The 283,231-nt window shown below is 40.6% G+C and overlaps 4 protein-coding genes, 1 long non-coding RNA gene and 1 pseudogene across 24 annotated transcripts; 4 read left to right on the forward strand and 2 right to left on the reverse strand.

Moving 5' to 3' along the window:
- Positions 1-665: 665 nt before the first annotated feature.
- On the reverse strand, positions 666-31,446 carry ILDR1 (immunoglobulin like domain containing receptor 1). 3 transcript variants are annotated; one of them, XM_025475659.3, is made up of 8 exons: positions 31,263-31,444; positions 18,885-19,055; positions 17,225-17,374; positions 13,792-13,911; positions 13,377-13,523; positions 6,481-6,612; positions 5,524-6,260; positions 666-1,496 (listed from the first exon to the last, which is right to left on the reverse strand). In XM_025475659.3, exons 1-8 carry the CDS (start codon positions 31,315-31,317, stop codon positions 1,455-1,457), a joined length of 1,554 nt encoding a protein of 517 aa, XP_025331444.1. In that variant the 5' UTR covers positions 31,318-31,444; the 3' UTR covers positions 666-1,454. The 3 variants fall into 3 exon arrangements, with proteins under 3 accessions (XP_025331444.1, XP_035565748.1, XP_025331450.1); XM_035709855.2 differs by lacking the exon at positions 13,792-13,911 and having other exon boundaries at positions 31,263-31,446; XM_025475665.3 differs by lacking the exon at positions 6,481-6,612 and having other exon boundaries at positions 31,263-31,445.
- CD86 (CD86 molecule) lies at positions 21,635-112,085 on the forward strand. Of its 7 annotated transcripts, XM_049105332.1 has the most exons (10): positions 21,643-21,911; positions 32,164-32,260; positions 37,055-37,168; positions 82,018-82,067; positions 94,124-94,459; positions 96,769-97,071; positions 99,767-99,913; positions 107,813-107,858; positions 110,360-110,460; positions 111,760-112,085. In XM_049105332.1, exons 3-9 carry the CDS (start codon positions 37,098-37,100, stop codon positions 110,451-110,453), a joined length of 1,047 nt encoding a protein of 348 aa, XP_048961289.1. In that variant the 5' UTR covers positions 21,643-21,911; positions 32,164-32,260; positions 37,055-37,097; the 3' UTR covers positions 110,454-110,460; positions 111,760-112,085. The 7 variants fall into 7 exon arrangements, with proteins under 7 accessions (XP_048961292.1, XP_048961289.1, XP_048961291.1 ...); XM_049105335.1 differs by lacking the exon at positions 99,767-99,913 and having other exon boundaries at positions 21,635-21,911; positions 110,360-112,085; XM_049105334.1 differs by lacking the exons at positions 21,643-21,911; positions 32,164-32,260; positions 37,055-37,168 and adding an exon at positions 49,597-49,754.
- Positions 78,073-134,258, reverse strand: LOC112677376 (uncharacterized). 4 transcript variants are annotated; one of them, XR_004811528.2, is made up of 9 exons: positions 133,684-134,258; positions 131,818-131,916; positions 122,879-122,945; positions 110,031-110,135; positions 108,136-108,327; positions 106,143-106,480; positions 84,174-84,435; positions 81,574-81,705; positions 78,073-79,183 (listed from the first exon to the last, which is right to left on the reverse strand). It is a non-coding gene; the product is annotated as an uncharacterized LOC112677376 (long non-coding RNA). The 4 variants fall into 4 exon arrangements; XR_003147009.2 differs by lacking the exons at positions 106,143-106,480; positions 108,136-108,327; positions 110,031-110,135; ... (1 more) ...; positions 131,818-131,916; positions 133,684-134,258 and adding an exon at positions 96,291-96,427 and having other exon boundaries at positions 78,073-78,784; positions 79,036-79,183; XR_003147010.2 differs by lacking the exons at positions 106,143-106,480; positions 108,136-108,327; positions 110,031-110,135; ... (1 more) ...; positions 131,818-131,916; positions 133,684-134,258 and adding exons at positions 86,686-86,866; positions 96,291-96,424.
- CASR (calcium sensing receptor) lies at positions 133,685-225,732 on the forward strand. Of its 9 annotated transcripts, XM_025475536.3 has the most exons (10): positions 133,685-134,284; positions 134,613-134,699; positions 149,840-150,036; positions 177,202-177,348; positions 198,721-199,148; positions 201,547-201,853; positions 205,277-206,161; positions 219,182-219,412; positions 222,559-222,682; positions 223,989-225,732. In XM_025475536.3, exons 5-10 carry the CDS (start codon positions 198,964-198,966, stop codon positions 225,482-225,484), a joined length of 3,228 nt encoding a protein of 1,075 aa, XP_025331321.1. In that variant the 5' UTR covers positions 133,685-134,284; positions 134,613-134,699; positions 149,840-150,036; positions 177,202-177,348; positions 198,721-198,963; the 3' UTR covers positions 225,485-225,732. The 9 variants fall into 9 exon arrangements, with proteins under 9 accessions (XP_025331321.1, XP_025331293.1, XP_025331332.1 ...); XM_025475508.3 differs by lacking the exon at positions 177,202-177,348; XM_025475547.3 differs by lacking the exon at positions 149,840-150,036.
- Positions 225,733-248,764: 23,032 nt separating this feature from the next.
- On the forward strand, positions 248,765-249,958 carry LOC112641460 (60S ribosomal protein L8-like; annotated as a pseudogene).
- A 20,368-nt stretch (positions 249,959-270,326) lies between these two features.
- Positions 270,327-281,532, forward strand: CSTA (cystatin A). Its single transcript, XM_025475495.3, has 3 exons — positions 270,327-270,599; positions 278,085-278,186; positions 281,287-281,532. The coding sequence occupies exons 1-3, from the start codon at positions 270,534-270,536 to the stop codon at positions 281,413-281,415; spliced, it is 297 nt and encodes a 98-aa protein (XP_025331280.1). The 5' UTR covers positions 270,327-270,533; the 3' UTR covers positions 281,416-281,532.
- The last annotated feature ends 1,699 nt before the right edge of the window (positions 281,533-283,231 follow it).

Below are 283,231 nucleotides of genomic sequence, written 5' to 3' on the forward strand. Positions count from 1 at the left end.
AGACACAGGCAGAGGGAGAAGCAGGCTCCATGCACCGGGAGCCCGACGTGGGATTCGATCCTGCGTCTCCAGGATCGCGCCCTGGGCCAAAGGCAGGTGCTAAACCGCTGTGCCACCCAGAGATCCCTTATGTCTTCTTTATCTGTTAAAATTTTTATTTTTGTTTCTGTTTTGTTATTTTACACCCATTTACATTATAAACATCAAGAATCCAAATGGAACCTTTGCCCAAGGCAGGCATTTAACTTATTTTCTCCAGATGTAATTAATGAGGCCAGGGGGGAAAATGTGTTAACACAACAGGATCTACACTGAGCTTAAGGCCATATACATAAAGATACTGTTGAGGAATACACATATGCCCCCCTCTTTTTAGACCATCTCCTTCCAGTCTGCTCAAACAGCATCTCTACATCAAGCACAAATGTTTTCATGAAACTGCCAAAGGGGCTGGGGGAAATGGGAGGCAGTGGTAAAGCTCACTATAGAGAGGGCATAGCGCTCTCCTCCCAGGGCTCTCTGAGTGGCAAAACCTATCTGGATGCTTCTGCTTGGGAAATCTCAACTCTGCAAGGCTGAGTGGTGCCAGGAGAAAAGTGACTCCAAACTATCCAAGTTGGCCTGCCTCTTCTCTGAGCTTTAGTAGGAAAGAAAACTCAGTTCAGTCAAGTGCACCAAAGTAAATTTTTATTTGGGGCAGAACCCTTAGGCCAGTACATTTTCTTTCTAATTTATTTACATACTGAATTGTTCCCAAGAAGCATTTAAAATGATTTGAATGGATACATAATATATATGAATATATAAATTAGATGTAGACCAAAAAAAAAAAAAAAAAAGCGAGAAGAAAACAAGGGATAGGGATAAGTTTGGTGCAAAAGTGCTTCTTAATGATTTTCTACACTTGCATAAATAACCCATGAGGGAGCACATTGCTGGAGTATTTCCTATGCCATCTCTGACTTGATCCTTAGGAGCACTCAGAACTGGGCATGAATGCAGCAAGGTGTACTCCTAACATGGAGGTATGCTATAGAGATAGAGACAAGTTCCCATGGAAATTTCCATGGAGTATCCAATAAATTTCGGGCACCTGAAACATGTTTGGTTTCTCCTTAAAGATTCCTGAGTTCTCACTTTGAAAATGGACATGGTTGACCTGTGTAACCTACTTGAAGACTTGGGCTCCTGAGTTCCTGAGGGATCACATGCCAGTTAGGGTCCATTAGAAGTCAGATACTCTAAATGTGCAGAGTGTGAACCAAGGCTAACACTATAGTCATTCATTCCTCAAACTCTTGTTTTTTTAATATTCTTCTATTTTGTTCTCTGAATCTAAGCCAAAGCTGTTCAATAAGAAGTTGCAGTGTCCCTCCCAAGTCAGCTGGAAATCTAGGTGATGCTGATGATATGCGGGAGCTGAGAAGTAGCCAAAGTAGTGCTGTGCCCGGTGACTAAATGACCACACTCCTTCCACTATGGGAGCTGTCTCTCTCCTGGGGAATAGAACACAAGAGAATCCAGTCAGCTGGGATCTTACTGTCCATGCATACAATATACAAAGTACAGTTGATTCTGGTGCAAATCCTAGGTGAGTGGTAGACGCTGGGACAGCATAACTGAATCTAAAAAAATACTTAATTCCTCATGAAGCCAGTCTCTTCCTGAGGCTTAGGTTTTCTGTTCTTTCACACCTTCCTGGAGCCTCCCTCAAACATCTTTAATTTTTGAGTTTCTTACAGTCTCATTCACTTTGCCTCCTGCTGATTTAACACCTTCAAACTTCCTTTACACTAAAAAAAAGTACCCTGTCCATTCATCAGCTCATCTCCCTACCATTTGTTAATGAAGACATAGCCCAGGTCCTCTTTTCCTATTCATAGTCTCCTGAACCATTCCTTCTCAGCCCTTTTCTAAAAGTTGAGCTTCATACCTTAGTATTTTTCTCAAGTTATTTTTCAAAGATCATTATTTATCTCTTCCTGGCCAAACTCAGTGGCTCTTCTTCAGAAGTTAATCCACTTGATCTTTTAGCTTTTTCAACTTGTTCTATCGGGACAAGGACTATGTCTACATTTCTCATATTTTCTCTAACTATGTATTTTGGAGGATCATTTCTACATAAGTTTTGAATATCTATAACTGCAGTCCACGAATGTGACTTTTTATCCTATTTGAAATGGCAAAATAAGATATATGTCCCAAAACATACTGTTCAAAATGCATCGTATATGCATCGTATATGCATATACATTCATGTTATTATTACACTTAACATGAATGTAGGTAAATATACAAAAGTGTTTCTGTTTTATCAGGAAAGTGAGTTTTAGGGGGCATGGCTTCTAATCAAAATGCTATGGGATGAATATTCTCTGATAAAATGAAAGCAATGAAAGGGCAAAAAGGGAACTTGGAGAGGGCCTGCTGAGGAAAAACCTAGACATGATCAAGGAATAGGCATTGTATTAAAATAGAATAAGTATTCTGAGTAAGAAAAATGCTTTTATTAACTCAAATCAAGAAAAATGGAAAAAAATATCTTGGGTTCTCTACATAAAGTCTGAGTTTAACTTGGAGAGGAAGGAATGCAGTAGTTTTCTCTTGTATTAGAACAGGTGTATATAGACCAAGTTCGCAACAAACCAGAAATGCCTTGGGAAGCCCTTTCTCATAGGGCAGGACTGGAAAGAAAGATAATCTGAAGGAGGCCAGGAACACAGGAGCAGCACAGTCTGAAACCACAGGAGTTTAAAACTTGACATTACAGTTTCTTGTATTGCTGAGGTTGTAGCCTTTGATAGAGTGAAAAAATACCCAGGCCTACGGTCGGAGCTGCTGGAATCCTGATTCTGTAGTCAGATGGGAGATTCCTCAACATAACTCTCATTGTCTCAGAATAGTTCTTAACCTATATTGGATGGAAGCCCTTGTTCCTTGGTATCTACTTGTTAAACATTATTCTTCAGAGAGAAGGTTCCATGTTAGCCAAAAGATTTTTTGATTAATGCATACTACTCTGAGTATTTAATGAAGTATTTTAAATAAGTATTTTGTAAAAAATTATGATAAAGCTGTAACTGCTGAAAGCTTGATTGAAGAAAATAGTGATACATGTATTAGCTCCAGGAGCAAACAGGAACTTGGTTATACATAATCAAAGATTGCCATCTAGTGGCCTGATTGTATTAAAAGTTCTGAAGTTAGCTGCAATCTCCGAAGACTTCAGAGGTTAGGAAAGTGTGTGGGAAGCATCCAGCCCAGCCCCACTGGAAAAAGCAGCAAAGAGTGAGCGAGACTTTGGCCCTGGAGACTTTTGCTTCAATGAAGGCATTCAAAATTCAAACTATAAACAAAACACTCTGCCCTTCCAACCAACCAATCTTCTTAAGCCAGCTATGGCCTGGGCTGTAGTCACTCAGAATATGAGTAGACTCATATTAGAATAGTAGAATTAGAATAGTAGAATGTGATAAAGTGATAACTCTTTAGGAGATAAGCTCAGAGAAAGTCAAAACAATGAAGGCTTTCAAAAGATCTTAAGTGAAATCTTTGTATCTCATGAGAAACTTTACAATAGAAAATTTGGTTTGCTTGTGTACATCTTGATGATAAAGGAGGCCGTGATGCTTTCAGAAAATGAGGAAGAAATAAAGTTACCAGGAAGAAATATAGAAGGAAAACGTCACTGCCCCAAACGATTCTTGTTTCTTTCAAGTGAGGCAGCATGAAGGGTACTGAAAGGGTAAGGCTTAAGACTCAGAGACCTATCTATGCTCAAATTCTGGCTTCACTGCCTATTGGCCCTGTGACTTAGGGCATGATACCCATCTCACTTAGCCTCACATGTTGTTGCAAAGATTAAATGAAATAAGGTTTGGAAAAGGCTTACCCCAGTGCATGGAACATAACTGGTGCTCCTTTTACCCCTCTCTCACTTATAAGAAACCACATAACAAATAGAAGAAAATGAAGAAAAACTTCAAAGAAAACAGGGTGTGGATTTCAGGCCAAAAACTGCCTTTCAAATTACATTTTTTTTCTGTTAAAATGAAGATAAGAGACAGTTTAGTCACTATATGACTAAATTAGCAGCAGTTGTCCAGGCTTTAACTGGTTCCGAGTTTTCTTTCAGGAGGAAATTTTCCCACTGGTAACATGGAAGAAAGAGTTGTATCTATTGTAAACTGAAGATAACAGTACAAACCTCACTGGGTGTTCTAAGGGTTAAATGGGATATGGCATAAATGTCCATAGCTAGGTACCACTTAGTAAGGATGTGACTAAGTTTCATTGTTACTGGTCTTTGCCTCTCTCCTGGGACATCTGTGAGACTATCATATAATTGCCATTATTTTAGAGCTGCCTGCAGGCCTTTGCTACCTTCCTCATGAATTACTGTCTCACCAAGACTCTTTTCTAGAAAGACTAGTACTATAACTCTCACAAGGTGCCTGTTTCTTTGCACACTCCATGCATGTGATTGGTTTTTAGACAAATCACTGGAACTTGAATTTCCAAATGAGAGGCGTATCCTTGAAAATGTATGAGACACTAAAATTCTTCCTGTAACATCCTCTACTCTGGGAACTTCCCTCAGAGCCTCCTACATATCCCTTTATGTCAACAGAAGCAAAACAGAAAAGGGTTTTGGTCAAATAGAGAAACAGATTTTCATTTACGTTGGCTCTGAAGGCAGTTCATGAATATTTTTGAGCAACGGCAGCATCACTTTGCAAAGTGATACTGAGGGAATACCATCATTTGGGTGTAGCAATTATAGAATGGTTTTTAAAGTCACATCTTAAAAAAAAATTAAAGCCTAAAAGGCCTATGATCCCTCTTTGTGCCTCTTTAAGGCACAAAGCTATGACAAAGCTATGACTGGCACCCATTGGAGCCTTACCTGTTTCAGAACCCTAAAGTTTTGACCCATATTTGGGATATGAGATGTTTGGCTGTTTGGTTGCTGTGTGTGTGTGTGTGTGTGTGTGTGTGTGTGTGTGTGTGTGTTTAAATCACTTTAAGGATTCTTTCCAGGGGGTCTCATAGGACCTCATCCTCGAATACAAGGCCTCGCACACTGACCTGTAGGCGGAGGAGGCACAAACATCCTCTGTCAGGCTGCATGTTCTACTTTGGGGTATGGAAATGGGGCTGCTAAGTCAAGTCAGGCAGCTATGACAGGAAGTAAAGCCTTAGCCACAAAGCCTGCGTTTTAAGTCTTAGCTCCACTACTCACAGATGCTGCATTATTCTGAGCCTCGCTTCTTCATCTGTGAAGTGGGGGAACCCTGCCTCACGAGACTGTGTGAGCAGGGCTGATTTGAGCAGGACCAGGGCTGTTTCAAGCCTCAAGCACTGAGCCCTCCACGGCCCCCTGCAGCGCCTGGGCCCCTCCTAGCTCCCCAGGCAGCCTCCCCAAGCCCAGAAGGCAGGCTCGAGGAGGAGGGGCCCTCAGGGCGGGGGTGGGGGGTGACCCGGGGCAGCTCCCTGCCCCCCCGCAGGCTGCCCCAGGCTCACCGAGCGCCTCTCCACGCTCCCTCCTCTCCTGCCCTTCCTGCCCGGCAGGACATCCAGGGAGCGATAGCTGGGCGGCTTCTCCTCGGCCCAGGTGGCCCAGGTGGTGGCCTGTGAGCTGTAGGGGGTCCCCCGGCCCCGGGGCCGCCTGTCCCCCTCCTCCCCCTCCTCCTCCGAGCTCCAGGAACTGAGGCCCGAAGGCGAGGGCGGGGAGTAGCTGCGGTGCCTGCGCCTCCGGGGCCGCTGGGCATCCCCCCGGGGGCCGCGGCCCAGGCCCAGGGCCTCCCAGGACGAGGGGCCGTCGCCGAGGCTGTCCCTGTCCGACCAGGGCGCGTGTGACCCGTGCGGCCTGGAGCAGGGGTGCCTTCCCCTCCGAAGCCGCTTGGGCTCCGGGCCCTGGAGCTCGCGGTGGACATCAGAGCTCACACCCCAGGGTCCAGGGGCGCCGGGGGCGGGCCACTGCTGGCGGGAGGAGCTGCTGGTCCTCCAGGACGGTGGCAGGTCTCTAATCAGGGGGGGCAGGTGGATGATTCTGCGCTCCACGACCTCAGAGCCCAGGGAGGACAGCATGCTGCAGGCTTGGCCAGAAATGGTTTTGAGGTCAGGGGGCAGAGGCTGCGCTGGGTTGAGGTTCCGCAGCTCTTTCTCCAAATACTCTAAGACACCATTGGTGACCGGAGGGTGAGCGGCGGCGGTCTGGGTCATTGGCATCTGTGGGAGGCTGGATCGCAGGGACAAATCTAAACAGAAACAAGGATAAGAACATTGCAGAACTGCTGGCCCCAAAACATGCTCCTCAGAACCAGGGCACCAAAATGCCACACTACTCTGCTTGCATCTATCCCGTCCCCATCCTCAGTCACAGATTGCCACTGTATTGGTCAAGAAGACCCCGAGGTAGCCCATGCGCCTACCCCTGCCCTCTGCCCTCTTCCGCCCCAAATCTCTGGCAAGGTTTACCTCGCTGCAGCAGCGGGTTCATTGGATAAGATGAAACCTGGGAGCTCCTGTCCGCCCCCCAGTATAGAGGTTTTTCCATCATCTGAGGGCCTAGGGCCTGAGCCTGCTTCATGTAGCGGTGACGGGCCAGGGCTGCAGGGAAAAACGAGAAATGCAGACCCTCAGCCAGGACGAGCCCCACACCTCCCACTTCACTTCTCTCTCCCCAGCAGCCTTGCTAAGAGGCCAGTTTCTAATCTATCTCACGTAGGAGTAAGAGTTTAGGGAGTAGTAGCCAATCGGCCATCTGGCAAGGAGCTGGGAAGGTGCCCCAGGAGAGTATACCTAGACCACCCGACTTCCCAGTCTTGAAAACATCGCATCATGCTGCCTTTCCTGGGTTCCCCTAAGTTGTAGGTGGATACATGGAGATTGGCGGGCACGGAATCTCGGGTCCCAGGCGAACAAGGCCTTTAGCCACAGGCCAAACGTAGAAGATGCAGACACAAATGACTCCCAGGGGGCTGTGGGTCAGGGGCTGCCAGGGAAGCTCAGGGCTTCCTGCTCACAGTGGAAAAAGGAAAAAAAAAAAAAAAAAGCAAAAGAAAGTAGATGCTGAGGTCAATGGGCAGAATTACTGGTAAAGGAAAGCAGACTGACAAACGGTCTAGGTAGTACAGCAGCCCTGGGAGGGAGAAACTCATGGGAGGGAGGCAAGAGATGCAAAAAGGTGAAGTAGAGGGGCAGCCCGGGTGGCTCAGCAGTTTAGCTCCACTTTCAGCCCAGGGCCTGATCCTGGAGACCCGGGATCAAGTCCCAGGTCGGGCTCCCTGCATGGAGCCTGCTTCTCCCTCTGCCTGGGTCTCTGCCTCTCTCTCTGTGTGTCTCCCATGAATAAATAAATAAAATCTTTAAAAAAAAAAAAGGAAAAAAAGGTGAAGTGGCTCCCAGTGAATCTTTTGTAATCTCTTTATCTCAGTAAGTGTTGGGATTTTCCCTAAGTAGGGGGAGTCTCTAAGGGGTGCACTGAAGGCAGGGAAGGGAGAAAGGAGATGCCATTTCCTTTCAGGGCAAAGAAAATCATATAAAAAAGCAGTACAAGGAGCCCAGAGACACGTTACTCCAGTACCCCAGGCACGGCCTCTAGTCCAAAGCACACAATCCTCTCCCCTCCCCGGCCCTCCCCTCCGCCCCTGTGAGTGCAAACTAAAAACAAAAGCATTTAGTTGGTTTTGTTCATGAATTTCTATTTTAGGATAACTGTCTCCCAAGGCCTCTGTCTATCCATGCGTGTAGGAGATGCACGTATGTGTTTCAGCACAGGAAGTGCCTGCCTCAGGCCCCCAGCTTGGCACTTTCACCTCCTCCTGGGTTCCTCAAGCCCCGCGAGGCCCACCCCCCCACCTCTCAAGCAGCGGAGCTCTGCCTGGGGCTTCCTCCTGGCACAGTAAGAAGGGCAGAAGGACAGGCGTCCCGAACCCTGCTGCAAAGGGCAGGGGGTTTGCTGAGGCCAACAGCTGGGGGCCATCTGGACCCAGGGGCTCCCGTGTGCAACAGACGTCCAGCACAACAAGAAGTGGTTGCTGCTGAGCCCTCAGAAATGTCCAGAGCTCCAGCCCTGACTGCGTACCACAGCCGAGCCTGGAGGGAATCAGATGCAAGCTTAGAGCAGCTCACCCAGCTGCCCCACCTTCCGGCCACTGGACCGCACTCCAGAGCCTCTGCAGAGGCCCCCTCCTCTCCCTCTTGCTAACGATGCCTCCCCCAGCTCCCTCCGTGTGCCACCATCAGCACACACGATGCCCAGCTTAATGTGCGTGTGCCAGTCACTTTACATAAGCTGACTACACCTCGGGGCAATCTTTTCATGTGGGACTTCATTGAAGAAGCTGGGTGCAGAGAGGCTGACGTCCCAGTTCCAGGTCCCATAGCTGGTGATGGACAGAGGTGCCTCTCTGAAGCCCACACCTGTGCTCTTTCTGCCAAATCGCTGAGTCCCCAGACCCCCCCTTCATTTTTTTGATGAAACAAGCAAAATAAAACAAACAAAAAATCAAAACAAAAAACACCTTCCATAGTGGTACCTCCTTGCTTTATTTCTTTCCGACTCAGCCCCATACTTCAAAGCCCACTCCAGACTAGTCTCTGCCTCTGAGGCCTGGGGCGTCTGATTCTACTGGGAACAACCCTACTTACCCCTCACCCCTCTAACTGAATCCTGGCCACTTCCTCCTCCTACTCCTCCCAATTCCATGGTAGATGAAGGGAAAGTTGGGCTTACACCTTGTTCCCCAAATGACTTTTTTTAACTAATGGGACCCTCAGCACACGTAACTCTCTGGAGACCCTTCTACATTCTCCATGAGCTTTCTTGTCAAATTTTCCATACTCCAGAGATTAACCCACCTGCTCTCTTCTTAGCTGCCACACCCTTTTCCCCAGGGCCCCGCCTTTCCCTGATGTAATGGAACTGCTGAGATGGGAGTGGAAAACATAGCCTCTGAGCTTCTCCCTGGCCCTCTTGTCCCATGGGGATGTCATGGTTTTCTGCTGTTCACCTAGTGGGGAATCAGACAGGCAATAAAATGAGCGACATGGAGCAAGTAGCTAAGCCTCAAAAGACTCCTAGCACGTTATCTCTGAATCTCAGTGGAGTCAAGTCTGCCTCGATCACATTAAGGAGCTATAGTTAAAAATACAGATTCCTGGATTCCACGCCCAGAAACTCTCCTTCAGTCTACTGCAAAGCAAGCCAAAGTCGTGTTTTTAACAAGCTCCTTAACACTCGTGCAGGAAGCCCAACTGGAGTTAACTATTGAGAATTCTCAACAACCTTTTGGGAACTATGGTCCTCAGGGTCAAGTCTCCCTAAATAAGACCTCTGCGGGTCAGATGGACTTCAGCTTGAATCCCAGCCTGTACCAGCTGTGTGATTTTGAGTGGATTTCCAGAGTCTGTGGCCCCAGGCTCCTCCTCTGTGAGCTAAGGTAATACCTATTTCATTAAGTCGGTGAGGTTAAATGAAGCAATACACACGAAATGCCTCATAGAGGACCATCAAGAGACAGTGGCTCTCACTGTCATAATAAATTTTTATAATAAGTCACTTCTTTGCCTTAGATCCCAAAGGAAACAAAAGTACATATTTGGAGACCAAACCATATTTGGCGTATTTATCTTCATTTCTGAGGAAAACCCAGGGCATATTCCTTAAGATGTCTCTTTCGTGACAGAAATGGCACAGCACTTCCCCCTCCTCCGGAGACCCTCACCTCTCCTTCCCTGCAGCCAGCATCATCTGTGGTGCCCAAAACTTTCCAACTGCATTTGCCTGTAACTGCTTCCTATGCCTTACCAGCCTCTTTCTACTTTTAGAGAACTCATTCTTTACCCTCTTTTGGTTGACCCATGGTCACACAGCCCTTTCACTTTTTCTCATACTACCAGTCCCCTCTAACTTGTCTGGCTAGTCATTTCAGCGATATCCTTAGGAGCTTCTTAGAATCCCACACACTTGAACTCTTAACCATTGCAGCTTTAGCTTCTGGCCCCATGCTGTCAGAGCTGACTGTACAGCCAGGCAACCAACCTCACTCAGCACACACATAGCTTCCCTTGACTGATCTACTGAGCCCACTTCCCTCCTCTAGAGCAGTTTAAACATTCCCTGCTTCTCAGGTCTTCCTCTCCCCATGAACTCTCAGCTGATGACATCATCTTAGTCAAGGAAAAGGAACCAGCCCTGGGCATGGAATGGAGGGGCCTGTGTCTAGTCCAGGGTCTGCCACTAACAGGCTGCGTGCGATTGTGCTAAAGCCTCGAGGCCTTACTTCCCTCAGCTGTGAGGGGAATGGGGAGGCAGGTAGCATAGGTCAGAGATTCCCAGTGTGGCCTGTAGTCCACCACAGGGTATACCTAGAGGTTCTGTAGGAGGATGGCCAGTAACCAATCTAGGGTTCAGTTTCAATAACTTTCATCTTTATGTTCTACTGTGGGTCATTTCCCAGGATGAAGTGAATTATCAAGGCTTGCTAAAATTTGGTGTCATTCTCCTTTTTCTCCTCACTGGTCCCCTATTAACTCATTGGAAAGTGGGACCAAGTTAGTGAGGTGGGCTGTGGTCAGAGAAGGCCAAGAAGCCCTGGATGTCATTGTTCAGCTCCCTTAGAGCTCTCTAAATTGCTCTAGAATTTTGATTTGCTGAAATCAAGACATGAGGGTATGAGATCCCTCAGCTTCCTCTCTTATACTTTGACCATCCCCCACATTTTAATGACTTCCTCTCTCTCTCTCCAGAGGTCAGGGCAGGGCGCCTTTCCTTTCTAAAGGTAGTCAGTACGCCTGATGTCCCTCCCACCTGTTCTACCTGCTTAGTGTTCATGCCACTTCATAAGGCTTTGCTTTACTCATTTCCTACTGGCTTTGGTTCTTTGCCTACAAATATGCTTGGGGTTATCCTATTCTAACCAACAGTCACGCACACCCATTTCCTCATCCAGGAGCTCTCCGTAACAACTTCTGCTCCCTCCATGCAATCTCCTCCTGTCATCAAAATTCTCAGGACAGTCTGCCGTAGTGATTCACTCTGAAAGTGACCTCATTCACTCAAGTCCAGAGATGTTTACTTGTAGCCTGCATTTCTTTATATTACTCGTTCTTCTAAAGGAACTCTAACGCTCAGGAGAAACCACTCTCCCTCAGAACCTGTTTAGCAGCATACTGAAACAGTGGACACATTCATCATTTGTGTTGGCTTTGTCCTCGGTCCTGCTTGTTTTTAGTGCTCCACTGACCTTGGGAGTGATTTTCTCATCTCTTTCTGCATATTACTACTCCAGGGATAGTGACTCCTCCATGGCCTCTCTCCCAGAGGCTCTTGAAAGGTGATGAGTTCCACAGCCCAATATCCAGTTCTCTGCTATTTTTCCTCTCTCTCTCTCTCTCTTTTTTTTTAAATATTTTATTTATTTATTCATGAGAGACAGAGAGAGGCAGAGACATAGGCAGAGGGAGAAGCAGGCTCCATGCAGGAAGCCCAACGAAGGACTTGATCCCAGGTCTCCAGGATCAGGCCCTGGGCTGAAGGTGGCGCTACACCGCTGAGCCACCAGGGCTGCCCTATTTTTCTTCTCTTTAAGGAGGTCCTTGGTATCTCTGCCAAGCCTACTGTGATCTACACACAGTTTGTAGTAGCCTCTACCAAGTGAAATTCAGGCACTCATAAGTCAGATGAAAACGGATTCAACACCATGCTGCCACTGCTACTTACTAGCTGTGTGACTTCTCTGACCTTTAGTCCCCTCATCTGTTAAGTAGTGATGAAACAGCCTTCTAGGGTTGTGAGGATTCATACAGGGAAATCCATGCAAAGGGCCTATGCATAGCAGACATCCAATAAAAGTTAGTTCTCTTTTCCTGTAAAACGACAACCCCAGAATACAGGCCTGAAACCAGACACAGGCCATTGACCTTCTTAACATTGTAGATTAAGTTTTGTTTCTATCTTATAAGGCAATCCCTTCTCTTCCCTTTTAAAAAATTTCTGTTCAAATGGACCAAACTGCTAAAGAGTGATTATCTCTGAATGCTCAGATTAGTCTTTATATTTTTCTGAATTTCTCAAACTTTCTACAATGTAATACTTTATGTATATCACTGGGGGAAAAATATTATTTTCGGAATATGAAACTCCTTCTGTTTAAAGCAGTTGGTCCCACACCATCTACTTATTAAGAAAAGATTTTTAGGCACCTGGGTGGCTCAGTCCATTAAGCATCTGCCTTCAGCCCAGGCCATGATCCCAGGGTCCTGACGTGGAGCCCCATGTCAGGCTCCCTGCCCGGTGGGGAGCCTGTTTCTCCCTCTCCCCTCCTGGCTGTTCATTCTCTCACTCTCTCTCTAATAAATAAAATCTTAAAAAAAAAAAAGAAATAAAGAAAAGGATTTTTATAGAATAATTTTCGACAAAAAAGTTTAGCATTCCACAGCCAAATTTTTTAGAGCATGTCATAATTCTGTTTTAAAAGGTCAAATTTTAGTCAAAAGAAAGATTACATTAAGAGCTAGATCTTGGGGATCCCTGGATGGCTCAGTGGCTTAGCGCCTGCCTTCGGCCCAGGGCATGGTCCTGGAGTCCTGGGATCGAGTCCCACATCGGGCTCCCTGCATGGAGCCTGCCTCTCTCTCTGTCTGTGTCTCTGCCTCTCTCTCTCTCCCTGTATCTTTCATGAATAAATAAATAAAATCTTAAAAAAAAAAAAAGAGCAAGATCTTCTGCTCGCTCGCTCTCCTTCATCTAAACCTCTTTCCTTCATCTAAAAAGAGGTTCTCAAAGTGTGACCCACAGATCATCAGCATCACATCACTTGAAAACTTTTCTGGAATACAAATCCTCAGGCCTACCCAAACCAATTGAATCAGAAACTCTGGAGGCGGAGCCAGCAGCCAGCTTTTAACAAACCATAGGTAATTCGTAAGTTTAAGAACCGCTGCTTTAACACCTTTCTCCTCTATCTGTTCTTTTCAAATCACCTCTAAGGGGTGACCTCTCTCACTGCTACGTTTAAACCACTCACTCTAGCCACTCCATGTCCAAGCAAGGTGAGTGCTAGGAGCAAATACTGAAGCACAGGCATATCAGAGCCATTGAAGAAATGCCAGCAGTAGGCAGAACTATTGGAAGGTGGCCTTAGGCAGGCTATGATGTAGATGGGCAGAAATCTTCCCCCTTGGGCCTACAACTTCCTGGAACATCATATTCTGGGCTGAGGTCGAAGACCTCTGAGCCTGTGATGGGAGAAGGGCATGGAGGAGAAACTGGAAGGACCTAAGGTTTTGACCTGGTATGTGAAGTTGATCTATTTGGGACAGCAGTCTCCAGCAGCACCCAGTCGCACTGCTCATCTGTCCCCTCTTACCTTCCTCGGGGCAGCAGCAGCGGGCAGGACAGCAGGGGCAGCGGATGTAGCAGCAGCAATACTGAGGACAGCACTGGCACCAGCACACTCCAATCAGCAGAAGCAGGAGGAGGGCCCCCAGAATGATGAAGATCACTGTCAGCCAGTCTGCAGGGGAGATGCCAAGAGCAGGCTAACTAAATATGCAGGTGAATGCTTCCACGTCTCACATTCTAGAGGCCTAATAAATATAGCTCTTGACCTATAAATTAAGTTCAATTAATATACTGGGGGGAAAAAAGTTTAGCCTTGGGAAGGGATCTTCAGACGTTGGCGATCCAATGATAACCTGGGCTTGCTTGCTTCTTTTTTTTTTCCATATATAAAAATGTCACAGTGATGGGGTGGCTAAATAAAAAGCTCCAGCAGCACTTACGCAGGACAATAAGCTTCACCTCCTTATCTGGGTCTCCTGATGTGTCCCCTGGAGCCTCAATGGTGCAATAATACACTCCATGGTCCCACCACATCACTTCATTAATTACCAGATCTGCTCCTGCAGGAAGGGAGGGAGAAAGTGCCGAAGATTAAAGGAGGGGGCCCTGGGTTCTATGGCTTAAAGACCCAGCATTGTCCTTCCACATCCTAAGAGGGCCCCTCGTGGTTCAGAGGAAGGCCTCAATTCCCTTTTTTTGAGACTCTCCTCTTTCTCTGAACAGTATAATGATGGTAGAACTGACCATTCATTGAGCCCTCCCAGGTACCTTGAAAGGATTTTAGATATCACCTCATTTAATTCCCACCACAGCTTTCTAAGTAGGTGAGGTACACATTACGTTGCCTCCCAGGGTCTCTTCTCCCTTTCTCTCACAGTCATAGAATTTTTTGCTCATGTATGTGGCCATGCAGAATAAAGTCACTATTTCCTATCCTCTTTGAACCGTGGACATGGATGTGCAACTTCGTTCTGGTGGACAGGATGCAAGCAGAAGCGATACACGATGGCTCCCAGGAACTTTCCTACAACACTTTGGGAACATCTTGGTCCTTTTCTTCTTCATCTCTCCTTTTACTCTGTTATCTGGAAAGCAAATGTGGTGGCTGCCGTTTTCAACCATGAAGAAGGAAAAGACTTTCTTGGTGAGCTGGAGCTTGGGCCTGGTCCCCGAGGACTTAATGGAACAGAGCCCACGCACTAGTTTTGGACTATCTACCTCCAAATTCATACATGAGAAGAAATAAATTTCTTCATTGTTAAGTCACTAATATTTTGGGCTTTTGCTTCCTCACAGTCAAACTCAATACCATCCTGATACGGTAAGTATGCTTATTAGTTGCATTTCAGATGAGGAAACCAAGACTCCAAGAGGCTAAGAAACTGGCCTAAGAACAGAGAAATAATGCATAGCAGATGTAGATTCAAATCCATGGTTCTCCACTGCAATACAGGTGCTCTTAACTGCTAAGTTCTAATGTACTTTCCAAAGTGGGTCAAAAACCCCACAGCCTGGATCCCTCACCAGCTGTGAATGGATCCCTCTGGCCCTTGAAGAGACAAGTTATGAGATGAAGTTGAATAAGCAGGGATGAAATGCCAATGTTTCAAGGATAAATGCTACTCAATGTTCAAGAAAGGAATTTCAGTTTTTCATGAGCACCAAGCACTGTGCTACCTCATTAAGATAGAAAAATGGTATGTTCAGGTTTAGTAAATGCAACAAATCTTCACTGAAGACCTCGTGTGGGTCCAACACTGAGGAAGATCTGCAGAGGCACAAGATCCATCTCTGTCCTAAAAGGGCTTCAGTCAGAGGCATCAGGGCACCTCCACATCCCTGCTATTATAGCCACAGTAAGTGCCAGGGGACATCGTCAAATTCTTTAAAAACAAAAACACACACAAAAAACCAAAACCTTAGCATTACAGACTTGTTCCTGCTTAGTTGGCAGTGCTACGTATAATTCTTCATTATCTGTTTGTCAAAAAATATTTATTGAGGAAATGAAACAAAAATGCACGGTCATGCATGACTGGAGCTAATTTCAACTTCTGTTTCCTTCTCTTTCTACGTCAATCTCTACGATTTTTTCCTACCCATGATTTTCCAAACACACTACCTTTCCCAGAAACAAGCTTACCCCAGACTTGGAAAAGTGGTAAAAGCGCTTTGGAGGAAATTCTCCCTCAATGTTAATGTGCATTAAAAATATGCCTCAATTTTTATTAGACATAAAGATTATTTTAGGGATGTCACAGCAATGAGGACATTCAGACATGTTAATATTTTAAATGATCCAAGAACTGACCTGACATGGTCATCTCAAATGATGCAAACACAGGCAGAGAAGTATCAGAAAACAAGGGCTCCAGGGAGTCATGACAAGCATGGGGGGGAAATAAAACACAAGGGGAAAATACCGCTTTCCCATGGGAGTACGGGAGAAGCAGAGTTTGATCCAAAGGTGACTGGGAGTGGAGACAGTGGATAGTATTGCTCAAAATTAAAAAAAAAAAAGAAAAGTGGGGATTGTCACCTGTGGGACTTTCATTCTTCAAAAACTGTAAAGGAGACTTGCCAATTAAAAAGGCTTTAATTGGCAGACTCTGGGAAAAAACAGAACCACCCTGAATCTTTGAGAATGTACCTAGAGACCAGAAAAGGACAGATGTTCCCCAAGGCCCAGAGACTAAGGGCTGGCTTGGGGAAATCAGAGATCACATGTAAAAGAGTCAGACTTAAATATTACAGCCAAGGTATTATATACAAATTTGGAAGCAAATGTTAAATTGGCTCCCTATAAATGATCTACCTTTAGTCGGTCATAGAGTATCCACTGATCTCCTCACATTATTGCTGCAGGTACCCTGATGGCCAGCCTGCTTAGTGTATTCGCCCCTCTTTTCATCCTTTTAACCAGTTAATATTTATTTAACACTACACGTGAAGCTCACCGAAACAGGCTCTGAATTCTGCGCCAATAACTTATCAGAGCAATCCTGGATGATGAGATAGGAACGTGGGGCGCTAGCCCATCCACCGGAAAGCACGCTTAGTGATGACTAAAGTTCACTGCACACTTAATATTTGCTAGGTGCTTTATGCATATCATCTCACTTGATCCTGACCACCCTCCAGGAGATGGGTAGTACTACGGCAAGTCCCACTTTGTAGAAATTGAGGCTAAAAAAAAATTGAAGGGACTTGCCCAAGTTCATATACCCTATTAGTGCAGAACGAGGACCCACACCCAAGAGTGACTGCAGCCTGGGAGCTCTAACCACCAGTCCCTGTACCAGGCACAAAGAATAAATATGCTTTACACGTAGCTCTTAGAGATCACGTTTGATATTTACTTCAGTGTACAGAGACAGAGGCCTTATGTCCATCTTTCAGATGAGGTAACAGAGGCCAGAGAAAGCGTCTGCTGCTGGTCCATGAGCTAGCAGCCGGAAGTCTTTGATTCTAACCCTAATGCTCTCTCCTCTATCAACGGGTGATGATGATCTCAAGGGGGCCATTTACCTGGAAGCCCCTTCGACATGTACAACGGGAGGGAAACTCAGGGGCCCTGAGAGCAATTTATGGCAGGGAGCAAACAAGCCTGAGCCTCACTTCAGCCAGGAAAAAGCAAAAGAAACCAACCACTCCCAGACCTTTAGCCAAAGCTGCAGGACATCTCATCCTGAGACAAACTTCCAGGGGAGTGACTTCAGACGGTGGTACAGCAATCTATGTATCTGGCACTTTCCTCAAACAAACAAATTAAATAAAAAAAAAAAAGGGAAATCCCCACAATGACTCAGGCCACCAAGCCCAGTGTCTGTACCTCTTGCCACCCCCGTCCCCCGCTGCCTTCCCTGCACTCACGGTTCTGGATGGTGATCTTGCGCTGCCGGTAATCCACCCCCAGCACAGGCTCATTCTGCCCCCGCCTCTGAGCCACGATGCGAACCTCCCGCTGGCTGTCGTTGCAGTCATTGGATGGGTCCTGGCCCAGGGATAAGGCTGCCTGGTATGCTGCGGGAAAAGGACACAGCCAAGTCACACAGCATCGGGGAATCCCCACGAAGAAAGGTGCCCTTGCTGTTCCCTGGAGCAGCGAAGCTTCTCATTTTTTCCTGGGCTCATGTGTCTACTGGGAATCTTGCTAAACATGAAGATTCTGATTCTGGGGGTCTGGAGTGAGAATCTGACAGTCTGCATTTCTAACAAACCTTTGAGCCTCAAGATCCAGACCCCTCTATAAGGCCCTCATGTCCAAATCCTGGCTGCATACTCCTGTCTCCGATTACCCATGCCTCATTTTTGGTGACTCCAGGTTCTGCTCCCATGGGGTTCACCCACCTGCCCTTATTTGCAGGTGGCAAATGCCTACTACCCTGGTCCCTCCTCTCTTCCCACTTTATCTGAAGAGTAACCTCCTGGAAATCATGCCTTGATTCAGAGATGTGTCTTTTGGGGACAACACCAGGTTCTGTGGGTGACTCGGACATTTAGGTATCGGGGTTCATACTGTAAGACATCAGTCAGGGCTAAAGTAGGTAAAGCTGACACCTCCCCCCTTTTTCCTCATGTCAGGAAGTTCACTTTCTTCCTGTGCAGATGGTGTCTACTCGTACTCTCAAAATTTCTACAAGGTTAACTGTCAGGGCTGACAGTGAGGATCTGGGTTCCTTTGTTCCTTGAGAGAAGCAGAGGTTGACAGCTAGAAAGAGCTTTGGTTCCAGGGAGGAGAACTGACTGAGATGTAGGGCCTGAGGGCCAGGCCTGAGCCTGGGTAGGGGAGGTTGTGCCACACTGAGAACATGTTCCCTGGGCCAAGCAAGCTCTCACTGTGATTCAGTCAGCCGCTAGGAAGGGAGTGTGGCCATCAAAGGGAGGGTGGCAGTGGGTGGTGACAAACGGCCACCCCTTGGGTCCTGGGGGCTGTCGGAGGCTTCTTGTCCACATTCTAAGGTGGTGAGGGGAAGGGAAGCAGCCTGCACCCTCCACCTCCGTGTGCGGCCCTGCAACCAGGAACACACTGGGAGGCAGGCCTTGCCCTGTGCTTTGGAGAAACTTAATGCCTGAGCTGCCCAAATCGTTTTAGAACAAGGCAGGGCACAGTTTTTTTTGATATTTTATTTATTTATTCATGAAAGACACAGAGAGAGAGAGAGGCAGAGACACAGGCAGAGGGAGAAGCAGGCTCCATGCAGGGAGCCTGACGCGGGACTCGATCCTGGGACCCCAGGATCAGCCCTGGGCCAAAGGCAGGCGCTAAACCGCTGAGCCACCTGGCCATCCCATCCCACCTGGCCATCCCATCCCATCCCTGGGTGGCCAGGGATCCCCAGGGCACAAATTTTAAAATACTATGTGACTTCAAATAAGTTACTTCGCCTGCAGTGGGCTGTTTATCTAGAAGATGAGAGGACTGCATTAAGTGATCTTTGTGGCTCCCCCTCCTAAAGATGTGTGATCCTCAATAATCCCTGTGCCCCAAGGCTTCACAGAGGGACGTGGGCAGAAGCGGGAGGGCACTCACATGCGGAGTAGTAGTCAAAGATGGGGTCCTTGCAGAAGGACTTGAAGCGCCAGGTCACCACGACATCCTGGAGCTGGGCAGAGGTGGTGTAGTCACATTTGAGGACGATGGAGGCAAACAGGGTGACGTAGCGCTCCGTGTGCTGGACTGTCACCAGCAAGGACAGGCACCCTGCAGCCGAGAGCAAGAGGCAATGCTGAAGGCCGACCACGTCTCTGGGAAGTGACCTACTTCTGTTCAGGGGGTAATAAAAGCAATACATGCAAATAAGCCAGCACACTGCCCGAGCTGTTTGGGGAGCTGGCAGGCCGACTGGGGGAGATGGGGCAGAGACAGAGCAAGGATGACTTGCAAGGACCTCATGATCCCCTGGCAGCATTAACACATCCAACAAAAATGAAGAAGCTATATTAAAAGAAGGCCATATATGAACTAGAGTGAGCTTGTCAATACCCACATTTTTTTTATGTCACTTTCTCCTTAAAATATTTCCCCACTTCCCCAAGGAAGTTCAACAGGTCTGCCTTCAGCCTTTCTCTGCTGCCTCATGTCCCTTCATGGCCCACCTCACACTCAGGGTGTCAGCCACCCTGAACTTACTCCCTTCTTTCCCATGCCGGGATCACCATCTTCTCCAGGTCTTCCCACGTGTGGACCTCTTGGCTGGAGCACTCTCCCAGAGCACCAGCCACCACTCCATTCCCATTTCCACTCCATTCCCATTCCCTTCTCCAGGTTAGTTACTATAGGTATGTCTTGATGCTTCAGCTGTACCTTCACCTCCTCCAGAAGCCTTCCTTGACTGCAAATCTGGGAGAGGGGCCTCCTGTAATTTCTCAAAGTACCTCTTCCTCCCCAGGCAGCACTTTTCACATGCCTCGGTGATGGCCAGTTAACTGCAGGCCCTGAGAAGGCTGACTGAATCTGTCTCTGACTCACTGTTACAGCACAACCTCACACCGTACCTGTCACCTCCTTGGCACCCAACGCATGTTTGTTGAGTAAATAATTGAATGAGTGACCAAGAATACATTAACAGTAGAAACTGGCAGTACAGGTGGCCAACATAAGCATGAAATAAATAAAAATGATCAGATGGTGACAAATTTTACTAAGAAAGACTTGGAGAAATTGAGAATTTTTCTTTTCTCTTTTTTACAACTCCCTCTCCCTCAGCCTCCAAAGCTACAAACACATAGCTGCGGGTCTGCCTTGAAGAGGATCCAGGTGGCACAAAGTCAGGTGGGACTTTGGCATGGTCAGAGGTTCACACATAACCAACATCTTAGAATGTTCCTGTGCCAATATGGTCTCTAGGCTGTTATAGGGGATCTTCTCATGGTGCAGAAAAATAGTGCTCAAACATATACCACCAGGAGGACTTGTAACAGCCCAGATCACTTTCAGTATACGTTTCTGATTCACTAGGACTTGGGTGAGGCCCCAAAACTCACATTTCTAACAAGTTTGCAGTTTGATCCTACTGCTCTGGGTACCATGCTTTGAGAACCACTGGTGTAGACTAAATTAAAAACAAAACAAACAGGCTTTGGACTCAGATACAACTGGGTTCAAAAAAAAACTTCACTATTTATTTGGACATCGTACAAGTTACTTACTCTGAGTTTATTTTTTCCCAGCTATGACTGGGGATTGAAATAGTACTAACCTCATCAGATCTTTGAAAGCATGCAATGAGATAATTCACTTGTGGCAGTTGGCATGGTGCCTGGCACACATGCTGCTGTGTCAGCGTCTGAGTCTATTTCCCTCTTTTCCTTTATTATGAAGACCAAAAAGAAAGGGATTTGAGGTGGGGTTCTCTCCAAGGGAGTTCTCAGGCGGAACAGCCTCATTTTGACCGAGTTACTCCCACAATCACAAAAATTTAGCACCCACCCTCACCCTTTACAAAGCAGCTGGGTGGGCCTGGCTTGAGGGCCACATGATTCTGGATCCTGCCTCACCTCTGGACACAGAGGTATGATAGTAAACTGTGGCCTATGATGGGCACATGCACCTACTTTCCTCACATTCCTCCGAGAAAGACAGAGTGCTGCTCAGGATAGGACCTTGCCCCCAGAAATGACCCAAACCGTCTCCAGGGCTGGGCTGAAATAATGATGTGCCTGTGACAGACCTGCTGGAGAGAGGGTCTGCAGAAATGCGGGGGAGACCTAGGGGTGGAGGAGAAAGAACTATAAACTGGACCCTAAAACTCAGGTGGGATTAAGATTACATATGAGGGGCAGCCCGGGTGGCTCAGCGGTTTAGCACCACCTTCAGTCCAGGGCGTGATCCTGGAGACCCGGGATCGAGTCCCACGTCGGGCTCCCTGCATGGAGCCTGCTTCTCCCTCTGCCTGTGTCTCTGACTCTCTCTCTCTCTCTCTGTCTCTCATGAATAAATAAATAAAATCTTTAAAAAAAAAGATTACATATGAAAAAATAGGGCGAAGGCAGAGAAACTCATAGTTTTGAGACATACAAAAAGGGAGAGCAGAAGCCCTTATCAGGAAGGGGCTTGGAGAACTCGGAAGGAACCAATTCCTGGCTTTATGGGAAACAGAAGGATAAATAAGGTGGGGCTGGTGGTAGTAACTGGAGGTGGGGAGACTGGGTGGAGTCTATAAATCTCACTGAAGCATCTACTTCTGGTTAATGGGTAATCACTGAAGACTTTTCTGTAGAATAATAGGGCAAAGTGGTTTTTTTTTTTTTTTTTTAGAAAGACTGATGACTTCCTCATCCAGCTATAAAGATCATCATTTTGAAAATGAGCCTTGAATAGTTTGGGGGGAAAATAGCTGTTGTCTCTACCAGCTATAAGATTCCTGGAATAAGGCCAATCAGAATGGAATTGCCGGCGACAAGCACTCTCAAACCCAACATGGATTCTTCTGTAGTCTGCTTTATCATTTTTGCTCCTCCACTCTCACCACCCCCTTTGATTTTTTCCAGAACTGACCTGAAATAGACCTTGGAGCTTTCACCGAACACTGTTTTAACTGAAGAGAAGTCACTACAGGTAAGCTTTTGACAATGATTAGGATGGCACTGTCACCACTAGCTTATTTTGCTTAGGAAATCTATGGATTAGAATAGAGATAAAAACAATTTATGATCTAAACAAAATCCTATGTTCACACAGTACTTTCAAATATTTTCTTTTACACACTAAATAGGACAAGCAGTGCCATTTTGCACACCACAGATCTGAGACTGGAAAAGATGAGAGGCTTGTCTGTGGTCATTCATTCTCTAAGGAGGTCAGAGTCAAGATTCTATCCCCGAGCAAGGCTCTTTCCACTCTATCTGGTTATTCTCTTTCTTTTTTTTTAAAGACTGATTGATTGATTGATTGATCTGAGAGAGAGAGAGAGAACGAATGAACATGAGAGCTGGGAGAGGCAGAGGGAGAAGCAGACTCGCCGCTGAATGAGGAGCCCAATGCGGGGCTCAACCCCGGGACTCCTGGATCCTGACCCTGAGCTGAAGGCAGACCCTCAACCGACTGAGCCACCCAGGCACCTCGACCTGGTTATTCTTTAAATAAGGGAATATGTTTGGTACTCATGAGCCTGCAAATAATTAGTGTAGAGCCAGGCTACAATTGGCAGCAGTCACTCTGATCCTGTGATTAATAACCTACATGTTCTTTATTTTGCTGAATGATAATTTGACATAAATAGCAACTTATTCAAAGGGCTCGAGTTGACATTATTTGCATAGAGGTGGAACATTTGGAGGGAGGGCAAGTTTGCTGGGAGTCAGAGAAAGGAATTTGCCTGGAGCTAGAAGTTGCTCTGCGGCAGCTTGAAAGATTGCTGAACCTGACACTGACGGAGGACAATGGAGCCAAGGGTGATCACCTTCTTCACTAAATCCTCACTCAGCTCCCCTTCCATGAATGCCTTTATTATGGCCAATACACACCTGAAGTGGCAGGACTCACCTTTACTGACGTCAGCACTGGCTTTGCTGCCAGGGACTATTCTTTCATCCTCTCTTTGATTTCACCCCTTCTGTGAATTTCAAGGCTTGAAATATGTCGGGTTCCCATGATTTTGACCATACTGAACTTACTCACACCTTCTCCAGGGGTCTGCTAGCTCCACGGCATCCCGCTCAGCTCTCAGACCTTCACCCCTTGCCCTCCCCAAGAAGACTGGAGAAGAGTCTTCTCCAGGACCCAGGACAAAAGGTACTGAGCAACCAGCAAAGCTTTCTCCCTTTTGCTCAGCTGTTGCTCTGGGTCTCGGCATCTACTGTGCCAGGTGATGTACACACATTGTCTCTAATCCTCACAAAACCCCCGGGGTGGGAACAGTCCTACTCATACACATGGGCAAAGGTTCAGAGACTATAATAAGCCAGGCCCTCTCAGCTTCAGGATTTGGCTTTGCTGGCACCCAAACGTGACCTCTCCCAAGCAGGCAGCCTTGACTTTCAAAGTGGAAGTTTGGTGCTAGACTCAAAAAGCAGGACCTCCTCCTCCAAACTGGGAGGAGGACAGCCCATCTCAAAGTCAAAAACCTCCCATCTTTCTTGTCCTTTAGCCTTGGACTTCTCAGAAAAAACTAACTGCATTGGACATGCGTACTACTAGGAAGGTACAGTTTTCAAGAAGAGACTAAGAATAGCAGAATCTGAGCTGAAAAGAGGAACAGATTCAAAAAAGTAGATGTCCTTTTTGGATCTGTGCTTTTTAAAATGTTTTCAAATTCCTATATATATATATTTTTTCTATTCTGTTTTGAGGTGGGAGGAGGGGCAGAGGGAGAGAGAGAATCTTAAACACCCTGCATGTCCAGTGTGGAGCCCGACACAGGGCTCCGTCTCACAACCCTGACACCATGACCTGACCTGAAATCAAGAGTCAGACACTTAACCGGCTGAGCCACCCAGGAGCCCCTTTCTATTCTTAAATTTCCTTCATCCTGTGGCATCTCCTTCCTCTCAGTTACCTTCTATCTGATTTCCTAAATATCTCTATCATTTTCTTTTCAAAACTTTAATTCTGGAGATCAACTTCCTAAATTCAGATTCTGTTTCTCCTTCCCCATCAACTAAAAGACCCGACAAGTTATTTCCAAACTACGATTGCCTCTTTATATGCAAAACCAAAACGATAATAATAGTTCCCTGATAGGGGCGCCTGGGGGGCTCAGTCAGTTAAGCATCTGACTCATGATTTTAACTCAGGTCTTGATCTCAGGGTCCTGGGATCCAGCCCTGCATCAGGCTTCCTGCCTGGCTGCTTGTCTCCCTCGCCCTCTGCCCCTCCTCCCACTCACACGCACTTTCTCTTTCCCTCTCTCTTTCTCAAATAAATAAATCTTTCAATGTTTGTAGCAGCAATGCCCTCAATAGCCAAAATATGGTAAGCATCTAGATGTCCGTCTGTCATTGACTGATGAATGGATAAAGAAGATGTGGGGTATATATATATATACACAATGGAGTATTACTCAGCCATCAAAATGAATGAGATCTTGCTATTTGCAATGATGTGGATAGAACTACAGGGTATTATGCTAAGCGAAATAAGTCAGAGAGATAGATACCATGGTTTCACTCATCTGTGGAATTTAAGAAACAAACAGATTGAACATAGGGGAAGGAAAAATAATATAAGATGAAAGTAGAAAGGGGGGCAAACCATAAGAGACTCTTACTTTAGGAAACAAGCTGAGGGTTGCTGGAGGGGAGTGGGGTGAGGGGAAGGGGTAACTGAGTGATGGGCATTAAGGAGGGTACTTGATGTAATGAGCACTGGGTGTTTTATGCAACTGATGAATCACTAAATTTTACCCCTGAAACTAATGATACAGCAAATGTTAACTAACTTGAATTTTAAAATCAATCAGGAGGAGAAAGAGAAAAATAAATAAATAAAAAATCTTAAAAACAAACAAACAAAAACTTCCCTGATAGTGTTGTAGTGAGGATTAAATGAGATAATAAATGTTCAGGATTTAGCAGAGTCTGGGATATAATAGCCACAGAATAAACATTAGCTATTATTTGTATCATTTGCACTTCTAATCTTGACTACCTTGGAGATTTAAGTCAATTGAGAACATGTAAAAGCATTCTGAAAGAATTAAAATGATACACATGTAAAGTGGCATTAAAAGCCTTTAAAGTTGTGTTGCTTTGTCCCCTGGCAAACCCATTCAGTTGGTCTCCTCTGAAAGAGGGAGGGAAACCTATCCTTTAAGAGTGTAAAGGTAACTTCAGAGGAAATAGGGGAGCTCATGGGAAGAAGGGAAAGGGAAAGGGAATCTCTGTGTCCTACCATGAAGTAGTTTCCAAGATACTGCTGCTGTGCAGAGTGGGGACTACATCTTAGAGTAAAGTCAAATGAAAACATACCAAAGATTATCTTTACTATTAAATGCTATGTGTTCCAAACATATGCATCTTATATTTCTTTATTCAGTCTGTCTTTCCTGTGTAATATCAGGTCGGGCAAGATGTTTTACAGTTTCTGGAATATTTTATCCATACAACGGAGGGATATAAGTATAAAACTTTTTTTTTCTTTCTTTTTTGTTTTTGTTTTTGTTTTTTTTTTTTAACAAAGAACTGTTTTCAGGGGACTGAACAGCACTTCCCCTTCTTTACACATGAAGGGCCCTGCCTGGAGCAGAGTGGCAGGCATAGGGGGAACATGGTCTTTCCAGGAAAGGGGCAGTGGCTAGTGTGAACTCCTGTTAGAACAGCTCAATTCCTGAGTGTTTTTCAAGTACCCAGGCACCTATGCTCCAGGAAGCAGGTTAACAAAAAGTACACAGGTTTAATCCTATCAGAGTTTATGTCTGAGCAAGCTATCTCCCCAAGCATATTTGCCATCAGTACTTGTTACATTTCCTTAGATAACAGTTCAAATATGAAAGAAATCAAGGGAAAGAGGGAGTGACCATGAGTGTGAACAAGAAATTAGGGATCAAGAGAATTAGGAGAAAGAGAAGTGGGCTGGGTGGGGGAGGAATTATGTCTATGTATTACATGTTTAACAAAGGTCTGATGCATGCTACTCAACAGTGGGAGGCTCAGGGTGGTGCTAAGCATGTGATTACCCTGGGAAAGAAAATGATATATAGTGAGCACTTGCTATGTTGTCAGCCATGGCATTGGGTGCTTTATTATATAGTATCTCATGCAATCTTTTATCTCAATTTTATATATGAGAAAAATCCTCAGGGAGATTAAGTTAACTGGTTTAAGGCCACACAGCTAGTGTTTGCCAGCATGCCTTGTACATGGTATGCGTTAAACATTTGCTGACTAAAAGAACAGATGAATTCATACAAGACAGGCTAAACTGTTTGGAACAAATTTTAAGTGCTTTAAAAATACAGAAAATAAATAGTTAACCATTTGTAGGATGGCGAGACACACACACACACACAGGAGTACGAGAGCACGCCCATATAACTGGGGAGAAGGCTACCCAAAGTAGTGAGGCCAGACTTAGTGAGCCTTGAAATCCAAACAAAGAGCTTTAACTCACTCTTATAAGCTACAGAAAACTAGTACAAGTTCTTGGAGAATTAAAGTGAAAGTGAGAAGGATGAACCCAAGTAGGTTAACCAATCATCTGGGTAGAGACTGGTTGGAATGAGACAGAGAGATAGCAGGCCTCGAGGCAAGCAGATGGTTAAGATGGTTAAAATAGGCTAGTGTGAGATTTATTATCTGGAATAGAAAAGAAGGGGCAGATCCTGGGATTAAGAAACAGAATTTGGGGGCAGCCCAGGTGGCTCAGCGGTTTAGCGCCGCCTCCAGTCCAGGGTGTGATCCCGGAGACCCGGGATCGAGTTCCATGTCGGGCTCCCTGCATGGAGCCTGCTTCTCCCTCTGCCTGTGCCTCTGTCGCTCTCTCTCTCTCTCTGTGTCTCTCATAAGTAAATAAATAAAATCTTAAAAAAAAAAAAAAAAAAGAAACAGAACTTGGTAATTAACAGGGTTTGGGAAATGAAGAAAGTATCAAAACTGCTTTCCTCTGACCCATCTCAGCCTAAGATTTACAGATTGAAAAATAGAGAAATAAAGATGAGAGAAAGATGACACATGATCTCAGTCTTCTCAATTCTTTTTTTTTAATATTTTATTTATTTATTTATTTATTTATTTATTTATTTATTTATTTATTTATTTATTCATAGAGACAGAGAGAGAGAGAGAGAGAGAGAGAGAGAGAGGCAGAGACACAGGCAGAGGGAGAAGCAGGCTCCATGCAGGGAGCCCGATGTGGGACTCGATCCCAGGTCTCCAGGATCACACCCTGGGCCAAAGGCAGGCGCTAAACCACCAAGCCACCCAGGGATCCCCTGCTTGTGACTTTCCTGGATGCACATTTCCTTATCTGCAAAACTGATCCAGAGGGGAAGACAGACAGGAATTGGAAGTGATTTCTACTTGAGTTCAGTGGAGCCCTGGGATCCTGGGGAGCTACTTCATGGGCCCCAAGGAGGTAAAGAAAGAGCCAAGTGGGCAGCTCCCATCTGTCCCCCTCAGCCTGAGAAGCTCCACTTTCCTATCCACATTAGGGATCGAGATGCATTCAGTCTTCAGTGTGATCCCACCCTTTACCCCCACCACCGAGCGAAAATTACTGGTCTATATGCTAAGAACCATGCCCCTTAGGAATCAGCTGGCTGATTTCCCAAAGAATGATAATGCAAGCTGACAGCTGTGTGAATCTGTAAGTTAATACCAGTCTATAATCTTAAAAAAATTCACAGACGTCCAGGTGAGATGCATCCTTTTAGAATGTGGGTAGAAAACTAAAATTTCATTCCAGGGAAAAAATTTTAAGGCTGGATGGTGGTAATCAGAACTATTAACCAATAATGCAAATGGCTGCATGCAGGTACTTACTTTAGATTATCTTAATGTTTTAAGGAGCACATATCACTTGTGTGCTAAAAATTTCTTTTTAAACTTTGAAGAAGTACATAAACAAGGAAACAAAAACTCTGACAACTGATCTCCCCACAGCTCAGAGCACAGGGATTGTGGTAACTTTCCAGGACGCCCTGCCCTGAGAGGCTTCATCGGGGCCTCAGGCTACACTGACTAGCTAGCCAGTACCCAAATCTGAAGGAATTTCACTAATGGCCCACACTTTACAACTGCAGGAACTTGGATGTGAACCAGAAGCTTGGATTAGCTCTTTTTCAGAAACAGAAGAGAACAGGGTAATGAACTGAACATACTCTAGGGTTTTCCAGAGTTCATAATGCAATTTGCAGCAGATCTTGAGAAAATCAACTCACAGGATTTTTCTATTTAATATTAATTTGGAGAGTATTTTCTACTAATTTAAATGTTATCAAAATAATATATGATGTCAATTTGTTATTCTTTCATCTGACATAGTAATGGCGTTGTGTGTGTCTCTGTGTGTGTATTTTTGTTTCTGTCTTATAAATCTTTTATACGTGTACACATCACAACATAAACTGTATTCCTTTGCAAAAGCTGTAGAAAAAAAGTTTGAGAAACGCTGCTTTGGTAGATACTGGAAGTGAGAGAAGCAACTTGAGTTTCAGCTTAGCCTTAGAGAATTTTAAGAAGTTTGGTCTAAAAATAAAGAGGTGGGGACAGTAGGAGGAACCCAATATTTCCTGAGTGATGACCATTTTGTAGACACAGTGCTTAATCTTAACCCACCCAATATGAGCTGGCCTTCTGGGAGTGGGAGGGTGTGAAGGGCTCATCAGGAATTTTTCACCTGTCTTCTAGATGAAGAAAACTGAAGTAATTCCTCCAAAGTCACAGTAAGAGGCAGACTCGGAATTCCAACCTGATAGTCCATCTGACTATTAATTGCAGTTTCTTAGGGGAAGGAGGAGGGGAAATTTGTTTCTTGAAAGTTAGCTCTAAAAAATTCCTACTTGAGTCTAAATCATGACTACCATTATCACCACGGCTACCATTCATTAAGCCCTCAGTTTGTTTCAGCCACTATCTTAAGTGCCTTGAAATCTTCATTTCACTTAATCCTCACAAAAACCTTCTGAGATATGTACTTTAATTATTCCTATTTCCTGCAGGCTTTCAGCAGTTCAGTAACTTGACCAAAGTCACACAAATGTGGACACAAAGCCCAGATGCACATTCAATAGCTGAATGCAGTTTTTTTTTTAATGTTCCCTACACATATTCTGGGGAAAATATCTAAAATAATTACTTCCTCTCAAAGCGTTGGGAGTCTGAACAGTTGAAATCTCAATTTCACACCTATGTAATAAAAGTGAGACTAGATGTTCACTTTGCACTTTTCTTGAATTCAGCATTCTCTGGTTCTAAAATGGGTCATGCGGGTAGGTTTCCAGTTAGAGAAGGCCAGGAAACACGCCAGCCTGTATCATTTTACCGCTTCAGCATCCTGGTACTAACACTGCATGGCTGGTTCCTGAACAGTTGGGACTCTACTTTCCAAAGCCCCTTGTCCGTTTAGGAATCTGCTTACTATAAGAATATACCCTTTGGTCATCATCACTGTATTTGGAAAAAATGTTCAGTGTACAATATTCGTCATACAAATTGAATAGCCTTGAAAACACTATGCTGATGATTTAAGGATTGGCCTTTATACTCTCATAAGATTTTTGTTTGTAAGGCTTCTATTCTTAGTCTATTGACCTGGATGACTGCTGGCTACAAAGTCCTATTCTGGGGATGCGGTGCTAAGGGGCGGAGGTGGTTATAGACCTCTATTTTCTTGAAAAGGCAGCTCCAGCAGCTCCAGCAAGCGCTAGCTACTGTGGAATTTGAGCTAAACACATAAGGTAAAGGAGAGAAGACTCTGAGAAGCTGGGATTTTTTCTGATTTTGCTGTTACCGCCTAAGCTGGTAACTGCTCTGGTGAAATTTCGGGCACTTCAATTTAGATGAGCTTTAGTCCATTTCCTTATGTGCCACGTGTCCACCATCTACCCTTGTCAGCTCCAGACAACCGACAGGACACGTATCCCGCAGAAATGGTGCGAGCCAGAGGACCTTAGGAATATGATTTTCCAGTTTTCTCACCCTTTTGCAATTCTCCCTCCTTTTTATTCTAAGCGTTAAGCTTAAGCTCTTGTAGCATCTTTGTCAGAATGAGATTTAGTTACGTCTGAGTGATTTTCATGTCCTATCAAGCTGGTAAAAATGAAATTCCGTGGGGCAGCCCAGGTGGCTCAGCGGTTTAGCGCCACCTTCAGCCCAGGGCCTGATCCTGGAGACCTGGGATCGAGTCCCGCATCGGGCTCCCTGCATGGAGCCTGCTTCTCCCTCTGCCTGTGTCTCTGCCTCTCTCTCTCTCTCTCTCTCTCTCTCTCTCTCTGTGTGTCTCTCATGAATAAATAAATAAAATCTTTAAAAAAAAAATGAAATTCCGCCCATATCTTCCTATTACATCTTTTCCCTCAGAAAAAATACAAGACTCGCGTTGCTTTGTCACCCAACTGAGCAGACTTCCCACTAACAACTTAGAGATCAGAGGGCAGTTACTCCCAAGAGAAGGGATGGGGAATGGTAAAATGAAATAAAACAGGGCGGAACTTCCAGGGGAGCTCATACCTGTCCTGTTGGCAAGGTCACACCTACATCCTAATGGAAAAGGGCTGCCAGTCCTGCAAATTCAGTCACTCAGCTATCCTTTCCCGATTTTACTCATGCAGATGCACATGCCCGTCATATTTCCAAGAGATACAATGAGACACAAAAACCATGCTTTCCAACGCAGGCAGGTGGGAAGGCTAAGAGAAGGGAGGCGCGGCTGGGTGGCCGGGCACCTGGTAGGGGATAACCGAGAGAGGGATAAAGTCAGGGGCGTGAGCGGATACAAAGCAAGGCGAAGAGCGACACCGAACAGGACGAGCAAAGAGCCACACGGTTTGGTCCTGGAAACCAGGTGCGGAATCATTCTGCACAGGCCGTTGTGCCCAGGACGCGTCATAACCTCCCAGGAGCGAACAAACGCGTTGCTGGCACCGTATTTAAAACCTAAAAGCAAGCCTCTGATGCAAGAGCCAGGTAACTGGGAGGCCAGGTAGTGCCTCCACCTGCAGCCGGTCAGTGTCGGAGACCGAGAAGCGCCTCAAGACGGCCGGGGGGGGGGGGGGGGAGCCCCGAGGCTCGAGTTCCTGCCCTCGCTGCACCTGCTGCACCTGCTGCACCTGCTGCACCTGCTGTCCGAAGGGCCCGGGCTGACGGGAGAGGAGAACAACAGGTTCCCGCGGGCAGCAGCTCGAGACCCCCCCTCCGGCCCCCCCTCCGCCCCCGGCTGTGCCAAGAGCGCCCGGGGCGCGGCCCAGGCCTCGGCGGCCCGTCTGCGGCCTTGCAGGTCCGGGCCGACCGCGGCGTCCGTGCCCAGGCTCACCTGCTGGGAGCCCGGCGACGAGCAGCAGCCAAGGTGCAGGCAGCTCCGGGCCCATGCCTGCGGCTCCTGGCCCGTCGGCTCCGGGCCCCGGGGCTCGCCCCAGCGCTGCAGCCCCCGGACTCACCACGTCCCCGGGAAGCCGCGCAGGGCGGGGGCAGGTGCGCCGCGGGCCGGCAGGTGCGCCCGGCTCAGCCCCACCCCGCGCTCCCCGCGGCCCCGCCTCCCCGCCCCGCCCCGCCCCCACCGGGGCCCGGGGCCGCCCACCTGGCCCACCTGGCCCACCTGGCCCACCTGCCGCCTCCCCGTCCTCCGCCTGCCGGGCCCTCGCCTCCCTGGAAGCCCGTCGCAGGCCGCACCCCTCCCGCCTCTTGCCAAACCATTTCTTTCCCCAGAAGTTCTTGGGGAAAGCTTGAGTTTCCCTAGCAAACGCCTCCCCCTCTTTGTAGAATTAGGGGGATACAACTTTCGGGGGTATACGTCTTATGCTATATTTCCATTCCCTCAAACATGCCTGGAAAACTTCTCCCCTCCCCCCCCCCCCCCCCCCCACTGAAAACACACCAATTTGAAGTTTGCACATAAGGTCTGCTCAGGTTTTCTAGAAACTAAAGATGTGCAGTATAAACTAGAGAAAGAGACTTAATTTTCTGCAAATATGAAAGTCATAGATGCTTATTACAGAAAAGTTAGAGAAATATAAAGTGATAAGAACAAATCCTGCTCCCACCACCTGCAGTTAGGCTCCCACCACCTGTTGATACATTTCTTTTTCTTAGTTTCCATCCTGTGGGAAGTGCAGCTTAGCAGCCCCTCACTGAGTCAGCCCTCCCAGGGTCAAAGATTCTGGCTCTCTTTGCACCAGGCCAACTAGGATATAATCCAATCTGTCCTTTCTTGGCAGGATCCCACAGGGAAGAGTAAAACCCAGGAAGAAGACACACCTGCCTTCAGGAACCAACCAACCAACAACATTAAGTTGGAAGATCACCTCTACACTGGTCAGTGTAAATAGCCAGTGTAATATTTTATACACCTCTCCCCGATTAGGGATTGTTCATTGTGCTCTCTCTCCTAGCCACCATCTTTTTCCTCAAGAAAAGAATTAAAAAGATGTATTAAACATCATTTCCGTTCCTGAGGAAGCTCCCGTTCTCATCACTGACCTTGGAAGTCAATATTATTCCTCTTAAGTATATCTCCTGTCCTGTTCTGCTGTGAAGGGTTCTCTTCGTTAGAGCTACTGATGTCCTCCACCTCCCTTCCTCCCAGAGGAACATTCTTGTCCTGAAACTGATTGGAGGTCAACCCAGTCCCTTCTCCCAACTTCCCCTTCTTCCCCCGAGTGTGGCCTCTGGTTCCCCAATTGGGCCACTCTACTTTAAATGTTTTTCCTGTGGCCTCTTCTCTTCAAGAATGTAGGAAGCAAATTGAGCCAGTACATGGCCAAAGGCAGGTGGTACAATATGTTCAGGGACCTTTAGACCTTCCACAGTGGGATCTCAGCACAGCAGCAGAAGCAAGATCTAATGTGAAGAAACCCTCAACCCCCTGCAGAGACTGTGCTCCTGGGAACATTCTATGTATTTGAGTGTTTGTGACCCTGAGGGATTTGTGTGACTCCTGGATTTGTAAATTGCTCTAGACAATTTTCAGTCCCAGTCCAAAAAAGTATAAGCCCTCTCTTTCCCAAACCTACCTCCCACGCCCCTCAGCCCTTGTTTTGATACAAAGGTCATTTTTAATACTCATTGAAGCCAGCATTTTTCCATGTTTATTCCATGGCATGTTAATAAACAGTATATAGAAAAAAGAATCTGTGATCAAATTCAAGAAATTCTGGATTAAACTAAATGAAACGTTTTTGTAGCATTTCTCAAGCCCTTAGAGTGTACTATACATTTGAAATCCCTAAGGAAATAAGTCATATAGCATTTTTCAGCATTATTCAACCCCAAAGCCCTTTTTCTCACACCTATCTTAGGGCAGATGTTTCATGGAACAGATTTTGGGAAGTCCTGGAGGTCTAAACCCAACATAACTGAGGGCATACCTTGGAGGCTTCCATAGGAACAAAATATGACTTTTACAAAGGTTATCCCAAGTGCAATGGAATTTTTTTCTTGGGATTACTCATTTAGTTCAACATCTACCTCCATTGCTTTTCTTGGAGTGAACACAATGATTACATATTTCTCTGCCTACTACATGGATCTGTTTTCTTTACGACTTATATTCTATACCACGCAACGTTCTAAGTGCCTTATATGCATGATCTCATTGTATTTGTACAATAACTATATAGAATAGAGACTGCTTTTCTGTTATTATCAATTCCATTTTACAGGTGTGGCAGCTGAGATACAAAGAAGTAACTTGCCCAAGGTCACAAGGCTAGTAGGTGGTAGAGCCAGCTGGCTCCACACTCTCTGGGGTCAGCTATTACACCACACGCTCTCACCTCGCTAAGTCCTAATCTGAATTCACAGCTCGTTGACTCTTCCAGCTAATGCAGTTTGTTTCCACATATATCATTTAGCTCTACGTAAAGTAAAACTACATTCCACTACTGTGAGCTTTCCTGGACCAGTTCTTCTGCCAACATGTGCCATTGGTTCAAAAGAGATGTGATAAGAGTATAGACTTGGCTCAGAACAACAAACAGTTCTTTTATGCTAAACAAAGAAGTAAAAACAAAATCACTTGACCTGCGGATAGTGCCTGGGACAAAAGGGTCTTCATGTACAAAGCAACAATAGGTACCATTTATTGAACACTTATGTTGTGCTGAGCACCATTCTCAGCACTTTTGTATTAACTTCAGTAATCTCTCACCAACACTCTGAGGCAGAGATTACTACTGTCCCCATTTTACAGCTGAGGAACTTGAGGCACAAAGGTCCAGCTACTTACCCAGGCTTACCCAGCTTGTAAGCAGCAAACCTGAGATGCAAACTCAGACAATCTGCCTTCAGAGAACAGACCCTTTACTACCCTGGCCATACTGTGTTTCTTTGTGTTCATTCATCCAGAGTCTAACCACAAAATACAGAGCTTATGATTTCATCACTTATAATCACACTTCTAGTTAAACCTGTACATAAGTGTCTCTGAATACTGTGTCTGTATATGCATGTGCATCTCTTCTTGAGAATAGTGTGATATTTGTATGTCTGACTGTGTATTTATCAAAAGTGGAAGAAAGAAAATAAACGTGTAAGTAAAAAAACTGCTCCAAGCAGTTAAACCTACAGGGAGGCAAAAAATGGAAGTAGCTAAACTGTGCTGCAGCATCTGGAGCACACCTTACTCATTTTATATGTCTGGCATCTAGCATAGCACCTGGAATATAGGTAGTGCTCAATAAATATTGTTGAGCTCTTTATCCATAGTTTCTGGAGGAAGTGACATGTGAGCTGTGACATGTGACATGTGACGTGTAACAGAGCAATCCAAACAGAGAGACTGTGTGCAAAATCATAGCACCAGGGAATAGCATAGCTGAACTAGAAGCACCTCAGTTTTGCTAGGGCAAGGTGGGGAGTGGAGGGAAAATATGTTAGAGAGCCAGGGTAAATAAAGGGCCTTGATGACCAGCTGGAGAACTAAGACTTCAGATAGCAGGCAATGGGGAAATAGTGACAGGTTTTAAGCTGGCTGAGGCATGATCAGACTTGCATATTAGGAAAATAAACGTGACAGCAATGAAAAGAATGGTAAGGAAGAACTGAGATAATAGGTAGGGAGATCAGTTAGGAAACTGTTACCATGGTCGAGATGGAAATACTGAGGGCTCAGCTCAGTCATTGGTGTTGCGAATGAAGAGAAGACAGGTGGGCAGATACTTAGACTATAGAACTGACAAGACTGATGGTAAATTAGGTATGGGAATTGAGAGAATATAGGTTTCAAGTTACTAAGTTTGTGTGGATGGTGTTGTCATTAAATAATGCATATACAGAGAAGAGTTTTAAATCATTTCAGACATATTACATACCTGAGAGAACAGTGGAGCATCTAAATGATACTCCTGTGGATGGTTGGACACCTTTATTGAGTACAATTGGTTGAATGACACTGGTAGGAGCTGCAAGCTTGGTAAGGGAGCCCTGAGTCAGTAGGGACTGGGAGACATACTCTTTGGTCACTGGCATCTGTATTTACTAGTACCATCCATTTTGAAGGTATGACTTTAAAATATATATTTGTAATAGCAGTAAATCTATAAAGTAACTAGGAATAAATCTAGCAATATGTGTGAAACAGCTCTATGGAGAAAACTGCAAAAAGTTAATGAAAATAGTTTTTAAAGATGTAAATAAATGCAAAGTTGTACCATATTCATGGCTAAAAACAGTATCACTAAGGACAGTAATTTTTTCTTTTTTTTTTAAAGATTTTTTATTTATTTATTCATGAGAGACACAGAGAGAGGCAGAGACACAGGCAGAGGGAGAAGCAGGCTCCCCACAGGGAGCCCGACGTGGGACTCGATCCCAGGACCCTGGGATCATGACCTGAGCCAAAGATAAACACTCTACCACTGAGCCACCCAGGTGCCCAGGACAATAATGTTTTTCAAATTGATAAATTCTAAATATTTCTAACACAAACCTGAAAAATCTCCCCAGAGCTTCTCAAGATATTCCTAAAATTAAATGAGATACAGTGGTAAATAGCCAAGATAATTTTGAAAAAAGATTAATAAGGACGAGGGGAATTTGTCTCTTTATTATTATTATTATTACTATTATTATTATTATTTAAGATTTTATTTACTTATTCATGAGAGACACAGAGAGAGAGGCAGAGACATAGGCAGAGGGAGAAGCAGGCTCCATACAGGGAGCCCGATGTGGGACTCGATCTCGGGACTCCAGGGTCACCCCCTGAGCCAAAGACAGACACTCAACTGCTAAGTCACCCAGGTGTCCAGGGAATTTGCCTCTTTAAATGTTAAAGCTATAGAACTTAAAACAATGTGGCACTGGCATAGATAGGCAAACAGACAAGTGGAATATAAGAGATTCTGGAAACAGAAACCCATATAGATGAGAACTTGATCCATAACAGGGGTGGCATGATTCAATGGGATAACCATTAACTATTCAGTAAGTGATGCTAGGACAATTAATGTTCGTTATGTTAAAAGGTAAGATATCTTTTCTTCATACTATATAAAAATTCCAAACTGATTAAAATCTAAATGTTAAAAGTAAGAATTTCAGGCTTTTAGAAGAAAATGCGATAGAATACCTACATGACATTTAAAAAAAGATCTCTTAAACAGAAAACAAAAAGAATAAGTCATTGAGGAAAGCTGATACAGAAGACAGTATTAAATTTAAAAATTCTATTAACAAAAGACAATATATACAAAACAAAAAAGCCCCCATAAACTGAGAAAGATATTTCTTGTGCATTTAAAAGGCAAATATATACATATATATCTCCAGCATATTCTTTAGAAACTCCTAAAAATTCAGTAGAGGACAACCCAATGGTAAGGAGATGAATAGTTTATTCATATAAGAGGAAGTTTGATTCACTATTAATTATACTAAAAGATGCTCAACTTTGAGCATCTACTGATGACCAATAATCAGAAATCGTAAATTTAAAACAATGCTATTTCACCTGTGACAAATTGGTTAAAATGTAAAAAGACTGAGCAAACAAGTATTGGTAAAGATGTGAGAAGTGTAAATTGGTTCAACTACCCTGGGGAACAGTTTGACAAAATTACATAGAGTTGAAGGTGCATATATCCCAGGACTTTGTGATTTCCCTTCTAGGTCTCCAATCTATAGAAATTCTCACCCTGGTACACACAGATACATGTGCAAGGATGTTGACTGTGAAACAATTTGCGCAAGACCTGGAAACAACTTTCCATCAGGGGGGAATAAGTAAGTAAAATAGGGCTTATCAGTAGAATAAGATAATATGACACTGTCACTATCAAAATGAATTAACTAAATCTATACCATAGGTGAATACTGAAAATATGATGTTATATGAATAAAGAAGTTACAAGATACTATTTACAGTATTTTGTCAAATGTTAACACAAAAAGCAGTATTATGTAGTATTATGGAAGATTCATATGTATATAGAACGAAGTACAAAACCATTCCAGGGAATAGGATTCACCAATCTCAGAGTGTTGTTACTCGTGAGAGGGAAGGAGAGGTATGGGTTAGGAGGGACTTCAGTTGAATCTGTAATATTTTATTCTTTAAAAAATATCTGAAACTAACATGCTCAAAGTGTAAAATCAGTTAAATTTTATATGGTTTTCTGTATCTTTGACATATTTTGTAATTAAAAATACTTTTAGGACAAAAAAGAATGAGCGCGGGGTATAGAATCAGACCACGTGTGTTTGTGCCATGACGTTTCCACTGACATCCAATGTGACTTCGAGTAAGTCACTTTTGGCCAAAAATGTTTCTATCAAATGGGAAACTGGTAAAATAACCTCTTTGGTCCTTCCCACTACTGGCATTCTGCAAAGGCGAGAAGGACCCAGATTAGGAAGATAGCAGGGTCCCTTGCTTGGCTGGACAGAGGAATGCGGAACTAATGCATCTTTAAGGGTAACCTTTCTCGGAGAATGGGCTCGACCCAGTCTGAGCAGAAGTGTAGACTCCATGTTCTGCCAAAGCCATGCGTGATACCAAGGTACTTTAATTGCACTCTTCACGTAAGGCCTAAGGATCTGGTTTTTCTGATATTTTATTATAAGGGGAAAAACTAGGGACAAATAGGGGGCTGTATTCCTGAGGTTACAGCCACAGAGAAGAGGTCCAAGTGCTCATAGCAACAAAGTCAGGCAGCCTGGAGTTTTGCTACCACCAGAGGGATTTTTTTTTTTCTCTCTCTCTACTGTTTTTTCATCTTGTGGCAAGGCCCAATTTGTTGTTCAGACTCAGAACTTCTCTGAGATGATGAGCTCAGTCCATACACATCTCAGTAGAGCTCAGTAGGAGTCAGAATATCCAGTTCTTTCCAGCCCACTCCAGAGAATCTGATTCAATTCGTCTATGGGGAGACCCAGGAAGCAGTATTTTTTCAAAAGTTCCCAGGTGGTTCTAATGTACAGCTAGAGTTGAGAAGCTAGTTGAAGGGTGAGCTGGATGAGAGAATGCCCCACATCTTTGTTAGTAAATAGGGCATTCCCCAGGGCAGTCCCTAAACAGAACACTTCCCAACACATTGCTTATCTCAGCTTATCTTTGATAATTCTGCTTTGCCACCACCTTGAATGACAGAATTGGAGGGTTTCTACTCCAAAGACCACGGTCCTGAGATAATGTAACTTTTCCCTTTTTCGGTTTCTTCACCAGAGGCAGCACAACATACACATGGTACCTTAACTTGGGAGCGAATCTCAGGACATTACAGGCAAGCAGCTGTTTATTTTATTTTATTTTTTTATTTTTTTATTTTTTAAGCAGCTGTTTAAACAAATAACAGTCTCTATAAGCCTCAGTTTCTTTATTTGTAACACAAGGGTATTAGGCTAGGTCAGTGTTTTTTTTTTTTTTTAAGATTCTATTTATTCATTCATGTGAGAGATACAAAGAGGCAGAGACTTAGGCAGAGGGAGAAGCAGGCTCCCTGTAGGGAGCCCAGTGTGGGACTCCATCTCAGGACCCCGGGATCATACCCTGAGTCGAAGGCAGATGCTCAACCACTGAGCCACCCAGGCGTCCCTAAATCAGTGGTGTTTGTACTATGTTCTGAGAAGCTCTTGCATTCAATGAAGTATCTAAGGGATTGCCACTGCCAGAGAGGTTGGTTTGAAAACTCACTGGATTAACTGATCCAGAAGGGTTTTTCCATAACCAACACTTGACAATCCAAAACTTTACAGAAATAGATTTATGCTACCACAAAAGTCTAACATAACCCATAGGCTTCGAGGCCTACTGAAGATGATATTCCAACCTGATCTAAAGCAGATATTACACACGGGCTCCTTGCAGACCAAATTCAGCACATAGACATATTTTGTTTTTGCCTGAAGAATACTTTTTTTTCTTTCTTTGGCATCTTTTAAAACTTTTCCAAATTTGAAGTATAAGACAATTCTGAAATCTTTTTTTTTTTGACAATTCTGAAATCTACACAAATCAGAGGTATATTGCTCAATGAACTGTAACTGTAATGTAAATATATCTTTGCAACTACCACTCTGGGCAAGTTAGAGATCAGTAATGAAATGGTGATTTCAGAAGCATCTCCTCATAACCCCTCTTAATCACTCCCTCCCTTCTCCTCCCCAAAGGTAACCGCCATTTTGACTTTTTATATTATAGATTGGTTTTGCCTCTGTTAACATTTATATAAAGAAAGTAACGTAGTACACATTTTTGGAGTTTGTCTCTTTCACTCAATATTGTATTAGCAAGATTAATCTATGGTTTTGTATGTATCTGTAAGTTTGTTAATTTCTATTTAAGAATAGTATTATATTGTTAGACCATAGCACAATTTATTTATCTATTGTATTGTTGATAAGCATTTTGTTAATACTATTTGGCTATTGTGAATAATGATGTTATAAACATTGTAAATGTTTAGAGAGCCATACACTCACCCTTTTTTTGCTTCTATGACTCAGGGCAAAATTGGTCATGGGGTATGTGTAGTGATTTTAATATATGTCCCCAAATTCTCTGACCCTCCTCTCTTCATAAGAGGGGAGCTTAAATCCCTGACCCTCAAGTGTAGGCTGGACTTAGTGACTCCCTTCTAATGAATAGAGAAGCAGGAGTGACGGTGTGTTCCCTCCAAGATTGGGTCAGAAAAGGCATTCCACCTTCTTCCTTGTCCAGGTTGGTGGAAGCCAGTTACAATATCATGAGGACACTAAGGCAGTCCTATAGAGAAGCCTCATGGTGAGGAACTAAGGCTTCTGGACGATAGTCATCTGAGTGAACCATCTTGGAAGGAATTTTCTAGCTGCAGTCAAGTCTTCAGAAGTGCTAACATTTTGACTGTAAACTCATGAGAGACCCTGAGCCAAAACCCACATAGCTAAGCTACTGTCAAATTTCTGAGACACAACAAGAGATAAAATATGTTTGTTTTTTTAAACCACTAAAACAATATTGCTGTTATGCAGCAAGAGATTATCAATATAGTAAGCATATGTTCAACCTTAGGTTCTTCCAAATTTACCTACATACCACTAATGAGTGAAAGCTTTGGGGATGCCTGGGTGGCTCAGCAGTTAAGCATCTGCCTTCAGCTCAGAGTGTGATCCTGGAGTCCGGGATCGAGTCCCAGGCCCCAGTCCCATATCAGGCTCCCTCTGCTTATGTCTCTGCTCTCTCGCTCTCTCTCTCTCTCATGAATAAATAAAATCTTTAAAAAAAAAGAGAAAGCTTTAATGTTCCACATCCTTGGCTATATTTGGGATTGACAGTCTTCAATTACGGCTTTACTAGTGGGTGTTAATGGTATTGCATTGTGGTTTAATTTGCATTTCCCTGATGACTAATGAAGTTGAGCACTTTTTTTTGTGTTTATCAGCCTTCAGTACTTTTGGATATCCTTTTTTTGTCTTTGGTAGAATCTTTTGCTTATTTTTTTCTATTCAGTTTTCTATTGCTTTCTTGATTTATAGGAGTTTCTTATTGTATTCTGGATATGATCCTTTCTGTGGTTACAGGGGTTAAAAATATCTTCTCCCAGTTTGTGACTTGCCTTTTTGCTCTCCAAATGATGTTGCTTGATGAACAGATGTTTTTATTATTTATTTTGGAGAAACGTATCAATCTTTTAATATCTTTAAGATTTCAATGAATTATTTAAGAAATAAGGTCATGAAGATATTCTCCTCTGTCATCTCCTAGGAGCATTATATTTTGCTTTTTACATTTAGATCTACAATCCACATATAACTGACATATGAAGTAGAGAGTTCCATTTTTCTCTTTCTTTTTAAGTAGGCTCCTTACTCAACATGGGGCTTGAACTCATGACCCTGAGATCAAGAGTCGCATGCTCTACTGACTAAGCCAGCCAGGAACCCCCTTCTTTTTTTCTCATACAGATATCCAATTGACCAAGCCTAATTATTGAAAGTTAATTCTTGTGTTTGCTTTAGCAGCCCATATACTAAAAAAGAAACTAAGAGAGAAAGGGAGGAAGGAAGAAAGGAAGAAGGAAAGAAAGAAAGAAAGAAAGAAAGAAAGAAAGAAGAAAGAAAGAAAGAAAGAAAGAAAGAAAAAAGAAAGAAAGAAATCCTTTCCCTTCTGCTCAACAATGTCAGTTTTTCTAAAAGCAAAGTGTCTATACATCTGATTCTGGACTCTCTATTTTCTTTCGTTGGTTGGTCTTTCTATTTGTTTGCCTACCGTTGTGCCAATACCACACTTTTTAAATTATTATAGCCTCATAAGAGACCTTCATATCTACTAGAGCAAGTCCTTTCATTTCATTTTCTTCTTCAAGAATGACTTGACTATTCTCAGCCCTTTGCATTTCCACACACATTTTAGAATCAACTTGTTAATTTACACAGAAATCTACTATGATCTTAACTGGGATTGCCTTATGTCAATAGATCAGTTGGGGAGGAATTGCCATTTATATATTTGTGAGCTTTCTAATTTATGAACTTAGTATATATCACTATTTGTTTTCATATTCTGCAATTTCTCTTAATATTTTTAAAAGTTTTTTAGGGTAAAAATATCATATATCTTCATGAGGCTTATTTGGAGATATTGATTTAATTTGATGGTAAATTATATCAATTTGAAAATCATTTTAAAAATTGTATTTTCTATTGTTTATGGCTGGTGTATAGACATTTGGTTGATTTTGTATATTGACCTTGTATTCAGCAAAATGATGTGTCTGGTTATTTTGGTTGAGTCCCAGAAATTGTATGAAATATATGAAGAAATATATATATTCTCTCTATACTGGTTTCACCAAGTATAGAGAGCTGTGAAGAGAGTTGTTCCCACCCTTACAACAAGAAAATGGGGAACAAAGTCCAAAACTAATAAAGATTCTTGAACTCTTAAGAAAATTGCTACCGCAGGGCAAAAATGTAACACAACATTAGGGAAAGACAAGCTCCTTTAATAGAAAAACAGAATCAGAGCATTTCATTATCTGGGTCAGATGCCTCCTGATGCCATATAAGCCAGTAACAAGAACAGCTGGAAAACTAAAATAAATTTCTAAAGGCTGAGTGTGGGCCAGTATGATATGGTGAAGCCCCGGGGGGTTAGTACTTTGTTGAAGGGTTTCCTGTGGGAACCTCACCAGGAGCTAACAAGGAAAATTGGAGAAAACTCTGAGGACATTTTCCTTACAGGGTTGGCTGGATGAGGGGGACTAGAAATTATTGCCAACACTCTGCTCGAACCCACCTATTCTATCTCGTCTATAAAACAAAAGGCTTAATCTGCAGGGATAATGGAAACAAAAAATGTATCATTAGGGCACTGGTGGGAGCCAATTGATACTGGGGGAGGAAAACAGAATAAATGTTCCCCTTGGAGAAAGTCAAGAATAGGTTCTGGCCCGGCACGAGGTCCAGCGGAAGGCAAGAACACTAGTGAAGTTTCACAACGTCTGATGAAAACTGAAGCAATTAGAACATCAGAGAACTAGACCTTGCCCAACCCCTTCAACCCCATAACCACTCTAATAAACACTGAGTAAAAATAAGAATGGAATACACCTAGGAGAGCTGCAAAGACAGATTATTTTGGGGAAGCAGTTCAAAGGGAAGACTCAAAAAAAAAAAAAAAAAGCAGAAAGACAAGTGTAAGTGTAAAGCCAAGTGTAGAGCAGACAATGAGAGAAACACTGACAAACAGACCACACGAGGTATTGCTAGAGAAATTTGAAGCCTGTGAACTTAATCACTGAGTTTAACCATCGCAACACTGAACTTCCAACCCAAGTCAACTCCAGACAAACAACACAAATCTCCATCACGAAGTCCTAGCAAAAGGAAAGGCAGGCTTATCTCTAAGCACAGAACATGTATACCTCAGTATCTATTATCTTGTATAACACATCTGACTTTGAACAAAAAATCATGAGGCTATCTTAGTCTGCTCAAGCTGTCATAACAAAATACTATAGACTGGGTGGTTTAAACAGCAGAAATTTATTTCTCACATTTCTGGAGGCTGAGAAGTCCAAGATCAGGGTGCCAGCCTGGCTGGGTTCTGTTAAGAATTCATTGTGGGGAGTCGCCTGAGTGGCTCAGCGGTTGAGTGTCTACCTTCGGCCCAGGGTGTGATCTTGGGGTCCCAGGATTGAGTCCCACATTGGGCTCCATGCATGGAACCTGCATTACTCTTTGCCTGTGTCTCTCATGAATAAATAAATAAAATCTTTAAAAGAAAAAAAGAATTCTTTGTGGGTTTTAGATGATTGCCTTCTCAACGTGTGCTCAGATGGTGGAGACAGAAAGAGAGCAAGCTCCCTGCTATCTCATCTTATATGAGCACTGATCCCATCATGAAATCCCCATCCTCATGACCTCATCTAAACTTAAATACCTGTCAAAGGCCTCATCTCCAAAAACCATCACAATGGGGGTGAAAGCCTCAACATATGAATTTGTGGGAGGATACAATTCAATCTACAGCAGAGGAATTCAAAATGGCAAGAAAAATCAAAATCTGAAGAGACAAAATGATCATTAAAACCAGACACAAATATGATGTATGTTGGAACTATCTTACAGGGAATTTAAAATAATTAATATGTTAAAAGATCTAATGGAAAAGGTAGACAACAGATAGGATCAGACAGATATTTCAGCAGAGAAATGTAAAGTATAAACAAAAGAATCACATGAAAATGCTAGAAATAAAAAAAAAGTAGTAATGGAGATGAAAAATGCCTTAACCAGGCCCAGATACAATAGAAGAAAAAATTATGGAACTTGACAATATAGTCATATAAACTTATCATATAAACTGATAAGCAAGAGGAAAAAACTAGAATGCAGAAAAAATAAACAGAACAGAGCAACCAAGAGCTGAAGGAAAATATCAAATGTTATATACGTGTAACTGGAATCTCAGGAGCTGAGAGAAAGTATGAGATAGAAGAAATATATGAGAATATATGAGAAAATAATGGCCGTGGATTCTCTAAAATTAGTGCCACATCTCAAATCATAGATCTAAGCTCAGAAAACACTATGAAGGGAAAATACTAAAAAAGAAAACAAAATAAAACAAAGCTCACTCCTAGACATATCGTATTTGTATTAGTTTCCTAGGGCTACCATAACAAAATATTATAGACTGGGTGGCTAAAATAACATAAAGTTATTTCTCACAGTTTTGAATGCTGCGAGTTCAAGATCAAGGGCTGGCAGGGTTAGTTTCTTCTGAGGTATCTCCTCTTGCCTTACATATGGCCACCTGTTTGCTGTATGTTCACATGGTCTTCCCTCTGTCCATGGATATCATCCATGGTGTCTTTTTTGTGTGTCCAAACTTCCTCTTTTCATAAGGATGCCAGTGAGATCAGATTAAGGGCCCCCATAATGGCCTCGTTTTAACTGAATCACCCCTTTACCGCCCATATCTCCAAATATAGTCACATTCTGAGGTAATTGGGATTAGGACTTCAGCATTTGAATTTTGGACACAGTTCAGTCTATACCAAAATCAAACTGCTGGAAACCAAAAGCAAAGAAAAAGTCTTGAAAATACTCAGAGAAAAAAAAGATTACCTACTAAAGAAAAGGTACAAGATTATAGTGGACTTTTTCTCCCAGAAGCTATGCAAGAAGCCAGTAATATGCTTTGAAATTGGAAAGTGTGATGTTTCCCTCTTTGTTTTTCTTTCTCAAGATAGCTTTGGCTAAGTTTTTTGGTGGTTCCATACAAATTTTAGGATTTCAGTGAGAATTAGCATCTTTATCTTATTCCTGATCATAGGGAAAAAGGTTTCAGCTTTTTACCATTGGGCACGATGTTAGCTATGGGCTTGTCATATATGGCCTTTATTATGTTGAGGTACATTTCTTCTGCACCAATTTGTCAAGAGTATTTTTTTTTTAATCAAGAAAGGAGGTTAAATTTTGTCAAATGCTTTTTCTGCTTTGCTATTAAGATAATTATATGATATTTACTCTTCACTCTGTTAATGTGGTATATCATGTTTATTGATTTGCATATGTTGTATCATCCTCAAAACCCAGCGATAAATCCTACCCAATCATGGCGTATGGTCTTTTTAATGTACTGCTGAAGTCGGTTTGCTAGTATTTTTAAAGAATTTTTGCATCTGGGCACCTGGGTGTCTCAGTTGGTTAAGCATCTGCCTTCAGCTCATGTCATGATCCCAAGGTCCTGGATCAAGTCCCACGTCAGGCTCCCTGCTCCACAGGGAAGAGTCTGCTTCTCCCTCTACCCCTTTTCTCTATTTGTGCTCTCTCTCTTTCCCTCTCTCATACTCTCTCTCCCTCTCTCAAATAAATAAATAATAAAATTGTTTTTAGAAAATAATTTTTGCATTGATGTTCATCAGGAGTATTTGCTTATAATTTTCTTTTTTATGATAGTGCCCTTATCTAGCTTTGTAATGACAGTAAACCTGGTCTTGTAAAATGAGTTTGGAATTGTTTCCTACTCTTCAGGTTTTTGGAAGAGTTTGAGGAGGATTGGCAATATTTCTTTTTAAATGTTTGATAGAATTCACCTGTGAAACTGTCAGGTGCTGGGCATTTTCTTGGTTGTAGTTTTTGATTACTGCTTCAATCTCCTAATTCATTATCGATCTCAGATTTTCTATTCTTTGTAATTCAGTCTTGTCAGGTTATATGTTTCTAGGATTTTATCCATTTCTTCTAAGTTACCCAATTTGTTGGTGTGTAGTATTTTTGCCAATTCTATCTATTTATTCATTTTTAATTGAAGTGTAGTTGACACACAATGTTGCTTTAGTTTCAGGTGTATGACATAGTGATTTGACAAGTTTATATGTCATTCTATGCTCACCAGAAATGTAGCTCTCATCTATCACCATAGAACATTATTATAATACCATTGACTATATTCCCTAACCTGTACCTTTTATTCCTGTGACTTATTTATTCCATAACTAGAAGGCTGTATCTCCCACTCTCCTTTATCTATTTTACCCATCCTTCCACTACCGTCACCTGAGGCAACCATCAATTTGTTCTCTGTATTTATGGATCTGTTTCTGCTTTTTGTTGGTTTATTCATTTGTCTTGTTTTTTAAGATTCCACATATAAATGAAATCATATGGTATTTGTATTTCTCTGTCTGACTTATTTCACTTAGTATAACATCCTCTAGGTCCATTCATGTTGTTACAAATGCAAAGATCTCATCCCTTTTTATGGCTGAGTAATATTCCAGTGTGCATATATACTGTATTTTTTAAAAGATTTTATTTATTTATTCATGAGAGACAGAGAGAGAGAGAGAGAGAGAGAGAGAGAGAGGCAGAGACACAGGCAGAAGGAGAAGCAGGCTCCATGCAGGGAGCCTGATGTGGGACTCAATCCAGGGACTCCAGGATCATGCCCTGGGCCGAAGGCAGGTGCTAAACCACTGGGCCACCCAGTGGTTTAGCGATCCCCATATACTGTATTTTCTTCATCCATTCACCTATGGATTGACCCTTGGGTTGCTTCCATATCTTAGCTATTATAAATAATACTTCAATAAACATAGGAATGCATAGATCTTTTCAAATTAATGTTTTCCTTTTTTTGTGTAACTACCTGGTAGTGGAATTACTGAATTATATGGTATTTCTATTTTTAATTTTTTGAGGAACCACCATACTATTTTCCACGGTGGCTGCACCAATTTATATTCCTACCAACAGTGCACAAGGATTCATTTTTCTACACATCCCACCAACACTTAATATTTTTTGTTGTTTTGATTCTAACCATTCTAACAGGTGTAAAGTGGTATCTCAGTGTGGTTTAGATTTGCATTTCCCTGATGATTAGTAATGTTGAGGTCCTTTTCATGTGCCTGTCTTATTGGCATGTAATTGTCCATCATATTCTCTTTCTATCTTTTGTATTATTGTGGTATCAATTGTAATGTTTCTTCTTTCATTTATAATTTTATTGATTTGAATCTTTTCTTCTTGTTCTTAATCTAGTTAAAGGCTTGTCAATGTCATTTATCATTTTGAAACCAACTATTAGGGTGCCTGGGTGGTTCAGTCAGTTAAGTAGCTGCCTTCACCTCAGGTCATGATCTCAGGGTCCTGGGACTGAGCCCCACCTTGGGCTCCCAGCTCAGCAGGGAGTCTCCTTCTCCCTCTGCCCCTCCCCCTGCTCATGCTCTCTTTCTCTCTCTCTCTCTGAAATAAATAAATAAATAATAAATAAATCTTTAAAAAAATAAAATCATCTATTAGTTTTTATGGTCTTTTCATTGTCTTTCTAGTGTCTATTTCATTTACTTCTGCTTCAGTCTTTATTTTTTCCTTTCTTCTGTTGACTTTTGGGTTAGTTTGTTTTTTCTAGGTCCTAGTGGTGCAAAGTTAGATTGTTTATTTGAGATCTTACTTTTTTCTTAATGTAGGCATTTATTTCTATGAACTTCCCTTTTAGAACTGCTTTTGCTACATCCCATAAGTTTTTGTAATTTGTGTTTTCATTTTTGCTGCCTCAAGAATCTATTTTGATTTTCCTTTTGATTTCTTTGAACCATTGATCACTTCTAAGTTAGTAATTTGAGGCTTCTCTCTTATTTTCTTAATTTATTTGCTGCTGAAGTTTTGTTAATATGTTTTATTTTTCTGAAGAACCAACTTTGGAATTCATTGATTTTCTCTACTGCTTTTTTATTCTCTATTTCATTTATCTCTGTTTCAATCTTTACAATTTCCTTCCTTCTGGTATCTTTGGGTTTGGCTTGTTCTTTTTTTTTTTTATTTATTTATGACAGTCACACAGAGAGAGAGAGAGAGAGGCAGAGACACAGGCAGAGGGAGAAGCAGGCTCCATGCACCGAGAGCCCGACGTGGGATTCGATCCCGGGTCTCCAGGATCGCGCCCTGGGCCAAAGGCAGGCGCCAAACCGCTGCGCCACCCAGGGATCCCGGGTTTGGCTTGTTCTTTTTCTAGTTCCTTAAGTTGTAAAGTTAAGTTGTTGATTTAAGATTTTTTTTTATGGAGATCTTTCTTAATTTTTAAAGTAAGTGTTTACATCTATAAACTTCCACCTTAGCACTTGCTTTCACTGTGCCCTTCCTCCCCTTTCATTTTTCTCTTTTCTCCTTTTTTTGGAGCCAGGCAATCAAGACAATAGCTTCTGTATCCTTGTGCTTTCGATATTAATTCATTTCTTACTATTCTGGAACACATATTCAAGTAATTTATTTAGGAAGGTTATCTTTGTAGCAGTATTTTTGTTGTTGTTCTGTCTGCTTGATAATACATTTCTATTGATCTTCATACTTAATTGGTATATTCTCTAGGTAAAGAATGCTACCTCAAAACTCTATAGATATTGTTTTGTGGGGTTTTTTTTTTACAGGATTTAGTAAGAGGTTGAGCTGTTTTATCTTTCTCTGTAGACATCCTACTTTTTCATTTTGCTTTTAGCTTTCAATATCTTTGTAACTTTAAATGCTCATCATGATTTATCTGGAGGAAAATCCATTTTCTTAAAGGTTTTTTGACAATCTGAATCCTTTGAAATCGTTCAAAATGTCCTTTCAGTTCACATGTGGACATTTATTTTCTTCTGAAAATAGTTTCCACTTGATGAATTTTATGTTTCTCTCTCAAGTACATCTCTTAATTTCAGGATACTGCTTTTTCCCCCCCAGACCTCTATTTCAGGAAACTTCTCTTTGACCAATTTAATTTTTGTCTATAGTAAGAATGAAATAATAAAAGCAGTAGTTTTTGTTTGACCTCCTCGGTTGTGCAGCTCTCACAGGACTTTCCCTTGCCCCCAAAGTTCAGTGAATCCTCTATTATCTCTGTGGTGGAAATCAGTAGGAGGAGGCTACTCACTCCTAATCCACATCCATAATAAATTATACTTTTTATTGTCTTACCAAAACTGTAGGATATTCTTTATTCTATTTATAAATGCAGAGAGGTTTTTTTTTTTAATTATTTTATTTTCTAGGTTTTTTGAGGGAATTTCAAGAGGGGAAATTTTAGTCAGCCTCATCTTAATGTCAGGTCTGGAACTCAAGCCACCGAATTATTTTTAAAAATATATTTAGATGCAGATCAGTGAATTCAAGTGCAAGGAAAGGGTTAAATTTCTTCCACAAGTGTTGGCAAAATCTGTAGAAAAAAGAGGAACAGCCTTTATTGAAGAAAGTTACAGGATATACAGTCATTGAGAGGAAGGCTTTCACAGGCGTAGAAGGGGTTGCTCCTCCTTCCACTGTAACACAGACTAGTACAGAGACAAGAGTCATTCCCAGACATTAGCACTACAGCAGATGCAGCCAAGATGTATCTCAGATGGTGAGTGATCATTCTTATTTTTCTTTGAAAGGCAATTAAGAGTTAAGTTACCTCAGCAGCAGACTGACGGTGAGGATGGTGCTCTGTTTTCTGTCCTTTCTGTTCAAGAATGCTAATATGTTAAGGGTATAGTTATGCACAATTCAAGAGCAGGAACACCTGGGATAAAAAACAATCTATGCTGTGAAAAATCAGATGAAGTCCTAGAAGCCATTCTCCCCATCTGAGAGCAACCACTCTAGGTTGATCCTATAGCTCCAAGGCTGGGGATCTTTTAAAACATATTTCTACCAAGACACTTGACTGCCACTCAAAGTTAAGAATTATTTGAGATACCAAAAAGTTTACTGGATATTGGGGGTTTTTGAAGTGATTGATTTTGTTTTTTAAACTTTTTTTCAAATACTTTAATGTTGCACTTGTTGATTTTAAGAATCAGAAAAAAATTATACACATCTGTATAAGCATTACAAAGGCTAGAGAGTAAATTTTGTATACACAAAAGATTGGTCAGGTTGGCCTGGGGGCAGAGGAATGAGATAGAGAAGGTAGAAGGAGAGAGGCCAAGGGAAAGGAAAAGGAAGATGAGGTGTAAGAAGAAAATGCAGAATGTAGTAAATGAGTCACAAACAGGCCATGAGAGATTCTGAGGAGAGTTAGGTGGAAGAAAGAAGTAAAGTACTAATTCAATTAGCTTCCCAGGATTGAACAAACATGATGTACATAACGTTATTCATATTATGTCACTGGATTTTAATCTTCACAATGACTCTCGGAGAGATAATCCCATTCTGTTTTATAGATAAGATCACGGTGGTTTAAAGAACCTAAATAACTTGGTAGGGTCACACTGCTCATAAGGAGTGAAGCTACAATCTTTCTTGCTGCTTTACTCTGTACCACAAGGTTTCTCGCTGCGTGGCACACCTCCATAGCTATGACTTAATAGAAGCAGTCACATCCACCCTCCTCTTAGATAGGGGCAGGCAGGATCAGTTATTATTTATTACTCTTCTTTGAAAATCTACATAACCCTCATCTATGCAGTGCTTACTGATTAGGGAAACAGCTTTGCTGATTTTATTTCAGAAGATTAGAATTTAATTTCCAAGTAAAGAGTCATTTTCCTTGCAGTAGAGTTTTGAAATATTACACATGTATGAAAAAATTCAGAATTTATCATTTTTGTGGAACTATAGAAGTGACACCATTTAATTATGTTAACATTGCCTAACATCTTTAGAAACAGGCCACTGTCTATATTGTTCTTAAGATTCACTCTTTCACAGTGCCTGAAATTTGATAATGAGCAGAAAATTTTAAAATATAAATGACCAATAAATAATGTTTAATCTCATCAGAAATAAAAGAAATGCTAATTAAAACAGTGAAATATTATTTTTCTTTATCAAAATGGCAGATTTCTTTTTAAAAAGTAGAATGTTTCTAAGAAGGGAAGAACATCTATACCCTTATTACCTGCTAATGGTAATATAATCTTTCTGGACAAAAATTTGGTGTTACAAATCAAAAGCCTTTAAAAGTGTATATGCTCTTTAACCAAGAAGTTCAACTTTTAGAAATTTCTTGTAAAGACATAATCATATATTTGTAAAATTTTAGAGACACAAATATTTTTCTTTTTTTTTTTTTTTTTTTTTTTTTTTTACAAATATTTTTCTTATTGTTTCTGATAGTGAAAATCTTTGCAACAACTTAAATGTCTTAAAATAGGTAATTGGTTAATTATGGAACATCCATAATGGAATATCATGAAATCATTAAAAATTCTATTGTAGAACAATTTTAATGTCTTTAGCTAAAGAAAAAAAAAGCAGAATATACAGTGCTACTACTTTTATACATGAAACCTGTACACACACAATGTTAATCAGAAATACAGATGATTTTTATTTTCTACGTTATACTTTTGAACTTGGATTACATCTGCAGGCAGAAAAATAAAACTAGATAATTACAAAAAGGAAATCCATATTTGGCTTCTCTCAGAAAAGCAGATAACTGTCTAGTACTATGTGATAACTCATAATTTGTAGAATTCCACTTTTAGAGTTCTGGCCCTTTGTGTTTAATTTTTTCTTCTCTTGACTCCTCTTCAGAATATACTCACTAGATACTAATAGGCCTGTTTTCATAGAATGTTCTATGTGGAAAGATCAGAGCACTCACTTCCATATTTTACAGCTGTGATGCCATGGCTCTAGAGAGAGCTGCATATTGGGAGGAAGAAGAGAGCAGTGGTTAAGTGGCCATGCTCTGGAACCAGAGTGCTGATGCTGGAATCCTAGCTTTTCCTGCTTTTTGTCTGTGTGACCTTGGGCAAGTTGCTTAAAATTGATCCTCAGTTAAGAAACTGTACAATGAGGTCACAAGTCCTAAGGTGGTTGTGAGAGATAACCCATGTAAAGTGCTTAGAATCTTGCTCTGATAAGTAATCAGTAATTATCATTAGTTGTTTTACTATTAGGATTAATAGAGGGGAAGTGATTCATCCGAGATTACACAATTACTTGATGCCAGTGCTAGGACTAGAGTTCAGGAAGTTTTTTTTTTTCCCAACAGAAGTGTGTAATACCCTCTGAATCTGTTAAGACAGGCTGGCCCCCAGTGATGTTGACCAGAAATAGACAGAGTCTGAGGACAAGGCCAACCACTTCCAGGGAGTGACTCTGATCACAATGAGAAGCCAAGTACTGGAAAGGAAGAGAAGCTAAGAAAGCAGAGAGTCAGTTTAGGTGCAGGGGTGAAGCCTGGATAAGAGATGGTGCAGAAGGGATGGCTCAGAGATCTGCTGAGGCTTTTACAGACCACTAGCTATGGATTTCATGAGAGGGTCAACATGGTTTAAAGACCCAAGGTCTGGGTGATTAAATAGACAGATGGGGGAACTGCAAGTATAGCTGTGAGAAGATGCCTGACAGATAGTAATAACAGAAAATGAGGTAGAAACTAGGAGGGGCCAGACCATCCAGAGCCTGGGCATCCAGCTGTGATTATCATAAAGTTGCAGCCTAAGTTTGAAGACTAATAAACAAGCAGAGATCTGATAAAGTTGCTTTAAAAGATTCTTCTGGCAGCAGAGTGCAGGACTGATTCTGGTGACAAGGAATTCGTTTAGGAAATTATTGGAATAATCCAAGGAGAGGTGTTGAGGACATGAAACCAGGGCAGTTATTGGGGATTAAGAAAGGAAAGGATACATTTAGAAGATACTTAAGCACAAGGATTGACAGGATTTGGTTTCTGAAAGATGTGGAGCTTGGAAGGAGAAATCTAAGCACACAGTGCATCCTTCATAAAATGAAGGATATAGGAAGTGGATTGGATTTGAGCCAGGGGACAGAGAGGACTAAAGGTGAGTTCATTTTTGAACATGCAGCATTTGAGATCCTGTGGAGCTGCTGGATGGTGATGCCCAAGTAGTCAAGTGAATGTACAGGTCCAAAGCTCAAAAAAGAGGTATAGACTGGAATAGATATTGGCAGTATTCAGCATCAGTACCGCTAAAAGCTGAAATTCTCATTGTGGGTATGATCACTGGGGAGAGAGGATTATGGAGTGAGAAGAAGCCAAGGATGGAACCTGGAAAACCTTGACGTTTAAGGAAGGAGATGAAGATGAAGAGTCCACAATAGACATCACAGAGGAACTAGAGAGATGGAGCAAAGCAGGAGAAAAGTGATGTCATAGAAACCAAGGGAAGAGATAGGTGCAAGCAAGAAAAGGACTTGGCCAGGGGAAGACAAACTGTTTTACCAAACTTTTACAATGAACACATGAGATACAACAGAAAACAATTAGTCTAAGGACTAAGTGTTAATGGTTGAATTGTGTCCCGCCAAAATCGATATGTTGCAATCTTAACCTCAGTACCTCAGAATGTGGCTGTATTTGGAGATAGAATCTTTACAGTGACTCTCAAGTCAAAATGAGGTCACTAGTGGGCCCTAATCGAAGATGATAGGTGTGCTGGTGAAGAAAACTTAGAGAAACATGCATAGAGAGAGAAGACACTGTGAAGAGCCTTGGAGAAGACCATTCACAAGCCAAGGAGAGAGGCCTGGAACAGAGCCATCCCTCGCAGCCCTCAGAAGGAACAAGAGCTGCTGACACCTTCATTTAGGACTTCTGGCTTCCAGAACTGTGACACAAAAAACTTCTGTTGTTTAAGCCGCAGTTCATGGTACTTTGTTACTATAACCCTAGCAAACTAATACACTCGGTGAGTGTGTATAATATCTTGGTGAGAAAAGTGCATGCAGCCAGAGAAAAAAACTGGGCCTAAGTGTTTAGGGGAGGGAAGAAAAAGCATTATGTCACTGAAGCTAAGAGAAGGAAAATATTTCACAAAGCAGAGGGTGGTCACAGTGTCAAATTCTGCAGAAAGGTAAAGTAGGAAGATGGAAAATATCAGTCCAGAGGCCTTTGGTGACCTCTGCAGAGATCTCCCGGATGAGTAGAGGGAGCAAATCATAGCGAGCTGAGAATACAGAGGCAGTACATGAAGCATTCCTGCAAACATCTGGCGATGACAGATCTCTCTGGACCTAACTCACCTCTGCTGTCCACAACAGCTACACGGAAACAACCTAGAGTCCAGTCAGCCAGACCTGGAGTTTTCCCTCCTCTAATTGCTAAACCCGGTGTGTGTGTGTGTGTGTGTGTGTGTGTGTGTGTGTGTGTATGTGTGTGTGCAGATAGTGTTTTTTTCCTACCAAACTGGTTTGGGGAGGTTTTCAGGGAGAAAAGAATTTCTGAGGCTATCATTTTACAAATTAGATTTTTAGAACTGACACAGGTTCCATTCTGTTTTGTAAAGCTGTAAAGAAGTTGTTATTTGAGACTTCTCAGAGATGAAGACTGTGGTGAATCTGGTGATGTAATAAAGAAGAAAACAAATGCAAGTGGAATTTTGGGGCTCACTCATAATTTAAACAGAAAAATGTAGTAGAATTAGAATAAATAAGTATTGAAGCATTTTCTTAGAAAGTTTTGAAGTCAAAATAAGTCTAAAATTTGCTTTCTGTAGTCTCAGGGATATTATCTGCCAAACAATCCAAATGTCACAGTTTTATATTATAGGAGATCAAATTAATCCACTTTGACTATACTAAAAGATCTAATAAAAATAAAAAGGAATGAATAGTTAGTTAAGTAAACCAATTAGTCAATATCAACCAGAAACTAACCATGGGATAAAACATGAAAAAATAACTACCCAAAAGATAAACCTAGATCATCATCCTCGTCTTACAACTCTTTTCAGCCAAGAGAACAATAAATTTTTATCCAGAACCTGATCATTTTAAGGAACTGTGTAGAATAGCGTAAATAGGAAGAGTGACCAACAATTATAAAATGACAAAAGCAATGCAATGTAGTTAGTAATTAAGCAATGCTTAAAAATAAATGTAAATGACAAAAAAATGGTCCTTTTCACTAGGTATTAAGGAAATGCCAATTCAAGATCCAATGAAATATTTTCATTTATCAAATTAAATAGTAAACAGACAATTCAAAAATGGGCAAAAGATATACAGAGACATTTTCTCAAAGAAGATATATACAGATGACAAGTAAGCACACGAAAGGATGTTCAACATCATTAGCTATTATGAGAATGAAAATTAAACCCACAGTGAGCTATCACTACACACCTGTTAGAATGGCTAGAAAAAATAATGCTAACATCAAATGCTTGCAGAAAGCAGACAAACTGGATCACTCATATTTTGCTGTTGGGTGTGTAAAATGGTATAGCCACTCTGGAAAACAGTTTGACAGTTTCTTACAAAACTAAACATATACTTATCATATGACCCAGCAGTTGCAGTCTTGGACACTTATTTCAGAGAAATGAAAAACCTATGTTCACACGAAAACCAAAACATGAATATTCATACCAGATTTATTCATAATATTCAAAAACAGAGGGAAAAATGTCCTTCATTAAGTGAATGGTTAAACAAACTGTGGTACATATATACTGTGGAATAATATTCAGCAATAAAAGGAAAGAACTATTGATATACACAAGAACTTGGATGAATTTCCAGAGAATTAAGCTAAGTGAAAATGCCAATCCCAAAATGTTACATATCATATGATTCCATTTATATGTCATTCTTGACGTAACATAAAGACAAGAAAGCAGATCGATGGTTTAACCATGGGTCGTGGAGAAAGGAGGAGGTATGTAGCTGCCTAGAGTTAGCACAAGGGAACTTTGTGGTGATGGAATATTTCCTCACCGTTACATGAATTCATGCATGTGATAAAATTGCATAGAACTACACACACACACACACACACACACACACACACACACAGATGAATGCACATAAAACTGGTCAGATCTAAATAAGCTCTGTGAATTATACCAATGTCCATCTCCTGGTTTTAACTGTTGTACCACAATAATACAAGACGTTACTGTTGGGAGAAAGTGGGTGAAGGGTACACAAGACCTCCTTACACATTTTTTCTACTTTTTTTGCCTCTTAAATTATTTCAAAATAAAGCATTTAAAAATTAATTTAAAGATACAACTCAACACCCAAAAAACAAATAATCCAATTAACAAATGGGCAGATCACATGAACAGACATTTCTCCAAGGACATACAAATAACCAATAGATGCATGAAAAGATGCTCAACATCACTCTTTATCAAGGAAAGGCAAATCAAAACTACAATGAGATATCACCTCATATCTATCAGAATTGCTACAATCAAAAACACAAGAAACAAGTTGTTAGCAAAAATGCGGAGAAAAAGGAACCTTTGTGCACTGTGTAGTGGGAATGCAAACTGGTACAGCCACTGTGGGAAACAGTATGGAGGTTCCTCAAAAAGTTAAAAATAGAACCTTTCTATGATCCAGTAATTGCACTCCTTAGGGTATTTACCTCCAAAATACAAAAACACTAATTCAAAAGGATACATGCAACCTTATATTTATTGCAGCATTATTTGTAACGGAAGCAGCTGAACACAAACACACATACACAGACACAATGTAATATTACTCAACCATAAATAAGAATTAAATCTTGCCATTTGCAAGAACATGGATGGAGCTAGAGAGTAGAATGCTAAGCGAAGTAAATCAGAAAAAGACAAATACCATATAATTTCATTTTACATGAAATTGAAGAAAAACACAAATGAGTAGAGGGAAAAAAGAGAGAGAGACAAACCAAGAAACAGATTCTTTTTTTTTTTTAAGATTTTATTTATTTATTCATGAGAGACACAGAGAGAGAGAGAGAGAGAGAGAGAGAGGCAGAGACACAGGCAGAGGGAGAAGCAGGCTCCACGCAGGGAGCCCAATGTGGGACTCAATCCTGGGACTCCAGGATCAGGCCCTGGGCCAAAGACAGGCGCTAAACCGCTGAGCCACCCAGGCATCCCACAAGGAACAGATTCTTAATTACAGAGAATAAGCTGATGGTTACAAGAGAGGAGACAGAAGGGGGGATGGGTGAAACAGGGATGGGAATTAAACAGTACACTTACACTTATCATGATGAGCACTAAGTAATGTATAGAATTGTTGAATCACTATATTGTATACTTGAACTAATAGAGCATGTATGTTAACAATACTTGAATTAAAATTAAAAACAATTTAAAAAGGCAATTTAAAGAAACCCAAAATGTTCATCTTCACTAAATATTAAAGAAATGCCAATGTAAACACCAATGAGGTATTTTTAGTTATCAATGAACAATTTATATTTTGTAGGGGTGGATATAATAATGTTAGTGAGGTGGCTCAGTTGGTTAAGTGTTGACTCTTGATTTTGGCTCAGGGCATGATCTCAGGGTCATGAGATCAAGCCCTGCATCGGGCTCCACACCTAGGATTCTCTCTCTCCCTCTGCCCTTTTCCTGTTCACTCTCTCTTTCTCTCTAAAATAATAATAATAATAATAATAATAATAATAAGTACAAGAAGAATGGTATTTTAGATACTATTGATTGTGGGATTATGAATGCCTATAACTTTTCTGGAAAGCAATTTGTCAACTATAAGAAGCTTAAAAATTCTTAAAAACACTCATTCTGGCCAACTGCCTATTTCTCTGTTCTTAGTAATTTTTTCAGTTCATACAGCATCTGTTCTAGGCCTTTGGCTACACATTAGAAATATGCCAGAATGAGTAACATGATTTCTGAAGGTAAATATATCAAATATGATGATTAAAAAAAATAACAGTGAAGTTTGCAAGGTTCCACAGAAGAACGAGGGTAGCTGCTTTCCATTTCTCTGTAGGCAGTATGTCTTGGATCAATGCCAGAGCTTTGAATAAGTCCAGCAGGTGTCAAATAATAAGTAGTTAATAAGTAGTTCTGTGTTTACCAGCAGCGTTACCTTGCAGAAGCTACTGGGCCCCCTGAAATTCGGTGCCTTCATCTGTAAAATGTGGTTATGAGTACTTACCAATGCCATGAGGCTTATGGGAGTTCATAGTGTATTTGAAGTCTTGTGGAAATAAAATATTTTAGTCTTCACATTCTTTTCTTTAAACCTATTATTTTCTATATTTTAAATTGTGTTAAATTTCCTTAGCTCTGCCTTTTCTGATTCAGTTTTAGTAAATGGATTCTTATTTAAATTCAGAAGTCACGATAGTAAACCTCTAATTATAGATAAGAGAAGAACAGGCTCAATGCAGGTGAATAAGGTGAAAGCCAAGCAACAAAGCCACATAAAACATATTTTATGTAAGGTATGATGCCAAAAACGTTAAAATAAAATCCTGTCCTATAATTGGTAATTATGTATGTCTTCATGAAGCTATGAAAACCCCTGTTTTAGCCTTCTGGACTTCAAATACGTTACGCCTGCTAATGTCTGCTCTTATAAAGACTTGTTTGCTTTATTAGTCATTGTGGGTAACATATTCAAATTTGCACTTCTAAATCTAGAAGATATATAAACTACCACTTTTGTTTATTATAAAAAGGATTATTCCTCTTCTGTAATAATTTCACCTTTAAGAATATATGTAAATAATAAGAAACATGGAAAAGATTTGTGTACAAAAATGTTTATTATAGCATTATTTAATGTAATGAAAAATAAGAATCAACCTAAATTTTTCATAGTAGGTGAATGGTTAAGTAAATTAAGAATGAAGCTGTTGATGACTTGTGTGTATCTGTGTATGTGTTGATGACTTTTTAATGACCGAAGAAGACATAAGCCTATGGAATTATAAGGAAAAGAATGCATAGAAATAACATAGCAAGCAAGTCTGTCAAAATAGTCACAGTGGTTACCTCTAGATTGATGAGATTACAGAAATAGGGCTTTTTCTTTAAAATTGCTAAATCTACAGTGAACTTATATTACTCTGCTAAGCAGGATGAAATCAAGTTAAAAAAAAGCAATTTAATGGTGAGAGACAGTGTCTAAATCAGGAGTGGCAAAGAATACCTACAGAGGCCCTCAGATAAGAGAAGTGCGATAGAGGCCTATAGTTCATTATACCCACATGGCACATGAATGGTGGAGACTTCATTACATAAGCAGATGAGCACCATGTTGAGCAATGCTGCTGGTCACCACTCTGTTGTTTTGTGTGCAGGAGTGTGGTCCAGTACAACCTAATCTAATTTTTTGAGAGAAGTAAGAAAGATAACCTTAAAAAAAAAAAAAAAAAAAAAAAAAAAAAAAAGATAGCCTTAAAGGTGAAATGTCCTGATTTTTATGTAATGCCTCAATGTCTGGAGGGTCTGGCTTGGCTCAGGCCACCAGTTTTGAACTCTGACCTCTGTTAGTACAACAGAAGTTCAGAGGAGAGTGAGATCACTGTAAATGGAGGGGTTTAAGAAGGGGCTATAGTAAAAAAAAATAAAAAAATAAAAAAAAAAGAAGGGGCTATAGTGAATCAGCGCTAGAAAAGAGGGATCTGGGACTATTTGCTTATTCACTTATTCAATAAAATTTTATTTAGTGTTGAGAAAATGAAGATCAATCAGATAAAGATCCTATTTAGCAGCTACTAAGGGAGAAGGTTTCACCATAGCTAACATTTCTTACCACATGCAGGCATTATGGCATACTATATCACATTATATATTATTTCATTTAATCCTTACAACTCCAGGAGGTAGATAATATTATTATCCCCCATTTTCCACAAGTGAAAACTAAATTTTAGAGATGTTAAATAACTTGACCAGGTCACAGAGCTGATACAGAGCCAGGATTCCAGACTGCAACCTAATTCTAGACCAAACCTCTGAACAAACATTATAAGAGCATATATTATGGGAGATCAAGGGAGAATGAGATTACTCTTAGCAGCAAGACTGATTTGTGGGTGGAAAGATTTGTGCTCAGAGACAGCTATGTTGTGTCATGGTCTGAAACAAGCTCTAGCAACCAAATGATAAAGATAAGAACTAGGAAGCAATAGGTCTGGGATAGAGGTTGAAAATTAAAAGTTGGTAGGCCAAAAATGGTACATACATAGACTGTAATCTTTAAAGATTAAAAAAAAACCCTTAAATTATAATTAGTTACCAATACTTTAAAAATCTGGAGAATTCACATAAAACAGAATACCCGGTAACACTGGGCCCACATTCCCAACTGGTGAATCTAGAAAAGGTTGCTCAACTTCCAGTGGGGTTCTCCTTTTCCTAAGTGGCCTATTTTGCTCATTTATTTTCATTACCTGCCAGGACACTGTAGGCACTTGAGTCTAAAACCCCTGGCTACACAGTGAGGCATCAGCAGGTGGGAAAGCATAACCAAATGGAATAAGACAGACAAGAGCTGGGAGCTGCAGAAGCTAGGAATTTTGGAAAGATGGATCCAGCAAGACACTTCCCCCAGGGCGCTGGATCCTAAGGCTGAGAGAGCATTTACCTCTTCCTTTCTTTTTTTTTTCCTTTTTAAAGATTTATTTATTCATTCATGATAGACATAGAGAGAGAGAGAGGCAGAGACACAGGAGGGGGGAGAAGCAGGCTCCATGCCGGGAGCCTGATGTGGGACTCGATCCCGGGACTCCAGGATCACGCCCTGGACCAAAGGCAGGTGCTAAACTGCTGAGGCCACCCAGGGATCCCCTACCTCTTCCTTTCTGATTGGGCTGGAGCTGGTCCCAAGATCTTTGCTTGGGGGCTAGAAGGAAGTGGATTAGTAAAGACAGAGGGAAGCTTGTCTGAGGGCTCAGTGGAGTAGGTGGAAACTTGAAGGACACGAAGAATTTAGACAGCAGGAAGCAGAAAAGTTAATAGACCCATGCAGTGGCTCACCCAAGTTTCTGTTTTCAAGAGAATTCTCTGGCTGGTTAAGTGTTTAGTTGCCAGGAAAAGAAGTCAGAAAAAAAGGAAAACAAACACAAACTCAGTTTCTTTCACACCTCTAGTTGTGTTTTCACACCTACAGGCAGAGTGATCCTTCTTAGGTATCGATCTGAGGGTCTCATTTAGTTCTGAGGGATCTTAGGAAAAACATTTCCTTGGATTAAAGGAACTTTGGGCAAGTTATTTACTTCTCTAAGCCTATTTCTTCATCTGTTAGAAGATTTAATAGTTTCCAATTTTCAGAGGGTAAGGATTAAGTGAGTGAATGGAGGAATATGAAATGCATGGCTGGAAGGAAGAAGTGATTGCTGGGATGAGCAGGGATGGGGCTGGGAACCTTACATAGGTGTTGTCCCTGAATCTTTACAATAACCATATAAATTAGGTATTATTTTCCCCATTGAAAAAAAATGAGGAAATTGAGGTTTAGAGAGGTTTGGTAACTTACTCAAGGTTGCATAATTAGTAAAAGGTAGAGTGGAGAGATTTACTTAAAAAGAGCCAAACCACACCAAAAAAGTACACTGACATCTGTGTGACATTCTAATGATAGTCATATAGCATTATCAGTGAGAAATTAAAACCGATTCAGTTCTATATCCTGCTAAAACCTTGAGATCACCAGCTGTGTGTCCCTAGGCAAGTGGCCTAACTTCCCTGAAACTCAATTTCCTCATCTGTAAAATTTTCTACATTTATTATATTAAACTAAATGTAGTGATGCACTTAAAGTACTACCTACTTATAAGTGATCGATGAACAGGTATTAAGTTTAATAATGTTTACTGGACCTGCACTAAGTATCAGGAATGCAAAAGGAATTAAACATGTTCCCTGCCCTTGTGGAAGTCAGGACAGGACATCCATATGAGCAGTGAAGTTTTAACACAAGGAGGAAACCCTTAAAATGAAAGAATAAATGATGTGACTTGGGAGGGAGAAAGATACAGATATGGTGAAAAAGGAGAGAAGGATGGCAGGCAAGGTTCAACTGTGAACTGTGGAGTGATCTGGATCTCAAAGGAGCAGAGGAGTTTTGCATATAGAAAAGTCAGGAAAGGCATGCCAGGCGGAAGGAATAGGTTGTGCAAAGGCAAAATACACAAAAAGTCCTGAAAGGTCAAGGAGGGTCAAGGGACAGTGAAACAGTTCAAGTGGGACCAGAAGGTAGGTTATATGGGTTGACTGATGAAAGCAGAAGAGAAAAGTTGGATTCAGGCTGTGAAGGGCATTGTGTGTTTTCCTAAGAAGTATGGCCACTAGCGCATGAGGGGAAAGGGAGCAAGTCTTCAAAACAAGGAAGTTTCGTAATCAGATTGCTCTCGGTGAACAGTAATGATAGGGTAAAGGATAGTGAAAGGCAAACAGGCAGGATGCTGTTGCTGTCATCCAGACAAGAGGTGATAGAGACCCCAAAACTGGCCACCAATGAATGGGTGGCGGTGAGGAAGAGGAAGTGAAGGATGATATAAGCACAATGTGTGAAATCCAAGGTATGAAAATGGCTTGCTCCCTTATTTACCACAGTCATCCCAAAGGACCAAAACAAAGACACAGAAAACCTCTTGTAAAAATAATCTCCTTTGTTTGTATGCAAATAGGCCATGCACAGTGAAAATGGAACTCAAGTATGATGACAAATACAATATTTTGTCTCCAATACTTGAATCGCGAAGATCGGTTTACCAGTGCAGTCCCTCTTAAGAATTCCAATGTCTTCACATCAAAATTGCAGACAACCAGTGCGAGGCTTTTTTTTGAGATTTCTTTCCCTCTTAAACCAGATGTGAGGAAAGCTATTTAAGGCGGTTTTCAAAAGAGGCCACCCTTTTCTCACGTGGCTAGAGAGTAGGAAGAGTGACATCTGTTTTATTGGAAAATTTCTTCCAAGTAGCCACATGCCTATGGGGTGGTGGACCTTTAGAATCTTCCAGATAAAAGCATGTGAAGGGAACTGCAAAATTACATCTCAATGGTTCTGCACCATCAACTTCAAAATTGCAAATCCAAGTTGATAAATACATGTTGTAAGGGTTCCCAGAAGTCTCAAGTACATTGCTTTTGGTTACAGAGATGCCACGGGGAAGTGAGCCTTTGAGTGTGCTATGCCCACTCCCTTAACCCTGTTGTGAAATGGAAGCTTTAAAAACTCCAGTGGTGTTTTGTTTTGTTTTAACAAGCTTAGTCATACTGGCTGTATTCTATATGCCCCAATCTATTTTATTTTACTTTGTAGAGTACATTTTATTTATGCTCTTATATAAATATTTTGCATAAAAAGGTGCTTTCGCAGATCATGCTTCCCTAAATTTGAAATATGCTGCCATTTGCTAAAATGTGTTAGTTTTGTTATGTATTATATTCTCTCCTCAGCACAAATAGGAAAAAGCATATGGACTTAACTCTTCAAGCCACTTTTACATTTAGCATATTACCTCATTTTATTTCTTCTAACTAAGATTTAAAGGAAATGGCAAATGTCAGATGCTTTGTGAAAGAAATGACAGTTTCTCAGAATGTGTAAGTGCATACCCTTAAGCAAATGGGCCACTTTAAATTCAGAAATCACAATCTTCTGAATTTAGGTTTAATGTTCCCAGTTAACACTAAAGATTGATAAAGTGCTATGTTTGGAATCATGTATTTACTTTGTTGAATTCTGAAAAGTACCATCACTGATGTTGGTAGTTTATTGGTATTTTTTTTTTTTTTTTTTTTTATGATAGTCACAGAGAGAGAGAGAGGCAGAGACACAGGCAGAGGGAGAAGTAGGCTCCATGCACCGGGAGCCCGATGTGGGATTCGATCCCGGGTCTCCAGGATCGCGCCCTGGGCCAAAGGCAGGCGCCAAACCGCTGCGCCACCCAGGGATCCCTGGTATCAATTTTTTAAGCTTTGTATATGTTTCATTCATCTTGGAAAGATTTTACATAGTTTCGTTATTTGTTAACTAGTAATATCTTTTGGGTAAACTCTCAGAAGTCCCAAGATTCTAAGATTATATTGTAAATATTACTAGATAGCTAGGATATAGAATTATTAAAATAGAAATTAAGTATCACTTTAGTCTACCCTTCTCTTGACCGAGTTTTCTACTGTGCCACCCATGACTAACGGTCATGCAGACACAACAACCATTTAAAATATGAACTGAAGGAGAACCAATATTTCTTAGAAAAGCCTATTCCCTTTTCTTAATTATGACCGATACAGATACAACCTAGTTAGAATCTATCACATGCTATTAGGAAGTTATTGCATCATTAGGACGTCCTACATAACTAAAGTTGTTGATCTTGAAAATCACTTGGTGGCAGGTCCCTCGACATTACTAATTGGTATAGGTCTCCTGCACTCACCTGCAGAATCTTGCAGAGCAGGGACCCTCTGCTTTTGTTCATCTTATATCCTAGGACCAGCCCAAGACCTACTCAATTAAGGCTGGTGAAGCATTTATTGAATGGCTGAAGGCAAATTAAAAAGTAGAAATTCCAAGTGGCGCTAATCAGTGGCTTATTATTGGAAAATGGGAAATATTGTTAAGATACAAAAGATGGGTAGAAACAAAGGTAAAGGATAAAATATGTGTATTTGTTTGTCACTAGAGTCCATAGTTATTACCAGTTCCCATGGACACCCTAGAGCGACCCCTGAAGCTGTGCCTAGTTCCTTTTATGACGTGTTTGTATGCACAGCAGGCAGACACGGGGGCAGGGTTGCTCTGCAGGTGGTCTTGTTGATATACTTGTGATCTCTAGTGTCCTGGGGTTGAGTTGTGAGTCCCTCAATTCCCCAAGCTGTAGTCCTTTCTGGCTTGGCCTTGTTTCCTGATCTGTGGTCCAGTTCCCCATTGCCCCCTCGGGCGTATCTCCCAGTGCTGGGCCTGGTTCCATAGGGAGAAACAGTTGAAGTGCCTCCACCCACCACACTGTAGATACCATAATTCCAGGAACTCCCAATTCTGCGTGTGCCACAGCACACCCCCACCCCACTCAGCCGTGTCTCCACCAGACAACTGACCATTTTCAGACCCTGGGTTTGGGATGGCTGGCTCCTTACCTGCCAGGGTTGCCATCCTTAGCCTGAGCTCTATGCCATGTTTCATCTTCCACCCTTGCCCATACTGCTAAAGTAGCGGTTCATCTAAAGGCCACATCCAGCCCAGGTACAGCAGTACTTCTTTTTCTAAAACCTGTACATCCTGACACTTGCCGTTTGACAATTTTTCCTTACCCTACCTTTTACTAGATGCTAATGTAATCTTCAGTCCAAATACATGTATACTGTTGCTGAAGTTTGGGTATGTTTTATTAAGCCACCATTCGGTTTTGAGAGATTCTTGACAGCCAAGAATCTTTTGCATTCGTTTGATAGAATCTTGTAAATAACTGTTGGTGTCCTTTGCCTCTGTGTCTTCTCCTCAGAAGACGTCTAGGCAAAAGTATGTCACTAGGTCCTAGTTTCTGTGCTCAGAAGTTGATCGAATATAACTTAAGAAACAATACATGTTCCCTCTTTCTTAGCACGCATGAATGATGGGTGTGAATTTGCATCATGAGAAAGTGAATAAAATAAGACACCCCGGGCAGCAGAGACACCACCCCAGGACTAGAGAGGAGCCTGCGCTAGAGGTTGTAAGAATGAGGGTCTCTCCCTACCTTGGTGACCCTCTTATAGGATATAAATACGGAGGCTGCAAAACTTTGGCTCAGACAAAGAAAAAGACTCAACCTTCAATACTTAACCATTTAAGATTGCTTTTAAATGTACGTCAATGCTGTATCTCCCACTCAAAGAAAAAAGAAACTTACTGCGTTTCTAAGAATGTTCCTCCAGAAACATGGAACTGAAAGCTATTTTTTATTGATCTGGGCCTTAGAACACAATGGGACTTTTTAACGTACTTAAGGAACTGACATAAAAACCTATAATTCTGCACAAGAAAGATGCAGAAAATATCAAAATAAAGGGCAGAAATACTAAAGTACAGATGTTTTGCAGCAATATTTTATGCATGGTGTTTGATCACAAGTGGGCAACGTGGAGAAGTGAACCTCTGGACTGTGAAATTGATGCTAATTTTCTTACCCACTAGTGTAGAAGCTCTCTAAAATGTCATGTCATTAACTTAGCTGCTTTACCAGGAATCAGTGCATGTGGTTAGTGTGTGTGTGTGTGTGTTTAATCAATTAGGCTTCTTTTTTTTTTTTTTTTTTTAACAGTTTTAGACTTACAGAAAAATTGGGCAGACGGTACAGAGAATTCCCATATACCCTCTCCCCGGCACACAGTTGCCCCTATTATGATCGTGAGTAAGTGTGGTATATTTGCTACAATCAGAGAACCAACATTGTTCATTAAAGCTCATGCTTAACATTTAATTCCCCTCTTTGGGTTCTGCAGTTCTATGGGCTTTGACAAATTTATAACATGTATCCACCATTACAGGATCATAAGGAAAGTTTCACTGCCATGAAAATCCTGTGCTCCTCTATTCACCCCTCCTCACATTTCCTTGCAATCACTACTGATCTTTTTACTCAGTGGTTTTGCCTTTTCCAGAATGTCATCTAATTGGTAGCATACAGTATGTAGCCTTTTGAGGTTGACTTCTTTCATTAAACCATATGCATTTAAAGTTTGTACCTGTCTTTTCATAGCTTGAGACCTCATCTCTATTTATCATTGAATAATATTCCATTGTATGGGTGCACCACACTTTGTCTATCTATTCACTTACTGAAGGGCACGTTAGTCGCTACCGCTGAGCCACCCAGGCGTCCCACTGAGCACCTTTTAATGTGCTTATCTACCATCTGTGTATCTTCTTTGGTAAGGTGCGTGATCAGATCTTTTGTCCGTTTTTAGACCGAGTCATTCATTTTCTTGGGTTTTTTTTTTAATTTTTTTTATTTTCTTGGGTTTTAAGAGTTCTTTATACATTTTGGATGTCAGTCCTTTATCAGGTATCTGTTTTGCAGATGCTTTTTTCCACTTTGTGGCTGTCTCTTCATTCTCTCAGCGGTCAGGGTGTTTATGCCTTCAGGAGGAAGGGTTTTAGAAATACTTTCTCTAACAGCAGTAAAAGAAAAAATTCATAGCAAATGTTTTACGCTCTCTCAACTGGTGTCAAGGATCCCTCTCTGTGGACCCAGAAGAGTTCAACTAAAAGAGAAGTGTCAGGCCCTGGGAGCGGTGGCTAGCTATCCTGCACTGTGAGAGTTTACGCAGCAGGGCTAGGAACAAGAACAGAACCTCCCTGAGCTGCATGACTTCTAAACTAAACACCGTTTAGGAACTATGCATAGGGTAGGAATTTCTGTCCGGAAATCCAAGTATGTAAAAGATAATCACTTTCCATATTTCCTTTAACTCGACCTAATCTCACCCGTGATACCCATCCTGCCAGTTGGATAGGAGATTCCATCTTGATCATACAGGGGTGCCCTTTCCTTCCTCCAGAATTCAGGAAGCTTACTTAATGCCTAGAAATGGGAGAAAGGGCTTAACGTCCCAAGTCTGTCTTGGTTGCCATTGGCAACCTCACTATCTAAACCACGGGAGTCTGTGAAGCCTGGCAGCTCCCGGCCCCCATGTCAGTGGGGGTTACCAACTGAGGCCCATGAGCCAAGCGCACTGCCTCTGTAGGCAAGAGCCATGACTCCCAAAGCTTTAGCCCCCGGGGAGCACTGAGAAGGGTGCTTGGATCCCACTGCTCCCAGGACCCAAACACCTCTGCCCTTCCTTCCTCTTGCATTTCAAAAGTGCTCTCTTTTCTCTTCTTATCTAGGACACGTGTATCATCTCTTCCATGGGCTTTCACAAAAGCCCAAAGGTGCCTTGACTTTTGTCTCTTCTGCTTTCTCTCTTGCAAACAAAACAAAACTGTGTGTCAAGAAATCTCGAAAACAAACACTAACATTTCAATAAATAATGCTGCTACAATTATTTGTGGAAACGATCTTGTCCTGTATTGGAACTACCACAACTTAAAATATTTAAATTTCCTCTTGACCAGTGACCACAGGAAGTCATTTATATATAGCAAACAAATACGTGGCTGGAATTGGAAAATTTGGCTGTTTGGATCTTTCCAAATGCCCACAAGTTCCTAGCTCTGCCCTTCCCTGCCCCCAGAGGAGAGCCTAACTATGTGGTCCCAGGGGAATATCTCTTGGGCAGTTCAGCAAGAACATCACAAAGGTATCTATTTCCCTGACCCAGCTACCATCTCTGGCCACTCGCTTCCTGCTGCTTTTGCTTGTAGCCTTGGCCTCATCAGATATGAGAACATCTGGGAGTGAGGCATGGAGGAAGCAGCCCCACACAGAAAGCAGCCTTCTGAGGTTACTAGTAACTTCCTCCTTACTAAGCACAAGGAACTGATCTTCATTTTGCTTAACCTCATCTTAGCATTTGATATTGTTGACCACCATCACTGCTGAACCCCATCTATCCTTGGCCCTGATGACCCTTGGGTAAGGCCTTCTTATCAAATTTTTCAGCGGCACATGGCTTGAAAAGATGACCAATACAATGAAAGACATGTATGGGATTTAGAGTAATTTTGATTGGCTGAACACTGACACACAAATAAGATTGGACCAGGAGGTGGTGATCTGACATGACACTTGAAAAAATAAAAATCATGGTCAGCCACTCCAATACAACTGTTTATAAGCTTATTTGATCTCTGACTCATTAACAAAAGTGATCTTATCATCATCCATTCCATTTTGTGAGCCCTCTCTGCAAAGAGGTATGTTAATAAATTCAGGAAGTCAGATGCCAGTAAGAGAATCACCAGGTTGCTTTGGTTCTAGAGACCACATCATATGAGGAACAGTTGAGGACACTGATACTATTTAGCAGAGAGAAGAGATATCTGCTTTCAACTCTTTGGAGGGCTCTATGTAAAGAAGTTAAAAATGCATATACCAGTTAGTTTACTATACAGGACAGAGACAAGTAAATGGTACTTACAGGGCTGAGGAGAGAGAAGTGGGAGATGTGAGATTATTATAAAGAAGACCTTTTTCTCTTATAACTGTCTTATCAGGTAGTGAGTTTTCCAACATAAGTGAGAAAGCAAAGACTGGATGTCCGTCTACTGAAGATAACATCAAAGGGGTCCCAGCTTCACAGTGAGAGGCTGGGATGACTTCTGAGGTCCCTTAGACAACCCAGCAATGCTAATGAAGTCATGGAGTAAGGGAATTCCATGGCACCGTGTTGTCCTTTATTTCTGCTGCCAGCCTCACCCCTTATCTCTCATTTATTCAGTGTTGCAGTGTATAGGATACTGCTCTAAGCAGGAGCTGAAACGAGGAGATGAGAGAAAATATGTGAAAGGGAAAACAATAAAACAGCTTTTTTAAAAAAAACCTGATACATGTCAGGATCTGTGTGAGACACCATATATGTGTCTTCCTATCTAATCCTTACAACAAGCTTATAAGATGTTTAGCATTACTTCTGTGATGAAACTAGGGTTCAGAGAAGTTAGATGACTTCCCCAAGAACACACACGTATCAACTAGTGTTGAGTTTGAACTAGCCAGAGTTTGAACACAGGTGTCTGTGATTCCAAAGCCCTGTGTGATGTGTTATTTTTTACTCACCCTTCACTTATGGCAAGGTATATTGGCTTTTAAAATTTTTTTGTTGATATAAAGACTCCTTTTAAAATAAACTGACTCAAAAGTAAGTCAAGAGAAAAATAAGTGTATAAAAAAATTAATACAGATTTGACATAGATATGAAGTGGGACTAGTAGCTAGAGTGACTGAAATTCAGTAAATACTATTCCAATATTCCAATAGTAAGACTTTCCAATTTAGTCTATCTTAGATTTTGACTGCTGAGTACAAAGAAACAAAGGAAACTTGAAAAACGAGTGGAATGTAAATTGATTCTCCTGTGCCCTGATACAGGGGTAATTTCATGTGTTACAATAAGGAAACTAAATGGACCCTTTGAAATTAAAAAAATATATGATTGTAAAATCCAGAGGAAAACCCCAGGTGGGGCCTATCCGAATAAAGGATGAAGTTTCCAAGGTATACACACAGAATGGCTGAGAGGAAGTGAAGACCCTATGAGTCAGGGCCCGGGACCCATGCAGGAAGGCTATGGGTTCAAGAGGTCCTGGACGGAAGGTGAGGGAGTTGATGTGTTTTTGGGAAGAAAGACCATCATCCTTCCAGTGGTTAAGGATAATCTTTGTGGTCCAATAAAGGTCAAAATGAGAACTGGACGGTCTAAAAGGAAGACAGGAAAGTAATAATGAAGAGTAAGTAGCTGCATAGCACGCTCAGGGCCAGGCGATTTACATGCAAGATCCCATTTGTCTTTCAGAACAAAGCAGCAAGGACGCTGGTCACATTTCCTGAATAAGAAGACTGAGATGGGGAGATAGATGTTCAGAACTTTTTCAGGGCCCAGCAATCAAGCCAGCATTTGACCTTGGGCCACCAGTTTCAAACCCAGGCTGTGCTACTTCCCCTGCACCACAAGTCCTTGCTTGGGTGCTCCTTCTCAACCCAGACAACAAACAGCTTTTCCTTTGTTACTTTAATTTCTCCAGCCCTGCAGGGCACAGTTGGCCTCCAGGGAGTGGAGGAGGCTTGCTCAGAGGGAACTTCTCTCTTGAGTGCAAATACTGCAGGCTCAGAAGCACACAAATCTCTCCCCCTCCCCCCAACATTGAGCAGAGGGCTTTGCAGGGCCAGATTGAGTCAGAAAAGGAAGCCATACATTGGGGGCAGGATTATAGGTGTGAAGCCTGTCCCTGCTGAAGCACTAGGTTTGGAAAAATCCACTTGACATTCACACAGCTGTCACTCCTCTGCTTGTGACTTGTCCCTGGACTTGAGAGTACCACCTAGTTCTATGAACAGGAGCCAAGGTAATAGAAACATTCTAGATTAGGACAGTTAGGATTAGATTGGGAAAATGTGAAAACGGGCTGTGTATGTTAATTGGCTTCTAGCAGGATCCATGGAGGTACACTCAAAGTGAATGGTTGGTGGTGGGGGTGGGTGAGTGAGAAGAGAAATACCCAGTGTCTGGGTTCTCTGATTACAAACTGTCTCCTGCAGCCCTGCCAAGCCAGACACGGTACAGGGTACGTGGCTACCCCATCAAACACTTGTTAAACTGAGCTGAACCTTTACCTATGAGCCTCAGAGCCTGCACTCCCGGATCCCTGTCAGTCTTTGTCATATTTGTGGCTGGGCTGTCTTTGGGGAGTTTCCTCAGGGCTTTACATTCACTCACTCTCCGCCAGTGCATTCGTAGTCATTTTCATCGGTGGAAATGCCCACCTGCCATCAGAAGTTATCTGGAACCAGCCCCTGTCTGTGGTGCTATTTCTTTCTTGTCAGTTCCCCTTTCTACATTTGAGTTCTAGCCTCAGCCCTGACATTATTTCTTTCTCTACGAGGGGTGTTAGGACGTTATGGGGAGCTCACGAAGTCTCCTCTTTGTTTATTCTTAATACCCGGCTTCTGTGTTCCTCGGGAATGCCACTGGGCTTATGCACCTGGTCTCCGGGAGCTGCGGTGGATGGGCATGTGTGACAGGTACGTTCTTCGGGCGCCCGGGTGCCTGGGGGCACGGGGTTAGATGAGGCTGAGTCTGGGGCAGGTGTTCAGAGGTGGGGCTGCTGGCTGGCCAGGGAGCGGGTAAGAAGGGCTGTGGAGGACATGCACCGAACTTCTGGGCAAGCCTGAGCTTGCTTCTGAGACTGGCCGTGTCGGAGGTAGGACAATACAAAGACGTGGCTCTTCCAGCCAGATCCCTTTGTCTGCTTTGGTGACCTAAGGGACGGGACAGGCAGGAAACAGAAGGCGCCACTTACCAAACAACCCGCAGCCACCCCTGGCCTCTGGCTGCCGGAGGCTCCAAGTAGCTCTGCTGCAGGAGAAACCATCCAAGACGCTGGCCCTGCCTGGGCCCCTCGTGCCAGTGGGAAGTTCAGACAACCCAGGCAAAAGCCACAGCCTCTGCAGCGCTCTCTGCTTTCTTATTTGGCATTTCTCTACCTGTCCCTCTTTTTTTCTCTTTTCTCCATTTCTTCCTCCCATCTAAGTGCCCCATCACACTATTGGCTCCTCTTGGCACCAGAGACCAACAGCCCATTTGAAAAGAAAGTCTTAGGTCAAAAAAGAGCCCAGGCAGTGGTTTCTCAGTGTTCTGTATACCATGAACGTATTTGCATTTGCAAATAGGCTTAAAATAGTGTCTCCACTAATAGTTATTTAAGGAGAGACAGGTGAAAATAATTTTTGGCCAAGGGAACTTCCCACTCCCCTCAAATTGTAATAGCTAAGGAGATGGTCTATTCCTCTGACGTGTAACCTCAAACTTGGGACGAAGGCTCTGGACTTACATGAGTCTAATTATGTGCACAAGCTCACAGTTCTGTATTATTTTAGCTGTTTGCTGTTGCAGGTACCATGAATGCTATTTATATGAGCTATACCGTGTATAATAGAAGCTTTTATAAATGTTTGTTCACTGGTGTTTTCTAAATATATTTATTGAGGGCTTAACTATGTCCCATGTAGTGGGGTTTTAACAGGGAGCATAAAAGACATGGTCCTTGTACTCTTGAAGCTTTTAGTCTTATGGGAAAACAGTGCTAATTAAATAGTCACACTAACATGACTGTATGGCGACAGTGCTTTGAAGGCAGGGAAATGGCTCTTTGTGATTTTACTCACTGTTTAATAACTATGTCTTTGAGCTTGATATTTTGGCTACTCTATACCCCTGAATGTCAGGTGTCTCTTCCTGGTGGAGATGAGGATTGGATTTTATGGAGTTGAGGCTAAGGTGAGAGTGGAAAGAGCATAAAAGGTGAAAAGGTAACCCAAGCCAGGTTCTTTAGGAGAGAATTGAGATGTTTGAAATACCATGTTTCAAAAATGGGATAGAGGCCAGGTTTAGGTGTTTCTGGGCTAGGAGCCTAAAGCTGTGAAGAAACAGAACAAGAACAAAACATGTCTGAAGCAAGCAAGGAGGGTGGTCGGAAGGTTCCTGGGCGGTTATCCAGAGTCTAGGCAAGTGTTGACAATTCACCTTTCGTGGTCAGGCAAATAAGAGTATTTAGGGGGCAGGACAGAAGGATAGGGCCTTAGGCTGGGCACATCATTCTTTACTGGACCTTTATCCTCATCTCTAACCTTATGTAGAGCCTTGTTTCTGAACCGTAGATTGGCGTATACTCAGGGTGAGCTTTGGGAAATAGACACCATTTTGAAGAGGTATAGGGGAAAAATATGTCTTCAGCACTTTCCATCTCCCCATCAGAAGAGGAAGGTTCCCATTCACTAGTCTCCCTACTTTTTTTGAGTATGATTCCTTTCTGAGTTCCATTTCCTATTTAGATAAATTAACTTGAACTTAACTCTTAAGGGCTAAAACCAAAAAACATTGCTCCTTTCTAGTTAGCATTTGCATTTTAATAGGGGCTTTCAAAAATGCCTTAACCCAAGGAATGAGTAATTTGGGAATTCCAAGCACCCGGGGTTGAGCTGGTACACGGAATGGGGAGAGGGGACGTCCCTCAAATTGTGCCCTTGAAACACTAGCTTTCTCTCTTTGACCATGATTCTGGTTCTGAGAGAACAGGAAGGGGCCCTCTTACAGGGCCAGGATTGGCATAAATGCCTTTTAGTGAGTTCTGTGGGTCTTATTTGCGGTAGGCGGAGCCTTTGACCAGAGGTGCACAGACTCACCTGTATAACTTGGCATGATGCTTGCTCATAGGCACTTTTTTGGCAAAAAAGGAAAAAAAAAAAACGGCTTCAACAACCATTGATAATTTGGAAAAGGGATGCTCCTTGTCTCAGAAAGATCCAATTCTAGATATGACTAGGAGAACTGGGGATGTGTCTCGTACACAAACTTGCTATAAGTAGACTGGAAAAACTAAATGCTCTCACCATGATGTGCTCCTTCTTTTGGGTGAGTGAGGGGAATGGACTCCTGATTTTAATACTTAGTCACCTACAATATCAGGGAATGAATAAAAGCAGCCTTCTTCTCCTTAAGAGTCTACATAGACATTTCTTCATTGTGCATATGCATCTTTGATGCTGTTACCCTACATCTGTGTGGAAATATTCTGCTCCCAAGTGGGTGAGGGGAAGGACAGCTTATCAACGTAAGGCAGTATTACATAGGAAAAATTCTCCACAAATAGAGACCCAGGAGGATTTGCTCCAAGAAGAGATTGGAAACCAAGTTAGTCAAATGACCCAGCCTGAGCTAGAAAGAGACATAGAGGGCAGGGGAGCTCAGCAAAGCTGAAAATGGGTGACGCACATCCAGAGCCAATCATCTCCTGTGTCCACCAGACACCATGAAGTGCTCACATTTTCATCAAGGCAGCGCTCATGCTCATGTCTTTCTTGTCATACCCACGGTCCTTATCTTGGGTCTATGAGACTTTAATATTGGCTTTCTTGATCCCCCTCACATCAGCCCTCACCTCCTTCCTCAGGCCACTGACAGGCTTATTTTCTTTAAACTTTGATTAAATATTTTTTCTGCTCCTAAACCATTAATCCCAAACTCTCAATTTTCTACCACATCAAGTACAAACTGGTCTGATATTGCAGACTCCATTAAGCTATCCTACTCCTCTTACAGAAATGAATTTCCCATTATTTGGGAAAATAAGTAAGTAAAAAAGTAAAAATGCCCTGTAGCATCCACTGTGTTAATCTCTTAAACAAGAGTGACTTCTAGTACTCAGTTGTTGAATGAATGAATGAATCAATCAATTAATCAATCAATCAATCAATATCTTATTCTCATCGCCACATCCTGTTGATTATAATCCTAAATATTGCTTGAACCTCTCCACTTTCACTTCTACTACTACCACCCCAGACCAAGTGGCCATCTTCTTTCATTTACATGACTACAGTAGCCAACTGATTGGTCTTCTGGCATCTGTTCCAGCTTCCCTACTATCCATTTGCTACACAGTAGCCAAGTCATCTTTTTAAAATATTGCTCCTCTAATTTCTTCAGTGATTCATGTTGCACTCAGAATAAACACCGAAGTCTGTTGCTGACCCCTAAGATAAGCACGATCTGGCCCCTGCTGACCTCGCCAGGCTTGTGTCCCCAGTCTTGTAGTCACTTAAGCCACATCAGCCTTCCCTCATGTACCCTCTTGCCTCACTGCCTTTGCACCTGCTGTTCCTTTTGCCTAAAATCCTCCCAAGCCACTCCCTTTCCCCTTATAGCATGTATTTAATCTGTTCTGTTTACCTATTAGTGTATAACAAACCTCTCCCAAACTTAGCAGCTTAAAACAATGAATATTTTACTCTGTCTTACTGTGTTGTAGGCCAGAAATCTGGGTAGGCTTTTGAGTGATTTTTCTGTTTCTCATGGCATCAACTGAAGTCATATGGTGGTTAGTGTTAATCTAGTGAATGGGCTGGTCTAGAGCTGCACTGTCCAATTCAGTAGGCACTAGCCACGTGTGGCTACCACCGATCACTTGAAATGTAGCTCATATAAGAGCTAGAAGTGCAAAATACCCGCAAGATTTTGTGCAGAAACAAGAATGTAAAATACCCATTAATAATTTTATATTGATTATATGTTGAGATTATAGTATTTTAGATATACTGAATTAATTAAACTATATCATTAAAATTAATTTTTACCTTTAAAATTTTTTTACTGTGGCTACTTGAAATTTTCCAATTACATATGTGGTTGTATTATATTTCTGTTGGACAGTGCTGACCTAGATAGAGCAAGGGTCAGCATTTTTTTCTGTAAAAGACTAAATAGAAAACATCTTCAGCTTTTCAGGCCGTATGGTTCCTACCACAGCTACTCATCTCTATGACTGTAATGGACAAGCAGCCATAGATAATAATTAAACAAACAGGTATAGCTGCATTCCAACAAAACTTTATTTGTAAAAAGTAGGTGGTGGCCAGGTTTGCTCTGCAGGCTGTAGTTTGCTGACCTCTGACTTAGAGGATCCAAGATTTTATTCCTATGTCTGGTGGGTTGGCAATAATGGCTGGAAGGCAGGACTCAGCTGGGACCGTTAGCCCAAACACATGGCCTCTTTGGCATGATAGTGTCAGGGTAGTAGGACATCTTACATGATGGCTCAGAGCCCCAGAAAAAGTATCCCAAGAAAAATAGAAGCCATAAGACTTCTTATGATCTAGCCTCTCAAGTCCAAAACATCCTTTCTGTTGCATTCTATTGGCCAAACAAGTCTCAAAGTCCGCCCAGATTTAAGTAGAGGAGGTTAAACTTTACCTCTTCAGGAGAGGAATAGCAAAGGATATGTGTCCATATTTATCACATCATTCTTCAAATCTCAGTTTAGACTAGTCCTATAATAAGCATTCAAAGTACCATGAATCTCTCCTTTGCAGCGCTTGTCATCATTACAATTTTACACTTATTTGCGTGCTTATTTCACTCCTCCACTAAACCATAAGTAACCATGTGACGAGAAGCTGTTCCTGGCTTTGTTCATCATTATATTCTGAGCACCTAGCACAATGCCTGGCTCAATAAATATTTGTTGAATGAATGAACAATATTAGGGCACAACTTTTTAGCCATTAACTGTACTGATTTCAATCCCACATTTCTCGGTATTGCTCTCAAGCATATCATGACACTCTGTCAGAAGCCTTGTTAAAATCCAGATACATTCCATTCCCAGCAGCCTGATTATTTTGTATTTCAGAAACTTTTTAATAAAGGAAATAATACCCTATTCCTCCCCAGTACGTCAAAGGTAATGACAGCTGCTCTAACAGTATAGCTTTAGGTTCTGGTGCTGCTCTGAGAAAGAATTGACTCAGTGTGTCAAAATAGAGGCAAGCCAAGGCCCCCAGAGGCTGTAGCATCACCTCCTGCTTTGCTTAAAGCAAGGACTCTTGTATGTGTCAGGGAGTGGTATACATTGCCACCCTCCACACTGATCCTAGAACTTAAATTGTAGTTATATTTGTACACTCTGTCTTTCTTTGTAATACTGTGTGAGGGAGCAAAGCCCCTCTATATCCCCCACAACCTCCAGAACAAGCTGTCATTAACTAAATCCAGTAAATGAGCAATTCTCCTTAGACACCAGCAAATTTAGCAAACCTCTTTCTCTCAAATCCATCAATCAACCAACCAATCGATCAATCAATCAAACTTCAGAGAAAAATAAAAGAGTGGGTAGACTCAGAATCCTTTCTCTTTGCTCCCATAGCACAGCTGAACCTGGCTGGAACTTTTAAAGGAACTATACCAATGTGAAAAAGAACACAATGAGGCTGTGTGGGCTTAAACCTCAACTCTATCACTTACTACTTGCGGGCGAGGGTAAGCTCTTAACCTCTATGAGGCTCCATTTCTTCATCTACAACGTGGGGATGGATAATCCCACCTTGTTGTGAGGAACAAGAGTGTAAATAGTCATTCAGCTGACTCTAACTCACGGTCTATGATGGGCCAAGCACATACAGTAAGGAAAAGTGCCATACGGTGCGTGCTCTTCTTTGGTTTCTGTAGTGAACCTCCAGCTACCCAGAGGCTACTTGCTTTAGGTTTTTGACCAGTTTACCCACCTACAGACCTTATTGTGAACACAGCTGACAGAAATCTCTTCTCAGAGAATCCCCCCGTAAATTCTTAGGTTCTTTCCTCTCTCATTCCCCTTTTTGCTCTCTCCCTTCAAAAGCCAGGGTTTCTACTTCGCAGGCCCTCTGGAGAAAGCAATGACTTGAGGTTGTGGTTGGGAGTTCATTCCTGTGGGAGCAATGACATCTCTGCTCTTCTTCAGAGCCAACAACATTGAAGAAACTGGTTTCCTAACCCAAGTCCCCATCCTCACACGTACGCCATGGCTAGAGTTGAGAGAAATTCTTCACATGAGGAGTAAAAGATCATGTCAATCTCTAGTATTTTATCACCATATTTTATTAGGGTCTCTGACAAACAAAGTGTCCAAAGTGTTGTCCAGGACAGTGTCCAATCTTCAAATCACTGTTAGGAAAGTTTACTAGAAAGACTGTCACTGCTGGACCAGAATTTTGGGAAGGAATATAATCTCTGTCCCCAGATTCATAAAGGGTTTTGCCAGAAGTGTGTTAAGGTTTCTCTGCATAACTCCAAAGAATGACACCAGTATTAATGAGAGGAAGTTAAGGAGAGGCAGTTTCTCGCTCAGGGGAAGAGAGAATTTCCAAATAGAGAAGTTAAAATAGTATTGATTTCCTTGTCATACCCAGTGCTTCTCCCCAGTGCATGAATTATAGGGACCATTTGTCCAAGATATCTTGGGCCATACTGATTCATGTTGTAATTTGAACTAAAGGTGATTTGTTAAATTCATAGTGAAATATAATTTGATTTTGTGTCCCTGTTCAACACATCACCCCAAGGAAAACCAAATCTTTGGTTAGGTCAAGCATGCTGATTTTTGGTTTGCAAACAATGGGAGATTCCTATATTAGATGACAGTTCAGACTCAAAGGATTCCCAGTCTTCAGATTCTATGATAAACAGGATGCTGGTGGCGATTTATTATGAGGAAGTGCACAGGAATCAAACAGAAAACTCTCTTTCCAGACTCTACCACTGACTGGTGTCAGCTTTGGCCCAACAGTTAATGTTCAAGCTCCATAACCTATTGAAATCATTGGAGGGGAGAGAGAGAGTAATCAGGAGCAAATGTGAGGTTCATATACTGAACACCTACTGTGTGCTTCAGCAATTGAATATGTTTGCAACTCATTGTCACAAAGCACGACCTCTCTAAGTAGTTACTAATTAAAACTAATTTTTTGAAAATTAAAGAGCCCCTATAAATTAAGAAAAATTTGTAAAAAGCCAAAGGCTCAAAATTTAAAGTAAGTAGAAGAAATGTATGGACAGTACATGAAACAAGAAATGTTATCTCATGGGTCTCCTGGGTGGCTCAGTCAGTTGAGCATCCAGCTTTTGATTTCAGCTCAGGTCATGATCTCAGGGTTGAGAGACTGAACCTGCTTCCGGCTGCCCGCTGGGTGTCTGTCTCTCTCTCCCTCTAAAAAAAAGAAAGAAAGAAAGAAATGTTATCGCTCCTACATTTGAAAAGATGTTCAAACTCATACTAAAAGAAATTCATTTCAAAATTATAGTGAGAACCACCTCACATCCGTTAGAATGGATACCATAAGGGAAAAAGTAAATAAATAACAGGTGTTGACAAAGACGTGGAGGAATTGGAACAGCGCAATTGTGCACTCTTCATGGGAATATAAAATTATGCAGCTGCTGTGGAAAACAGTATGTCGGTTCCTCAAAAATTAAAAATAGAATTACCATATGATCCAGTAATTCCACTTCTGACTATATACCCAAAAGAAATGAAAGCAGGGCCTCAAAGAGATATTCATACTTCCATGTTCATAGCAGCATTGTGCACAACAGCCCAAAGGTGGAAGCAACTCAAATATCCATCAACAGACTAAGGGATAAACAAAATGTGGCACACACAGTGGGGATATTATTCAGCTTTAAAAATGAAGGAAATTCTGACACATACTACAACACAGATGAACCTTGAATAAATTGTGCTAAGTGGAAAAAGCAAATCGCAAAAAAAGACAAACACTGTAGGGTTCCACTCATGTGAGGTAGCTAGAGTAGTTAAATTCATGGAGACAAAAGGTGGCAATGGTGGTTTCCAGGGCCTGGGTGGAGGAGAGAGTAGGGAGTTAGTGTTTAGTAAGTAAGGACTTTCAGTTTTGCAAGATGAAAGCAGTTCTGGAGATGGATGGTGGTGACGGTTGCACAACAATGTACTTAATACCACTGTACACTTAAAAAAATGAGTTAGATGGTAAATTTTATGTTATGTGTATTTTACCACAATGAAAAATAATTTTTTAAAATGACAAAGAGATGTCATTTTAAGTTTCCCTATTGGTAAAGCTCACAAGTTAGAAAACATGCTATGTTGGCAAAAACCTATGTGAAAATAAGCATGTCTGTGTTTATTGCAGGGGACCATAAACATACAATCTTCGGGGAGAACAATTTTTCAATGTCTTTGAAGGTTAGAGTTGCAATTACCCTTTGGTCCTTAGGTCAGGCCATTTCTACTTCTAGGAAGATAGCTTACTCTCACATAAGTATTTTGGCATATGATCAAGGTTTTTCATTGTAGCAGAATACTGGAAACCCTTAAATGTCCATTTATAGAGGCTGGCAAAATAAATTATTGTCATCCAATAGAAGACAATAGAATATGCAACGGTTAGAATGAAGATATCCACTACACGCTGATACAGAACAATTTTTGAGGTAGTGTCAAGGGTGCAAAATTGTGTATAAATTGCTACCATTTAAAAATCTTTTAAATAAAATGAAAAAAGAATATGGGTAGATGTTTCCATTTTGTTTTTGTCTAAAATAACTGCAAGTAGAGGCAAGAAGCTATGAACAGGTAACAGTGGGGGAAACTAGACAGCTAGCACACCGGGTTGGGAGAAAGAACTGCTTTCCACTCTTTATCACCTGTACCTTTTAAATTTAGGTATGTGCAGGTATGATCTATTCAAAACTTTTTGACTGAAGAAAGAGGGTATAGTCTAGAAGGGAAGAAACCTAACAGACACTTTTAGCCCCAAGCTCTGTGCTGAGTGCTTTGGGAGCAGAGGACAGGTGTCTAGCATAGCCCAAAGGGATCAGGAATGGCTTCTAGACAAACCACCCCCAAGGAAGAAATTTCTGCTATTGGATCACAAATAGTTGCGCATCTTCTCCTGAGCATTCGTTTGTTTTATCCTAATGAACAGATCTGTAAACTAATTCACCAATTAGGTTTTCATTTTTACGTTGGCTGTTGAAAGGCTATAGGCCAGACTTGTGACCTGAACCACGCAGGGTGGGCAGATTTCTAAATGCTAAGCGTTTAGCACTGGACTTGTACCAGGCTCCATTTTATATTCTTACATTTGGTTTGCTTCTTAGCTGTTTCTAATTTTGGTCATTTTCCCTTATCCTATGCTTCCCTGTAAGCCACTATAGCCTTTTTGGTCTAAGTTGGGGTAAGTGGGTGAGTCAAGAAAGAGGGAAGGAAAGAAGAGAGCATAGAAGTTAATAAGCGGTGCCTGCTGTTCTCCTTGGCTCCATCATGCTCTCAAAGTGGGGTCCTTACGCCAGCAACAGCAGCATCACCTGTGAGTTAGACACAGGTTTTACCGAGCTTATTACATCAGAATCTCTGTGGACAAGGCCCAGATAACTGCTTTAACATGATCTTCCAGAAGATTTTTACACATGGTGAAGTTTGAGAATCACAGGGAAACCAAAGGCAAGTTGATTTCTAAACGTAAATACTCTTCATTTGTCCCATCATATCCATTGTCTTGGGCAACCTAAGTAATGCCAGCTACTCCAATAACCAATCCCCCAAATTTCATAGCTTACCACAATAGAAGTTTATGTTTTCCTCACTTTAGGGTGGAAAGAACTGTTTTGTTAATTTGTTCACCAATCCAGATTCTTTTCATAGTGAGGCTTTGCCATCCTCTAGGGCCTTGCACTCCTCCTCTGGATTCTCTGCATCCAAGAAAGCAAGAGAGGAAGGAAAGAGAGAGAAGGCTTTAGTGGCAGGTCTGGAAGTAACACCAATCTTTTCTGCCTACAATTCCATTGGCCAGAACCCAAACACATGGGCCACCTAACTGCAGGTGAGGCTGGGATGTAGGGCTTATCTGTGGAGCTAGGAGGAAGAGGAAATGGCCTTGATGAACATAAAGCATGATCTCCGCTACACGCCGGGGCCTAAGTGAATCCCAAACTCTATTTGTCGTATTTTGGTTTTCAGTCATTTTCTAATCAAGTTTTATCTTTTCTTTTTTTTAACTCTAGCACTATGGAACTGAATAACATTCTCTTTGTGATGACCCTCCTGCTCTATGGTAAGAACCTTTTGGCTTTGTAAAGTCCTAGAATCCTTCTATGTTTACCAATGAGTTGGCTACGACAAGCCCAGGCCTGAGACTTGGTAGGTTTTACTTATTTCTATCCAGTGTAGCCTAATACCACATGCCAAAAAAAGACTTTCCTGGAGAAGAAGCAAGCATCATGCTAGAGAGCAGGTATCTCAGCTGATGGCAGGTCTAGCCTAGAGGGGATGCAACCCTCTGTACACCCTTCTCCTCTGCCATCTTACACCCGTGTGGCACTAGATGCACAAAGTAGGGTAGACTGGCCTGTCCAGCAGCACTTAGGGAGCTGGGGGGAAGGTCCCTGCTCTGACACCTCTGAGGCTTAACTTTTTAGCTCCACACACACTTCCTTCTGGTCTTCTCTGTTCCCATTCCTGGCATTCTCAGGCTTTTAGAAAACAGGTGACAGGCTTCTAAAAACCTTTCATTAGGGAACATTGGTTTCCATGTTCCCTACCTTCTCTCTCACCCTCCACAGCCTTCCCTACCAGCCCCTGCCCATAGATCACAGTTGCCCCTGCTTACTGGAGGGATCAAGGAGCCCAGCCTTGCTACTCCCTACTTCAGTGACCTTCAGCTAGTTGCATCAGCTGATTCACCATGAACTGAATGAAGCTGAGGTTCAGGGTTTCTCACTTAGACAAGCTCTTTCCAAAGTCCCCTCCAAGCCCTAGACATGGTCACATGTCTTATTCTTTGATAAAATCTCCGTTAAGTATATTTTAACCACAATATTAAAACCACTATCTCTTTCCACTGTGACTTTTCTCTCCATGACATTCTCCTTCTGTTGGGTGGTACTGTAGTGGCCATGGGCATTTTGTATTTGAATTCTATATTCTCTCTCTTAAAGAGCACCCCCCTCCCCCCAAAAAAGAAGTTTTAGAAGAGTCACTCTCACAAAAACTCAGATCTTCCCTGTTTGCTGCTCCTCTCTGAGTTTCAGTTTCTTCATCTATAGCTGGGGTTGGTTGAGGTTCCTGCACACATCCTGTGACTAGGCGCCTTTGGTTTTTCCTCTCCTGCCCCTTCCTGCTGTTCATCTTCCCTGCCCTCAATACTGAGAGAGAAGACATCCCAATTTTGAGGGGGGGCAGACTGGGAGGATGAGCTAAGCTTGAGCTCGTCCACAGCAGCAGACAGGCTGCCCCTGACTAACTGGCCTGCCCATGGGTTCACCTCCTCCAGGTGGCTACACACTAGGCCCTTGGCCACTGTCCTCATGCCTGCTGTGTGTGTGGAGGGGTCAAGGCTCTAGGGAGAGATGCTCTCTCCAATTCATGCTGCCTGGGACAGGACCTTTTGCGATTTCTGTTTTCTGCTTAGCTCCTTGGAGCTTGTTGTTGATTCCATGAATGTGAGGTCTCTAGATGTGCTAACTGACCAGTTCACTGATACAGGTCAGAACAGAAGCTTCTACTTCCCATGGCCAATGACCTGCTAACTTTAGCTCTTGGGGAAGAAGACTGTATGTGTGAGGAAGGGGATAAGACAAGGCTCTGGAGAACATTGTCCAGCAGGAAGCCCTTCCCATTCCACTCCCTATTCTATTTGCTTGACAAGTACGTAGATGTAGCACTTACTTTGTGCCAGGTACTGTTCTAAGCATTTTATAAATAAATAATAACTCATTTAAACATCACAATAACTTGCTGCTTTAGGTCTTTTTTTTTTTTTATTGGAGTTCAATTTGCCAACATATAGCATAACACCCAGTGCTCATCCCATCAAGTGCCCCCCTCAGTGCCTGTCACCCAGTCACCCCAAACTGCCCACCTCCCCTTCCACCACCCCTAGTTCATTTCCCAGAGTTAGGAGTCTCTCATGTTCTGTCTCCCTCTCTGATATTTCCCACTCTTTCTCTCCTTTCCCCTTTATTCCCTTTCACTATTTTTTATATTCCCCAAATGAATGAGACCATATAATTTTTTGTCCTTCTCTGATTGACTTATTTCACTCGCTGCTTTAGGTCTTATTATGATTCACCATTTTATAGATGTGGAAACTAAGGCCCAGAGAGGTTAAGTAGTTTGTCTAAGATCAACATAGCTAATGAGTAGCAGGGCTTATACTCACCACACAGTATAGAATCAGTGTCTGTTCACTTAACCTTGACATTATGCTGCTTCTCCTAACTCTTGCTCGTGAACTATTCATAAGTGGTGGTAGGATTTGTTGCTTGGAGACCCAAGCAACTTTGGTGGATGTCGCTTATTCCTCAGACAAGTTCACAAGCTCCGCACCAGCACGTCCTTCACCTTCACTGCAGCCAACACCTCATCTGCCCCTAGTGCATGGGGCACCCTTCTCATTGCAGTGACCAACCCAGCTCTTATGACTTGGAGGAAAATGAAGAAAAATGACTTAGAAACAAATTTTTACAAAAGTCTATTACCATTTTCCCCCGAACTTTCTGACTCTGCACACTGAAAGTGAGACTAAAGCTGAGAAGCCTTATCAAAACTGAGTCCAGATGTCACTTTTGCCCTTGCCTTGCCTTTGAAGTTTCAAAGTGCCCTGCCTGGATACTCTTTAGCCTCAGAAAAGAGAATTACCAATATTGAAACCATGAAAATAACCTCCCCAAATGGTAGATACTTAAGTTTTATGACATAGAAGAATAAGTGACTATCTATTTGGCAGTATAAATTTCAATACTGGGATAAGAAATGGTAATATCAGATTAGAATATCACATTGCCAATACTTTACAAGCTATTAAAAACAGCAACAATGAGAAAAACAACAAAAACAGATACCATTCTTTCTTAAAGAAAGAAAGAAAGAAAAGAATCAACTTGAATTTTATCTTTCTTCTCAAGACACATCTCTGCTTACTGGGCTGATGAGCACTGACCTGGCCATAGGCAGGCATCCAAGGGAAGAAAGGAGATGCAATTGGCCCAGTTAATCCATAGCAAAAATGCAGAGTTGAATAATTCATTTGATGGCAGAGATAAAACAGTGCAGCAAAATAATTCTGTTTTTCGTCTCCCCCATATGTTCTGTGTCCTCCCTCAGGGAAATTAGACATTCTAGTTGCTGCCCCTGCCCTTGAGGGGCTTAAGACTGAAAAGGGCAGGTGGGCCTTGCAGAATCGGACCTTACAATTTCTGCTTTGTTTATTTATAAAGCTAAAGCAATTTCTAAGTGCCACGTGCAGAGGTACCTTTACCTGTCAAGTTCTGTTTGCTGCTATCCTAGCACCTCTGGAACTCTTTAAAGACGGAGCCAGAGTAGTATTTGGAAAATCACTAGTTCACACATCACAAGGGAATTTCTTTCTGGTTTGACTTTTGATGGTGGCTCTCTTATTGTCTGGGGGTTGTCTGAGTCATAGTGCTTCCCATTTCTCTTGAACAATACCTCTGGTTCAATGAACATACCTGGGATGTAGCTGAAAATCTTTCTTCACTTTAAAATTCACATAAAATTAGCTCAATTCATTCTACATCTTATGGAAAGGTCCACTGTTTCCCCCCAGATTTTTGCAGGTTTCTAGTGGATGATTACATAGGGATTATGTTTATATGGTTACTTTTACTCCTATTTCCTGCTACTGTCGATAGTGGTCACTAAAATCACCGCCTGGAAGTGAACTTAATTCCAAAATTCCCAAAGAATTGTCATGAAGCCTAATAGTTCTCCTATTGGAGTCACTCCTTCGTGTTAAGCTACTGTTTCAGGGTCTTTTGAAATACATGTATGCTACCCAATAGGGAATATCTTACCCCCAAAATAATTAATCATTTTAGTAAAGTGCTTAGTAAGTTCCAAAGAATATGGGCTGTCAGCCATGATAATTTCATGGAAGATAGTTACTGAATAGGAAAAGTGTAGGGTTGTTTGGAAGCAAGAATGAAACTGGGAACAGAGAATTTTTCTAAGCATGGGTTTATTTTCATTTATCTTGCTTAGTACTTAGAATGCACTTTTGATCTGAGGATTCGACCCCCTTATATTTCCAGGCCCAGACTCAAGTTGCAGGACCTCAAAACTATGAATACATTTTTAACATCCTCTATAGGACTACTCATTCTTGGTTTCATTTTCACCTTCTTTCATTTTTTTCCTCTAACAGATGTCTCTATTAAAAAGTATTCAACTCCTTTCTCCATTTAAAAATCACTTTTCTGGTTCTTACTATAAAACAACAGACAAGAGAGTAAAAATACTTATATATAGTTATGATCACAATATATGTGCAAATCTCTGAATATGTTTTACTCAGTATTGTTTCATACACACTTTCTAAAGTTTCTAAAGGATTTTCATTTTTACGATTTTTGAAATTGCATTAATTCATTGAATTGAACATATCATTTTGCTTTCTTTTGTGTGTATGTGAGTGTGTGTGTTTTATTCAGTTAGAAGTTATGGCCCCAAAAAAAAAAAAAAAAAAAAAGAAGTTATGGCCCCATTGTCTTCTTTGGTTGCCAAGGAGGTTTCAATCTAATTGTCATTCTTTTGTAGGTGCTCTTTTTTTAGTTTTTTTAAAGAATGAGTTTGTAAGTTTGAAAAAATCTTTTATGCTTTATATTTAGCAGCTTTACCACAATATTTCTAGGTATGGATATATTTTCATTTACCTTGCTTGGTACTCAGAATGCACTTTTGATCTGAAGGCTCATGTCCTGCACAATTTGAATATTCACAATCTTTATCTCTTCAGCTATTGTTTATCTACCATTCCCTCCATTCTTTTCTTCAAAGGGGGTCTTATCATTGTTGAGAGAGCCCAGAACAAAAGGTTCTAGCAGTGTTAAGGACCTGGGGTAGGAGTAGGGAAGAAAGATGAGGGGACATAATGAATCATCATGAAGAAAAGCATCTTCCGGGCTCTCTTTCCTCCCTACCATGAGGAGGCCTCAGCAGAGGCACCTGAAGAAGACCTCTACTCAAGTCTTCAAACAAAAAAATCATGGAATGAAGGTGCCTGGGCTATGAATGTAAATATGTGAATAGGCATGACTGGCCACAGATCTTGAGTTTTGATTACGACTCCTGTCAGAGACTACTGTGCATGGGCTGTGCACTATGTCTCATGTGGGGAGAATAGTTTTCCCCCATGAAGCCCAATAGGTAAAACCTTTGTTATTGCTTAGGGTCAGGGCTAAAAAAATTAACATAGGTTTTTTTAACTAGAAGCTAGATTCCTCGGGAGACAATAACCAACCATCATGTCAGGTCATGATAAGTACTCTGATAAAAAATAAGTCAATGTAAGGAATAAGGAATGACAAGGATGCTATCTTGGTCAGAGTAATCTCCCTAGGAGGTAGCCTTTTATGAGAGACTTATATGAAGTGAAGAAATAACTATGAGATTTTATGGAGGAAGAGCCTTCTAGGTAGAGGGCTCAATATGGGAAAAGGCCTTGAGATAGAGTGTGTTTGCCTTTTGAAGGAATGATGAGGAAGCCAATGTGGTTGGAGCTGAGTAAGTGAGAGAAAGAGGTTTGAAAGGTACTGGGGACCAGATTACGTGAGACCTTTGAGACCAGGGAAGGATTTTGGATTTCGTTCTCAGTGCGATGGGAAAGGATTTAGATTTAATTTTCAGTGTAGTGGGAAGTCATCAGAGACTTCTGAATAGGAGAATTATGTCATCTGAGATATATTTTAAAGAATTATTTGGGCTTGAGGAACTAGACCTGGGGGCAAGGATGAAAGTAGGCAATTAAGAGGCAATTGCCATTATCCAATCAAGCTGTAATGGAGGCTTGGCCAAGGTTAGTATCTGCAGACCCAGTGAGAAATATTCCAATTCATGATCTATGTCTGTGGGGCAGAAGAATTGATGGAGTAGTGGTAGGAGAAGAAATGAAAGGAAAAGACAAGAAGTGGGGGTAATAAGGTGAGGCACTTGTTATTGAGAGTTTTTAGGAATGTAGAGTAGCACTTTGGTCTGGGGTCTGGTCCAAGGAGGAGATGGCTGGGGCAGAGTAGGCAACAAGACCATTGGAGGGGGAGAGGACAAGAAAGTGAGAGGCTCAGTATTATGTGTATGAGGCTGAAACCACCTAGACAGGGGCAGTGAAGGAGAAGGCAGATAAGACAGCTGCAGCAAGCCAGATACCCAGACCTTTAGTGAACAATAGTAGCCATGAGGGTTTGTGGATGCTATAGTCTGATGACTTGTACTTTGAAGGGGCTGAGGTGTTTTTTTTTAACATATAATGATGTGTTTTCCATTTTCCATTACATGATGCTTTATAAATCTTAATAGATCATATTTCATAAAACTTAGAGTATATTTTTACAATTTTACTAAGCATATACAGACATTATGCATAATATATAAATATACAGATAATTATCTATTATAGATGATTATCTAGAGTAGCATAGATATATTTATATAGGTAATAAGATAGTAAGCTTGAAATGAAAACAAAGCTAGTCTTAGCAGAAATATCATGTAGGCCATGAAAACTCCTGTAGAACCGTCCTTGCTCTACAACAGAGGATCGCTCTTGAGTTTACTATGAAAGAAAAAAAAGTACTAGATGACACTTGTTAAAGCACAGTAAAGAAGACTTTATCCAAGGGGGTTAGAGTGCTTTTGAGATAGGCATAGGGTGCTGGAAAGGGTTTTTACAATGGGGGAGAGATATTTGGCTCAACTCCAAATATAGCATGGGAGGTGGGAATTTCTAGCCAAGGAAAGAAGTGGGGCAGGGTTGGGGGTGGTCAGCGGATAGAAAATTACTAAAGGGAAACAAAGATAAGGAGGGATTCCACCCAAACCACTTTAACAGCATTCTTGCTAAGGACAGGCCAGGATCATCAGACATTACTTGGGGGATGATGGAGGATGAGGAATCTGATCAGATACTCAAGCATAATCAAATAGCAAAGTTGGGTATTCTGGTTAAACTGGGTTATAAGCAGGGTACTTGCTAAAATTGGGTTTTATAAAGGTAGATGGGCCTAGGAGTGGATCAGGAGTCTGAATTAATTTTGATTAAACAAAGAGTCTTTGTCATACTTAAAAGATAATGTCTCCAAGATCTCTGGATAAATACAAAACCCCTTTTCTCTGGTTGCTCTTTTCTTTGCTTCATACTGTCTCTTTTCCCTTCTCTTGCCCATATCAGAGTTCAGCTCTAGTTATAGTTCTACATCTCCTCAGCCACATCTGTGCAGACCCTCTCTTGGGGGTCTCTTCTACAGATGATTCAAATAAGTACTGACAGCAGCAAAGAGGGGAACCTTTCACTGAGATGAAGGACAGGAAAGCTTAGGGGAGAAAGAGAGTATCTGCTGCTATGTAAACAGCAGTATCCAGCAGACAGTTGAATGTGGATATTTGGAACCCTAGTCAAAATGATTGGCTGGAGATAAGCATCTGTGAATTATTAGCTTATATGTGGCAGTTGAATCCATGGGGATAGAGGAGAAAAATCAGAAAAGTGGAGAGTTGGGGCAGCCTGGGTGGCTTAGCAGTTTAGCACCGCCTTCAGCCCAGGGCGTGATCCTGGCGACCCGGGATTGAGTCCCATGTCAGGCTCCCTACATGGAGCCTGCTTCTCCCTCTGCCTGTGTCTCTGCCTCTCTCTCTCTCTCTCTGTCTTTCATGAGTAAACAAATAAAATCTTTTAAAAAAAAAAAGTGGAGAGTTGGGAGAAGATTGAGAACAGGCAACAGAGATAATCAGCATTTAAGGAATGATCAGAGAAAACTGACAAGGAGGTCAGAAAATGGAAAAGAGAGTTTCCAGAAGGAGATAAGCCCAACACTGTGATATTCAACAGAGTGGTCAAATGACATGAGGTCTGAAAAGAGCTCTGAATTTGGCATTGGTGGAAAGTCACTGACAACCTCTGGGAAGGAAGTTTTGGCAGAGAGACAGAGGACAGAGGCTGGGGATAGAGGCAGCCACTTACTCTTTCAGGGACTTTGACTATAAAAGAAAAAGAAACTAAAAGCAATAGGAAAGAGAACTGCTGAAGTAACTGTGATGAGGAAGGGAGAGGGTAGTAAGCAGGGTAACCAGCCCATAGAACAAACTAAATGGGATGGGTCCAGATTTGTAATATCATCAAGCCTAAACAATTGAGTAATTTCATCCAGTATTGCTCAAACATTTAGTTTTAAGAATAAATATGTAGATCGAAAGTGAAGTGTTCTTAGGATGAATTCTTCACAAAGGAGCAAGTTTATGGGCAACAGAAAGAATGATTGGAAAGGTATACTATTGCTGTGCTATCTAATATGATAGCCACTAGCCACATGTGGCTATTTATATTTTAAATAATTAAAATTTTAAAAGATTAAAAATTCACTTTCTCAGTCACACTAGCTACATATCAAGTGCTCAATGTCTACAGTGGCTGGTGACTATCATGTTGGTCAGCACAAATATAGAACATTTCCATCATTGCAGAGAGGCCTGTTGGAAAGCACTGCACTACAGCGCACTACTAAACTGGATAGAGATGAGGTCTTGATGAAGTCAAAGAACAAATATTGGTGGAGTAATAAAGAGCAAATCTTGGAGGAAGATATCTTGTGGACAGAGATGAGTACGTTGAAGTTTAAGATATTAGATGCAGAGTTCTTGGTGAAAAGGTTCAAGGTTATAGTCATGGGAGAGGAGCTGCTGAAATAGTCTGTGGATGAAGATCTTTGGAATGGAAAAGACCAAAGAACTTTGAAGCAAGGTTGTTGGTGAATTTATCCACATGCTGAAATAGTTCAAATTGATAGTAATGGTTGGCTAGAAAGAAGAACCTTACATCTACTGCCAAAAATCCTCAATGAATAAAGAAGTAATGAAAAATGATTAGTAGCTAACAGCAGTGAGAGAGGTGGGCACATCAAAATGGAAGGGATGTTGTTGCTTAAATCCCTGTGAAGTGTGCTACAACAAGCACTGACTGAGGACGAGTGGTGTCCTTTAGGTAGGGCCAGATTTCAATAAAAGCATAACCTTGGAGGCAACATTTGATGGAGAGGTTGAAGATGTAGAGGAGTTTATTACAATGGAATGAGATTTCCAGAAGGTCTAGCTTTGAAGGAAGTTTAGTAAATGAGGAAAAATTTATGAGTACAGATAACCATAGTAACATAAGAAAAAGATGGTTCTTGAATGTATAAGACATGCATTTGGGGTAGTGGCCAGGGAAGACTGAAGTCCCAGGTATAGTCAGAGATCTCACAAAGTTAGAAGACTACAGGTTTTGTATAACATTCAAACAGTATATTGCTAAGGAACAAACTTTTCTACCTGATTAGGGAGGTGTCTAGATGGATTCTTAAATGCCAAACTCCTGACCTGATCACAGCAACCTGTTATAAATAGATCCAGGCCTTTTTTATTACCCAAGTACTGGAGATAGTAAGTATATCTCCAAGGCCAAGGAGAGAATTTCAATGTGTACCTACCCATGGAGTCCCAGTGGAACCAGTAGCTGGGCGACCTAAGATGTGGAATCATAACAGGGAGGCCTGAAACTGCTTAGGAAAAATAGACTTTGAGCTAAATCTTCCTCATATCATCAGAGAGAGAATTAGCATGTCTACCAAGTATAGCTCTGAGTGATGTCATGGAAGAAAGTGGTTGGTGAGGAACTATAGAGTATAAATTGTGAAATATTTTCAGTTCCACTCAAAATGGACCTCAGAGTGATTTCCACCCCAGAATGAGGGGAGAAGGAGGAGGGATAGATAGGAACAAATTTTTCCTATCATTACCTTCTCTGTTCTACTCTGGAGACTGCCAGCAGAGATCCCCTCTTATAGCTTCTGAAGCTGAGCTATCCTTAAAATGCAAATTCTGACTCAGAGGTGTGGTGGGGGTGGGGGTAGAGATTCCACAGTTCTGACCAGCCCCCTAGTGATGTCCTTGCCTTTAGAACAGAGACCACACTTTTGATTGGTAGGTGAGGAGTGGGGCAGTGAGAATGGGTGTAAGGAAAGCCCTTCTAATCTTTGGGAGGTGGGACCTTAGAGAGTTTAGACTGGTCTGTTCTTGGAAAGAGTGGGTGGGAAGGAGAGAATATATTGTGAGGCTCTACAGAGAAACAGTCATAAATCAAGAAGACAGAAGAAGCCAAAGGTCAAGTCATTTCCAGCCCAGAAGGTGTAATCGTCCACTAAACAATAACATAACATTGACCATTAACTGGCATAATTTTCAACTATGAGTTTGGTTTCTCCCTTAGGTCATCCTCCCTATTTATATGGCAAATTAGTGATAAAGCCAGAATGAGTTTCCCCAGAGATACAGCTACTAGAAGCTTTCACAGCAGGTGGCACTCTTACGTTACCATTCAGAATTTAGCAATGAAGTAGCAGGAGCCCCAGGATTGCCTTGTAAGGCAATTGCTGAACACAGTGAATGTTCCTTAGGTTCCCCTTTCACAGTTCCAGGTAATCAGGTGAATTTTCCCACCACCCTCCGATATGTACAGGGACACATCCTGTACATTTGCCGCATTGTATACCTGCCAAGCGCTTCACAGGCTCTAATGAGCACCAATGCAATAGGCAGTGATTTGAACTTGTGTTGACTGTCACAGGTGCCTGGAGTCCTCTTCCCTTAGATTTCAAGACCACCGCCAACCCCCTTGATTATGTGTTCTCACTGGGCCACATCGTGGACAGTTCAGTTTTGCCAAGTGCATGTCACTGTTACTTGGTCCTACTCCCTCTTAGAAGAGAAACCCATTGACCAAATCAATTTAATTTCTCCCACCTCCCTCAAAGAACACCTCAAAGGAAACTCCTCTCATCTCTGTTACCAACCTACCTCCCCTTTCCCCCTTAATGTCAAAGACTCTCCACTGAAGTCTTGAATGATGAAGCTTTATTCAAAACCCACCCTAATATTCTCCCCAGGGCCGCATTTAACTTTGTATGAACTAAGAAACAGTATTTCCCACTAACCCTGCACTTCTTACTCACTACTACTTAATTTCTTGGCCAACCCTCAAGTAATTTTGTGACCCAGAATACATCCTACAAAAGCCCCGATAACTGATCCCATTTAAGGAGTTAGGTGGTACACATCTCTTCCACAAACTTCAGTATGTCCTCAGGGGTGAAAGTCTTTCTCTGAACTCTCCCAGCATGTCCTCCGGGGTTGTAAAAATTTCCAGCGGCAGTGCATACTGGGAAGAGCAAGTTTCTCATACCTGGGGTTTCCCCAATACTCCAAAAGTACATCCTCACCTTCCCATCTATGATTCATTTCCAGCATCTCATTCATGTACCTTAAATGGTCTCTGACCACCACAATCCCAAAACAACCATCATATTGGCCCAGTTCTCCTTCTGATCCCAGAAAGAGCTTAGCCAGGTCACTGAAAATAGAGGCTTTGGTTGACTGTGTCATCTTCAAACTGTTTTACATCCTTGGGCAAGCTGGCCATAGAAGCAGCATTCAAGAGGAAAGCTCTATAAGGGGAACTCTTTGAATTTCAGAGATCTTACTCAATGTGATACCCAGCATAATGAAAGGGGGATATCAAATTTGTTACCATTATCAGAAATCTTTTCACTAAAAAAAAAAAAAAAAGAAATCTTTTCACTGTAGCAGGCCAAAGAATAAGGGGATAAGGAGGCAAAGGGTGAGGTTTTGGTGATGGTGTAGAAGTAATGGATCTTGTAACAGCTACAGTGAGGAGAATCAGTATTCAAGGTATAGGAAAGTTCACAGATGGCTAATGTGTTGTCTAAGTCTGCTGGCTTTTCCCGTTCTGGGGTTTAAATTCACAGAACCGCGGTATTAGAAAAATTCTTAGAACACTTAGTCTACCCCTTCATTAAACTGATAGGGAAAGTGAGCCTGTAGTGGCTGCAGTTTGCACAAGGCCCACATTTAGCTAGCAGTGGAGTGAAGACAAAAGTCCCATTCTCCAGATGCCAGTATGTATGCACATTCCAGGGTTTAACACCTAGTTCTTCAGCATCATTACTGATAAGATAGCATCTGGGTATTGTATAAAGAGAAATGGAGTTGGTTTTTTTTTCTTCTTCCTTCTTGTTTCTCCCTCCTGTATCTCTACCTTTTCTTTTTTAGGTGCTGCTTCCATGAAGAGTCAAGCATATTTCAACAAGACTGGAGAACTGCCATGCCATTTTACAAATTCTCAAAACATAAGCCTGGATGAGTTGGTAGTGTTTTGGCAGGACCAGGATAAGCTGGTTCTGTACGAGCTATACAGAGGCAAAGAGAACCCTCAAAATGTTCATCGCAAGTATAAGGGCCGCACAAGCTTTGACAAAGACAATTGGACCCTGAGACTCCATAATATTCAGATCAAGGACAAGGGCTTGTATCAATGTTTCGTTCATCATAAAGGGCCCAAAGGACTCGTTCCCATGCACCAGATGAATTCTGACCTATCAGTGCTTGGTATGTAGTCAATGGCACATTCAGATCCTTGACCTTCTCAGATGAGACTGCAAAGAGCAGAGATATCTGGGGGGAGGCGCGGGTCGAGGAGTTGGGGGTTGGGGATGGTGCGGGTAGAGAAGGCAGGAGACAGCCATTTTGGGGAAGTCTGTTTGAAAGGAATGCAGAGTTTGATGATAGGAAACTGAAAATCCTTCGTATTTGTTATGGTTTGCTTTTGAAGGATAAGAATCTGCTTTGGGGAAAAACTAGAGCTAACTGAACAAAGTTAAAGTAGCTAAGGGAAAACCATGGGTAATTGGGCCATTATTAAGTTCACATAACTATTCAGGCTTCAGATCTTTTTTACATTCATTTTTTTCCTTTGGTCCAAGATTTCTCACCCACTAAGTCTTTGCCTAGAGCTCCTACCAAAGGTGACAGCTGATTAATTTGGGTTTTTCCTTCAGCCTCCTGGAGGTCACTTATGAGTGGTTTGCTGCCCAACCAAGAGCCCCGTAGACGGAACGGAAATAACCCAGTGCACATAATCCTCAGACTGACAAATCAGCTCCTCTTTTTTTCCAGGCCTTGAAAAGCCTAAATACCACTACAGACTTTTTTTTATTAGAATGCAGTAAAATTAGTTATTTTTATTTTGATGCACAATTCTGTTAATTTAAAAATATGTATAGATTTATGTAACCACCACTATAAATAGGGCACAAAACATTTCCATCATCCTAAAAAAATTTCCTCACACTGTTGCTTTATAATGATACCTTCTCCGTACCCACAACCCCTGTTTTACATTCTACAGCCTTCATCTTTTTGAGAACACCACATAAATGTATGTAACCTTTAAGACTGGCTTCTTTTATTCAACATAATGCCTTTGGGATTTATCTCAGTTGTCCCATGTATCAAAAGCCTGTTCCTTGTTATTACTGAGGATCATTCTATTTTATCCACTCAACCCATGGAAAGACATTGGGATTTTTTTCAGTTTGGTGCTATTATAAATAGCTGCTGTAAACATGTACAAGTTTTTGGGTGAACATAAATTTTCATTTCCCTAAGGCAGATACCCAGGTGTGGGATTACCAGGTTCAGGTTAACTTTTGATGAAACTGTAAAAGGCAGATCAACAATGATTCTGAAACCATGAAGTAAAGCAAAGGCAAAAGTAGAAATAGAATGAGGAGCCGTCCCTTTAAGCCTTTTGTGACTCAACATAGGCTGCAGGACTTTTGGAACATTTTAGCAAGTGATAAATAAGTGTTTTCAAGGTAGGGCCAGATACCACTGAGGAACATGGTATGTTTAGGTGGGACATGATCATTTTTTTATTTTAACAATTTTATGCTTGTTTTAATGTATTAGGAAAAGCAATAACTAACTTAGCCAACCTGTGATTTCACAGATATTGCTAAGGAGGCCAAAGTAGCACCCTGACAATCCACCTTCTACAGACCACATGAAGTATAAGCAGAGTACTTAGGTAGCATGTTGATACAGCAAAACTTAGAAAGATGACATGCAAATCACTTGTTTTAGAGGCAATAAAGTAAATTATAAATTAGTATGTAGAACCTGAAAACTACCCATCAACTATAGAAGAATAACAGGGGATTTGGCTAGCAGAAGGGGCCAGTGGTCCTTGACAGACATCAAAATCTGAATGCCAGACCAAGGCGAGAGCAGCTCTGGGTTTACCAAGCTCATACATTTTCCCTGAAAATGGCTGGGTTTGGCCTTCATCTTACAGTATATGATGAAGAAAGTTTGACAGTCATTCCCAAAACCAATATTCTGAACTTCTAAACCCCAAATAACCTCACCCTCCACAAACCTGCTTGGGTTTCTAGAAGATATGGCCCAGAGCATGCCAGCACAATGAACTCTGTTGGTATCAGTCCCTTTCTGCTTCCTTAGTCTGGCAAGTTGGAACATACCCCACGAGACAGCTGGGTTCTAAAGTCAGACCGCTTCTCCGTCCCAAGACTCCACTCCTCAGAACAATGGCCTCATTGTGAATCTTTGGTGACTCAACTTCAGCCCTCCTGTCACCCAGAGAGCACCCCCTCCTCCCTGATTTGGGTAAGCAGGAAGTAAGCATGGCCCAAGCTCCATTCTTGAAAAATAAATGTGGGGTCATTATGTGGCTCTCACCATGGGCTGAGGCCCACAGTTTAGACACTGAGAGGCTCCCAAGTGCCCCCAGTAAGTTTCCAGATCAGAGCCAGATATTTACAGTTCTCTTTAGATACATTTAAATTTACACTGATTTCTTTTTTTTTTTTTTTTTTGTATCTTTATTCTGCTTTCAGCTAACTTCAGTCAACCTGAAATAATGGTAACTTCTAATAGAACAGAAAATTCTGGCATCATAAATTTGACCTGCTCATCCATACAAGGTTACCCAGAACCCAAGGAGATGTATTTTTTGGTAAAAACCGAGAATTCAAGTACTAAGTATGATACTGTCATGAAGAAATCTCAAAATAATGTCACAGAACTCTACAACGTTTCTATCAGCTTGTCCTTCTCAGTCCCTGAAGCAAGCAATGTGAGCATCTTCTGTGTCCTGCAACTTGAGTCAATGAAGCTTCCCTCCCTACCTTATAATATAGGTAAAGCCGCTTCCCAAGACTATTTCTTTCGTCAGATATTACCCTAATGGTTGAGGAAGATCATTCAGTGTGCCCTGCTTACTAGGGAGCTTCAAACAGGGCCATTTTTGTGGTACTATTAGGAATGAACTAGATGGAGGGCTCCTCTCTTCATCTGAGTGCTATAGGGTCCTGGAGACTATGAACATAACGCTGCACTTGAGAAAGTATGCTCTTAGCCCTGAAACTGACCCAGTCTTTTGGACTACCTTTGGATAGAAGATTCACACACACACACACACACACACACACACCGTCGTCGTCATCATACATACATACATATATACATACAGTACATGCTCTAAGTACAGAACTTTTCTAGATGTTGTTGGCTTCAGGTGTGAAATCTAAAATGTATAAGACATGCTCTCTGCCCTCAAGGACTTTCCAATAGAATCAGAACTCCATGATGTACACACATGGAAAACTGGATTTTTAAAAAGACTGAATTGCAATCTAAACCACATCCCACGGAAATATGCAACTAAATTTAAAAACAGGAGTGACTGAAAATCAGTTTTATAGATATTTGGAGGTAGATAGGTTCCTTGAGGGCCAGGGAAGTCTTCCTAAAGGAAATGGGACCTTAAAACGCCATAAAAGATAACTGAACTTTAAAAGTATGGTTGAAGAGCTGACAGGTATCAGACTTGTGGTTTCCTGAACAGAAAGAAAAATTCTCAGACGCATCCAGGCTTAGAAGGTGAGAGGACCAAAATCAATTAACAGTATTTGATATGGGCACAGGTGTCAAGCAAAGACTAAGAAGCAGAAATTCTCGGGGCATGTTGACAGTGCGTAGTATAGGGTCCAGTCCAGCTGGAGGAAAGGGACAAAACTAAGCAGTGTCTGCTAATAGAAGCAGGACATTTTGAAGTCCTGGCTTTGCCCTGGAGGAAGGGCATCCATATTTGCAACCTCACTTTTGAAGAGCAATAATTGCAAGATTCTCTCCTGGAATAAAGGCATCCTGTACCCGCACGGCCACTATCACTGCTTCTTCTGATCCTGGCCCCTCTCTTCCCACACATCTGCCTTCTGCTAACCTTGGCCCCTTCTCCAATTCTGGCCGTTTGGTTTCTCTCTCCTAAGGCATCCATCCAACTCCTTGCTTCATCCCCTAACTTTGCTGCTTCCTTTCTCTTGGTGTCTCATTGTTCAAACATAACTTGGCCTATGGATGCATTCTTTTGGACAGCCCCTGGAGCCAATCCCTAGCAGTAAGCTTTACCAGCGTGTCAATCCCTTCTCTTGGTACTGATTTCCTTTTGCTAAGACATCTCTGCCTCTGAGAGCCCAGTAAGTAGGTAGGCCATACAGCCTGTCCTGGTTGCTCCTACTGAGAGGGCTTGGCCTAGTAGAAGCCTCTCTCAAGCTATCCCTGAGGTTCAGCACCTGTCTGGAGCCAGTAACACCAGTGACTTGCCTTGGGGCCTTCTGTCGTGGCTTCCTCTGCCATGGCTCCCACAGTCTATAATCTGGCCTTGCCATCCCTGCAGTTTCATCATGGCTCACCTTTCTGCTGTCTCTTAACTACTGCCCAAACCTTCCCAGCCACCACCATCTTCAGAAACATTTCAGCTCCAACTACCTCAGGAAGCCAGGGCCTTGGCTCTCTGTATCTTTGTTCTATGGCTTTACCAGAGATAGCATAGACCCTGAATCACGGAATATTTTTGGATGTCCAAAGGTAGCAGCAGTCTCCACGTTATCAAATATAATCCTCCTTTTACTAGGAATGCCAAACAGGCTCAGTTGGGACAAAATGGGGACAGATTCAAAAGGTGTTGAATACACCTGCAAATGCAGCAACTCCTTTTCTTAATATCCCAGGAATGGGGACATGTGTCCACAAATTGCAGCTAAACTAATAGGTCAGCTGGTACTCTTTTCCTGTAATTTGAGATTAACTATCAGAATTATTCCCATAAATGTCTATAAAATGGGCCACTCAGTTCTAAGCTTTCCCCCCAAAAAATCTGTTTTTCAACTTCCCGGAAACTTAGAAGTCCCCATGCAAGGAAGAAAGTCTTGACTTCCCAGGAGCTGATCCTAATCGTGATTCCTCCGGGCAAGAAGAGATAACAAAGATTTTCTAGTAGGTGGTACCTTGTGAAAGCCTTGCCTCTTCCACTGTGACCTCAGACAAACAAACAAGCAAAACTGGAATTAGAAGGCTGTGATATTTGTCCAAATGAGGTATGTCTGGAGCCTGATCTAGAGATGATAGTGGATGGAGAAATTATTACAGGGGAAACTTCAGGACCCCAGGCTGAGGTCATGGCCCAGGACATGGGCCGAGGAAACAGGGTGTTGCACAGATGACTACACATTCAAAGCTCCAGCATGGGTACCACACCCATAGGCAGAAAACAAGGGCCAGGTTGACTTTCTTCTTCTAGATCATGATCATTGTCATCCCAACCTCTGGGAAGGGAAGGCAGCTTAGTCCAGGCATTTGGCCAGAAGCACTGGTTTCATTCTAAGCTGTTAAGGCCCTAAGCCTGGGTCTTTCTATGGCCTCATATTGCAGATTTCAGGCTCCTCTGGCAGTAGAGCCCTGGGGAGATGCTGATTTGTAAATGAAGACAATAGTAATTATAAGCCTTTTATAATTAATTTTCCTGGCTGATTGGAAACTTATGGTCATTTCTAGATGCACATACGAAACCCACCCCTGATGGAGACCACATCCTCTGGATTGCGGCTCTGCTTGTAATGTTGGTCATTTTGTGTGGGATGGTGTTCTTTCTAACACTAAGGAAAAGGAAGAAGAAGCAGCCTGGCCCCTCTCATGAATGTGGTGAGTCAGTGCTTGTCCTCTCTGCAGATTGCCATTTCGCAGCTACCTCCTGTCAGCTGCCTTCTGAAGCTCATTGGCTGAACTCAGATTAGCAAAAAGTCAGGGAGTGGTTGGAGGAGAAGGTTTTCCCTCAAGAGTTTGGAGCCCATATAGATGGACTCAACATTGCTCTGGATTTCTAGGAGAGGCAACATTTCTAACCTAAGTTCTATAAACGTACTTCAGGTTTCCAGACAAAGCTGATTATTCCTTGCTTTAACTACCCCACTTCATGAGGTTACTGTGAAAATTCAATGAAGTAAAATTGTGACAAGACTTCTAAATGTTAATGACTGTGGACCTGGCAGTGTTCAAGTAGGGCAAGTAGGGAAGCTTGGTGGTGGGAGAGGAGGATTAGATGACCATAAGATTCACTTTCTCATCTTTAAAAGAAAGTCTAGGTTTCTCAGGAAAAAAAAAAAGTGGGATGAATTGTTCCCTATTGACTTTTTAAAAATAATATTAACTTTTATTGATTACCAAGTATTACATACCCATTACCAAATATGATAAAAAATTATCTATAGTTCTACTAGTAAGAGAGAAATGGTTATACAGACAATATTTTAGAGTATATCCTCCAGATTTTTCTGGAATATATGTTATTTTCCATAAGGAATAATATCATATGGACTGTTTTTCACAGTTTAGATAATATCACATATACTGTTTTCTAATTTATTTGTACTAAACATAGCGAGAAAAATTTCAGGGTCATTAAGTATCATCCTATAGCATTATTTTAAGAGGCTGTGAGATACTCCATTTTGTGGATACATCTTAATTTATTTAACTAACTCCACATTGTAGAACATTTTGCTTGTTACCGTTGTTTTGCTGTTGTAAACCGCACTGCACTGAGCAGCCTCCTCATTGGCTTTTGTAAAAATGGCACTGTGCTTAGTGAGGGACAAAGAGGTTCCTGATTTTATAATAATCTTATGCCTCTTTGTTCTTTGGGCTTGTTTGGGCAAAGTTGCAAGGTGAGTTTGGACTTTATCTCAGTAATGCCTGTAGTAGAAGTCTGGTTGGTGCTAATAATTAAGGTAACCTTCTTACTCACTTTGGTAAAAAACACCAGATGAGTAATGCTTCTGATCAGCATCTTTTTTTAAATGTTAGTGGACTACTTTTAGGATCCACTAGAAAATAGATGGATGACATTAGCAGTTACTCATTTCATCCTACTGTATTTTAAAAACAGGCAACTGGGGAGTGATTATCCAATTTCAATAAATGAATACAAGCCTATGGTAGAGTCATATTCAAACTGCCAAAGCATGGGGTGTGCTGATATAATAATAGATTTCTGTGATATAAAAGTGTAAAATTTAGAGCACAGGGCGAGATGTACAGATATATCATGTTTATCAAAGCTTTGACTTTTCAAGGTGAGAATTTTGAGTCTTTTAATCTCATTGCCATTTAGAATTAGCTAAATGTGCAGAAGCAGCCTTCAGCCTGGAAATAAGCTGTTTTCTAAATTTGCTTTCATACTGGGATGATTAGCTTATAAATGAAACAAAGAACAAGAGATGGAGAAAAAGGGAGTAAGAATGTTTCTTCCCCCAAGAGGCAATCAGAAAAATTCAGGGGACTAGATAAAAGAGTTAAAGAGGATACGTGTATACACATGGAAGAAGCTGAAAGGGAGTTCAAGAAGCTGTGTGTATGCATATGAAATGGTCATATTGAGCTATGAGGGGTAAAAGGGAATATAGTAAGAGAGTATAGCACATATATGACCTCCTCCCCCCAAGAATGTGATAAAGAATATTATTGCTAGGAAAGGTTTGGTAGACAGTCACCTGTGCTAGTGAGTTTGGTCAAAGAGAAGAGTCTTGATATCACTGGAGGAGGAAGATATACCAAGTAACTATGTCATGTAGACATGTTTGTAAATTTGGGTTCTGCAATTCAGCAGTGTCTGTACTTGCTTTGTGGAAACTTTTGGCATTGTCTATGTGATAGACTGAATAGTGCCCTCCGGTAAGATGTCCATCTCCTATTTACGGAACCTATGATAAATGATCTCACATGGCAAAAGGGACTTTGCATATGTACTTAAGGTACTGTCTTCAAAATGATGGGATTATCCTAGATTACCCTGATGGGCCCAATCTAATCACATGAGTCAGAGAACATTTCCCAGGCTGGGTTAGAGAGATAAAATGGAAGGAGAGATCCAAATCTTGAGACAGGGTTAACTCACCATCTCTAGCTTTGAAGATGGAGGAAGGGGCCATGAGACAAGGAATGTGAGGGGTCTCTAGAATCTGCAACTGGCCCTCAGCTGAGAGCCGGCTAGGAAATGGGGATCTCAGTCATACAACCACAAGGAACTAGATTCTGCTGACAAACAGACATGGAAGCAGTCATGACCCATCCACAGAGACACAAGCTTACTGACACCAATTGGAATGCCTCCAAACATGGATCTTCCTCCTAGTCCAATATTAATTAGTTTCTCAGCTTCAAACTAACTACCTTGGCATTGAAAGTCTTTTCCAGTGTGTGTTCGGTAATTATAGTTTTCCTATACCCCAACCATCCACATTTACTCTGTTAAGGCTGTTAAATGAATAAAAGGGAAATGCCACAGTTATTCTAACTGGTTTCTAATCTCTCTTCTCTTTCTTGATTTGTCAAATAGGGCAGATTAGGCATGAGAAATTGTAACCTTGAATTAACAGTCTTTTCCCAATCAGAAGTTACCCTATCAGCTTACCCATCAGGGAGAGAGACTAAAATAGCTCCTCCTGAAGTTGTACTTCCTCATTTAGGTCTTCTGTGACTGAAATCTGTATATAATAGAGCCCTAGCAACTAACAGTTTTTACAGTTTGTCGCCCTCCACCAAACCTGAGTGAGTCTCGGCTCTTTCAGGAATGATTTCTTAAAGGGCAAGTATCTTTTCTGAAATAAATAATTTTAACCACAATTTAGACAGAAATCTTCCCAGGATGTAAAAACTGAAAGTTGATGATATCATCACACCTGGCCTTCAAAATGCTAAATTTGTAATCAAATCCACAAGTTTAGAATCTGCCTTTTTATTGTCTGCTTTCATTTTAAAATAGAAACTTTTTTTTTTTTTAAATGGTGATGATTTTGTCATGGGGATGAAAGGACAACATAAATATTCTATGTTGGTCTACAGACATCTGAAATACTATATTCAGTTATAAATAAACATTTTTAAAAAAACTTTGAAAAAATAGAACCTAATCAGATTTATAAAGTGTCTAGAAGCTTAGTCAAATTAGTTCAAGTAACTGAGAATGCTTAGCCAGAAATGAAGTGCTGGGGAGGAGAAAAGTGTTCCCTTCAAATAGCTGAAGAGCTGCCATACGGTACAAAGATCGCATTTAACTGTGGCTCCAAAGGGCATCTCAATGCATGAAGATTATATGAGAAGATGTAAGGAAATAAGACTGAGTTTTGCAACAGTTAAGGCTCTTTAAAAATTATATAGAAGACATAAATTTCTTCCTCCTATGAAGGATTAACTGCTACAGGAATTTCCTTCCTACTGTAAACAACTAGAAATCAGATAAAAATATGAAACAACTGTTTTCAGACATTGGACAATAAGCTATAGAGAACTAGTCCCTGAAAGAAGGGAAAAGATGAGGTAAGCCCTATGATTGCCCCCAACTTACTGCCTGGAGTCAGTTTCCAAGTTGCTCTAAAAGTAGGGGAGCCCTGATACTAAAACTGGAAAAAGACATTACAAGAAAAGGACACTACACATATATTTTGTGAAAATAGATGGCAAAATCCTTTAAAAAATTACCAACTTGAGATCCCTGGGTGGCTCAGCGGTTTAGCGCCTGCCTTTGGCCCAGGGCGCGATCCTGGAGACCCGGGATCGAATCCCACGTCAGGCTTCCGGTGCATGGAGCCTGCTTCTCCCTCTGCCTATGTCTCTGCCTCTCTCTCTCTCTGTGTGACTATCATAAAAAAAAAAAAAAAAAATTACCAACTACCATTTAGCAATCTATTAAAAGTATGATACATCACGATCAAGTGGGGTTTATTCTGGGAATATGAGATAGGTTCAATATACAGAAATCAAGCAATAAAATTCACATTATTGACCATCCAAAGAGAAAAAACATGTAATCATGTCAGTGGATACAAAAAGGTATTTGGCAAAATTGATACTCATAATTTTAAAAAGAAAGAAAAATTCTCATAAAAATAGGAATATAGAGGAACTTCCTCAATCTGACAAAGGACATATACCAAAATCCTTCAGTAAGCATCATTTTTAATGATAAAAGACAGACCGCTTTCCCCATAAGATCAGGAAAGAGGCAAGGCTATCACTCTCACTATATTTCTTCATCATTGTACTGAAGGTCCTAGCCAGGTTTCCAGTCTAGGAAAAAAAAATAAAATGCCTACATATTGGAAGGCAAGAAGTAAAATGTCTTTTTCTTCACAGATAACGTGACCGTGTTTGTAGAAAAGCCAAAGGCATCCATGAAAAGCTATTAGAACTAATTGCATGTAGCTAAGTCTCCAGATACAAGGTCAATACACAAAGTCAAAATCAGTTATTTTTCTATATACTCACAACAAACAATTTGGACACTGAAAAAAATTTAAATACCATTTATAGCAGCATCAAATAATATTAAAAGCTAGGGAGTAAGTTTTTAAAAACAAATATAAGACCTATATACTAAAAACTAAAAGACATGTCTACTGACAGAAGTTAAAGTAGACCTAAATAAATGGAGAAATAAGCTATGTTCATGGATCAGAAGAGTAGATAATAAGATATCACGTGGCACCTGGGTGGCTCAGTCAGTTAAGCGTCTGCCTTTGGCTCAGGTCATGATCTCGGGGTCCTGGGATGGAGCTCCATGTCAGGCTCCCTGCTAAGTGAGGAGTTCTTCTCCCTCTCCCTTTGCCCCTCCTCCCTGCTCCTGCTCGCACTCTCTCTCTCAAATAAATAAATAAAATCTTTTAAAAAAGAAGACATCAATTCAGCCCAAACTGATCTATGAATTCAATGACATACCAATTAAGAATCCTGTCAGGCTTTTCATTGTACATTAAAAAGCTAATTCTAAAAGTTATGTGGAAATGCAAAAGACATACAATTGCCAAACAATTCTGAAAACAAGATCAAACACAGATGACTTATACTACCTAATTTCAAGATTTACTGTATAGCTATAGTCATCAAGACAGTGTGATATTGGTGAAAGCACAGACATACCAATCAAAGGAACAAGATGGATAACCAAAAAGTAAACTCACATGGTCAACTGATTTGGACAAAGGAGCCAAGGTAATTCCATGCAGAAAAGGGTAGTCTTTTCAACAATGGTTTTGGGACAATTAGATATCCACATGGAAAAATATAAACCTCAACACACAAAAAATAACTTGAAATGGATGATAGACCTAAAAATAAGAGCTAAAATTAAAAGACTTAAAAAAAATTGGAGAAAATCTTTGTGATCTTAGGCTAGGCCGATCTTAGAGAGGACACAGTAAACACAAAGCATATCATAAAAAGTAAAAATTGATAAAGTGTACTTCATCAAAATGAGAAACCTTTGTCCTTCGACTTTGTTTTAAAAAATAAAATTCAAGCCACAGGCTGGGGGGAAATGTTTGCAAAATACATATCTCAAAAGGACACGTATCCATAACATACGATTATATATTACTACCCAGTAAAGAAGATAATCCATTTAACAAAAGGCTGGGAGCAAAAGACTTGAACACATACTTCATAGAAGAAAGTACACAAATGGCCAATAAGCACAGTCACACAGTCACAACATCATTAGTCATTAGGGAAATGCAAGTTAAAGCTATAATAAGATACATACCCACCAACATGACTAAAATTAAAAGGATTGGTAAATATCAAGTACTGGAGAAGTTGTGAACAACTGAAACTCTCATGCAGTGTCACACAACCCAGCAGTCTGAGATATTTGCCCATGAGAAATAAAAACATATGTCCTCACAAAGACACACACACAACTGTCTATAGCAGCTTTCTTCATAGTACTGAAAGCCGGGCATCCTAAATTTTCATCAGTTGGTGAATGGATAAACAAATGGAAATATGTTCATACAACAAAATACTGCTGACCTATAGAAAGGAACGGACTGCTAGTAATAAGCAACAACATGGATTTATTTCAAAAGCAGTATACTACCTCAATACTGTTCTCCAGAGGGCTTGTGTTCCCACCGACAGCGTAGGAGGGCTCCCCTTTCTCTGCATCCTCAACATCTGTCATTTCCTGTGTTGTTAATTTTCACCATTCTGACAGGTATGAGGTGGCATCTCATTGTGGTTTTGATTTGTATTTCCGTGATGTTGAGTGACGTTGAAAATTTCTTCACGTGTCTGTTGGCCATTTGCATATCTTTTTTGGGGAAATGTCTATTCATGTCCTCTACCCATTTCATGACTGGATTGTTTGTTGTTTTGGGTGTTGAGTTTGATAAGTTCTTTATAGATCTTGGCTACTAGTCCTTTGGAGATACCAGCCTAGAAGAGGACAGTCAATCAAAGTGATTTTCTTTGTAAATATCAAATCTAGAATTGCCTTAGGATATCAAATATCAAATATAAAATTAATAACTGTGTTTTCCTTTGAAGAATATAACAGGAAATTGTGCATTTTCTGAGCATTTCGTCTAAATTTGTAGTATAGTTGTATCATGTTTTGTGTTTCCAATAAGTTTTAAACTTATATAAATATAAAAACTTATGTTATATAAATATATAATATTTAGAATTTTCTAAAACAGTTCATTAAAGTATCTCTATGGTGAAAAAAAAAAAAAACAAAACAGTATGCTAGGAGAAAGATACCAGGCCCAAAAAGACCACATGACCACACATTTATGATTATTTAGAATTATAAAATTTTTTAAAAAGCAAAATTATTGTCACATCAACCAGATCAGTAGTTATCAGGGGATGGGATAGGAGAAAGATACTGACTGAAAAGGGGAAAGGGGGCGCTTTTGAGTCTTATATAAATGTTCTATACCTTGGCTATGGTGGTAGTTACATGAGTGTATACATTTGCTAAGCTCACCAAAATCTATACAGAAAATTATTGGATTTTATTGCACATTAAATTATGCTTCCATAAAGCTGATTTTTTTAAAACATACACACATGTGTCCATCCCTGATCCAATGGCAGCAAAAATGGTGGTTCAAAACCACCAAGGGTGTTTTTTTATTCCCTAAAGTCTTCCATGGACACCCAGGTTAACAACTCTGCTACAAGGCTCTGTGTGGGGCAAAAGCACTATCAGAACAGTCAGCCTAAAGGAATTTAAACCCTAAATTGTGCCAGTGGTAAGCCCATACCAGTGACCACTCAGGCTATGGAAGGTCTAACCAGTTAGAGATTTCCCGCTCGGGCCCATCTATGCCACACTGTATCATGTTGGTAGTGCCGCTAACTCACCCATTTAGATTTCAACATCGTCAAGATTTCCTTTTCTTTCTCATTTTAAACCTTACTTTCAGAAAGAGATCGAAAACTTTTCAAATCACTAAATGATTGCTAAGACTGTGTTACCCCTCCCAGCAGTATTTTTATTTCAGTAAAGAATAGAGCTATAAGTGAAAAACCTATTTCCAACATTAGAAATTAAGATGCAGTGAATAAAGGAAGGCATTTGCTTTTTGGATGCAAAAAACTCCTCAGTCCCCCTGAAACTACATCAAGTAACCATCTATTCCACATATAAGGCCACAACGACTACTTTCTGAGTCCTAGGGCTTTGGATTCTCTTCAAACTTTCCCTCTTTTACTATCTATAGGCAATACATTTTCTGAAGTTGTTTTGCTCTCTTTCAGAAACCAACAAAGTGGAGAGAAAAGAAAGTGAGCAGACCAAGGAAAGGTGAGTCCTGACCTTACAACATTGCTGATAGAGGTATCATCTCCAAAGGATCTATAACTTAACCATCAGTTAAGTCTGAGGCATGCTGAGACCTCAGCAGACATGAACTAATGGAGAGGGAGACAAAAGTGAGACCAGTTAGGATCTGGAAGGAAATGTTCTAGTTATAAATGGGTGACAGGAGGTCCAATGCACAATGCTCAAGGGGTGTGGCAAGCTCAGTCAAGGTAAAGCAAAAAATTAATACCAAGGTGTGCATGGGTTGTGTATTACTCACCATGGTAACCTCAGCACCTATCATGGTGCCTGGACTAGTGGGAATCCTACAAGCGTGGAATGAATAGATAAGTGAGGAGTGACAATGTGTTTCTTTAGCTTCAGTGTCTTTGCACCTGCTATGCCCCCTTCTTGGAATCTTCTTCTGCCACTTTTTTGCCTCATTCTTCAGATCTTGGTTCAAGCTGAACTTCTAAAAAAAGAAAACAAAAACCAAAAAACCACCTTTCTTAAACTACATTATGTTAGCCTGTTATCGTGTCACTTGGATCCCTATGCTTTTTCTTCATAACACCAGGTAATACTTACATTTTTGTGTAATTACACTATTAAACTCTATGAACTATACCAAACTTTATAGAGGGTAGGGATCATGTCAGTTAAGCTTAACATTGCTGCCGGCACCTACCACAGTGCCTGGCGCATAGTACATGCTCAATAAATTTTTTCCTACTGTGAAGTTGTAGCAGCAGGTATTTTTTGATCCATAGAAAGTAGCCTTTTTATAACACTAACAATTTTCTGTTGTTATAATTTTCATGGCATCTACTGACTTAGGACTTATTCATAAAATGTACACTGTAGTGGTCTGATAAATATATAACCTGTTAAAAAAGAGTTTCAAGGCAACCCGCTGGCGCACTGGTTTAGGGCCGCCTTCGGCCCAGGGCCTGATCCTGGAGACCCAGGATCGAGTCCCACATTGGGCTCCCTGCATGGAGCCTGCTTCTCCTTCCGCCTGTGTCTCTGCCTCTTTCTCTCTCTCTCTGTGTCTCTCATGAATAAATAAATAAAATCTTTTTTTTTTTTTTAAAGAGTTTCATGGAAACATAAATGCTATTCATTGGGGGCTTAGCTTCTGTTACATTTGCTTTCAGTTGAGCAGTATTATAAGTTGTTTGGTTTTTATTTATTTTTTCATGTATTTGCTTACTTTCTAGATTCTTTACCTAATCAAATCCAATTAAGCAACCCTAAATATGTCAAGGGGAAATGTGTATATCCTCTCCTTTATATTCTCTTTTGTCCACACACTACAGGCTAGAGAAGACAAAATGTGGTGAGGTGTTTGGTTTTTTTTTTTTCAAGATTTTATTTATTTATCCATGAGACACACACACAGAGAGGAACAGACACAGGCAGAGGGAGAAGCAGGCTCCACGCAGGGAGCCTGACATGGGACCCAATCCCAGGTCTCCAGGATCCTACCCTGGGCTGAAGGCGGCGCTAAACCGCTGAGCCACCCAGGCTGCCCTTTTTTCTTTTTTCTTTTTTCAAGAGTTCAGGTTTTCAGTTGTTTTTACAGTTTATTCAAACTAAGAACAAAAACAGTTCATCCATTCTTTCACCCCTCCTACTCCTCCCCTCCTACTTCTGGCAACCACCAATCTCCTCTCTGTGTCTATGAGGTAGGGTTTTTTTTATTATTTATTTTTAGATTCCACATACAGGAGAGATCATATGGCATTTGTCTCTCTCTGACTTATTTCCCTTATAATGCTTTCAAGGTCCACCCATGCTGTTACAAATGGTGAAATCTCACGTATTTTTATGGCTGAATCATATTCCATTATATGTATATACCACAAATTTTTTATCTATTCATCTATCAATGGACACTTAGGTGGTTTCCATATCTTGGCTATTGTAATAAATAGGTGTGGCAAGAATGAATGTGTGCATGAAAGAATACATTAAGATTCCAGGTGATCAATCCTTTCACAACGTGGTAAAATCAGATTATCTGTACCTCCATCCTCCCTGAGGACCAGGGCTCTCAAGAATATCCAGGCTCTGGCCAGAGTCATGGGGTCAGGCAAACCTAAATCTAAAGCCTGGTCACAAAGATACAGTCATAACCCCCGGGTCAACAGCCCCAGAGTTCCCAGCATTTACCTGAATACACAAGCTGCTGTGAATGTAGGAATCCAGGATGTTGAGCCCGGGTGCTGAGACCTTGCCTGCCCTCTTAGACTCAGTTCAGATATGATCCAGAAGAGCCTGCAGAGAGAAGGCAGCAATCAACATATGGCAGGGGCAGGAAGAGACAACGATAAAGGGTAGTTAAGTGAAGGAAACAGCACATCTCCACCTCTCTCTTCAACGGTTTCTCCTTGTTGCCTATTGCAATGGCCCCTATATTCTCCTCTACCTCTGAAATCTAGAAAAAGAAAGTGGCTCGATTGTAAAATCTCACCCAATTACCCTTCTTTTTATTTTTCCAGAGTACGGTACCATGAAACGGAAAGATCTGATGAAGCCCAGTGTGTTAACATTTCGAAGACAGCTTCAGGCGACAACAGTACTACACAGTTTTAATTAAAGAGTAAAGTCCATCCATTGTTTATATGCCTTCCCTTTCAAATTTTGGCTTGCCTTTTTCTCGTCCATTAATATTATTATTGCCACTAATAATAAGAGGCTTTCCAGGGCTCCCTCTAAATGAGAGAGCCTCCCTATAATGCCAGTTCTGCTCCCTACACCAGGAGCAGATTTTAACTGCTTCTTTTCATCTCAGAGCACACTTGTGGGCCATGCTCACCTGACTGGCTCCTGGCTCAGGAATAATGTTTAAGACTAACACCTCCTGTTTCAGATTCAGCCTTCTTTTCTTAATTTTATACATTGTGTTTTATGTAGAACTCCCAATTACTGGACTAATGGCTTTTATCTATGCTTAATTCTAAGATAGTGCCTCATTCCATCTTGTATATTTGTGACTACCTCTGCAGTCTGGGTGGGAGTTTTGTATGTTATGGCTTTATAGTGTTGCTTTAATATTTTGAGACATAAAGAGATGTGTACTATAATAATGTAATTACTATGCCCTGAGAAAATTCTACCCACTGCTGAGGAGCTCTTGCTCCTCTGTGAGGGTCAGTACGAAAATGGTGGCTTGGTGTGCTGACAACAATGAGCAGACCAACTCAAAATTTGGAAGATTAGGAATGATGGAGATAGAACCAGCTCTGAGTCCTGGAGCCACTTCTATCTGGGCTGCTGCTAATCTGAGGAAGATCCACCTGCCTAACAAGCTATGGATAAGCCTTAGCAGGGAGCTCTTTGTGAAGCAGGAAAGCACTATGCACTGTGAACCCTACTTCTCTTCTTGAAAAAAATGGCTGAGATGATGGCTCAGGGCAACTGTTCAAGAGCCAACTGAGAGATCACAATACTTAAAAGAGAAAAAAGAAAAAAGAAAAAAAAAAAAAAAAGGAAAGCTCTTGACAGACCGAGTTGTGCATGGATGTCCTATCTGTCCAGTCCTCCAGCAAGCCCTGGGACAAGAAACGGGTGAACCGTCTGTCCAAAAAGATGTAAGACAGACAGCATCTTCCCTGGTAGTTGGTGAGAAGTTTGGATAATACTTAAGTTACTGTGATGTTTCATCTGGCTGGAGGCAGAGTTGGGGCGGGGAGAGCTATCACCTTGATAATGGGATAAATGGAAGGAGGTTTAGGACTCTTTCAATTTAGGACTGAAAGAGAAAGAGCTAGAGTGCAATTAGGAAGACCCACATGCAAGTCATCCAGTGGTGAGGGTGCTAGGAAGGGATCAGCTGGCTCAGAGCAGGGCTCACAGATTTGTGTCTGAGGACTATCTATATGGTCATTCTCAACCATAGGAAAACTGGGTACATCAGAGGACCATGCTAGCCCAGGAGAAATGAGTTAAGTGACCCTGGCTCTAAGACATCATCACTAATGGATGGAGCAGCCTCAGTCCAAACCAAGAGAGAGAACTTTGGGAGGCCCGATCCACAGAAATATTTCTTCTTATTCTACACAAAGAAACCTAGAAGATTGTAGACTGCTGTGCTAACCGGGCTTGCCTTGTAAGATTTCCATTTATGTGTTCTTCCCTGCCTCTGCGGTCATTGGGCTCTAAGCATCTTGTTGGTTCCTAACATGGTTTATACAGTGAGCTCTTAATAAATTCTTCTTAAATTGATTTAAAGGTCTCCATTTTCTGCTTCTACTTCAACAGTACTGCTCAACCCATGTTACTTCCTCTGTCTTCCTGATATACTTCCTCCCTCTTCATGTCTCCATGGAAGCCTCATTCTCCAGTCACCCTCGCTAGAAGCCTTTGACTTACCCCAAACCCCTGCTCTTCCCTTTTCCTTTAACTATTATATAAGAGAGGAGGGTCTCATATGATTTTAAATGTTTATTTCAGTTATGAGACATATAAAAGTCAAGCCAAGGAAGTTCTTTCTGAGGACAACTGGGAAATTTGGAGTTAGAAAAGGAATATTTGCTTTTCAGTTTGTGACTTTTTAAATTATGTGCTCATGTACACATTAAACAAAAGCCCAATGTTAAATATTCCTTAAAATACCTTGATTACAAAATAAATGCATATAACTGTATTGTATATTTTTAACTTGCTGAGAGTAAATCTTAAAAGTTCTCATCACAAGAAAAGTTTGGACCTAGGTGTGGTGATGGATGTTAGCAAAACTTACTGTGCTGATCGTTTCACAATATACACATGTATCAAATTATTATGTCCTTCACCTAAAACTAGTACAATGTTATATGCCAATTACACCTCAATTAAAAATAAATAAATGCATATATATGCACTAACATATATTGCTTTATGTAGTATATATATATAGATGCCATATATATGTATGTATACTACATATACATATATATACATATATATGTATATATGTGTGTGTGTGTATATATATATATATATATATATATATATATATATGGCATCTGAGGAGACCCAGGGAAATTCTGAAAAAAGAAAACTCTAGGCTCTGTGAGGGCAACAGTGTGTCTAATTTCTTCACCAAGGAAGCCTGGACACCCAAGAGTACCTCAAAGCTATTTGTTCAAAGACTGAATGAAACTTTAACATGCCCTCTGGTGAAAATATTCCCCCTTTATATATTAAATTCTCTAGATTTTCTATGTTCCAAATCTGGGGAAAGAAAAGCCAAGGAGCATCTGGGTGGCTCCGTGGGTTGAGCATCCAACTCTTGGTTTCCACTCAGGTCATGATCTCAGAGTCATGGGATCAAGCCCCATGTTGGGCTCCACACTCCTCGAGGAGTCTGCCTGAGATTCTCTCCCTCTCCCTCTGCCCTTCCCACTCGTGCTCTCTTTCTCTCTCTCAAATAAATAAATATTTTAAAAAATAGAAAAGAAAAGCCAAAAGGCTCTCAAAAGAGGTCATGAAGTATACTAACAATACTAGTTAACAATCCTGGTACTTACCTTGTACCAGGGACTCTTCTAAACTGTTAAACTCATTATTCCATTATTCTCCACAATGACCCTGTGATGTAGGTATTGGGATATCATGACCATTTTGTTGATGAGGAAACCTAGACATGGACAGGTCAAAGCAATTAACCCAAGGTCACTAACTTAGTAAGTGACAGAGCTGGAGAAAATTTTGCAAAGCATCATTCTTTCTACCCCTTTGTTTTCCAGCCATAGAAGGGACAACATTTTAGCCAGTTGCAGGTTGAGTGCCTGTATTACATCCTACACTCCCTCAGCCCTCTGAGGTGGTGCCTGCAGAGAATGCATCACTGAGTTTTCCAGAAGCCATTCTATCATCTCATAAGTCCAGAAGCTGTGGATGATAAGGCACATGATATGACCCACGGAAATGAGTTTTTGGTCAGAGGGAAAGTGAACTACAACTACTGCCTCCAACTCCTCCCCCTCCATCCCTACCACTTATTCTTTTGCAATCAACCTTCCTTCCTCTGCCATTCTGAAGCCAGTTTCATCCACTCAGTGTTCTCAAATTTGGTAACCTGAGCTAGAAAGCAAAGACTCATCTCTGACTGCTGTCCTCCTACCTTCAGTACCCACTGTCATCCCACCTTCCTGCCACATTTAATTATCACAAGACCAAGCAAAAATTCTTCTGACTTCAGCAACCACTCTTTCTCTTCTCATTCAGATCCTTATTTCCTCAATCCAAGAGTGTGACCATCACTACCCAACTGATCCCAGTCTACTGTCTCTTTTAACCTGCATTCTGTCCAAAACATCAAAAGGAACAAAGAGATAAATAGTGAAAAAAGGATTTCCTCACATTCCTTTTCCCTAGCCTCATGGAGGCAACTATGATCTTCAGATTCTTATGTATCTTTCCATAGACATACTACGCCTGTGTGTGTGTACATATACATATGTAAAAATAATGTACATAAATATACACATACACACAAATGTGTGTGTACATATTTTCCCCTTATTCAGGTAGATTTGGTTGTATTCTACACCCGAGCAACTAAACAGCCTAAACATAAGACTGCTAAGATGATTAAGAAAGACATCAGCCTTCCATATAATCCTTCATATTAAAAACAAGTGAGATTCCATTGGCTTTCACCATGCCTGCCTGTTCACTCCATAAGAAAAAATATTGAGAGATATAGAATCCTGCACTATCCTTAAACACAGTTTATTTTTATTTTATTTTTTTAAAAGATTTTATTTATTTATTCATGACACACACACACAGAGAAAGAGAGAGAGAGAAAGGCAGAGACACAGGCAGAGGAAGAAGCAGGCCCCATGCAGGGAGCCCGACGTGGGACTCAATCCCAGGTTTCCAAGATCACATCCCAGGCTGAAGGCAGGAGCTAAACTGCTGAGCCACCCAGGGATCCCCAGTTTGTTTTTTTTTAATAGAGGAGGTTTGCAAACAAGGGATTGGGTATGGGGGAAGGGGCAGAGGAAGAGAGAGAATCTCAAGTAAGCTCCACACTAAGCACAGGAGCCCAAATGGGGCTCAATTTCATGACCCTGAGATCGTGACCTGAGCTGAAACCAAGAGTCAGATGCTTAATCAACTGCAACAACAGTCACCCTGAACTGGATCTCCCATTTCCTGTGTATCGTTTTTGTCTTTCTTGATTTACTCCCTCATTTTGTTGTTACATATATATCAGTAGCTTTCTGAGGAAGGATATATGGGAAATTAATGAGATATTGTGTATCTGAAATGTCTTTATCCTACTCTCTCAATTAATCATTTGGCTTAATATGGAATTTTGGATTAAAAATTATTTCCATTGTCTCTAATTTCAGTATTGTTCCTGAGAAAGCTATAGAAATTCTGACTCCAAATCTTTTTATGTGGAAGCATTTAAGATCTTCTATGTCCAGTGTTCTTAAATTCTGTAATGAAACACAGGTTCATGTACTGTGATTTACACTAAGATGGCCTTTTGTGTCTGAAAATGCATGTCCTTCACTCTAGGGAAATTTTCCTGAACTATTTCATTGATTGTTTTTTCCCCTCAATTTCACTCATCTCTCATTCTAGGATATGGATTCCTGTGTTGGATCTCGTAGACTGATCTTCTCATTTTCTTATCTTTCTCTCCTCTTTCCCATCTTTTTGCCTTTTTTCTATATCTTAAAGATTTCCTGAAGTTTATCTTTCAGACTTTCTGTTGTATTCTGCTATCATATTTTAATTTTTCAAGTGCTCTTTTTTGTTCTCTGAATGTTTCTTTCTGCAAGGAGTCTGTTCTTCATTGTTGCAATATCATCTCTTGACTCTCTGAAGATGTTGATAGATTGTTTAAGTCTTATTTTCCCTCCCTTATCTCTATGTCTTTCAAGATGTTTCTTTCTGTTTGTTTCCTTTGGTCTATATTATCCGTGTTGGAGGATTCCTCAGATGTCTGATGAAACTTGATTGTCTGTTCATGATTAAGAGTAAGAAATTAAAAATTAGTTTTGAGGACCCAAGTCTTTGGATGAGCTTGTTAATCTTAGCATTACAGTAAAGGGATCTAGGTGGGCCTTTGGTAGCAAACCGTATTTAGATCTTTCTTCTTCTGCTGGTAGTTTTCTAGTATCTTGCTTGGAAGGGGAAAGTCTGGCAATCAGCACTTTAGGAGCCAAGTGAGAGAAAAGAGATCTGTGTGTGTGTATGCACGTGTGTGTACGTATGTGCGTGTACATGTGATAGTGGTGGGGTCTCTGCAGGCTTTATTCAGTATGAATAAATGTACTTAATCTATATGTTTTCAATATGGCAACTGCATCTTCGAATGTGTGAGAGGTTTCCCAACTGAAACATTTTCTGCTTTACCCTCTCCAGAGAACAGACCCTAGACTTTTGCCAGGGTGGGAGAGGGAAGTTGCCCAGTAGTGTGGAGTGGGAAAGAAGAGCTCAGCTCTAACTTACTATCAAACAACTTTTACCCAGTCTTCCTTATTTGGGTCCTTATTTTTTCCCCCAACCTTCACCCTCAATTGGTTCTCAGGCCTGCCAGTTCCTGAGGCTTTTGATGATTCTGGAGTATAAACTGGATTGTTTTTTGGGTTTCTGCACCAACAGGTAAGACGTGGCTATCCTGCCTTGAGTTACCACGTATCCATCTACTCTTCAGATCCCAAACTGCAGTCTCCTTTCTTATTCTTGTGCTGTTACATTTTTCCATTTAAACTAAAAAATAATTTTTCTTTAGTTTTAGTGGAATCTCAGAAGGTAATGTAATTAAATATGTGTATTAAATTAAATTAATTAAATTAATTAAATAATTAAATAAGTATATGTATATGTATATGTAGATTAATACCATTGTACTTAGAACTTCACTATTCTAGGACTCTACCACTGAGTGCCTTCAGTCTAACATCCAAAGTCATTAACAATGTGATTTGAAACTAACGCAACTGTTTACCAATCTTATTTTTCCCTCTTCTCATCATATCAGAAAATCATAATACTGCCACATTTAGCTACTAAAATAATTTCTGAAATATAACCTGTATTATCCAGTTTGCTTCCATTTATGCTATTGTATATCTCTGCAATATTTCTCCCCATATTTCTCTGTTTACTGAACCCTTGTTTATCAGTAAAGCGTGGCTCAAATACCACTACCTCTGTTGGGCCACATACCTAACCACTCCCCAGGCTGTGTAGTGACACCATATATTTGGATCACAGAATACCCCTTCCAGCAATAATTCATTCCTAATCTAAAACTTTCCTTCCCAAAAAAATAAAATAAAATAAAATAAAATAAATAAATAAATAAATAAAATAAAAAATAAAATAAAATAAAACTTTCCTTCCCTACCAACCATCATGATTCTGGCCATTGGCCAACATACAGAGGAGCTCCAGGTTTCACAGGGAAACTTCAAGCCACTAAATAAGCCAGTGTTATTTTGTGATACAGCACCTTAGTCCTAAACCACTTGGTCTACGTAGTTTCATTCTCTACATGCCAACTTCTCCCAACTGTCCTAGCTTTGCCAGTTGCCTCCTGTCCTAATCAATTGCCTCCTGTCCTTCCATACCACTCAGACCTGACAATCATCTCCTTCCCCAAGGTTAAAACCTTAGTTTCCCACCTTAAGTATGGCTTGGATCCACTCCCTAAAAAAGCTGCCTCTGGCCACCCAAGATAATCATCCCTTGACCCATCTCAGCCTTCTGAGACCATTATTTCAGAGCAGTCACACCAGACCAGGTCTTCCCAGCCAACAGGAAGCAGGATTACAGTCACATGGTCCTACACAGGAGGTAAAGGTGTGCCCTATATCTACTCCTTAATTTTAGTAGACATCCTCATTAACTTAAGTAAAACCTCTCATTTCATGGAATCATAGGGCTTAAAAGAACTCAAACAGTCCTCAGCCCTCATGGGAGGTAGAAGCTGGATACCACAGGAATTGAGAAGCAGGATCTGGAGAGATGTAGAAACAGAAAATGAAGACTCGTTCAGAGATGGGTAGGCAAAGTTAAAGTAGCATAAAAAAGGAAAACTGTTTAAAGGAACATTTCTGAACCTTGCTATGCTTTAAGTTTGCCAGCACGTAACAAAACATTTCTAATTATGTGAGCAATTATTTTTGTTGGTTCCTTATATATTTGCTAAGAAAATATTTATCTGCAAACAGTGTGTTCACAAGCATTAAGGATAAAAGGCAGAGATAATGAATGAAACAGAAAAAAGATCAGAATCAGTAGTTTTCACATCTTATGAAAAAGCACATAAAATTTCCCACTTCTGCAATTATTTCCTATTAACCTATACTTTTGATTACAGCAATTAATAAATTATCTTTAATGAATGAAGAATGGGGAATACATCTTAGTTTTTTAGGGCTCTACACCTGTAAAGTATAAATCAGAATCACAGAGTTGAGGGAAATATAGATGCTGTGTCTTGGGTCAAGGCTGTCTACTAATGATGTTTTTAGAAAAAAAATAAGTACCCGTGCCTTCTTCATCCTGGCACCATTTGCACTGTTCCCTATTTGCATATACACAAGAACAGTATAGTGTTTTTTATAAACAAGTGCAACATGACAAAGATTAGAGTGCTCATTACTTTTAAATGTTTTATTGTGAAAAGAAGCCCTTAAAAATATATGTGAAGTTATTTCAGAAAGTAGCTCTCCACCTTGGCAGGAGTGCCAGCTTACTCCTATCCATTGCATGAGGCAAAGTGGCTTCTTTTCCCATGATCTGATTTTATAGCACTGTTCCTGAGATGACACACTGTGAACTCATAAGTTTCCAAAATATAGAGAGTATAAAGTAATAAGTCACTAAAGTGTCTTAACAGTCTATTAGGCATAGAAGAAATATAGAAAGCATCCAGTGGAGCCCTTCCCCTCTTGCCAGAGCAGAGAAGTGAGGGAGTAACCAAACAAAGAAAGCCAGCACCAGAACTCCTGATCTTTCAGGAGTTCCTGATCTTCAGGTCAGTGCTTTCCACCTTGTAGTGTCCTCTATGCTTTCTGTTAGCTGGAAACGCTGGAGAATGGGTGTCGACAGATTATAATGCAGCAAGAGCATGGACTTTGGGGTCAGATAGACCTGGCACTGCTATAGTTGGCATGTGACCTTGAGCAACTTACTCTCTCTGATTCTAGGTTTTCTTATATGTAAAATAGAGTTAATAATACCTACCTACTTCATAATATCAAGTGCAATCCAAAAGATGAGGATTATGCATTTGAGAGGAGAGAGAAAGAGAAAGAGGAGGAGGAGGGGACGGGAGGAGATCCAGCAAACAAGCAATTGTGTAGCTTGTGGCAGTAGGATGGGTTGGGGGATGGTAAGTGAGCATTAATAGTCGCAGGATGGGAACAGGAAGCCATCATGGAGTAACAGTGATGCGTGTGGATTCTTTCATATAACACTCAGCCCAGAAGTCCCTCCACACCCTGCTGAAAGCCAGAAATGCTCCTATAATTCCTCCTACAACAGCTTCACTTAAAGAAGTCCCTCTCTCAGCATCTCAACCCAGGGACTGATATGACCCATTCAATCACCTTACATGCATGGGACCTTTCTATACTTACTACTGAAGCCAAAGTCATCTTTTTAAGGCCTTTATCTTTGTCAAGATTTTTTTCAGACTCAAGAATACCTACTTCTCTGTCAAAGTGACAGAAAGTTCTGCCCTTACTAAATATAACATGAAATTCTCTGCAGTCAGGCTGAGAGAGAAAGGGGGTCTCTCAATGGCCAGGGGAGCCCAGTCCAGATGTTGGAAGACCTCTGCCTTAGAGGGCAATCATACAGAAAATGATTTTGGAGGGTAAGAGTGTACAAATTGGAGGCAGGAAAACCACTTAGAAAACTGGCATAATTAGCCCCTACAAGTTTGGCATTACTAAGTTGCTGAATTAGAAAAGCCTCCTTATATTTCCAGGCTGGATCCTGGTGCCTGAGCTCAATTAGATCAGGGGCAGGGCTAAGTAGATTCCACTATAGAGGCAAATCCAAATGATGAGGAAAGAAAGTTAAGGGAGCTGCTTTAGGAGAGATGGACCACAGGAGTTCTCTGCACTCAATTAGAATGGGATGAAAGAAATCCTAAACTATGTTGGAAAGGTGAGATGATTCAGGTATAGCTACCAGACTAAAAATAGCATAAATCCATCTTCTTTGAATAAACCCATGATTATATGATCAATTACTCATATACAAAGGAGGCAAGAATATGCACTGACAAAAAAGATAGTCTCTTTAACAAATGGTTTTGGGAAAACTGGACAGCTACATGCAAAAGATTGAAACTGGACCATTTTCTTATACCACACACAAAAACAAGCTCAAAATGGATTAAGGACCTAAATGTGACACCTAAAACCATAAAAATTCTAGAAAAGAGCACAGGCAATAATTTTTTGGACATCAGCTGTAGCCAACATTTTTCTAGATATGTTTCTTGAGGGAAGGGAAACAAAAGCAAAATTAAACTATTGGGACTACATCAAAATAAAAAGCTTCTGCACAGTGAGGGGAATAATCATCAAAATTAAAAGACTAACTATGGAATGGGAGAAGAAGATATTTGCAAATGACATATGTGATAAAGTGTTAGTATCAAAACTTACAAAATTCAACGCCAAAGAAACAAATAATCCAATTTAAAAATGGGCAGAAGAGTGTTGGCTGGGTGGCTCAGTTAGTTAAGCATCTGACTCTTGATTTCAGCTCAGGCTATGATCTCAAGGTCATGAGATTGAGCCCCACATCAGGCTCTGCACTCAGGGTGGAGCCTGCTTGAGATTTTCTCTCTTTCTCCCTCTGCCCCTCCCTCCACTCTCTGTCTCTCAAATAAATAAAAATAAATAAATCTTTTTTTTTTTGTAAATGGGCAGAAGATATGAACAAATACTTCTCCAAGGAAGACATACAGATGGCCAATAGCCACATGAAAAGATGCTCAACATTACTCATCATCAGGGAAATGCAAATAAAAACCACAGTAAGATATCAACTCACACTGTCAGAATGGCTAAAATCCAAAACACAAAAAACAACAAATTAGTGAGGATGTAGAGAGAAAAGAACACTCATGCACTGTTGGTAGGAATGTAAACTGGTACAGTCACCCTGAGAAATAGTATGGAAGTTCGACAAAAAATTAAAAATAAATCTACCATATGATCCAGTAGTTCCACTACTGAGTACTTACCCAAAGAAAACAAAAACACTAATTCAAAAAGATGCATGCATTACTTATTGCAGCATTATTTACAATAGCCAAATTTTGGAAGCAGCCCAAATGTCCATTAATAGATGAATGGATAAAGAAGAGGTAAGATACATTTATGTATATATTTGTGAGGGAATATTATCCAGCCATAAAAAAGAATGAAATCTCATTCACAACAACATGGATGGAGCTAGAGAGGATAACACTAAGCGAAATAGGCCAGTTAGAGAAAGACAAATACATGATTTCACTCATATGTGAAATTTAAGAAACAAAAGAACAAAGGAAAAAGAGAGCAAGAATCCAAAAAGCAAACCCTTAACTATAGAGAACAGATGGTTACCAGAGCAGAGGGAGAGAAGATGTGAAATAAGTGAAGGAGATTAAGAGTACGCATATCGTGATGAGCACTGAATAATATATTGAAGCGTTGAATCACTATATTGTACACCTGAAACTGATATAACACGTATGTTAACTACACTAGAATTAAAATTTAAAGAAGGGAAAAATAACTAGATTCTTTAATAAAATGAAAACATTAAGTAGTCAATAATAAAACTGTTATCTTTCAACCAGTCAATCACAGTCCTTGATATAGTCAGCAAGATGAAAAGATCCTCTTCTATATCATAAATCCAGTATGGGCGTAGGGCAAAGGTAATTTCAGAAATGAGACGTGAAAGACACAGAGCAGGAAGCAGAGGCTCTTTGCTTCCAGAGCACTGGCTACCAAATCATTAAAACTCTTGGGATCAAAACAACAACAACAACAACAACAACAACAACAACCACAACAAAAAATCTCTTGGGACTCCTGGATGGCTCAGCGGTTTAGTGCCTGCCTTCAGCCCAGGGCGTGGTCCTGGAGTCCAGGATCGAGTCCCACATCAGGCTCCCTATGTGCAACCTGCTTCTCCCTCTATGTGTCTCTGCCTCTCTCTGTCTCTCATGAATAAATAAATAAAATCTTTAAAAAAATAAAATAAAACTCTTTAAGTTCATATTTGCAACCCACAGCATATATCTGAAGGTTCTTATTAGAACGTGCCAGGGTAGTGTTGCCATGCTAACTGGCAACAACTAGTTACATGCTGTTTTCACCAGTCCACCTGCCACTTTTTAACTGCACACATCAAGTATTTGCCCTCAGGCTTCAGGCCTCACAACCTCTGTAGAACAGTTGAGCTGTATCCATTGATGAGAAAACATAATTAAAAAAAAAAAAAAAAGCCATTCCAAACAATCAAAAAATAGTGGGGTTTTTTTGTTTTGTTTTCGTTTTTGTTTTTTTGCTGATTTACTTTTTCCTCTAGTTTTAAATTTATTCGTTGAACGCTCTTAGAGTCATAGTCTCAGGGTTTGAGACTCTCATTATCAATTTAGAAAGGAAAAAAATGTTTTTTTTTTTATGTTAAATTCTATTCCTGTGTCCAAACCAGGTAGGCAGATTAACATATGTGAATGTCCTTAGGGTTTAAAGAGTCTTGATGGAAAAAAAGTATTGTAGCAAGACTTAAAGAAACAAGGTGAATGTAAGCAACTGAGTAATTGCTTATATTCAGAACTTACTACAAGTATGGGTAAGTTACAAAAGAATATGTTGCATCAGGGTCTTAAGCATTGGTTTGATCAAATCTTCCCAAACCTATGTAAGGAAAGGGTGCTGCATCATTGTTGTCATCATCATCGTTGTCATTATCATCATCATCATCGCTATTTATTGAGCATACCACATGTCAGGCACTCTGTTAAATGGCTTATTTTATATTACCTTGGGAAGAAGGAAGAAACGCTGTATCATCTTGCAGAAGTTTAAGATCCTGTTGAGAAGGGAGAACCTAAAGGAAAGCATAATGAAATAGGGTAGTAATCAGAATTTAGAGAAGGGGGGCAAAGCATGAGAGCAGCAATGAACAAGTATTTTCCTGTACTGGGGCAGGATGGGGAGGTGCAGTCCTACATTAAGAGTCAGGTATAAGTGATCATGTAGACAGAACTGGCAAAGAAACTGGTAATACTAGGAAATAATTCGTAAAGAAAGAATTCAGTTATGAATAGTCAGGAATCATGGAACTATCGCCAAAAGGGTAAGTAGATTTTGAGGACACCTGAGTATCTCTCCTGCAACTTCTTGTTTGATTCAATGTTTAACCTGAAGATGGAGCCAGTCCTAAGAGAGCAGATGCAAGAGATCAATAGATCATGGTGATATCATGCAGGCCTATTTCTAGCCATACTTTTGGTTATGTAAGCCAATAGTTTTTCTCTCTCCCTCTTCTTCTCTCCTCCCATTCTTTTTGATTCAAGTTGGTTTCATTCCTTGAGTCAGACTTTCTATTCTTGATTGATACATCACAGAATGAAAAGTCTTGCTCCAGCTGAGTCTAAAGGTAGGATCAATGTCCTCCTCTCTGTTTCATTTTGGCTTGTATTTTCTTTGCATGTTGACCTCCTCTCCTAGTACAGGCAGATTTCTTCAAAACAGCTAGGAAAGATAGTTGCAAGAAGTTCCAGCTTATGTTGTCTGGACAATCTTTTTTGTTAGCTTCAGCAGAAATAATCTTGAGAGGATGCTGATTAGGTTTGTTTGGGTCATAAATTCATCCCTGAACCAATCACCATAACTAGGGATTTCTGACTTTATTAAACAGGTCCAAGTATTGCTCTCACTTCTCCCTCCCAAAAATCCCAGGGGAATGGAGTCAACTCAAACTCAAAAACGACAAGATGTTGTATGGGGAAAAGTGGTATAATGAATGTTGGCGCCCAAACCCAGGTCCCATTTATCTGGCTAATGCACACATCCCCCTGGGTGCTGTGAGTGTTGACGCTAAACAACCCATAGCTGCCTTCTGATTCTGAAAATTGCCCTTGGCCAAATAGGAACTTCCTCCCCTAATTTTATCTTTAAAATCTGATTTTGTTCATTATGATTTTTTATTAATTTTGATTTACTTAAAATATTGCATTAAAATAGTATTCATCTTGACTACTGAATTTTCATCCCCTTCAAATTTTACCCTGCTCCCCTCACCCTAGCCCTGGCCCTGGCTAAGAAGCTAGCCACCAGCCTCCCATCATTCCCTCTGGGGACAGACCTCAGTCAATGATTAACTGATGTAGGGGTACAAAAGGTCAGCCCCATTGCCTCAAGACAGGGCTAACTCCGCCACAGCAGGAGCTTCCCCTGGATTTAGATCCTGCAGTTAGTCTCTAGCTAGGACCGCAGTCTTGCTGGGTTTTATTCCTGCCCAATCCTTCCTTCCTCAGTCTCTTTTTTCTGAGAGCATTCCCAGCAAGTTACATGGATAAGATTCCCTGTCTTCAGAGAACCCTACCTAAAATAGTTGGTACCAGGAAGGGTTCTAGAAAGTAGACACTAAAGGTGAGTTTCTGAAATTCAACGACTCATCAGCTGGATAACAATGAGAACTAGCTTGGATGCTGCGGAAGTAGATTAAAAAAATTTGAGTAGACTCAAAAAATTCCTAATCTCAGACTGCATATGAGATATTTACATGACAATTTGTTAGGGAGAAGGAGACCGAGCACCAATATTTTTAGAAGCTCCTAGGTGATTTCAACACGCTGACGAGTTTAGGAACTACTATCTCAGGCAATTGAGGGGTATGGGAGCAATAGTGACTTTAAGAAAGGACTGTGGAATCGGACAGCTCTTGGTAATCACTACTGATTCTTTGCAGAGAGTAAAATCACAGGCTCAAGTTTATTAATGAACAATTTTAAACAATGGAAGAGTCAGAGTATCTCCTTGACAACATTTAAGGAGATACTCATTTCCTACAGCAGGAGGGGAGGCATGACTGAAGACTAGGCTGAGGATTTATCGAGAACCTTGAATTGCCTGAACCCTCTAGGTCTGCACAAGTGACCAACTCTCCCTTGTTGAAAGATACAGCCCCCCTGCTGCTTAAAGGTTATAAAGAGATCTCAATGAGGCAGTGCGTTACAAGGAGGGTTGCCAGATAAGGTGCAAGATGCCCAGTTGAATTTGATAAACAATGAATACTCTTTTAGTATCCCAGTTCCCTGTATCTTGTACTTCCATTTGCTACAGCTGGCAACCCTAATTATTTTAAAGGTTTCTTTACTTGTTCTGAGGTGAGGGGAGGAGCAGAGGGTGAGAATCATTAAACAGGCTCTAGCCCAAGAGCCCAATGCAGGGATCAATCTCACCACCCATGAGGTCATGAACTGGGCCAAAACCAAGAGTCAGACCTTTAATGGACTTAAAAACCTAGGTGCCTGGTTTTTAAGGCAACCTTTTTTTTTTTTTAAGGCAATTCTTGCCTTGATCTGCCCTCACCTCCATCTGGCCAATGGACACATACATCATTAATATCAAGTCTAAGCAAAACCTGACTGGGAAGTCTGAGGCTTGCTAAAGGAACAGAGAAAAATTATACCAAAAGAGCTGAAGGACCTGACTGCCATGTACTGTCAAGAAATGGGAAAGTATTCCTGGGAATGAGTCCCGGGGATGCTGGATCAAGGGAGGAAGAATGAAAATCTAGATAGAGGATTTAAAACCTGGTTGTAAAAGGGTCCTGGGTTGTGACACCTCCAATATATTATGGAAATGGCACTTGAAGATTGGAAAAAAACGTAGCCCATTATAATCGAAGTAGAAATGCCAGAACTGTGATGGCAAACTGGGGCAGAAAGGCTCAGAAGGCTTAGAGAAGTTGAAATGCTAGAATGAGGCTGCTACATAAACCTGGAAAACATATCACTTTCTATTGATTAAGAGGGTCTGGAAGACACATCATGAACCAAGGCAGTAAAAAATATGCTGGCGAGAGGGGACATATGCATTGTTGAAAATCCAGTAATATTCGTTCTCCATAGATGAGGACTGACAGATGCTGTTAGGGAGTGGGCTTTACAATATGGGGGTGACAGGACCCTGGCATACTATAGGGCAGGAGCAGCACTTAAACATCAGAGGTAATGGGCATAAATAATGTGATGGGCAGCAAATTTGGAACAGCAGCCAGGGGACCTCAGTGATCCCTAGAGATGGCTCATAGAAATGGTACCCCTAGTCACAAGGAGATGGACCCACCCTCGGAGGTCCTGTCTAACATATGTAACCAAAAAGGATCAAGAACAGGGATGCCTGGGTGGCTCAGCAGTTGAGCCCCTGCCTTCTGCCCAGGGTGTGATCCTGGAGTCCAGGGATCGAGTCCTGCATTGGGCTCCCTGCATGGAGCCTGCTTCTCTCTCTGCCTCTCTCTCTCTCTCTCTCTCTGTCTCTCATGAATAAATAAATAAAATCTTTTTTTTAAAAAAGGATCAAGAACAGATAGGAAAACTGAGGTCGCAAGCCCACCATCCCCCTACACCTGAAGATAATCTTTATCTTTGTGATAAAACTTTTCTGTTTGATTTACTGTTTTGCAGCCTACGTGTGGACCCTAAACAATATAATTTCATTTCCCCCAGTTTCCAACTTTTATGTAAATAAAATGATACTATGGTTTTTTATGTGTGACTAATTTCCTTCACTCTATATTATGTTTGTGAGATTTATATATACTATGTGTGTGTTCCATGTTATGAATAACATATGAATAATAATTATTATTATTGAATAATAATGAATAATAACATATGAATATTTTATGCAAGGTCTCCTTCATGAGACATGCAACCAGGGCAGTCTGGTTCATATGGGGTCCCGCACTCAGAAGGACCTGTTCTTGGTTTAATAATTTTATCTTTGAATTTTAATTTTGTAAGAGAAGTCTGACTGGAACAATGCAGCATGTGCTGCAGGCTTGAAGCCTTCATTCAAGAATGATCCTGCCTCCTACCATCTTTCTGGAATAGATTTTCAGCCAACTACTCCCCACCCCAGTCATCCCAGGCTTCCTGATCCTAGCTCCATGTAGCAATGGCTAACCTCCCATTGGAGGTCTGGACAAGGGCACAGAGAGGGTCGGGATTGTGTATTACAGTATTTGGGGAGGAGTATGGTGACAACTGTCCCTGTCCTAGACTAAGAATATCATGGTGAAGTCATAGGTGACTTGATGGGGATGAACTTCTCATCCACCGTGTCCAGGCATGAAGTTGCAATACATTGTGGGTTAGAAGGGGAGATGACTGTCCTCAACTTTGGGGGCCAGGTCTGGAAGCTGATGTGAAGAGTAACCCAGCAGTTGGTGGGTTTCATGCCTGCACCAGCATGGAGTCATGAGATGGTGTCTCCAAGTGCCTGGAAGGATCTGCACTTGCCCCATGAGTGTCTCTGAACCCACAAGAGCGTAATCATAAACACCACGACATGTAGAGAAAAACCACAAAAGAAAGGAAAAAGCTTTATTCTTGCTTTTTGAAGGTGTGCGTGTTTTCATTTGGCATTAGGCCTGACAAATGATGTGGGCCACCCTGATGCTATAGCTTGTTTGTCCATTACTATTTAAATCAATTTGCTGTATTATGAAGTGTCCATTTATTCAGTTTTTATCTTGGATTGTCTACCTTTTTCTTTTTGATTCATGGGAATTCTTGATATATTTTGATTACTAGTGAGGTTTTTCTATCAGTTTTATTTATTTATTTATTTATTTATTTATTTATTTATTTAATTTATGATAGTCACACAGAGAGAGAGAGAGAGGCAGAAACATAGGCAGAGGGAGAAGCAGGCTCCATGCACCGGGAGCCCGACGTGGGATTAGATCCCGGATCTCCAGAATCGTGCCCTGGGCCAAAGGCAGGCGCCAAACCGCTGCGCCACCCAGGGATCCCTATCAGTTTTACATAATTATCCTCTCCTATCCCACAGCTTGTCTTTTCATTCTTTTTATTATATCTTCTGATTAATAGAAGCTCATCATTTTAATGTAGTCAAAAGCATCAGTCTTTTCCTTTATGATCAGTGCTTTTTTGTATCTTGTTTAAGAAATCAGTCCCTACCTGCAAAGTCATGAAGTTATTCTCTTCCTGTATTATCACCTAAAATATTTTTGTCTTTTCCTTTCACATGTAAGTACTGTCTACAATTTATTTTTGTGTATGGTATGAAGTAGATGTCCCAAATAGGTTTTTTTTCAATTTGGATACCCTATATTCCCAGTACTGTTTACTAAAAAATCCACCCTTTCTCCACTGCTCTGATATACTACCTCTGTCATAAGCCACTTGTCCAGACATGCAAGGATCTGTTTGGGAGCCCTCTGTTTTACTCATTTATCTATTTTCCATCCTTACACTGATACTCCCACACTGTCTGGTTAGGGCTTACCAAGAAGTCATAAACTGAAGTCTGGTAAACAAGTTCTTCCACTTTGTTTCTTGACTATTTTTAGCCATTAGCACTTTCATATGTATTTTAGAATTTGCTTACCAAGTTCCACAAAAGATCTTTCTGAATTTTTTAAAAAGATTTTATTTATGTATTCATGAGAGACACAGAGAGAGAGAGAGAGAGGCAGAGACACAGGCAGAGGAAACTTGGTCCCAGGACCCCAGGATCACGACCTGAACCAAAGGCATCAGCTCAACCCCTGAGCCACCCAGGTATCATGATCTTTTTGAATTTTGACTGTTACTACACTATGAATCAAATTGTAAAGAATGGGCATCTTCTGGATGCCTGGGTGGCTCAGCGATTAAGCACCTGCCTTCAGCTCAGGACGTGATCCTGGAGTCCCGGGATCGAATCCCACGTCAGGCTCCCTGCCTGTGTCTCTGCCTCTCTCTCTCTCTCTCTCTCTCTCTCTCTGTTTCTCATGAATAAATAAATAAAGTCTTAAAAAAAAAAAGAATGGGCATCTTCACAAAATCGTGTTTTCCATGCTATGAATATGGGAATACTCTCCAGTCATTTATGTCTTCTTTGAAGTCTTTCAATAAAATAAATAAATAAAATGCTAAAATCTTCTCCATGGTAGCCATGCTCACTTGCTCATCTTTTGATAGACATGACCCTTGGCACTTAATGTAATATTATTAGTTTTATTTCATGTCCATTGAACTGCTGCTGTTATCTAGAACTACAATTTATTTTTGTACATTGATTTTATATTCAGAATACTTCCTAAATGCTCTAATTCTACTAATTTATCCATAGATTCTTTCAGGTTTTCTACTTACACAGTCATGCCATCTGAGACTAGTGGTAGTTTTATTCCCTTTCTAATCTTCATATCATCTATTTCTTTCCTTGCCTTACTGTATTTCCAGGATTTTCAGTACAATGCTGATTAGAAGTCATAGTAGGCATTGCTTTATTCTTGATCTCAAAGGAGATGCTTTCCAATGTTTCACCATTAGAACGTCTGCGGTAGGTTTTTGTACATATTCATTATGAGATTAAATATCTTTTTATTTCCAGTTTAATTGATTTTAATACTATTATTATAAATGGATAGTTAATGTTATCAAAAGGTTTTCTGTATCTTTGGGGACAATAACATAATTTTTCTACATTATTCCATTAATGTAGTAAATTAAATTAATTGTATTTCTAAAGTTACTCAACTTTATGTTTCTGAGGTAAATGCAATTTGGTTTTAATCCTTTTTATACATGACTAGATTTGGCTTGTCAAATATTTGGCTTCAGATTTTTGTACCCATTTTCAGGAGATGTCTGATAATTTTCCTCTCCTGTCCAGTTTTCTGGTCCTAGTCCAGTTTTGGTATCAAAGTATATTAGTTTCCAATAATGAGTTAGAGAAATGCTACTCCTTCTCTGTTTTCTAAAGGAGTTTGTCTCATACTAGAATTATTATTATTTTTTGAGATTTATTTATTTATTTACTCATGAGAGACAGAGAGAGAGAGGCAGAGACACAGGCAGAGGGAGAAGCAGGCTCCATGCAGGGAGCCCGATGCAGGGCTAGATCCCAGATCCCAGGATCACGTCCTGAGCAGGAGGCAGACGCTCAACCGCTAAGCCACCCAGGTGTCCCTAGAATTATTTCTATATCTAATGTTTGACAGACCTTGCTGGTAAAGTGATCTGTGCCAGGAGTTTTCTTAACAAGGAGATTTTTGGCTACTGATTCAATTTCTTTAGTAGTATAGCACTATTCAAATTTGCCTTTTCTCTTTGACTCAGTTTTGTTTGTTGTATTTTTCTGGGAATTTGTCCACTCTATCTAACTTTTCAAATTTATTGACATAAAATTGTTTATACAATCTTCTTGGTATCATAATAATGAGTGCAAGATCTGTTGCGATGACTCCTTTGTCGTTCCTAACATTAGTTATTTATACCTTTATTTTCCCTTGCTCTTCCCCCCTTTCTTCCAATTTTATTAGTCTTTCCAATAAACTACCTTTTGGATTTGCTGATCCTTTCTATTTTATACTGTTTCCTACTTGATTCATTTCTGCTCTTATATTTGTTATTTCTTTCCTTCTGTTTTCTTTTGGCTTATTTTATCATGTTATTTCTAACTTCTTGAAATAGATGATTTATCCATTGATCTTCAGGGTCTTTCCTTTCTGATCTACTTACTTAGGGCTATAAATTTCATCTAAAACTTGCTTTAATTATATAAAATAGTAGGTTATGCAGCATTTACATTATTACATTCAGTTCAAATATTTTCTCTCCTTTCTTGCCTTCTCTTAGATAAAGTATTTTCCAGTATTCTAGTTTTATCTTCTGCTATGTGTGAAATTAAATGTTTTGTTTCCATTGTTTTAAAGATTACTACAGAAATAACTACAGAAATATCAAAGTGTACAATTAATCAGTATCTCCTCTTGGACAATATAAGGCCCAAATACACTTTTAATACAATTTAAACCCCTTCCCAATTTTAAACCCCTTCCAACTTACATATTAAATTTAAACCCCTTCCAACTTACATATGATTTTTGACATGTGCTTTAATCATAGCTTTTCTTTTAATATCACAAGGCATCATTACTGTTTTATATAGTCAATTTAACTACATATTTACTACTTTAACTGTTCTTTATTTCTTCACAAACTGTAGGCCTTCCATCTAAGGATCCCGCTAGGATCACTTCAGTCTATATAAGATATATGCATTAGATCTTTTAGTGAGAGTCTGCTGTTAAAAAACTGTTTTGTTTATTAACCCTTACTCTTGAGATATAAAATTCTATGTTGGCAATTTTTTTTTTGATGATACCATCTCACTGTCTTCTAACTTTCCTTGTTATATTGAGAAGTCAATTGACTTCTATATATATCACTCCTTTGAAAGCAGTCTGTCTTTTTTTTTTTTTTTTCATTCTGGGTTCTTTTAAAAGCTCCTTGTCTTTGGAATTCTGAAGGTTCAATATGATGTGTCTAGGTATGTTGCTTTTTATTTATGTTGCTTGGGTTTCATTAAACTTCTTAAATTGCTGTATTGAGATTTCTGTTTTCATTTCCAATAAATTTTGATCCATTATCTCTTCATATATTGTTTCTCCAAATTTCTCTTTCTTCTACTACAGTTCTGATTAATTGAGTTAGGTCTTCCCATACTATCCTCCTTGCCTCTTAACTTTTAATCTATACTCTCCAGTTTATTTTTTCTCTAGCCATTTTTTCTACCCTATCTTGTAATTCACTAACTATATTTTTACCTATTTCTAATTTGTTGTTAAACATTTCTACATTGCATCTACTATGAGATCCAATTCCTGTTCCTTCTCAGAATAGAATGGCTGTTATTTCATTTATTCATTTATTCAATTAATATTGAGTACTTACTATGTCTCAGGCATGGTGGATGAATAAATTTTGGATATACAGTAGATTCACTACTTTATTCAAAGCAGGCAAGACCCCTGCCCTCATGAAGCTCATAATCTAGAGGAAAGAACATACATTTAAGAGGTAATTAAATATGCACACTCCTTTCAGTAGTAAATATGATGAAAGAGAAAAACAAAAATCTGGGAGAGAGAATGGGTGTTGGAGCATCCACTGTGCCTCGTTTACCTCCATGAAAGCTCACATCATGGTTTATTGTAATTGTCTGATACCCGTGGCTATTATTCCTTGGCTACCAACTTGTCTTTTGTCTTACACTATTCCTCTCTGAGCCATCATCCCTAATAGGGATAGACCCAAATTTGACTCTGCTTCCCTTTCTCCTGGCCACCCTGCTGACTTAGCATGGCATGAGTCACACTTGCTCTGAGAAACAAAGTTCTGAGAAAACTGAGCCAATGAAGAGGTGACAGAAAAATAAAACACCTAGCGTAAGGGATTTGGAGCATGTAGGGGTGGAAAAATCACTCTGGAGTTGTCAGATGAACCTGATCCAGATAAAATACTCTGTGCTTAGATGAGCAAACAGATAGTGAAGTAAATAGAAGTACATTTTGAGTACTGTTGGAAACAGTGGCACATAAGCACCTCCTGTGCCTTGAGAAAAGCCCTCACAGTAATAAGAGATCTCATGACAAAACCAAACCTAAATATTTGGACTGTGAAAAAACAGAAGACGAACATGCAGTCAATGAATCCACATTTTTCCCTAACACCAGAGTCTGGAAAATAAGCCATTATATCCTCAGGGTTTCAAGATCTTAAAAGAAGTCCTAAAATGGCAGGAAAGGGCCTCCCAGTGCTTCCTTAAACTGAGAGCAATTACCATCAAATCTCTGCCTCAGCAGCTGCATGGTCTTTGGAAGATTGCTTAATCTTACTCACTTTGAGCTCAATTCCTCATCACAAAATATGAATAATAATCGGTCTTCTGGGGGGGTTAATACTTAATATATGATAGGCATCATATTTTTATATGTAATTTTTTGAGCACCCAGCTCAGTGCTGAGCACATAGTAGATGCTCAATAAATGTTTTATTGTTCGATTAGCTGTACTTTTATTATTGGGACTTCTCTCAAACAGTGAGGATGCATCTCTAAGATAAATGAGCAGGTGGTCTTTGCAGCCCCATAGAGGCTTTCAGAGGCCTGGTGATTGGTCTGCAAAGAGTAACACGGGGCCATTCCAAGACGCATTCACTCAGTTAAGCCCCCGAAGCATGGGAAGGAAAAGATTTTCTCCATTCACCTGGGCCAAGTGCCTTGCTGGACCTATTTATTTTCCACCTCCCTAGGTAGACATGGTCACAGAAACAGAGCAATGTGTATATTCTTTGTTTAAATAAATAAATACGGGATCCCTGGGTGGCACAGCGGTTTGGCACCTGCCTTTGGCCCAGGGCATGATCCTGGAGACCCGGGATCGAATCCCACGTCGGGCTCCCGGTGCATGGAGCCTGCTTCTCCCTCTGCCTATGTCTCTGCCTCTCTCTCTCTCTCTCTCTCTGTGACTATCATAAATATATTAAAAAAAATTTTTTTTTAATTAAATAAATAAATAAATAAATACACCTGGTAATGCTTATAAACATTCGTAGTCGAGCTGAACTAAAAGGAAAACTCAGCTCGACTACTGAAGCTCAACATATCAGCAAGCAGTTAATTAGACATGAGCTGCCGGCAAGAGCAGTGATAAACAGGTTACACATTAGAAGCCTGGAGGCACTGGCTTTGAAGGGGGGGGCACGTAAGGCACGTAAACTCCTAAGCCCCGCCCCTGGCAGCATCTTATAAATACGCACTTCCGCCTGTTTCCTCCTCTCTCGTTTTCGCCGCCATCTTGGTGGTGTGCCGTTGCCTGTTCCTCGCCGTGTCTTCCCACAAGATTTTCAGAATCAAGCGATTCCTGGCCGAGAAACAAAAGCAGAATCGTCCCACTCCCCAGTGGATTCGGATGAAAACTGGTAATAAAATCAGGCACAACTTCAAGAGGAGGCGCTGGAGGAGAACCGAGCTGGGCCTGTGAGGAGGCGTCGCACGTCGCAAGATGGCCGCCAACCGGCCCACATATCTAAGCTGCGTGGGGATCACAGGTTCCTGTCCTGTCAGCACGGAAACGTCCTTCCTGCCTGGCCATAGACAAGTCTTACTAAGGAAATTATTTTCTTGGTTACTATGCTTCTATACCCGTTCATTGGTTCAGTAATATAGACCTTTCAGCTGGAAAAAAAAAGACAAAAAAAAAAAAAAAAAAAAGACTGGGGGCAGCATCCGGACTTTGTGGCTTTCAACATCCAGCATCTTCAACATCTGGGCCTTGTGACTTCCAAGACTCCAGTGCTGACGCACCAAGGGCCGCCAGTGCAGCACATGAACTGCATCCCTCTGCATCTCTGCCACAAGGTAACCCATAGACTCATCATAATGCATTTGCACCGTGATTTCAACCCCTACCCCCCCCCCGGGGCCCGGGGGGCGCGGGGGGGAAGGCTGGCATGACTGCTCAGGTACAAACTTTGTAGGGTCAAAAACTCTCCCAACTTGTGAGAGGGTACTTTTCAGATGATCCGAAGCAGCCTTCGTTAGAGACCACCCTCCATGACCCGAGACCTAGTTCGCTCATAAAAGGAAGAGGTGCCTGTAGCCTCCACACACCTGGGGGGTCCCCCCACTATCCCTTCTTGACAGTGTCCTGTCCTCAAATAAACTGTGTTTACTGCTTTCCTTCTAGCTGGCTTTATTCAAGCATGGATCCTCATCAGGAATCCAAGAAGCGAGACCCCCATTCACACTGCGTGGACTCTCCTTCCAGGGACAGGTGCATGGCATTAGCTTTACCCAGCAGACCACTGGCTCGCTCCCAGGCCCCGTACCTCTCTTTCCTGGCCAGAGTCCTGTCCCACACCCTGCCTGTCTTTAGTCAACTCCTAGGTTTTAACTTCCCCCGCAGAGCAGCAAAAACCATCTTTTTTTTTTTTTTAATTTGTTTTTATTGGAGTTCAATTTGCCAACATACAGCATAACACCCAGTGCTCATCCCGCCAAGTGCCCTCCTCAGAGCCCATCACCCAGTCACCCCAACCCCCCACCCACCTCCCCTTCCACCACCCCTTGTTCATTTCCCAGAGTTAGGTGTCTTTCATGTTTTGTCACCATCACTGATATTTTCACTCCTTTCCCCTTTATTCCCTTTCACTGATTTTTATATTCCCCAAATGAATGAGACCATATAATGTTTGTCCTTCTCCGATTGACTTATTTCACTCAGCATAATACCCTTCAGTTCCATCCAAGTCGAAGCAAATGGTGGATATTTGTCATTTCTAATGGTTGAGGAATATTCCATTGTATACATAACCACATCTTCTTTATCCATTCATCTCTCGATGGAGACCAAGGCTCCTTCCACAGTTTGGCTACTGTGGACATTGCTGCTATAAACATCGGGGTGCAGGTGTCCCGGCGAGAAACCACCTTCTTTACTCCGCCATCTGCTTCACTTCCATAGCTACCAAATGCCAAATCATGAACTGTCAGAGGTTAGGGTAGGGAGCTTCCTGCAAGGACACCACTTCGGGCTGCTTCCCTGAGCATTTAATGGAAACTTCAGCTCTACAGGAAACTATTGCTGGGGCCCTGGTACCTGGGGGTACAAGGAGACTCCCTCTGAACTTGGTCCCAAACCAGTCTGTGACACAGAATAAGAAGGGATACTCAGGGAAGGAGGAAGGCATTCTGCAGGGCTCCCCACCTGAAAGGGGAAAGTTCACCTTAGAAATTTTGATGGAGGGATCCCTGGGTGGCGCAGCGGTTTGGTGCCCGCCTTTGGTCCAGGGCGCGATTTTGGAGACCCGGGATCGAGTCCCACGTCGGGCTCCCGGTGCATGGAGCCTGCTTCTCCCTCTGCCTGTGTCTCTGCCTCTCTCTCTCTCTCTGTGACTATCATAAATAAATAAATAAAAAGAAAAGGCATTCTTTAAAAAAAAAAAAAAGAAAGAAAGAAATTTTGATGGAAAATTTGATGGACCTAATCAATAAATCATCTAAAATTCAAAGAGATTTTGCTCTTACCGCAAAGAAAAAAACAGGGTCAGAATTTTTCTTCTCCAAAGAACCTGAGCCACTCTTTAGAAAGGAAGTTTGATATTTATAATTATGGATTTCTTGTGATCATCTGGCAATAATTTTGTAAATCAAGAATAGAGACAGAATTAAATACTCAGATATGAGTTTGATACATCATAGTTAAGGTCAGTCCTGTGACAGTAAAATAGTTAATCTTGGGTGCACAGCTGTGGGGTAAAACAGGAAAAAAAATAGTTTATTTCCTGAAAGCTAAAGACTAGGCTCTCTCTCTAATCCCAGACCACATTATCTTGATAAATAAGGAAGTTGTGCTTATTAACAGGAGCTTAATAAGATTCCATCCCCCTTGAAATATCCTGAAGACATTGGTGGCTTTCCTTTCTAGCGACAAAGTGTGGTAAGCAACCCCGAGTCATTTCCTGCCCTGTCCTTGACTCCCTGCAGCAGCCTGTGGACATGGCTGACCAGGGCGCAGAGCCATGATTCATCTATCTTCCAGCATATGGATGTGAGGGCAGCGCCATCTCACAGGAAAGCACAATCTTGTTTTATATTGTTTAATATAAAGCACAAGCTGTCCCTATTCTGAGGCTGGAGAATTTGATTTCCTTTCTTGTCTGTGGAAATGGGCTCCGTATCTGACCCTATTTAGCCACAGAATGTTAACAGTAACTTGGGCCATGGCAGAGAGCGGTGCTAACCCTTCTCACTGAACTGGAACCCAGCCTCGGAATACAGAGGTCTTGGCAGCCCCACCAGCCAGAGTAGACGTGTGTGATTAAAACTACCATATGTTTCCTCAGTCCAACAAATCATACTATTTTTTTTTCCCTAGGAGAGGAAAACACATCACTATTTCAATGGTTGGCACTGGAATCCTACTGAGAGGAGGGAAAAACTAGTTCTAGCAACTAGTCTAGAATGCACATTCTTCTGAAGCTCTTTTCCAGTGCTACTTTCAGATTCCTCTCGGAGCTCCCTAACTTCTCAGTCGGAATCTAATATAGGCCACCACTCTAGATTCCTGCAGCCTTGAGGAATGAGGAAGGGTGGTGCCTATGTGAAATGAAGCACGGGGGAGAGAGGACCCCAGATACTGAAAGAAATGGTAGAAGCCAGGAAAGAGTAGAGAGGCAGGCTGCAGGGTGGACAAACTCAGAGGCAGACACGAGAATCCTGCAGACAAGGGGGCAGGGAATGGGGAAGCAGGTGGATGAGGGTAAGGGCCTGCGGGGGCTTTCCAAATAGACATTTATTTGTGTAACATATCTGTGGTGATAATTCACATATAATCTAGTACCCGGACTTTTTGGCAAAATATAATCTCAGAAGTACGTTCTATGTTAATAGTACATTATCTTCATAAATATCATTTCCAATGGTGTCAAATATCATTATGTATACAGTTTTTTACCATAGGATAATTCCCTCATGGTACATTATCAGCAATGGAATTTACCAGGTCAAATGGTAGGATATTTTTGAACTTTTGATAGATATTGATATAGTTTTTATGCCCATCAATACTGATGGGGATCCCAATTTCTCTGCACAAGATAAGCTCTCTATTTAGTTCCATTTATTTCCTGGAGGGAGATGTTTTTTGACTGACAGTTATTTTTAGAGGCTACATTCTTAAAGATAAAAAAGCTAAGTCAAAAAGTACACATATTTGAACTTTTGGAAGATAATGTCAATTGCCTTCCATATAGGTAATACCATTTAAACTCCCAACTATAATGTTCATTCAGCAAACATGTATGAAAATATTCATTCCTCCCATCGTTGGAGACCATGGGTACTATAAAACTCTTCTGGTCAATCTGGTGGTCAAAAATACCATATCACCTTAGTTTATATTTTCACAACTGCTAAAGAGGCTATCTTTTCATATTATTAGCTACTTGTGTTTCTTTCATCTGTGATTGCCTGTTCACATACCTCGCCCATTATTCTATTAAGTTATTCATATTTTGCTTATTGATTTGCAGAAGTCCTCTAAATATTACCAAAATAACATTGTCTGATATGTATATATTGCAAATATTTCCTGTCTCTTTGTCTTTAATGCTTCTGTTATATAGAAATTTTTAATTTTCCTATATAGTCAGATCCATCTGTCTCTTTTGGCACCTGTGTTTTCATCTACCTTAGGAGGGTCTTACTCTCCTATGATTATTAAAATACTCTTATTTTTATTCTAATAATTTTTTAAATTAAAGTAAACTGTATGGAATTTTGTTTTGTGTATGTTGTGAAGTGTGATTTTATTTTTCTAAAATAGATGAGCAGTTGTCATTTATCACAAACTAAATCCATAGTCTTGGATTGAGTTTTACATTCTCTAATTATTAACTTCATAACAATTTTTATTCTACTGGAAGAAAATAATTCCTTGATATCTTTCCTATTTCAAAATTTTGTTGGTTATTCCTGTGTATTTACGTTTTCGAATGAACTTTAGAATCATCTAGAAAAGGATTACTTTTTAAAAATAGCAATTAATTTTCATTGAGATTACTCTAAATTTATATGATAATTTGGGGACAAATAATATACCTTGGTAATATACCCTGGTAATAATATTAAATCTTTCTATGCATAAGATGGCATCACTCTCCATTTATTTATTTATTGTACTATTTTTCTATTCTATTTTTATTGATATCTTCAGATTTTTCATTTTGTCTTATTTTTAGTAACTTTATTAAGATACAAGTCACATGCCATAAAGTTCACCTTTTTAAAATTGTATAATTAGTGGTATTTAGTATAGTAACAGTTGTGCACTGATCACCATTGTCTAGTTCCAGAAGATTTTTATCTCCCCTAATAGAATCTCCATATCTATTAATAGACACTCCTCATTCCTTTCTTCCACCTAGCCCCTGGAAACTATTAATTTACCTTCTAGCTTACAGATTTGCCTATCCTGGATGTTTCATATAAGTTGAATTCTACAACTGAATGGCCATTTGGCCTGGCTCTTTTCGCTTAGTATCATGATTTCAATGTTGTAGAAAGTTATCAGAACTGAACTCCTTTTTATGCCAAATAAACTCCATTAATTGGAGATACCATATGTCATTTATCCATACTGGAGTTGTTTCTACTTTTGGCTATTAGATTAATGCTGTTATGAGTACTTGTATATAAGTTTTTGGTGGACATGTTTTCAATTCTCTTGGGTATATGCTTATATACCATATATACATATGTTTTCAATTCTCTTGGGTATCAGGTTGAGGAATTCTCTTCTATTCCTAGTTTGTTCAGTGTTTCTATCTTAATGAAAGGGTGTTGGATTTTGTCAAATGCTTTTTCTGCATCTGTTGAGCATGTAGTATTTGTTGTTTATTTTAATAATACAGTTATAATAATTTTCGGATGCTAAACCTATCTTATATGACTAGGATAAATCCAACTGTTCATGGTATATAATCCTTTGTATATGTTGCTGGATTGGTTTGCTAGTATTTTGTTGAAGATTATGTTTCTATATTCATAAGGGATATTGATCTATAGTTTTCCTGTGATGTCTTTGAATGCTTTTGGTATTAGAGTAATAGTAGCTTCATATAATGAGTTGAAAAGTGTTTCCTCCTCCTGTATGTTTGGAAGAGTCTGTGAAGAATTTATATTAATTCTTCTTTAAATGTTTGGTATATTTAATCTGTGAAGCCATTTGGGCCCAGACCTTTCCCTGTAGGAATTTTTTTGATTTCTAGCTCAATCTCTTTACTTATTATGGGTCTATTCTAATTTCCTATGTCTTCCTGAGTCATTCTTTAGTTTTTGTCTTTCTAGTAATATCCATTTAATCTAGATTTCATAATTGTTGACATATAATTTTTCATAATATTCTCTTATAGTGCTTTTTATTTCTGTAAAGTTGGTAGTTATGCTACCTCTTACATTCCTTACTTTAGTAATCTGTGTTTTCTTTCTTTTCTATTTAATCTAGCTAAAGATTTGTTAATTTCATTGATCTTTTCAAAGAATCAATTTTTTGTTTAATTGATTTTATTAGTTCTCTATTCTCTATTTCACATGTTTCACATGTTTCTACTCTAGTCCTTTTTTCCTTCCTTCTGCTTGTTATATGTTTAGTTTTCCTGTCTTTTTCTGTTTGTTTCTTATGATGGAAGGCTAGATTATTGATTTAAGATCTTTCTTTCTTTTCTATATAGATGTTTATAGCTATAAATTTCCCTCTAAGCACTGCTTTACCTGCATTCTATATGTTTGGTATGTTGTTCATCTCAAAAAATTTCTAATATACCTTGTAATTTCTCCTTTGACATTTGTTATTTAAGACTGTTTAATTTCCACACAGTTGTAAATTCTCAAATTTCTTCACGTAATTAATTTCTAATTTCATTCCATTGTGTCCAGAAAACATATTTGATATTATTCCAATCCTTTTAAATTAATTGAGGCTTATTTTATGTCTTTACATATGGTCTATCTTAGTCTATGCAGGCTGTTCTAACAAAATGCCATAAACTTAGTGACATATAAATAACAGAAACTTATTCTTACAGTTCTGGAGGCTGGTAAGTCCAAGATCAAGGCTCTAGTAGATTAAATGCTAGTGAGGACCCACTTTCTTTTTTTTTTTTTAATTTTTATTTATTTATGATAGTCACACACACAGAGAGAGAGAGAGGCAGAGGCACACACAGGCAGAGGGAGAAGCAGGCTCCATGCACCGGGAGCCCGATGTGGGATTCGATCCCGGGTCTCCAGGATCGCGCCCTGGGCCAAAGGCAGGCGCCAAACCGCTGCGCCACCCAGGGATCCCCCCCACTTTCTTTTTATAGACCCACTTTTCTTTTTTCTGTGTCATCACATAGGGGGAAGGAGGCAAGGGAGCTCTCTGGGCCTCTTTCATGAGGACACTAAACCCATTTATAAGGTCAGAGCCCTAATCACCTGTCAAAAGCCCCATTTCCAAATACTATCACATTGGAGTTTAGGTTGCAACAGATGAATTTGGAGGAGACATAAACATTCAGTCTATAGCATATATATATATTTTTGATTTTATTTATTTAGGGCAGCCCGGGTGGCACCGTGGTTTAGTGCCATCTTTGGCCCAGGGCATGATCCTGGAGACCTGGGATCAAGTCCCACATAGGGCTCCCTTCAGGAGCCTGTTTCTCCCTCTGCCTGTGTCTCTGCCTCTTTCTCTCTCTGTGTGTGTCTCTCATGAATAAATAAATAAATAAATCTTAAAAAGAGAAAAAATTTTATTTATTTGAGAGAGAGCGACAGTGAGAGAGATCACAGAGGGAGAGGAAGAAGGAGAAGCAGACTCACTGCAGCAGGGAGCCTGATGCGGGGCTTGATCTCAGGACCCCAAGATCATGACCTGAGCCAAAGGCAGATGCTTAACTGACTGAGCCACCCAGGTCCCCATTGTAGCATATTCTATCCTGAAGAATGTTCTGTGTGTTCTTAAAAGAATATGCATTCTGCTATTTTAGGGTAGAATGCTCTACAGATGTCTGTTTAGGTCTAATTGGTTTATACTATTGTTCAAGATTTCTATTCCTTGTTGATTTTCCTCCTAGTTGTTCTATTGTTGAATCTATATTTGTCCATTCATTCATTTTTTTTGTATTTTATTTGTTCATGAAAGACACAGAAAGACACAGAGAGAGAAAGAGAGACATAGGCAGAGGGAGAAACATGCTCTCTGCAGGGAGCTCGAATCAGACTAGATCCCAGGACCCTGGGATCACAGCCTGAGCCAAAGGCAGACGCTCAACCACTGAGCCACCCAGGTGCTCTGTCCTTTCATTCTTTTAATTTTTTTCTTCATGGATCTTGCAGCTGTCTTGGTATGTACATGTATGCTTATAATTCTTATGTCTTTCTGATGGATTAAACCTTTTATCACTAAAAAAAAAAATAGTACTACTTTATCCCTAGTAATAATTTTTGTCTTAAGGTGTACTTTGTCTAATAGTAACAGAGCTGCTCCAGTTCTCTTTTGGATTCTATTTACATGGTATATCTTTTTTCCATTATTTATTTTAACCTACTTGTATCTCCAAATCTAAAGTATGTCTCTTGTCAACAAACTGATGGTTGCCAGAGAGGAGGGATGTGAGGGGTTGGTTAAAATGAGGGAGAGGGAGAAATAGGCCTTCTGTTATAGAAGGAGCAAGTCATGGAAATAAAAGAGCATAAGGAATACAGTCAATGATATTATAATAGCAATATAACAGGACAAATTACCATTTTGTGGTGAACATAGCACAATATATAAATTGTCAAATCACTAAGTTGTACACCTGAAACTAATGTAACATTGTGAGTCAACTACACTCAAATAATAATTTAAAAAAACCAGAAAAAAAGTTTATCACACCATATAGATATTTTTATCCTTTTTGTCAATTTCTGCCTTTTGACTGAAATGTTTAATCCCTTTACAGTTAATTAAATTACTGCAAAGATAGGAATTATGCCTGCATTTTTGCTGTTTTATGTGTATCTTAGGTCTCTTCATTCCTCTATTCCTCCGTTACTGCCTTCTTTTGGATGAAAATGATGTTTTCTAGCCTACCATCTTAATTACCTTTTTGCTTCTTTTACTATATATATTTTTTATTTTCTTAATGATTGTTCTGGAGATTGCAATTAACGTCTTAAAACAATCTAATTCAGATTAATACAACTTAATTTCAATAGTGTAAAAACCTTTACTCCAGTATAGATCCTTCTCTTCCTCCTCTTACATCTTTAGACATATAAGTTCAGAACACAACATTATAATTGATTTATGCATTTGTTTACAGATTAGATAGGAGAAAAAAGAGTTACAAACAAAAAATACACTTATATCCTCTCTTTATCTGTAATTATTATTTTTTAAAATTTATCTGTATTACCTTTACTTGTGCTTTTTATTTCTTCATGTGGATTTGAGTTACTGTCTAGCATTCTTTCAGCTGAACTTAAAGGATTATACTTAGTATTTTTTTCAAGTTTTTATTTAAATTCTAGTTAGTTGACATAGTTTAATATGAGTTTCAGGTGTAGAATTTAGTGATTCAACATATTTACAACACCCGGTGCTCATCACAACATACACTTAATATTTCTTGTAGGGCAGCTCTCTCATTTTTTGTTATCTGGGAAAACCATAATTTCTCCTTTGGCTTTGAAGTATAATTTTGCTGAATATAAAATTCTTGGTTGACAATTTTCTTTCTGTACTTGAGTATGTCAATCCTCTGCCTTCTGACCTCTATAGTTTCTAAGAATTCTATCAGCTGTTGATCTTATTGAGGACCCCTTGTATGTGAGGAGTTGGTTTTCTCTAGCTGTTCTCTTTCTCTCTACTGAGGTATAATGGACATATATCATTATATTAGTTTCAGCTATACAACACAATGTCAGTTAAGATGAACTGAATAGACCTGAATTTTTTCAAAAAATATATGCAGATAGCCAACAGGGATATGAAAAGGTGCTCAATATCACTAATCCTCAGGGAAATACATTTCAAACCCACAATGAGATACCACCTCCCACTTATTAAAATGGCTAGTACCAAAAAGACAGGAGGTGTAAGAACCATTGGTGAGGATATAGAGAAAAGGGCACTTCCCAAGTGCACCCACTATGGAAAACAGAATGGAGTTTCCTCAAAATATTAAAAATAGAACTACCATGTAATCCAGTAATTCCATTTCTGGATATGTATCTAAAGAAAATGAAATTGCTATCTCAAAAGGTATCTACACCCTCACTGTTGTCAGTGCAACATTATTTATGTAGCAAAGATATGGAAAAAACCTAAGTGTGCTGATTCACAGAACCCATACAAATGAAGGGTCCTGACATTTAAACTTTATTAGCTTCATGGTACAACTACCTCTGGCAAAAGTTCTGCACTGATGTTAAAATAATGGAACTTTATTTCAAAAATACAGGCTGGTGATATTGTTTGACCACAATCTTATTTTGGTCATCACTATTGTGACAGAGCAAAAAAATAAAATAAAATAAAATAAATAAAAAATGAGCCAACTCAGCTACCCAGGCTTCCCAGCTAAATAATATTCTAAATTCACAATAGGCATCAGCCATATGAGCCTGGGAGCCCAGACTGAAAGAGAACGTTGGTAAACCAGAGCTCACAATGAGGAAAGAAGACAATATGATGAGAGAGTCTGTAAAACCTGCCTTTGAGGAATAGCTAAAGGAAATGAAGCACTTGGTTTTGAGACGGGAATAATCGAAGAGCCAGCATGTACAAGAAGGACACTTATTCTGTATTGTTCTAGAGGAACAAAGTATGAATTGCAAGATTTCAGTTCAATATAAGTCGACTCAACGAATATTCATGGCACTTATACTCCAGGAATTGTTTGAGGCACTGAAAATAAATCAGTGATCAAAGTGAACAAAATCTCTATTCTCAGAGTTTACATTTTGTAGGAGAGATAGACAATAACACATAAATATGTCAGGTGATGAGATGCTGATGTATCCTAAGAAGAGAAATATAGCAAGGTATCTGCAACAATTAAGAATGAAATTTTAAAGTGTTGCCAAATACAACTGTATCGGGACTCCAGGACCATGCCCTGGGCCAACGGCAGGCGCTAAACCGCTGAGCCACCCAGGGATTAAAAAAAAAAAAAAAAAAACCATCAAGGGGTGCCCAGGTGGCTCAGTAGGTTAGGAAGCCAACTCTTGCTTTTGATTCAGGTCATGATTTCAGGGTCCTGGGATCAAGCCCCACATAGGGCTCCAGGCTTAGCGGGAGTCTGCTAGAGGATTTTCTCTCTCTCCTTCTGCCCCTCTGCCCACTGGCGCTCTCTCTCTCTCTCTCTCAAAAATAAATAAATAAATAAATAAATAAATAAATAAATAAATAAATCCTTTTGTAAAAGCATCAGGTACCTATGAATTAATCTAAGAAAATACGTGCAAGACTTATACACAGACAACTACAAGTTATTAGTGCGAGAAATTAAAGAAGAGTTAAATAAGTTGGAGAATATGTCATGTGTGTAGATTGCAAGTCTATGAGATGTCAATTTTCTCCAAAATTGATCTATAAATTCAATGTAATTTCAGTAAAAAATCTAGAGGGGTGTGTGTGCATGTGTTCGTTGGCAAGCAGGTTCTAAAACTGTATATGGAAATGCAAACGGCCAATAGCAGCTCACATGATCTTAGAGAGGAATGAAGTTAGAGAACTTACTGTCCCAGATTTCAAAATTTACTATAAAGCCACAATAAAAAAAAAAAAAGACAGTTTGGTATCTTGGCAAAAGAATAGGAAAATACATAATGGGACACAATAGAGTGTCCAGAAACAGACCCACACATAGTTGGGTATTTTATGACAAAGATAACATAAAGAACAGGAGGGAAATGTTGATCTTTTCAATAATGGTGCCAAGTCAGTTGGATATTCATTGGAAAAAAATGAAAGTTGATCATAGAAAAATCAATTCTAGGAAGATCATAGATCTTAAAGTACAAGGAAAATAAGGGTTCCAGAAGACAACATTGGAGAATATATTCATAACCTGGTATAAGCAGAGCTTTCCTCAGCAGGAGCAAACACACTAACCATAAAGAAGACTACATTAAAAATAAGAACTGTTCATGAAAAGGCACTATTAAGAGAGTGAAAAGGCAAACCACAGAATTGGAAAAGACGTTTTTAATATCGATAATTGACAAAGAATCTAGAATATAAAAGGCATGCATGTGTTTAGCACTGGCAGATATTGCCAAAGAACTTTCTGAAGTGGTCATACTAATTTTTATTTCTACCAGTAATAAATGAGAGTTCTTATTTATTTTATTAACCCGATAATTCTCTGATATATTGCCCAACAGAAATGCAAGCACATGTACACCAAAAAACATTCATGGCAGCATTATTCATAATAGCTCAAAATCGGAAGCAATTCAAATACCCATCAAGTGAAATGGATCAAGAGATTGTGATACAACCATGCAGGAGAATATTCTACAGCAATGAAAAAGAACAAACTCCTGCACAATATACTTGAATCTCACAAGTTATTGAGTGAAAAAGATTAGATATAAAATAGTATTTACTGAATAATTCCATTAATATAAATATAAATTATGGTGTTATAAGTCAGGACAATGATTACTTTCTAGGGGTTTTACAGAATAGAAAAAGGTACAAGTGCTGATCAAGTTGTACATAAGGTACAAGTGCTGATCAAGTTGTACATATTTCTAAATATGTGTTCTGCTTCAATAAAATTTGTTAATTAAAACAAAAAAAAATGATTAGGCCCCATCTGAGTTTCTTAGCTCATTTTAAGAAGGATCAGGGTAAAAAGAGGACATGGGCTAGGGATGAGAGTGTGAGAACACCCTCGAGCAATGAGACAGGCAACTAGTGACCCAGAAGGAAAAACAGCCAATAAGAAATTCATGGCAGGGGGAATCCCTCGGTGGCTCAGCTGTTTAGCACCTGCCTTTGACCCAGGGTGTGATCCTGGAGTCCCAGGATCAAGTCCCATCATCATCATCATCATCATCATCGGGCTCCCTGCAATGGAGCCTGCTTCACCCTCTGCCTGTGTCTGTCTGTCTGTCTGTCTCTCTCTCTCTCTCTCTCTGTCTCTCGTGACTAGATAAGTAAAATTAAAAAAAAAACGGAAAGAAAATTTTATTTATATTTTAATAAATTAATTTTTTATTGGTGTTCAATTTACCAACATACAGAATAACACCCAGTGCTCATCCTGTCAAGTGCCCCCCTCAGTGCCCGTCACCCATTCACCCCCACCCCCCACCCTCCTCCCCTTCCACCACCCCTAGTTCGTTTCCCCGAGTTAGGAGTCTTTATGTTCTGTCTCCCTTTCTGATATTTCCCACACATTTCTTCTCCCTTCCCCTATATTCCCTTTCACTATTATTCATATTCCCCAAATGAATGAGAACATACACTGTTTGTCCTTCTACGATTGACTTACTTCACTCAGCATAATAGGAAAGAAATTCATGGCAGCTGGATTTCTGTGTGTTTGTAAAGAGAGTATTATATGTTTATTTTTAAGTTATTTTCTGTGCGGTGATTTGCTCTAACTTCTCTGACCCCCATTGTCTCCCCTCCCAACTTTATTGCTCTCAAGCCATAAATAAATTTTCCAACACCCTTAATAAAAGGTAAAGCAGGATAAAGAAATAGTGATGATGTGGGGTGAAAGAGAGGCTATGCTTGGGGGGGATAGGAATCCCAGAGGAATGCATCTCTGAAAAGGTAACACTTGAACAGAGAGCAAAAAGAGTGTTCCAGACTGGGAACTGGGAAAAGTAAATGGAAGTCTCTGAGGCAGGGTCTTCTGAGCACATGGAAAGCCCAACAAGGAAACCAGTGTGTATGGGAGCCAAGAAGGATTATAGGAGATGAGATCAGAGACACAGCCAGATGATGCTGGACTTTATGGGCCATGAATTTGACTGGATTTTAGTCTAGTGAGATAGGAAGCCATTACAGACAGGGTTTTAAACAAAGAAATGACATCATCCAAGTTGTTTCAAATGTATCATTCCAGTTGCTATGGGAAGAATAGATTGCAGAGAGGCAAGGGTGGATGCAGGAAATATTAGGTTTTCTAAGAGATGCTGGCTTGGATGAAACTGGTAGTGCTGGAGGTGGAGAAAAGAGGTTTGATTCTGGCTGTATTTTGAAATTAAAGCCAGCATGACTTGCAGATGGATTGGGTTTGGAGTGTGAGGGAAAGAGAGGCCTTTCAGGGATGCTTTAGGAAAGAAGTCTCTAACCTAAAGAGCTGTCTGTTGAATGACCTTCCCCAAATGCAGTTGTAGGCAGTTACTCATTCCATCTGACTGCTCTTTTCCTTCTAGCTTACCTGTCATATAAGATCCTGAGGTGAATCTGCCCTTGGAGGCCATAGACCCCAGTGACCTCTAAATTATTACATGTGCCAAATATTCTGGAGCTTTAAGGCAGTCACATCATGAACCTGTACATCATGAATTTTTAGCCCATGCAGTTGCAAAATAAATTTCCTACACCAAGGTAACTTTTTAACTGCTGTGTACCTTTTCCACCACACATGCATTTTTATATTTGCCAAAATGGGTTAAAATGAACAGCAGGTGCAGTCCCTTTGGAGACCACGCAAGCCTGAGGCTGGGAGATGCTGATATTTGAAAGAAGGAAGAGCAGCCTTGTCCACCTGGCCATTGGAGTTGGTTATGAATACACACTACACCAGAAGAAAGTCTAATTAAAGAGCAAATAATTGAATTGTAAACAAACATTTTCAAATCCCCCAAAATGTATCTCTTTCAAAGCAATTACCTTGAGAGTGCTGTTGCTCAAAGCTTACTTGGAACCCTTCTTTGGGATTTGTCCTCAAGGGGAATTAATGTAACTTACCTCAAAATGCAGTGTCTCCAGTGGTCAGGTCCCTCAGAAGCTCTGCTGTCAAGAATCTCAGATTCTCCTGGTTGGAGGCAGCTTCAAAGCTCATGTAGCCTATCTAGTGTTTGAGTTCGCAAGCCACCACCAGTGACAAGCAGGCATCAAACCTCTTCTTCAACCCCTAGAGGGACGCGAATGTGGTGAACACCCCCATGGGAGCCCTTTCAAATCTTCCCACACAGTTCTGATGGTCAGAAGGCTCCTATTCATTTTTTAAAAGATTTTATTTATTCATGAGAGACACACACAGAGAGGCAGAGACACAGGCAGAGGGAGAAGCAGGCTCCATGCAGGGAGCCCGATGCGGAACTCGATCCCAGGACCCTGGGATCACGCTCTGGGCCGAAGGCAGACGCTCAACTGCTGAGCCACCCAGGTGTCCCAATTCCTGTTCATTTTGAACTGAAACCTGCCCCACCATCCCATCCAACCACTGGTCATACGGAGTGTGAGGCGGTATTTCCCAAATGTCAGGCCTTCGTGTACCACCTTCATTTTGCCATTTCTACCATGTCCAAATATCAGTGGTCTTCCTCATTCTTTAATATCTTTCCTTGAAGTTACCCAATTTTCTTATGTATATAGATTTACCTTAAATGAAAACTACAGCACCTTCTAAGTGGAAAACCTGTATCAGTTAGAAATTAACAGAGTAAAGAATAATATCAGAAGGAAGAGAAAGTGATGATATTAAATTCTACTTAGGAACTGTTGCCTAGCAAAGGCGCTGACTGAGCCCGAGGCAAGCTTTCTCTTTGTTAAAAAACAGATTAGCAAGTGTTAGAGGGGTGTAAAGACAAAGAATCACAAAAATGATAGTTCTTCCTAGACAAAATCCATAGAATTAAGAGAACTTTCCAGTTCTCACCACGTGATCCACTGTTTCCTAACGTCATCAACCGTATACCACTCAAGACCATCTACTGCACCTGGGGGGGAGGGTGCACACACTTAGACTCCCCGGCAAAGTGGTCAAACACCTTGGCTGTGGTCAAACTAATCACATTCCAGGTCATGCTTCTGTCACCTAACTGCTGTAAGCTTCAGTTTCTTCATCTTAAAATGTAATAATAGCTCTTCAGAGTGACACTTTCTTAATTAAAGACATTTGAACATTATGCCCAGGTACAAGTTGATCATTGAAGAGTATTCATTCAGCCTCGGGCTGCAGTGTCATTCAGTTGTGGGGGGGGGGATTAATTCAGTCTTGGGCGCTGACTAGGTTGTGCTCAGAAGCCAACCACAATCTTTAAGGCATTTTGGCAAGTACTGCCACCGAGCCAAATCCCCCGCCGGGAGCCTGTATTGCCGGGCATTCGCGTCTGCGGGAGGACTGGCATCTATTCTTATTAACTAGATTCTCTTCTTCGCTTTATCCTGGTGCTTGAACATTTGTTCAGCTCCCCTTATGCTGCATTTGAGGGGAAGTAAATCCGTGGGCAGAGCTGGGCTATGATGAGGATGTATCCGAGAGTCTGCAGATGTGAGTCGGTGCTCCTGTGAAGCAAGAAAATGGAAACTTTTTGCTGAGTATCCACGACGTATCAGGCGCTTTTCCGAAATATTTAATTACGTTTAAGACTAAGAATCTCTCAAGGTAAGTGTTATTTCCGTTTTACAGATCTGGAAGTTGTTAAGCTTAATAACTATGCAACTTTTTACTCTTTTGGCTTAATGTTACTTTGCAAACCCTTGCATTACTTCATATTTTCCTTTTTTTTTTTTTTTAATTTTAAGGATAAATACTCCCTCTTGTTCTAAAAACATTGTCAGGCACTCCTGCCTCGATGTCTTTCATTTTGAGAATTGTGTAATACTCTCATTAAGTTATCCTCCCATAATTTATTTAACCAATTTCCCATTGACAGTTTGGCTTTGTTTGCTTTTACCGTTTTTTTCTTTACTAGCATTATTTTACGTAAATAATAATAATTATTATATTATTCTATTATTAATTATTATATTTATTATTATTATTATTATTATTTTGCTATGAACATCTGCACATGAATATTTTGTCCTGGAAATATCCCCAAGAATGAAATTACTGCATCAAAGGGATCGTTTTTGTGGTTCTTCATAGAGATTAGCAACCTGTCCACCCAAAGGAGTACGTGTTGCTTGAGGACAAAAAAAACAAAAAAACAAAAAAACAAAAACCCGGTTTTCTACAAAAGAAAATTAATTTTCCCCTTATTCAAAAAAAAAAAATATATATATATATTCGAGCGCCTGCTAGGTGGCGGGCGCCCTGCCAGGGGCTGGGGACTGGAATGAGCAAGGCCTGGGTCCCGCGTCCCGAGGGCAGGGTGGCGGGTACAGGAAACGAGCGCGGCAGGTGCCTGCCTCCGGCCGGGAGCTCGCGAGCCGCGGGCGCGGGGACGCGGACAGACGCCCGCAGGGAGCCGGTCTCCAGCCCCAGAAGGTCTCCGGGCGCCGGCAGCGCTGGACTTGGTCTTGCAGAATGAGTAAGAGCTTGGGCACGGGCTTTTGGATTTCTTGTAGGGCTTTTTACCCAAAAAAAAAAAAAAAAAAAAGTTTCCCACTCCGGGCACAGAGCAGGTTGGTGGAGTTGTCCTAAGAGCGCTCTCCTGTTCCAGGGAGGAGGATGGGGGAGGGCGGGGGGCGCTCCCCGGCTGCAGGAGCGGGTCGGGTCCGGGGACCCCCCGCGGTCCCGGGACACCTGCCGCATCGCGCGGCTCCACCCGGCATCGCGCGGCTCCACCCGGCCCGGGGCTCCGAGGTCGCAGGGCGGGCGGCCGGGGGGCTCCGCGCTCCGCAGGGGCGGGGGGCGGGCGGGGGCGGAGCTCCGAGGGGCTGCGGGGGCTGCCGGACCGACCGCCGCGCCTCCCCGACGCCGCGACCTTGGGGCCCCGCCGGCGTCGCGAGCTGGGCGGGCAGCGCAGCCTCGTGCACCTCCGCGGCGGGCCCGGGAGCCCGGCCGGGGCGGCAGGTAGGACCGAGGTCGCGGCGGGGCGGCGGGGGCAGCATCTGCCACCCGGGGGGGGGGGGGGGGGCGGGCCCGCGGGGGCGACCCGGGCCGCGGGGCTCCCTTCCCGCCGTGCTTTCTAGTGAGTCCGCCGCACGTGCGCCCGAGGCCCCGCGGCCAGCCCCGAGCTCCGGGCTCCCGGGCTCCCGGGCTCCCGGGCTCCCGGCCCGCAGGCGCCTCGAGGTCACCGCGGCGGCGGCACCGGGCTTGGCGGCAGGCCTGGGAGGAGCTCGGGGCTCCAGACCCGTGGGGTCTTTTATTATTTTTAAAAATGTCATTTCAACAGGTAACACGTGCCTATGGTTTTTTTAAATCAAATAGTGCAAAAGTTTATCCTCTACAATGTCTATACTAGCAGTTGTCTATGTATATCTTTTTTTTGCTCACGTCCTTTCTTACTCTTGCTCTGTCCCCTCCTTTTGATTCTTTTTTTAAAAATTGCATTTATTTATTCATGATAGACACACACACACACACACACACACACACACACACACACAGAGGCAGAGGCTCCCTACAAGGAGCCTGACATGGGACTTGATCCCAGGACTCCAGGATCAATCATGCCCTGGGCTGAAGGCAGACACTTAAACCACTGAGCCACCCAGGCTGCCCTCCTTTTGATTCTTTATCCCACCTCCTGCCTAATGAAAGTACCAGAAGAAAGTGACATCACTGCCACTGCCCACATCCCATAGTCTCCAGTGTTCCCCACTGGCGCCACCCGGCTGTCTTCAAAGTCTTTCCCTGGGGTGGCCCTTGGGATAGGGAGCCCACGACAGAGAGGGACACTTCATTTAACTTTCCTGAACCCTCCCAGCATTAGGGAAGAGTCTATGCTGAGTGCTATGCTATGTTCTTTTCCTTAAACTAGACTCTCCAAGTGTGATGTAAGTAGAGTCTGGAACTGAGGAGAATTAATGAAGGGTATTTCCTAAAAGTACTAGATTTCCAGGAATTAACACCTCACTAGTTCCTATTCCTGAAACTAGAACTTCGCCAATTACACCTTTTCATTCACCTTCTCCACCCAGGACCTGCAGAGTGACAGGCAAAGGATGCTTCCTCTGTAAGAACCTCAAAAGATGGATGATCTATAGTTGTGAAGGGGCTCAGGGATATAGCTTTGTGGCAGACAACAGGGGAGGAGGATGTAGAAGAAGGTTAGAGAGGAAGAGAAGTAGAAAGGGAGGAACAGGCCAAGATTCTTGAGTGGAGAAGAATCCTGGAACACAAGGCTCTGTCATTTAGGAATAATCTCCAGGTAATTATGCTAAAATATCACACATGTGGCTTAACTTCTTGCTAACAATCAGCACAGTCATTTCAGTTCCAAGGGTTTTACTATTCCAGGCCAAAATATATTGAGAAATGGAAAAAAAAAATCAGCAAGAAACCTCATTTTTATCTATATGATAAAATAGAAGTATTTTTAAATTATTTGTTATGAGCTAATAGGTTTTATAAGAGTTATGTAGAATGTTTAAAATAACCTAGTAGGGGGCGCCTGGGTGGCACAGTTGGTTAAGCATCCGACTCTTGGTTTCAACTCAAGTCGTGATCTCAGGGTACTGGGATAGAGCCCCTTGTTGGGCTCTGTGTGCAGTGCAGAGTCTGCTTAAGATTCTCTCTCCCTCTCTCTCTCCCCCTGCAACCCCCACCCTCTCTCTCTCTCTCTCTAAAATTAATAAATAAATCTTTAAAAATAAATGAATTAATTAATGAATAGGTACTCTAAGTCACTACATTTCTTTTATTTTGTTCTTTTTTTTCATGGTGCATGACCTAGACCTGGATCCCACACATGTCAGAAAGTTCAGGTTGGTTAGAAGCTGCCACTTGTAAGAAGTCTTTTTGAATGGAGGTTAGGAGGGGAGTAGGTTAGAAAATAAAGACTGATCCTTGTGGGAGGGTGGGGAAACAATGAGGAGGAATAAATTGAGTACCAGCTTGAGTCTCATAAGGAATCAGGTATAATTCTTAAGAAAACATGGCAATGAGTAAGAAGTGAAGGAATCATTCATTCATTCATTCATTCATGCATGCATGCATGTTTGTAGAGTGCCTGGCTATGTGTTAGTCACAGGGGGGAATATGGTGAATAAGACAAGGAAGATCTCTAATCTTCTGAAGCTCATAGATGCTTTAGGGAGGCAACTGTTAGTAAAAAAAAAAAAAAATGTAAGTATTGAATATTTAATTACAAACTAAAATAAGCTCCCTAGAGGAAAGAAAGTTCTTTGAGGGTGTATACAGACTATACTGCCAGACAAAGGCAGGCTTTCGCAAGGAGGTTTTCCTTGAGCTGAGATTCAAGAGTAGGTGGAAATATTGAAGATATAGATGGTTTTGAGATAGGACCAGAATGTATCAGCCAGAGATTGCATTTGGCTGCTAGTAATCAAGAAGTCTGGCTGCCATGTAGTGTTTGCATACGGCACGTATACACATGTAGAATTGACATTTCTGGAATTTGGGGAAAGGATTGATTGCGATACTTGCTATCACAGTATCTGTGTTGTCTTGAGTTGGTCATGGTTTTCCATTGCTGTTATTCTTGCTTTTAAATTAAATGTTTAATTTCATTCTTGTCAGTTCATTTTACTGTGCATAATACAATATGTGCATTGTGGCTCAAATATGAATCATCCACGTTCCCATTGCTAAGGTAGATACGTATGTAACTACCATACCAAATTTGGCTTGCACAGTGATGACTCATTGTTATCACTTTCTCAGGACTTTCTTAGGTGAAAAGAAGTGTGGCAGGCAGACTACAGTATCTTCTCGCCACTCCTACCCACTGCTCTAGTTGATAGAATGTCAAAACATTTAGTTACTCTAAAGCTGCATGTACCTCTTCGGAATTTCACATTCAGTCCTTTAGGAAAGAAAAAAATTACAAATTGATGCTCTAAGTAAAAGTAATATAAATCTCACAATGTATTGGCATGAGGTGTTCTGTCCAAGCAACATACTTCATGTGCAAACAAATATTTCCATTCGTTCAACAATATTTCTATATGCCCAGCACTGTGCTAGATACTATGGATAAAATGGATTAGTAAGACATGGTCCCAGCATTTAAGAAATTCATAGAAGTCTAAGAGGGAGGGACTCATACTTATCCATATAAGGATAGGAAAGTGTTGTGGTTGCCTTAATAACAGCTTAGTTAGGGTACAGTGATACACAGAGAGCAGAGTGGTCAATTCTACCAAGGAGAGGAGGGGTTGAGGAAAGATTCATGGAGGAGTTAACACTTGAGATGAATCTTGAAAGATGAGACATTCCACAAGACAAATGAAGGGAAGAGGGCATTGTAGAAGAAGGGATTTGTGTACAAAACAAACGTGTGAAACAGCATGTCAAGGTCCGGGACACACAAAGCAGCTCAAAGAGCTGAAGCACAAGCAGGGAAAAGAAGCTCATGAAGACGTGAGGCTGGCATGGTAAGCAGGCCAGATCACAAAGAATCTGCATGCCATCACATGGATAGCTTGATGGTTTTAAAATATGCACTGTGAAGGCATACAGATCCAAGTTTGAGTCATGGCTCTGCCACTTTCTAGCTGTGGGGCCTTGGTGGTTGTACCTCCCTTATTGGGTTCCTGCAACAACTGAGGTTAAGTCATGTAGTACCCAGCACAGATTATGCATCTATTTCTTACTGACTTTTTTTTTTTCATAATTTATCCTAATGCAAAGGAAGCCACTATAAGGTTTTAAGTAAAGTGACTTAATGAGCATTTTGACTAGACCATAGTCATTCTGGCTGCATATGGATGCTGAGTTAAAGGGGGGTAAGTTTGGAACCGAGAAACCACTTACAGAAATTACAACCCTTCAGATGGCAATGATATCCTGAACCCTGATGGCCGTGGCAGTGGCCATGGAGAAAAGGAACCAAAGCTTGAGGTGTCTGCAAGGTACACGCTACAAAACTCACTCATTACTTGTGGGGAGTGGGACTCTGGTCTGTCATTTTTGGGTTCTGTCATCTAAGTGATTTTAGGATAAACGAAAGGAAGCCAGGTATCAAGCAAGGCCTAGGGATCTGGTGTCTAGGAAGTGCTTCTGTCCAGAGGACTTAATGATGGGAACCTGGAAAAAAAAAAAAAAAAAAAAACTGTCTTTGTAATGGAGAAGACAACTTCTGTGTTACAACATAAAATAGTAGCAGGAAGGCTTAGTTGATCCATAACAAACAAAAGCAATTATCTCTTTCTCTGTCTCTCTCATCTCTGGGAGCCTTTGAGTTCAAGGTGAGCGACCATTAGACTTCATCCATTTGCCACTGTCATGAAGTGGCACATACAACACTCACTCATGCCTGGTTGTTTTGCTTTTACTCTTACTTGACACTCGTCTGATGAAATTTTTTCTCCTTTTTTCTCAAATTCCCTCTCACAATTCACTATGCACAGGCTGGGGTGCCTCTACTAAAGCTAGTGAGGAGCGGAGGGTTGAGGTGGTCCCTATTTTATAGCGCAGTGTAGTTTTGGTAACCACATCATCCGTTCATAAGATGGAAAATAATCCAGATGTGTGTGGTAGTGTGTGCTGAAAAGTGCTGGGAACTTTGTGTCCGTTTCCCCCAAATGTGGACCCTAGGAAATGCTGACTGAATGTTGGATTCAGTTGCTTGAACAACTGTGTAATTACTTGAAGCCACAGAAATGAACAGACATTATAATTAGGCAGAGCCAATGAGTGAGGGGGGAAAGTGTAAAATGGGGAAAAATAAGGTCCGCCTCTGCCCTAGACAGTCTAGAGTTTGGATAAAAGTGGACTTTCCGTCTCTGTGACTTTGGGTGAGATATCTTACCTCTCTGAAGCTCGGTTTTTACTGGTGGATATTCCTTTGGATATCTGCAAAACTGAGGTAATGTCTCCTTCCAAGGGTGGTTGTGAAGTTTAAATGAACTGTATATGGAGAGCGCTGAACACAATGCCGGGCATATGGTGGCTGCTTAACTGGTCCGCATCCTTTGGCTCAGCCTATGCTGGAGATCTTTCCTTACACTGATATAACAGGAAGAATGAAGATTTCTTAGGTTAAGTAACCTGAATTAATTGGCTTTTATGTGTTTCTCATCTATAATTGATTTTTTTCCCTGGGAACTGGGGTGGAAACCTGTTTTCCTCCACTCTCTGGGAACGCTTATCAGTACGATGGGGGCAAAGGTAATGTGACACCTGCAGGGAGAAAACTAATTTTAGCTATTCTTTCAACAAGTCTTTCACATACATACGAGCAAAATCACTAACAGTAAGAAAATGAAGTGATTTGACTTCTTTCTCCCATGTTTTTTGTTGGTGGAGTTCCTAACAAGCATGTTTCTTATTTATTTGCTGTTTTTCAAGTAGAAAGAGAGAAGCAGGATCAAAAATACTGTTACTATTTCCTTCCACCCCCAACAAGCTGTTTGTCCTTAGGAAAAAAAGTTGGTTTTTTTCCTCTTAATAGAAGTTAATGGTTGAAAAATACCATCATATCCTCCATTTAGTCCTTCTAAAGATTCTATAATTTGACATAAGCCTTTACTTGTAGTCCAACAAGCATTGGTTGGGCTCCAGCTGCATGTCAGGCATTAAGTTAGCACCGCACACTCAGACAGGCTAGCCTTGATACCCAGATCTCCAGTCTGGTAGTCCTTGTGGAAGAGGGTGGGTAGAGAGAGGAGGGGATGTGCCACCTGTTCAGAGAGAGCCAGTGAGAGCAGAACCATCAGACCAAGGCTCTCTGCCACAGCTTCAGACCCCTAGTCCATCAGATCACACGCTCCTTCAGGTCAGGATCCTAGCTCCTCCTTCCTACACCCCAAGACCCTACCCAAGGGGGCCCTTTTGTGCTGTTTGTCAATGGAAAGATCAAGAGATAAAGGTACTGAGGAGGCCATGGCCTTCTCTTTCTGTCTTCTTAAAACCAAAAATATTTTAAACAAAATTTCACCCTACAATTATCTGGTTTTCACCCTCATCTTTTGAGGGGCAGCACAGCCTCGTGGTTAAAAGTCTGGGCTTTGGAGTTACACTGCCCAGGCCTGTGTCCCAGCTCTACAGTTTCCTAGTTGTGTGACCTCGGGTGAGTTATTTAACATCTCTGTGCTCCAGTTTGCTTATCTATAAACTGGGATTATTAATATTACATACGTCATCAGGGTTTTTTATTAAGTTATAATTGACATACATTTTATTGGTTTCAGGTATATAACATAATGATTTGATATTTCTATCTATTGCAGAATGATCACAATAAGTCTAGTTAACATCCAGCACCATAAAGAGTTACATTTTTTTTTCTTGTGATGAGAACTAAGATCTACTCTCTTAGCAACTTCTAAATACACACTACAGTCACCATGCTATTCATTACATCCCCATGACTTATTTTATAACTGGAAGTTTGTACCTTTTGACCCCTTTCACCCACTTCACCCACCTCATTTTGCCCACTCGGTTGTTAAAAGACTTTAAGGGCAGCCCTGGTGGCGCAGCGGTCTGGCGCTGCCTGCAGCCTGAGGTGTGATCCTGGAGACCCGGGATCGGGCTCCCTGTGTGGAGCCTGCTTCTCCCTCTGCCTGTGTCTCTGCCTCTCTCTCTCTCTGTGTCTATGAATAAGTAAATAAAATCTTAAAAAAAAAAATAAAAGACTTTAAAAATCTGGTACACATTGTTCGACCTCATCCAACACAGACAGAAAGTCGTATTCAGTGTTGAAACCCCAGAGTCCAGCTGGGTGCCTAGTACATTGGAGGAGCTGAATGAATGAATGAATCTCCATATGTAGACAGCTATAGCAGTGGAGATAAAAGCACTTTCCTCATATCAACTCATATGATCCTCAGAACATCTCAGGAGAGATAAATAAGGGAGATGAGCAAGATGGATATCATCATCTCCATCTTACAAATGAGAAAACCGTGAAAACAGGACTAGAGATGAGAGAGTGAATTTATGCTCCTGAGTGCATTTATTTCTAGCCCTCGACTCTTGCCACTATCTGGCTGTCTCTCGATCTTATGCAGGTTTCATGGAACCCAAAGGATATCTAATAGCAAAAGTGAACACACGTAGCTCTTTTAGCTTTCTGAAGAAATGAACTCCTTACTGTAAATATACTCCATCAAATTGTAACTTCAAGTTAAACTTGAAGTTTGGAAAGTTTCTTTCTGGGGGGAAAGCAGAGGATTTTTTAGGGGAATGAGGAAATTCTTTTTAAGGGTGAAAGTAACAGAGAATCATGAAGGAAAATATTGATAGATTTTATTACATAAACATTTAAAATACTATGTATAAAAGTCATAACTAAATTAAAAGGAAAATAAACTAAAACAAATTGTACCAAATATGCCAAAAGGTTAAAAGTGTCAGTATCTAAAGAGCACATAGAATTTAATAGGAAGAACGTTAAAAATGTGGTTTCCAAAAAGTGGGCAAGGGGCACCTGGGTGGCTCAGTGGTTGAGCGTCTGCCTTTGGCTGTGGTTGGTGAACATATACAAATGTTTTAACTTTACTCGAATAAAAGAAATAAGAATTTTTAAAAATGGTATACTAGTTTATTTTTTATTTTTTATTTTTTACTAGTTTGTTTATTAAGAATACTAAGACTTTAAAGATAATGTGGGTAGAGTGGAATGAAATGGCTACCCTCATAACACGTTATCTGGAAACCAACTGTCTTAAAATTGTTTGTGGCCCTTGACCAAGGTTTTCAGTTTCTGGGACTCTAGCCTAAAGAAATTATCAGTAATATGGTTAGAGTCTTATACCTGAGGATGTTCTTCACAGTGTTTATTTATGAAAATGAAATGCTAGAAACAACCTGTGTGTCCAATAGTAAGGGAGTGGTTATATCAATTATGGTGGGGGTAGGGGGAGCAGCATAATCTAGCAGCTAAAAGCATGGATTCTGGAGTCTCACCACCTGGGTTCAAATCCTGACTCTGCCACATATTAGCATGTAATCTTGAAAACCTCCCCAATCCTTACTTTTCTCATCTACACAAAGGGAATGACAAGAGTACCTACCACATAGGCTTATTTTGTGGCTTAAATGAATCATTCACAATTCCAAAATCCTCAAAGCCCTAAAAATCTAATGATATTTTATGACTTTATTACCAACAAAACATAATTGAACTGACATAACCTTATCCCACTTACTATACACATATTCTTTGACTGTCATCAATCTTAATCCCTTTCTATCGTTTTACTCTCCATGCAGAATCTCTAAGTTTCTCTTTTTAAATTAATAACCTTCATGCACTTGTGAAAAGATTAACTTGAAGGCCAAAGCTAACTGGATGCAGGTGTATCTACTTTGAGCCAATTTCTTGGCCAAGAAAATGTTTCCAATTCCTCCAGCCCAGGAGGGGGGAAACTTTTTTTCAAACTTTAAGGTTGGGGATATTCTTAACATGTAGATTGCTGAGCTCCACCCCCAGAAATTCTGATTAAGTAGTTCTGGGGTAGAACCAAATGTCTGTAAATCTTACCAGCTCCCAGGGTGATGCTGGGGATACTGATCCATGGACCACACCTTAGGTAGCCCTGCTTAGATCCATTCCCTCTTTAATTTTTATCAACCCTTACGTTGTACCTTTCTGATATGAACATTTTCATTTCTGGAAATCTTCAACTTGTTTTTTTATGTCCTCATTCTTTTATCCTCTACTTCCCATGCTATGATTTTATTTCCAGAAGTAGTAATATAAAATTTTCTATCACTCTCTAAGCACTTATGATGCTCCAGTAACTGTGTTAGTGCTTTGTTCATATTATTTGTTTCATCCTTTCAACAATCCTTATTTTAGAAATGAGAAAATTAAGGTCCTAGGACTCCTAGCAAGTGGGAGGATCAAGTCCTCTTGGCCCCAAAGCCCAAGCTTTTCCCATTTTACTGTCCTGTCCATGGTGGTTCATGTCTCCAGCCAACATGACTTCTCATTCCTGCTTCAGCTGCCTAGATCCTGCCAAGTCCCCAATCTAGAACCCCCTCTCTCCTTATCATTATCCAGATCCCATTCAGGCCTATGCCAGAAAGCTTCCCCAGCTACACGCATCCACAGCCAACACCCCACCACATCTGCCGTTCTTACCTGGCCATTTATCATACGTGTTTACATTTTCACATTAAGGGATTTCATCTTCCTAACTGAATTTGAAACCTGTGAAAGCAGGGCCCATCTCATGCATCTCTGGGTCTCCCTTTGGAATAGCCATGATGGGGACTGGTTGCTTCCCTTACCCACATCCCCGTTCCTACTCTTCTCCTGTCCTAAGGATTACCCCTATCTCTACCTTGTCCCTTCCTATTTTGGTGAAATCAAGCCACATCAACAAGAAGTGGAAAAACAGTCCAACAGTAACCCTTCTTATCACCTCCCCTGCATGACAGCTGTGGGTGGTTTGCTAGTGTTTGCCCTGAGTTCTGCAGGATCATGAGAAGGAACTTTCCTCTGAGACCCTGTATTTGGCAGAGAAGCACTAGCAATACCCTGCAAACCTTGGTTCTCCTTGAGATGTTCCAGATACCCTTCCTCCCCTTCCATATTAACTCAAATTCCTTTTCCATTATTTTACTTCCCAGTTTCATTCTTCACCCCTCATTGAATGTCTTCATTCAAGTATGTGAGGAGTTCTCAACTGCCCACTCCCAGTTTGTACCTCTGTGGAGCTACTTTCCCACGTTGTGAAATCTATTAGGGCCAGTACGATGGGACCCATTCATTTGGTCTGTACACTTTGGTTATTCCCTTCTCCCCGCCTTCCCTCCCTCCTTCCATTCTGCCTTCCTCCTTCTTTTTGAGGTCCCTGTTCCTGCTATTGCTTGAGTGGTGTTATGAACCCACTATGACGGCTTACACATCTCAGGCTTAAAAATCTTCCTTTTGCAATCTTCCCCAAACTTGTCATTATCTCCTTGTAAGGGGCCTGCAGAGCAGCTGGGCCTCGTAGCAAAAGGGTGAAACTTCCCATGGTGCTTTCATTTCCTCCCGGTCCATTAGTAGAAAGTGCTAGCTGTGTTTGTGTTACAGCCTCATGCAGCTATGCTGCTAACATACACCACTAGGACACGATTTTAGATTCCATTAGTTTTCTTGTTCAGAAGGTTTTTTTCTGACTCACATTTATGTGCCAGTTTTGTGGGGGCCCTGATGCTTTTCTTTAGTATCTCCTGTACCTGAATTCCTTCTCTTTGGTGCCTCCTTCCATGTGCTATTCTTGGTAGCTTTCAATATGAAACCCTAAGAAAAAAAATTCTAAGGAATACCATTTACTGTTTCTTTAGTGTTTATCATGTAGTAGATGCTGTGCTAAGCATTTTTATATACCTTGCTTAGTTTAATCCTATCAGAAACTTTAATTAGGCATTACCCCAATACAACGGAGACACTGAGGTTTAGTGAGTTTAAGTGATTTGCCTGACGTCTCATGGCCAGTAAATGGAGCAGCCTACAGTCAAGCCCCGGGTCACATTATTTCAAAGCCCAGAGTCAAAATTTAGGTTCTGGGAGACTTGTTCTATTCTCCAAAAAATGTGATGATTTTACCAAACGCTCTCTCATGTACTGCCATGACAGTATAAATGAAAACACTCTTATCGGAAGGCAATTTGGCAAAACATATTATAAGCTTTTAAAATGTTCCTACCCTTTAATCTAACAATTCCAATGCCTGGATTTATGCTAAGGAAAGAATCATTAATATGTGCAAAGATTTAACCCTTAAGGAAGTTTAGGGAGGCAATATTCATAATATGAAAAATTTGAAATAGGTTCCACATCCAACAGAAGGAAATTAAGTATGATACATAGAGGTAACGATTATAAATTATTTGGAAAAAGAATATTCGGTGGCATAGAAATGTGTCCATGATATAATAACTACTATAGGATTTCAGATCACATCCAGTTTTGTAAAAACGGATACAACAAAATAGATTCAAAGGGAAATGATACAGAGCTAGAGACACAGATATGTAGTATATATTCAAAAAATGCAAAGAAGCTCTCCGATTAATGGGGTGGAATTAAGACTAATATTTATTTTCTTCTTTTAACATTTTGTGTACTTCTTAAATTGACATTGAAGGTTTTTAAAACTTATTTTTCTTCTTTAATTGGAAAAATGTCTGTGTGTTGTTTGAAGTCTTTGGAACTCCATCTTGGTCATTTCCTCTGTGGATACTTTCATGCTAAAGACATCTTGGATGTCCTTTTTGCCCACCCATTGCTGGGCTCAACTGGAAAGCTGATCATGTGTGTTGGAAATGTTGGCATGACACCAAGCTCATGTGTGGTATTTTGTACATTGTGGTTGAGGAAGCATACTTAGAGCTTGTTTGATCCAAATCCTTTTCCTGGTCTAACCTAACTAAACATCCTCTCCTCCTCCTTCTGCTATCTGGTTCTGTGAACACTGGCAACCATTATTTTTCCTCTAGAACAGCAGTCAGCCACCTTTCCTTACCTTCACTCACACTGTGAAGAAAATTTCACACTTTTTTGTTACAAGGTCTTTGACCGCTGTTCATATTTACCAGTGCTCTTTTTATAATTTCCTCCACAAACAACCTTTATTACAGATACTTGAGTTCCATCTTCTCAGCTTCTTTAATAACTTTTTTTTTCTCAATGCAGGTTTTCATTCATTTTTTTCCTTTGCCTCAGTGCACTTTGGTTTCCTGACCAGGTTATATCCCGACTGCTTCATGCCGATGACTCACGTACATCCACCACACCTCTCTACTCATCACATTGCCTTCCCTTCTTTCAGGTCTCAGGGTGTCTTTGGAAAGCACCTCCCATTCTTTATTTCTGCTCTCCTCACTTTGATCATCTCTCTGCTGGCTTCCTTCATTGACTCCTTTGCAGTCCCCACTTCTGCTTCTAGAGAGTCCACCTGTCTGTCTTTCATCTATTTATACACTCCATTCGGCTGATAATCCTTGCCCTTATCATTTCAGCCTTTGATTTGGACCTTCTCTGAAGTGTTTTTTCAGATATTTTTAAAGCAAGTTCCACCACTCAGGTTCCTGAAGAGGATGTGGAGCTTTCTGACTCATGCCTTTTTCTTCAGAGCATAATCAATTGTAGAAGGAATAGTTTAATTTTAGAAAATAAAATACTAAAACAAAACATCAATTAGCCTTCCCTCTATTTTAAAAAATGTATATATTGGTTTTTAAAAAAGCAAGTAGGGATCCCTGGGTGGTGCAGCGGTTTGGCGCCTGCCTTTGGTCCAGGGCGCGATCCTGGAGACCCGAGATTGAATCCCACATCAGGCTCCAGGTGCATGGAGCCTGCTTCTCCCTCTGCCTGTGTCCCTGCTTCTCTCTATGTGTGTGTGACTATCATAAATAAATAAAAATTTAAAAAAATAAAATAAAAATAAAAAAAGCAAGTAATCTTTGAAAAGACCAAATTACCCTTGACCAAAAAAAACAAAGAAAAAAAAGCTCATGACACAGTATTTCCACCTCTAAGAATGAGTCCTAAGGAGATAATTGGACAAGTGTTTTTTTTTTTTTTCTTTTTTTTGGACAAGTGTTAAAGAAGTATTTGAAGATAGGTTAATTGAAATGTTGTTTGTAATAGAAATAAATAAATAAATAAATATCTTAAAAGCCCAGCAGGATATGATTGGTTATGTAAATTTTGACTCAGTTATACCATTAATCACTATGAAGTGATTAAATATGATTGTTATGTATTAATAGAAACAACTAGATTTGTCAAATGAAAAAATACTGGGTGAAATCCCATTTTTGTAAAATTATACATGTATGTGTAAATATATAGTCACCAAAAAGAGGTCTCTGGTGATGGCTTTTTGGGGTGATTTTTAGTTTTCTGTTTCTTTTGATGTCTTCTTTATACTTTCCTACATTACTTATATATTTTACAGTTAGGAAATACTGTTTTTAAACAAAAAAAATTAGTTTCTTTTCTTAGTAGATGATATAACTAACTTCAATTTTTGATTCTTCCTTTTATATTTTCCTAACATTTTACAATGCAAATATCAAACATGGCTTGACTTATTACGAAATATGTCATTCATACTAGAGATAATATAATATACATGTATGGTTAAAGAATAATAATAAAATAGATATCTATGTACCCATAATCAGCTTAAGAAAATTAATTCTTTGGAACCCCTCTTTGCCTCTAATCAAGCCCATCCTGTTCCTTCCTCCAAAGAGGTAACTATTCCCAAATTTGTATTTCACATTCCTTTACCTTATAGTTTAATGAAATATGTATATGTTCAAGTTGATTATGCTACATCTTGTGTTACTTTAATCCACACTGGTCCTATGTAATGAATGAGTAAATAAGGGAATTGTGTCAATATACACAAAAGTCACATCATTTAATAATATTTTTCTCACACATAAATATTCTGTACTACTATGGAGCAGTAGCTAACTGCAGAGGACACTCACAAGGTTGAATGCAGCAAGCTGTGAATTTCTCTGTTCACAAAACCTATTCACCCCAAGTTCTTCTCTTGGCTCATTTTATCCTCATACTCTGGGAAGGGCTTGTACCTATCTAGGAAGTGCTTATTATACAGTTCTTCCTGACTTTCAGGCTTAGGATCTTTGTGCTAAGGCAGCTTCCTCAACCTTCCTTCAGCCTTCTTCTAAGAAGCTGTTTTCTGGGGTGCCAGGGTGGCTCAGTTGGCTAAGTGTCTGCCTTTGGCTCAGGGCATGATCTCCTGGTCTTGGGATGGAGCGCCACTTCGGGCTCCCTGCTCAGAGGAGCCTGCTTCTCCCTTTCTCTCTCCCTCTGCCTCTCTGGCTGCTTGTGCTACAGCTCTTCTCTCTTAAATAAATAAATAAAATCTTTTTAAAAAGCTATCTTCGGGGGCAGCCTCGGTGGCTCAGTGGTTTAGCACCACCTTCAGCCCAAGGTGTGATCCTGGAGACCAGGGATCAAGTCCCACATCAGGCTCCCTCCATGGAGCCTGCTTCTCCCTCTGCCTGTGTCTCTGCCTCTCTCTGTATCCCTCTGTGTCTCTCATGAATAAATAAATAAAATCTTTAAAAAAAAAAAAAGCTATCTTCATCTTTTCTATAAGATCAATTCTAATATTTCTAGACATATTTATTTATTAAGAATGCATATGTCTTATAATCATCCTAATGTTTTATTAGTATTTTTATTGGTTTTATTAATATTCTGTTTACAAGGTTATCTAGAATGTTTTCTATTTTTCCTATAGGAAAATAGTCCATAATCTCTGTTACTGTAAATGCATGGTTTTACAGAATGAGTATTTTTTAAATACATACATTACATTATACCAGAGACACCTGTATCCCTAAACCATATTGTTTAATTTGCATTGTTTTGAATTTTGTTCAAATAGAATCATACTGTTTGCATACTTCAGTGTGCATTTCTAAAAATACTGCATTTGTGAGAGTAATCCATGTTAATGACTAGAGCCATGGTTCATCCACTTTCACTGCTGTGTAGAATTTCATTCTATGAGTGTGCCAAAGTTTATCTATCCTGTCGATCAGCATTTGGTATTTGGAGTTGTCTGGTGTTACTTTTTAAATGTTGTTATAAACAGTGTTGTACGTGACTCCTTGGCAGACACGCAAGAGTCTCTAGGGCATTCTACCTAGGGGTCAAATCGCTAGGTGCTAGGTTTAGGGTATGCACATCTCCATGTTTACTAGACAATGTGAAATAGATTTCCAAAGTGATTTTACCAATTTAAACTTCCACGATCAGTATATGACAGTTCTCATTTATCTACATCCTTGCCAACAGTTGTTACCAAATTGTAATTTGATTACTGATGTGTTTCTTTCCTTGTCTATTCATATTTTTTTCCCCTCTAAAATGCCTTTTCATGTCTTTTGCCCATGACTTTTCCCATCGGGAGGCTTCTATTTCTCCTTCAATAGGAATGCTGTATATTCTGAATGGCACTTCTTTTTCAGTTACGTTGCTGCAACTATCCTCTTCCTGTTTGCAGCCTGTATTTTTCACTTTATAGGATCTTTTTTATGAATAGCTCTTAGTTTAATGTAGTTGAATTTGTCATCTTTTCTTGTATCTTAAACATCTTAAACTTATTTAAGAAACCTTTTCATTCTTGGGGTTATAAGCCATTCTACATTTTCTTCTAATTGTGTGTGTGTGTGTGTGTCTGTGTGAACCACAAACCTTTTTTTAATGGAAAATGGAACACCTTGTTAATGGAAATCCTGTCTTAAAATGGCAGAGAACACATTTATTTAAAGAAAAAAGTGAATTCACATTGTATTGAGCTGCAACATGGTGGCGGGATTTGATTTTGTTTCTTAAAAGATTCCACAAGTTCAGGGTAACTCTTGAGAGTCAACAGTTCATCTGCCTACCTGGAAAATCAGAGTGAGTGGGGTTTAGTAGTGGCAGATGAAGTGGGGGTACAGGTGCGGGTAGGAGCAGGGGCGGGAGTGTGAGACTCTGCTTCCCTAAGTCCTTTGCCTATTACATTTAAGTCTTGAAGCCATTTGCAGTCCATTTTTTTTAACTTTCTTTTTTTATTTTTATTTATTTATTATTTATGATAGTCACAGAGAGAGAGAGAGAGAGAGAGAGAGAGGCAGAGACATAGGCAGAGGGAGAAGCAGGCTCCATGCAGGGAGCCCGACGTGGGACTTGATCCCGGGTCTCCAGGATTGTGCCCTGGGCCAAAGGCAGGCGCTAAACCGCTGCGCCACCCAGGGATCCCTGCAGTCAATTTTTGTGTATAATTGATTACACGTCCAAATTCACTTTTCCCACATGGTTAACCAGTTGTCTCAATGTCGTTTAGGTATAGTCCACTCTTTATCCCACTGATATAAAACCATCTCAATTATGCAAGGTTCTGTATTCTCTGTTCTATACTAATTATCTTCTCTGCCATTATCAACTATTTCAATTATTCCAGCATAATATTTTTTTGGCAGCTAGTAGGGTGAGCCCCCCCTCCCACTTTCTTATTCTTTGGGATTACTGAATATTCTAGGCCTTTGTTCATCCATACAAATTATAGAAGCAATTTGTCAAGGTGTGTGGATGCAACACACAAATCTGTTGAGATTTTTATTAGAATTGTAGTGAATTATAGATCAATTTGGGGAGAATTTACATGGTAACAATATTGAGTCTTCCATGAACGCAGTAGAGATCTCAATTTATTTAGATTTTCTTCAATATCTTTCAATAATGTGAAATTTTCTCCAAAAAGTTCTTGCACATCTTTAGTTCATTATGTTCTTGAGAAACTTACTATTTTCTATTATAAATAGTATTTGTTGGGATGCCTGGGTGGCTGCCCAGGTTTAGCGCCTGCCTTCAGCCCAGGGCGTGATCCTGGAGTCCTAGAATCGAGTCCCCACATCGGGCTCCCTGTGTGGAACCTGCTTCTCCCTCTGCCTGTGTCTCTGACTCTCTCTCTCTGTGTCTCTCATGAATAAATAGAATCTTTTTTAAAAAATAGTATTTATTTACAAAGTATATATTTCTGTTATTGATGATTAATAGAAATGCAATTGGCTTTTATCTACCATATAACTGGCAACTTTGCTAAATTCTCTTATGAATTCTAGTTATATATATGTAGATTCTAAGATTGTCATGTTATCTATAATTAATGACAATTTTATTTTTCTAAACCTTACACTTTTGATTCCTTCCTATTATATTACTAAATTGTCTAAAACCTCTGAGAAGTGTTCAAGAGAAATGATGATCGGGCATCCTTGGCTCGTTCCTGATTTTGAAAGGAGGGCTTTTAACATTTTCATCATTACATAAAGTGTTTGGCACCTCTAGCATGGAGAAGCCTTGTATATTGGAGCACACTTTTCTCATACTTGATTGGGAAGAGCTCAAGTTTAGCCCTGGAGTAAAAGACAAAATCCTATGCCGTAGATCTAGATTATTTAGGCTAATGTAGTACAGGAAGAGGATTTTCTTTGTGGCCACTAGAATTTGACATTGGGGTTTGGGGCCAAAGCCCCAGCAAATATTCTCAGCACAATTTTCCTCTGATACGTTGAGGGCAGGATTTGAGTAGTTCTGGGTCCCAGCCAAACCACTTCCTAATACAGTGGGTGGGTATCAGAATCACAAATTGGTGGGCCCTACCTCAGAGCTTATGACTCAGCAGGCATGGGGTGGGCCTCAGAATTTGCATTTCTAAGAAGTTCTCAGGTGATGCTGATGCTGCAAGTCATAGAACCACACTTAGAAAAATACTGTGCTAGGGGCCCCTGAGTGGCTCAGTTGGTTAAGCATCCAGCTCTCAATCTCAGCTCATTTCTTGGTCTCTGTCTCAGCACATACCTTGTGATCTCAGGGTTGTGAGTTCAAGCCCATGCTGGGCATGGAGCCTATGTAAAAACAAAAACAAAAACAAAACACTGTCCTAATACCATCTCTTTAAAACATCCCAACAGTATCAATCAAGAGACAAGGAAACAAAATTATTAAAATGCCTGAGAAGGAAGGAGGGACACTGCAACCACGATTACCACCTGGACTCCATGACTAGAGGATGATAGATGGCCACTCCAAACATGGGAGCAATGAAAGAAGAGGGAAACACAGGAGGAAATAGGAGATTTGGGACAGAACAATGAAAAGAATTCCTGAGAAAGTATGAAGGAGACCACAAATAAGCAAATAAATCAAGTGGGGCTCTTTATTCAGTTTGCACCCAACAAAGGACATAGAAGGGAAGGATGACAGTGAGACCCCCTTTGGGAGGGGCAGTGACAAGATGGCCATTTAAGCAACAATTCCTTGCTAAGATCTGTTCTATAAAGAGATGGGCCTCTGCCAAGTAAGATACTAAATGCTGGATAAATCAGAAACCCAAAAAAAAAAAAAAAATCAGAAACCCAAGCCCCAGGAAGTAACAGACTTAATGCAAGTTTCCTATTAAACACATAAAGTGGATTTATTCTTAAAGTAGATATGAAAAGGGAAGGTACTACAAACAGACAAGCCTTAAAGTCATGTTCATCACCTCAGGAACTGAAGTCCCTGCCATAGATGCTTTTACTTGGGTTCAGGGACAATGAAGTGGCAGGAGTGGGACAGGGAGAGTTGGAGGAAGTTGGATTCATTGCCCTACTGGAGGGAAAGCAGTACCAGAGATGCCAGGGAGAGCCAAAGACTAACCCTGCACATAGGACTGGAATCATACCAGGCTTTTGATCCTGGATTTTTACTCTACAGTATAAATAAGCAAGTGATAAAAGACAGGAAGGGTATAAGTTCTCCATTCCCCTTCTCTACCGGCTGCCAGCCAACTTCCTGTCAAGGGTTAGCTGGCTCTCTGGGCCATCATGTCTTAAAGCTGTCTCTCTGGCTTTGATGATTAGTGTACAACACCTCATAGCTGGAAGGAACCACAGAGGTGGTCCTCACCTGCTGGCCAGGAGTGACTAACCAAAGGTCAACCTCGGTAATTGCATTCATTTACTTTATTTTACATATTTGTCTTTAGGATTGTTTGATTCAGTTTATTTACGTGTAAAAACATATAAATCAGTATCTCCATATTTGCCCTATAAAATCTGAAAAGCTTGCCTTGGATATATGTAGTATGTTGCCTCTAGGTAAACTCAAGTAGTTTCATATGTATAAGTGCATAGAAACCATTGAGAATTATATCCCTGTGAGGGATTTTGCTCCCAAATTAGCTACAAACAATTTTTTTTAAATATTTTATTTATTTATGACAGATACAGAGAGAGAGAGAGAGAGAGGCAGAGACACAGGCAGAGGGAGAAGCAGGCTCCATGCACCGGGAGCCCGATGTGGGATTCGATCCCGGGTCTCCAGGATCATGCCCTGGGCCAAAGGCAGGCACCAAACCGCTGCGCCACCCAGGGATCCCGCTACAAACAATTTTTAAGCAAGTTGCTTCAATGTTCTGGGATTCACTCCTCTTGTGAGGCTAGAAGTAAAAGACTTTAAGTTCCAAGAAGTCTCTCCACGGGATCCCTGGGTGGCGCAGCGGTTTGGCGCCTGCCTTTGGCCCAGGGCGCGATCCTGGAGACCCGGGATCGAATCCCATATCAGGCTCCCAGTGCATGGAGCCTGCTTCTCCCTCTGCCTGTGTCTCTGCCTCTCTCTCTCTCTGTGACTATCATAAGTAAATAAATAAAAATAAAAAATAAATAAAAAATAAAAAGTTCCAAGAAGGAAAGGTGTGGTATAAATTCAAGATAATTCTTAAAAGTGTAGATTCTTCTAGTGGGACATGAAGATCCTCTGTCCACACTCACCCATAGTCAGATGTCCCCTCTGCTTCCCCCATCCTTGTTCCTCCAGCCTCTTCCTGAACACTTTTATACCCTCACTTGGGGAGGCATATATTTCCATTGTTTTCTCATGCTATTGAAAACCTACTAGGTTTGTACCTCATTACACAGTTTTGATACTTAGAAAATTCTTTCTTACATCACCCAAAAATCTGTCTCCCTGGAATTTCTGCCTGTCTGTCCAGTCCTGTTCTTGGTACCCACCAAGAAAAAAAAAACCTAAGACCTCTTTCAGCATCCTGAGGACTCTAATCATGTCCTAAGAGTTCTTTTCTCCCAACAAACTATCAGGGTTAGTTCCACAATTTTTTCTTCCTCACGGCTTCAATCTTTCTTTCTTTCTTCTTCTTCTTTCTTTCTTTCTTTCTTTCTTTCTTTCTTTCTTTCTTTCTTTCTGATTTTATTCATTAAGTTTATTTGAGAGAAAGAGAGCACGATGTAGGGGCAGGGGGAGCAGAGGAAGAGGGACAAGCAGACTCCCTGCTGAGTACAGAACCCTACAACGTGGGGTTCCATCTCATGACCCTGAGATCATGACCTGAGCCAAAACCAGGAGTCAGATGCTTAACCAGCTGAGCCAACCAGATGCCCCATGACTTCATTTTCAAGCTTTCATTGTCCTGTTTACCTTCTCTGGACTTAAGCTAGCTTGTCTGGATCCCCTTCTCTAAGATTGAAATATACATACCTGGACACCGTGTGACATAGGAAGTCTAGGCCAAGGCTGAGTACGATGGGGTTCTTTGTCCTCCTGGTCCTTGTTAACAACCCACTGCTTTAGTGGTCACCTGACCCTGTGACTCATATATTGCCTATAGGCATTATAGACCCCTTCCATTTTTTTTTCTTACTATTTGAGTGTAGTTGCTAAGCCAATATCAAAAACACCTATCTAAATTACTCAACACTCATTTTTTTATCTGCCAATTCGACAACCATAGCAAAGAGAGGTCAAAGATAATTTAAGATGACTTGCACAGCTGGTCCCTGCCTATTTCGGCTGTGGTTTCTAAGAGACGCAAGCCCTCCACTTGAAGATATCTTTCTCATTTCTTCCATGTGCTCGTTCTCTTGCCCAAATTCTGCCCGTTGCCCTGGGCCTATGTCAAGGAACTGTCTACCCACACTTGGCTCCTCAACACTTGACCGTGTGTTATCCCCTCTTCTAGAAAACTCCAAGGTGACTTTTGAAATTACTTGCATTTTTGTTGTTGTCATATACTATTTCCTTATCCCTTTGTCCCTCTGATCTTTCATTTGCCAGATCCTTTCATTTACTCTTTTAGGTTTGTTGATTCTACTTTATGACTCTGCTCTCATTTTTTTCTACCTACAGCATCCACTTGAAGAGCCTTTAAAGAGTCTTTTTTTTTTTTTAAAAAAAAAAAAAAAAAGAGCCTTTAATGGAGAATATCCATCTTGCTCATTAAAGTCTTTGATTTGTGCTGGCTTCTAAAAAAAGCTGTCTTCAGAACCTCTCTAAAAATATGCTACAATAGCTTTATAATATCTTAAAAGGGGATATAGACAAGCAGTTTTAGAGATGGAAGAGAATCAAGTTCTCCAACTGTATGATTCAGACAAGAGGATGCAGATGCAACTTTACTTTCTCTTAGATCAGAATGTTTAAAAACCCCAGAGAGATAGTGGACTAGGCGGGAGGGGTGAGATTGGGCTGGGAACCTCAGGATCATTGAATGACACATGCTGAACACATCTGAGTCCCAACTCTGGCCCAACAGAGAAAGATGTACTACTATTCAGGTACATTCAGTTGTCATTCACTCTGTACTTGGATTATACAGGAACACTTTACAGTCTAGACTCTAATGGTGAGAATTTAGCCAAATAAAATCTCTCTTGGCTGCTAAGGAGTCCTTGGAATGAAAGCATCAAAGAAAAGACTATGTCCCCTAACTGGGCACACGGCAACAGGGCAGTAAGGCCAATTCCTTGTTTGAAAGCACCTATAATGCAGTATTTTTTCAATGACTGGTCTAGGGGTCACACAAAAGCCCATGATAAATGACTTGCTTTTCTTCAGAGTCATTTATTAACCTCAGGAGTGTGGAATGCATCACCAAGAAACTAATCTTTGCCGCTGAAAGGACATAAACCAGAGTTTTCTGGACCACTAAGGGGGAGGGTAGAAGGAAAGGAGGAAGTAAGTTTATCCTTGCCTTTGCAATTCTCACAAATATGGCTGCCTCACCATTCTGAATAACAGGCGGACAGAGAGTCTTTGCCCACACATATGAGAGAGTTGAACCATTCTATGATTGTAGCCCCCTGCCTCCAGGAGTGAACCAAAGACACAATTGGACAGTTGGGCTGTGAATGAAGCATAAAATGACTTAATTTATTTTAAATCAACACACTGGTATGTGCACAGCTAAATGTGCACAGCTCGTTTAAGTAAAGCTCATCTCCTTTTAAGTAAAGCTCTTTGAAGGGCTTTCCACTTATCAAATGATGCTTCTGTTGCTCAAAAGATTTTGGGGGAGATGGATGCCAGAAAACACACATGCACACAAATGACAATCATCTATCTACAAGTCGGAATTAGCTGTTAAAATTGTGCCATATTTCCTTCCAACATTTTTATTTAAGAACTCTGTTTCTGGTGTCTCTCATTAAAGCAAAACATGGCTTATTATAGAGATTCCAAGTAATGCAGAAAAGGACAAAAATTAAAAGGCTTTTTAAACACCTAAAAGTCCATCATTAATATTTGGTGATATTACTCCAGGAAGTTCTCCCATATCCCATTCTTTTGAATATCATCAGTTTTGACAAAGTTTCCATCTTTGAGGAAGGATTTGATCTTTGGAAATAGGTCAAAGTTACCAGGAGCCAGCTAAGTCTGGTGAACAAGGTAATGATTAAGCTGAGTGACAAGATTTTGGTGCCAAGTCAGGTGTAATTGGTTTTCTTGGACAGCTCAGAAACTGGCTCTAGGAGAGGCACCCATGTCAGAAGTGCTCTGAACTCCAACAAGAGCTACCCTCCGAGGGGCTGTCTCTGAAGGACGTGTACATGGGGTGGCAGAAACTTTGGAAAACATAACGTCTGGAACTGCTCCAGGGCTGTGTCCCTTGAACACTGTGGGCCTCAGTCAGGTCCTTACCCTTGAGGAGCCTCTCTGTTTGCTCATCTTTAATGGGATGTTCGTAATGTCCACTTTCCATGAGCAGTTATGAGAATCTAATTCGGTCATGGACATGAAAGCACTTTTGTAAACCATCAAGCCCTACACAAATGTAAGGCACTATTATTTAAGTATATTTGTCAAATTAATCTTGTTTCTTGATGGGCACACCTCCTACAGACACAGCCTCCATAATCGAAGCATAAGTGCATAGAACTGTTCTCTCCCCTTTTAGTTTCATAATCGAAGCATAAGTGCATAGAACTGTTCTCTCCCCTTTTAGTTTCCCTGGGCTGCAGGTTTATCCCTTCAAGGCTGCCTTGCCCTTGACCTCATGATCATTTTATTTGATTTTTCCAGCCCCTGAGCATGGGCAAGGGAAATCAGAAAAGAACTGGTGGGACATTGTTTGAATCACCACCTCTGGCATTTCTAGCTTTCAGTAGCCTGGGGGGAAAGGGGTGGTAAATGATCTCAATCGGGGGTGTCTGTTTTGGAATTTTTAAAGGATCTGGTCCATTTATATTTTACCTGTGTTTTTGACATTATCTTTCACAGACCAAGGGAATCTGAGAACAGTTAGGAGTATTAAAAAGGGCAAGAAAGATTATAGTTATTTTATCTACAAAAAAGGGAATAATAACTGTACCATCCTAATAGGTGGTTGGGGGAACTAAATTCTCGGCACTATTTATGTAGCCAGTAGAGTCAAGCACATAAAAAGTACTCAGTAAATGTTAGCTAGTATTCTTGGTGCTATTATTAACACAAAGATTGAAATTCATACACTCTAGAAGTTATAAAGATGTCAGTGTACATGCTATTGGTGACCTATGGCACATGAAAGAGGACCTCATCAATAATGAGCTAGTGTTACTCATATATAGATTTAATTTCACCATTTTGAATTGTTTTTTAATTTATCTTTTATCCATTCAACATGTGTTTATTGAATATTTACTATATATAAGGTGCAATGATGGGAAAGTATAATTCTATGAGGTCAGGTAGCTGAGTGGACCCCATCTTGTGTGGATGAAGGGGAAGTGGACAAGAAGGATTCAGGGAGTTTTCTTCAGTAAATGAAATGTGAGCTTAGATCAAAATAATGAACAGGACTAATGTAGCAAAGAATGGGGAGGAACAGATTCCCAGTGAAGGAACAGATGCAAAGGCATTAAGGCTGGAAGGAACAGGGAGGGCATGGTCACATCTGCAGTAGTGAGAATAATAGGTTGTACAGCAGAAAATGAGGTTGGGGACTGGAAAGGGTTAAACCAAGCAGGTTCTTGCAGATCACTATAAGGATTGTGCTGTTGACCTTCACAGCAAAGGAAGCCACTGAAGTAATTCAGGCAAGAACATGAAATGACTAGATTTCTGTATATAAAGGTCACTCCCACTGCAAGGAGAAGAATGGATTGGAGGGGAGCCCAGCTGAAGCAGGGATGCAATGGGAGAAGCCATCACAGCAGGTCACATGAGGATTAATTGTAGCTTGAGCTACGGTGGTAGTGGTGGAGCTGGGAAAGAAGTGAAAATACTTAAGTGGCAAAGTCTAAAGGATCTCATGATGAACTGGATATAGAAGGTAGGAAAGGAAGGGGTATGAATAATCTACTCGTTCATTCATCATAAATATTTATTGGGCTCCTACCAAATTTCAGACACTGCTAAGTACTGAGGATGCAGTTGTGGACAAGACGGACAGGTCCTCGCCTCGAAGGGTTTACAATCTAGATTTGGTGCTAGAGAGTTGATAACAAGCAAACAGATAAACAATCACCTTTGCGTTTGCAAATTACAACTACATGCTGCAGAGTGTGTGATTACAGATATAAGCGCTATGATGAAAAAGCACACAGGGATATCAGACAGCTGGGGTGAGGGCAACTTTTGATAGGGTAGTCAGGAAAGACCTTCCAATGGAAGTGACATTTAAGGTCAGACCTCAAGGATGAGGAGACAGCCAGGAGGAAAGCATTCCAGGTAGAGGGAACAGTGAGGCCAACGAGCTCAGTGTGTTCCAGGAACAGGCAAGAGACTAGGGTGACTAAAAATAACGAACAAGGGACGCCTGGGTGGCTCAGCAGTTGAGCGTCTGCCTTTGGCTCAGGGCGTGATCCCGGGATCTGGGATCAAGTCCCGCATCGGGCTCCCTGCATGGAGCCTGCTTCTCCCTCTGCCTCTCATGAATAAATAGATAAAATCTTTTAAAAAATAATAATAAAGGGGAGTCATACAAAATGGGGCTACAGAAGCAGATCATTGTCAGTTTTTTTTATTAAGATTGTATTTATTTATTCATGAGAGACACAGAGAGAGAGAGGCAGAGACACAGGCAGAGGGAGAAGCAGGCTCCATGGAGGGAGCCCGATGCAGGACTCAGTCCCAGGACCCCAGGATCACGCCCTAGATCTGCAACCGCTGAGCTGCCCAGGCGTCCCCATTGTCAGTGTTTAAAAGATTAACTGCTACGTGAAAAATGGGGACAATTGGATTATTTTAGGCAAGAGCAAAAGCAGAGAGATCAGATGGGAGCCCGTCATTCAGGTGATAAAAAATGATGGCTTGGACTAGGGGTGTGAACTAAGAAGTAGACAGATATGAGGTGGACAGATGCATTTTGTAGATAAACCCAACTAGATTCACTTAAGATCCAAATGGCCCCTAAAGCAGCAGTGGCTTGATTCAGCTGCAGAGGTTGTCAGGATGGTGTAACCTACTTACAGAAACAGGATCTATAGTTCGTCTCCTGAGTCCGGGCAAGGGTGGGGCTGCATTTGTTCAAGCTCCAGAAGAGCAGGCTGTTGGCACCAGGGAGACCCAGGCTGGATCAGGGATCAGAGACCAAAGCTGGCACCACAGTAACCCGGCTCAGGGTTCACCAAGGCTAAGATCACCAAAGTCACCACAGCCCAAAGGGAAGGGGAAGTCTGTTGAGCTAGGTCTCATGCCTTCCCGGAGCCAGAAGTGAAAACTGGTTCAACACCTGGGTCAGGGCGGGACCACCCATGAAGGTTGGAGTGGCAAAGCCACCCGTTTAAGATTAGAGGGATGAAGAGGTACCATCTATGACATCAGGTCGATGAGACATTAGTGGATGATTCAGACATGTGAGCTCTGTTGTAGATTATCAAGTACTATGGTCTCGATGTTGTTTAGCTTCTTGTGATTTTGATGAGAGGACTTCTGCCTCATAGACTTAGTTTGACCTAGAGTGTGTATAAGTCAGCCTTTTGGGAGCCTCACTAGGAACATACTTGCCTTCCCGATCCCAGATCCCATTCTCTGTTTCGCTGCCATCTCAGCAACATTGTGCACATAAGGCAAGATACTCAGAATTCTGTGGCAAGTTTCAGCTCGGTGCTGCCCTAACTGCTATGTCTGCACGTACCTATGTATAGACACACGTTGTATCAACCACGGTGAGTATGTGTGGTGGCCGGGGCATGGGTAATGGGCGTGGGTAATGGCTACGTCGAGGTGCATTAACCTGCAGGGCAACAAGCATCTCCATGCTTGCTATGAAGTTAAAGAATAAGCAAAACTAATCTAGAGCGATGGAAGTCAAATAGAACTTGGGGGTGTAATGGGAGAAGGCACGAGGGAGTCTTCTGGTGTGTTGGAAGTGTTCTATGTCCTGATCCGGATGGTGTTTATATGGATGTTGTACATTTGTAGAAACCCATCAAGCTGTAGCTTTACGACTTGTGAACTGTATTACATGTAAGTGATGCCTTAATAAAAACGTTTTTATTAAAGAGAGAAATAGAAGAGATACCTGGACCCAAGGCAGACAAGACAATAGAAGGGTGGCCCCTTCTGGTATCAAGCACAGGGAGCAGCAGTGTGTCTCTTCCCAGAGCTTGTTTGCATCCGACCAGTCCTTCCTGCCCTGCTTCCAGTCTCAATCCCCAGCCAATGCTAACGCTACCCAGCAACATGTAGAAAGGTTGGCAATTCATGACAAGAAGCCAGGTCCAGTGAAGTGTCACATAGTACTGATTATTTCCAACCACTGGGAATTCAGTGCGACACAGACTGAAAATTTCTAGAGAAATACAGAGTGGCATCCCTGTTAGTCATCCATCGGTATCCCTAATGGACATGGTTAAATACAAATAAATAGATTCTAAAACACCAAGGATTTACAGCACTATGAGCTTGAGATCAGAAGAGAAAAAATAAGAATAAGAAAATTACCAGAATGAAATTATATTTGTCTTGCTTTTCAACTTTATTTACTGTGTCCTTTTCTTGGAGATTCTGCAATGCACATTGGACTTTTATTTTTTTTATAAATTTATTTTTTATTGGTGTTCATTTTGCCAACATATAGAATAACACCCAGTGCTCATCCCATCAAGTGCCCCCATCAGCACATTGGACTTTTAAAGGCACTGATAAGTCCTACAGTCAACAGACATGTTTACTTTTATCTCACACAGTGTTTCCTTATATATTTGATCAAGAACACTTTCAGAAATTGTACTGTAAGGGTAGCATTTATGTTTTTTTTCACCTCATTTTCTTCTTTTAAGAATTATTAAGGCTCACTTCCAACTGCCATCTTGGGGCTAAAGTCTCTCGTATTCCAGCCCCAGCCTCTCCCTACCCCAGTTTTAGGGCATTTCTACCCATAGCAAATTTTCACCTAGAGGGTCCACATGGAGAAGAATTGGGATCTAACAGGGGTTCAGAGGGAACTCTGAATACATTAACCTTTCATTCAATAAATATGAAGAACGAACCCAGGGGGCATGGAAGAGGCTCGATTTCTGCAGTTTTTATTAAGCCACCTTGAGAACTGAACCCTGAACTCAATGAATCTTAATGAACAACCTGGCAAATATAAAACACCTTTGACTCACCTCTGTCTTCTTTGTCATTTAACTCCCACCACCTCCCACTTCCTCTTAGAACCACGAGGCTAGCACATTTTCCACACAAACACCTGAATCCACAGCTATTCGACCCCCCGCCCCTTCCTGCCACAGGCACATGAACTGAGAGTCCTACCAGAAAGGGAGAACTGGGCTGGCCTCTTCCTTCCAGGACCTAAGTGGGGTTGGGCTTTCTCTGAGATGGCCACTAAAGACAGCATCACTATTCCAGAACAGATTCTACAGAGTGAGGTAATGGAGACCCTTGGAAGGACCCATGCCCCGCTGGGGGGAAAGACAATTCACGTTGTCTTGAGCCTTAATTTTCCCATCTGCTAAGTAATTCCAAATCCCCCACCAGCTCTAGTAGCCCACGTGCCCAGGGTGTGTGCGTAGAGTGCCTGGCAGCTTGCCCACACCACTTGCCCAGGAGACTCAGGAAGCCTAGAGGACGTCTGCTGAGCACATTACTGTATCATTTCTTAAATAAACAAAAATGAAAACTGTTCTCCTATCAGCATCTACATGACTCTCCGGCCAGGGCAGTGTGGCTGCCTCAAAGGACCACGTCCCTCCTGAAATGTACACACCTATGAGGGACCCCAGCAGTCTGAGGAAGGCGTGGACTAGGCTGGTCCAGTGGAAGAACACTGGATCAGGAATCTGAAATCTGCTTCCAGCTGAGGCTTGGCCAGTTCCCAGCTGTGATCGTGGGCAAATCACTTAACCCCCTTCCATCCAGATGCTCTTGTTGTTGCTGTGGTTGGTCGCTGTTTGTGCGTTTGTTTTCAGCATTATGGGCCTAACACTAGGAATCCCTTCCCTGTCTAGCTCACGAAGATGTTAATAATGCTCCATCTTTCCTTTCTAGGTCTACTCATTTTTTAAACCAGTTGGTTTCACTGGACATGCTGTTCTGTAAATTTGTTTTTTAATTTACTTAACAGCATCTGATGAGTACTGTCCTATGTCTTTAGGTGGTTTTGCTGCCTGGTTTTAAGGACTGCACAGTCTTCTGAGATTGTACCATCTTGGCCTGCCAGTCCCCGCTTGTTAGATTTGGAGTTCCATTTTTGCTATTAGAAATAAACAGTGTTGCCAGGTGCAGAGAAAAGGAAAGAACCTGGGCTTTTCAGATCGAGATCGCACCTCCTGAGGCTACTGCCGCAGCCTCATCTGTCTCTGGCTGGAATTGAGACCCTGAACACAGGAAGGACTGAAGGACTGGGCACTTAGAAGAGAGGAAGAGGCTCAGGACAGCAGGGCAGGAGCTGTATGCGTCTGTTCCTTGGGAATCGATGGACCAGACACTTCTATGTCTGTTAGAACAACAACCTGTGAGATACAGGCTGTCCCCGCTATACTTGCCGTAGCCAGGGTGAACTGGATCTGCACCCATGGCCTCCCTGTTAAGAGGGGATCAGAACTCCCGCTGTGTCACCTGCTCCTGTGCCTTCACCCACTCTACCCCCTAGCAGGTATCCTCCCTTCCCTCCCCCGTCTACACGTTCCATCCCCCAATGCCTTCCTCCTCTCGGGTACATCCCTCAGATACCCACTGACTTATCTTACCCGGGAATTCTCAATCACATATTTAGCATTTTATTATAAATGATCTCTCAGATTCCTTGGGTTACCACAGTTGATTTATACAGCCTTGCCTACGTGCAATAAAGTGCCTACAAGATAGAAAAACTCAGGTTTTTCTGAAAGTATTGTTAGAATTTAATAACCCCACGATGCTGTGAAGGTAATCTATGCCGAATGTTTATTGTATAAATTTAAAATACACGCTTTAAGTCTGCTAAACATTTTTTGCCAGCCTCTATATTTCTGTCTCCCAGCTCCACCCCACCCTCAAAATCAGGACACATACTAGAAGCAAAATGTCCTACTTTCCTCCTGGAGTGTGCTTATGGGGTTTATTTGCATTTCTGTTAAGGTGAGTGTATATTTAATAACAACTGTAGGGCGCTAGGGTGGCTCAATGGTTGAACATCTGCCTTTAGCTCAGGTCATGATCTCGGGGTCCTGGGTTCGAGTTCCACATCGGGGCCCCCCCAGGGTGGGGGGGAGCCTGCTCCTCCCTCTGCCTATGTCTCCGCCTTTCTGTGTCTCTCATGAATCAATAAATAAAATCTTTAAAAAAAAAAAACTGTGGCAGCGGACAGGGCTCACAGGTGCCTCCACTAAGCAGTTGATAACTAAAATGAGGGAGTGAAAAAAATAAAAATAAAAGGGAGTGAGCTAAAAGACCTCAGCTATCCTTCACAAATTCAGAATTCTGTATCGTTCGGACATGATATTGTAATGTTCCAGTGCGATGGCTCTTTCCTTCACTTTCTTTTGTAAAAAGTTTGCACACTGAAAATGAAAAATGAGGAGCCTTCCTTCCATTCCTTCCGCGGATGAGCTCTACGAAGGGAGAGGACGCACATTCGCCTTCTACCGCGGGGAGCGCTGCTGGAGTCTGGCCCTGTGCCCTGGGCGAGCGGCTTCCCCTCCCCGTGCCTCAGTTTCCCCGTTTGTAAATGGGAAATTTGGCCTAAACTTGGAGATGCTCGCCTGGGTTTTACTGGACTCCGAGGATGTGCTCATGTCGCGCAGATGGGTCCCTGGTCCCAAGTTACCGGTCACTCGTGCGGGGGCCTTCGGCCCTGGCGCCCCCGGCGGCCGATCGCACGGGTCGGGCCCCTCCCGCCGCGGGGCCTCTCGCCAGCCCCACGCCCCGCGGGTCACGACGGGCGCTCCCGGCTGCTGACGCCGCGGCCGCGCTGGCTGCAAATCGATCCGCGATCTTTCTGCTCCAGCACCGCCGGCCCCGGGCCGATGCGGGCGCAACGACGGCGGAGCTGCGCGGAGCGACCCGCGGGGCTGCTGACGGCGGAGAAAGCGGCCGCGGTCCGCGCCCCGGGCCTCCCCGCCCCCCCCGCGCCCCGGGCGGTCGCTGAGCCCCGGGCTGGGGACCAGCTCGAGGCCCCGCCCACCGCCGAGGCCCCGCCCCGCCGAGGCTCCGCCCACCGCCGAGGCCCCGCCCTACAGGACGGCCCACCCGGGCCGCGGAGCCTCCAGCCTCGTGCAGAGGAGAGGCCCAGCCTTCCCGCCGGCGGCTGCTCCCCAGGGGGCGTGACCAGAACCGGGGTCTCCCGACCCCTCCAGCCCTCGCCCTCCACCAGGGTTTTGCAGCCCGAGGCCTTCCTCCTGGTTCCTTCACACACGTGCTCCCGCCTTGTTGCGTTGACCTATGAGACCGACGCACGAAAGATCAGAGACCCGCACCGCGGAAACCTGAAACCCGCCTGTCCCCGCGGAATCTGCAGCCGACCTCCTTGCCTGCCCCGCTTGCCATCAGCTCCGACTTCAGGCAGCTTGCTCAGAGCCATCCTCTGGCCTGCGGTCACCCTGGGGGACACCAGGAAACGTGCTGATCGGGCTCCCACTGTAGGAGTGTCACGCAGCAGGCATCCGCCCCGTGGACAGGATGCTAACTGCATCTCTGATCCAGCGGGCTTGCCGCCCCAGCCCTGGCTCCTCATCGGGCACTTGCCCTTTGAAGGCAGCCGGGCTGTGGCCGAGCTACACAGGTGCATTCTGGGACCAGAGAGAAGCAGCAGAGTGAGCTCTCTGCGCAATCCAAGGAAGAGGGGAGACGTGAAGGGCATTGCTATCCTCAGGTTAAGAACTAACATTTAGCGTATCCTGTGTGCCGGGCTCTACGGTAAATTCTTACAAGGTTATTTTAACGTGATCCTTACAGCGACCCCACCATCCTTATCCCTGTTATAGATGAGGAAACAAAAGCTCAGAAAGGATACAACTTGCCCCGTGTCACCAACTAGTAATTGTCAAAGCAGAGATTTGCGCCTGTCACGTTCAATCAGAGCCTGTGCCTTCAGCTGCTGATGCCCTGCTGTCTCTCGCTGGAATGAACATTTTGATGTGAAGGGAAAGGATAGTAGATGAGGAATGAGGACATTTGGCTTCCATCCTTGCTCTGCCTCTCCACAGAGGTAACAGAAGTACCTCTCACAGAGGGAAAAACCTCAAATCACACAACCTCGTTTTGTGATTATAGGAAATACCTGAAACACACAGAATTACGTACAGGTGTGCATTTTTCTGGGCCCAGCAGCCATAGTTTTCATCAACACTTCAGAGAGAGCCATATACCTAAGCTGTGCGAACTATCTCATCTTTATAGCCTTTTTCATGGCAAACAGCCTACTCTACACGGTCTTCAACATTTTAAATAATGATGCAATAGCAGCTTCAGAGTCTGGTTCAGGGACGTGAAGGGCTCCTGGCTGCATGCTGCCCTTTCCAGCACACCCGCATGTCCAGATAGTGATCACAGGAAGGACGACATGGGATGGGATCATCAAATTCATCCTCCACCTACTTGCAACACCTCAGCATTTTTGCTTTAGCCCGTTGTATTCTTTACTTGCAACCAGACTCTAAGTTTATATAGAGGCACCAGAAAAAGATTTTTAGAATCCTTTTTTTTTTTTTAATTGTACTATAAAAAGAATTCTAGTGGTTAGAATGTCCTCCAGGCTTGGAGTAAAGTGTCCATTCATTATTGAGCATCTGCTATGTCCAGAGCATATAGCAATGAAAGACCAGATCCCTGACTGCCTGGAGATTCGGAGGGACTCCAGGGAAATGCTAGGAAGGGGCAAAGAGCAATAGGGAAGAGTGAGGCCTGGAGAGTCACGAGGGGCTTCCTTGAGAGGTGACGGGATTTGAGCCAACCTGAAGGATACGTAGGAATGAATTAAGCAAGATGTGCAGGTCAGAGGGCTGGAAGAGCATTCTAAGTAGAGGAAACAGCTTGTGGGGAGGGCCTGAAACAACAAAGAACCTGGCCCATTGGAGGAAATGAAGGGCCTGGCAGACTGGAGCCCAGGAGGAGGGAGAGTGGTATAGGCCCTCCCTACACCTACAATGAGGCTGCTGACAGAGGTGGGGCCGGCGTGTGTACGGCCCCTGGAGTCAAGAAACAAGGGTCCCAGAACCAGCTACGGGATGCTGTGTGTGTGACACAGTAATACCTGGCTGTGTGATGTTGGCAAGGCAGCAATATTGCTGACCTTCTGTCGCCTTAACTTAAACATGCAAGGTTTGAACTAGATGGTTTCTATAGTCCTTTCTGGCTCTGCTATCCTGTGATTTTTGACTCTAAGGAAAGTGAAAAAAGAGTGTGTCAGTGGGAATAACTGGTCAGCAAGAAAGAGAAAAATAGCTCCTAATACTCGGGTGCTGGGTGGTACTATCAGTGGGGCCTCGAAATTTTCCTGCTGAACATATGCAATTTCATAGAATATCATCATCCCACAAAGACAGAAATAAGAGCACTCCACAATCATGCCTACGCACAGATTTGAAAAATAATAACATTATCCAAACCACAAAAACAACCAAACATCACCCTATCCTGGCTCAGATGAGTATGGCATCTTTACCAATTACAGCTTCCACCTCACTCTAGTCCTCTTTCCCTTTAGACAAGGGTCACTAAGATGCCCGATCACAGAATGACTCTGGCTCCCGGACAGTATCCAAAGCCCTGCTTCCTTAAACCCTCCCTAAATTCCCCTCACACAAGCCTCAGCCCTGTAGTTCTTTCTACCACCCTCTCTGGGATGACCCACAATTCTACTTCTCTGCAACAGGTAACAAACCAAACTTGTGCAACCACAGGGCTGGTCCTCCCAAAGGACCAGGACAAGGACCAGCCATAACAAGCAGTGCCTCTCACATTCTGCACCTCGGTGGCTCCTTTCTCTCTGTTCTGGTGGTGCTTGGCTGGAGGGCATTGACATAAGTCCCTCCTCTTCTGATGTTCTCTAATCTCATATCAGGAGACCTACTCTGAGCCTCAGGGTGTTAGAAAGTGGTGCTATAAAGTGGAGGAGAAGAAAATGAGAGAAATGCAAGAGGACAACTTCACAAGGGAATCTGCATCCATCAGCAATAAGGGAGCAGAATTAAAGCAGTCTCCAGAGCAATATTTTCTTCCCTTACTTGAAGTGCTGGGCTTTCTCCTTTCAGGCCTTCATCCCCCGCCCAGATCACACATGGGCTACATGGGAGTTAGTGGTATTTCTGTTTCCCAAATAAACCACACCAATCATATTTTCCCTTAAGGTCATTTTCACAGGAAGGTAGCTGGTTCCCAAGGAATTGACTCATTTGGCAGTATCAGAGGGGGTAAAAAAAATTGTTGCTGGTGATTCAGATTCTTAACTTGGACTTCCCATCTTTAGCTATAGTTTTTTGCACTTGGTGGTGGTGGTGGGGGGAGTCCCCACACAACCCACTCCACTTTCTTCATGTGAGAAAATGGCAAGCAAGCCCCCTGATGCCTCCTGAGTCAGATGGCAACCAAGGAGAAGTGACCTATTTCTCTGGCCACAAAACAGCCTGTTGGACTCATTGCTCTAACTGAAAAGGCTAATGGAATCATCTCCTTTTAACTTGGAGGAACCACTTTGCACACCAGGCACATAACTATTTCTGAAGCTGTCAGCATATACAGTCATAGCAAAGATAGAGTTTTCTCCGCGTTCAGTTTAATTCAGGGATCAACAAACTTTCTGTGTAAAGGTAGGCTTTGTGGACCAACGTCTGTTGTTAACTACTCAAACGTGCCCTTGTAGCACAAAACCAACCTTAACTAATGCGCAAGTGAATACGCATGCCTGTATTTCAATAAAATTTTTACAAAAATAAGTCAGCCAAATCTGGCCATAGTTTGACCCCTCATCTAATATAATCGGCACATAGGTCTAGCTAAATAGAAAGAGGAATAATAACCTTTACCATTACTTTTTAAGAAGCTCATTTCTCATCAGAGAAGTTGGGAGAAGTCTTAAAAACCAGTTTGGAAACTTCTGCAAGATAAAGCAAAAAAAAAGGGGGGGGGGAGAGAAGGGAGAAGAAAATCAAAATAAAATAGTATTTCATTTCAAAAGAGGAAAGGAGGAATCAAAGTGGAAAGAGCTCTTTGTAAGGCCTCTGTGACCTCCTCTTACCCAAACCAGGTCTTTGGGAGCCTCTCACATGCTCAGAAGCAGGCAGAGAGACACTGAGAGCACACTGGATCCACAGATTGCGGAATGTTCAGGACCACTCCAGCTCCTGAAGGGGAGGCCTTCCTGAGCCCCCAGAAGGGCTGCCAAGAGAGAAGAGAAAAAGGGGTACTGGACAGAGGGGGTTTGTGAAAGTGACTTCTAATGGTCACATATATACAGAATCCTGGGCCTTCCTATCTGGAGCTAATCCACTGGTCCTGAGGAATATATATCCATTTGGCAAATTTGAAAGAGGAACTTAGTAATGAAAGATTTAATTTTAAAAGTAGAGCTCCCAAGATGCTGCCAAAGGCAGAAGAGAATGATAACCAGATAGGTGAATCCCCCAGCTGGGAAGAAGGCGAGAAGTGGCCTATCTGTGGTTAATGGCCATTTTTCTCTAGTTCACAAATCATGCACACTTTTTATACTTTCAGAAAGTTACCCCAGCTACAGAGCAATGATTTCTGAACTATGTTTCCTGGAACACTGCTGTCGTAAGAGGTTAAAGATTATTGCATGAGAAAAATTTCAGAGAAACGAAAGAATAAATTGATATTGACAGGAAACCATTGTGTATGTGCTCCAATGCATTTTTGCTTTGCGAGGTTATGCTTGGGTGGGGGGGAGCTATAGTGTTGGGGGAAAAAGTTCATCTTGAAATTATTCTTAGGAAAAAAAAATTACTCTTAGGAACTAGATTTTTCAGAGCTAAGAATAGACTACTAGCCTTTGCCAATGCAGATAAAAAAGGATTGTTAAGATAGTCTAGCAGCAATTCCCAAACTTGAGGATACGTTAGATACAGGGCTTGTTAAAACCAGATTGCTGGACTCCAGCCACCCCTAGAGTATCTAACTCAGCAGGTCAGGGTGGGATGCAGGAATTTATATTTCTAACAAGTTCCCAGGTGTTGATGTTGCTCTTGGTGATAGACCAGGAACTTGACTTTAAGACCCACTGCCCTACACCCAGCCCAGTGCCTGACAGATATAAAACTATTCAATAGCATTACATTTCTGCTTGAGATTTACCATATTGCAAGAAATCAGTTGGATGGGTTTCCACCATGTGTAAAGGTATGTTGGATAATCCAGCTTCAAAGTCAGGCTCATGGAAACCAACATGGATTTATTTGGGGAAGATTTACCATTCTTCGAGACAGTCTTCCTCCAGAATGGCTGCAAGTGCCCAGTGGAGAGTCTTCTCATAGGGGCAACTGAACATAGCCTCTTTCAGGACTTATTTTTTAAATGATAATTCATGGTTCTCCAACAAGTACAAAGTTGGAGAGGCCAACAAGTACATTTCTTGTCAGAGGGACATGGTCCTTCAAACATGGGAACAAAATTCAAAATGAATTTAACAGGGGGTGATAGTTCTTCAGAAATAAAATTCAGTTTGAACAAATGCAATGTGATATATCTGGAGTTTTTTTTTTTTTAAATAGAAATACAGGTTTTGAAAGGACTGTGAAAGCAAATGTTATATTAGAAAAATAAGGAGAACCTAGGTGACCAGAATGTTGATGTGAGTCAGCCAAATTACAGTGTGTGGACAAAAGGCAACAAATATGCCCTGAGATCTGTCACAAAGGCACCAGGACACAATGCCTCTCAACCTCAGGTCGGTCTCAAGCATGGTCCCATTTTTGTTAGTGTACTCTAAAAAATGACATGAAGAAGTTAGAAAAAGTTCACGGGATATTAACATTTATCTCTAGAAAAATATTAAATTGTCCTTAAGCAGAAAGGTTTGGAAGAAATTTGGGTTGTTAAGCCTGGAAAAAAAGGAAGGCAATTCTATTGTACCTTTCAATGAATTAAGAGTTTACTGCCTCTGGTCTTTTGCTGCAGTGAAAAAGGAAGCAAAAGGAAATGGCCCTGATTTTTAAAATATATGTGATTTTGGTTAACTTTAAAGAAAAATATTCTTTAAAATAGGATGGTGGAGGTATGTCATTTTTGGCCTTGGATCTTGCAAGAAACTAAGAACAGTCAGGCATTTCATAGAACTCTTTTGTGTTGCCTGCACAGACCTGGAGCAAACCTGAAGGAAAGAATTGCCATTGCCATAGCATTGAAACAGCCCGACTACCCATCAGTGGGAAGATGCATGAATAAATTATGTAGTCACACAGTGGGCTATTATACGGCAGTCAAAATAATGAACTATAGTAACATAATAATATAGATAAATCTTATTAATATAATATTAAGTGAAAAAAGTAAGTCTCAGAAGATTACGTGTAGCATGATGCCCCTTTATAATGTTTAAAACAACTTTAAAAAATTTTAATGCTTCTTAGGAATACAGGTAAATACAACATAACCATATAAAAGGAAAACAAGAAATTCAGTGGAAATTCTCATATACTGCTGATGGGAAGATAAACTGGTTACAACCGTTTGAAAAACTTTTTTGGGGATCCCTAGGTGGCTCAGCCGTTTAGAGCCTGCCTTTGGCCTAGGGCGTGATCCTGGAGTCCCAGGATCGAGTCCCACATCAGGCTCTCTGCAGAGAGCCTGCTTCTCCCTCTGCCTGTGTCTCTGACTCTCTGTGTCTCTCATGAATAAATAAATATTAAAAAAAAAAAGTATATATAGTATGACTAGATAGTAAAATCATTTTGCAATGTTTTTCCTTCATGTTTAATGTTTATGTCCAATTTATGTCTATTTACAGGGCCATCCTTTTAAATAACATTTTATGGTCATGTCTTTACTGATTTAAAAAATCATACATTTTTTTTAAGTTTCAAAACCAAAACACAAAACAGGGAAGAAACCTATATTCTATCCCTGAGAACAAATCACTCAACATTTTGATGTGTATCTTCCCAGTCTTTATTACGATTTAAGGAAAATTTTTAAAGCAGGGTTTGGAGGGGGTGGAGAGGAAAACAGAGATGATGAACATATGGTTCAGGATGATGGTTTCTTTGGTGGGAGAGATAGGAGCACAGAATGCAAGAGGGGAACCTACAGGTAGGGTACTACTAATGTTCTCTAGGATGTTTATTCGTTATTAAAAATAACTTCGAAATAAAGAAAGTGAAGGTGGTCAAAAGGTACAAACTTCTAGTTACAAAATAAGTCATCAGATGTAATGTACAACATGGGGACTCTATAGTTAATAATATGTATTGTATATTTGAAAGTTGTTAAAAGAGTTGATTTTACAAGTTCTCATCACAAGAAAACAAATTTATAACCATGTATGGTGATGGATCTAAACTTATTGTGGTGATCATTTCACAATACATACAAATATCAACCATTTCGTTGTGCATCTGAAACTAATATGATGTTAGATGTCAATCTATCTCAATAAAAAAGTAAAAATATCTTCAGACAATGCAAGAGAATCAGTGAACAATGGAAGTAATTTAAATAATAAAAGAACTCAGTAAAACATCAGCAGATATAATTAGCATTCAAAAATCAATAGCTTTCATAAACACAAATAATAATCAGCTAGAGGACATAATGGTAAAGAAAGCCTCAATAATAGCAACAAAAGTAATTAAATACTTAGGAAAAAAACTTAACAACATACAAAACCAATGAGAGAAAACACTCTTCAAAGACATGAAATTAGACTTGAAACAAAAGGAAAGGCATCCTTGAAGTACTTGAATAAGACAACACCATAAAGATATCAATATAACACAATCCCAATAAAAATATCTACAAGCTTGTTTTATGGAGCTGGACAAGTTGATGCCAAAGTTATAAGGAAAAACAATTATGTAAGAATAGCCTGGAACACACAAAGAAATAAAAACTCTAAAAGTAGACTAGTCCTACCAGGTACTAACCTATACTAGGAGTCCCCATAATTAAAACAGGGTGCTACTGAGGCACGTGCACTGGCTTGGTTGGTTAAGAGTCCAAATCTTGATCTCAGCTTCAGTCTTGATCTCAGGGTCGTGAGTTCAAGCCCCTTGTTGTAGCCCAGCATGAAGCCTACGTAAAAAAAATTACAAAACACAAAAACAGGGTGCTACTGCCACTGCCATAAAAATACCACTGCCATAAAAATAGCTGTACAGACAAGAATAGAATAGATAAAGGTGGCATCCTAAACCACAGAAGCAAAGATGGGCTATTTAATTCATTATTTTAAGATAAGCTTTTTGATAAATGTTGCTGGCACAACTAGGCAGCCACTTGAAAACAAAGTAAAATCAGATCCATATCTCATACCATACACAAAAATAAACTGTTTACACTGACCAGGAAACTAAAAGTAAAAAAAAAAAAAAAAAAAAAAAGGAAAATAAGTTAATAGAGTGGAAAGAAATACAGTGAGCTCCTCATAAACTCAGTGTAGGGAAAAGTTTTCTAACATTAACTCAAAATCCAGGGGCAATAAGGGAAATAATTCATAAATCTGACTACATAAAAATTTTTTTTTAAGTTGCATGGTAAAATAAAATCAAAGAACCACCAAATTAAAGAAAAAAAAAAAAGAACCACCAAATTAGATGAAGATATTTGTAGCATATATCACAGTTTAAGGGCTAATATATATAATATATGAAGAACTCGTAAAATTTGAAGAGAAAAAGTGCAAAACTTTGCTAGGATAATGGGAAAGATACATGAAGAGAAAAAAATTTAATAAATAAAAGATAAATAACTTAATAAGTAAAAATAGGGCAGGCAGCGACCAATGGTGAGGATGTATCACCAACCAAGGATTCTGATTAATCCAACTCTGTGCACCTAAGGGCCAGTTAAAACTCCAGGAATTCCCATAATAGGTTTTATGCTGAAAATGAAAGTAAGTTTAGTCTCCTATAAACCTAAAATGCTCCTACTAAGACACACTGACAAATTGGGGGGGTGAGGGGGTGGGAGGGGGAAGAAAATGATTTCCCTTCCCTTTCATTGCTGAATCTCACAGTTTGTTTCCATGACTTCGGAATTCCAGGGCCTACACACCTGATAAAAATGGCCACCATGATCCAAATATTGTTGTGTCAAAAGGTTTCAGTGTGAACTAGTTCTGCTTCTCAGGTGCCTTCTACCTCTACAATTCTATATTTTCGATTAATGACCTGGTCTCCCCAAACAATCCATTTAAATCTACCCATTCAGTTACTGAGGCAAGAATGGCTTTCCCAGGCCCCTTCCTCCTAACTGCAGAGGGAGTTTTATCTGGGGACACTTCTTACTCCCCATAGCAAAACCCCAGAGAGGTGTTCGGTTTTGTGTTTCTATCCCTAGCATTGCTTATAAAAATGAAAGATTTAATAGGATGACGAAACAGGGGAGAAATAAGCATAGGAAGAAAAAGAGATACACTGAGTAATGTTAGAACACACACATGCACTTTGGTTTCTATATTATCTAGAGCTGGGCCTCAAATTTGGTTTCAGCTTCCTACCAGTCAGAGCGGAGAAGGAAACAGAGGAAAGAGAAATTCACAATGTCCCTAAAACAATTGGGGCCAGTTTTTCCAAAGACCAGCATTTCCATTTGCTTAGAGCTGGGTCCCAGCAGTGTGTCGCAACAGACTGCTTCTAACCAGCCCGTGAGAACCAAGGGTTCAATAGCAAGGATTTTTGCAAGTTGGTAGCTTGAAATCTGCCATAGTGGGAATATTCGGCAAACACTACAAAGCAGGCCATTTTTTCTTTCCTTATTTTTTTTCCCTTTTCTCTTTCTCTGTTTTATTTTTGCCTCCAGAGAGCCAGGTTACCAGTACACCACTGCATGTTCCAAAGGTCCTTCCAGGGGAACACTACTCTAGGCCAGAGTTGCTGCAAGTGGCAGGGAGGAAGGCTTGGTGTAGAAGCTTTCTGAGTCCCGCGCAAACATCCTGCAGGAGAGGGGAGCAGAACATAGATGCCCAAGATCAGAGAATGAACGCAGTCTGCGTCAGCATCAGCTACCCCCACCTCCTCAGTCCTTCCTTCTTTCCAATCCTACCCTTTGGGATTTCATTCCTGGGATTACAAGAAACGCTATGCCCAGTGGGGGACGGACATACCTCCCCATTCAAAAATGCATCCAGAGAGACTTGGGGAGGCTTCGGTGAAGGACTTAATGCTTTCCACGAGGTTAACCCTCCCAAGCCTGTGTTTCACAGCATTGTTAGCAAGAGTCCCATGCGGAAATAAATTTGGGGATGAGTGGGTTATAGTGACCATCACTGCAGGACTTCTCAGAGACTTTGGGAGGCAAATGTACATCAATTCCCAAACTTATTTTACCCGAGGAGACTGTAGTAGCACATCTTGGGACCCCAGACTGAAAAACACCACCCTGGCTAATCAGGGCTCCTTACAGTATGGAAAGGTAATACCAAGACATTATTCTACAGAATTAATTTTTCATGTAGCCCTTGAAGCTCTGGCATTTTTCTTTATAAAAACAGGAGCTGCGTCTCTTTGCTTTTCACCTGAACCATTTCATTAAGTCCATAGGTGTCGGGACGCCTGGGTGGCTCAGCAGTTGAGCGTCTGCCTTTGGCTCAGGGCGTGATCCCAGGGTCCCGGGATCGAGTCCCACATCCGGCTTCCTGCGTGGAGCCTGCTTCTCCCTCTGCCTGTGTCTCTGATGAATAAATAAATAAAACCTTAAAAAAAAAAAAAAAGTCCATAGGTGTCCACACATCCATCAGCAGAGCTTACATAAGGCATGAAGGGAATCATTTCAGGACAAGAAATTTCTTAATTCGTGGCCTATGTCCCCAGGAACTTGCTCCATCCTGTTGTGGAAGCCAGGCAATGTTCAAGCCCAAAGCCAGCACACATTTCAACCCATAAGGTTCTGTGGCAGAGAGGGGTGCCTGGGCAGCTCAGCGGTTGAGCGTCTGCCTTGGACTCAGGGTGTGATCCCTGGTCCTGGGATCCTTGAGTCCCATATGGAGCTCCCCTGTGGGGAGCTTGCTTCTCCCTCTGCCTTTGTCTCTGCCTCTCTCCCTAAATAAAATCTTTAAATAAAAGAAAAAAGATTCTACAGCAGAGAATGAGCATTTCTCATCATTTTTCAACCCTGAAATTTTCACCTTCCCTCAATCCTCATTCTACTTCTTTCTTCTCTTTTTTTTCCTTCTTGAGGTAGCTTCACAAACTCCTAAGATGGTTTATTGTGATATGGGGAGCCCATGTATATGTTCATTCACGTAATCATTTATGGAGCCCCCCCCTGGGTTCTGGGCCAAGAACCAGGCCACGGGACAGACCAGGCCATGTTGTCAAGGAGCTCATGGTAAACAGGAATGAATGTTCATTTCCTCTCCTACTTACCTCCTTTATTTGCCTTGTGTTGGCTCTTTCTCCCCATTTTGCTTGACTCCCCCTGCTGCTCCTCCCCACTCTCGTTCATCTTTTCTCCTCCCTTCCTTGATAGCTTTTTCCAATGCCTAACAGGAACCCAGCTCAGCTGGTTTTTATCACGCTCCTGTCCTTGCATTTTTCCGACTCAATTAAGCCATTACCAGGGCTAAATGAGGCATGGACTCTCCAAAAGTCACACCTGTTGTCAGGGAGATGGAGGGTAAAAACTGTGCAGCTGGCGGGGGGAACAGCAGGCAGGGCTGGAGGGAGGCAGCCGAGTGTGACTCTGGAGTTTGTGTTCCCCCAGTGCTGAAAGAGAGCCCTCATTTTTAAGCAAGATGTCCCTTGCTTTAACACAGAAGGAATGAAGTCTGACACAGAACTGGGAATGGTCACATTAATGATGGCAGATAAGATGTCCTTAATTCTTGAGCAAATGCACACCAGGTGTGCATAAAAACCCACATTGTGGATGTGTCCTCAGCAAGAGGTAAAGAAAGCTGTAACCAGAGCCAGGTACACGGATTTTGTGATTATTGGTTGAACTTTCTCAGGTTTTTCCCTAGTCACCCTCATTAAAATATACACATTTCACCTTTCTGCCACGGTGGCTTCAGGCCTTATTGTTAGTTGTCTTTATGATCAGTATGACAAAAGAGGACAAAGATTATAGTATAATAAATCACAGACAAATCAATGTACTCACTCTATGTAGATAGATGATTTCTACTGGAAATCAATTTTGGTTTCATAACCGCCTTTTTTCTAGGCAACCTAGAATTTTTATTTCTGCAGCCTACGGATCAAGAAATTGCAGTTTTTGAGCTTGCCATGCCTCGTATTTACTGAGTGTTTTGGTTTTTGGTTTTTGGTTTTTGTTGGGTCTTTGTTTTTGTTTTTTAACTGAGTGGTCCTATGTTCAGAAGATCTATGCTTCAGTTTTCTCTAGTTGAAATGTAGGTAAAATCATTCTTCTCTAGAGTTACACAATTTCTGGAAATGTTAAAGCCAAGGGGCAAGAGCCAGGGTGGTTTTTACTTTGATGGAAATTGAAATGTGGCAATGTTGCCTTCTAATCTCGCCCTTCTATCCTCTGGTAATTCACCCTCGACTCTGGAACATTTGGGACAAATGCAAGTTCAGCAGATATTGAGCGCCTTTCAGTACCAGGTTCCATGTTCAGTGCTGGGAATGCAACTTTAATCAGGATGAAGACCCTCCCCTCAGGAACCTTTGGTCTTGTGGGATGACCCCTTTTCTGTTTTCTCCTACAGTTGCCCAAAAAAGCCCCTGGTTTTTACTGGTCATGCTTCATTCATTCATTCAGCAGATACTTGTGGAGCACATACTAAGTTCTAGGCATTGTGCTGGGTGCCAAGCTACAGTGATGAGAAGAGACAAGCCATACCCTCAGGAAGCTTCTGGTCCCCACTTTGTTGGGGGGTTTTTATACAGACATAATTATTTTTTTCCTTCCTGTTTTAGGTACAAATATATTGCTTGTTTTTCTTTTATTTAAATTCATTTTGCCAGCATATAGTATAACACCCAGTGCTCATCACATCATGTGGTCCCCACTTTGAATTAATTCTCCTGGCAGTATTTCCTCCTGTACTCTCTCAACACCTACTTCATGCCTCCTTCTAGCACTTGCATCATTCTACTTAGAATACATATCTCTGTCTCCTTTTAAACCATGAGCATCTTGGAGGCAGCAATCTCAACTTTCTCTCCTGGGTACCTTGCACTCCCTAGTGTCTAACACATATGGGGAGCTCAATGAATGTTTTTGGATGAACAAATGATTGCAGATGAATTTGCAAATTAATTAACCTATGGAGCCATAGACCAGTCTGCCCTGACCTGCCATCCCACATCTCTTGGATTAGGAAGGAACTCAGTGATCGGTCATCTGTTAGTACTAAAACACTCCTCATGATTTCAAGGGCTTTCTAAACATAAAACCAGCTGGTACACGGGTCATTTCTTCTTCCAAATATATCTGCCATTGAGATAAAGAACAAATACTAGCTTTAGCTTGTGTTTACAATACTTTTTTGCAGGAGGACAAACATGATTATATATGATTTAAATGAAATGAACTTATAGTAAGGAAAACAAATGAGTTTACTTGTGACTTTTGGATAGATACTTGATATAGCTACAGTAAGACGAAATATAATAATGACTTAAACTGCTAGAAGCTTTTTTATCTTTCGTGTAAGAGCCCAGAAACAGTCTGATACGGAGGTTCTGCTCCATGAAATCATCAGGTCATGGTACCATCATTCCCTAAGATATGGTGCAGGGTTCAAGATGGGCTCCACCTGCCACATATACCTCCATGCAGCAGAATGAAGGTAGAGGGATGAAGGGACAAAGGATAAACACTAACTCTTAAGCAGTTTCTTGGAGGCTGTCACAGGCACTTCAGCTTACATCCCATTGACCACACATGATTATAAAGGAAGTTGGGGTGGAGGCTTTCATTTTGGATAACCACATGCCCAGCTAAAAATGATTTTAGTGTGGCATACAAGGAATACAGACATGAGGGATACGATCAGATGTCTCTACTGCAGATACTGCAACTGAAGTGTTAGTGATTATTCAAGAACTTTTGTATTCTCATTACTGCAAGCTGAGGTCACATTGATGAACTCCAATTGTTAATCCACTGTGCTATGATCACACTTGGTACTGCCCTGATTGTCCTTATCAATGACAGCATGAGTGAGGTAGAAGGAAAAGAAAGCTTTTGCAATAAGGAAACAGGGAGGCAGTGGGAGTCTGGGTAAGGCGGTGGCAACAGCAATCAAAAGGAGAAGGCAGGGTGGAGAGAGATGGTAGATTCAGCAGGACAAAGTGATTGGATATTGGAGGAAAGAGAGAGAGAGGATCGAGAATGATTCAGCTTTAAAGCAAATTAGGCCCTCGTAATTGGGCTAAAAAGGGTGGTTTGGAGACTGCATTAAACTGGTGGAGTTAACTGCTGCAAATTGACCTGAAATCTCTCCTTGATCTATTACTTCTTGCCATGAATTTTCTCTTGAATGGACTAATGAAGTTAATAAACTTCTCCAAGTAGTTAATCTTTGACAGGAAAAATTTAACAGGTCTTAGTGACCTACCTTAACCAGTCATAATGTTCCCTCTCCTAATTCAGTACCCTACTCGGGACTTCTTAAAATTCTGAGTTCTTGAGGCATTCTTAATTCAAGTGCCAGAATTTCTCACTTGAGTAAGCTGAATATATGGAGAATCTATTCCCCCACCTGGAAAGTGGAGTTGGTACTGCAGTTGTGAAATTTAAAAAAACACTGGATGTATAAAGGACCTGACACAACAAATGCTAAATGCCTGGTTCAATAATATGCAGGGAACATGCATATGTTTGTTACCTTTATATTTCCAGTCCTTAATACATGTACTTATTAAATGTGTGAATGAATGCATGACCAAGATCCAAGAAATGAAGCCAAAAATCTAAATGCAGAACTAGAGTCAGAGAACTACTCCAGGGTAGTTCTGGATGGATCATGGATGTTCAGACCTGAGGTCATGAATGGTCAGACATTATTAGAGACAATTCCATGAATGTTGAGTGTCTGTGGGGGTACTCCTTCCACGTGGGTCCCAGTATCCTCTGCTAGAATGATTGTTGGAGAAGGTGGGGTTCCTACAGGGCAAGAAACAGCATGTAACAATGATTAAGGGTTTGGGCTCTGGAATCAGACATTTATGCATATAATCATAATAAAATATGAAAAATCTCCCAACAGGAGAACTCCAAGATCCAAGATGTAAAAGATTATAATAGGTGGACCTGCCTAGTCTGAGGGTCCAGGGAAGGCCTCCTTGAAGAGTCCTGCAAGTTACTCACTGCACAATGAGGGATTAGTATGGGTGGAAATCCAAACTGTGCCTCACTCCCAAGCTGGATGCCTTAGTGCAGGGCTGTGTCTGGCCCATAGGAGTTCTTTTCTCCATTCACACAGAAGCCCCAGTTTGCCAAGCTATACCCACAGTCATGAGCATCTAAAAACTGAAAGATAAGTAGATGTGTTTCAAGCAAAGTTTGGGCCAGAGGGACCAAGGAGGGAGAAAAGCATGTGTGTGGCCTGGGATTTTACAAAGGCCTGGTGTACTTGAGGAACTGGTGGAATTTTGGTATAACTGGAGTGTGAAGTTCAAAGAGAAGACCACCAAGAGTAAAGTTGGATTGTGGCTAGCATTTTCTGGGAGTTTACTAGTTACACTATGTTAAGATCTCTCCATGCATTATTTTATTGAGATCACAGAAAAATGACTTTACCTAAGTCATATGTTAGAAAACAGTGAGACTATGATTCAAAGCCAGGTTTAACATCAGAGCCTGTGCTCCAAACCAGGTGTTTCATGGCATCCTAAGATTTGCAAAGATAGACTGCAAAGGGATAAAACTGAAGACAGGAATGCCTATTAGGCAATAGTTGCAGAAATCCAGATATGAAATGCTGGCAGACTTAAGATGGCCTCAGAAAAGGAAAGGAGAAGATGGATTCTAGAAATTTAGGAAGCAGAGTCTACCGGACTTGGTGATTGTTTGAATATGAAAGGCAATGATAGGAAGAGAGAGGAGTCTAGGATAACTCCTTATTTTGTGTCTTTGTAAATGGTACTTCATTTGCTGACATTAAAAAACAAGGAAGTAGCAACAAGTTTGGCAGGAAGGTGAGTTTAGAGCTTGTCAAGTTGGAAGCACGTGTGGGACATCCAGGTGGAGATGGCCAGATGACAGTTCAGTGCTGGCCCTGAACCTTAGGAGAAGCTGTATGGTTACCCAACATTTGACCTTGACCCAGAGAATGGGTGAGAGGGTGTAGAGTGAGAAGAACAAAGATTTCCCACTAGGATAATTGTGCTAAAGCAGAAGGACTTTTCCTTAGATCCAGCTGTTGAAACTTTTAAACATAATCTGACCTTTGATTTATCTGCATCCTTTATAAGAACTATTCCTCAAAGGTTTATAGAGTGTCATATTATAAACTGAAGCCAGAGATCTGTGATAAGAAGGTACAAAAAAGGGACGAATATAGATTAGGTGGCCTTTTTTGACATTTTTGATTGATTTAAAGCCAGATTTAAACTTAAATATGACTCATTCTGTATTTCTGTAAGAACATAGGCGCTGAATAAAATGTCATTTATATTATAATAATGCAAGGAACTGCTTCTACTAAGAAAATTCTGTGCATTATTCACACAGAAGAATGAATGGATTAAAATCCAACAACAGCATCAGTAGAGGCCTTAGCTTACCAATGACCTCTTTAAAATGTGGCCTCACAACTGAACACAGTCCTTCTCCAATATGGGCAAGTAAAGTTTTCTGTATCTTACATGAAGTGCTATAAAAATGAGACTCTAAGTCATGGCTTCCCCTCTTGCTACTCCTCAGCCTCTCTAAATGGAAATTCTAAGCCATGTCAGTTGCATGCAGTCATCATAACAAGATGGGACTTAGGCTTAGCTGAATTCATTCATTTTGTCTCTCTTTTCTTTTAGAAAGCATCACAGACACTCTTTACACAATGTGGCTTCTAAAGACTCAAGGACCACCCACCTTACTAGTCTACGATGGCAAAGGCAAAAATGGATATTCAAACATCACAGCTTCCATTCCGTTATTAATCATTCTGTAGACATGTGCCCCCACTATAGGAAGTGAACTGCACTAAGGGGGAAAGTTCCAGCAACCCCCAAACCACCAGCACTCTTGTCTCTCCCCCTAAGAGAGAAGGCATCACTATGGCATTTCACAGCTGCTCTTTGATCCTCTTGGCAATCACCTGGTGCACTTCTGCCTATGGGCCTGACCAACGAGCCCAGAAGAAAGGGGACATTATCCTTGGGGGGCTCTTTCCTATTCATTTTGGAGTAGCAGCCAAAGATCAAGATCTAAAGTCAAGGCCGGAGTCTGTGGAATGTATCAGGTAAGGAAAGGACCCAAGTCATAGGGTCTCTTGTCTTCTGGTGGTTGTAGAAAAACTCTACCAAACCCAAAGTAATTTATTCAAAGTTGGTTCTCTCTCAAAAAAAAAAAAAAAAAAAAAAAAAAAAAAAAGTTGGTTCTCTCTTTTCAAAAATGGTGATTGGTAGTCATGCTGAAATTATTCTACTCCCCTTTTTAAAAGAAATTTTTCAAAAAGTAAAATGTCAAAGATACTGAGTAGAAGAATCCATGGCCTATTGGGAGTATGTGTCTGGTCACATGGTAACTGAATCATCATTGTTCACCTGGCAGCAGTGTTGCCTAATGAAAGACTAAGTACCTAGAAGGAAATTTGTTTTAGGTCTTGCAAATCTGAGTAGTAAAATCTCCCATTTACCTTAAGTGCTCTGAGTGTTGAGTGTTGGCTGAGTGTTGGATTTCTGCAACTATTGCCTAATAGGCATTCCTGTCTTCAGTTTTATCCCTTTGCATGAGTGTTGGCTGAGTGTTGAGTGTTGAGTGTTGGCTGCCTCACTCTCATTTTTTCCAAAAAAAGGATTTTAGGGTCGAAAGAAACCTCAGTGGTTGGCATAACCCATGCACCTTCAAAATGCAACCCACAATATTTTGGAGGTCTTTCTTCTAAAAAGCCAAAATCCTCCTACCCAAAACAGAATACACCTAACACCAATGGAGAAAACACAGAATTAATCTAAGTCTCTCACTGAACTCTCTCTTCAGCAATTGGAAGACAGCTAACATGTCCCATTGAATCACTTATTTTCCAGGCCTGAGTCTTGGTTTTCTGAACAATTACTTCATGACATGATTTCCAGACACTTCACCATTCTCATCGCCCTTCATCTAATGCTCCCTAATTTATCACGACTCTCCTAGAATATGGCATCTAGAATTAGGCACAATTCCATCAAACAAGATCTGACTTCTGCAGAGTAGAATGGACCATGTATCACCTCCTTTCACAAAGATATCAGAGACCATGACTGTACCCCAAGTCTTTACCCAACTTCTAAGAGAAAATACCACTTTCTCTCTGAGACTTGCAACATTCGGAAGGGATCCGGCACTTTTTCTGCTCTTCTTGATTGCTGGAAAATGAAAATGAAAACTAATTGCTCCAACAAAACGATTTCCGTTCATGTTCGAATTTGGAAAATTAGATAACATTTTTACATTTTTCTCATGAATACAGAAAACTAAGTACAGAATTTCAGTTAGGCTAATTATATCCCCTCACACATCCCATGTGGACAGGTGCCCTACTGAACAGAATTGCACATGTGCTACGTATATTCCTAAGATCAAGCAAGAAGCCCCGAAATACTATAATTTTAAGTTATGTTAAAGAAAGATAGTAAAATCAGATAAGTATTTTATGTAAAGAAATATTCTATAACCTCTCTTAACTTTTCAGGGTTAAAACAAATAGCTAAACAAAAAAGTGATGGATAAAGAAAATGACTAAGAGAAAACACATTAAAAGTTAAAAACCTACACAATAGAGTGGAGTATAGCAAATTGTATTTCTTACCTCCTGTCATTGAGTTCAAGTAACCTACCACATAAAGAAAAAGCCTGTGGAGTTATTACATTTCCCCCTTTGGGGACTGACACACTGATTCAACACACTTACCTAGTCCTCGCTCTGAGCCAGATCCTGGGAGAGTGAAAACTAAGTCACTAACCCTACTTCTCTTTGTTTAATCTGCTTGATATTTATTTAAAATAATGTTCTTTGGAAAGCAATGCACGCTCATTTTTTATAACAGATTATATAAATAAACCAAAAGCCCATTTATAAAACCCATCACTCCACCACCCCGAAATAACCCCCAAAAACAGCCTTCCTACAAATGTTCGTTAGTTTACAAAGATGAGATCTATCATTTCCCTTTCCCCTTTGACCTCTAGTAATGTCATAATCTAAATTTGTGACTCTGCAAATCTGAAGTTACTTCTAGGCTCCCACCTATTAAAAATCCTAATCTTCTTTATATTTTCCCTAATCCTTTTTTTAAAATCTCTGTATTATTTTTAATACTTCATATCAGCAACTTCAAACTCTTTGCTGGATGAAACAGATACAAATTATTCATTCTATTCTAATAACAACCTTTGTGCTATCATTGCTCCTTCTATGTAAGGCACCAGGCTGAGAATTTTGCATAATTATCTCAGGTTCACAGCCACCATATGAGGTAAGCATTGTCCCCATGTTACAATGCTTGACCATTGTCCCCATTGTCTGAGTCTCAAAGAACACACCACGAAACCAAAGAGTAACAGAGCCATGATTCAAACCCAGCCTTGCTCAGTCCCCATCCTCAAGCGATTGATGAGAAAGCTTCCCATTTCCTTCCATTTCTTCTTTCTTCCAGGTACAATTTCCGCGGGTTTCGTTGGTTACAAGCAATGATATTTGCCATCGAGGAAATAAACAGCAGCCCAGCCCTTCTTCCAAACATGACACTGGGATACAGAATATTTGACACTTGCAACACCGTTTCTAAAGCCTTGGAGGCCACTCTGAGTTTTGTGGCACAGAATAAAATTGATTCTCTGAACCTTGACGAGTTCTGCAACTGCTCAGAGCATATCCCCTCTACTATCGCTGTGGTGGGAGCAACTGGCTCGGGCATCTCCACGGCTGTGGCAAACCTGCTGGGCCTCTTCTACATCCCCCAGGTACACAGGTCTTCTCAGATGGGGCAGCAGTGTAAACAGGAATCAGGACATAAGGACTGCCATGCCCAGTGTCCCTACAGCTTGCTGTTTTCCTACCTCTGGCTTTACATTAGCATAAAAGACCTTTAAATTAGTCAGGGCACTGTATCATGACCATTTGGGATTTCTGAGACTCCAGCATCAACCATGTCAACTAAACCTTCACAACTCTTCCAAAATTCTTTTAAGTATACTGTATATAGAACTTTGTCTTTTTTATCAAAGTGTTCAGTCATTTACTTTCCACTCCCTTCCTTTATTTAATAAATGGCCGTCCTTCTGACTTTACTAAAAGGAATGAAACCATATGATGTAAACCCCACCTTTCAACTCAAAATATCTGTCCCTAGTCCTATTCCCTTAAAAGTCTGCCTATCTTCTGGTTGAAAGTTTAGCTCAGGGGGAAGCGGAGTATACTTTCTCACAGAACAGGAACTTAATCATTGTCTTGCATGTTCTAGAAATGGAAAAAATTCTGTTTCATTCAACAAATATTTATAGAGCATATATGAATCAATAGTGTCCATCCTGCAGGAATTCAACCCAGGTGAGGAGATGTCTCAAATACTAGTAAACAGTTCACTGAAACAAGTGTTTTGATGAACATTTGTTCAAAGTTGCATATTTTTCCCCTATGAAGTAAAGCTTTTTTCATGTTAATATTCATAGATATATGACATCATTTTTATAATAGTGAAAAATTGGAAACAACCTAAATGTCCATTGAGGGGAGAATCGGCTCAATTTTGAACATCCTTTATATCAATTTTTAAATTATGAATCACAATTGAATTTATCTTTTTCAGTGTCTAATATTTCAAATTTGTAGGAGCACCTTTGAGAAATTCACATTTATATGTTGGGAGTCTCCATTTCCTTGGTGGTAGACATTATCGTTTTATATGCATGTGGCAACTAAAAAAGTCTTGTCATCATTTCCCGAATCTTTACTTCAGGGAATTAAAGGTATTTCCCATGGGGAAGCCCTGGCTCTATAACTTTTATGCAAGATGATCTAACAATGCCCCTATCAGTAAATGTGTTGGGCAATATGCAAATATGCATCTTATGAATTTGGCATATTGTACAGTATTTTTTTTAAATACACTGTTAAAGTAAGTTGTTGTAGCCAAGAGGCACAAGATATAATTGCCACCAAGTAAATAAAGAACCAAAAGTAAAGGTTTTGATTCTTTGTGGTTTGGATGAAAGACAAGGTTAAGCTAAATTCGAATTATAAAAGTGTTGTGAAGGCTATAATAATTCTCAGTCAAAACATTGTTGAGTGTATCTACAGCAGTGGTTCTCTGCTGTGACTGCAAGTTGGAATCACACGGGGAGCTTTAAAAATACTGATGTTTGGGTCTCTTACCCCGGAGATCCTGGTGTTTTGTTTGGTTTTTCATTTGTTTTTATTTAAGTTCGATTTGCCAACATATAGTATAACACCAGTGCTCATCTCATCTAGTGCCCTCCTTGGTGCCGGACACCCAGTCACCCCATCCCCAACCCCCCACCCCCTCCCACCTCCCCTACCACAACCCTTTGTTTGTTTCCCAGAGTTAGGAGTCTCTCATGGTTTGTCTTCCTCTCTAATTTTTCCCACTCAGTTCCCCTCCTTCCCCTTATAATCCCTTTCATTATTTTTTATATTCCCCATATGAGTGAAACGGAGATCCTGTTTTCATTGATATGAGATGCAGTCTGGGTGGCAGTTTTGAAAGCTCCCAAGGTAATCCTAATATGCAGCAGAGTTGGCAGCCACTGCTGTGCAGGGTAGGGGCAAGGCCCAGGGGTATTTCTTATGCCACTCATGCCATCAAGTGGACAGAATAAGCAGCCCAGCAGGACAGTTGTGGTTAGAAGTTTTCTGAATCATTCATAAAATTCTTCCCTCTTACAATAACAAAAGTTTTGTGTATTTTTAAGGGTTTTTTGTTTTGTTCTGCTTTGTTTGTTGGTTGGGAGGACAGATAATGAGGTAGTATTTATCCCCATGTTTCTAGTTGTTTTTTTTTTAACTGGACAACTATTATAAATGCATTTTAAGAGAAACATATCCATAGTAGATATATATGTGTGTAACTTTAATCCTTTAAAAATGCTTTCAGCCCATTTTTCCAAAGAAGTAGTAAGCAATAATGGATGAATTTACAAAATGCCCAAGTAGGTTTTTCATTTGCAAAAATATGATTCAGAAGCCTGTTGTCTGGGTCTGCAAATAGAGCTCTGTTAAAACAATAACATTTCAACAAATTACTTAATCAACTACCTACACCTCATGAACTCTCATAACAGCAAGGGGCTTATTCTGATAAAAGAAAAAAGTCAATTTCATATTGTAACTTTCAAAATCAAAGCTTTTATCAGAAAAATCATGCTCTTTAGCAAAGTTGGCCTAGAGGTGGTAGAAAGGGAAGGGCAGAGGGAGAGGAAGGGGGAGAGAGAGAATGTGAAGCAGGCACCATGCTCAGCACAGAGCCAAATGCAGGGCTTGATCTCACAACCCTGATATCATGACCTGAACCGAAATCCAGAATCAGGCACTCAACTGACTGAGCCACCCTGGTGCCCTGGCCCTGATCTTTCATACACCAATGTCTTTCATGTTTTTGATGTAGAAACTATTCATTGATAAGAAGGAATACATTGGAAAATTCATTTTAAAACGCTGAACATAGAAAACTAATTGTTTTAACTGGTGAGAAATATTAAAAATACATCCCCCCCCCAATTTTTTCAACTGTGTTTCCTTTAAAATCTGTCTAGAAAACTGGAAAACAAGAACTATTAAACGCTGTTTCATTACCAAGAGAGGGAATAAATGGAAACTGGAAGAGAGAAACTAGGCAAAAATAGGAAAGAGGACCCTTCAGGCTTCTCTGAAGAACCTTTGGTTTATAACCCATAGGGAACCTGATTCCTTCCAGAAGTGAGTCATGGACAAAGTGTTCGTCATAGTATAGGGGAAGCTAAAACATTTAGGTTAGAACGTGAACCTAACGGGAAAAAGATGTGTCCATAGATATAACCAATGAGGCAGCACAGGGGAAGTTGGGAACAACTATGGAACAGTGTAGAAGGCTCTCCTTGAAAGAACAAGTAGATTCTACTATTGTTGGGTTGACTTTACAGCCAGACCCATTTCTGAAGGTTGTACTGTGAAGAATCACCCACTGAGAACTAGAACGTTCCCTCAAAGACTGACAGATGTTGAGTGCTCACACTGGAGAGGAACAGGTTCTGGCTGTCTTCACCCTTTCATCCCATCTGCAGTGAACAGCATGTTTTGATAAATTAAATTAATGAATGCTCAAAAAACCACGTCCACACAGCCTCACTCACTGGAATCTCACTCACTCATTCATCCTGTGTTCTTTCCAGGTCAGCTATGCCTCCTCCAGCAGACTCCTCAGCAATAAGAATCAGTTCAAGTCCTTCCTCCGTACCATCCCCAATGATGAACACCAGGCCACTGCCATGGCAGACATTATTGAGTATTTCCGCTGGAACTGGGTGGGCACCATTGCAGCTGATGATGACTACGGCCGGCCAGGGATTGAGAAGTTCCGAGAGGAAGCAGAGGAGAGGGACATCTGCATCGACTTCAGTGAACTCATCTCCCAGTACTCTGATGAGGAAGAGATTCAGCAAGTGGTAGAGGTGATCCAGAATTCCACAGCCAAAGTCATTGTTGTTTTCTCCAGTGGCCCAGACCTTGAACCCCTCATCAAGGAGATCGTCCGGCGAAATATCACAGGAAGGATTTGGCTGGCCAGTGAGGCCTGGGCCAGCTCTTCCTTGATTGCCATGCCCGAGTACTTCCATGTGGTTGGAGGTACCATTGGATTTGCTTTGAAGGCTGGGCAGATCCCAGGTTTCCGGGAATTCCTGCAGAAAGTCCATCCCAGAAAGTCTGTCCACAACGGTTTTGCCAAGGAGTTTTGGGAAGAAACATTTAACTGCCACCTCCAAGAAGGTGCTAAAGGGCCTTTATCCATGGACACTTTCCTGAGAGGCCACGAAGAAGGTGGTGGCAGGATAAGCAACAGCTCCACTGCCTTCCGACCTCTTTGCACAGGAGATGAGAACATCAGTAGTGTGGAGACCCCTTATATGGATTATACACACTTACGGATATCCTACAACGTCTACTTAGCAGTCTATTCCATTGCTCATGCCCTGCAAGATATATATACATGCTTACCTGGGAGAGGGCTCTTCACCAACGGTTCCTGTGCTGATATTAAGAAGGTTGAGGCTTGGCAGGTACATCCTTCACTTAGATGGCAGTTCACTGTGTATTAAGGCAGAGTTGGGTGGATCCGGGCAAGACAGATAAAGTGGTTATCTCAAAAAGGCAATAGCTAAATGGTGTTGCTATATGTAGCTTTGGATTCAGATTGCCTTTTCAAATATCTGAGCATCTGACTCAGATATTTGATAAATTGATAGTCATTTAATTTGATTATCTGTTTAAACCCTTGGCTCAACTGTTCTTTAATCCAGTGGTTTAGAATACCTAGAGTATGACCCCAAAAGGTTTTTAAATATCCTGGAACAGATTTAATACTGTGTGGAGTATTTTTACAATGTTTAAATTACAGATATTGTTCCCTTATAACAAATATTTGTTGAGCACCCACTATATTCCATACACTGAGGGGCATACAACAAGAGTTCTTGTGTTTAGCCACTACTTTTACCATATCATTATTCACCCAATAAGCCAACTAATCTTAGGACACAAGCAAATCAAGGGCACAGGAAAAAAATTCTTCTTAAAAAGATTTGATATTGGATATTTCAAAAAGAAACACTGAAGTGTTTATCATAGAAAATAATTAGATGAAGGTGGAGTTCCTACACTCATTTTATAGTAGTCTTGTTTTGTATTTTTGAATTGAATTACATGTAAAAGAGACATCATAATCTTTTCATTTCATAGAACTTCTGAAGATAAAAGTCTGACCTGACTTAAATCCTACATAACTGTTCATGTCTTGCATAGTACCTTGATTTTTTTCAACGAAACCTTGTTCTACACTCTTTTTTATTTTCCTCAGTTCCAGACTGACCTATCAGGAGTGCATGTTCATTAGGGGGAGGGGATGGGGACGTTCCTGAATATGAGTTGAATGACCCAGCCTCCAGCTTCAGCTCTTGCATTTACTAGCTATATCATCTTTGGCAAGCTACTGCTTGAAGTCAGTCTCTTCATCTATAAAGTGGACCTAATATCTAGCCTACTTTCAACCCAAGATTCTTTTGAAGATGGAATGTGATGACATACATGAGAGCAATTTATAAATTCTCAAGCTCTAAATAGATGATTGTTACGGCAGTATTTCAGTATGCCTCTAAGCAATCATTTCAATTAAAAATGATAACTACAACAACTGTGTATGTAGAAGCCAGCTACCACAGACCCTTGGGAAAGGATAGCAAGAAACAAAGAATGTACAGTCTATGTTGTTAGTCATTTTAGAGACTCCCATGGGATCGAGAGTGACTGTCTAGGGTGGCAAAATGTGCCAGTGCCACAAGTACTTCTTAGCCCTTTGTGTGGGGAAAATCTCACTCAGGTGTCACTGTTGACTAAAGTTTCTCACCTCCATGAGATACTTAAAGTTTCCTTACTTGCAATGTACCACCCCCTTCCTACACCCTGGCAAAAATAAAAAAAGAGGAGTTCTAATGACAATTAAAAACAAAAAAGACTTCAGGAGCCATGATGATAAGGAATGGCGTTTTTAAAAGGAGGAATAAAAGGACAATCTTTCAGTAAACACTGTTGTCTTTCCTCCTTTCCCTTCCACATCCCTCGAAAGGAAGACTCCAGCCAGCTCTTGAAAAGCCTATAGGACCAGGGTGAGGTTGAAGGGGAAAGAGGCTTCCAGTGTGTAATTTGACAATTTTGTTCTTCAGTAGCTCCTCTCCAAACAAGGAGGTAAGATCCAGTGGGTCAAGACCAAAGCTTGGCATATGGGAAAAAGCTGCAAGAAGGAGGCTATAGTTAAGACTGGGACTTTTAGTTCCATATAGTAGAAAACCCAAACCAAATTGGCTTAAACAGAAGAAACTAGTGTTACTAGTAGCTCATAATGCTGAAAGTCATAGAAGTATTCCATACAAGTAGATGCTTTCATCTCCATCTCTGTTCCTTATCCCTGAGGGTTTGCAGTTTTTAGCCTCTACAGTAGCTTCAGGCTCATAAAATCTTTACTGTTGGGCTCTTACCTCCCAGAATCTTTTAACAAAGTCCCAGAAATCACATTGATTGACCAGTCCAGGATTACATATCCATCCTTGAAGCTAGGAGTGGAATCCTTTCAAACTATATAGACTAAGAGTAAGAGAGGGAGTGGATCCCTAAAGGGAAATCAGGATGCCATTACCAAAAGAAGCGAAAAAAAGAAAGAACCAAAGCAGCAGAAACGAACATCCACCACACAGACACCTCAGCTGACCCTAGTATAGGTTAAGGTGTGCCCTCCTGGCTCACACACAGTCTGGCACAATTCATCCAGGAGAGGAGACAGATAGGAAAATAGGGTTGAAGCTCTAGGGAGGAATAACATGTGGTCATTGGCCAAAATGCCCCATGTACTTGCTGTAAGTCTCCTTTAAGCCTCAGGAACCCAGGCAGTTTGGTGGGCATTCTGGAATTTAAGATATTGGACATGTCTCTCTCAGGAACTGGACCGACAATTATTCATTCTCATTATGAAGACCTACATGGAACCTTATCACCCATAAAGTATATATAATCTAATCCAAGTATCTCAGCCTGGAATTTGACCCCCACCTTCTCTCAATTCTCTTATAAGCCAACCTGCCTGGCACCTCTCCACAAAGCATCTGTGAGGTTTTGGCATAGCATTTTTGTTTAGATCATATCCCACACCTGAAAGGCCATCATTTTTGTCACCTGTATCCACTGTCCTGCCATGAAGTTTTAACTTTCTCAAAACCCACTTTCTCCTAGAGCTCTTTTCAAGTCATACTCCCACACACATTTTTATGACCACTCTTTCTTCCTCATTTTTGCTATTTAATACCCAACTTAAGCTTCCATAACTCTTCAGTTGGCTGAAATAGATTTTTATTAATTGAGCTTCTGGTTTAATTGGGTCAATCACAAGTTTTTTTTCTTTTGTTGACTTTTGCTCGCCCTAAAATGTGTCAATCCATTCATATGCCTTAAAGGTATCACTAACAGATACTTTATGAGCACGCAACACACAATTCCCTTCTGACCACCCTGGAGACCCCAAGTCCTTCTCCACTGCTCCTCAACTCTCTCTTCACTCTGATTTCTCCACTGTACTGTTCAGCACTGTGTTCAGAACATCTGACACGTGAGTATGTGTAGAATAAACGAAAGAAAGAATAGAAATCTAGTTGATTTGACCTGACAACTGGAGTCCTTTGCAGAGAAGTGTTCAACCCAACAACCCATCCTTGGACCAATCACTCTGGCCCAGGTACACTAGGCTCTGATTATATAAGCCTGTGTTACATGCAACAATCAGATTTGTATGGAACATCATGTGAACAAGTAAGTACAGAACCACCTTCTTCCTTTTCTCAGGATGATTGTGCATAAGGCATGCTTCCTACTTTCCCCCACAGTACACCAACCACTCACTAGTCAAAACATAGGTATGCATCACGACAGAACCATGGTGATAACTGTAGTCAAATGCAATTGATCTTTCCAGGAATTGCCAGTACTATTGGGATTTGGAGAGGGGGGGAATTAGGGTGAAAACCAAAAGAGATGGAAGGTAGATAAGAAAATATTGCTGAGGTTAAAGAAAGGAATTGGTCCTGGATCTTCCCAACACTCTTAGTACAGGAAGTGGGCAAGAAACAATAGTCTCCTTATGTGTGTAAACCATCCCTCATTCACCCCTGTGTAGATGAGGTGCTTTGTACATCCCATCCCATTTTCCCTCTGGGCTGTGATGCCATGTGTAAGATCTGGAGATCCTAGACAACAGTTGGGGGGGGGAGTGGTTTCTAGTCTCTGGTCTTTGGTTTATTTCAATTAACCATTAGAGTATGTGCTGAGAGGTGGTTCCCACTTATCCTTAAAATGAGCAACAACAGTTTGACTTTAAAATCCTTTGGAGGAAGTACCCTAAAAGGCCACAAGATGGAAATATTACCACATAAAAGATAGTATGTGACCATCTCAGTTGTGCATTTGTAAGTACTTGTCACTCTCTTACTATGTTTTTCTCAGTGTTGAGTTTTCTTTATGAAAAGAAAACTTTATGAGCCTGTCAGTTTCTTTGTCCGTATATCATCTTCTATGTTTAAGTCTTTCCATTAGCTGTTTTCCCTCTTCTTCACTTTCACTTATTCTTACTTTCCTCATATTTCTCCCCAAGTAAAACAATTTAGAAGTATATTTTACTGGATTGTAATCTGAAGTAAAAATTTTATATTTTTTAATGGCACTTTTAGACCCTTCTTTTAAAATTTCAAAAGAAGAGTTTTCTCGGGGATCCCCGGGTGGCTCAGTGGTTTGGCACCTGCCTTCGGCCCAGGGTGTGATCCTGGAGTCCCAGACTCAGGTCCCATGTCGGGCTTCCTGCATGGAGCCTGCTTCTCCCTCTGCCTGTGTCTCTGCCTCTTTCTCTCTCTGTGTGTCTTTCATGAATAAATAAATTTAAAAAAATATATTTTTAAAAGAAGAGTTTTCTCTCTGGGGGAAATACCTAAATTATTTTGTAATGTATGTTGTTCTTTGGTGGTCAATGATTATCAATTTAAAGATTCCCTATCATTGCTTTTATGGATGAAATAGTTTCCAACTCAAACTTCCCTGTTATGCAAGGTATTAATGTAGAAAATTAGGTGTTCAAATGCAAAACTTGAAAGTCAACATGCCGAAAGAAACATTAAAGCTATCTATAACTTAGAGATATGATTATTAATGGACAAGGTACAAATTTTGACTAGGAAAATTCAGGACTCATGATCTTATTTATACACCTGCTGTAAGGATGAAACCCTGTAATACTATGCAGGTTAAGATTTGAAGTAAGAACAAAAACAAAAGATATCATCTGTCCTTGAAGGATGGGCAGGATTTTTGGAAAGGGTTTATGCCTTGGAGAAAATGTCAAATGCAAAGGCAAATACCCAGTAACATAGGTAAATCCCCAAAACATCATGCTGAGCAGACTAAAAAAAAAAAAAAAAAAAAAAGTCATACTCCTCTATTATTATACTTATATGATATCTTTTCTCTAAAAATAGAAAGAAAACAGATCCAGAGTGGTCTAGGGCTCCAAGTCGAGGTGGGGACTAACTTAGAAGGGACATCGGGAATCTTTTGATAGTTGTGGTGGTTACACAGGCATATTTGCCAAAACTCAGAAATATACTCTTAATATAGGTATATTTTATCCTATGTAAACTATACTTCAATATAGTTGATTAAAAATGTAAAACAATGAAAAGTCCCTGGAGTGGGAAAGTTTAGGCCATGCATGGAGACAGATGTTGTTCAGTATAAACCACTTTTCCAATTAAGACCCTTTGTGTTGCCACAAGCATTAGACATGTCTCCACAATCCCATTCTAAAAATAAACCCATCTTCTCAACCTAATTTTTACACTAACCTGTTGCAACTAACAATAGACAATGTAATAGATAGACTATCTAGTCTGACTCCTACATCTGAATCGATAATATATAGTATAACGGTTGACAGTTTGGGCCCTACAGTCAAACTAACTAGATCTAAAACCCAATTGCTGCTAAATAGCTGTATGACCTTGGATGGTAACTTAATGTGCCTCTGTCTCACTTTCCTCACCTGAAAAATGGAGATCATGAAATGTGTAAGTTCATTTTATAAAGATGACATTATTAAAATGTATAAAGTGCTTAGGATACTTCCTATCCATAACAAGTGTTCAGTAAAATATTAGTCTTGAGTATTTTTCTTTTGTAGGTAAGGAAAGTAAGACCCAAAGACCCAAAGAAGCCAAAATGATTTGCCAAAGTCACATGTCTAGCCAGTAAGAAAGAAAGCCCACATCTGCCCCAGGGAGTCTGTTGCCTTGATAATACCAAGATTACTGTTTAAAAAAAAAAAAAAAAAAAGGCTGCATATCCGTTGTCCCTCTGGGCACATGCTTTCTAGCTCTTAAGTGGCTGTCGGGTCAGCCAGTGGTTTCATAGTGAAGACAGTGGTCCGTTGCCTTAAGTCTGAGTGATCACCAGAGGAACCAACTGTCCTGAAACTGATTTCGTGTACAGACACAAAGACAAAGTATGGTGTGCAAAGAAGTAAGAGTAGACACGACTGACTAAATTCGAGTATACCAAACATCTCTCTGTCCATCTTGAATATAATTGTATCTCTTGCCACTAAAAAAGTGCCTGTTTGGCCCACATTGGGTGCTTAATAAGTACTTGTTGAATGAACAAATAAAGAAAGAGAATGAGACAATGCTCCCTGAGGGAAGACAGGGGTTAAGTGGATAACAACAAAACAGTACAGAGACATAGGCACAGATAAGAGGAGGTGAGTGGTCTGAAAAAAAGCAGAAAATGCTCATGCAAAAAAAAAAAAAAAAAAAAAAAACTACAATAATTCTGACTTCATAAATTTGGGCTGAAACTTACCTCTTCATTACCAATGTGATAAATGATGGGGGAAAATACCACTTCAGTATTTTAAGAATTTTAAGAGTATGAAAGAAAAGAATATAAATAGGATTACTGAGACAGGAAGATACAGAAATCATTAAATTTTATTTTCATTTTTAATTGACATAGGCTTCCTAAGAATCTTATCAGGAACAGTCTTTTAGCCTAATTTATACTGATCGATATCCCTAAAAGGAGAAAGGAAACTTTTTTAAAAAAAATCTATTTTGGCATTTATTTATTTTTAAAAAGGGAAAGAGGCTGGTCCCTTCTGCAATTATTTTGAATTAATTTATTTCAACCAATTGAATAATTCTGGTTTTCTCTCTACTAAGGGACTGTCAGTCCCATATCTCAGGTATTGGCTGCTCCCTTCATCTTCTGGCATATTCCGTGGTCAATCATATATGCAACAGTTGTTTGGGGGAAATTACCCTTTTCTTCAGAACACTCCTAGCTATTATACCAACATTACTACATTATGGTGATTCCAACTTTCTTTTTCCACAGAAAGTGTGGTAGAAGTTTTATAATCCATTTTTTCCATGTCTTGAATGTTTACTCAGAAATAAATGTATGCCGGTAACCAAAAACATGATGTGCAAAACATAACTAGCTGCAGCTTTCTAAAAAGACCACAAAGGACTTATTCCCCCCAGAAAAAAAAATAAGGCTTTTTTTCCTTTATGAAGAGGTTAACAATTTTATTCTCTGAAAACTATAATTTGTCTAATATGACTTCCCTACTGCTCTTAAGTAACATCTTTTAGCACATTTTAAAGCAAATTCTAATCTTTCCCTGTCCACTTGTGTGCCATTTTTTGTTTACCTGTTTAAATCTGGAATGTTTTTCTTTTTAATTCAGAATATAGGAATTTAAGTTACAGTTTTATCTCAAAGGAGATAAAGGAGATATTGTGTTGGCCCTTAATCCTGTAGTATAATTTTAAGTATTTTGATTTTAAAGATAGGTTTAAGTTACAACTGACTATAGAAAACCCTTAATTTTTATGGTCTTCAAAGAAGCTTTTCAAAAAGTAAATCCTAAGTCTTTTCATCTTATCTGAAAGTTCTCTTGTTTGTTTGCTTGTTTATTTGTTTTTGTGCACAGAACTTAGAACTTTATTTCTTCAGTCTGAATCAGCTGAATTCAGCCCTACTGGCTAGAACCTCCATTCTGTAGCTACAGTGAATAGCCACAGTGAGAATGGACTTTTTTTTTTAAATATTTTTAAAGATTTTATTTATTTGAGAGAAAGCACAAAAGAAGGGGGGAGGGGCAGTGGGAGAGGGAGAGAGGGACGAATAGACTCCCCACTGAGCCAGGAGCCCAATTTGGCACTCAATCTCACAACCCAAGATCATGACCTGAGCTGAAATCGAGAGTCAGATACTTAACCAACTGAGCCACCCAGGTGCTCCAAGAATGGACATTCTTGTCTTGATCCCAATCTTAGGGGAAAAACATTCGGTCTCTCACCATTTAACTGTAGGTTTTTCACAGATGCCATTTGCAGGATTCAGAAAGTTCCTTTTTACTCCTAGATTATGGAGACTTTTTATCAGGAATGGAGATTGGATGTTATCAACTACTTTTTCTGTATTTATTGAGATGATCATATGGTTTCCCTTTGGTGGTATGTTAATTTAGTTGAATGTTAAACCAACCTTGGATTCCTACGATAAACTCTACTTGGTCACAGTGTATTTTCCTTTTTGCAGATAGCTAACATTTGGTTAAGAAATTTTGCTTCTGTGTTCATGAGCGATATCGATTGTTTTCTTTTCTAGTAGTATCTTTGTCTGGTTTTGGTATCTGAGTAATACTGGCTTCAAAGAATGAGTTGCAAGTATTGTCTCCTTTTCAATGTTCTAAAAGAGTTTGTGTGGAATTGGTATTCCTTCTTCCTTAAATATGTGGCAGAATTTATCAGTGAAGCCAGCTTGGGCCAGTTTTCTTGGTGGAAAAAATTCTTAACTGTAAATTCAGCTTCTTTAATACTCACAGGGCTGGGGTTCCTGGGTGGCTCCGACAGTTAAGCAACCAACTCTTGATTTTGGCTCAGGTCATGATCTCAGGGTCGTGAGATCAAGCCCTGTGCCAGTCTCATACTGAGTGTGGAGCCTGCTTGAGCTCACTTTCTCTCTTTCTTTCTCTCTCTCTCTCTGACCCCCCCACCAAGCTCTCCACATAGACATGAAGACTTGCTCTCTCTCTTAAAAAAAAAATACTTACAGGGCTATTTCCAGTTACCTCTGAAGACAGCTTTCACATTTTGTGTCTTTCAAAGACTGTGTCTAAGTTGTCAAATTTATTGGCATAAATTTGTTTAGAATATTGTTTGCTAAATTATTTATAATATTCTCAGACTCTCCTTTTAATGTCTGCTAGATCTTTAGTGATGTCACTTTTCTCATTCCTTTTTTGGAAATATGTATCTTCTCCTTTTTTTCTAATCAATCTGGGTAGAGACCCACTGATTTTATTGATCTTCCCAAAGAACCAGCTGTTGTTTTAGTGATTTTCTCTCTATTTTTCTGTTGTCTATTTCATTGATTTTTGTTCTGATCTTTATTATTTCCTTTATCCTGCTTTATTTGAATTTAATTTGCTCTCCAAATTCTAATTTCTTTTTTTTTCAAATTCTAATTTCTTAACTTGTAAAGTGGGGTCATTGATTTGAGACCTTTCTTCTCTTTCAGTTTAGTAATTTTAGTATTACAAATTTCCCTCTAAATATTGCTTTCACTGTATCCCCTACATTTTTATATGCTATGTTTTCATTTTCATTTATACAAAACACATTCTAACTTTCATTTTCATTAATTCTTTAATCTGTAGGTTATTTAGAAGTGTGTTACTGGTTTCCAAGTATCTGCAGATTTTCCAAATATCTTTCTGTTATTCATTTTTAATTTAAATCTTCTGGAGTCAAAAAACATACTTTGCTTTTATTTTTAATATTTTTACATTTATGAAAATGTGTTTATGATTTAAAATGTGGTTATCTTCATAGATATTCTACATGCCCTTGAAAGGAATGTATTCTACTGCTATCGGGTTGAGTGTTTTCTATAAATATCAATTAGGTCAAGTATATTGATGAAGTATCATTCAAGTCTTTTAAATCTTTTTTGATTTTTCTAACTACTTGCTCTTTTATCTAATACAGAAACCATATTGACCTTATTTTTCTTATTTATCCTCAGACTGGTGAAAACCTCATCACAGTTTGACATTACCTGACAAATGCGCCAATATTACTTTAATCCCCACATATTAACCAAACATTCAACAGACATAGTTTGAGTATCCATTAAAATTCAGGCTCTCTACAAATCATTGAGAATAAAGGGATAAATCTTCTTTAGAGAAAATTTGTCTAATAAATCCTGGGTATAAAATTTCTAGCCACAAAGATTCTGGGTGCTCCCTTTTCTGGATAAGATCTTTGTACTGCTCTCACCTTCTGCCTATCCTTATCTCCCTATCCCATTTGAGGCTAGAATTGCTATGTCTCATTAGTAAATTCTTAACACCAAGTATGTTCAAAGTTACCTTTCTGTCAAGATCTCTACCTGCTGCTAAATATCAGCTCCACCAATGGAGTCATATTTGGATATTTGAAGCCCCTTTCCATACCTCCTTTTCATAACAGCTTTATTGAGCTATAATTCACATACCAGACAGTTCACCTATGAAAGTGGTTTTTAATATATTTGCAGAGTTGTGCAACCACAACCAAATCAATTTAGAACATATCACCTCATCAAGAGGAAATTTCAAACCCTTTAGCTCCCTACCTCTACATCCCCCCATTACTAAATAACCACAAATCTACTTTCTGTCTCCATATATTTGGATATTCCTGAACATTTCATATAAATGGAATCATAAAATATGCGTTCTGTGTGACTGATTTCTTCCACCAAGCACGTTTTCAGTTTCTTCCATGCTGTAGCATGTATTAGTAGCTCATTCCTTTTTATGGCTGAATACTATTCATTATATGGATATAACATTTTATTTATCCATTAATCCAATTGATGGACATTTAGCTTGTTTCCACTTTTTGATTATCATGAATAATGCTAAATGAACACTCATGTTCAAGTTTTTGTGTGGACATATATTTTTTCTTGGGATAACACATAAGACTAGAATTGCTGGGTCAAGTGGTAACTCTATGTTTAACTTTTTGACAAAGTATAAGACTGTTATCCAAAGTGTCTGTACCATTTTACATCCCCACCAACAGTATACGAAGGATTCTGATTTCTCTACATTCTCATCAAAGCCATTATTATCTAATCTGGTGCCTTTTAATATGAAATCTAGCCTCTTTGCCTTTGCTCCTCTTTACCTACCTACTTTATTTCCCCTTGTTCTCTGGCACATACATAAATTTTTAAAAGCTGTTTCCTTTAAAGCCCCATAACACTTCATGTTTATTCCTAATTTGGTCTTTGTCCATGCTATTCCCACTGTTTTTAACATCATCCTTACTTCTGTCCTTTGCCAATCCAAATTTCTACCATCCTTCAAGCCTACATTGACATTTTCAGCCATTTTTAATTTCCATCTCTCCGAAATTTAGCTGTATTTATAGCTGATACCCCATAAATTAGCCTTTAAGTATATTTTATCTCACATAGCTCGCTATTTCATCCAATATTTATGTCTTTTTTTTTTTTTTTTTTTTTTTATTTTTTTTTTTATTTTTTTTTTTTTCAATATTTATGTCTTAATCCTTATCTCTCTAACTTATTTTTAAACTCCATGAGGACTATAATATTATGCCTTATACTACTGCAGCCTAATTCAGAACACACAGTGAAAAGTCTATAAATACTTACTTGTTGATTGATTCTAACAACATACAAATCTCACCTTGTATTTACTTTAGTTCTTTAATAGAAACTTTAAGAAAATGGTTTTTTGATCATCTCCTTCTTCATTCAAATTAAGATTATGGTAGAAATCTCCATCCCATGCCAATAGCAGTGCAAGAGGATTATAGCCAATGGTGATCTTCGAGTCCCTTTTCTGTCCAATCTGACCAATGTAGAAGATAACCATTTAATTATAAATTAATTATTATAAAATTATAAAATTAAATTATTTATTATAAAATTATTTATTATAAAATTATAAAATTAAATTATAAATTTAATTATAAAATGATTGTCCCTGTTCCCTTCCCTATCCACCCACTGCTGCCTGGAGCGTTTCACTCAGAGAACCTATAGACAGAAAAAAGGAGAAAGGGAGCTTGATACCTGGCATAGGAACTAAACCTGAATAAAAAGAAAGTAAATTTCTGCTAAATTCTCTAGCTTTATTGCTATATATGCTTTTATTTATTTGTGTGTGTGTGTTTTGTATATTTTTTATTGGAGTTCAATTTGGCAACATATAGCATAACACCCAGTGCATTTAAAATTATTCTTCAAATAAGAATGATGCTTTTTCAAAAATATGTTTAATGAGGAAATATTACTGACATATACTTGCGATGGACACTCTAAACTATTTATATTGGACGCAGGATGATACAGTAGGAAAAGCTCATGTTTCAGTCATAGCTCAAGAACTTCCTAGCTTATAACTGGCAAATAAGTATCCTTATAAGTAGGAAACAAGCATCCCTACGTTCATAGGCTGGACCGTGTCTTAATCGCTCTTGGTGGCTCAGTGATCCCTGGCATGTCCCTGGCTGAGCGTCCAGGGCCTCCTCCTGACCCATATCGGGGGCACACAGGAAGCAAAGCCAGGAGCCTAATGATGCTGCAGCAGAGCATAGCCGTTAAGAGCGCAGGCTGTGTACCACTTGCTAACTGTGTGACCCTAAACAAGATACTTCCACATGTATGCCTCATCTTCCCCATCAATAAAATAGGAATGATAGTACTATTTGTTGTGAGGATTAGATAATAAATATAAAGTATTTAGCATTTGTTCCTAAAATGTAGTAAAATGACTAATAAGGTTTAATCATTATTATCATTTCTTTTTTGTACAAGAGGTATGTGGCATACAAACCCTGTAAAAATTAAGGGACTGGCCAGACTATTACAATAGTGATGGTGAGGGCTCCACCCACAGGCTTCTTTCTTCCTTCCACCCACCTCCGCTGTGATCTTTGGCAACAAGACACTTCCACAGAGGCAGTAGCATAAAGACGGTGCAGATCATAAGAGCACTTCATGCCTCCAATCCTTCCCCAAAACCCATCTCAGAAAACACCACAAACGGCTCTAGCTTATAAACCCTGCCCCTCTTGGGGCACCACCAGTTGATGGTATACCTGCAGAAGACTTGATTTGTCCAGGGGCCATGGTGAGATGTACCCATTTTACTTTCCTGACTTCAAGAAAGTGTTTCTTACCCCAGTTGCCATCTGAATACTAAGTAAAGCCCGTGGCTTACCAGGGCTACTGCTAACACATGCAAGCACCTTAGTGTAAGCTAGAAAAAGGTACCTCTTCCTAAAAGTTATGTTCCTTCCACTCCATTAGAATAAGATAGTTTACTGTCCTTGTGCAGTACACAACATATTTAACCATACATGGCAGCCCTGTGGCTTATACTCAGAGTCTCTGTTCCTCTTTAGGTCTTGAAGCACCTACGGCACCTAAACTTTACCAACAATATGGGGGAGCAAGTGACTTTCGATGAATGTGGTGACCTGATGGGGAACTATTCCATCATCAACTGGCACCTCTCTCCAGAGGATGGCTCCATAGTGTTTAAGGAAGTCGGATATTACAATGTCTATGCCAAGAAAGGAGAAAGACTCTTCATCAATGAGGAGAAAATCCTGTGGAGTGGGTTCTCCAGGGAGGTATGTGCTGTCCATCAGAACAACAGATACCTCCACCATGGGCAGGAAGTTGTGCTGAGCTTTGGGAGGGCCTTGGGCTTCACCACTGGACTTGAGAAATGATGAGTCCACTTCCCTCAACTCACTAACTCTGCACTGCCAAGGTTCTCTGGCAAATCCATCAGTGTTTAGGGTACAGAAGAGAAGCCTCAGAATGTGAGCCCCATCCTTACTATATTGAAAGACGTTTTATTCTTTGCAAATCTGACTCTAGCTAAATGGCTAACAATTTCCTGCACTAAAACTTCCCCCAACCAGAACAAAATATTTAAGCAAACATAAACATCATTCAAGGCAGGACCTGGACAATTCATACAGAGGTAGTTCCCTGTCATCCAAATAGCTCAGAGCAGACCTATAATTCAAAAGGACAATTTCCTAGAAGATCAAATGGTTTGGTAACTTGAGAAATATGAAATCTGTGAGAGTATTGTATTCTGTGGTTGGGAGTGCTAGTGTGTACTGTCCTTCACTATTTCTTTTCCTTTCTTTCCCTCCCCGGGGTCCCAAGAAACTTAGAAACCAACAGGTGCAATACTGCCATTTCTATCCCTCTTTCATTAGAAGATAATGCTAATCATCTTCTATTCAAGTTAAAAAAAAAAAAAAAAACTCCCTGCCAAACCAGTTGTTTCTTTTCTGGTATAGCAAAGAAATTATTTTATTGTTTTCCATGTATTTAACTTTTTAAGATGGCTCCAAATCAAGCAGGTAGCTGGGGAGAGAAGAGAAGAGTCTTATTAAAGAGACAGTTTGGAAAGAGTATGAGCCCTTCCATGTTATCTGACATAATCATAAGGAATGAGACAGAAGTAGAGTTTCTGAAATGGTGAAACAGCCAATTGGACAAACCTGTCAAAAAATAACCACTTAGGGATCTGGTGGCAATCAACCAAAAGCAAACAAAAAGTGAAATGTCTTTTTGAGAAAAACTAATGAAATTTGGGTAAGAAAGGCCTGTGGCATTTTAACTTGGGACAGCTCCCGAATTATTCCTAAGAATGTGGTTGCTGTTTCTTTAGTTTTCTATGTGGACAGTCATATTATCTGCAAATAACAACAGTTTTATTGAGTTCTTTCCAATATTTATACCCTTATTTTTTGTCTCATTCTACTAGCTATGAATTCCACAATGTTTGATAATAGTGGTGATAATGAGCATTCTTGTTTTAAAGGAAATGCTTTTAATATTTTCTTATATAGAATGATGTTTACCTACGAATGTTTTATATTATCCTTTACAAGTTAAAGATATTTTTTCCTAACTCCTTTTTCGGTTAAGTGTTTAATCATGAGTTTGTACTGAATTTCATCAAATGCTTTTTCTTCACTGATGATCATATTTTTCTGTATTAATGTATTAATGCAGTCGATGACATTTTATAGATTTTTTAAAATAGATTTTCTAATGCTAAACTTGTTCCTGGCATAAACCCAACATGATCATGGTATATATTGTTTCTTATGTCCTTTGAGTTTGTTTGTTAATTGTTTTAGTATTTTTTTCATCTTTTTGCAAGTAGTAAAAAATAGTTATACTCTTTCCAGGTCCTTTCAGATTCCTTATACTTTGTATACACCTCCAAGACTTCTGCACAGTTTTGCTTCCAATAACGAGAACCCATGGCTCTTTTTCAGGAGACTACCAGCAGACTAATGGAACCCACTTTGCCCACAGGGGCAGAGAGCAGAAGAGCCTAGGAATCTGCATTTCCCTAAGATGACCCTTAACAATGAGGGATGTGGAAGTATGAAAGCCCTGGCTCCCTTTCCTTCAGGTCAGGATAGCTCTGAGGAATAAATTACAGGCCAGAGTTCTCCTGTGGGATCAAGCAAAAGCTATTCTCAGAGGGTCTTTGCTCCAGATCACACCACACCCTTGCCATCTTCTCTTCTGGATCTGACTTGCTCCGATCTCCTCTTGGTTCCCTTGAGAGAACTTTCTTTATAAAACCACTTGTACACAGATCCTCAACTCAGGCTTCCTTCTGAAGACGACTTAGAGTAGTGAGATGGGCCTGTACTTTTATTTTTCTTTTTCATACTGCTCTTGTCTGGTTTTGGAACCAGGGTTATGCTGGCCTTATAAGAATGAGTTGGAGGGTGTTCCTTTTTTTTCTTCTTCTTTTAAACCTCTGATAGAATTCAGATAAAATTAGATTCATCTGTTGCTTGAAAGATTAATGTTATCTGCATGTGGTAAACACAGAATAGTGGTCATCTCAGGCATGAATACGTGGTCGGGGAGGAAGCAAGGGGTGGGGAAAGCGTACAGTTAGGTATAAGTTATTGTTCTGGTCCAGGTTTTGTTTTGGGTGGTAATCACTAACAGTGAGTAAAAGTGATTGAAACATAGACAAATAATCATGGGGGAAAAACAAGGATTACGATTAATCAACTTCCAAGCACCTGAAGTCCACTGAGGAAATTAATTAATTAATTAATTAAAATCTCTGTTATCTGAAATTAATGTAGCTATTGCAGATTTCTTTTGAGTAGTAATTGCCTGACCTATCTTTCTGATCCATTTGCTTTTGACCCCTCAATGTCTGCCCTGCCTGCCTTGCTGAATGGCTGCAGGGATCTCAGAAGTCACCCTATAAAGCCTAAAGCAGGAATTGCAATTCACTGCAAAGCTCAAAGTCTCGTTTTCAAACATATTTCTCCTCATCTCAGCATCTCCCCTTGTAATTGTCCTTCTGTGTGTAGGTCCATGTCCCTGTATCTTTTAGTTTGTCTTAAATCTCTGTTTCCCTGGAAAGTAAACAGATAAATAGGCATCGCATTCTGGGACTTGGAGGGAACGGAATGGGGGATTATTTAAGGAAGATTTTGGTTGCAACAATGAATATTCCCAGAATCCTGTGAATGTGTATGTGTGTGTGTGTGTGTGTGTGCATGCACATGTGTGGGCACTTGCTCGTGACATCTCTCCCTTTCATAGATAACAGGAACAAGGATCTCTGGAGCTGCCTCTCTCTGGAATGGCCTGAAAGTCCGTTGTGCTGGTCCTTGAGCACAAACTCCTGCCCTGTACTTGGTGTCAGAGTTGCTGTAAAACTGATCCCGTAGCTGCAGCCCCTCATTTTCTGCTCTCGGTTCTCTAGATGCCATTTTCCAACTGCAGCCGAGACTGCCTGGCAGGGACCAGGAAAGGAATCATTGAGGGGGAGCCTACCTGCTGCTTTGAGTGTGTGGAGTGCCCCGACGGGGAGTACAGTGATGAAACAGGTAAGGGAACATGCCCTCATGGACACCACGCAAGGCTTGTCCACTTTAGGGGCTCTGGGGTCAGCAAAGTCCCTGGAAGGGCTAGGCTGAGAAGGTACCTTGCACAATTTCTCATTTAACCAGGTATGTCTGAGAGTCACACTGGGCAGAGCACTGAGGGAGACAGAAAAGAAATATTAGATGTCTTGTAATACTATAAAAGCTTAGACATCTTTCTTTTATTTTGATACCATTCTCCGATATTGTATTCCTTTCCTGAACAGACCAAGTAGCCCTGAACAGACCAAGTTCTGTCTGCTAGACTGCAGAGTTAATAGGTCTGCTGGGTGCCTAGCATCGTATTACTGTCTTTCTTATGCTTTTCCTGTGCCTCAGTTTCTTCACCTATAAAGTGGGAATAATAAACCTATTTTATAGAGTTTGGGGAATTAAATGACTTAATATTGGTATAGCACATGGTAAGTTCTAGATGAATGTTAAATAAAAACCTTACCTGACATATTGGAGGCACTCTGTAAATATTAACTATAATTGTTACTATTGCTAGTATCTCACTTCATTCTCACCACAATGGGATTATTGGCTTCCATTACACAGATGATTGAAACTGAGGCTCAGAGAGGTTAAGGAGCTGACCAAAGTCACACAGCTAGTAAATGGCCAAGCCAGGCTAGCCATCCAAATATCTGACTAAAAGCCCATGCTCCTTTCACTCCCCAAAACTGCATGCTTTTTGGGACAAAGCAGAGACTCGATACATGTCCATTGACCGAATGAGTCAGCAGCCTCCCTCACTGGAAAGCCATGGATGGGGAAGTAAGGAAGGCAGAGGTCATTTGTGTGGGATAGTCCGCCTTGATCTAAGAGGAAGTCTGCTCTGACATGTCCACAAAGGCCATCCCTACATCCAAAATGAGTCAGGCTGAGTGTGAATCACTATGGAAAGTTGATGAGCTATGCTAGAACTCTGCTGTGTAGGCAGCCACCTGTCCAGCACGATTGATCATCCTCTGCTATAAACCATCAGCAAGTAGTGTCAAAGGAAACATGTAGCACCACCCCAACCATTTGCAAAGGAAAAAAAATAACAGAACTATTAAAAATACATGGAATTAAATAAATATATTATTAAACATAAATCAGAATTCAATGTGTTTCTAATGTAAAAATCACAAATTATTTCATCAACAAAGACAGTTTAAAGTGGCTGCATCCAATAACCTGTATACCGTTGCCACCATATTCACACACACAAATTAGAGTCTGTGCCCCACAGTGACTAACTGTTCCCTGGAATAATTTACAGATGCAAGTGCCTGTGACAAGTGCCCCGATGACTTCTGGTCCAATGAAAACCACACTTCGTGCATTGCCAAAGAGATTGAGTTTCTGTCCTGGACAGAGCCCTTTGGGATTGCACTCACCCTCTTTGCTGTGCTGGGCATTTTCCTGACAGCTTTCGTTCTGGGGGTCTTCATCAAGTTCCGTAACACACCCATCGTCAAGGCCACCAACCGAGAGCTCTCGTACCTCCTCCTCTTCTCCTTGCTGTGCTGCTTCTCCAGCTCCCTGTTCTTCATTGGCGAGCCCCAGGACTGGACCTGCCGCCTGCGCCAGCCGGCCTTTGGCATCAGCTTCGTGCTCTGCATATCATGCATCCTGGTGAAAACCAACCGTGTCCTCCTGGTGTTTGAGGCCAAGATCCCCACAAGCTTCCACCGCAAGTGGTGGGGGCTCAACCTGCAGTTCCTGCTGGTCTTCCTCTGCACCTTCATGCAGATTGTCATCTGTGTGATCTGGCTCTACACGGCGCCTCCCTCCAGCTACCGCAACCATGAGCTGGAGGACGAGATCATCTTCATCACATGCCACGAGGGCTCCCTGATGGCCCTGGGCTTCCTGATTGGCTACACCTGCCTGCTGGCTGCCATCTGCTTCTTCTTTGCCTTCAAGTCCCGGAAGCTGCCGGAGAACTTCAACGAGGCCAAGTTCATCACCTTCAGCATGCTCATCTTCTTCATCGTCTGGATCTCCTTCATTCCAGCCTACGCCAGCACCTACGGCAAGTTTGTCTCTGCCGTGGAAGTGATCGCCATCCTGGCCGCCAGCTTTGGCCTGCTGGCCTGCATCTTCTTCAACAAGGTCTACATCATCCTCTTCAAGCCGTCCCGCAACACCATCGAGGAGGTGCGCTGCAGCACCGCGGCTCACGCTTTCAAGGTCGCGGCCCGCGCCACGCTGCGCCGCAGCAACGTCTCCCGCAAGCGGTCCGGCAGCCTGGGGGGCTCCACGGGCTCCACGCCCTCCTCCTCCATCAGCAGCAAGAGCAACAGTGAAGACCCCTTCCCGCAGCCCGAGAGGCAGAAGCAGCAGCAGCCCCTGGCCCTGACCCAGCGGGAGCAGCAGCCGCCGCAGCCCTTGACCTTGCCGCCGCAGCCGCAGCCCAGGTGCAAGCAGAAGGTCATCTTCGGCAGTGGCACCGTCACCTTCTCGCTGAGCTTTGACGAGCCGCAGAAGAGCGCCGCGGCCCCCCGCAATTCCACGCTGCAGCACTCCCTGGAGGCCCAGCGGAGCCCCGAGCCCCCCGCCAGACCCCAGGCGTTACTGCCGCCGCAGGGCGGAGACACAGACGCGGAGCTGCCGGCCCAGGAGCCGGGCCTGCAGGGCCCCGGGGGTGCGGACCGCCGCCCGGAGATGCGAGACCCCGAAGAGCTGTCCCCAGCCCTGGTGGTGTCCAGCTCACAAAGCTTTGTCATCAGCGGCGGAGGCAGCACGGTCACGGAAAACATACTGCATTCGTAAAAGGGAAGCAGGTGGCCAGTCCAGGGAGGATCCGGAGCGGTTTCCTGGGGTCATGTTCTCTGACAGGGATGAGGAATTGCCCCAGACTCCCTTCTTCTGAGGAAGGGGGGAATTAGACACACCAAACACCTCACTCTTGGTTGCACTGTTTTAAATAACAATGAATTGACTAAAGTTCCCTTTAAAATTTAAAAGAGAAGGAAGAAGAAAAGAAGAAGAAGAAGAAGAAGAAGAAGAAGAAGAAGAAGAAGAAGAAGAGAAGAAGAAGAAGAAGAAGAGAAGAAAGAAAGAAAGAAAAAGAAAGAAAAAGAAAAAAGAAGAGAAGAAAGAAAAAGAAGTAGAAGAAAAAGAAGAAAGAAAAGAAGAAAGAGAAAAGAAAAAGAAGAAGAAAGAAAGAAAAGAAGAAGAAAGAAGAAGAAGAAGAAGAAGAAGAAGAAGAAGAAGAAGAATCAGAAGAAGAAGAAGAAAGAAGAAGAAGAAGAAGAAGAAGAAAGAAGAAGAAGAAGAAGAAGAAGAAGAAGAAGAAGAAGAAGAAGAAGAAGAAGAAGAAGAAGAAGAAGAAGAAGAAGAAGAAGAAGAAGAAGAAGAAGAAGAAGAAGAAGAAGAAGAAGAAGAGCCGCCATGTGACTCTGCGGTTGGATATATCAGAGTATGAGATCACCATAACCAGATTTTCCATTCGTGTCCCTGCCCTGTTCTCTTCCTCTGTTCCATCCCGCCCATAGCCCAGAGGTGAAACCAAGGCTGTGTGCCACCCACCGATTCCCTCCTCCTTTTCGTAACACCGAAATGACTGCTCTGAACATTGCCGAAAGCCTGGCCCAGAGACCAAAGTGTGCCGAGTGACAAAGCATCAGACTGGCCACCACTAGGTTGAAGAGTCTGAGAGACAGAACGTCCGCAGTGCTGCCCAGCACCTTGACAATGGGAAGAACTTCAAATGTTCGAAGCCGTAAGGCGAACATGTCCCCTCCTATTTATGAAAACCACAAGATACTTGGTCTCCTACTTGCTGCTGCTATCATGTGACATCTAGAAGGTTAGCATCCCTCCTGTACCAACGCATTTGGTCAAGAATGTAATAATTATGCCATGTTTAGATTCCAGGATTACAAGAATCACCTCAAATTGTTGGGAAGGGACTGCATGAATCCAATGAGCTGTATCTGTAATTAATATTGCTATATGTAGTTTTATCTTTAAGAAAGTGCTTCTGTTATAATAGTTCATGGACAATATAAACTGGAAAAAAATGTCACAGTCTGGTTAATATAAGGCAGTATTATTGAGCTCCTTGCCCGCCCTTGCCCACCCTACCACCCTCACCTCCATGAGCCAAGCCCAGGTGAGTTCCAGGGATCCGGAAGTTGCCCCCCGTCCCTGCCCCCAGGTTCTTCTGAAGCCAGATCCCCACCTGACCCTGTGGAGAATAAGCTCCCAATCATTAGCCCCTACCAATCGCTGGGGTAGGAAAGTATGATTCCAAGGGAGCTCTCACAGGACCCCAGCCTGGCATCGCCCCACTGCCCTCACCAAATGCCACACCTGTAGTCCCTCCAGCGGTGGGAGTCTGCCCATGGAGGTTAAAGTGGTTGAATGGCGTACTTCTGAGCATTCAGGCTCTGGAGCCAGAGAGACCCGGGTTCCAGCCAGTCTCTAACAAGGTGGGTGACCACAGGCCGGGAACCTTAGCATTGATTGCTAAGCCCCAGCTTGTTTGTCTCTAAGAGGTAATAATCACTCTTTCCCCTCAGAGCGCTTATGTGAATTAAACAAGACGATGTATGTAGAGTACTTTAGCGTGGTGCCTAGCACATAGAAAACAATAAATATTAGTTAATATTATTACTGATATTGCCATTTTTTTCACTTGCTTAGAATATAAAACAAAGCTTCCGTGTTTGCCATTCAGATTTTAATGATAAGCCCACTGATGACAAAAACTTGCTTCATAATAACCCCAAGAACTCTGGGACCCGGTTCAAGAGGTCAGTCCCAGTAAGGCTGGCTCTTGGTGACAAAGCCAAAAAGTCAATCAGACCCCCGGAGTCCCCATGCTCTGCTTCTATGGTTCCAGCACCAAGGAAAGAATGTCACCAGTCTGGCAATAATTTCTCGTGTCACTCTAAATGCCGCTCTTAAGCAAAGTCAAAATATAGCAATTAAATCTGTGTGAGGCCTCAACTTTCCAGCTCTTGATGACTTCTTCCTCTGACCACTTTCTTCCAAAGAGCTGCCTCCCCTTCCGTGATTTTTTTTTTTAAAGCAATTTGTTGACGTGATGGTTGTTAATCTGGACGAAGAGGCATTCAAGGACACCTACGGTTGCTAATTAGCTGGGTACGTTACTGCGAGACACAGAGGAGGCCTCACACAGGAAGTCGCTGGTAAGGCCTCCGCTCCTCAAGCCAAGAAGGGTACTAGCCGCGGGCCCTGCCTGCTGCTCTTGCCCTGGTCATGCCTCTGAGCAAGGCTCAGAGCTGAATGAAGAATTATATTTAACATTTTACTTCACCTTAAAACAAAAAAAAAAAAAAAAAGAAAGAAAAGAATGGAAGTTGAAAAGTTTGACAGCTTGGTTTTTATGTGTCAAAATAGCCACGTAGCAAGACAGTTACTTTGCTGTGTACCATGTTACACGCTCGCTCGTCCTTCAACATGCAGCTCACCCAGTTGCTGATCCAGAGGAGGCTCCTCAAGGAAAACATGCAACATTACACTAAGCCCCATTTCGCCAAGTGCTTACAAATAAAGTAGCATTTCCCAATATTCTTGTCAGAACGGTGGGCTCAACATCATTGCCCTCATCTACATGTTACAGGCACAACTCTCAGACAAAATCAGGGGTGTAATACACGAACTTTATTTTTCTGTAACCACCTAGTTTCTATCTCAAATTCCCATTCAGCCTAGTGACAGAAAATTCATCTTCATTAAATTGGGGTTTTCCCAGTAACTTCAGAGTTTTCTGAACTGATTCAGATTTCTGGGGGTCAGCTCAGAGGTTTCTTCCCTCCCCCTCTTCCATGAGGACTTTTAGTGAAAACGGAGGTGACGTTCCTCAAATATCAACAACCCCTACTCTCGTCTCTGAGAACATCCTTATCCGGCCCTCAGTAACTTTTATGCCTCCACACTGGCACCCTCTGAGGCTTCGCATCCCCACATGGTATCCAATCATGGGATCCACAGTGATTTTCAGTGCTACATTTTCAGTGATTTTCACAGCTGTATTGCTTTGTCCCAACTGCTAGGCTCTTCCCAGGCCTGCCATCTTTCTCATGAGTGGAGGACACTGGGGCCTGGAAATTGCTGGAACAGGCCCCTCCCTCCCTCCTGGCCTCCACCTCATTGCTGCCTCCCCATGCTGGTATGGAGAGTTCACGGAGACTAGGTTTCACAGGCGCCAGAGGGAAAACAGAGCACGAGTCTCCCAATCTGCATAGACATTTGTTGAGGGCTGAGTAACAGTCCCCCAAAGATGCCCGCATCCTAATCTCCAGAACCTATGATGATAAATTATGTGGCAAGAGTGAATTAAGGTTGCGGATGGGATTAAGGGATTAATTAGCTGATGTTGACAGGGAGGATTATTTTGAACTATCCAGTTGGGCCTAAGGTAATCACCAGCTCCTGGAAAGTGGAAGAGGAAGAAGGCAGAGAATCAGTGTCAGAATATTGTGATGTGAGAAAGGCTCCACAGATCATTGCTGCTTTTGCATATGGAAGGGAACCAGGAGCCAAGAGACACAGGCAGCTTCTAGAAGCCAGAGGAGGCAAGAAAACCAATTCTCCCCACAACTTCCAGAAGGAACCAGCTCTATCAAAACTTTGATTTTAGCCCACTGAGAGCTTTTTTGGAGCATTGGTCTCCAGAACTCTAATAAATTTATGTTGTTTTAAGCCACTGAGTTTATGGTACTGTTTCAGAAAAAATGGGAAACTAATACATTTTTACTATCTTCCCTTTGCTGAGCTTTTTCAGCTCAGGGACAGGCCAGCCCCTTTCTCAGAGATCCATCTGCTCTTACTCTACTGCTCTCGCCACCAACTAGCTCTGTCTCTCTCCTCCCAAAAGAAAGTTCTGACCTATATTCTATTCCTTCAAATCTATTTGGGGAAGTATAAACTTTGTGTTCTTAGTCTTTCTGGGTTTCAGTTTTAGATAACAGCCATTTGCTCTCAATCTATTATCTGTTAGTAGCAGAAATCTAAAAAAAAAAAAAAACACAAGCTTCAACAAATGAGGGTTTATTTTCTTTCTTGTGTAAGATAGTCAGGAGGTTTTTATTTTTAAGATTTTTAGAATCCAATGGCAATGGGAAACTGTTTATCTTTCTTTTGAAAATAAAAATGAATTATATAGTTATGAAGGATTTTCACCCAAATGAAAAAGTTTGCCAGAAAATTTTAAGAATTTACATTAGAACTTTACAGGTAACGAAAAGCATGTAACATTATCATTCTGAAAGTCCCTGTGATCACTAAAGGTTGTCTAACTGCATTAGTTTCAATTCTGGGGAAATCAGGGTTCCCTCCATTTTTCTCCTTAAAGGTCCACTTATCGGCAGCGTAATTTCTCCTTCGGGCCCGGCTAAAGTCATAAAAGCTGTGGGCTAGCCTTGCACGGAGCCAGTTTTCCTCTGCTGTCTCCTGCATTTGAACACATCTGGGCTAGCAGAGCAACAGAACGTTAGGGAGGGGAGCTGATTAACCCCTGCTCTGAGCCTGGATGGTCACTTCAGGCGTCCACTGGAGACAAAGGTGTATCTTGAAGGTGGTGGAATTGGGGTAGGTGGAAGAAAGTTGTTGTAATGAGATCATCGGTGTCCAGGAAACCCTGGCTTTCCTGTCCTGGATCATGGGGAAATTCTAGCAGTTGAGTGAGAACTTTGCTATCATGCAAGGAGTGAGGTAGGGGTCAGGGATACAACAAGTATAGGGGAGGATGAGTCATGGGAACAAAGGTGCGTTTCAAAGACAGGGAGAAGAGTTTTAGCCTTGAGGGGAGCTGCTCAGCGAGTATATAAGAAGTAGAGACCTACTAGAAGAAGCCAAGTGGGGGCAAGAGACTGTGCAGAACCAGCATGAAGGTGTATTTAGGGACTAGCAGGACAACTGTGACCCGGGCATCAAGTCGACAAGGAGGACCACCTCCTCTGCTTGGAATGACCACCACATCTGTCCCCTCCCTGAATCCTGCACAAGAATGGGGGGAGTTTGGAGTAGAGGTAGGCCTACCTGTTTATGCCAAAAGCTGGATTAGAGGAAGTGGGTGGGGAAGCCATAGAAATTATCACCAGCTGTTCCCTCTGAAATTGGGGCACTAGCTATGTGAATAACTAGCTAGAGCAGGAGGCTAGAAACCATAAAACAATTAACCCTAGGACAGAGTTCCCAACACTTGAAGTGCAAATGTTTGTGGGTGTAATGGAAATAGGTAAGAGATCAAAGCCCAAGAATAACCCTCAGGGTCAGTACAGGACTTGATCCCTGACTAAAGTGTCAGGCGATGTTTTTGGAAGAATGTGTTGCTCTTCTTCACATCAACCCAAAGATGTGGTTATTGCTCAAAACCTCCCAATTTTCTTTAAATGTTTTATTTCTATCTGACCTGTGAAAAATTCCAATAATAGACATTGCTGCTTGGTGGTGGACTAATCATTTTTACCTCCTTAGAATTATCTATAGTTCCCAAATTTTGTACATTAAGCACAAAATTATATCAGAAAAATTAAGAAAAGAATTTTGAATTGCCATGAGTGAAGTTTTAAACAGACAAGCAAACTATATTAGTTGGGAATCACCCAGTTAGGTCAGTTGCCACTCCTTTAAAGTTTTGCTAGAGCTATAATTGGTTCCAGGAATCTTAGGGTCTATTTTTTACTGTTAGTCATGAATAACAGATAAACTATATGTCCTTAGGTGAGGTAGTTAGTGTCCAAACTCATTTGTCTCCGTTTCTGATGTAAAGAGGTACATATTACCTGCCATAATTAGTTATTTGGCAAATAAAATAACGGATGTAAAAGTATCCTCCTTCGAGAGTATGGGGAAGATATAGAAAATCATTAAAACCACAGATCAGGGCAGCCCAGGTGGCTCAGCAGTTTAGTGCCTGCCTATGAATAAATAAATTAATTTAAAAAATAAATAACTAAAACCACAGATGACTAAAAGTTTGGAGGTTTTGCTTTTAGAATCTCAAGAAGTATCATAGAATTCAATAATTCTATCCAGTTTCCTATTTGAAGACCAAAAAATTCATTCTAGCTGGTTTAAACAACAACAGATTTGTTATAGGGTGTTGAGATGCATATAAATATATGATAACCCAAGCCAGGATGCTACAATCAGGAACAAGGCAGCTAGGAGAAATATCCAATCCCTCCCTGGGGTTCTTCTGGCAGAAACTTCACTACTTCCCCTGCCTTCCATTTATACCCATGGCACAGGGAACTGAACACAGGACCCTTCACTGTAACTGGAGGAACCAAACCCTTCTGCCACTGTGCTAGGCCCCATTCACACCAACCTTCCAGGCCTCCCACTGGCTGCGTGCAACCCCAAGCTGCAAGGGAGTGTGGTAATGTGGCTTTTGCTGTTCAGCCTCTACGGTATAGGGAGACGTGGTAGAAAGAGGTCTGGGGTGGGGGGTGGGGAGGAATCACCGAATAGGGATCCCTGGGTGGCTCAGAGGTTTGGCGCCTGCCTTCGGCCCAGGGCGTGATCCTGGATTCCCCAGATGGAGTCTCCTACAGGGAGCCTGCTTCTCCCTCTGCCTGTGTCTCTGCCTCTCTCTCTCTCTCTCTCTCTCTCTCTCTCTGTCTCTCTCTCTCTCTGTGTCTCTCATTAATAAATAAATAAAATCTTAAAAAAAAAAAGAGGTCACAGTGGACGATGGACAAGCCAATCTGCAGTACACAATGCCCACAATCAAAACATTTTAAAGATCAAACACAGAATGAAAAACACATTCTCCTAACAAAAGGTAAGAAAAGTAGAATTCCCTTTCATCTTAACAGCTGTAATAGATAAGAAAGTACCATCCTGAAAACAGAGCTGCCATTAGAGCCTGCAAGAGATAAGAGAGAGCACACAGGAGCAGGGACTTCAGGCAGTGAAACTGGAGGGGATGGGATGATGGGAATTATGTGCCTGATTATAAGCCCATTAGTACTACTTGGTTTTTTAAATGACAGGCATATTTTGTGTGTATCTGTGTCTGTTCAATAGCCTGGAGAAAAATACATGATCATTAAATAGTGATTGTGTCTGAGTGTTAGAATCGTGAGTGATTTTATTTTCTGTTTAATATTTATCTGAGTTTTCCCCGTAATTTCTTTCCAAGGGCATGGTTTATAGTAAAACAAGAAAAAAACTGTTCTTGGATTATCAGATGTGATAATGGTCATGTCTTATGGTCATATTTTTTGTTTGGTTGGATGGGGTGTTTTCATTTTTGTTTTTTTAGTTTTTATTTAGAAATAATTTCAGGGGATCCCTGGGTGGCGCAGCGGTTTGGCGCCTGCCTTTGGCCCAGGGCGCGATCCCGGAGACCCGGGATCGAATCCCACATCGGGCTCCTGGTGCATGGAGCCTGCTTCTCCCTCTGCCTGTGTCTCTGCCTCTCTCTCTCTCTCCTCTCTGTGCATTCTCATAAATAAATAAATAAAATCTTAAAAAAAAAAGAAATAATTTCAAACTTATAGAAAATTTGTAAAAATAAGTCATACAAAGACCACATATATCCCTTCTACCCAAATTCACTGACGGTCAACATTTTATTCTATTGGCTTTGCCATATGCACTGTGATCATCTAATAAGATGTGATGTAGAGTGAAGTATTTATGAGTGAAATCATATGATGTCTGGGATTTGCTTTAAAATGTTACAATGTGGGATCCCTGGGTGGCGCAGCGGTTTAGCGCCTGCCTTTGGCCCAGGGCGCGATCCTGGAGACCCGGGATCGAATCCCACGTCGGGCTCCCGGTGCATGGAGCCTGCTTCTCCCTCTGCCTGTGTCTCTGCCTCTCTCTCTCTCTCTCTCTGTGACTATCATAAATAAAATTAAAAAAATAAAAAATAAAAAATTAAAAAAAATGTTACAATGTGTTGGGGCGCCGGGGTGGTGCAGTCCGTTAAGCATCTGACTCTTGGATTCGGCTCAGGTTGTGATCTCAGGGGTCATTAGATCAAGCCCCTGCACAGGGCTCGGCACTCAGCACAAAGTCTGCTCAAAACTCTCTCTCTTCCCGTCCTCCTCTGCCCACCCGCCCCCCATACTCGTGCGTGCTCTGTCTCTCCAAAGCAAATAAATAAATCTTTAAAAATAAATAAATAAAATAAAATATCACAATGCGGGGGGAAAATAAGTATATAGGGAGATAAGAAAAGAAAGAGCAACAGAAAGTTAATGGTTGGTGAAGCAGATAATGAGTACATGGGGCTCCATATTTCTACTCCTTCTATTTTTGTAAGTTTTTTAAATTTTCCATAATAGAAAATGTTTAAAAATTAGCCAAGAAAATAAGAAAGAATTGATCAGCTAAAAAAAAAAAAAAAAAATCACACAATAGAATTTCGGTGATTTGACTGGCCCCAAGTTGTCATAAAAGAAGTCAGTCCATCAAACACTCAAACAAAGAGAACCTGAAAGTCTGCCAAGCAGCCAAAATTTTAGTAAAAAGCAAAAATATTTAAATAAAATTCAGACCTTTACAACAAAGTTCAAAAAGTAATTCCTTAAAGCATATCAGCAAGGCCTTCTTGGATGTTGGCCAATCCCCTGGATCTTCTGAGGTCCTCTCTTAGATACACTAACTTCAGGCTGGTTCATTTTCTGGATTGTCCTTTGGCAAAAAGTTTAAAAGTCTTTTAAGAGATCCTTCTCAGCCTCTGTGCCAGTAATTTCTCTTTTATGTATATATTCCCAAGGAAATAATCCAACAGGAAACAGTGAATTAGCAGCAACATGTTCCAGCTACGTGAGAACCCACCTGAGCCACATGCCCGAAGCCTGCACCCAAGAGAGCACTCACACACTGCTGATGTTCTGTGGTACAAACAGGAAAGAATCCAGATGCCCCACATCCAGGCCATGGTTAAGGAAATTATACTATAATCCCATTGCAGGAGGGCCCATGAACAACAGCTATGACAAGCGTGTGCACTATATCAAGACATGTCATCAAGTTTAGAAGTAACGTTAAGGGGGAGAGCAGGACACAGAATACTGCACAGAATAATACAAATGAAGTTTCATTGAAAAGGAAGAAGAGAAAATACAGGAAAGGAAAATATTGTCTGTTTGCTTCTTTCTTTTGCAATGTTATAAAATATCGTTGAAATAAGGGAGGGTGGAAGAGAGGGAAGGAGGAACAGACAAAGAAACAGCCTTCTCTGTGGTATTTTAGCTACGATGTAAGGGCTAATAAAGCCAAGACTATAGTGGACAGTAGGTTAGAAGAAATCACTTATGGGCTCTTGAGCTAAATCCATCATTTTGGATAAGATATGGAGAGTGTTAATCCATTTCCCTATACCCTGGCCAATATTACGTGACCTTAAATGAGGTAGAAGGTTGGGGCGCCTGCCTGGCTAGGTCAGTTAAGCATCAGACTCTTGATTTTGGCTCAGGTCATGATCTCAGGGTTGTGGGGTTGAGCCCTGAGTGGAGCCTGGGATGGAGCCTCAAGGAGTCTGCTGGGGATTCTCTTTCTCCTGCACCTCCTGCTTATGTCCTCTCTCTCTAAAGACAAATAAATAAATCTTTAAAAAGAAAAGAAAAGAAAAGAAAAAAACTTAAAAAATAAGGTGGAAGGTAAAACATTCAAAGAATAATTTGAATAATTTTAAAACACACTTCCTTTGTTATACAGGTGTGGTAAGTAAACTTTAACCAAAATATAAAACAAATAGAGTATTATTAGTGTCCCCCAATCTCTTTTGACCTTTCCCCTCTCCCCTAGCCTACTAAGGCACCAGACATCTATGTCCTAAACTTTCACAACTGCAATAATCATATTAAAAAAAGCAAACTCGGGGATCCCTGGGTGGCGCAGCGGTTTGGCGCCTGCCTTTGGCCCAGGGCGCGATCCTGGAGACCCGGGATCGAATCCCACGTCAGGCTCCCGGTGCATGGGGCCTGCTTCTCCCTCTGCCTGTGTCTCTGCCTCTCTCTCTCTCTCTCTCTCTCTGTGACTATCATAAATAAATAAAAATTAAAAAATATAAAAAATAAAAAAGCAAACTCATGGGATATAATCCTAAAGGAACTTTATTTTTGTTTCCCTTCCACCTAAATCTGTTCCATGGGGTTAGTTCTCTTTTCCCTAAGTAAAAACTTAGGTACGATTTTTCTGGTAACTGTTAAGTGATAACGAGTTCCTAATCAGTAATTCAAATGTCTGGTTTCTTGTTACAAACTCTTGGTTTAATTTAGTCCCCCTCCCTTTCCCTCAGCTCAGGCCTCCTGTCGAAGAGGGGAGGCATTAGTCAGGAAAGGGGCTATGGTCAGCCATTTCTCTATTTTTCACACAGGTGCTATGCCCTCTCCTCCTACACATCTGGCTAAACTCCTCACGGGGCACAGAGGGAAAGAAAAAGGAAACTGGGCCTGAAAGTCCCCATACTGACTGGTACCAGCAGGTGCTTACAGATTACTCTTGCTCATGAGTATTTCCATGTGTTCCTTTGAGACCCCCTCCATTGCTGGGGACCTATTTCCAGCAGGTTCCTTAATGTGGGTGATGCACATTCTGCAGTATCTCTACTTTCTCTGTTTGCTCATGCAGGAGGCCCGCTTAGTCAGGGTCTAAGAACACGCTGAAGAATAAGCTCCAAGTTCCCATCGCCCTGAGGTTCCCACCCAAGTAGCAATGGCCACTGGGCAGGGCAAATAACATAATGTGGATACACAAAAACACTAGTTTACTCCCCCTGACACAACCACTTTCATGGGACTTTCAACATAGCTGAGGTTCCCGAGATGTTCTTGAGCTCACAGGTTTATATAATCACTGTTATTTGGAATCCAAGACCATGTCCTCAAAATCACTTCCTTGGTTTACTGCACAAACCCCTCCCAAACTTCTTCCAGATATTTCTCAAGGTGGAGGTTGTGGATTTTCCCATTATAATATCATTAACTTGCAGAGTAGCCCTCATAATCAGGGCACCCAAAAGTAGAGATTTTAACTTAAATTGAAGCCTCTGGTTCAACTCCAGATATTTTCTCAGCTCGACAAACTGTTGTCTACCCAAGATTCTAGTTTCTTCCTTCTTATTTTGCCTTCCTGCCCCCAAAATCCACGACCTTAAAACATTGCACTCTACTAACTAAAAACCTTATCATTTTCCTTTCCCTAGATTTCCCTACCTGACCAATAATATCCAACAATTTTTATTTGCCATTTCAGAAAAACCCCATTAACATTAGTGGGACAGATTTTATTGCATTTAATGAGGCATCAATTTGTCTCGTTTTTCTTAAGTCTGAGAAAAATATTTGAGCCAGAAACAAAACTTCTATTGTATTAGCAGTTATAAAAATTATCATAACAAGAGGTCAGCACCCAGAAGGCCCTGTGGATGCTAAGTGGCCCTAGACCACACACCAGAACTTCACCTCTTGGTCAAGTATTAAGTCTTGACACAACATGAGCCTGGATGTCAATAGCATCAGTTCTGACTTGAACAGATAACCCAGAAGGAGGTATGTGTGACCCACCTACATTTATGGATTTGTTCACCATAACTGGAAGTGACAGGAGAAGAAACCTAGAATTTAAGAGGTTGAGTCGAAGTGAATTACAAGATTGGAGCCATTTAGATGCTTCAATTATAGTCAAGGAAAACACTTACTTCCTTATCAAAATAAAACTAGCAAATGAAACTATCTGACTTCAGTTATACCAGAGTTCATCAAAGGGCCACCTTTTACTGAATTCCAATGCAAAATAGACATATAAGTTTGCAGGGTATTGAAAAGATTCTTGAGAGTAACTTATAAATCCTTGTTGAGTCACCTCCTATCATAGGCAGCAGAGTGGTCCCAAACAATGTTTCAACCTACACCCTGGAACCTCTGAATGTTATGTACATGGCAAGAACGAATTAGGCTATATGGAACTAAGATTCTGATTAGCTGAAATAGGAAGAATATCCTAGATTATGTTCAGGTGGGCCCAGTGTAATCACAGTAGTTTTTTAAGTGGAAGAGGGAAGCAGGAAAGTCATGGTTAGGGTCAGAGAGAGACCTAAAGATGTTACACTGCTGACTTTGAAGATTAAGGAAGTGGCCATAAGCCAAGGCATCGCCTAGAGAAGCTGGAAAAAGTGAGGAACAAAGTTTCCCTTAGTCTTCAGAAAGGAATACAGCCCTGCTGCCAACACCTTGATTTTAACCAAGACCCTTTTGGACTTCTGATCTCCAGAACTATAACAAATCTGCACCCTTTTAAGCCACCATATTTGTGGCAACTTGTAACAGCAGCAATAGAAATCTATTATACCCTTCCTAATGTGTCGGTTGGGGTGGGCTTTCCTGCTCTGGCACTCTCTGGTTGCAAGTCTTCCAGAACTATAAAAGAGGGAGTAAAAACATTTGGTGGCTTCAAACCACTGCAACTTCTGAAACTTTCACATGATAATAAGGAATTGATTGTCATCAAATTAATTTGACTATATACTCTTAGAGTCAAGTGACACTATAAGGAGAAGTCAGACAAATCCAAAATATTGGACATTCTATAAGACAACCATACTGGTCTCTTCAAAAAGTCAGTACCATGGGATGCCTGGGTGGCTCAGTGGTTAAGTGTCTGCCTTTGGCTCAGGGCGTGATCCTGGAGTCCCAGGATCGAGTCCCACATCGGGCTCCCTGCATGGAGCCTGCTTCTCCCTCTTCCTGTGTCTCTGCCTCTCTCTTTCTGTGTCTCTCATGAATAAATAAATAAAGTCTTTGAAAAAAAAAGTACCATTATTTTTAAAAATTTTTTAACCTTTCTAGATTATAATATTCTGAATAGTAACCAAAAGTAATGTGTTAAATTTAAACGAGGAAAGTTGGGGTAATGTAAATATAGACTGGTTATAAGATAAAATTAAGGAAGTATTAATTTTCTTAGGGGTGGGGCACCTGGGTGGTTCAGAAGGTTAAGCATCTGCCTTTGGCTCTGGTTATGATCCCAGGGTCCTGGGATGGAGCCCCGCATCAGGCTCCCTGCTCGGTGGGGAGTCTGCTTCTCCCTCTTCCTCTGTGCTCTGTCTCCCTCTCTAGATCTCTCTCAAATAAATAAATTAAATCTTTTTAAAATTTTTTATTAGGAGTAATAATACAGTTATGTAAGAGAATGTCCTCATTTTAGGGGACATGCCTCTACTCTTCAGGGATAAATAGTCACAGTATCTGCAATTTTAAAGTGTTTCACCAAAAATATATATATTTAAATATGTGGAAAATACTAATTATTTGAGTACTGGTGTAGGGGTATTTATTGCACTATTTTTTTAATGTTTAGAAACTTTGTAATAAAAAGCAGGGAATTTATTTTCTAGAACCATTTATACATGGAATTTATTTTCTAGAACCATTTATACATGTTTGTTGAACTATTGCTCAGAAATTTTACATTTTGGTTTAAAATGCCCTTTGTGTACAGAACTTTCTAAAATCATTTGTATGAACTCAGAGTTGTGGCTAGGATATGGCAAGATAAGTACTATTATATGTGAAGTAGTTTAAATGAGTTTCCAGTTAGAAAGCTGATGGGAAAAAAGTGATGTCATTCTGTGAATCAGTGGAAAATTACTGCTCTCTGATTGAAGAAAGTAACCTGGTGGAATGGGGATTTTTGGTCTCAGCAAGTCAGAGATTTTCATTTCTTGGTTTTGCCAATAGAAGGGATAAAAATGAAACTCTGAAAATAAGAAATGGAAACTTATGGACAAGTAAAAAAAAAAAAAAAAAAAAGACAGACACAAAAATTATTCCCTAAACCCCAACATCCTAGAACCAGTAGCAGAGGGAAACTGCAATAAATTTGTGTTATCCAATTTAACTGACGTCTCAGAACTGTGCCAGCCATTTCCCATTGACATATTACTCTAAAACGACATCAGAGGGGATTAAAAAATATTCTAGTCAGTCTAGAGATAAGAACAGAATTAGTTAGCAATATAATGAAAAAGACTTCTATGTACTTTGCCTTTTAGACTTTTTTTTTTGACTGATCAACATTTCCTTTTTTTAAAAAAAGATTTTATTTATTTATTCATGAGAGACACAGAGAGAGGCAGAGACACAAGTAGAGGGAGAAGCAGGCTCCATGCAGGGAGCTTGACATGCGATTCAATCCCAAGACCCCGGAATCATGCGGCCCGTGGAAGGCAGACGCTCAACCGCTGAGCCCCACCCCCCCCCCCGCCCCAGGCATCCCTGATCAATATTTCCTATTTGTATTAAAGCATACTTAAAGCTTCTATTAAAATACTTAATAAAGTTGTTTTATTTGAAAAACATACAGCTAAAATCTACAATGAAAGCTGAGAATAGCTATTAGAAATGACAAATACCCACCATTTGCTTCAACGTGGATGGAACTGGAGGGTATTATGCTAAGTGAAGTAAGTCAGTCGGTGAAGGACAAACATTATATGTTCTCATTCATTTGGGGAATATAAATAATAGTGAAAGGGAATATAAGGGAAGGGAGAAGAAATGTGTGGGAAATATCAGAAAGGGAGACAGAACGTAAAGACTGCTAACTCTGGGAAACGAACTAGGGGTGGTAGAAGGGGAGGAGGGCGGGGGGTGGGAGTGAATGGGTGACGGGCACTGGGGGTTATTCTGTATGTTAGTAAATTGAACACCAATAAAAAATTAAAAAAAAAAAAAGCTGAGAATAAAATTAGAATTTGAGCTTGTGGATAACATAACCAAGATATCTTCTGCCACCTAGTGGATAATAACTGAATTACAGGAAAAGCCTGAAATGAGTAGGTAGGGGAGATTATCAATCAATCTCTAGTTTAAAGTACAGAAAATCCTAAATTTTCTATTCCAGAATCTCGGTTTCTTATATTGATGCACAAAAAATGTAACCTTTCCCATTATGGTTACAAAATACACCTAGTTTATTGCACATTCTGAACACAACGGGCTACGTACTCAAATAGTTTTACTTTTCTCCCATCCCTCACTGTCTTTGCTGAATCTTTTTTTCCCATCCCTTAACAACATTTTGGGCAAAATCTATGTCTTTCCAGATACTTTTATTTATTAAATATCCTAGTATTAGTAAAATTTGAATTTAAGATCCAATTTGATGATGACACCTTCTCCTCATCCCATCAACAGGCCAATTTTGGCTTGAGAGACTCACAATGAGAAATGGCTATGGTCTATTCTTTCACTCCTACCCCTCTCCCTCTTCTTGGGCTGAAAGGTAAAAAGGAACAACTATCTCTAACTTATCTGGCCACTCTTATCACCTCTCTTGTCTGTCTTTATTTATCTGGCTAGACTGATTGTCAATGTTCAGTACACGGGTACTACATACCAATAGCATATACAGCCATCAGCTGTCCTCAAAGATAGGTCATTGTCTTTACCCCTGCCTAAGTAGAGAGGAGTCTAAAATTTAAAACAGAGCTGGTGGTTCACTCAAGTTCATACCCCCCGTAGAGTGAGCCTGAGATCCCTGGTCTCCCAACTTGTTGGTACCAGTGCCCTTCCCTTTCTAAGTAGTTTTTGTGGAAAGTAAAATCTGACTACAGGGGCACCCTAGGTGACTCAGTCAGTAAAGCATCTGACTCTAGATTTTGGCTCAGGTCATGATCTCAAGGTCTTGAAATCAAGCCCCTTGTCAGGTTCCACACTCAACATGCAGTCTGCTTGGGATTCTCTCTCTCCCTCTCCTTCTACTCCTCCACCGCCCCCACCCCCGTTGACTATAAATAAATAAATAAATAAATAAATAAATAAATAAATATTTTTTTAAAAATCTGACTACATGAGTAAAGATAACAGGCAAGATATAATAATGTTACTTTAAATACCCATAGATTATTACTTAGCCTTGATATTTAAAAAACAAACCTAAACACCATTAGCTTAAACAATATAAGGGACATTAATTCAATAATGTATATCATTAAAGTATGTCAGTAATGAACCAATATATCATTTTAGAAGGATTAAGAATGAAAACATAAAGGCTCATAGCTCTAATTACCAATCCCCACTAACTTGATCCTTTCTAAGAATCCTTAGAAAAATGGTTGATGCCAGGTTTGTAGCAGAAAATATACAAGATGAATCTATAACATTTTTGTGCCAAAAAAAGCAAAGAAGCTATCAAAGACTATTGAAATTCTATTTTAAAGATATAAGAGCCAATTCAAAGGGGCTCCCATGTTATGGGACAACATAAGCACCAATAAGAAGACAGTGACTATAATTGACTGAAACATTTCAAATATATAAAAATGCATGCTTCATAATAATACCCTTCCAATCCACCTCTTCCAAGAAAGTGTTAGAAAAAAAATTTTTACTACAGGAAGTTTCCACAGCATCAAATTATTATAACTGTTAACTGATAAATTAAGTGAAAGAATCAACAGTTAGCTTGACTTTCCCTATATGAACTAACTGAATTTTAGGGTAAGCTAATAATTGATGATGAAAAATTCTTCTTTATAGAAAAATTTAGTTATTAATATATAATATTTAATAATCCATTATATAATAGTGTAAGTGTATAAATATGTCAAACTAATTAAACTGTATGCTTAAAATATACATATTTTATTATCCACCAATTATACCTTTTTTTTTTTAAGTTTTATTTATTTATGATAGTCACAGAGAGAGAGAGAGAGGCAGAGACACAGGCAGAGGGAGAAGCAGGCTCCATGCACGGGGAGCCTGATGTGGGATTCGATCCGGGGTCTCCAGGATCGCGCCCTGGGCCAAAGGCAGGCGCCAAACCGCTGCGCTACCCAGGGATCCCCCACCAATTATACCTTAATAAAGCTATTAAAAAATAAACAAAACCACAACAACCAAAAATAGCAAAAGGAGTGAAAAGGAAAATCATTGTTTTGCTACATCTAACAAAATAATAGGTCAAGGATACAACATCAGTGGATACTAAATCTATTACACGAAAGGCTGACAGTCAAGTTTACAATGGAGGATCAGGCTTACTCACCTAAACCCAGTGAATAATTATCTGTATCACTGAAGTGGAACAACATTACATGTTTCATGATCTATCACAATGGGAAGTATGTAGCATCCCCATGAGTATTACTGCATAAAACATTACACCTAAATCTAATCAAGCCTGGGGTGTAACTAGCAATTTACAGAAAACATGGAATATAAAAAAAAAAAAAAAGGTTAAATGACAATATGAGGAAGCAAGCAGCCAAATCCAAGATATGTAACAACATGAGATAAATGATCTAGTTTCTTCAATAAATCAGTGGAAAAACAGATGCGTACTATTTAAAAAGAGACTTAAGATAATCACAATGTAATAAAACTAGACATTAATGCCAAAACCAAAACCAAAAAGGCAATTCCACCTTAAGGTTAAGAAGCCTTCTGTTAATCATAGCAGAAAAAGAAATTAAGAAACAAACCCATTTACAATTGTACCAAAAATAATAAAATACTTAGGAATAAACTTAACCAAGGAAGTGAAAGACCTGTGCTCTGAAAATCATAAAACACTGACGAAGGAAAATGAAGATGGACACAAACAAATGGAAAGATAGACCATGCTCGCTAATTGGAAGAACCAATATTGTTTAAATGTCCATACTACCTAAAGCAATCTACAGATTTAATGCAACAATTTTTAACAGAACTAGAACAAAAAATAATAAAATTTGTATAGAACCACAAAAGACCCCAGACAGCCAAAGCAATCTTGAGAAAGAAGAACAATCCTGAATGTATCACAATCCCAGATCTCAAGATGTACTACAAAGCTGTAATGACCAAAACATCATGGTACTGGCACAACAGGTCAATAGAACAATCAATAAAACAGAACAGAGAGCCCAGAAATAAACCCACATCATGGTCAATATATCTATGACAAATGGGGCAAGGCTATACGATAGGGAAAAGATGGTCTCTTCAACAAATGGTGCTGGGAAAACTGAATAGCTACATGCAAAAGAATGAAACTGGACTACTTTCTTATACCATACACAAAAATACACTAAAAATGAATTAAATACCTAGATGCAAGACCTGAAGCCATAAAATGTTCAGAAGAAAACACAGGCAATCATTTCTTTGATATTGGCCATAGAAACATTTTTCTAATTATGTCTCGTTGGGCAAAGGAAACAAAAGCAAAATTAAACTATTGGAACTACACAAAATAAAAAGCTTTTGCACAGCAAAGTAACCATAAGAAAACAAAATGGGAGAAGATACTTGCAAATGTTAAATCTGATAAAGGAGAAGAGAACATGAATAAACACTTCCCCAAAGAAGACATACAGATGGCCAACAGCCACATGAAAAGGTGCTCAGCATCACTTATCATCAGGGAAATGCAAATCAAAATCACAGTGAGATATCTTACATCTGTGAGAGTAGCTAAAATCAGAAACACAAGAAATAAGAAATATTGGTGAAGAGGTGGAGAAAAAGAAACTTTTGTGCACTGTTGGTAGGAATACAAACTGGTACTGCCACTGTGAAAACAGTACGGAGTTTCCTCAAAAAATTAAAAATAGAATTACCATATAATCCAATAATTTCACTACTGGATATTTACCCAAAGAAAATGAAAACACTAATTTGAAAAGATATGCACCCCTATGTTTACTGAAGAATTATGTACAATAGCCAAGATATGTAAGCAACCCAAGTGTCCATTCATAGATGAATGGATGAAGATGATGTGTTATATATATCCTCAGCCATAAGAATGGTGGTGTTGCCATTTGCAACACCATGGATGGAGCTAGAGAGTATAATGCCAAGTGAAATAACTCCTGAAAGACAAATACCATATGATTTCACTCATTGTGGAATTTAAGAAACAAATGGTCAAAGAAAAAGGATACAAACAAAAAACTCTTAAATACAGAAGACAAACTGGTGGTGGCTAGAGGGAAGGTGGGTGGCGAGAAGAATGAAGTAGATAAAGGAGGACATTAAGAGTACATTTATCAAAAAAAAAAAAAGAGTACATTTATCTTGATGAGCACTAAGTTATGCACACAATTATATTGCGTACCTGAAACTAATATAATACCATATGTTTGGAAAAAGAAAAGAAACTTTCCATTAAATACCTTTTGGAGGAAAAGAAAAATATTAATAGTTTTCCCTAAAATTACTTAGTTTGAAAAAAAATAATGAGACAGAAACACTACATATTAGAATCTATGGGATCCACTTTTGTGATCTGAGGAAAATTCATAGTTCATAAAATTCATAAACATTTACAGCAATTAAAATTAAGAATGAAAATAAATGAGTTAAATTCACAGCTCAAAAAGCTAGAAAAATAAAAACAGTAACCAAAAGAAAGGATAAGGAAGGAACTAATAAATCTAAAAGCCAAAATTAATGAGTTAAGAACAAAAACATTGCAAAATTAATAAATCAAAGTTCTGGTTCTCTGAAAAAAATTTTAAAATCATAAAAATAGGGATCCCTGGGTGGTGCAGCGGCTTAGCGCCTGCCTTTGGCCCCAGGCGCGGTCCTGGAGACCCGGGATCGAATCCCACATTGGGCTCCCAGTGCATGGAGCCTGCTTCTCCCTCTGCCTATGTCTCTGCCTCTCTCTCTCTCTTTCTGTGTGACTATCATAAAAAAAAAAATAAAAAAATAAAATAAAAATTTAAAAAAATCATAAAAATAATAAGTACCAAAAGGATAATAACCATTAAAACATAAAATATTTTTTAAATCATAAGATAATATTTTGAGCCTCACTATGCAAATACATTTGAAAAGCTGGATGAAATGGATAATTTTCTAAAATACAGTCTATCAAAACTGACTCCAAAAAAAATTGACTCCAGTAGAGATAAAAAGCTTAGACCAATGTCCATAACTAAAAAAATAAAGTTGTGAAAGAACTACTCACAAAAATGTACCAGACTGTTTCTTTCTTTTCTTTTCTTTCTTTCTTTTCTTTTCTTTTCTTTTTTCTTTTCTTTGCTTTTCTTTTCTTTTCTTTTCTTTCTTTTCTTTTCTTATAATTAGTCTGGTACTAGCACATAAATAGGCAGATTTATGAATAGAACACAAAGTCCCAAATTAAACCTTCATACATATGGAAATTTCTAATGTGATCAACATAGTATCAAAAATCACTGGGGGTGGGGGTGGGGGTGGGGGTGCCTGGGTGGCTCAGTGGTTGAGCATCTGCCTTTAGCTCATGGTATGATCCCAGAGTCCCAGGATCGAGTCCCACATCAGGCTCCTGCTTCCCCTCCCTCTGCCTATGTCTCTGCCTCTCTCTCTCTCTGTGTGTCTCTTGTGAATAAATAAAATCTTTTAAAAAAAGAATCACTGGGGCATCTATAGGGTGTGAGGACAACTTGATAACCATTTTGAAAAAAATAAAATTGGATCCATACCCAAACCATACACAAAAATAACTCCAAATGGATTAGATGTTCTAAATGTAACAAATAAGAAGATCAAATAAATACTAGATGAAATCAGTGGTAAATTCCTTTATAACTTGAATGTGGGAAAAGGCTTTTTATGACTCAAAATCCAAATTCAGTAAAAGAAAACACTGACGAAGTTGACTACAGAACAATTAAAAACTGTCACATCATGTAAGAGAACCCCAAAAGTTAAGTCAAATGACAAATCACTCACTGCAAGAAAGATATTTGCAACATACATCACAGATAATGGGCAATATACTTTATATATAAATTATTTTTAGAAATCAAAGGAAACAAAGACCAGAAACTTAATATAAAAATGGGCAGAAAATATGAATACACAATTCACCATCATGTGCTAAAGGAAAAGGCTGTGAAGGTGAGCAGGCTCCCGTTCTGTTGGGCTGTCCGCAGAGTCACAGAGGCCACCAACTTCTCTTTTAAAAGAGGAATAAATCCTTGCAAGCCACAAGGGTTACTTTAAATATCAGACTGTTTTAAGACATCTCTGAGGGCCACTTAATTGAAAATAACAGAATGAGTTAGAGAGGTGTCATTAGTCCAACAGGGCCAGTTTTATCTATGATTGATAACAACTGAGGACTGAGGAGAGCACCAAAGTGCATTTGTAGTTTTGCATGTCTTTACATCTGGCTTTAAAAGTGACTAAGTAGGTATGTATCCTTACTTTAAAAAAATATATGTTTTTATTTCTAACAATCAACTAGACCGCATCATGATCTCCTTAACAATCCATTGTTAAATGGCTGGAATTTCAGGTCAAACCATGAGACCCTGTGACACTAGGACAATTCTATGATCGCGCAGTTTGACGAGCATAATCAACATACCATTGGCCACTTGGTGGCAATAGACTTCTAATTGCCTGCAAAGTCCTTAAAAGGTATAAACAGCCTTCTAATTGATTTGGAAACTAATTTATAAAGACATTTCAGGCAGGTCACAAATGCTGACTATTAGATATTAGATAATATTTAAAAGGATATTAGAAGCAAAGCATAACATATCCTGTCTTTGTCAAAAATATAGTTGTGGATATGCTCTAGAAAATTCTGTTAGGAGGCACCCGGGTGACTCAGCCAGTTACGTGTCTGCCTTCAGCTCAGGCCTTGATCCTGGGGTCCTGGGATCCAGCCCCATGTTGGGGTTCCCTGCTAAGCAGGGAGCCTGTTTCTCCCTCTCTGTCTGCCTGCCGCTCCCCCTGCTTGTTCTCGCTCTCTCTCTCTTTCTCTCTTGAAAGAAAGAAAGAAAGAAAGAAAGAAAGAAAGAAAGAAAGAAAGAGAAAAGAAAAGAGAAAGGAAAGTAAAGAAAGAGGAAAGGAAAGAGGAAGAAAGGAAAGTACAGTAAAGGAAAGGAAAGGACATGAAGGACAGGAAATGAACGGAAAGTAAAGGAAAAGAAAGAAGAAAGAAAAAGAAAAGAAAGGAAAAAAAGAAAAGAGAAAAGAAGAAAAGAAAGAAAAGAAAAGAAAAGAAAAGAAAGAAAAGAAAAGAAAAGAAAAAAGAAAGAAAAGAAAAGAAAGAAAAGAAAAGAAAAAAGAAAGAAAAAAAAGAAAGAAAAGAACGAAAAGAAAAGAAAAGAAAGAAAAGAAAAGAAAAGAAAAGAAAAGAAAAGAAAAGAAAAGAAATCTGTTAGGAAAGATCTCTGGAGGTAGAAAAGATTGAGAGAAGTGCTGACATAGTAATGATAACTAAAAAGACATGCTGAAGAGAAATATCAGTAATATTAAGAACCTACTACTGTTTAATCATCTGAGCTTGAGCAAGCCCCTTACCCCCACAGAGCCTGAATTTCTTTCCCCGAACCCTGAGCTAGACCAAGAGGGTCAGCAACTATTTTCTGTGAAGTGTCAGGTAATAAACGCCTTAAGCTTCTTGGGGATACACACGGTCACAACTACTCAACACTGTCTCTGCAGCGTAAAGACAGCAAAGGAGGATACACAAACAGATGAGCATTGCTCTGTTCCAATAAAACGCTATGGACGCTGAAATTTTAATTTCCCATAATTTCCACATGTCATGAAATATTATTCTTTTATTTTCAACCATCTAAGAATGTAAAAACCATTATTAGCTAATAGGTCATTAAAAAAAATCAGCCGCCAGCCTGGACTTGGCCCCTGGGGCTATAGTTAGGCAGTCCCTGGGCTGGATGGTCTGTCCCTCAGGTCTGGCTATGTCTCTGTTAATTAAACTGCTATCAATTCCCTATTTAGCTGACTCTGGGGTTAAACTTTATTTATGCTTTCTGGCACCTTCTTTTACAGCTGAAAGCAGTTTCTCAAGCTTTATTCACTCACATACCCATTAAATAAGAATTTTAAAAAGACTACCTCTCTTATGAAGTCTGAATTATTTAAAATAGCAATGTTTTATGTTCCAAACATACAAACAAACATGAGTTTTCAAACTTTACTTGTCCTCCTCCTCCTCTTACCACAAAGAGATTCCCAGACCTGTCTTCACACATCTGAAGATCCCTGCCTTACAGATGCTTAGACTTGGAAATTCCAAGTTGGAAAGCCCTCCGAAAACCTCACTTTTCCTTGCTGCTGGTAAAGAACATCAGTTTTCCATGAACTCTAAATAATGGGGGATAAACTCACCACCTCAGTGAACTGCCAAGGTCCAGGTAAGATCTCCACTTGACTTCCTCAGTCCTTTCTTTCTTTCTTTTTTTAATTATTATTTATTTATTTATTTATTTATTTATTTATTTATTTATTCATGAGAGAGAGAGATTTTAAATAAATCCATACATGGTGGGGTGCCTGGGTGGCTCAGTAGGTTAAGCATCTATTTCCAATCAGGTCATGATCCCAAGGTCCAGGGATGGAGCCCCACATCCAGCTCCATAGGGAGTCTGCTTCTCCCTCTCCCTTCTGCTCCCCTTGCCTGTGCTCTCTGCCTCTGCCAAATAAATAATAAAATCTTTTAAAAAAAAAAAGTCTATACATGGCTAGAAGCACCCTTAAAACTTCCCCTCAGGGATGGCAGTGGTCCCTGGGCAGCTGCCAGTAACCCTGGGGCCCTGCCAAGCACCCTGTGGCTGGGGAGAACCAGACAGGCGCTGGCCCATGTGGCACAGACGTGGAGCACCAAAGGCACTGGGCGCCTGCGCACCTACTTCTCTGAGCTGCAGTTACCTCAAGGGTATCAGGAAGACGTCGTCCATGCCATAGAATGGAGCACCCTTCGGGCTTGGGGGGTCCTCTGGGATCCCTACCCTGTGAGAAACAGAGCTATCCTTCATGGCTGAAGCATCCATGTTAGCTGGTTCTTGTCCTGCGGCAAGAAGGCCCAGCTCAGCATCAGCCATGTACTCCCAACGGGCACCATTCCTGAGATTATGAGGCACCATCGGGTGTGTTGCCTGGAGGAGAAGGCTGCGACAGAGGCAAGCTGGCCAGAGCCTCCACAAATGATGTCATTGTCACCTCCCACAACCCGAGACCAAGGAGACCCAGGTGAAGCTGCCCTTGGGCTCCAAGAAGGTCATCACCTCAGCCAACAGAGCTGTGGTCGGTGTAGTGGCCAGAAGTGGCTGCACTTACAAGCCCATCCTGAAGGCCACTGTGCCTACCACAAGTATGTGGATAAGAGGGATTGCTGGCCACGCATGCAGGGTGTGGCCATGAGCCCCGTGGGGCATCCCTTCAGCACATCGGCAAACTTGACATCATCCTCAAAGATGCCCCCACTGGCTGCAAAGTGGGTCTCATCACTGCCCAGAGGACTGGGCATCTCAGAGAAACCGAGACTATGCAGGAGAAAGAGAACTAGGACTGGGGAGCCTCAATAAAGTTGATCTTTCTGCAACTTAAAAAAATGAAAAATAACAACAAAAAAACAATACATTTCTTCTGGGAAGAGACAGGGACCATAAAATGGCCCATCTCCATATATACGTGCTGCTGTTAAGGAGCCTCAGCAGAAAAGAGGAAGTTCCCCTGGAGCAGAGCACTGAGTGCCCCCCGAGAGCCAGGGCCCTTGCGGCAGGCCCTCTCATGTGAGCCTGTCCACTCGGCGAAGTCACTAGAGATTAGCACCCTTGGGGCACATGAAGAATCGGGGCCTAGAACCTTAACCCACTTACCCCAAGTCACATAGATACCAAGGAAGAGCTAGGACTCTCAGACCTCCTTAGAAAAGCAGTTATCCATTCATTATTTGTCTGTCTCTCCGCCTTTCATATCTATCTCTATTTCTGTCTCACTTCCAAATCTCCTCCTTAGGAAGCATTAATTCTCTTATGTTTGAATAAAGTCCTCTGAGAGTTAGTTGGCCAATCGAATTGGGTGAAAAGGCTTGAAAGTGAAGCTGCCCACTGAGAATTTACCAGATAATACAACCTGCAGTGTTCTCTGTCCAATCCTTATCACAAATCCAATTACGAGAAATGTGATTTTTGAAGAATAACTGGAGAGAATGGAGCCCAGGCTCTAAATACTACAACCTTAACTCTTAGATTAAGCCAGAGCATTAGAGATTGTGATATGCCTCTCTTTGACTTTACTGAATTGTAAAACATGTGATGTCATTAATCAGGACTGAAAGGTAATATAAAGAACTGAAGTATACTTTTAAAGTTCTCAAGCAAAATCTAAAGTTTCTAAATACTATAAATCAATTCTTAAAAAGCCCAAATCACTATTTCATTCCTTTGAAACAGTGTGAAGGAATTTCAGATATTTTAAAAATAACTCCATGATACTATCAAAATTTGCATGAATTATATATATTCTACAACTCTGCGCCATAAATATATACCTGCGTTTGAAGCAATGCAACTGAGAATGACGCTGTTTCCCATTAATGCTCTTGTTAGGATTTTTGAAAATTGTACTAATTTCTACAGAAAATAGAGAAATTATAGTGGGTATAAATCTCAAATGACAAGCTAGCTTATTGAAGAAATATGACTTGATTTTCCAAATTTCTGCTCCTGTTTTGAGCTCTCATTTAACAGAGAAACAGCCCTAATTCTTTGACTTAATTCTTTTCTCTCACTCACTTTGGGGTATGCCACTGTTTCAGAACCTTATATGCCAAAGATGGGGAATAGGAGTCACAAACTGGTTCCAAATCTCAAGTGTATCCAGTTTATAATGGAGATGCCTACCATGCCAGTCAGTACCCCTCTGCTCCTGCCTCACACCCAGGCACAGGAATCCATGCAGGGCTGCCTCGTTAAAGTTTTGCTACTATCCACCTTTTTTCCAAGTCCCCAGAGATCTCTGTTCATTCATCACTTTCCCTTTCTCTTAGCCAGGACAACATTTTCAAGTCTCATTATCATTTCAGACAGACATCTTGTCTACCTACCCTGTATTCTGGAATTTGACCCCTTAGAAACAGGAGACAGCCTTTTAACCTTCTGCTGTCTAACATGTATCATCCCTCCTTTGAGAGATGGTTGAGCACAGGGTGACCACTAGCTTGAATGGGCAGCAGAAAGTATAAGAAAAGTAAAAAATATAGGTAAGGACCTGAAATATTATCTGGACACACTGATTTTTCAGTATTTATATGGGTTCTCAGATATCTTTCTTAAACAATTTTGTATCTGTGATTAGCCTCCCTATTAAAATAAGTTGCAAAATTCACTTTTACTTCTAACTCCACTTTCGTCAATTGAATATTTCTCTGCTGTGGCCCTGTTTCTATAACACCAATGATCCTAGAACCTGAAAACATAAAGTAAACCCGACCCACAAAATCAGGGCATCTGATCATCTTCACTAAGGAAATTGGGAGTAGTAACATCCTCTAATCATTTATTGACTTATCATATATGTGGGCAGGAGTTTATATAAAACAATGTTTATGCAGCATTATTTATATTAGCAAAAAAATGGAAACAACCTAAATGTTCAATAATACAGAATCATTTAAATAGAGTAGGATCACAGGATAAAATTCTATGCAGCCATTAAGTGTCAAATTGCAGAGGAATATGTGATGATATTGGGAAATATTCACAATAAAATAATAAACCCAGTATAAACTATGCAATTACAATGTTTTAAAGTACAGATTTGAATAGAGTCTATAGAAAAAGGCTGGAAAGTTCCTTACCAGACAGAATGTTAAAAAGGATCCCTGTGTGGTGGTATTAGTAAGTGGCACTGTTAAGTGTATTAACAATTAATAATAACAATATATTAACAATATATTCAATATTATAAAATATCTCTACAATGTGCATACATTGTTTTCATGATCAGAGAGATAATGTTATTTGAAAAACCAAAAACATTTATTGAGCTTATGATTTGTGGACCACCTATATGTTATACTTCAACAAAAGAATTTTTTAAAATAAATAAGAGCGAAATAAATAAATAAATAAAAAATAAGAGTAAGGGCACCTGGGTTTCTCATCTGGTAAACCATGCAGCTCTTGATTTCAGCTCAGGTCATAGTCTCAGGGTTGTGGGATCGAGCCCCACATAGGGCTCTGCACTCAGCACAGAGTCTGCTTGTCCCTCTCTCTCTGCTCCTCCCCCACTTCGTGAGCTCTCTCTCTCTCTCTCAAATAAATAAAATCTTTTTTTAAAAAAAATAAATAAATGGGAAGCCTAAGTGGCTCAGTGGTTGAGCATCTGCCTCCTTCGGCTCAGGGGTGATCCCCAGGATCAAGTCCCACATCGGGCTCCCCACCAGGGAGCCTGTTTCTCTCTCTGCCTGTGTCTCTGCCCCTCTCTCTCTTTCTCTCTGTGTCTCTCATGAATAAATAAATAAAATCTTTTAAAAAATAAATAAATAAACAAAAGCAAAGATCTTCAACAACAAGAATAAGAAAGAAAAATATTTGCTGAGATATTCTCAGCCCTGGTTAGGTTTTCTTGCTCACCAAAGAAATGTTTTACAATAATAAAATTTCTTGGCTATCTCATAGAAAATATACTATTTGATTTTTTTTAATTCTCAGATATTAATATGCTTCGTAAAAGCATTTTGCAAATCATGTAAATCATGTACACTAATTGCTGATTCAAAGAGGAGATTGTACTGCAAGTGTACTGTCTCCCCACAGTTGACTGCAAAACCAGGAAGTAGTCGAATATGTCATACAGGTTTCCAATATCCTGGTTCACAGGTTAAGTGAGTCATTAAGAACAGGTTGGGTAAAATTCTGGTCTGACTACTTGTCCTGGACTTCATAATACCTGACTCCACCCTTTGTCTCCAGGCTCTGCCCTGGCTGTCTGACAGCCCCACCTACTCAGTAGGCTTGCAGGTTAAATGAGGAAGAGCAATGGTAGTTAGAAGGAGGATTAGAACATGACTCAAGGATGCCCAGTGAAGAATTATGAATGTGAAGGGTAAGAACCCACTTGCCAGCACTGAATCTGGGTCTGATTTCAACCTACAGCCACTTTATTTTTCTTCTTATATCTGAATCAATTATCTTTAGTTCCATTTGGAGTTAAAATAAAGTGGTTTGCTTCATTCAGCAATGTCATCTTCTGCTGTCCTCTGGTTTTTGCATTGTTTTGTAACTAGAATGGTGGAAAGGGGGTGGTTTCTATCTTTGCACTGAGAACTATAATCTAGTTAACATTCTTTTAACCAACTCCAACACTCAAAGTTACATCCTGGATATCTAGGTGACCTTTGATTAAAATTTTTTAACCTCCAGGATTTTAATCATCCTCAATTCATTCATCCCTTCATTCAACAATTTATTGAATGCCCAGAATGTGTAAGACATTATGTGAGGCACTGGGGATAAAATCTTGAGCAAAATAGACATAGTCCTTACCTATGAAGCTTATGGTTTAGACAGTACAGATCAAAAACATAAAAGCAAAATAAATAATAAAAAAAGGCAAAACAGGCCATTCTAAAACCCTGTAGTAAAAACTCTAATAGAGAAATTACAAAGTGCCACAGGAGTAGGCAACAGAGAAACCCAGATGTACTAGGTGGGTGGGGGGGAATGGGACGGGAATTAACACTTCAGCTGAGGCCTTGTATTAGTTTGCTAGGGCTATCAAAACAAAGTACCACAGACTGTATGACTTAACCAACAGAAATTTGTTTTCTCACAATTTCGGAGGCTAAAATTTGAGATCAAGCTGTCAGCAGGGCTGATTTCTACTGAGGCCTTCCTCCTTGGCTCTTCTATGGTCATCTTCTCCCTTTGTCTTTTCATAGTCTTATCTGTATGTTTGTGTCCTAATTTCCCCTTCTTATAAGGATAGTAGTCATATTGGATTAGGGCCCACCCTAGTGACCTCATTTTAACTTAATCACATCTTGAAAGGCCCAATCTTCAAATACAGTCACATTCTGAGATATTGGGGGTTTCAACATATGAATGGGAAGGGGGGACAGACATAACAGGCCAGATAGATATAAAGGAGTCAGACAGGCAAATGGAAGCACAGAGAAGGATTTCCAGCATAAGCAAAGAGGCAAAGAGAAGGGTGCCTAGGGGAATTTAGTAAGAACTAAATCAGAAAAGTCTTATAAGCCATGTTAAAGAGTGACAACTGTATCCTAAGAACAATAGAATGCTATTGAAAATTTTAACTAAGGAAACAATATTATCAGATTTGCTTTTTAGAAGATATATTTGGCTGTAGTGTCAGGATGAAGCAGGGTCAAAGGGAGGAGGCCAGGGAAGCTATTGCAGTTATTCAGGAGAGACATAATCATGGCTCGAATGGGGATGATGTAATCCAAATGGAAAGAAGTAGATGGAGTCCATTGTACTGATAGGATATGGTGATTACTTGGAGAGAAGGCTGAGAATGAGCAAAGAGTGGAGGGTGAGAAGAAGAAGAAGAAGAAGAAGAAGAAGAAGAAGAAGAAGAAGAAGAAGAAGAAGAAGAAGAAGAAGGAGAAGAAATTAAGGAGAAACATACTGGTTTGATTATAATTATGAGACTTTTGAGTGTGTGTGTGTGTAATTATGAGACTTTTTAACCTCACCAAACTCAAATATTGAAAATTAATCCAAAACCCCAAATGCATCCTTCCAATTTGTTTTATTTTCTTCATCTCTCTTTATGTTTCTAGATCCTTCAAGATGCAGCTGAGGATGCAAAATGTAAGCATGGTTGCTAGGATATCTAGAAATGAAAATACAACTGCTTCCATTTATGGGACACTATACATATCCCAGACGCCAGTGAAATTCTCTACATGCATTTTCTATTTAGCCCTCACAGCCCCGTAAGATAGTTATCAGTATTTATATTTCAGAGACAATGCAACTGGTGCTCAAAAAGGCAAAGTCACATGTCCAAGGTTACAGAATCAGATTCTTGAACCCAGCTATCTCCGACTCCAAAGCCCACTGTATTAACCACTACGTTTTCTATCTCCAGTGAGCCTTCCTTTGAAAACTTGGATGAATTTAAATCCGTCTCCTAAAAGCCTTCTTGCCCTTCATGTACATTTTTACTGAAAAATAAGAAAATAGCCTTAATAAAAACATTCCACAGACTTGAGCTCCATTTTAGAATATAGTATGAATAAAACCCTGGAATTGTGTAACCTACCATCCTCTCCGTACCAGCTTAGATCAAACTAGGCCTTAAGCCTAAATTCAGACCAGGCATACAGATTGCCGAACAACTCATTTATAAGAACAGATTAGATGAGTGACTGAGCAAATTGTCAAAATATCTAGACCAGCTCTTGGCCAGCAGTGCAGAGAACCGGAAGCCCAGCTGATCGTCAAGGCTGCCCATCCCTGAGAAATGTTTATGGAAGAATGTTTAAAGGAGATCCAATGAATCTAGTGTTCTGGATATCCCACTTTGGTTGTTACACAGATTTCTCAATTCTGGTCAGGCCTCTGGCTTGTTTGAAGTCGCTGCCCATAACCGAGATTGCCAAGGCCCTGGCCTTCTTTGGCAGGGGTGCCCTGCTTTTCTTGCCAATAAGCTGCTTGTCTCTCTGGAGCACAGCTATTTTCTGTATGAAAATACAGAAAACATTGTTCAACTTATCTGGAAAATATAAACCCAGCTTATCTGTAGAAAGAAAAGGAAAGAGAGGAAAGAAAAAAAAAGTTTCCCTTACCATTCTGGCATCTGTGGAATTTTGTTTTATCATTAGAGAGACACAATAAGCCCCAGATGGACACCCGAAGGAGTTACAACCTATTGGCAAAGTGATTGACTGGATAAACCATGGGAAGTTCCCAACTGATGGAGCAACATTTTTTTTTTTAAATATATGAGAAAGAGTTTGGTTTCCCAGAGGAGCTAGAAGGGTGGGATCCAGCCAGGAACTGTAGCAATAATCTGGTAAAGATGTGATGAAAGCTTTGATGGAGTGGCACCTGCGGAACAGCAAGGAAGGGAGAATTTGAGAGACATTGTGAAATCATAACTGCCAATATATTTGAGTGGTTCCTAGCCATATCACCTCAGGGTTTCTGTGCAATGGGCCTTAAAGTTAGAATTTTATAGGATCTCAGAAGTATTACTCCAAGACCTCATTTACTTACTTATAAGGTTGGTATTGCTTATATTCTAGTACAGTCTTTATAAGGTCCCTCTATAAGAATATAGTATTTCCAAATATCAGTGAATGTAACATAAAAGTTTTAAAGTTTACCACTGCCTTCCCTTTTTACCCAGGGTGGCTGGCTCTGTGCAAGGGAACAGGAGCACCAGAAAGGTTAAAATGGTGTAGTGTAAGTCTCGAAAGGAGGTTTTTCTTTTTTGTAATGCAATTACCTAACAGAAGCTTTGATTGCTGGGGCATCCACTTCAAAGCATCCATTTCAAAGATGGCTATCTTGAATAAACTCCTTGCTAGCGCAGGACTAGATAAAGACTCAGGCCACTCCTCCCACCCTTCTCTGCCAGCAGGGCTCCTCTGTTATAGAGATCTTGGTTGGTTTCAACAACTGAGCATTTGAGCTGTTTATTTCTTCTCTCACCACACTTTAAATTCCTGCTCTTATGCCTTGAATTCACCAATAAAGGATGACCCTGCAAAACCTCACCCTCGACCTTAATAACAGCAGAACCCCAGGTGCGTGCTTGCACTCTCTCATGCTCGTCTCTACTTCTCTACCTGTGACTGTTGTGTGGCCCGACATGTGTCACATAATTTCCAGAACATGTAAACAGTATATCCCTCCCCCCTCAAGTTTCCTGATAGTCGTTGCTGAGAATGTCTTGCACCATAATGACAACCACTGGCTGTAAAAAAGAAAAAGAAAAAGAACCACAGGGCTGGTCCAGCCACACATTGGTTACCTATAGGGCACAAAAGACAAATGGAAATGACACAGAAGGCAAAGGGACTCCACAGGTGGTGGAGAACTATTGATTAGTTTCTTTTTTAATCAATGATGTGGTTGTGTGGTAACTATCATCTCTCCCCTTCTGATTAAAGAGCTCCACCTACCCAGTCACAGAATCCTCGGCTACAACTGGGGGCATGGTCACTGGGCTAAGACAAACACATGGCATGTCCCCCACTGGATATTCTACAACATGAACTCAAAACCTATGCAGGTAATTTGATATGAATATTACACGTTACCAACATTTGCTTTAATTTTTCCCTTGGGCTGTTTTCATTTGTTTTCTCTTTGCAAAACTGGCTGCCATCTAGCAATGAACTGTTTTTCCAGATATCTAACAGTTTCACCTCCCTTATGCATCTATAAACTTAGGACACCAACATTATAAGTTGCTAGGCCTCTAAATTCAGTACACACAAGAATCATCTAGGGAGCTTCTTTAATAAAATGCAGATTCTAGGGCTCACCACCATAGAATGTTAATTTAATAAATGTGGGAAGGGGCTCACTCAGGAAGTATGCCAGGGGATTCAGACCTAGTTGGGAAGTACTCCTAAGTTGAATCCAGCAACACAACGCACAAAGCCAAACTCATAGATTAACATTTCCCAAGAATCCTTTGAGAACATGACCCCATGTTATGCATGTGTCAATTTTTTCCATGGTGTAAACTGATGCAAAGTCAGATGCCTGTGATCCCAGTGTGTTTGGGCAGGGGCAGATTTTCTCCCTAGGGAGAGGTGCAGAAACATTGATTGCTTAATGTTACTCCACCCTGGCATTTATTATTAGTCATAAAAATTGACTGAGCCAACTCCAGTATTGCCAGTTCATTTGATGAGTATCCAAGGTGGGTAGACCCCTACAATTTACTTCCCTCTCCACTCAAAGGGCAAATGTGCAACCCAACTCATAGACCAGGCTACTGAGCAAAAGTTTGAATGATCCCTGAGGTCATACAAGCTTTTCAGCATTGTTTTGAGAGTACCCAAAAGCCACTGGGATTGTTGAGATCACCAGTTCCTTTATCCTGTGGAGAAGGAGAAGGAGAATGATTGATGTTACACTCATTTTTGAATTGAGAAAAACTGTGGGTTCCTGAAAGATTTATTCTTGAAGGATGACAAGAATGAATTGTTGTTTCTACAACCCTCCAAACTATGTTACCTACCTCACCTAGTGTCCTGGCACCAAGAGGGGTGCCCTGGGGCCGGTATGGCACCAGACTTGTTGGCTTTAAGTATGTTAGTCCCACCTTCAGTCTCAGCACACCTGTATAAGCCTCTCTGAAGTTAGCCAAGTCAAGGACCATAAAGCAAATATGGGTTAAAAATCACCCTAATATCCCCATCCCTACCCTACCCCTAGTGCTTCTTCATCCTTGATCCACTGCAACGTACTCACCTTTAATTCACTAAGTTCAGAACACCTTTTGGGAACGTCATGAACATACTATGAAGGCACACACATGATGCCTTTCCACGCAGTCAGCTTTATTTAGTCACAAAGCAAAGTTAACATAGTGATAAAGCAGGTTCAGGATTCTAAACTCAATGAGATTTCACCACGTTTAACTTGGCTTCTTATGTGTCCCACAAAGCAAAGCATAAGACCAGTCACACAACCAATAAGATAGAACAGCGGGTAGGAGGTTAACAACCCAATGGCAAAGTCAGTCTGTGAACATGCAGGTGACGGAAAGCCTCAGTCCGATATGGGTCAGCTCTGGGCACTTGCTGCTTATTATGTTCAAGTAATGGAAGAGCTCGGTTCTTTTTCGAGATTAAGCAGGCGGAGCGTTCAGTGGCAGCTCCCTTTCTAAAGAGGTCTGACACGGAAGGGTCAGTGTCAAAGGAGTCTGACTTGCAAAAATCCTCTCTTTTTAAAAGGATTTAATCAGGGGATCCCTGGGTGGCTTCGCGATTTAGCGCCTGCCTTCAGCCCAGGGCGTGATCCTGGGGACCCAGGATCAAGTCCCAACTCCGGCTCCCTGCATGGAGCCTGCTTCTTTCTCTGCCTGGGTCTCTGCCTCTCTCTCTCTCTCTGTCTGTGTCTCATGAATAAACAGATAAAAATCTTAAAAAAAAAAAGGATTTAATCAATCTTGGGCCTTTGCAGATCTCCTCCATTTCTGCTGGTTATCAGTTCTGAGTGTCATTAGCTGATGCTGGACTCTGTGCTATATGGTGTAGCTGCAGTGCCCTTAGCTGCTTGAGTCATTGCTTGACACAGGTCCCTGCATGACCTTAATGACTCCATCTCACTCTCTACAGGGGAACTCTTGGGGGGCCTCATTCTCTGCTCATTACTGGCAACCACCACCAATGGAGAGCAAGGGCCAGAATTTTTTTTTTTCTTGCCTTGTCTGGCTAGAATTTTTGTTACGTTTTGCAGCAGAAAGATTTTTCTTGCAGTTTCAAAAATTTTCCATGAGCAGAGAAGTCAGGGACATGCAGGAAACTCCAAGAAGCTAGAATGCCATGAACCCAATAACTAACTATGATGTGATTGGTTAAGAACTGCTTTCATAGGGCCCCTGGGTAGCTCAGTGGTTAAATGTCTGCCTTCAGCTCAGGTCCTGGGATTAAGTCCTACATCGGGCTTCCTGCTCAGCAGGCAGTCTGCTTCTCCCTCTGCCCTTCCCTCCTGCTCATGATCTCTCTCACTCTCCCTCTTAAATAAATAAATAAAATCTTTTAAAAAATGCTTTCATATGTACCTTCTGCTTTTAAAAGAATAAGATTCAGCTCTATTAATGATAATCATTTAACATCATACTTAATAGTGAAAAGCTGAAAGCTTTTCCACTAAGATCAGGAATAAGACAAGGGTGCCCCCTCTTACCACTTTTATTCAATATAGTCCTAGGAAATCCTAGCCAAAGCAGTTAGGGGAGAAAAAAAAAAAGCATCCAAATTGGAATGGAAGAAGTAAAATTATCTGTTTGTAGATAATATGATATATAGGGAAAACTCTAGGGCACCTGGATGACTCAGTTGGCTAAGCATCTTCCTTGGGTTCAGGTCAAGATCCCAGGGTCCTTGGACTGGGCCCTGCATTGGGCTCCCTCGTCAGTGGGGAGCCTGCTTCTCCCTCTCCCTCTACTCGTCACTGTGCTCTCTCTCTCTCTCTATCAGATAAATAAATAAAATCTTTAAAAAAAGAATAAAGATCCCAACAAAAACGTATTACAAAGAATAAATAAATACAGAAAAGTCGCAGGACTTAACATCATATACAAAAATCAATTGCATTTCTATATACTACCAATGAACTCTCAGAAAGAGAAATTAAGAAAACAGTTCCATTAACAATACAGAATAAAATACTTAGGTATTGATTTAACCATGGAAGTGAAAGATCTACACACTAAAAACTATAAAACATTGATGAGAGAAATTGAGAAAGACACAAATGGAAAGATACTCTGTTTTCATAGACTGGAAGAATTAATATTGTTAAAATGCCCATACTACCCAAAGTAATCTACAGATTCAATGCAATCCCTATCAGTATTCCAATAGCATTTCTCACAGATCTTTTTTAATCCTAAAATTCATATGGAACCACAAAAGACCCCTAACTGCCAAAGCAATCTTAAACAAGAAGAACGAAGCTGGAGGCATCCTACTTCCTAATTAAAGACTATATTGCAAGGCTAATAATCAAAACAGTAATGTACTGGAATAAAAACAGACACACAGATCAATGGAACAGAATAGAGAGCTCAGAAATAAACTCAAACATATATGGTTAATAATTTTTTAAGTTTTTATTTAAATTCTAGTTATTTAACATACAGTATAATATTAGTTTCAGATGTACATGGTCAATTTATGACAAAGGAGTATAAATGCACAATGGGAAAAGAATAGTCTCTTCAATAAATGGTGATGGAAAAACTGGAGAACCGCATGCAAAAGAATGAAATTGGACCCCTATCTCACATCATGTATAAAAGTCAACCCAAAATGGGTTAAAGACTTGAACATAAGACCTGAAACTGTAAAACTTCTAGAAGAAAACTTAGGGGGTAAATTCCTTGACATTAGTCTTAGTGATTAATTTTTTGGATTTCACACCAAAATCAAAGGTTAAAAAAGCAAAAATAAACAAGTAAGACTGCATCAGACTAAAAAGCTTCTGTGCAGAAAGGGATGACATTCTGACAATGAGCTCCCTCACACACACACACGCACACACACACACCCCACAAACACACACACATATTTGCACACCACACATCCAATAAGGAGCTAATGTCCAAAATATACAAGAAACTCATAACAACTCAATAGCAAAAAAACAAATAACCCATTTTAAAAACAGCAAATAACCTGAATAAACATTTTTCCAAAGAAGGCATACAAATAGCCAACAGGTACTTGAAAAGGTATTCAAGATCACAAATCATGAGAGAAATGGGTCAAAGTAGTTAATAAATAAAAACTTCCAGTTATAAGAGTAATAAGGTCTGGGAATGTAATTACAGCACGGTGACTATAGTTAATAATATTGTATTGTATACTTGACAGTTGCTAAGAGAGTAAATGTTTAAAGTTTCACCGCAAAAAAGAAGTTACTATGTGAAGTGATGGTTGTATTAACCTTATTGAGATACTCATTTTGAACTATGTACATATGTCAAATCAACAGACCTTAAACTTACACAGTATTATTTGTCAATGACATCTCAATAAAGCTGAGGGAAAAAAGATAAGAGATAACAAATGCTGGCTAGGATGTGAAGAAAAGGAACCCTCTACCAACTTCCTGTTGGTAGGAAGGTAAACTGATGCAGCCACTATGGAAAACAGTAGGAGGTTCCTCAAGAAATTAAAAATAGAACTACCGTATCATTCTGCAATCCAGCTTCTAGATATATACCCAGAGAAAACAAATCACTATCTCAAATACATCTATATTCTCATGTTGATTGCAGTAATATTCACAATAGCCAAAGTATGGACATAATCTAAGTGTCTGTTGACAAATGAATGGACAAAAAAAATGTGAATGCACAAACACACACACAGGAATCTTATTCTGCCTTTAAAAAGGAGGAAACCCAGCACGTGGATGGATGAATCTGGAGGGTATGGTGTTAAATGAAATAATCCAGACAGAGAAAGACAAATACTGTATCACTTGTATGTGGAATCTAAAAAAAAAAAAAAAAAAAAAAAATCTAACATAAAAACAGAGTAAAAATGATGGTTGCCTAATGGGGCACCTGGGTGGCTCAGGTGGCTAAGTATCCAGCTCTTGATTTTGGCTTAGGTCATGATCTTATCGCTTGTGGGATCAGACCTTGAGTTTGGCTCCACGCTCAGTGGAGAGTCTCCTTGAGAGTCTCTCTTTCTCTCTCCCTCTGCCCTCTACCCTCCTCTCCCTCTGTCCCGTTCTCTTCTTTCTAAAATAAATAAATAAATCTTTTTTTTATTTTTTAATTTTTTTTTAATGATGGTTGCTAAAGGTTGGGGCTGGAGAAAATAGAGAAAGGTGGTAAAAGGGTATAAATTTTCAGTTACAGTATGAGTAAGCTCTGATGATCTAATGAAAAACATGGTGATTATAGTTGATAATTCTGTTGTGTATGATTGAGATTTGCTAAGGGAGTATAACTTCAGTGTTGACACACACACACAAAGGTAACTATGTGAGGTGACGGATAGGTGGATGTATTGATTAACTGTGAGAATTCTCTCACTATGTATATGTATATCAAATAATTGCAATGTACGTTTTAAATATATTACAATTTTTTTCAGTCATACCTCAACAAAGCTGAAAGAACCATTAAAGAAGATTTAATTCAGACACTAGCCAATCCCTAAATTGTATATATAAGTAGAGTTTATAATCCAGAGAAAATTTAAGTAAATATAAACACCTGGGGACAATTAGATACACTTTTTTTAAAGTTTTCAACTATTCTCAAAAATTATTTAATCCAGCATTGTTTTTTCCATAATAAAAAGCCACCTCCTTCCTTGTGAGCAGCTTTTGCCAACTTTAGACTATTGGAATGGATAGAGATGGGTCCCTGTAAAGGATGGAGGTAGAAGAGACAATTGGTGTCTAAAAAAGTCAGAACAACTTTTTGAAGCAAGGAAGCATTAGCTTTAACGTGTAAACAAGGTAAGTGATCACCAAACTGAAGTAATCGATAGACACTATGAACACTCTACTTCCCAAAATGTGTTTGTTCATCTCATGCATGAAGCTTCACTATCATATTTCTTCATCTCAAAGCACTTCTATCAGCCAAAATATCAGTATTCATGGATGATTTTTGTTAATCATCCATACTTTTTTGTAAAAGATTTGCAGATTCTTTTGTAAGAGTAAGTTTTAATAGATAAGATAGGGAAAATAGGTGAGTACAATAATACCTAAGGGGATTGGGGGAGGGGTGGAAATCTGAGAGCCTCACCATTTTGGCTATAGCACTTCCTAAGTCCATGTAACTGGTTACAAGCATGGCATTTAATCCCTTTACCAACAGCAGACCTACATAGTAGGAGCATTATTCTTAAGGGCAAGAGAAGGACAAAGCTAACAACCATATACTATTTCCTTTCACACTCTTATTCTTTGGATCTAGACTTCCTTGGCCAGATACCTGATGTTTGCTGTCTTTCCCCTTTCTTTTGGCTTACCAAGCCCTGATGGGGAAAAGACATTTAGCAATAAGTGCACAGGCCCAAATTTACATAGTTAACTTATTTGCAACAAGGACAGACATAAACCTCTTTGACATCAGCATCCCAACTTTTCTCTAGATACATCTCCTCAGTCATGTATCTGAGATACATCTAGATACAAAAATAAACTATTGGGACTATCACACTTGTCAGAATGGCTAAAATTAACAACAAAGGGAACAATAGGTGTTGGTAAGGATGTGGAGAAAAAGGAACCCTCACGCACTGTTGGTGGGAATGCACAGTGCTGTAGCTACTCTGGAAAACAGTATGGAAGTTTCTCAAATAGCTAAAAAAAAAAAACAAAAAAAACAAAAACTATCCTATAATCTAGTAATAATATACTACTGGGTATTTATCCAAAGAATACAAAAAGACTAATTTAAAGGGATACATGCACCCCTATGTTTATTGCAGCATTATTTACAATAGCAAAGATATGGATGCAGCCCAGTGTCCACTGACTGATGAGTGGATAATGAAAATGTGGATAAAAATGAAATATTATTCAGCCATAAAAAGGAATGAAACTTTTCCATTTGCAACAACATGGATGGAGCTAGAGACTATTATGCTAAGCAAAATAAGTCAGTCAGAGAAAGACAAATACCATATGATTTCACTCATATGTGGAATTAAGAAATAAAACAAATGGGCAAAGTGAAAAAAGGGAGAGATACATCAAGAAACAGACTCTTAATTATGGAGAACAAACTAATGGTTAACAAGAAGGGAGGTGGGTGATTTAAATAGGTGATAGGTATTAAGAGTGCACTTGTTGTGATGAGCACTGGGTGATGTATGGAACTCTTGAGTCACTACATTGTACACATGAAATTAATATAAACTGTATGTTAACTGATTGGAATTAAAATAAAAACTTTAAACATAAGAAAATATCCAAATGATTGATAAGCACATGAAAAGGTGCTAAAAATTATTACTCATCAGGGAGATGCAAATTAAAATCACAGCGAGATACGCTATATATTCACAGGAATGGCTAAAATTAAAAAGACAACATAACAATACCAAATTTTGAAGTGAATGGAGAAACCAGGACTCTCATGAATTGTTGATAGAGTTTAAAATGGTACAACCACACTGGAAATTATTTGGCAGTTTCTAATAAAGTTAAACATACACCTTTTTTATATCCCAGGATTTCCACTCCCAGATATATATCCAAGAAAAATGACTTGTTTATGGAAGATTTATTCAAAATAGCCAAAAATAGAAACAACCCAAAAGCCCATCAGAAGAATGAACAAAAATGGCATATTCATACAGTGGAATACCATACAGAAATAAAGGAGCAAGCTATTTGATAAAAGCAACAACATGAGTGAAAGTCAAAGACATTTTGGTGAGCAAAAGAAGCCAAACATAAAAGAATACCTACAATTTGAGATTTCACTCACATGTGGAATTGAAGAAGAAAAAAAATAAACATAGGGGAAGGGAAGGAAAAATGAAATAAGATAAAAACAGGGAGGTAAACCACAAGAGACTCTGAATCATAGGAAACAAACTGGGGTTCCTGGAGGGGAAGTGGAGGGGAGGATGGGGTGACTGAGTGATGGGCATTAAGGAGAGCACTTGATGGAATGAGCACTGGGTGTTATATGCAACTGATGAATCACTAAATTCTACCCCAAAATTAATAATACATGTTAACTAAATTAAATTTAAATTTAAAAAATCTACTGTATGAGTCCATTTATACAAAATTTAAAAACTGGAAAGCTACTGGTTGAGCAGACTGTGGTGACTGGGAAGGGATATGAAGGAACTTTCTGGGATGACGAAAATATTTTATAACATTGTAGGATTGTATACAACTGTAAAAATATAAGCACATATTATTGAGCTATCCCCTGGAAATGTTTACATTTTGCTACACATAAATTATGCTTCAATTTTAAAAAGGGAAAAAAAGAATCCCACATGGAACCCCAAATATACGCAACCCAGATGGGTTCTGGGAACTCCCCAGTCAAAAAGATCCAGTTTGGAGAGGAGGAAACTCTATGCCTCCCCAGGAGTTTGGCTGAGCCCTAAGGGTTCATCCTCTTGATTCCCTGCTGTCCACTCAATTTTGCTACACAGCAATCCAGGGATGAAATTCTGACAATGAGCTCCCTCACACACACACACACGCACACACACACCCCCCACAAACACACACACATCCACTTCTGCCAAGCATTTTGCAAGTTTAGTCAACTTTTTGCAGATTTGAGGTTCAAAGTCATACAGAGTGGTCTCATCATAACTGTCTCCCCTTCTTTCTAAATGCAGAATAAAAACTGCTTTTCTCAAGCCAAGATGCCAGCCAAAACCCAGACCACAGAGTCACAGCTTTCTCCCCAAAAGGCCTGGACAAGGAAAATCTTTCATGAGAATAGAGCACTCCTTCTGAAAGGAATTGTGGGAGATACACAACTCCCTCTTCTCTATGCTTAGCCACACTACTCTGGTTGAAGCAAATAGCAGAGGCAAAGCCTTTATGGGTAGCTAACTGCTCTTTGCCCCTCCCCATTTCCTCTCACCCTGGCCTCTAGGCCCCGGGGGAGCTCTGAGAAACCTTGAGAGTCCCTTGAGGGCAATTTGAAAACCACTGCAGTAGCTCTGGGGAGGAAAGATTGACAAAACTGTGAGTTTGAGAAAGTAGCCATTTGCCCTGCATTTGGAGTTGGAGTAGAGCAGTGAGAGATTCTAGTTACATGAGTGTTGATGGTACTGGATGCTTTGGGGTCTGCTAAAAGAATAAAATTTTTCACCTGTTTTCCATGACCTATCTTCAATCAACCTTACCTCTTACTTTCCCCCTCACCATGAAGATAATGAGGAGTAGTAACTTTGCCCTCCTTTTGGGCACGCAATTCAAATGGGGTCTTTACAACCATTTTTAAGGAAACATGCTGATGCAGTGGTAGCTGAGACTCTAATGGAAAATATTAGAGGAAGCAGTATAAAAGCAAGACCAAAAGGGACACCTGCGTGGCTCAGTGGTTGAGCATCTGCCTTCAGCTCAGGGCGCGATCCCAGGGTCTGGGGATCCAGTCCTGCTTCTCCCTCTGCCTATGCCTCTCTCTCTGTGTGTCTCATAAATAAATAAATAAAATCTTAAAAAAAAAAAAAAAGCAAGACCAAGAGATACATAAACAAGGTGTTTAAAAGGTAGTGCTTCTTTACCTCAGCTTTTTTTGGATGTACTTACATACAACGAAGTCTACCCATTTTAAGTGTACAATTTCATGAATTTTGGTAATTGTATATCATTGCATAATCACGACCACAATCTAGATACAGAATAGTTCCGTCTCCTGAAACATTTCCTGTGCCCCTTTGCAGTAGTTCCTTTCTCCTACCCCAGCCAGAGCAACCTCTGATCTGTTTTTGTCGCTATAATTTTGCCTTTTCTAGGGTTTCATATAAATGGAATGATATAGTACAGTCTTTTGTGTTTGACTTCTTCTACTTGACTTCTTTTCACTTTGAGCTATTTTTAACCTATATTACCTATATTATTAAATATATTACTATTTTGTCCTTTTTTATTGTTGAGTAGTACTCTATAGTATGGATATACAATTGTTTAATCTATTTACCAGTTGATTGACATCTGGATCACTTTCAGTTTGGGGCTGTTATGAATAATGCAGCTATGAACATTTGTACACAAGTCTTTTTGTGGACACATGTTTTCACTTCTCTTGGGTAAATACCTAGGAGTGGAAATGATGGGGTGTATATATAGTAAGTGAGTGAATATTTACCCAGTCATGGGTGGAAACATAGCTAGGGAAGTCCAGAGCCCAGAGCCTGTGTCAAAAGCTGTAGATAAGCTACAATTCTCAGTATTTTCATGATTCAAGAGTCCTAAGCCAACAACAAAATAAGACCTACTTTGGAGCCTGTGTAACCTGTGTAACCCAGTAGAGTACCACCCCATAGGAAAGCCCACAACCCAGCTTCCCACAAGGGAAACCTCCCATAAAGATCATTCCTAAACCTCCCATAAAGATCATTCCTGTGGAAGATGAGCTCATCATATAAAACATACAAGAATGTCCAGTTCCATTAAGATAGCCAGAAAATTGATACCAAAAACAATATCCAATAGAGCAATCTTAAAGGTATTTTAAAATGTGCATTTAATTAATTAGTTAACATTAGTTAACTAGTTAATTAGTTAACATTCATTGTTCTTTTTTTTATATTCATTGTTCTGCTTTTCTTTTCTGCACATCCTTGTATGTGACTCTTCCATACTACCTTGAGAAAAGCTAGAATATTACAGTAGAAATTCAAAGACAAAAGTAGTATTTGCTTTAGGTCAGTTTTTGCTTCCAAAATAAATTTTTGAGAATCAACAGGGAATATCCAAGAGTAACAGTCACAGACTCTAAAAAGAGAACAGAAGATATGCTGCTTACCCCATGCCTAACCACCGGGGAGATAAGTATCACCTGAACTAGTTGGTAAACAGAGAGGCAGAAATGGACTGTGGCCTTGAAAAAAAGTTGAAGGCCTAGATATGAGAGGACCTGACTTAGAAAGGTCACAGGAAGATGTCAAGGATTATCTGTGCCAGAGCTAAGTGCTAAGATGATTGTGGCCTCTTAAGTGAGCACTATGTCATTCACAGTTGCTATTTTTCTCAGTACATGCATGAGGGCATTCCATGGACATCCATCTGCATAGCACTCCTTAGATTATCCAGTAAGACACCTACCTACCTCCAAATATTTGTCAAGCACCTGCCAAACTTTATCAAGAATAAAGTACCTTTCTAATATATAATTTATAAAATATATTACATATTAATTAATTATAATATGAAAGTATTAATGTAAAATATAATAATATAAAACAGTCTCCAAAATATATTGTTGGGGATAAAGCAAAGTATATAATAGGTTATGTGGTAGGATACCATTTGTACCATTTATAGAAGAAAAGTATATACACACATATGTATGTGTGTAGTTAAGTATTTATATATTTGTACATGTAAAGAATATCTCTAAAAGATACAGAAGTTCATGACAGTAGTCTCTAGAGAATAAAAGGGTGGCTATGGAATTGAGTGGGTGAAGAATTCCTTATATTATATACTCTTAAATAAATAAACTCTTTTGTTCCTTTTGAACATTTTTATTGTGTGTCATATACTCCAAAAATTGAATAAAATAAGGCAGATAAATATTCACATAAAACAGCAACTTTGCTTTTAGATAATTTCCCTGCAGAAGCCATCACACATGTACAAAAGGAAAAAAATGCAATATTATTGATAAGGGTAAAAAAACTAGAAATAATTCAAATCTTTATCAGTAGGGGAATGAGTATATAAAATGTGGAATAGCATATAGCGGTTAGAATAGATGATAGATAAATCTATCATAGGATAACTTTAAAGGAAATCAATTAGATTGATCTATCTGTGTTTCAACTCAAAAATATGTTGAGCAGAAAAAAGTATATAGAGAGTATGTGTTTAGCATACAACTTAAGTAAATTTTTAAAAACACATTAAGTAAATATATAAAGTGGGCTAAAAGGATTCCAAACCCACAGTGAATTTTACCTCTGTGGAGGGCAAAGTTAGGGGGAAGTGGGAATGAGAGGCTAGTAATATTATATTTCTTAAAAAACAACTACGAAAAGAAAAAGAAAAAAGGGAAGTAGGTAAGATAAAGCGTTAAAAGTTTTACATCTGGGTGATAGAAATATAGGTGCTTCTTGTTTTATTCTTTGCATTTTTCTGCAGTTCTAGAAATGTAAAAGAAGAAAGAAGGAAGGAAGGAAGGAAGGAAGGAAGGAAGGAAGGAAGGAAGGAAGGAAGGAAAAAGAAAAAGGAAAATACAAATATCCAACCAAAGTTCTCCAGAAAGACCCTTTTACTTTCTTTATAAAGTCAAGTAAACTCTAAACAATCGGCCTTGATGTTATTAATAAATATACCTTTAAAGTATAAAATTTTGTATTGGAGGTTTTAAAGCATTGGGAAACTGGTTGTGGCTCCAGATTTCATTCCTCAGATGCAACAGGATGAAACTATTGTCTAAGAGAATGCAGAGAAGTCTGACTCCCCGCGACGACGTTGCTCCCTGGATACACCCATTTGTATCCAACCCTCATTCTCCCAAACCCCTAATGGCATATTCTGTTGAGGAAGCACCATGGCTTGCTTCAAGACATATTCATTTTCCTTGTGCCTTTTTGCTCTTTGTGAAAAAGAAAACTTTCTGGAGGCGGAGCTTGTTTGAGCAACAACACCCTCTTTAAAAACCAGAGTCTCCACGCTTACTGGATCACTTCAGTTCCAGCATCCTGCCTAGCAAAGAAGCAATTAGCCAAAATGATGCCTGGAGGCTTAACTGAAGCCAAACCTGCCACTCCAGAAGTCCAGGAGATTGCTAATGAGGTGAGTTGATGTCTCTCATGAAAAGGATTGATCTAATATCTTGGTTCCTAGGTGGGCCGTCTTAAGCGTGTGGGTGAACTTGAAAACCAGAACACTGAGAAATGTGGGGTTTTGTTCAGCCTTCCCTACAACTAAAAACTTTTTCAGATGAAACCTCTAATAATCCTATGAGAGTGATCTTGAGCAAGTAACATCCCTTCTCTGAGCCTCAGTTTCCCCATTAATAAAAGAATTTATATTGGCTCATCTTTATAGGCTTACAATGTATGATTCTAGGATTACTAATTCAGTCTGTTGAAGCTTCTAATCTTACCAAATGGAGCCAACATGTAATTAAAGTCTGAAGTTGTTAACAATTTGACGAACTAGACTTCACACGCTCTGCAGGGAGATTTTTTTAAATGGGTTAAAGGAAGAACAATATTGCAAAGACAATCCACTTACACACTTCCTGCCAATTTGCCTAATAGAAAATATTTCAGTCTCTTCATATTTAGAAGATGATTAAACTAGTAGGAAAGAGGCGTGGCATAGTCTATGGTGATTCCAAAATTGATTACGGTGAAAACAGAACTCAATGTTTTTAGTAAGTTGATATATTTTTCTAAGTGTTGTTTCACTGGCTATCATCTATATGATAAAATTTTATTATACTGCATATTTTATGAAAAGAAAATTTATATAAGTTACTATTTTAGGTTTTTAAATTGTTCCCCTATTTTCTTGTATCGTTCCTTGTTTTTTCTCTGTGAAACTTCATTCTATGACTCTGGCCAACAAGATCAACTTCTTGTGTAAGTGAAAGAGATAGGATCTCTATGTTAGGGCTCTGGAGTGCTCCCCAGAGATTGGATGCCTGGAATTCTACATTCTTTGGGGATAAATCTTTCCCTTTCAAGAGTTCTTTTAAAAAACATATACTTTGTAGCTTTTCTTTCTTTAATGGGTAATATTGAGTCATTAATACCTTTATTTGAGTTCCTGTATCAGTTCAGTTTTCTCAAAAGTCAATGTACACATAAATTACCTGAGGGCCTTGTTCAAATGCAGATATGGTACGGTGGGCTGAGAGCCTGCATTTCTAACCAGCTCCCAAGAGATGTTTATGCTGCTGTCCATGACCTCGTGGCCTACAGGACTGGAGATACATGATATTCTAGAGGCCTATGGGAGATGGGCTTTCTAAAAGCAGAGCACAGAGGGTGCTTGGTGGTGCAGTTGGTTGAGCCTCTGACTCTTGGTTTCAGCTCAGGTCACGTCAGGCTCTGAGCTCAGCACACAGTCTGCTTAAGAGTCTCTCCCTCTCCTTTTAAAGCCCTTCCCCTTGCTCTCTCTCTCTAAAATAAATAGATAAATCTTTTATAAATAAATAAATAAATAAATAAATAAATAAATAAATACTGAGCACTGCAAAAAAATTCTCAATTCTACTTATGAGATGAAGATCACCTTCTTGCTCTGCTGATCTCCGTGCTGTAAGAACTACATAAGGTGATGTGCATAACAATGACTTGAAAACAAGAAAGAAATATGCATAGGTGAGGCATCACAGGTATTTGCTTCAAATCTTTGCTTCACCTATGACCCTGGAAACTCCCCCTGAGACTCTCTAGGGACCAGAGCTGTAAGGGAAATGGGGAAATAACTGAGATTTCGTTTATAGAGAGTGTGCAGAAAATTTTAATGACTTTTAAAAAGCCTATCTTCTTTAGAAGAATAATTTTTCTTTTAATAAGAAGCTATAAGAAGGCCTTGCATTGTTAAAAAAACATCCATCTGTGAGCCACATCTTAAATTATGAAACTAATTTGAAAATGTGTTTCTTCCTGCTTACCTCAGGCCCCAGCCCTGCCAAGGAGGTAGAATGAGAGCTTGGTATTAACAATAGCTGTAGGGCAGACCCGGTGGCCCTGCGGTTGAGCACCGCCTTCGGCCTGGGGTGTGATCCTGGAGACCCAGGATCGAGTCCCATGTCAGGCTCCCTGCATGGAGCCTGCTTCTCCCTCTGCCTGTGTTTCTGCCTCTCTCTCTCTCTCATGAATAAATAAATAAAATCTTAAAAAAAAAAAAAAAAAGCAATAGCTACATCACCCCGGAAAGTTGCTTTGAAGTTTCAAAAGCCCTATCTTCCATGCGACCTCTCCTTTGATCTTCATAACCCCTGGAGCAGGGAAGGAAATCATCATGTCCATTTCTCACATAAGATTTCAAACTGAGATTCAGAGAGATTAATATCTGCCTAGTTAAGAAGCTAGACTATCTTCAGATTTTTGACCTTCTGCCTTTTCCCCTGTACAGTGGCAGGAACATAGAGAAGCATGAGAGTTGAGGGAAATACATGGTATGGAAAGTTGCCTTATCTGTGCAAGCAGTAAGCCTCAGATTTAAATCAATTTGAGAAATGAATATCAGCAAATCATTTCTTGAATATCTCTAAGGTGTCCAGCATTGTGCTAAATGTTGTAGAAGATGCATAAGGACTTTAAGACTTGGCCCCTGCCCTCAAGGGATTTACAGTCCATTTAGAGAAGTCAAGATAACTGGAACATAATAATAAAACAATCTCCAGTTAGGAACATTTTTTAAATTGTAGGTCTGTAACCAGGAAGGACATTAGAGATTGCCCATCAAAGCTCCTAACTTCCAGGTGAATAATTACTGTGTAGTAATTCAGCTCCTGGGGTATTAAGTTCCCAGTTATCATTTGGCACTGCTCTCACAGGAAAACCTTAGGGAACAATTCCCAATTATGTATTAGAAGGCAGAGGAATGATCAGTTTAGGAAGCACTTACCTATCAATGATAAAGTTTATCTCCCCACAAACAACCCCAAGAAGCAGGTATTACCAAAACCACCTTTAGGTGAAGAAATTTAATCAATACCTCCAAGATTATAGAATTAGTTAGGTGCCCAGTCAGAGCCAGGCAAATAAGTAGGTGTTGGTGGTTATACATTTAGTATGATCTGAGGTGGTCCTAAGGAATACCACCACTACCTGTCATTTACCTTGTAACTTTATCTCTTTGATGTTTTTTTATGTATTCAAACTTTTTAAAATCACCTGTTAAAATGCAGGTATTAAAAATAAATAAACAAACAAATAAACAAATAAATAAATAAAATGCAGGTATTCTTAGAGGACATGAAGTTTATCAGCTTTCCCTGTCCTTAATAGAGAGCTTCTTAGTGGAATGCCAACTGAAGGAAAAACTCCATTTGGGAGAGAAGGAAAGGAAAAGGGAGGCCATCTCATAGAGAGGGGAAAGTAACAAAGATAAAATAAGAACTGCAGGTTTAAGGAATTTGATGTCAAAAAGAAAGGGATGTTGGATGAGGTCAGAAAAAGAAGAAAATCAATCAAAGAGCTTGGGGTTGAGAAGACTTGAATATTTCTGAAGGAAGAAAAAAGGGAGTATCCCCATTCTGAAGATAATAGACACTGAAGGATAATTGTGTATCATGTATCACTAAAGGATGTAAATGGTACTTAGGTCCCATGTACACATGGAAAAAACTCTCCTTTCCCAGGATTCTCTGTATTAGTTGAGGGTCTCTGCTATCCTCTTCTATCCTCTTTCCTTTGTGGGAAAGCAAAGTGTCATGAAGAAAAACAGTCCTGCTTTCTTCATTCAGAAAACATTATGTACAGAGTACTGTGTGAATTGCTGTAGGGACAGAAGGGACACCAAGATGATTCTTGCCTTCAGAGACATTTACAAAATAGAAGATAAGAGATACGCTCAAGGAAATAAAGAGCTATACTTGGCCTGAGAATTGGAATGAGAATTCTGACTATGTTTATGTGCAGGAAAGAACTGTTATTTCAATAATTATTTTTAGAATAAGGTCTATTATTATGCATGTGCAGGTATATACACAACACCACACACACACACACACACACACACACACACCCCTAAGTCAAACCTAATTGCTGAATGCCATTCCTGGCAAACACACAGACCATAACACTATACAAACACCTCCTCTGCATACCATCAAGGACACCACACCTTGGAGCTTAGCATGTCACAGCTGTCACTCACCCACCCATTTGTGTTCTCCTCTCCAACCACAGCCTCTTCATCAGTCACATCTCCACTGCGCCACACCCAGAGAACCTGCCATCCAGCTGCATCACAATCTTTCAGGCACTTATGCTCCTGTCTTCATCATCAGAATATGCCTAGGTCCACTTGAGCACTCATCTAGCCGGGACCCATGATGGGTGGTTTCATGAACTCTTCCACCCCTGATGGCTGTTGACCCCGTGCAATTCTCGCATTGCAATCCTCAATTAGAGATCACTCCCACTGTCACCACTTCCTCTTCAGCTTCTGCTCCAGGTTCAGAGAACTTTGCTTAAGGAAGTTGTAGAACCACAGAAACTCACTCAATAGAAATCTATGAATTCATGCCAGCAAACAACCCCAGCAGGAGCCTCAGGCTACCAGAACATCCTTTCAGTCACATCCTATGGGCCCTTTTCTAGAAACCCCAGAGAAGTGGACCTGGACCTCCTCTCTCCTTGGTTTCTCAGTCCCTCCCATCCCCATGGCCCCTCCAGCCAGTATCTCAGTTCCTTCTCTTAAAAGACTGCAGTCATCTGGTACAAGAACACTCCCAATTTCCTTACGCCCTGCTGGATCTCATTCTTCCCTCCAGTCCAAGACTCTTTCCCTTCCTCTCTTATGTGGGGTGCCATCATTTCTTGCATACCAGGTACCTTGCCCCATACATGCCCCTTCCTTCAAAACATAGATGACAAATGTCTATAAGTCACTTAACAGCTCTACTCTACTTTTATGCTATATGCAAACTCTCCTTTCTTACTTTGTAAAACATCCCAAAGTATGGTGAACTCATGTTGCCACTATCACCTTTCTACCCATTCTTCTCTAAATTACGCATAGCCCAGTGTTTCTGCAGAATGATTATAGACGGGGAAAGTGCCTAGGTGTTGGGTGCAGCATGGCTCAAATCTTCAGATCCCAGAGAACTAACAACTCACCAAGATTCATGCTCTGCAACAATAAAAATATCTTGAACAGCTTTAGGGTAATTGTGCCAGTTGTTCCTCTCTGGTAGCATCCTTTCTCCGGCTGGGGCCCAAGTGACAAACCCACACTGTTTCTTCCAGCGTCTCAGCCACTACCATGCATGACAGGCTGAGGAAGGTGAATGCCAACTGTGTTCAGCTCAAGGTCTGTCTGTGTACCACCAGGTCCCAGACCACCACTCCCAGCTGGCCTCCATCCTCCCAGCACCCATCCCTGGGCAGGGGTAGGGGTGTTCAACACCAAGCTACCTTCTGAAAATCCACTGACCATTTCCTTCCTATTATGCCTCCTTACTTGCCCTCAGCTTAGACCTCATCACCCCAGATTCATAGCACCCAACACTAGAAGAACACCAAACTGTTTCACTGGGAAAAGAGAACAAGGCGAGGGGTAATAAGTACAGTAAACCTGAAATCATGGCACACAGTCTAACAAGTGCCAGTGCACTTACCAAAACAAACCAGAACATTGGAAATCAGCTCTCTTATGGAAAATTCTGGACTTGTGGCCTGCACAGATGCAGGAGAAAGGTTACAAATTTTGATCTATTTTTTAGGACAGTTAGAAATAAAATTTTCTGATATTCGGTAAAAAATAAAACCAAACCACCATCACCAAAAGACTGGAAACCAGAAGGAATACAGGTCATTGGAACAGATAAATCAGATACTTACACTATCAGATAAGGGATTGAAAATCTTAGGTTACTGTAATTAATAATTTTTCAGCCTTCAGCAGTCATGTTCTCCTCACAGCTTCAGGTCCCTCATTTGTGAAATGAGATTTGAATAGACAATTTTGGGTTTGGAGATTAACCCTTTCCAACTCAGCTCCTAACTTAACTGGTACCCAGTGTTGGCTCAGAGGGATTAGACAGGGGAAGCAATAGGACAGTAAGGCTACTCTCCCTACTCGATTTCTCTCTGCATTTCTGCCTACCTTTTCCTCCTCTCTCCTGCACCCTACCTCTTTCCATTTGGGTTTTTTGCCCCTCATGATTTGTCTCCTTCCTTTCTCCACTTTGAAGCTTCATTTTCCATCTCACTTTCCATCTTCATTTTCCACCTCAAGAAAGCAATATCACACTCTTCTCATCCATTCTGAAGGTCACAGGAGAAATGGATAGTGGTCCATGAGGTGCTACATCCTCTAAAATGGTCTGAGAACTCAAAGAGTTGAAAAATGTTTACATCTTTGAAAACCAGTTCTGGTACACCAACCAAAGCACCAATAGAAAAGGATTCAGTATATCTGTCCACTGATGGGAAGGACTGAACGGCCTTGGGAGAACCCAGATGCACAAGAGGCCCGCCTGAAATACGTAAAAATGCTTTAGTTAAGGGAAGGGAGGCAATTTCCCAATAAACAAGATATATCGAACATACACATCTACTTTCTTTTAGATGACAGAAAAAGATTAGAAGAGAAAGGCTACAAAACCACAAATAGGAAGAGAACAGGAGATAGGCAAACACCACCTCAGAGATACTGACCAAACCTTGGAAGACAGAAAACCAGTGAACGATGGAAAATGACTGGGCCACCTAGACGGAGCCCAGCCACAGAAGGGAAAGATGAGCCAGCAGCAAGTGGATTCATGGTGCAGAATTTCGAAGTGGCTCAAGCACTAGCAATGCCAGAAACATATGAAGATGAGAGTGAGGCATAGGGCTAACACCAGGAAAACCGATGGCAGATCTGTATGAGGAGCAATGAGGCCGCCCCTTTCACTATCTTCCAAGCTGTACTCTTATCTTAACAAAGTGAGTCAGAGAGAACATAGTGGACACTAGCATATCAGGCTCAGCTGAGGGAGGGATGAAGGACTGATACTGAAAACCAGTAGAGTTAGTAAAAGTTCATAGATTGCATTTGAGACTCTCCAGTCCTTTGTCATGCTTGGTTCGGGTAAGCTGGCACCAAAGCTTATAATCCCTCTGTGGTAGACAGACTGGTGGCCAACAACCCAATCCCTGAATCCTGTAAACGTGTTATCCCCCATGGCAAAGGAAATTGCAGATGTGATTGAATCAAAGGTCTTGAGGTACCCTATATTATTTTTGCAACTTTGAGTCTGAAATTATTTCCAAATAAAAAATGTGGAAGTGAAGTAGTAATTATTGCTCTCCCTCCCATTTTTATTAAAACTTCTTATCAGAGCTTTACTAGTGAAAACATTACCATATTGCCAAATTGCCATGCTGAGTTGATGTAAATGCAGCCTAAAGCAGAAAAATTTAACATTTTAGTTAGCCCATGTAATTTTTTTGAAGATAGATGGTTTCTTTTCCTTGAAATACCAAAAATACCTCTCGTTACCATGTTCAAGGACCTTTAGAAACACAAGGTTCCCGGACTTGTAAATCACACAAATGGAGTCCCATATAGCTTTGGTAACGTGTTTCCTCTTTTTCTCTTCTTAAGGTTAAACCTCAGCTTGAAGAAAAAACAAATGAGACTTACCAAGAATTTGAAGCCGTAGAGTATAAAACTCAAGTGGTGGCTGGAATAAATTACTACATTAAGGTTAGAGTTCAACATCCTTGATGAGTTCACCTTGGCACTAAAAGATATGGGATTTTTCACTTGGTGTGATGCTTCCTGTCACCCCTACCATTTTTGTCCCTTCCGGTTGTCCTAAATGAAGGTGCTTACCTAGCATGAAATTGAGAGTGGTAATAGACTCTCAAATTTGGTAGATGATGGTATATTTATACTATCTGTTTCCTATGAATTTAGAAAGCTCTCTTATGTTGACTCCTTCCAAATTACAATTACAATTTACAAATTACGTTTGTCAAAAATCGTATAGAAAGAGATTTCATAACAGTTCCAAGCATGCTTAGTTTGTGGCTATAGCGCTTTCTGTGTAAAGTGAGAGAATATCTCAGTTGCCCACGGGCTTGGAGCTGAGCCAGATGCTCCACTCAAAGCTTTATGATTCTATGTGTCTACACTATATGGATTTTAGGAATGACTTAAATACATTTAAGGTGGGAAAATAGTTGAAACCTCTTTTGTCTTTTACATAAGCATTTTGATTAACACAATGTAAACAATTTTTGCAATTCAAGTAAGTGGATTCAATTTGTGACACTGAAGGTATAGTTTAAAACAGTGGAACATTTAAGATAATTTAGAATTTAATTCATAGCTACATCAACAAATTAAGTGATGCACTATCCCAGTTGTAACTGAAGAAAATGCTTGCAAAGTTGAGAGAAAACCAATTCAACAAGTCAACCGTAGATACTTGAGAACTATCTTCATCTTTTTGTATTGAGATGATAATTCTGATTTAATAAATAATAACAGATATTCAAACGTATGTGCTTGATCTTTACAAAACCATTTGACCAAGGCACAGTCTGGCTTATTTTTCTTTAACAATTAACTACTTACGACATAAAATGCTTAAAAAATGTTTTCAGCAAAAAATTTAAAATAACAGATCCTAACCAGCTCAGCATAGGAAGATTACAACACTGGGTCATGTAAATGGATCAGCGCAGTCCTACTGAATTTGGGCTCCTAGCATATGCCAGGGTCCTGTGGTGGAGCACATGAATGAGATCCCGCCTTATCCTCAGAAAGCAATGGCACAATCATTTCCTCCTTTCTCAATCTGCTTTCTTCACAGCTAAAAAAGAATGTTTTCCACTTAAAAATGATTTTGTTCAAAGACAAGAAACATTGCATCAAAATTGAAATCATTGTTTTAATAGTTTACAATTAGTCCTAGTTCATAAATTTCACAAATTAACCAGCTCATGTATTTCCTAAAAAGCTCATCAAGAAACTTGAAAATTTCATTCCTTAAGACCACTTGCCTGGTTAACTTTCTCATACTGGATTACAACTGCTGACTCCAGTCCCCCCATTACTTCCTGCCATCTAGCTGTTGATCTCTGCTCTGAACTGTTCTCTACATGTAAGGTCTTTCTGGTGATGAGACCTTCTATGTTCTTTCTCAAGTATCTATCAAGAGGCAGGTGGTGGAATGGAAGGGCTGCAGCCTGTGGTGTCAGGTAGTTCTGGGTTTGATCCCCTGTTCAATTTGTGCCACTAGTCAGTGCCTGTGTGATCACAGCCCTTCATCTTCTCTGAGCCTCAAGGGCCTTATCTGTGCAATGCAGATAAAAACCTACTTTGCCAGATGTTGTGTGGAATAAATGAGCAAGAAATTTACTGAGCACTTACAACGTGCCAGGCAGGCTCTGTTCTTAGGGCTGGACATGTATTATCTCTTTGAATCCACTCAACAAATCTATGAGCTAAGTGTGATGATTTCCCTTGTGTTACTGATGAGAAAATGGAGCCCCAGGGAGATGGAGCAACTAACAAATATCATACAGTTGTAAGAGCAGAGGCAGGATATGAAGCCAGGTGGTCTGATGCTGAACTACTGGCTGTGCTGCTTCTAATAATGTATGCAAAGGCTGATGTCCTGTTCTAAGTACAGAATAAATGCTTTTAAAAGTTTACATAGAAAAAAAAAAAGTTTACATAGTAGGGGAATCTGAGTGGCTCAGTTGGTGGAGCATCTAACTCTTGATCTCAGCCTGGGTCTTGATCTTAGGTTATAAGTTCAGGCCTCACGTTGGGCTCCATGCTGGGTGTGGAGCCTACATGAAAAAAAATGGTTACACCATAGAGTGAAAATAACATTGATATTGGAGTCTAGATGTGGGTTTTGATTCTGTCACCTATTAGCTGAGAGACTTATGGAAATTTACTTAATCTCTACTAATTACACAGATGCTTTCTGCATCTGTAAAACTGTCATGGTTCTACCTTTGTTCAGGCCCATAGTAAGAAGTATATAAAATGTTCATCATAGCCTACAAATCGTAGTAAACATTTGATAAATGGTATTTGTTAATTAGGAAGGGACATCAGAATGTAAACAAATATTATTCTATGACAAAACTTTTATTGTACCAACCAAAAATGAAAGTTTAAATTCTTATCATGATTATCTAGGTCCTAGATTCATGCCCACACTACCATTTCAATTTTCATACCAACGACTTCCCAGCAAGAACCCTTCACTTTATAGGGACACTAGACTGTCCATCCTCTGGTCCCTGCTCAGTCCTATCAGTGGGCATTTATAATGTAGGTTCTAATAGAGATATGGGAACAAACATCCCAAATTTTCTAGGACAATTCTGATTTTCCTCCTCCCTTCTCAAACCATGTAGCAAATAAAGTGTCCCAATTTGGAAGTCAGAAAACAGAATCAACAAAGAAACTGTCCTTTGTTCTCTTGCATTGTGCATCTTTGAAAATGAAATGCACCTTCATTTGTACCCAAAGTGGAAAATAGTAAGAAAAAAGAAAAGAAAAGAGAAGAGAAGAAAAGAAAGAAAAGAAGAAAAGAAAAGAAAAGAAAAGAAAGAAAAGAAAAGAAAAGAAAAAAAAAAAGGGCTTATGCCTCTTGCCATGCCTTTAGCCTGCCCTTTATCATAAAATAAGGTGATAGATTTATGAAAATCAAGAGTCTAAGAAATACTGTTCTAGAAAACCTTATTTCATTGAGTCTTTAAGTCTGAGAATGTTTTACATGGCAAAGTTGCATTTGAATGAATCTCTTTTTAATTTTTTTCTTTTTCTTCTCTTTTAGGTGCGGGTAGGTGATAATAGTTATATTCACCTAAAAATATTCAAAGGCCTTCCTGGACAAAATCCAACTTTGACACTTACTGGTTACCAGACTGACAAAAGCAAGGATGATGAGCTCACAGGCTTTTAGCAGCACGTTCCAAAAGTGGTCTGATATTTTCTACTGGCTATTGATTAATGTTCCCTGCTAATAAATGTAACAACAAGAAAGCATTCCTTTTCAAATAAATTGATTTCTTCAACTATTTATCTTTTGTGTTAAATAGTATTTACCTTTTCTTTCTCAAAGTCAATGTTATTGCTTTAGAGTAGAAATTCCATACAAATCAATGTCAGCTGGAAATCTTATAGAACTTAGGCCCAATGCAACTTGCTGAAGAATAAGACCACTACCACCACCACCACCACCATTCTCACCATAGGCAGGCTAAGAATCTTAGCAATCACAGGGCACAATATTCCATCCCTAGCCTCAGATTTTAAAATTAAATCAGTTATTTTATGAAATATATTTATATATATTATATTATATATTTATATTTTGAAATAATCTCACAAATAAGTTGCAAAAATACTTTTTTCCAGACATTTGAGAATGAGTTACCTACAGTGATGCCCCATCATCCATCAACACTTTAGTTTACATTTCCTACTAACAAGCATTTTCTCCTGAATAACTGAAATGCAACTATCAAAATCAAGAAAGTAACACTGATACATATGCTAACATCTAATCCCCAGAAAACATTTAGTTTCCCCAGTCATCCCCAAAATGTCCTTTATTGCTAAAAGTTCCAGTCCAAAACCAAGTGTTCCATTTAATTGCTGTTTTTCTCTTTTCTAAAACCTCTATTAAGATATAATTTATATATCATATAATTCATCCAATTAAAGTATACGATTCAAAAGTTTTTAGTAGATTTAAAAATGTGTGCAACCATCACAGAGACAATTTTAGAACATTTTCATCACTTCAAAAAGAAACTCCATACCTTTTAGCTATCATCCCCCCATCCTCCTCCACAACTTCACCCCTAGTTTATTTACTGTTTCTATAGACCTGCCTATTCTAGACATTTCATAAGTTTTTTTTTGTTTTTTAAATCTTTTTTTTTTTTAATTTTTATTTATTTATGATAGCCACACACACAGAGAGAGAGAGAGAGGCAGAGACACAGGCAGAGGGAGAAGCAGGCTCCATGCACCGGGAGCCCGATGTGGGATTCGATCCCGGGTCTCCAGGATCGCGCCCTGGGCCAAAGGCAGGCGCCAAACCACTGCGCCACCCAGGGATCCCCATTTCATAAGTTTTAAATCACAAGTGGGTTTCTGCAACTGGCTTATTCCACTTAATAAAGTGTTTTGGAGATTCATCTATGTTGTAGCATGTGCCAATGTTTTATTTATTTTGTGGTCAAATAATATTCACTTTTATGGATATACTACATTTTGTTCATCCACTTATCAGTTGATGGATATTTGAGTTGCTTTTACCTTTTGGCTATTATGGACAATGTACAAACATTTGCACACTTTGTTTTGTCCATACATATGTTTTCATGTCTCTTGGGTGTATACCTAAGGCTAACTTGCTATTTCATATGGCAACTCTATATGTTTAATTGTTCAAGGAACTTATGGCCTGTTTTCCAAAGTAGCTGCATCATTTTACATTCCCACCAGCAGTGTAGGAGAGTTTGGATTTCTTCACATCCTACAACACTTGCTATTATCTGCCCTTTTGAGTCTAGGCATCATAATGGTATGAAGTGGTATCATATTATGGTTCTGATGTGCGTTTCCCTGATGACAAATGATGTCAAGTATCTCTTCATGATCTTATTATCTATTTGCATATCTTCCTTGGAGAAATGTCTATTCAGATCCTTTGCCCATTTTTTAATCAGGCTATTTGTCTTTATTATTGAGTTGTAAGATTTCTTTCT

Source organism: Canis lupus, chromosome 33 (assembly GCF_003254725.2).
Source record: "Canis lupus dingo isolate Sandy chromosome 33, ASM325472v2, whole genome shotgun sequence".
Classification (NCBI taxonomy): domain Eukaryota; kingdom Metazoa; phylum Chordata; class Mammalia; order Carnivora; family Canidae; genus Canis; species Canis lupus.

Bases quoted from the DNA above. Each gene is read 5' to 3' on its own strand.
- ILDR1 (XM_025475659.3), bottom strand. From the start codon at position 31,317: ATGGGCCCGGAGCTGCCTGCACCTTGGCTGCTGCTCGTCGCCGGGCTC. The intron at 19,056-31,262 runs GTGAGCCTGGGC...TCTCGGCTGCAG, and splicing joins CGTCGCCGGGCTCCCAGCAG to GGTGCCTGTCCTTGCTGGTG. The intron at 17,375-18,884 runs GTGAGTGCCCTC...CTTTTCCCGCAG, and splicing joins CTTTGACTACTACTCCGCAT to CATACCAGGCAGCCTTATCC.
- CD86 (XM_049105332.1), top strand. From the start codon at position 37,098: ATGTGCAAGGATGTTGACTGTGAAACAATTTGCGCAAGACCTGGAAAC. The intron at 37,169-82,017 runs GTAAGTAAAATA...TTTTAACTCTAG, and splicing joins TTTCCATCAGGGGGGAATAA to CACTATGGAACTGAATAACA. The intron at 97,072-99,766 runs GTAAAGCCGCTT...GGTCATTTCTAG, and splicing joins CTCCCTACCTTATAATATAG to ATGCACATACGAAACCCACC.
- CASR (XM_025475536.3), top strand. From the start codon at position 198,964: ATGGCATTTCACAGCTGCTCTTTGATCCTCTTGGCAATCACCTGGTGC. The intron at 199,149-201,546 runs GTAAGGAAAGGA...TCTTTCTTCCAG, and splicing joins GAGTCTGTGGAATGTATCAG to GTACAATTTCCGCGGGTTTC. The intron at 201,854-205,276 runs GTACACAGGTCT...TGTTCTTTCCAG, and splicing joins GCCTCTTCTACATCCCCCAG to GTCAGCTATGCCTCCTCCAG.
- CSTA (XM_025475495.3), top strand. From the start codon at position 270,534: ATGATGCCTGGAGGCTTAACTGAAGCCAAACCTGCCACTCCAGAAGTC. The intron at 270,600-278,084 runs GTGAGTTGATGT...TCTCTTCTTAAG, and splicing joins TCCAGGAGATTGCTAATGAG to GTTAAACCTCAGCTTGAAGA. The intron at 278,187-281,286 runs GTTAGAGTTCAA...CTTCTCTTTTAG, and splicing joins GAATAAATTACTACATTAAG to GTGCGGGTAGGTGATAATAG.